The 288,358-nt window shown below is 41.2% G+C and overlaps 10 protein-coding genes across 13 annotated transcripts; 3 read left to right on the top strand and 7 right to left on the bottom strand.

Moving 5' to 3' along the window:
- Positions 1-59,183: 59,183 nt before the first annotated feature.
- Positions 59,184-71,587, bottom strand: arrdc2 (arrestin domain containing 2). Of its 2 annotated transcripts, none has more exons than XM_030050056.1 (7): positions 71,321-71,587; positions 62,341-62,558; positions 62,109-62,211; positions 61,719-61,975; positions 61,442-61,604; positions 60,993-61,150; positions 59,184-60,632 (listed from the first exon to the last, which is right to left on the bottom strand). In XM_030050056.1, exons 1-7 carry the CDS (start codon positions 71,577-71,579, stop codon positions 60,579-60,581), a joined length of 1,212 nt encoding a protein of 403 aa, XP_029905916.1. In that variant the 5' UTR covers positions 71,580-71,587; the 3' UTR covers positions 59,184-60,578. The 2 variants fall into 2 exon arrangements, with proteins under 2 accessions (XP_029905916.1, XP_029905915.1); XM_030050055.1 differs by lacking the exon at positions 71,321-71,587 and adding an exon at positions 64,787-65,236.
- A 5,747-nt stretch (positions 71,588-77,334) lies between these two features.
- On the bottom strand, positions 77,335-88,106 carry LOC115357890 (uncharacterized). The gene is made up of 8 exons (XM_030049650.1): positions 87,587-88,106; positions 87,172-87,278; positions 86,371-86,465; positions 80,375-80,475; positions 79,945-80,066; positions 79,313-79,502; positions 78,863-78,951; positions 77,335-77,478 (listed from the first exon to the last, which is right to left on the bottom strand). Exons 1-8 carry the CDS (start codon positions 88,104-88,106, stop codon positions 77,335-77,337), a joined length of 1,368 nt encoding a protein of 455 aa, XP_029905510.1.
- Positions 88,107-89,398: 1,292 nt separating this feature from the next.
- Positions 89,399-93,077, top strand: LOC115358376 (ubiquitin-60S ribosomal protein L40). The gene is made up of 5 exons (XM_030050329.1): positions 89,399-89,476; positions 89,906-90,017; positions 91,533-91,619; positions 91,890-91,992; positions 92,903-93,077. Exons 2-5 carry the CDS (start codon positions 89,915-89,917, stop codon positions 92,994-92,996), a joined length of 387 nt encoding a protein of 128 aa, XP_029906189.1. The 5' UTR covers positions 89,399-89,476; positions 89,906-89,914; the 3' UTR covers positions 92,997-93,077.
- Positions 93,078-93,951: 874 nt separating this feature from the next.
- LOC115358119 (homer protein homolog 3) lies at positions 93,952-162,597 on the bottom strand. Of its 2 annotated transcripts, XM_030049958.1 has the most exons (11): positions 162,169-162,597; positions 160,204-160,252; positions 143,506-143,662; positions 143,139-143,270; positions 141,543-141,650; positions 124,671-124,679; positions 118,124-118,260; positions 110,677-110,833; positions 102,200-102,310; positions 100,360-100,440; positions 93,952-98,438 (listed from the first exon to the last, which is right to left on the bottom strand). In XM_030049958.1, the coding sequence occupies exons 2-11, from the start codon at positions 160,224-160,226 to the stop codon at positions 98,253-98,255; spliced, it is 1,101 nt and encodes a 366-aa protein (XP_029905818.1). In that variant the 5' UTR covers positions 160,227-160,252; positions 162,169-162,597; the 3' UTR covers positions 93,952-98,252. The 2 variants fall into 2 exon arrangements, with proteins under 2 accessions (XP_029905818.1, XP_029905819.1); XM_030049959.1 differs by lacking the exon at positions 160,204-160,252.
- Positions 162,598-168,223: 5,626 nt separating this feature from the next.
- ddx49 (DEAD (Asp-Glu-Ala-Asp) box polypeptide 49) lies at positions 168,224-176,441 on the top strand. Its single transcript, XM_030048967.1, has 13 exons — positions 168,224-168,499; positions 169,133-169,256; positions 169,772-169,857; positions 170,262-170,383; positions 170,961-171,148; positions 171,565-171,705; positions 172,106-172,181; positions 172,319-172,395; positions 173,065-173,162; positions 173,689-173,763; positions 174,288-174,376; positions 175,091-175,162; positions 176,148-176,441. The coding sequence occupies exons 1-13, from the start codon at positions 168,385-168,387 to the stop codon at positions 176,322-176,324; spliced, it is 1,440 nt and encodes a 479-aa protein (XP_029904827.1). The 5' UTR covers positions 168,224-168,384; the 3' UTR covers positions 176,325-176,441.
- Positions 176,442-176,444: 3 nt separating this feature from the next.
- Positions 176,445-199,413, bottom strand: LOC115357495 (regulator of nonsense transcripts 1). 2 transcript variants are annotated; one of them, XM_030048965.1, is made up of 24 exons: positions 199,243-199,413; positions 198,684-198,826; positions 197,222-197,311; positions 196,234-196,401; positions 194,914-195,094; positions 194,317-194,478; positions 192,691-192,778; positions 192,265-192,363; positions 191,884-191,992; positions 191,031-191,190; positions 190,490-190,608; positions 189,926-190,090; positions 189,461-189,575; positions 187,912-188,055; positions 186,199-186,412; positions 185,820-185,937; positions 184,450-184,606; positions 183,650-183,792; positions 183,148-183,322; positions 182,451-182,532; positions 181,694-181,858; positions 180,622-180,842; positions 180,114-180,236; positions 176,445-179,620 (listed from the first exon to the last, which is right to left on the bottom strand). In XM_030048965.1, the coding sequence occupies exons 1-23, from the start codon at positions 199,411-199,413 to the stop codon at positions 180,117-180,119; spliced, it is 3,309 nt and encodes a 1,102-aa protein (XP_029904825.1). In that variant the 3' UTR covers positions 176,445-179,620; positions 180,114-180,116. The 2 variants fall into 2 exon arrangements, with proteins under 2 accessions (XP_029904825.1, XP_029904826.1); XM_030048966.1 differs by lacking the exon at positions 176,445-179,620 and having other exon boundaries at positions 180,117-180,236; positions 192,694-192,778.
- Positions 199,414-200,699: 1,286 nt separating this feature from the next.
- On the bottom strand, positions 200,700-211,288 carry LOC115357537 (pyroglutamyl-peptidase 1). Its single transcript, XM_030049037.1, has 6 exons — positions 211,202-211,288; positions 209,556-209,797; positions 208,344-208,396; positions 206,469-206,585; positions 205,646-205,878; positions 200,700-203,272 (listed from the first exon to the last, which is right to left on the bottom strand). The coding sequence occupies exons 2-6, from the start codon at positions 209,587-209,589 to the stop codon at positions 203,080-203,082; spliced, it is 630 nt and encodes a 209-aa protein (XP_029904897.1). The 5' UTR covers positions 209,590-209,797; positions 211,202-211,288; the 3' UTR covers positions 200,700-203,079.
- On the top strand, positions 210,661-215,457 carry lsm4 (LSM4 homolog, U6 small nuclear RNA and mRNA degradation associated). The gene is made up of 5 exons (XM_030049038.1): positions 210,661-210,810; positions 212,128-212,169; positions 212,658-212,756; positions 213,664-213,847; positions 214,048-215,457. The coding sequence occupies exons 1-5, from the start codon at positions 210,808-210,810 to the stop codon at positions 214,149-214,151; spliced, it is 432 nt and encodes a 143-aa protein (XP_029904898.1). The 5' UTR covers positions 210,661-210,807; the 3' UTR covers positions 214,152-215,457.
- Positions 215,458-215,893: 436 nt separating this feature from the next.
- LOC115357536 (E3 ubiquitin-protein ligase rnf213-alpha-like) lies at positions 215,894-266,020 on the bottom strand. The gene is made up of 55 exons (XM_030049036.1): positions 265,878-266,020; positions 263,652-263,795; positions 263,449-263,547; positions 263,234-263,356; positions 261,599-261,788; positions 261,063-261,236; positions 259,450-259,602; positions 258,139-258,758; positions 257,522-257,681; positions 257,210-257,427; positions 256,662-256,799; positions 252,437-252,598; positions 250,973-252,257; positions 248,722-248,906; positions 248,413-248,568; positions 242,770-246,354; positions 241,594-241,721; positions 241,250-241,345; positions 241,010-241,128; positions 240,576-240,689; positions 240,405-240,454; positions 239,800-239,950; positions 239,540-239,675; positions 239,132-239,317; positions 238,561-238,685; positions 238,210-238,370; positions 236,827-237,030; positions 236,160-236,347; positions 235,326-235,446; positions 234,835-234,935; positions 234,568-234,747; positions 234,245-234,390; positions 232,253-232,355; positions 231,345-231,459; positions 230,035-230,242; positions 229,295-229,485; positions 228,508-228,630; positions 227,670-227,780; positions 227,276-227,518; positions 226,717-226,804; positions 226,379-226,413; positions 226,107-226,210; positions 225,714-225,870; positions 225,165-225,339; positions 224,769-224,857; positions 224,248-224,499; positions 223,824-223,953; positions 223,399-223,476; positions 223,105-223,285; positions 222,023-222,227; positions 221,410-221,487; positions 220,681-220,878; positions 219,774-219,863; positions 219,313-219,491; positions 215,894-216,648 (listed from the first exon to the last, which is right to left on the bottom strand). Exons 1-55 carry the CDS (start codon positions 265,935-265,937, stop codon positions 216,498-216,500), a joined length of 12,942 nt encoding a protein of 4,313 aa, XP_029904896.1. The 5' UTR covers positions 265,938-266,020; the 3' UTR covers positions 215,894-216,497.
- Positions 266,021-266,031: 11 nt separating this feature from the next.
- On the bottom strand, positions 266,032-278,232 carry LOC115357889 (E3 ubiquitin-protein ligase rnf213-alpha-like). The gene is made up of 13 exons (XM_030049649.1): positions 278,160-278,232; positions 277,578-277,687; positions 276,230-276,354; positions 274,353-275,045; positions 272,377-272,802; positions 271,397-271,587; positions 269,906-270,067; positions 269,492-269,697; positions 268,514-268,782; positions 268,016-268,275; positions 266,671-266,850; positions 266,320-266,512; positions 266,032-266,037 (listed from the first exon to the last, which is right to left on the bottom strand). The coding sequence occupies exons 2-13, from the start codon at positions 277,675-277,677 to the stop codon at positions 266,032-266,034; spliced, it is 2,811 nt and encodes a 936-aa protein (XP_029905509.1). The 5' UTR covers positions 277,678-277,687; positions 278,160-278,232.
- Positions 278,233-288,358: the final 10,126 nt, after the last annotated feature.

Here is a 288,358-nt window from a genome sequence, read left to right as displayed (position 1 = left end):
CCCCCTGCAGTTTCACCAGTTGTTGTGGTGTGATGTGATTTTCCAGTAAACTTTACTGTAACTATTTGTGGCAGACTATTTGTGACTATTTGTGCACTCACCAGCTGAGGATTTTGACTGGCCTCTTGAGGGTCACTTCCATTATTAACCTAGATAATCGAGTTTATCAAAGAAACTCATAATCAAATAAGCAGCAAAGAGCATTCTGATGAGTAAAAGTTTGAAAAGAGACTGGAGCTACAAAGTCCCAACTCACTTCCCACATTCACTGTTTGAAAAAGAACAAAAAGTGACTTTTTGTGGTAAAACATAATCTGTTGTAGTGCTACCAGTTCTGACGTGATACTACTAGATATAATGAGCAGAGCTACTTCTGTCAGGAAACTCTCTGGGTGCCATCTGCTGATTGGTTCCTGACTGGCACACTTTTCATACATAACCAATCATCAACTCATTCCCTAAATTCTAAGCCTTTTGAATGACATGTCAGTCGGTACACTGCAAAAACGCAAAATCTTACCAAGATTATTTGTCTTATTTCAAGTCAAAAATGTCTTATTTCTAGTCAAAATATCTCATTACACTTAAAATAAGACATGATGACCTCAGAAGTAAATTGTTTTTAGACAATTTTCACTTGTTTCAAGTGAAAATTCACTTGAAACAAGTGAAAATTTGCTCGTTTCATTGGCAAAAGTTGCCAGTTGAAAAAGTGAAAATTCACTTGAAATAAGTGAAAATTAGCTAGAAACAAGAAACAAATTTTGCCAATGAAAAAAGCAAATTTTCACTTGTTTCAAGCAAATTTTCACTTGAAACAAGAGACAATTGTCTAAAAACAAGTTACTTCTGAGGTCATCATGTCTTATTTTAAGTGTAATGAGATATTTTGACTAGGAATAAGACATTTTTGACTTGAAATAAGACAAATAATCTTGGTAAGATTTTGAGTTTTTGCAGTGTAAACAATTTCTTGGATAACTTCTGTTAGGATTTGGCGCTATACAACTAAAACTGAGAATTGAAACTGAAAAAACATCAACTTACACGCAAATAAACACTAACTATACATGTGTACTTAGGTGATATGGCAGAATGGAGGGGGGTAGCATTTATCCCTACAAAATATGTGCATGCAGCAGCGATTCATGAAACTGAACATGTGCAGCAGCTAACATAAAAGCAGATAGTCTGACATTTCTAATATGTGACTTGTCCTGGCTGAAGTGCAGTAATGCTAGCGCTGATGTAGGACTGGCTGATCAAAGGCAGTGCTACTTGATCTCATGAAGTAAAACCAGGTCTGTCGCAATAGCACAGCCTCTCTTGCAGAGCCTGTCACTTTGGATGATCCATTTTACAGTGACTGAACCTTCCACAACGTTAGATCAAGTGGCGGCCACGAGGCGATGCGGTTCGACAGACTATCCAGTTACTGAATGATCACAGGGTTGATCTCTGCCACAGTCAGTGCCCATGAGCAAAACACTGAGGCCTAACCCTAACCCTCTTCACCCTGGAGAAATGATGGATGTACATCCACTCCCTCTAGTCAGGAAGGTGTGCCTGGGTAAACATGACCTGGAGGTTTTTTTTTTTTTTTGTACTATGTCACAGGTCGTGTTTTCTTATGCAGAGGACAGACATCAAGTTCACATTAACAGGAAGATTTGAGATTTGTGGTTGCAAGAGTCGGGTCGGTTTGGTTTCAGGTTGAATTGGTGTGGTTGAAGAACCACTTTCCCTTAGTTAGGGATTTCCCTGAATTTCTTGTGACAGCTACCAGAGAACATGCCTGGACATGTGTGTTCAGCTTTTGTTTGTTAAATGCTGACCTCAAAGTTACTTTGACCATGGGTTTATAAAATAAGCAAACGCTTGCATTCATATTTATACGGTTTGTTGAAGATGATAATCTCCTCAAATAAAAGCAATACACATTGTGCTAGCCACTCATCCTGCATTACAGTAGCTAGCTAACAGTCAAACATGAATGATAAATGTGCAATGGAACACTGTACACAAGGTAGAGCCATAAACCAGGGCAAGAATGTGAGTTAACCTGCTTGCTTGCTTTGGAACATCAAATATAGTTGTTGTTTTAGTATTTGCCATCTTGCCCCATGGATGGAGTGGAAATTGCAAGGTGAGATAATAAAGGTACAGTCTTAGAGAAAATGATGCTGTTTATGTGTCACAGCAGGAAGTGCATGCTGGTGTTATTGTACTGTGCCTGTCTCTGTGTTGTGGTGTTTTTTAAGACAGCTCATCTTAACATAGTGTACTTTAGAACACCCAAACCGGTTTTATTAGTTTCTCCAGGCTGCATCATCACAGCTGGTATCTGGTGGTGGAAAGCATTTTTAACTTATCTTAGTTGGACAAAGTTTGAATCATGGAGGCCTTTTGAAAGAAATATGGTCAAAGCATAATTCCTAAATATGGACTACAGCAAATGGGCATATATAAATATGGACTTCGGATCTTTACTCACTTTACTCTTTTCACCCCAGGCCTCCCTCTGATCCTTCTTGTTTCCACTCCTACCCATTCCTTTAAACTTGGCTTACTTAAGTTGCACATGTGGAAAGGATGAGACACAATTTTGTTTTACTTTTTTAGTGGGTTTAATGTAAACCACCACCAAACTTAATGAGGAACAGCCAAAAGCCCATTATTCTGATGGCCCGTTGTCCCAAAAACAAACATCCATTATTCAAAACCCCCAATATTCTGAAAAAATGTGTCCACTCTGGTTTAGCTTAGGGTAAACACGCATTTCTCGGCAGGGAAACAAAACTCAGCATGACATCAGCCATCAATGAACTCCAGTAACTCCATAGGGTGGATTTGCATGTGTATGTTTTCAGGATAATGGGCCATTGGACCAATGGCATGGCACCTTCCTAACCACACAGAAGAGTATTGGGGTCAGGAAGGCTAATGAACACATCCAAACCTGCCTTGAACAGCCTCTCATTTTCAGTATCAGGGCTGTTATCTGTTGGTGCAGCCCTAGGCTTTAGATTTGAGAAGCCTGCAGCATTACAGCGTCAAATTAAAACTTGACTTAAGACTTGTGTGTCTTAAAGGGATATTGCAGTCTCATGTATGTCATTTTAACTGATCAACTCCCCAACTGTCACAGCTCCTCTCTGTAATCTCAGTGTCAACCACTGTGTCTGTTTTTACTGGAGGTGATCCCACTGCTGTTCCACTGTTTGTCCCCAGACAATCCCACAATACATTTGGCACACCACGTGATCAAGATGGAGGTATTTGCAAAAAAACTGCGTAAATAGAGACAACTATGCCAATTCAACAAAACACCATGAATCATTTGATGGTTGTATGAGGCAGGTTGGAGGGATGGCGTGCCCCGTTAATGCGTTTGGACAAACAGGCAAACGGAGGGCGCTGATCTCCAACTATAGTAGTAAGAGATCAGTGGCGGCACTGCAGAGCACGAGTCGCCTTGCAAGGCTCTAACACTGCTGTGGATATGAGTTTGATTTTCACCACGTCCAATACCTAAAACTGTGTTGTATGCACTGTGATGTAGTGTATACAAAAGGACTCATGAAATGACATTTAAGTGTCACGTCACTGAGATTTGTGCAGCTGAGCGGTGCCTTGCACATAATGGGAAAGCAGGAGAAGCACAAAAATTCAACAAGCCAGAACTCTGAACTTTTTAAGTGTGAACTGAATATGCTGTGATTGGTTTTTATCCAAAGTCTTGTCCTTTGTTGCTGTAAAGCACTTTGTCACAAACTTTTTTGTTACACGTGCTTATGCATTATTTTTCATTTCTTTACCTCCACCAGCAAGGCTGGGAGGACGTCACAGGATGTTTTTACTTCTGTCTGTGTGTTTCCCAGCAAGATATTGAGTTATAAAAGGAATTTGGCTTAAATGTGGTGGACAAACTGCCCTTAATTGGCCCATGGATCACTTAGATTTTGGTGGTTATCTGGATCTGGAATTTTCACCATGACTCAGTTTTTTTTTTTTTTTTTTGTTTTTTCTTCTTCTTCTTCTTCTTCTTCTTCTTTTTTAGCCATAAATGTTGTGGGAAAGTCCGAAATCTGGGAGTTCTTAGTTGGCATTGCTTCCACGTGTTACTCACAGAGGTAACAAAGCAGCTTTGCAAACAGGAAGACTGTCCAGAATTGGTGGAGGCCTGCACAGCTGGACTGAATGACTTCTAGTTTAGGATTTAGCTCATGCTTTTACTCACAGCAACTTAGAATGAGTGCGACAGCAGATCTTAAATTCCTGCATTACCCACAGAGCAGGGATCCAACCAACAGAGTGAGGAAAAGTAGGCCTATTAAGAATTAATGAGAGTGAGAGAAAGGGTTTGACAGGTGTGTGTGTGTGTGAAACAGGAAAGTCCTACGCTTTAAGGAGGGATGGAGCTCAATGAGATTATCAGACGCTGTGGAAGCTGGCCAGCATGTGAGGCGAATCAGCCCCAGTCACTCTTGACTGTAAACAAGCCTTAATTAGGAAGTCCAGCTATCGTATGTCTCCGCGGCACCGGAGCTGCTTGTTTGTGCACGAGACTTTGACAGAGTATTCTGCAAACAGCTTCATAAACAGGCCCCGGTTTAAATTTAATTTCAGAGGGTTGTTATTCACATATGACCGAGCTAAAGATAAGTAGGGAGAGACCAGTTGGGAGCATGATGGGCAGAGCGCCCATTTCATGCAGTCTTCCAACTCCTGCACACAACCTGCACCAAAACCTGCTCCAATGTGATTAATATAATTAAGTCTAAAGTATTAATCTTCAAAGTCCTTTTTTTTTGTCCTTCACTCATCTGGGGTGCCAGGCTCTCAGTTCTTTTTCCTTGCATTTTCCATCAATGAAATTTTAGTTTTAGTTTCTGTAGGTGGCATTCTTCTCTTTGTTCTGCCCTGGTGGCTTTCACTGCTCATGTTTCTTCTCTCATTTATACTGCATTTACATCCTCATCATATTCATGGGATAATAATTAGTTTATTAAGATGTTACAAGCACAAAAACAAACCAGTTTTGCTTGCCTTTTTTTTTTTTTTTTTTTTTGGTTTGTTTGATTTTTAACGTTATTTTTTGGGCATTCTTGCTGTACTAGACAGTATAAGAAGGAGTGTATTAGAAGGAGTCACTTGGCCAATTATACACACCATATTGATGGGGCATTATTCTAAACAAACCTGGTACATAAAACATATCACTTCCTGTGTGGCAGGAAAGAGCTGCCAGACACTGAGTGTTTAGGATGGCAAATGGAAAAGCTTTCATGAACTGCGTGGTCTGTGTCACTGCTGTGTTATAGCAGCCACCGCTAGAGCACAGCAAAATGGACTGGTTATTTACATGACGGAGTTGCAGGTTATTATTTTAATGCAAATAGAACATAGGCTAGAGAACAAACGTCCTGGTGCAGAGAGCGAGCTCATCGTGGTTGTTCGTCTTCAGTGTTTACATTTCTGCCCCAAGCTCGTCAGGGTGATCAACCCCTGCAGCTCAGTGGGGATGTGAGAGCACGTTTCTGTCGGGTCTGCAGAGAAACAGACCATCTGTTGAGAAGCTGAACCAGTCAGTGGTAAGAAAACTGACCCACCTTCCAGTCTGCTTTGGTGACTGTTAACTGCACAGCCCCTGTCTAACTTCAGACATTAGCATAGCTATTCAGCACATGCACATTTCAGACAAGGTTGCGGCCCTTCCCCCTGAAAAAAAAAAAAAAGAAAAGAAAAACAGTCATCAGAACAAGATTATTTTTTTCATAGATTTTGACACAGATCAGTCTTTGATGATCAGCAACAGAAGCCCATATTACACAGCCTCTCCCCTAATCCCAATCCAATACACTGAGAACAGATGATGCAGAGAGTTTGCGGCACCTGGATATAGAGTTCAATCCCAAGAGGCAGCTAAGTGAATGGAGCAAAAGTAATTGTTAATTACAGTAGATAAATCTGTGGCACTTAGACTCTATGGAAAGATTTTAAGATTGAGGGGCATCATCCCCGAGCAGCAGCATAATGAATCCCTAATGGAGTCCAGACACTGGTGGTGAGGGTGGCTGCTGACTCTGATGAGACTGATGAACTGATGAATGTGTGAGGTCCAGGTGGAGAGCGACAGGTGGAGGAGCGGCAGCAGACAACGCTAACGGCACAGAGAGGAAGACACGTTTAAAAGAGGCAGCAGCGAGATGATAGGCTAACAAAGGAGGTGTGAAGCTCTGCTATTGGCTGGACATGACCAGGTGATGTGAACAGCTGATCTGGCTCAGCTGACAGCAACACAACATGACAGCAAGGGAAGGTACGAGCATGTGGGAGAGAAGAAGAGGCAGGTTTACAGGTGAGAAAAATCTCTTAAGCAGACACATGAACATAAGAGAGTCTTCCTGAGTGAACTTTCACCAAAGCTCCATAAAGCGTGAGCTCTTTGCTTTCTCTGCTCTGAGGAGGCTCGAACAGAAACCTCTGTCTTTCTTCCTGTCTCTTTCTTCTCATACTTTCTTCATACTCCCTCTCACCCACTTCTCACTGCTCTTTCACTTTCTGTCTTTTTGTTTCACTCTCTCCAGCTCCTCAGACAGACGAGCCCATGGCCTAATGTCATGATGCTGTGTCTCAAGTGATACTGCCAAAGCAGATGACAAAATGTACATTTGAAATAAGCCAACAAACAACAGTCTTCACATGCTACCCGTGTTCTGATGATGATCCTTTGGTTTGAAAACAGCTATTCCTCTCTGTTTCTCAGGATGTAAGTAAGTAAAGTTGTGAGAGAAGAGAAGAGAAGAGAAGAGAAGAGAAGGGGAAAGGAGGAGAGAGGAGCGGTAAAAGGGAACAGGAACCGGTCTGAACCAGCGTAGACTGACTCTTGGGGCTTAACCCCTCGCTCCCACACATGCATACACACACATACACACACCTTCCTCTCCTCCCTGTGACTCAGATTGGCTGAATATTTTTTCTATTAGCACACTGTCATACACTTGCTGTCGTCAGGAAACATTTGGATACAAATTCCAGATTCGTGTAAGAGGATCCACAGCAGAGTGGTAGTGGTGGCGGTGATGACAACACTATAAGCCAGGAGTGTGATGTTGCATGGAGACGGACAGGCAGGTGTCTCCCCCTATGTGTTACATAAAGCGACAGGAGGCATCCTCCAATGCAATGTATTGATTATCAGTCAGGCATGCTTGACCAGCCTGTACACTCTTACATACCTTCTGGCGGGACGGTTTGTTCCTGCCTCGCGGTCGGACGGGTTAAAATCAGCCCCTGTGATGTGACTTCATTTGGTCGCGATCATCAGGGATCTATTTGCGGCTCCCTCGACTTGTGTAGCTATATGTGGATACTATAAAAATAAGCTGCAGCGGAGACTCCTGGCACAGACGAGCAGATTTATTTATTGGATTCAATTTTATCACCGTGCAGTAGCAGCACAATAAATTGATTACACAAATCTTGACAAATTTTTTTACTTATAATAAGAAGGGATGAAACTTTATCATGGGGAAAATTCTGCTGTTGCAGCAGCAAATGTTACAAGATGAAGAAACGAAACACACTATGAGCATGTAAACAAGTAATAAAATAGGTTCTACACAATTGCGGGGTTTTGTAAGCAGCTGTAATTTTTCAGCAATTTCAAAACATGGTTGCATTCCTGTCTAGATTTCATCACTGACAAATGGATTCATATACAGCATGGTACTGACAGAAGCAGCCTATAGAGAGAGAAAGCCAAACCACAGTCACTGGCTATTGTGAGACAGAAAAAAAGAGGGCAGTACAGTCTTTTGTCCATTGGGGGCAGTGCTGAGCACTTGCTAAGCAGTGTAGAATATGTGGCAGTCACTGAGGCTAAATGCTATAAAATGATCACTGCATGTGACTATTACAGTCATTGGTATATGGTCCACTATTAATACAAAAAATAAAATAAAATAAAATAAAAAAATAATTAAACCTTTCAGTGAAACTGATCTTGTAAAATTATGGCAATTTCAGACAATACCTACTTGCATTGAGGCTCTGTTGAGTGGTTACATAACCTGTTTTTGTTTTTTTTTTTTTACACATTTTTTTTCCCAAAATGGTTTCAAATATCATTCATCACATAGAAATTCATATCTTCTTAACCAACATTTACTCATTTTCACTAATGCACAGTAACTGTGTTTTAAAAATCATAGTTTAGAGAGCTGATTTTTTGGAAAAGTCCCACTGACCGCTGATTGTTTGAGTCTATGTTGCCTGGAGGTATCCTCACATATTCTTGGAGGTGGAATATCTCCCTATGGGCTCTATCTGGTAAAAGTCTATGTTGCTTACTTAAAGTCAGCCATCATCAGCCGAGAGTGACCAAAAAAAAAAAAAAAAAAAAGGTTTTGGGTTTTTGACAAAAAAACAAACCTTGTGTCTTGTGTAGCGTGTTGGTCAGTGGAGCACTAGCCAGATGCAGCCTACTAGTTAAAGTTAAAGTTTAAAAGTCTAGCAATGGTTGGTATGCAACAAAAAACGCTGCACCCATCAGATGTAACATTGTGCAACCTTGCTAATGGAGCGGCAGCCAGGTCAGAGGTCAGGACTGATGTGGCTGTTTGTTGCAGAAGTGACCAGAACTGACACTATTCCTGGACTCAGCCGGCTGCCAAGTGCTAAACTTGTTTTCCTGGACCATTTGATGCTGCTCCGTCTCGCCAGAGCAGATCAGAAGCTGTCTATATTTATACACACATTACATATCTGGCGGTGTTTGCACATTGCATCTTGACTCCGTTAACCACCTCACCTCTGTTCCGCAGTTTTCATACTTATTTGGGCAAAAGCAATCCATCACTTTGTTGATGTATCAGGCTTGTTGTATGTTGTATTAAATGTTTAGCCAGTCAATCAGCCAGTCAGTGCCATCCACCACTGATATGATGAAGGTTTTGCACATATTGCATTTAGTTAATTCTACCAAGGAGGTTTGTGTTGGCCAACATTTGTTTTTTGTTAGAAGAGATTTTCATGAAATTTGGTGGACAGATGGGCAGTCGGGCCGAGTTTTGTGATAACCTTTTTTTTCAGTCACAGCTGTGAAGCTGACATAAAGTCCCTTTTAAGGGAGGTTGCTTCACTTGGGCACCATCTTGGTAATGCCCCCAGGGGGGCAAGCTCATGGCAAGGGGCCTCATTTATAAAATGGTGCATGGATTACACACTAAAAGGTTACGTAAGCACACGCACCAAGTAATATTCTGATTTATAAAACAGTCTGCACACAACTTCTCCTTTATAAATCCCAATCTACCTGAAAGAAGCCTCAGTTTCCACCCTGCGAATGTCCACAGTAGCCATATGTGGTCCAGAAACATCTTTCATGAATGCAAATATGCATACTGAGTTTGTCCAATCAACTTTTTTTCTGTGAGAAAACAGAAAAAAATTCTAGGAGTGTGAAATCAAAGTTCTTGTGGGAGAGATGGAAGCAAGAAAATAAATATTGTTTGGCTGCCTCGATACAGGCTTTAAAAAACTGCCGAGTGACAGCATGTCACAACAAGGATTTTTGTGTCATTTGTACTTTTTTGAATATTTATATAAATTTGAAGTATAGAAGTTACAGAATCACAGGCAGTGCTGATTGAATGTTCAGGAACTGGTCTTGGTAATGTGGAGACAGAGTGACCACTTAAAGTTTCACAGTAAATAGTGATACATAATGTCACACAGTAAGGCCATTGCTCAACAATGAACCCCCTGACTGTGCTGTTCATGGCCTCTTTACTGGGCCTTGGCACCATACTACTTTTCTTTACTTCAATACACTGTGCATGTGTGATACTCTTTTAGCCAATGCTCCTGTCAGGTTCAGGAAAAGGCATCTGTTTCCTGCCCAAAAAATGTGGCTCCTCTCTATCTGGGGATGCATTCAGATGTGTCCTTGTTTACAGAAGCAGACAGTAACCCTCCATAGTGGCTTCAGACCAGTAACTAAACACAGTGCCTTGCATAAGTATTCAGACTCCTTTACCTTTGGCACATCTCTTTGTCATTTTCTGTTATTTCAAAATGCATTTGCAGACTGAGTCCTGAGGAAAGCACTGTGGTCTGTTTAAAGTGGAGGAGAACTTGCAGAAACATCTATAATATAAAATTGGGATTACAGAGAAAATATTTGTCTGCTTTACTTCACTGGGCTAAATGTCCTCACTGGCAGACCTTTTGTTCAGTGTCTCTAATCAGATATAGTGCTGACTACTAAATGACACTTTTGTCACAGAAAAACACCTTTTTTTCACTTGCCGATGCTTGCACATGTGCACCCTCCACTGCTTCACAAAACACCAATCAATGGCGGCATTGGTCATGTCATGCAAGATAGCCACAAGACTGATGAAGAACTGATGGGTATGTGTATATTACATTGCTAAATTATTGCAAATGAGTGTTAGGAATCTTCCCATTTGAAACTTATTGTTTATTTGAAATCAGCTGGATGGAGAAAGTTGTTGTTGCCCCACTTTGACAAATCTGGGTGAAGGTCTATGCATAGAAGCACATGCTGAACCTTATTCTGAGTCTTGTTTATGGGACTTCAGCATCCTGGTGTAAACACACTCGCCGGTCTGGAGAGCGGGTGGAGGCTGTGCTAAGGCTCAAACTCCTGACCTCTGACCCCACCCCATAACTCTGTCAAAAGCCTTTCAGCGATTGTAAGCCATGTGTGCTGACTCAGAGGTTTTATAGTGCATGACTACAGGGAGCTGTATACTCCATGAACAAACCAGGGCTGTAAGAATATGAAGCAATGCATTGCTGAAAAAGAGCCAGGGTCTCAGTAAACTTTTTATGGATAAATAAAGTTCGTAAAAGGTTTGCCCTCGAGCACAAGGCATAAATTAGCTTCTCCTTTCCAAATCCAAATGACCACCACCTCACTGATTAGAAAAATATGAACGCTGATCCAAGGTGAGCACACGGGCAAAGCTTCTCCATCGGCACCTAAAAATACCCACATCTGAAAATCAGCTCCACCTGGAGAGAGGCAAGGCAGCCAGCACCGCTTAGTTTTTCCATTGCATAAGTCTCCAGCTGCATTTTATTTATTTCTCTGGAGGGTTCAACATCTCACTGAGCGAAGGCTACACCTACGTAGCCATAGCAAGCTCAACATTTTCCATATGCCTGCTTGAACTAATGCAGCATTTCGGCTCCATCTGCCACAGGAGGTTTTGCTCTCTAATTTGTTTTTTTCTGTGTAACATTTAGGAAGGCGCTGCATGCTGTATTTGTGCACAATAGATGCAGTGTCAGTGCGTGAATGACAGGAATTTCTACAACAGCTACAGTCCTAATGCAGACATGACCGCCGCTTCATACAGGAATCTGGCAGCGAGAGATGGCATCATGTTTGACTTTCTGCCACAGTGCTGGCAGTGTTGACAGTTTTCCATTTTAGATTTTGAGTGATAATATTCCACCAGCTATGCCGGTGTAATTTCATCTGAAAGGTTAGAATTCCAGGTGGCTCTTGACTAAAACTATGACTAAGAGCATTCGTCAGCAACTCTTTTTCCGAGACCAAAAGCTAAACAACAATGAACTCGTGTTTCAAAAATATGATGAAATATAACATTTAAAGAGGCAAAAATGAACGGACAAAAGAAAACACTGCTGCTGAATAAAACAGATATATGGGCCAACTTTACTTTTTACATTAAGTACACTATAAAAACAAAAGCTAGACACAAAACACAAGCAGCCATAATGAGTAATGTAAACCAGTCTATGCATCAAGGTCATTAACAAATAATTCAATGAGGAACCACTGTAGCTTTTGTCAGTAAAAACTGGACTGAAAATAACAAACGCAAATGCCTTAAATGTGACTAAATTAAAATGCATTTTAGCCAAAAGACTATTGGCTGTCAAAATGATCACGGCAAGGAATGAAGGGAACAAAATGTAGCTCATGTTACTGCTTTGCACGCTGCATCTCTGCAGCAGTGGGGCTGCTGCTCTGTGGCTGACCCGTGACCTCTGACCTCCTCGTGCTGAACATACAGTGACAAACCCCATGAAATCCAGCCCAGTAGCAGGAGGAGATCAGTAACAATTAGAATCTCTGTTTCTGTGTAAAACCACAGAGGAAAAGTCGACTTTGTTGCACTTTGGCATTTCTTTGGTTCAGGCCCGTACCCCCAAGTTACAATTTTTGTTAAGCTGCCAGGTTTGAATACTCAGATGCTGCTTTTGTTTCCTCTAACAGACACCAAACGCTGCAGTAATGCTGCTGCTGCTGCTGCTGGTATTTGGGTGGAACAGCTGTGTGAGTGCCCCCCGCCCCCACACCCCTAAGTAACTCTATTCACAGCACCAGGCAAGCGCACGTGCACACGCACACACACAAACGCACACGCACACACACACTGAATTGCTGTGTGACCTGTGACTGTGGGGTGAATTCCCTCTGAGGGTTTTCTACACAGAGCCAAGCAGTAAACCTGGCCCCTGCCCTGCTGGATGGAAGGTTACTGAACACACACACACACACACACACACACACACACACACACACACATGCATGCACACAATTTCAGATTCAGATTCAGATTCAGATTCAGATTTGAACAGTAAAAGGGGTTATGCTCGGTCGGCTGTCAGCTGAGGGGTCTGGAGGCTCATCATTTTGGTGCCAGAAGTTCAAAGTAGCACTGTGTGAAGTATCCGGAACATTCCATGTTGTGCTTCTTCAGCGTGCGCGCACTGAATTGGACTTGGCAACAGAATTATGTCAGATTTCGTGGGAGCTTCGATGTTGTTTAGATTCTGCATCGAAAAAGCAATAATCATTTAACTTTCAGCTCTGACTGTTGTGTCAATATGGTTTGAATCTCAACCACGAGGGGAACTCCAATAAAACCACACTGCAGCAATAACCATGATGAGTGTGTGTGTGTGTGTGTGTGTGTGTGTGTGTGTGTGTGTGTGTGTGAGGAGTCTACACGCGTGTGTTGCATGTGTGCATGTGCGTGTCTGCACTGTAAATGCTTGTGATGTAAATGACTGTAATGAACTAACATCATTCATATCCCATCTGTATGGCAGGAGAGGTGATGGACGCCACATGCATTCTCACACATACACACACACTAATATCCACCTGGCGTGTGCGCAGACGCCCGTGCCAAGGTCTTCAGCGCTGCGTCTGGCATGTAAAGGGCAGCCCAAGTGCTACGTAAAAAAAAAATAAAAACAACATCCACAACTCCGCTGGCCTCGCAGTCTCGCCGTGGCGCCGAGCCAGAGAGAAGCAGCACAAACCGGCGTGAGCCAGTGCTGCCCCCCTTCCCCCCCCCCCCTCCAGCCTCCTCCTTCCTCCTCCTTCCTCTCGTGCATGCACACCCACCCTCACACACACACACACACACACACACACACTTGAATGTCTTGGTATACTTCTGAGGACCTTCCACTGGGTACATGACCAGTAACCCTCACCTTAATCTCTTTCTCTTACCTGGAGTGAGCGGCGGTGAGGCTCCGTGACCTGCTGACACCAGAGCACTTCAAACACTTCCTTTTCCATTGGGTTTTTGTTTCAGTGTGGATACTTTTTTTATTGGCCTACTCCACTGTTTTCGGTTTGACTTTGTTTTTCATGCTGAACCCCAACTGTTTATGTGTTTTAATCTTTAAGTCCCATACCAGTGATTTTGAATTTGCCAATTCATTTACTACAATTTACCCACATTTTACATTGCAACAAACCATTTTGCAAAATCATGCAAGGGTAAAAATTTCACAACATATACAGTTGTCCCTCGCTATAACGCGGTTCACCTTTCGCGGCCTGGCAGTTTCGCAGATTTTTTTTAGTGCAATTTTGCAAGCTTTTTTTTTTTACTGGACTTATTTTTCTACGAAGGTTTGAACTTTGAGAGTGTTTTAAACAAGAGAGAAAAGTGAGAAAATGTTAATGCCTGTCTGAGAAAAGTGCATAAAGTGTGTAGTGAGGGGTTTTACAGCCTTAAAACATCTATAATAATTGTAAAAAATAAAGCTGACTACTTGGCGGATTTCGCCTATTGCGGGTTATTTTTAGAACGTAACTCCCGCGATAAACGAGGACCACTGTGATCAAAATCCCTAATTTCTTTTTCTTTGCATCTTCTGAGAGTTAATGTGCATTCTTTGTGAAGGGATGTATCTCTGTTAATGAGAGATTAGCCACCAAATGATGTTTGAGTTAAGCTATGATTGTTAGTCTAGTAGTCTACTCACCATTTTACATACATTTGGTTGTTAAATTCGAATTTTGGGTTGAAACACCCACATTACAACGTAATGCAGCTAACAAAGTTGTGGCCATTCACAAACCGCCAAACTGATAATTGGATGTGTAAAGCAGATGTTTCCTCAAGGCCTATTTTCCCTGGCAGAGGGACCGTTTCACTCCGCCCAATTTCAAGGCATCGAAACACAACAGTGCTGCTGCTTTTAGGAAAACTAATACAAGGAAGTTTATACAAGGAAGTTTATTTGTCATTATACAACAGGTTGAATAATGAAACTAAATTAATGTGGACGACTTAATTACAGTGATGGACTGCTGGTGTGAGGAAAGTTTGAAGCCTCATTCATTCATCAAACCATGACCAGTGGCTAGAAAAAAGGGAAGAAAACTAATATCGGACTTCTAAAATATGACTGCTTGCTTTTGAAACAGATTAGTAGAGTTTATACATTTTGTAGATTTTACCTCAAACATGCACAATCACTCGTGTGGTAACCTGCATTGAAATAAAAATGTAATCTCATTTTTTTTTTTTTTACCCTAACCTTACACCCATGCCATGATCCTAAACTAATTCAGCTCTCACCCTAAACAAACCTGAACCAAACCTGAACCTGATTCCAGTTTGATTTTAATGCAGACTGAAGTTCTAATCCTAAAAAGAGCTCCTTGCAGAGGGACATGACCAAATAACCTCATGAAAAACTGTTCTCACTCTGAAGGTCTAAAACTCAAACTGGTTCTCACAAAGAGAGCAAAACAAGCACACCCACACAAACACACGCACACACACACACACAAACGTCCTCCTCTTTCCCGGAGAAAACAGATGCCATGCGGTTTCTCCCTTTTCGGAAGACTTGAGAGGATGAAATCCTTCTGAAAATCTGTCTCAGTGTAAATGGAGCCTCACATGAGTTTAAAACTGTTCATTTTCCACAGTCATTTCTCTGCTGTCTCTGAGCCATCTTTGGAGCTGTTTGGTATGTTGTTTTTGTGTCAGGGATAGGCTTCGTTGCAGTTAAAAGCTTTGTTTTTGGACGCAGGAGCAGTGAATAAGAGATCTGTCATTAACAGTAAAAGCCAGCTTGGACACGATGTGCCAGTGCGTTGATCAGGGAGCAAACACAGTTTAGCCAAGGAGGTCCAAGTTTACAAGGTTTGTTCCTGTTGTCGGGGAGCTGTTAGTGGTTTTGGTGAGCTGACTTCCCATAAAAGCTCTCCCACGTTCATTCAAGGACGCTCATTTGGCTTGACTCTTTTTTTTTTAAAGAAGGGAGAATGTGAAAGAACTTCCTCCAATTAGGCCCGATGCTCTCAATCTGTGAAAACACACCAGCGGTCTCTACACTGTTGACTGTAGTTGTGCAACCTCTTGCCCCCACCCTGAAGAGGGAACAAGCATGCTGGTATATTAAATGCACAACACTTTGCTGCTGTCATTTGATGGATGGTGACCTGTGGGAGGAGGCCAAATTTAAAGGACCATACTGATCTTATTTTGACTTAACAGTTGTCATTGTATGCCTCCATCATACGTACCGGATGCATAAGCTAACTAACTTGAGCTCATTCCCATTCATGTTCAAACAATATGAAAAATTTTGGATAGCTGGCGTCTACTTCCATAAAATTGCCATGAATCCATTAAAATTTGTGCAGGTGCATTCAAATTCTGCTCAGAGGACTCCTCAGCTTTGTTGTGAGTCGTGATTGACAGCTCAGAGGGCAACACCCAGAGGTTAATGATTGGCTGAAAGTTGCACCATGGAACACGGAAACACCTTCCTCACATTTAAGCCAGAAGCAGAGGGAGCATTTGGGATTCAGCCCTGCAAACTAAGCAGCTGTAACTCCAGCTGGGCTACTTGGATCTCATGGTAAGTTACTCTGCAGTGGCCTGTGTGTAAATGCACACAGCATCACTCTGAGTGAGCAAACACGGTTATTGTTTCTGCTGTGCAGGTATTGCTGCAAGTATTTAATAAACTCAAACAAGATTTTTTTCACCAACCTGCAACCCATCTTTCATTAACCAGAATGTTAATATTTATGACCCGAGCTGCCCAGTCTGTGTTGCCTGCGGACATAACTGCAAGCCACGAATCGCTAATCCAGTGTCCGTAAAATAGATTGGATTCCTTCCAGGCTCATATGCTGACCTTAATCCAGAGGCATTTTCTACCCATTTTCCAAACCTTAACCATGACCTTTTCCTAACCTTAACCAAGTTGTTTTGGTGGCTAACAAAGCTAATGAGGTAAACGAAAGTGGTTGAATGTTAGCCATCAGTCATGTGACATTTTAAGTCTCAGTGTTGATATGCAACAAACTTTTGGTTCTGAAATGTTGACATTTCGACACATTTTTCTGTACAAAATGTAAAATGGCAACATTTTATTGTGGTGATTTGCTTAGAGGTATCAGTAAAGTGTAGTGTCACAAAAGAATAAAGATGAGAGGTTTGCAGGTTTTGTAGGGTTACTACAGTGTGGAAGCAGCTGGGGGAGAGTGGGTTGGGGTGGTACTTCTTGTAAACCATACTAGTTGACAACTAACGTCAGAGCCAAGGACCACAGGAAACAGAGGAAATGCTCCTCTCCTCTCACTTCCTCTCACTGTGTGCAAAGTGCCTCAGCGTGCACTGTCACATGTGCGCAGGCCAAGCCTATCCACACTCAGCCAGCCGTGCTGCCTGCAACAGCAGCTGCGTATGATAATTCACTCCTGAAATCTGATGCTAAACAATGAGGCCAGGAGAATCACTTTTAACACACAAAGGAGACAGTTTATTCAAGTTATCAGTCACATACCCAGCAAAAACGTGCGTGCTGATTTAAAGATATAGCTTGTCCTTTTTGAAAAATGAGATATTACTTCACTTCCCCCCCAGCTGTTCTGTAGGACAGTAGTGGTTCTATCTTCCTCTCGATGCTCCAAATGCTAACTGTTAGCCTCCTGCCACTGAGCTGGACTTCTCCCCAGCTAACTGTATGCAAGTGTGCAAGTGTCAGTGTTAACACAATCAAGCACAGAGTATTTACAGTGTATCATAGCAAGGAGTTGATATCAGAAATTTCCTGATTTGAAAAAAAAAAAAAAAAAAAAAAAAAGTTATGCACAGATTTTTTCCCAATACATTTTTTCCTTTGACTTGAATGACAAAAGTTTGAATTTGTCTCTCCAACAGTGCTGGAGGGCTTATGTTGCCGCTGCTGCTACTAGTTTTCACACACTATAATTGACATTTTGTTTCCTCTCTTATCAGCGCACAGTGGAGTGCATTTGTCTGGCCACAGTGGGAGGACACTAAATGTCTGAACATTTGCTGTACAAAGTGTTAATTTAGGGCAGTGTGTGAATGTTTTCTAGTATATTGTCTTGGTGGGAGGCTTTCGCCTTCTTTCACAACCCTACAAGATACTGTATTGGCTGTCTCAACAGGAAAAACAACAGATTCCACATACAATAGTTCTTCCTGTTTATGCAGCAATAACCAGAGAATTGTGTCCTTGTGTCAAATCCTCACCCTCCACTCACTCTGCTTTGTTGTTATCATAGAAAACACCTCCATGATGTTTATTCTTACTTATTTTCCTAGCAGTTAAAGATTTGCCAGCTTTGCCAGTCAAATTTGTTGACACTGGCAGAGCCTGTAACTATATATTCAATTAAAAAAAAAAAAAAAAAAAAGATTCTATGCCATTTTATAACAAACCAAAATAAAATATTTTTGGGGCGCTATAAATCAAATAGAAGTTTAGAAGATGCTTTTTTGAATAGAAAATCTATATATTGGATATACACTATGTTGTTTATCTGTTTCTCTTTTTATTGTCCTTTTATCTTTTGTATTTATATATGGAAAACGTACACACATATATATTATATATATATATTGTTTGTTGTATACTTGTTTGAAAATAAAATTCTTCATTCATTCATTCATTCATTCATTCATGTTAAAACAAATTTGAGGACACTGCTATTGTAAACAACAATAATGAACTGGTAACTTCTCAGTGACCCATTTTTCCCCAGAGGACAGTTTAGAGTTAGAATTTATAAACTTTTACTTTTTTCCCCCATCACTCCATTATGTATCTATTTAAGTGGCAGAAAACATACTGAAATCCTTTCTAGTGCAGAAAGAAGTACAATATTTCTCTCTGAAATGTAGTGCAGGAAAAGTAGAAAGTCTCACAAAAAGGAAATGCTAAATAAAGTGCCAGTAGCTCAGAACTGAACTTTACTGGCATAATGTTCCATTAGTCACTGCACTTACTTTGCACAGATTCCATCTATTTTCTGTTTGCTGTGACCTCCTTACTGTCTGTTGCTTGTAACGTTGCTCCGAAATGTGGTGCATTCACCTACAGAACGAAAAATGAAATTTGAAGCAAAATAAGTTCCATCTTACACCTTTTGCAAATAAAATGGCTGTGTTTTCCAGCGCAGAATCACAGCTGCGGTGTGTTGTGACCAGGCCAGCAGGGTCGCACCGTGAGTATGGCTGCTGTTCTGTATCTGACCTCTGACCTTTGGGGAGACAGTTTGGAGGACTTCCAGGCCATGGTTCTTTCCTCTAGAATGGATATGAAGAATTTTGAAAGGGAAACCATTGTAAATATAAATGGAAGATGAAATTATGTGTTGCTAGTTGGTCACCCAGTTAGCTCTTACCTCTCACCCAGTGGCTGCGTGTCCCCGGGTTTCCCCCCCACACGGGGCCATAAACACGTCAGCTGCCCCCTCGCCTGGATTCCCCTCTCAGCACCAGGGAAGCATCGGAGGCTTTATGGAAAATCTGGTCTCATTAATGGTAAACACAGGCACTAATAATATCACTGCCATAACAGGCTGCCAATCATCTTCCAAGGTCTAACTTGTTTACAGTATACCTAGGTGTCACACTTATACATGAGAGGGGGAGAACCTCACATATACCACCTTCAAGAACTGATATTGTGTTTTATTTTCCCTGGGAAGCATGATGTGGTGCTGGTTGTTTATGTGCTAAAAGTGTTATTTTGGTTATGGAAGTGAATGGAGACATAGAAGTACAGTGTTGTAGAACCAGGAGGGCACAGAGCATGTGGACTCACACCCAGGGGATGAGACAAGCCAACACTTTATGGCATCTAGTAAGGACAGCAAAGTTAGAATTTCATTGTATGGACAACTTGTATCTCGGTGCATACGACAGTAAAGCCTTTGAATCTTGAATCAAACAGGACGAGGCTGGTTATTTATTGACTGATTTATTGTTGACATGATCTGTTCGTTATTAGTGGATGAAATTATAAGAATGAGGCTGGGGGAACTCACTCACTGGTGAAGCTTGTTGTGATGTGGCCGTAGACCCATTCAATAGTGTTCAGAGTGAAAGTGAATAAAGTTAATGAGGTAGATTTGCCAGATTAATAGCTGTAACACAGCAGCGTGACAAGAATCAGCTCTGTTAACCTCAACAGCAGCAGGACCTTAAATTGAGCTTTAATTTATTATCACATTTTGTAATGGAAGCATCTAAATGCACATGCTTGTATGATTTTTGGAACAAGACTTGACTGAGTGCAAATTAAAGCAAATAGGAGGAGGCAGGAGGCGCTTTAGCCCCCCCATATGTCATTTTGGAAACAGCACTTACCGGTGATTACAATTTTGGGGGTTGGCTGCTTGTGTGCCCAGTGTGTATTCACAAATTATAGCTTAAATTGTTCTTGACATAGCCAGTCATTTTATAGCCAAATAATTCCCTTCTGAGGCCTTTTGATTGTCACTAAATTGAGAAAAATGGAAATTCAGATTTTGCTTATGTCTGATATGCTTACAATAAGATAGTGATGGTCAGCTTACCAAATACTAACTTGCTGGCATTATCTAAACACAAGTTCAGATGGATCAGTGATGACGTGATCAGTTTCCAGTCAAAAACACAAAAAATCAAAAATAAGCCATTTATTATGCATTGTGTGCATAGCCATAAAGACAGCAGATCAGGAAAAGCTGCAGTGACGTTGTTGTTATGTGCTTTTCAGACAGCCTCCAACTAGGTCAGATGTCAGTCAAGCTGCAGAAGGCACAAAGGGCTGTACTAGGTTTGTGGTGTGTGTGTGTGTGTGTGTGCACGATACGTGTGTTCAGCATCATCGAGCCATTTAAACAGTTGCAGTTTGCCGTTTAAAGGGCCATGTGATGTCACCACAGAAAAAGGTGGTAAGTTGTGGGAAATTCTGGCTCTGCTGTGATTGGCTGAGAACACCTCAACAACAGTACCCCAACCAATGCGAGCAGGCGAGCAGGCAGTGGGTGGAGGAGACCAGCTGTTTGCTTGCCCAGACACACACACATACACACACACACGCATACAGCTTGTGGTTTTGCTTCCCTTTTGTTCTCGACTGCCCGACCTGTACCCAAAAACAGGTTTGTGCAGTGTTTTTCAAGGTTCTGCAGCTCTGCCTTTCTTTGTATTAACTTCTAACAAAATAAGTTGATCCCTACATGTAATCTGCAGCACGTCATTAGTAACAAGAAACAACACAAAAATAACAACGTATAAAGTGAAATACACCAACAGAGGCTTATTTGAACAGAACAGGATGAACAACATTGACACTAGTAGGAATGAACAGAAATTTAAAGGCATGAGTGAAACATTTGAGGACTATATAAAAATATACCCTTAATATATGAAATATATTATGCAGTGAAAAGAGTGTAAGTGAGAACAAATATGAAAAAAAAATCAAGATATAACAGTATGTAATATATAAGTAAGTGCTGATGCTCTTATCTAGAGTAATTTATAATAATATCATCAGCAGAGCAACAAATTGTCAAGAGGTCAAAGGTCAAAGTTGTTCTTCTGTTGTTGCCCCCCCCCCCCCCCCCCCCCCCCCCCCCCCCCAGCCAGGTAACTGTCATCAGAGAACAACTGTGGTCTGCTGTGTGTCAGTTTTTTTCAGATTCATTTGTGCATGTGAGGCTTGCTGGTGAGGCTTGCATGTGTTGGAAATGTCAGCTGCACACACCTCTGTAAGCCCTGGTGTTTCTGTTGGGTGTGTATTGTTTTCATTACCATTCTTGTTTTTAATTACTGGGATTATATTTTATTTTATGTACTTTTTGTTTTTTTTGTTTTTAAATTTGTGTGTCCTTTTTAGCTTTCCCCTCCTTTCCCTGTTGGATCCAACTTCCCACTGGGGACTGATAAAGTTTCTTTGTGCCCAAAAGTGGCGCTGCTCTTCATGCACTGGCATTTGAATCAATATTCAGTACACACTGATTGACCAGACTGAAGCAGTCCACACACACATACACACACACACACACACACACACACACACCAACAGGCGAATGCAAACATATATGCATGAGCAAGCACATCAGAAACATACTGTACAGAAGCGTACACACACACACACACACACACACACACACACACACACACACATACATGCACACACACACGCACACACACACACACACACACATCCGGTGTACATCAGTACACACCAGCAGGCATGAGGCACAGATGCTCCTTCAAATACCAAGCACATACGCACACACACACACACACACACACACACACACAAGAACACACATCCTCCATATGTTATTGTAGTTAAATAGCTTGGAGCCTCAGCACAGCTGGTGCTGCTGCACAGAGGCGCTTGTGTGTGTGTGTGTGTGTGTGTGTGTGTGTGTGTGCATGTCTTTGCAATGTTTATGCATGCCAAACTTGTGTATTTGAGTGTCCATCCATGCTTGCGCCTAGATACACCAGAACAGATGTTTCTGCAGCATTCCTCTGGCTTATAGTGATATTTTTGTCATTCAGCAAAGTGATGTCCAACAGCGATGCAGCATAAGATAAATTCACTTTCTCTTGTCAGTCTGATATAAAACTTGATCCGGTAAATTTATAGTTTCCTTACAAACATTTGTCAAGCAGGAGGCGGTCGAGATGAATGTCAGTCTTTGGGTCGCACAAAAATTCTAAATTCTGATATTATGGCACGGTACACATTCCTAAAAAAATTGGCTTTGTTTTGAACTTGATTTAGGTCCTGATTTCACCAAATGGTAACGGTGGATGGCAACTGGATGTCCCAGCTCAGATAATGTTGCATTTCCACTGGTTTCCAATGCTGACACAGGCCGTCACATCATCACATTATTTTTATTTTATTTATTATTTAAACCTAGATATTTATTTATATATTTATTAAGTCATTCATTTATTTATTGAGTAATCCACTGTATTTGGCCTAGCACTGTCTCCTGATATTGTACCTTAATATTCAGAGGAAACAGTACATATATGTACCTGTTACTGCTTGGGAACATACATATAATTACACATACACATAATTCCCTTGAGGGACAGAAATGCACTCCTACTGTACCCTTATTTCTGACAGTGTAACATCCTTACCACATGGGCAGGGCCTCCTCAGCAACGTGAGCACACTGTGCAGATCAGTTCTCCATCATGCCAACTTGCAATCTGAGATCTGATTGTATTCAAACCACAGTGCATGCTGTGTCTCATCACTTGTGTTTTTCCCTCTCCAGCTAAGAGATCCAGTTGCATTTGGACACCGGGTGTAAATGGATTGTTTAGGATTAATAAGGCTGGGGGCGTCTCTGCCGGTTTGAGCGATCGACTACTCAGTGCGTCTCGGTTGCTTTTAAGTGGCAGCGGATGCCCTGTGGGACTCGAGCCTGCGACCACTAAGTGTCCAGGACAGTCTCAGCTCAGCTCAGGTCATCCAGGTATGGTAATGTCCTCACTGCTAGGTCACGTCTGTTTGATCGTCCTTGTCTTTCACCCATCAGTCAATCTGTTTGTCTGTCAGTTAGCTGTTTGGTTGCCAGTTTTTGATTTTGGGTCAGATATGATGTACAATAGGCCCTCTGTGACAGAGGCATTCCTGTGGGTCCCTCACTGTGCACCAGTCCCAGGCGTGGCGTCACCTTCCCAGCCTCTCTTTCATCAACAACCCCCTTTTTTCTTCTTTTTCCATTCTTTTTTGATAGGCACTGGAGGTTGTACAAAAGAAACCTACCTCTGCTCTTCTTCCCTCTCCTCCTTTTTCCCTCACACTTTCTCCTTCTCTCTTTGTTTCTGGCTTTTACTTTGAAGGATTATTTGTGTTTCATTTCTGCTCTCTGATTTTTCAGTTCCTGGGTCTCCATCCATAGATTTTTTTTTTCCAAATGATGTTGCATTGAATGAGAAACGCCAAATTTAAAAGTCAAAATTTGATAATATTTTCTCAATACTGTAAAAAAAAAAGAAGCTATTGTCGCTAATAAAGATTTCTTTCGATAGCTTCATGTTTAAGTGTCCATGGTGTTTGTACAGCCTTCAGATGGTACATGAGAATATTAGTGAGTGTTTGTTTTGTTGTCATCCTTGGAAGAGCAGTAACATGCCTCCCACTTGTCTATGATTTTTCTGCGTGTTTGTTTGTCTATTTTTTTACTTTTACTTTCAGGAATCTGATTTGTTTCGCCGCACGTAATTGAAGCACATCTAATCTGCATTTCACTGTTTTTTTTTTTTTTTTTTTTGCAGCGTTTCAAACACTTGCGTCAAGAGTCGCTGTGCAGCTGGATGAGAACAAAGATAAAGTGAAGCCAGACAGGTAAACAACCCCCTTCATCTCGAACAAGCTTTCTCTCTCACATGTTAAACCACGGGAAAGAGAGCTGTTCTTCCACACAAAGATGAACATCTGAAGCCACACAGATTGTCACCGTTGGGTGATTTTTAGCTCCACAGTTTGTGCAGGTTTCATCGGGGTCAGAGGGACTTTTTTTTTCATGTGACAGCAACACTATAAATAATCTGCATGGGGGCATATTGTTTCTATTCATCACTGTCTTGAGCTTAAATATGTTTTTGTTATTGTTTTTCTGCCAGGTACCAGTTCCACAGGCTGAATCAATGTGATAATATGACTTATGTAATATAGTCTCCTTCTGTCTTCCAAGATAACACAGGCCAATTATCTCTGTCATCTCTTTTTCATTTGTCTCCCTTTCTCTCCCAATTTCTGTCCCTCTTACTCCGTCTCCATTTTTTGTACATAACCACTCTGCTTCTTGATTTTCTGTCTGTCTCTGGCACAATGTCTCTAAGCTGATCTCTCTGTTTTCAGTCTGAACTCTCCCTCTTTCTCTGTGTCTGTCTGTCTCCCAGCCTCCCTTCCTCTTTCTCTTTCCCTCATTACTTCACGTCGCTCTGCTGTGTTGTGTTAAAGCGTTGCGTGACTGCGAACGGCTGCTTGCGCAATCCCTCGAGAAGTTTGAACATTTGAGCCATTTTGTTGGCGTTGGGAGTGAAACGTGCACACTCAGAGCTCTGCAAGTGCCTCGTTTGACGTTCAGGCTTTACAGTGTGTGTGTTTCTGTATGTGTGTGTGCAGTGATGTAGTGGCAGATAAAAAGGTAAGCCTGCAGACGGTAATTACTGAAAAGCAATCATAACCATAACAGAGACCATAGTCAGTGCAACACGAGGTTTATCAATCCAGTAGGCAGGGGATTAGTCAGGGCTGTGAAAATTTGTTCATTTGCTCAAAAAACTACATTTTTGCAGTAAATTCCATGAACATTAATGCTCTATGGAAATATTTGTGGAAATAACACAACTCATTTCTATTGAACTTTCTATGTATTTGTCATATCCAGTGCTGCAGTGGTGTATAAAAAGCTGGATAAACTGTATGACTTCCGATCAGTGATGCGCAAAAGACAAGCACCTGTCACTGTAAACTAACGTCAAATATCTTTTGAGATAGGCATTCATTTACAACATTTTTATGTCACTTATTATAATACAGGTTTAATTAGCTGATACTGTGATGTAAACTAGGGTTTTTGCTGCGGTGGTGACCTGCTCAGTGTTTAGGATGGCTTTTCACAACAAAATGTGGCCTGTTCAACTTAATGTTTTTAGTCTGTCCTTTCCCAGTTTTTGTGTTATTGTGACCTGGCCCCAGGATTAAATCAGCTGTGCGGCCTTCGGGACTCCCCAGCTGGGCTGCTGGCTGAAGGAGTAGAGAGGAGGAAGAGGAGGAGGCGATCAGGGTGTCCCATGAGGCAGTGGGGGGGCCACCGAGTTGGGAGGCCGGGACATAACATGAACTGAGTCTGTTTTCCCAGCTCTTTTTCCGTGGGTTTCTTCCTGACATCAGGAATGTGAAGGACCCAGACACAAACATACCATGCCAGCATTACCCTTCAGTTAACTAACTCTAAATGAACTAATTGCTGTTTTTTTTTTTTACTGTCAGTTAATCAACTACATAATCATGGTTTTTCCATGCCAGTTGTCATTTTATGCTTCTGCAAAACAAAGTTACGGTGTAGTGCCATATTTTGAAGTTCATTTTTAGCTAGCTAATGTTGGCGAGCTATTATTCGAGAACATTAGCTAACGTTAAACATGACCTTTGCCTAATCTTAACCAAGCAGTTTTGATGGCTAACAAAGCTAAATAGCTAGGTAAATTAGCTAGTGTTTGTACATATACAGACATTAACCGTAACATGACGCTGGCGCAGGCTCCACCACATTGGCTGTAAGTGGTAATGTTGGCATGCAATGTATTTTTGGTTCAGAAACGTTGACATAGCAGTGTAATCCACAGGCAGTTTCCCAGCCCCGTAGCCAGGAAAAAAAAAATGTGTGCACACCGAGGACACACTGAAATCTCACATTTTCAAGTTTGGCAATGTAGTTTAAAGTGAGCGAAAAATGACATTATCTAACATTTCGTAGTGTTAACCATGACATTTTCCAAACCTTCACCATGACCTTGACCTAACCTGAACTAACGAAGCAAAGTGGTGAAATTAGCTAACAAGCTAATGTGACTTTGATGCAGGCTCCACCACATTGGCTATATGTGTAAATATTGATATACAAACTATTTTTGGTTCAGAAACATCGACATTTCAACATATTTTGTTTGTTTGTTTGTTTGTTGAATGCCTTGGTGGCTGAGTTTGTTGAATCTTGAACCTTCATTATGGGTTCAAATTCAACCTACAGGATTTCTGATGTAGGTCATCCCTCTCTCTCTTCACTGTCAAGTTGAATTCAGAACAAAACAAAACGAAACCAACCAACAGCTAATAAATACAACAGCTTTTTTGCCATATTTTTTGCAAGCTTTTTCAATATTTGGCCCTCACCCACTCGTCTGGACACTGAACTAACTACACCTGCACTGGTCTGAGTTTGACGACCCCATAACACCATAACATACATTGTTTTTATTCAGATTTTGGTTGATGCTAAATGTGACGCTCAACTGTATTATTACACTGTATAAATGCTTAAGTTTTTACTTTCAGAGCCTTTCATATCCTTTAAGGACCTTTAAAAAGCACCAAGCCAAATTTCTTGACCATAATAATTTAAATTAATTTACATGAAAAAGAACACATGGCCACTGGCTAAGTTTTTTTTTGTTTTGTTTGTTTGTTTGTTTGTTTGTTTGTTTGTTTGTTTGTTTGTTTTTGTGAATGTGTGATATAGTTGACACAAAAGAAAAACAAGATAAATAAGCTATTTATTTTGAGTAGTTCTGAGAAGCGTTGGATGTATTTTGTGAAATCATTAAATAATCTCAAAATTGACCATTCCAGTGAATTTTGCCTTTTTTACCTATGGCATAAGTGCATACATTTTTAGCATGGGTAAATCATACGGGAATTGAACTTGTAGGCAAACTGAAAGTATGTCCAGAGTCACCATGATGCAACATGTCTGTAATATCATCACTGACTGTTAGTAATACATTTGCATAAAATTATAGGGGAACTCCAGCTCATTGTGCACAGGGCTGTGACGTCATACATTCCTGTAGATGGCAAACTGGTCTGTGCAACATGCATTAGCCTGCACCTGAGCACGCCACTGTGTTGCTGATATCACCCTAAAATCATGTGGTTAGGTTTGGGCACAGGCTTTTACTTCTCTGTATGATTAGTTTCACAACAGCCAAAAGTCCCCCTAATGTTTGCTGTGTCCCAGAAATTTCTTGTAACAGTAAAGGAAATGGTCTCTAAATTGAGAGGAGAGAAAGTTCCCTGTCAGGTTGGAACATGAAAGAAGAAACGGCCATGCTATGTCAGGGGTAAAAACAATCCCTGATAGGTTGGGGAAAAAATCCCCTGTCACATTAGGACAAAAGTCCTGGTAATGATCCCTTGGCATGGAAAAAAGACATTCTCTGCTTTCCTGTCAGAATGAAAAAACACCCTCAAAAAAAGTTTTTTAAAGAAAAGTTAAAAGACCACTGTCTTCTGGGAAAAAGTTCCCTATGTTGTTCGGAAAATATTTCTTTTATATATTGTATTTCCTATCAAGTTAGGTGAAAGGTAAGTAAAAAAATTTACTTACAGATATTTTGGGGGAAAAAGTTCTTATGTTCCCTTTGGGAGAAAAAAAATCCCTGTCATAAAGGACCCAGTGCTGGGGGATACTATTAAACTATTAAAAACTTACTATTTCATGAGGAAAAGTTCCCTATCACACAGCTATTTACTATTTGTTATGAAAATATTTAGTTGTCAAAAAGGTCTCTAAATGTAGGGCAAAAATTTACCTGCCATGTTAGTTCACATTTTGGGGAAAAGGATTCTATATGCTGTAAGGGAAAAAGGTTCCTTGTCATGTTGAGAGAGATACACTATATTGCCAAAAGTATTGGCTCGTCTGCCTTCACACGCATATGAACGTGACTGACATCCCATTCTTGAACCATAGGATTTAATATGATGTCGGCCCACCCCTATAACAGCTTCAACTCTTCTAGGAAGGCTTTCCACAAGGTTTAGGAGTGTGTTTATGGGAATTATGACCATTCTTCCAGAAGTGCATTTGTGAGGTCAGACACTGATGTTGGTCGAGAAGGCCTGGTTCGCAGTCTCCGCTCTAATTCATCCCAAAGGTGTTCTCTCGGGTTGAGGTCAGGACTCTGTGCAGGCCAGTCAAGTTCTTCCACACCAAACTCGCTCATCCATGTCTTTATGGACCTTGCTTTGTGCACTGGTGCGCAGTCATGTTGGAAGAGGAAGGGGCCCGCTCCAAACTGTTCCCACAAAGTTGGGAGCATGAAATTGTCCAAAATGTCTTGGTATGCTGAAGCATTATGAGTTCCTTTCACTGGAACTAAGGGGCAGAGCCCAACTCCCGAAAAACAACCCCACACCATAATCCCCCCTCCACCAAACTTTACACTTGGCACAATGCAGTCAGACAAGTACTGTTCTCCTGGCAACCGCCAAACCCAGACTCGTCCATCAGATTGCCAGACGGAGAAGCGTGACTCGTCACTGCAGAGAACACGTGTCCACTGCTCTAGAGGCCAGTGGCGGCATGCTTTACACCGCTGCATCCGATGCTTTGCATTGCGCTTGGTGATGTAAGGCTTGGATGCAGCTGCTCGGCCATGGAAACCCATTCCATGAAGCTCTCTACACACTGTTCTTGAGCTAATCTGAAGATCACATGAGGTTTGGAGGTCTGGAGCTATTGACTCTGCAGAAAGTTGGCGACCTCTGTGCACTATGTGCCTCAGCATCCGCTGACCCCGCTCTGTGATTTTACGTGGTCTACCACTTTGTGGCTGAGTTGCTGTCGTTCCCAATCACTTCCACTTTGTTATAGTACCACTAACAGTTGATTGTGGAATATTTAGTATCGAGGAATTTTCACAGCTGGACTTACTGCACAGGTGGCATCCTATTACATTACTATTACAGCACCACGCTGGAATTCAGTGAGCTCTTTAGAATGAGCCATTCATTCACAAATGTTTGTAAAGGCAGACTGCATGCCTAGCTGCTTGATTTTAAACACCTGTGGCCATGGAAGTGATTGGAACACCTGAATACAATGATTTGGATAGCTGAGTGAATATTTTTGGCAATATAGTGTATTTCCTGTACAGTTGGGCAAAAAGTTCCCTAGTAATTTAAGAAAAAATAAAAGTTCTGTTCAGGGTAAAGTTTGAGGGGAAACATTCTTACAGTGTCAGTCTGAAAAACGTGTCATGCTGGCCAAAAAAAAAAAAAAAAAAAACCTAATCCTAACCCTAATTTATTAGAAATAGTCCTCTAAGACCCCTTGAAGATTATTTTAATAATTTGTGCCCTCAAACTTGTAACTCAAGGGTGTGAATTCCTAATTTTCTGGGCACACATTACTTAGTTGTGCCTTTTGGATTCAATACATTTTGATCTTGGACTGAAATATGAGGATATACTGCTTGGAGTATATCCTGCTCTATGAACTATTGAAGTTTTTTTTATGATGAAACAATTTGTTATTTCGCTAAATATGTTTCAAGGATTTCAAACACAATACAATGTTGGGTTTCAAAGCCAAAACCACAGTATATCCTCATATTTCAGTCCAGACTTCAGGTATGAAGACAGTTAGCTGAGAAGACTGCCTTGTTGACTACTTGACTGTCCAAGCAGTCTGCTCGTGGAAAACATGTTAAGATGACTTAGGCATCAAGATCCTGCCATGTCAGCCTCCCGGCTCCCTCGCACTCCTTCCCTGACCCCCACCCATGTTTTTCTGAAAGAGGACGCAGCAGCACCTGGGCTTTAAAAACAGTTCCTTGGCCAAGAGAACGAGAAAAACAAACCCATCAGGTTTCAGCTCTCATCTCATTGAAAGACAAACACGGGGGAAGGCTGAGAGAGTGACGCAAGGATGGATGGAGAGAGAGCAAGACACACAGAGAGAGAGAGAGAGAGAGAGGAGGTGTGGCCTCAGATTCATCCCTGTGCTCTCAGCGGTGGAGAGAAGAGCCTGTTTTGCTGCCCTTCGACACGAGACCAGCAGGACTTCCTCTGAAGTAGCAGTTTGCTGTGAGCCTTTGGGTGGGAGGTGAGGAGCTGGGAAGCGGTGGGCGGGGTCCAGAACACATGGGTGGTGGCGGTGGTGGGCTCCGACTACCCTCCGTTTGACCCCATCCACCCGCCGCAGACAGGACATATTCCGCAAACTCACATTCCCTCTCCAAAATACATAGGCCGTGTGAGCTGAGAGAATCGCTCCCTCAAAAGGTGCCTGGAAGTCAGACTCCTGAAATGTGCAATAATAACAAATAAGTAATGATTATAAAAATGATAATTTCCCATGCATATAAAAAAGAAAAAAGATAGGTTTTCACCAAACCTACTACGAATACCAATAATAATAACAATAATAATCAGAAAAGTTTTTTTACACTTACTTATTACATACTTATTATTTATTGTTTTTAATAGCAGAGACAGTCATGATCATAACTAATAATTAGCCAAGTTCTGACACGTCTCCCTCTCCCTCAGGAATGATGATTACGGTCATGATGATGAAGATGATGATGATTTTTTTTTTTTTTTTTAAATTACGATCAGAAATCTAAAGCCACTATATGACACTCTTCTGAGGTCTCTCTCACTTTCTCTCGCAGTGTCACTTGTTTTGTTGATTTTTGACTCTAGATAAAATCCAGCCCGGACGCTCATGTCCATTTACCAAACATAGAGAGCTGGGAAAGACAGGGAGAGGGAGAGAGAGAGAGAGAGAGAGCTGTTGCCTTCTATCTAAAAACAGCCGCACATCACGTTTCCAGTTCTGACATCGTATCCTCTCCTGAGGAAAGAGCTGGATAAAAACAGCGGACTTATCCAAATGTGACATCATGGCCAGTTGTTGCTTCTCTCTAAACAGCGTGCTGGGCCTCCATGTGGAGCTTTGCACGGAGGCCCTCACTATTTGTCTCAGCCGTGTATCCTGTGTCTTGTCTTTATTAGTGCTGTACACACAAGTAGACTTCCTCCTTCATGGTTTTCTCTTGCAATATCCTGCCTTAGCGCTGTTGGCCAGCCATTTTCTTGCATGCCTTGGGCCGTGATTGATCACATAAAATGTTTTTACGAAGGCTACTGTGTCCTGTGTGTAATTATCAGCTGTTTAGTCGCAGCAGTATCTCCTCCAAATGTTCCACAACAATGACAAAACACTGCAGCAATGAGAAACAGAAGGAGTACAAGCTCTGTCCTTAATTGTTCCCCATTCCATGGTCCCTGTCTGATGCCTGGCAAAACTTTCTTTTTCCTCACAGTTACTCTTGTGCAAATGTGCAGCAGTAGTTCAGTAGCAAAATGCACCATTACAGCTGCTACGTCTGCAGAATGCCAACTGACACGTCATTTCTTGGCTGGAAAAAAGAACAAAATGAATGATTATTGTCTCCCATGATGGAAGATCGAGGAAGGGACTATGCATTGGGATCTGACCGTCTGTCACATGATTTCTGAGCCTCTGCTGGCCTGTTTCGGATGCAACGTGCATGAGGGATTTTAACACCATGGTCTGTCATTTTCACTATAAATCTGATTGGCCACAGTAAAATGCCATCATGCTTCAAACAGCAATGTTTCAGATACCACACATCATACATAAAAAAACACATACATTATTATTATTATTGCTAGTAGTATTAGTATTGCACCAATCATGGGGGACGTAGCACTGTTGATGTGTGTTCTCATTAAGAGCCATGTACTGTGTGTGTTTAACACTCGTACCATGGGGTCACAGCAGGTTTGAAGGTTCAAAAGCTCACTGCGGCTCTGTGTGTCGGTCATAGCATCAACACAGGCTGTGGAGTTTGCTTTCCACACCTATAATTAAGTTGCTGCGACCTTTGAACTTTGCTCTCCTTACTTGCCTTTAATATTTGATCTGGAGACAGAAGTTGATTCTGCTGTTGCGGCCTGGATTACAGCTTCAGCTAAATGCCTGATATGAAAATGGAAATGGAAGCGTCTGGGTGACTCACAGCCACCCACACACTTCCAGAAAGTGAGCTGTCAGCGCTAGCTCATGATCCAAACAACACTGGCTTGTGTTTACATGCACATAATGAAGCTGACTTGACCTTAGAGAGGGAATCGCCTACACTCACTGTATCCACTGTCACGTACATGCCTCTCTTATTAGCTTAACCACGGTCATGCATGTAAACACATCACAGCTTCCTTATGGCACCTCTACGCTGGCAAGTTTTACATCCCAACAGTATAAACCTCATGTCCACCCACACTGTTGCATGAACTCACTGCCCACATATTTATCTTATCGTTATATTACCTGCACTGAGAACAGCAAACACTCAAAAGTTTCACTTTTGATTAGTCACAGGAGCTGGGAAGGAGCCTATGTGGATCACAACTGAGCTTTGTAAAGATGCTTTACTAATAACATTTACTACTGACATTTGCTGCTAGCATTGTGGGGATCTATTGTTGTCACCAGCATTGATGCTTTTCATCAAGATCTTAGTGCAAACAGACAAAGTTGAGGAGGTTTATTCCTAAAGATTATAAACAATACACTATATATACACCCATTTAGCGAAAAAAAAAAAAAGAAAAAAAAAAAAACTCCTGAAAAGCTGAAATCTGAGACTTCAGAGTTATAACTCGATGATTATAGTGTGTTTGATATCAAATACATTATTTTACATGACAACAAAGCTTTTAAAGTTGAAGACATTTTGAAAACTACATTGTAAACTTGGCTGAAAAGGTGTCTGAAGACATCATGTCATATTTGAAAAAACTGGGACCTAAATATTTTTATATTAGTTCAAAAAGCTGTTATCATTTGAATAATATTCATCTTTACTATGTCATCATATTATATTGAGAACATTTTGTGCTTGCTTAGGTTGACTTTGCCACCTCCTGCATGTCAAACCTGTCATTTTAGCTGGGATGTGTTAGGCTGCAGCCACACTGATCCATCATGTCTGTCCATCAACGTGTGTTTTTAATAGTCTGCCAGTGAACAGTGTCTGTTTGATGATGACGTGTCTCTCCCTACTGGATTTTGACAGATTTGGATTTTGAGGGACAGAAAAGTACAGAGTGGCTGATCTTTTGGTTGATGAAGACATTATTATTATCTATGTAGCCAATGGCTAAAAGTTTTTACATACAGTCAGCGTGACTGCAACCTGAGAAATTTTAATATGAAAACAAGTAGATGCTTCTGACTGTGTTCCCAGAGCAATATTAGTACTTGTCCTTTCAGGAAATTTAATCCTATGATGGTTTTAGTAAACCAAGCCAAGGCGGTTTTCTGGCTCAATGGGGAAAAAATATAGTTGAACAATTCCAGGCATTATACAACTGAACAACAGAAATGAAAAATTCTGTTTTTCTTCTCACTGTTGTATTATGTTGCATTTTAAAAACTCAGAACAGCCTTGTGCTGTGGAGCGAATCATCTGGGATAGATTTTCTGGTACTGCGTGTGTAGGATCCACAAGATCTGGCGCTAGCAGCATGACAGCCATGCCATTATCATCTCTGATCTCCATCTGACGTTTTCATGAATATCCCAGTCAGTGGAGCGTCACCTTTGACTTCACATCTGGACAAAGGGGCCTCAAAATGTCCATCAGCCAGACACTCTCAGCCACAAACGTTCTTTCTGTCAGTGCAAAGCAAAGCGAAGCAAAGGGCGAGGCTCGAGCGTGTGAAATTTTCGTGCCACAAGCCGGTGGTGCATCATCCTGTCACCTGCTAAGCTTTTGTGGACTTTCTTAGGGAACCGGCTGCTTCTCCAAACGAGCCCGCTTACCGTCTGTTCAAGCCTTTCATCTGATTTGCATGTTTCTGTTATTTTAAGCCTTCGTAACAATGGAGAACTAGTACAAAGCAGGTAACCTTGTCACACTGTACCTTTTATAAATATTGATCACAAGGCTGGTTCACATGGGGTTTTTTGTTATTCCACGTTTTTTGACTAAAATTTCTCCCGGTTCCATAATTTAAGTTTATTTTATTTGACATGGGTGTTACAGCTGTAGTGGAACCACAACATACAATTATGCACAAGGACCAGATACACTGTGTTCAGTGTTTATAGTGAAACACTGGACGAGCCAAATGATTTTATGCAAATACAAACTGATATTTACATACAGTATGTCTTCCAATATTGTATATCTTGCAACATTACAGTGTTACTGACAAAAACATAATAATTCCTTAGAATACAAGGGACAAGTTGGAGTGACCTCAAAAGGAAAAACTGTAATGTCAGCCCCCTTTAACAGCATTTAATTTGAATATCCTACCACTGCACAGAGACACCTTCTGTGTACTTTCACTCAGCTGTCACTCCTCTAGCATGGAAAAACGAAAGAAAAAAAACAACAGCATTGTAACCATTCTCCTAAAATTACACCAAAGGTTTGGATTGACCCGCATTTTGAATGGGTCATTAATTCGGTAAAATTGACAACTGACAAGCAAAAGTTGGATTTTAAACAAAAATTTTAATGAATATCATAAAAACCCTTAAGACAATGATCTGAATACTTTTTCCACTGCTAGACCCTAAAATAGAAAAGAGTGCTAGGGAAAGAAATGCGAGAAATAAGAGTTGATATAACTAAGATATAACTCTGAGTCGGTGCTTATCTCTGGCTTCCTGTCAGCACTACTGTCAAACACCCTCAACCAAAACATTTCAGCGGAAGTGTTAAGGCTGTCAAAGTACATGTTTACTTCCTCTGGAGAAGCTGCGGTCAGACGTGAGCCTGTTCCAGACCAGAACAAAATGTACAGAAACAAGGTTTTTTTCACATGATGAGACAGTCGATCAGAGTCAGGTCACCACACGCCACTGGAGCCGCTGGATTAAAAATAGAGGCTGTGGTTTCGGAGGTGATGAAAAACACGGGACATATTTCACCTCAGGGCATGGAACGCTGTACAGAAACTGTTCGAGCATCTTCCACTTTCTCTTTCCCCCTGTCTCTCTCTCTTTATCTCGCCACAGGCCATTTAAATTGAACACACCAGGCAGCTTTATGGCTCCCTGCAGCTGGTTTATAACCTGCGAGCCTGTAAAAGGCGGGGAGCACCTCAGATATCACTCAAACACAAAGCTGATGGGATACTTGATGCCCTGCAACACTAGAATCACACAACATCAAAGTTAGCAGCTTGGCTGAAAGTAAAAAGAGCAAGGGTCATGATCATGGAATGTATTTTATTAATATTACACTGTAATGGCAATTTTAAATGATGCACTTATGATCATTACAGATGAGCAAAGTATTGCTATTGGCTTCATCTTATCGCTCATCAGGATGCATGATTTATTTGTTGTGCAACACTGTAACTGAAACTGAAATTATGACAGGCCACAATCAAAGTGTAGATATGTCTGGACTAGTCATAATTCAAATGAAGACAGCTGCAATAATCACAACTGAATTGTAGATGCAGTATCTGAGGTCCCATGCAATTTAAAGGCAAAATTGCCACCTGATTAGTCAACATATAATTGCAGATATCTTAAATTAGCATTCTGACCAACTGTAAATGAATTATAGATATTTGCAGTGTGAGTGTAGTCACGTCATTCAATGTCTCTCTACTCCCAAAAAGTCCCCAATGATAATCCCTCTCCACTTCATGGCATCCTACAAAGATTTTATTTACAACAGCAAGTGCCATTTCTTCTGTTTGCACTGATCACAAGCTTTGTATCCACCAAATATGATCAGTCATGCACAGCAGATTTGGCTAGTCATGATAGCAGCTGTGATGTCTGACACTGTCATTTCAACTTGTCAAAAAAAGACACAGATATCTTCACTCATCAATCAAGAGGTGTGACCAGCTGAATGATATCGGTGACAAATCAAAATTCAATCAATTTAATTATCATTCTCACTTATAGCCTGTAACTGCAGCTATGTTAAATGATCATTCTGTAATTATGACTTGGCAAAATGAATTCGTAGATATTTTTGTTATGTCTGCATTGTCAACCAGTAGCCTAAATATTAAAAGGAATTAGGATCGGGGCGCTTCCAGCTGCTTTACTCCACAGCTCACATGAAGTGTGCCAGCAATGTACATGTCCTGACCTGCCATGTTAGCCCTGTGTGAGGACTCACTCCTGCCACACACACACACACACACACACACGTCCATGCATGACATTTACATCGGGGCTCATTCAGGAGCGTGCGCTCATCCACGTGCACATGTGAACCTGGAGACATGAGTCAGCAGTAACAGGCCCGTGTTCCCCCTCACACACAACACAAATACTTACACACTCATACGCCCACACCATGCGGGTGAACGGGAGAGGCACAAAACACCTTTGATGCTCCACATAAGAGGGTCAGAGCCTGAAAAGCATGAGGTCATCAAGTTACATTTTTAAATTTTTCATAAAAGAGGACTGACTTCATTAAAGGACCACACCAGAGATTTCACATGTTGAGTGTAATATCTACAAAATGTAAATACTCCACATTTTTTCTAATCTTTTCATGCAGCACACATGACCTCCAATATCATTTTTCCGTTTTTTTTTTTTGTTTTTTTTTTTTGGTTCCCATTCATTCCACTACAATATGAAAATGAATTCTCAGAGACTTCAGACTTTCTTCACACCACCAGCAGCGCTGTTGTGCTTTGATGTCCTGAAATTGGGCAGAGGGAGACCATTCCTCTGCCAGGGGAAACAGTCCCTGGGGAAACTTTACACTGCTTTACACAGCTAAATATCTGCTCTGTGGTTTATGAACGTTGATGACTTTGGTAGCTGCAGAAGCAGAGCATTATGAGACAGTTGTTTTCATCCAAAAATTCATATTTGAAAAAGGTTCTCGTATACCACAAATGTTGGTTGCAATGTGAAAAGTTGGGAAATTGTAGTAAATGGGCCAAACATTCAAAATCTCAAGTTGGTCCTTTAAGATTCTCATGTCAAGCTAAAACCAGGTGAGCAAAGAGGCCGTGTTCAGACTGCAGGCAAATCAGATTTGTTTCTCAAATCAGGTCTTTAAGAAAGACTGTCCACACTGATATTTAAAAGTGAGCAGGTTGGATTTGTAGGTCCCAGCATCGTGTATGGGTTGCTGTGGAAACGATGCAGGTGTCAGTTTCTGCATGCTGGAGATCCGGTTTATCAACACAGAGGCATGAGAAATGAAGATCCACCACCTCGGCCTCCAAACAAATGCACTGTCAAGTCACAGTGCGGAACATCTCTGTCACATTAGACAAATTCAGCGACGGAGAAAGCTGATCTTGATTAACGTATCCATGGTAACAGCAGCCGCTCAGTCACTGGACACGGACAGGACAAATTCAATTGTAATCACATTTCAAACCACCTCCAGATGTGGTTTGGATCTGGTTTGTAAAAATCACACCCTGTGTGTTTTTCTGCTGTCCAGACTTTCTGAACTCAATCTGGATACGATCTGGATATGACAAAAAATAGATTTGGCCTGAACAAGGCCAGAGAGTCTCAGTAGGTTGACCCTCCCTGATCTTTAACAGTAATGCACTCTGTGTGTACTATATGTGTTTGGTCATTTTTAATCAAATCAGCTGGAGGCAGTGTGATCATTTCACTTGTTTCCAAAGTAAATGTACTTTTGAGAACTTGGAGTGATCTGCCCTGTTCTGTCTTGTTTCAAGATGCCAACACTTGTTTGTGGTAAGTTCATGAAACAAGAGTGGCTGGTGGTAGACCAACCAGCAACAGGCACCCAGATTTTACCAGGTCATTATGGGTCATTTATGGGTCATTAGTGATCAACTTAACACCCATGTTGTTCTTGCAAAGAATGACATGATTTGTGGCCACAATGCGTAAACGTGTAGAGGACCGAACAATTTCTAAATTGTTTCGAATCAGAATCAGAAATACTTTATTGATCCCTGAGGGGAAATTGGGTCTGTGGCAGTTGCTCAATTCTCAAGAGAGGAATTAAATTATAACAAAACAGAAAAATATGTGAAGACTCCCTTTGTCACTGTTTCACTGCAGCTGCCTTTTTTTCCACTCCAGTTTTTGTTTTTGTTCTTTTTCTTGAGTTTTTGCCATCACTATGACCAGTTTCTGGAAGTGATGGTTGCCTCTTTCAACTTCACTGGCATGCTGGCATGGAGTAAAAGGAAAAGAACACAACAAAGCCACAGAAAGCACACAGGCATTTGTGGTGCGGTGACATGTTTGCTTGAGTTGTTATTATTTTGGGCAAGTTTGAGTTTGTAGTAAATACTCCACGGCCTTTGAGTGCCTTGTTACCCACTGAGCTGCACAGAAATGCTTAAGTCTACACATTACAACCATTTACAGTGAAGCCACCATGCTTCTCTCTGTTTAGAAGAGTGATGGGAAGCATATAGGTCTGATCCTCTTGTGGGCAGAAATTACAGGACTGACTTCCAGTTGTGGTATAAATTGTAGTGGCCATACACCATTTAACATCATCGGCCTGCTTACTGGAGTCGAGTGCATCACCCCCCTGTGGGAGGGATGTAAGACCACCAGAGTGAAGTAGCTCCTCTCTGGGCACCTGATACATACAATCAAACATATCCCTGCTGTTACTTATAAACATGGCACAATTAATTTTGTCTAGCATGAAGAGTGAAATATTCATTTTGTCACTGCCACCCGTGCATCTAAACACATTGTACTGCCTGTGTGTTACAACTTTGAATGTAATAACTTCCCACCAACGTCATAAACCATTGATATAATAACAAGGTACACTGTATAATGTAATAATCCAGTTAATGTAATACATTTATTGCAAACATAATCAAATGTAACAACCATTTATGTAACATGATAAGAAGTCTTTTTTTTTTTTATATATATATATGAATGTAAGCCACTGCTCAAAAGATAAACTTTTTGCAGTTCTATAAAAATAAAATATGGCAGTTATGACTCTCAGTTTAATTATCATTAATAGTGCCCAGATGTTACAGACTTATATTATATATTAGATTATATATTTCAGTTTCCAACCTGTAAAGGATATGGTGAAAGTGACTATATATACCATATTTGTTCATAATAAATAAATGTAGCTTTTTTCTTTAAATTGCCATTTGAGAATAATTGTGTATAAGGCTTAAGCACTTCCTATTCACAATTTAAACTGCTCTCAGTGATCACCAAACACCTCTTTCGTACCAATCTGTGACTGGGTGACAGTTATGTGTTGAAATGTAACTGCAGTATCAGTTCAGTTACTACATTTTTGAAAAGTGAAAAGTGAAAGCTTCCTGTGAATGTAATAACTCCCATTAATGTAATACTAATTACATTAACAAGAGCACGCGTATTACATTAATAGTAGGTACCTTTTATTATGTTTGGAGGAAATATATCAGGTGAACTGGATTTTTTACATTTTACAGTGCAAATTGTTTTTAAATTGTTGGTTTATTATGCTGGTGGGAAGTTATAAGTGTGCTACAATTTTTAAATTGTAGATCCACAGGTGAGGCTATTGAACAAGTGCTCAACACATAAATAACTATGTTGACTTTAAATTCATGAAAGGAAAATTGAAACACAAAGACTGCAGTTTCATTACCTTTTGGTGATTCAGTTTGCCATTTGTGCTCATGCTGGATCGCTTGTTGTGTTAGTGAAGTTTAGTCCAGACCAGGCTCAGTCCATAACAGTTCAGCATGTTTCATCTAAACCCTGACAGCACAAATACTCACTGCATTATGCTTATTCTCTGTCGCTGCAGGCTGATATTACATTTAATTACAAGGTCGTGTGTTTACAAGACATTTTACATTTTACATCATAACAAACCCTTTTGCAAATTATACAGGGGCACTAAAAATTTCACAGCATATAATCAAAATCGGCCCCAAAGGCCCACCTGGTAGAGCTCGTACTACGAATCAAGCTGGGCCTTTTGCTGTGTGTTATTCCCTCTCTCTCCCCTGTCTTTCCTGTCTCTCTCTACTGTCACTATCAAATAAAGCAGTCAAACAAATGTCAACAAACATAATAATAATAAGAATAATAATGTACACTCAGGTGCCACTTTGTTAGGTCCACCTGTACAATTTGATACAATCCAACTGCAACTGTTGTGCCATGAAGTTGACTTCTCTGCTGCCTATAATGCTCAGCTTTTCTTTTTGTCACAGTAATAGAGGTGTTCATTCACTTCTGTGTTTGGCATTGAGCTCATAGTTAGTGCTGCAGTTGGACTCGACTGCATTTCATTGACAGCTGTTTCTAATATTCTGTCCCCCTCATTTATATAAATAGGGAGGACAAAAAATTAGAAACACCTCTAAATAAGACCTGTGCATGTATTAAAATGCTGATGGAAGTGTCAAGTGAGTTGACCGTCTCACTTTCTTTTGGTCTCCTGTTTTGTGCCGCAGAGCAATCTAGCCAATTTCCCTCTAAATCCAGAAATGCCCATAATGTGTTGGAAGTAGAGAAAAAGCAAATGAAAACCGTGCACCAGGGCGACATTTGCCTCAAGTGCTTTCAGTCAGAGTTTAAGGTAGGAGATTATGGTGAGGGCTTAGGGATGGGCAGTGCCAGTACTCTGTCTGGCACATCAGGGACTCCTCTGTGAGTCTGCAGCTGGATACTAACCCTTCAGTGTGGTGGCCAGTAGAGGCAGACAGTCTCACGGTGATGCTCTTGTTTGTTTTCAGTCATCATGATAACATCTCAGTGTAATGATTTATTAAAGCTAAAATGACACATGCAGCACCTTTAACTGTGACTGCCTGTTGGCTCAACTTAATAAATGTCAGAGAGACGGCACATGATTTCAACCTCAGGGCGAGCAGCTGAGAAGGTGTGAATGGGGTCAGGTGTGCATGTGTGTATCTGGGGAGGCATGCTTGTCTGTGTACGTCTCGTGCCGCGTTGCATTTGTCAGCTGATGATGGAGAGGTCATGGAGTGCAGCCATTATATAAACCACAGAACACAGTGACCCAAATTGTAAGCCCTCCTCTTCCTTTCATGTCTCCAGAAGGTGCCAGTCTGCTTAGCTCTTTCCTCACCGCCAAATCTGACCTAGTTTCTTTCTCTTCATTGCACTTTCATGTTAGACGAGTGAGCTGGGTAATTAGAGAGTCGGTCGTCAGTGTGACAGGGCTGATCCAGGTGTAAGTCAAGCCAGCAGACCACCTTGGTCCAAATCACAATGCCACCCAGGCTGGGAAATGAACTTTTTGACCTTTTAGCCACTGTGTGTGGCGGACTTTGGTATACACCATTTTTACAGACCACTTTATTTAAAGCAAAACTAAATTTTGTCAGAGTGTTGGGTTGTATAGTTACCTGGGTGTTATACAAATCGCCATGGTGATGAAATATCCTCATTAGTCCAGCTCAGGGGAGCAGAGAGCACCCTGCTCCCCTGAGCTGATAATCAACAGTACTGGATTTACCTTTCTCCAATCACTTTAATAATGCAGCAAAACAGCTCCCCAAGAAACACTGTGGAATATGCCAATATAAAAAACAAGTAGTATTTCCTTCCTGTTGCAAGGTCACAATATGGACATTTCCAGCACATGCTCCCTGCCGGCTTTGCTTTGCAATTCAAATCAGAAAATGACAAGAAAAATCCAACAAAAAATGGGTACCGGGATTTGTCGTTTTGCACATTGGCATAATCCACTTGATTCTGGTTTGTTCACATAGTAAAAGTGTTATTTTGGGAGATGTTTCGTCACACTATGGGATTAATGGGAGAAATACAAAATACAAATACAGTATTCTAGCAGCCAAGGGGGAAAAGGAGTAACTAATGAAGATATTTCACCACCATGAGGACTCATATAGCACCAAGGCAACTCTAAAATCCAACACTCTTTTGAAGTTCAGTTTTGCTTTCAGGCTAAGTATGATACACTGTGGGTTGAAAAACATCCAGTTGTGCATCTCACTTTATTTGTCATGTTGCCGCTTCTCTTTTTTAACTTAATGTTTTCAGCCCCAAACCTGTTCTTCTTCCACTGTCCCAATGAATCACCAATGTTATAGTATCTGTGTCATCTGTCCTCTAAATTCAAGGAAAATGCTGCTGTTTCCTCTTTAGTTCTTTCTACTATCGCGTCAAACGTGGGAGAGCTTGTGCATGCTAAGGATAGTTGGGTTTCCATTGTCACATCCAGTCTTTAAATGCGCCTTGGAGGAGCTTTCTTGGGGCTGGTTTCCAGGTGCTAATGGCCCATTGGATTCCCATGGGTCAGACAGGGCTAACCGAGGCCTCAGGTGGAGTCAAGAGTCATGCGCAGGGCAGGTGCAGCTGATAAGTAGAGATGTCAGCACAGCAGCTCATTTATCATCAACCTGCTTTTACGGCAAAAGAACAAAGGACAAACGAAAAATGAACAACAGCCTATAGCATTGGTCAAGCAAAGACATAAGGACTCTGCTCACTATTTGGGCAGCAGTTATTGTCCAACAACAAATCAATAGTGTCTTCCAAAATGAGGATGTGATGAAATGGTGAGGATCCTATGCGCAACGGGACAGGTCTGTGAAAAACTGGAAAAAAACGAGGTCTCAGTACAATGACGTTAAAGGACATACACAAGGTGGCGGCCAAAGGAACAAATTCCTTTGGTAGGACTTGGATGGCGTTGTGGGACATCGCCCCGCAATCAATGGAGAGGCCGCCCAGAACACCATGACTGTGTTGCTGGAGGCAGATTCAGTTGGTGAGTACTTTGGCATTAATTTAATTTGCAAGTTAAACAGCTGGAGTGATTCAGCTTGTGATATGGAATGCTCGATGGAGCTAGCTGTAATTCCAGTATGGTGTCTGGCATGGGCACGATTGCAGAAACGCAAATGGCTTTTGTTCTTGTGGCTTGAGGTTGTGGGCCATTAGCGATGTCTGGGTCAAAGACAGCCCTAGCTCGCAATGTCGCAATAATGCAAAAACGGCTTCTGACAGTCTTATCTGGCCTCAGGGTAGGCAAGCTAAACTGGAATGGCATACCAAAATATTCTTGGCTTGTAAGTGTTTTTCAAAGTGGGACTCAGAAACTAGGTTACCCTTACCTTGGTCCCATACAAAACAGTTAGTGTTAGTTTCTCTGCTATGTACCCTCTCATCTGCACAGTAAATCAGCTAGTATTATTCAAACCAATGTCTGCAGTTGACCTGGCTTTGGAAAGCTGTTCAAACCTTGAGAAATATGTGTATAAAATCGAAAAATTGTACAATATATTCTGAACAAAAGGGAAAAATATGAATTTAAGATAACAAGATTGTTTAGTCAGTGATACCAATCCAATGAACCTCTGCTGAACTCAGAGAAAGTGCACACAGATAAGCAGTTTATTGTGGCTGAATTATTAGGATTAGGATTATTGTTGTTGTTGATGATGTTGCTTTTAATGTATTCATTTATTTTACTTACATAAAAATTGATTATCCTCAAAAAATAATTGATAAATTAACCAAAAACAAAAGTAATCAGTAATTAGCCTCAGGAAAGCCTGGATTCAAGAAAGATTCATGAAAGGAATTTTTCAACTAACCTTGACCAAAAGCTTTAGGCAACCAGAAACAAATTGGTTTAGCTGCCTAAACAATAGTTAATCTTTTCATGTGTGCAAGTGGGGAATATTTCCATGTAACCATCATGTAATTTGTGTCCAAATGCCTTTCAGAGTTTGGCCTACTTTCATGAAATTGTATGTGTGGAATGAGAATTTTGCTGTTCAAACACTCAGATGAATTGGGGAAAGTGTGGACAGAGGTGAGTGCATGGTATTATTCCACACAAACAACTATAGTCTGAAAGTCTGAGCATGACATGTACACCTGTTGTGCATCTCACCCTGGCTCTAACAGAAGTAAATGGCTGCACAGTTTCCAGGTACGAATGTGTGTTTCATTGCCACAGAAAGTAGGACAGGCTCTCTACTATTTGACAAGCTGTCTCAAGTAAATTATTGCTTAAAGTTGACATGAGAGACCTCATCCTGCCATTGCTAAATAATTGGAAGTAAGCATTTGTCAAAAATATGAATAGGTGATGTAGAAATGAATCTGGATCTGAATCTGAATGAATGAGTGTGTATAGAATTTCAATCTGCACTAAATATGCAAAAGATTTTGAGAGGAAATGAACTCTTAGTTAATTAGTTATTTAAGTGATACAGTGATCTTAAATGTCACCCTCACATATCTTCAACTTTTTGCTGCCATTTTCCTTACTTTCTCAAAGTTACGTACTTGACCTTGGCCCATCTTTGTCTCTGTTTACACGGGGCTCTTCCCTCGACATGTCTTTGTTTACTTACCCATAATGCCTGACGTCAGAGCCCTGGACAGCCCTTCCTCCCTGGGGACCGCAATGAGAGGATGAGATTTGAAAAGTGAATGTGGTTAAAACCCCTGAGGGATGCTCACACAGTGTCATGGGCAGTTTATTTGCGTGCTTTCTCAGAGGTGATATGTAACTTGCAGGCTTTGAGCTGACACAATAATATAACGTAAAAGAAATGTGACCACAATTAGAGCCCTGTGGCACACCAGAGTTAAAGAGATGTTTTTTTTTTGTTTGTTTGTTTGTTTTTGTTTTGTTTTGTTTTGTTTAGTTTTATCTTCTTCATTAGCTGGCCACAATGGAGCAGAACATTTAAGACAGGGCAGAGAGAGGAGATGACATACAGCAAAGGGCTCAGGGCAGAATCAAACCCGGGCCACTGTGACAAGGACTTAACCTTAATGCCATGTGCTCTAATGGTTGAAAACAGGGAGACTGTCCTACTAATTTCTCCTTGAATACGTGATATAAATTAAGAGGATAGTTCATCCATTTTGAAAAGAAAAGGGGGCGGGGGGGGATTATATCACATTTTTTTTAATCACATTTTCATCCATTTTAAAAGAAAAGGGGAGGGGGATAACATCACATTTTTCAAAATGGGTGAACTATCACTTTCATTCCACAAGTAATGATTTAAACTTTCTTTGGTCTTCAAAAGAGACATTCAATTACATTTACATATACAGAGACAAGTGAGTACCCAGTTATGTTTGGCATGATAGCCACTGTAGTCACAAAAGCTGCATCACAGTTACTCAGTATGTGTAGAACAAGATCAGACTGTGATTCATTGATTTTGTGTTGAAGCAACAAAAATAACTTTATTTCTTTACTGTGCTGAGCAGGCATGACAGACTCTGACAACTGATAACAAAGCATGGACAATCTGGAATCTTAACTCAGAGGCTATTTTCCTTTTGAACCCTTACTTCTTGAGGTCAGCTGAGTCTCTCTGCTGTTTTCATTCTCAGCCTATTGCAGCATACTGCCGCCACGGTGAAAATAGAAATCATGTTATACTGAGACGCTGTTTTGTCATTATTGTTATTATTTGTTATTATGAGATGATTTTATTATTCCTTGTTTTATCGTTGGGAGAACTAATTTATCCCATGTACAACAACAAAACTACAAAATGTCAGTGTCGATGTCTTACATAATGGTTGTCAATACAGAATAAGTTACACTTTTTTGCTTGCATTAATGGTCAATAAAGTTTTTCAGTCTTGAATCTTGAAGAATACTGTATGATTATTGTCCCCTTGTATAATCATCCGACTTCTTGAACTAGTGCGACAAGGTAACCACAATAAGGCCTCTGCCTGGGAAACTCAGTGTTTGGATTGTGTGCACTCCTCACACAAGATGAGAGCCAATTCTGAAGGTTTTCCATATGGTGGCACATCTTGTTCTCCTCTTTACTAGCACTTGCAGACAGTGTGTGCAGGGCGGCTTAACATCTACCCCTAAAATCTGTATCACACACACACACACACACACACTCACACTCCCTGCGGGGAGTTCCCTCCCTCCCCTCCGCAGATCAAATTGCTCCAAACAAGGCCCCTCTTATCCCAGGGCAACAACAAATCCTAGATGGGCTGAATCAAATTACACCTCCAGAAACACAATAACATTTACATTTACAGAGCTACTTACAGTATAGTAAGTGCAGCTGCCAGGTCCTACAGTGGATCACTAACATTACAGACAACTAACAACAAGTAAGTCAGAGCGACAATCACCCAGCAATATTCCTGTGAGAACTGAGCGATCATGCAGGAGAGAAGAGCTGGGATGAGATATGAAATACTATATAAATGTGATTTTTAGAGCAATTGCAGTGAGTGATGGCTTGTTGTCCCTGTCTACACCTCCACAGATGGGATCTTTGCAGTTGCATTGACATACTGTGTAGGATATTATTCACTATATATTATTTCTTGCAATGCCACCGCTCTTGTCCTATAATAAATATTTGTCTTTGTATCATGTATCACCCTTTGCCTCTTCCTCAAACGAAATTACCTCTCGTATCTCAAATTGTTGATTGTTAGGAGGAAAACAAGACCTGCTAAGACTTTCTTAAGACAGATTGATGTCTGTATGTCAGCCTGACATGGGAAACCTTTATTCTGCAAATAAATATGTGGGTTCACAGAGTGAAGGTTGGCTTATCCTCCACGTCATCTGTTCTTGTTTGTCTACAGAGACTGGTGGCTGTAACAGTAGCTTGTGCCCTGGGAATAGTCTTGATAATCTGCTATAATTAACTAGAGATGGGAGTCTAGTTTGATATGACAGTGTAAATTGGATTAAATGTTTTTTTTCCCCCTCTCGCAAAGATACTTTGCAAGATTACCAATTTTGAAACTCAACTTTAACTGGAGCATCAGAGTTACAGAAACTGTCCTTTAACAGCTGGATTATGGGTTTAATCCCCACAACCAGCAAATAATGTTCGTTCATGAATTGCCACGTCAAGGTCTGGAGGAGTAAAAAAGTCCTGGCCTGCTTGGTGGCTATGAGTCGCCTTAGAAAATGGTGTTATATCATTGGAACTTGTATCACTGAAATGTGCAAAATAACTATAAAATGTGTGTTGGTATGAAAATAAGCATGTCCAGATTAACTAAAAGGAAAAAAATGCAAAAAAGAGTAGCGTCAGCCTAACGCTGAAGGCCTCAGCCTACTTGTGACTTGTGCTACTAAGCTAAAGAATCCCATGTTGCATCAAGGTAGTGCTCGCACTTTATGATGGATGAACATGAAACAATGTTGTTTGCACATTACAAGACTCAACAACAAGGCACTGCAGAGTCTCAAGTGGGCCCGGCTTCAAACGGAGATAACAAGAAGAAAGAAGAAATCTCATGGTTCTGGCCTCACAGGACTACAGCCCACAAGATGGAGAGCCAGATGAGTCATTAGTGTAGATATTTGTGCATTAGCAACAACAAAAATATTAGTGAATTTGCTGCAATTTTTCTTTGCATGGGCTGTAAAAGTGTAGATGGAAAAAAACAAAACAACTAGGGTTTGAGGTGTATGCATGCTTAGGCCAACTGGAGAGTTGGAGGTGAGACAGTTTCTATAATAAAATGTGCTCAATGTATTTGCTTGTGTGTCTGCTTGGCAGTAAACAGAGTGATGACATATCCTGCTGCAATCTGATTGGCCAGAGTGACAAATTGTCTTGTTGTACCCTTACTGTAACAGCAATGACAGAAATATCATACACGTCTGAAAAAGATCTGGATGTCCCGGAGGGTCTCAGACTGGATCAGGAGTTCGGGACGTGATATGCTGAGCTTCCCGCACGAGGCAAGCCACTACACACTGTTTTTACCCCGATGAGCTACATCAGCTAAGTCGTCTGTGATATCGGACGGTGTGTGCCTGGCTTAACTTGTCCTGCTGCTGTATGTCTCACCAGCGTCATCCAGGATACATGACACCCAGCTCCGCAGCACCTCCTGTTTCTGCTTTAAGGGGTGCTGTTCCTTTAAAGTGTTTACATCTGACTTGTTTTTACTCGTGGGACATGGTGTTCTTTTTGCCTTGGAAAGCACGTCCATTGGCCAATACGTTCAAGTCAAAACTAACCCACCTCATCAGCTTTACCCCCGCCATTGTTTTCCTCCCCCTCAGCTCTGAGAAAGCTATGTGCTAATCTTGCTCTCGTTCCAAGAAAAATACATTCCTCAGCGCTGCTTTCATGTTTGTCACATTATAGAGTAGAAAGTCTCTCCCTGTAGAACTGGCAGGCAGCCAGCTCTCCCGACCAAACAACCCGGCCACGTGCACCAGCGCATGGGAGGGGAAATAACTTGCATATGTCTTCAACGCATATAACATAGAGGGAACACATTTACACTATCTAACCAATCCGCAGTGTGTTTTCGCTCAGGCTACAGCACAGGCTGACTGCCTTTGCCCTTGCTCGCTGATGCCACTGAAAGTTATTTTGAATTAAATTGAAGCCAGACATTCAAAGCCAGTGTTTTAATTCAGCGCCAAAATTGACTTGGGTGAAACCCTCAGTAACAGCTTTATCCATAGAGTAGTATAACGAATTATGATGTATCCAGGCTTATAAACACACACACAGCTTACTGATGCATTACATAACTAGTGCAAATGTCTTTTTCTTTATCTTTATGACTAGTTAGAGGTTGTCAGACAACTTTTAAATCTCAATGGAACAACCATAAAGGAACTGTATTATTACTTATGAGGGGATTGTTAAAGACTTTTAAGATACAGCATTGCAATATAATAATCATGGAATAAAATAATACTGACTATGTTACAAGGTGTATCTGGCAATTGTAAAAGTGATATATAAGGCCAAGGTTTTTACCTAAACTTGAAAGAAATGCAACATTCATTGTATCTTGAACTGTTAAACTAGGCAGCAGAGCATGAAAAAACATGTCAAATATGTGTAACACTATATAGCAGAAGCTATCCTAGAAGTCCTCCAGCATGCATTCAGTTCTCTTTCTGCAGCAGCCCTGCAACATATTCTGTCACAAATATTGAAAGTAAAGTGGAGCAGTAGTGCTGCCACATGCTGTGCAGGCAGTACCAAAATTAATGTTTTGTTCACCTGCCAAAAGGGCTGGTGAACTAGAAGTTATTGGTCAGTGTGACTTGTGAAAGTAATTATCTGACAATGACAAATTTACTGGATTTTGGAGGATGGCAGGTTGGCAGGTTGTGACTTCAGATGTTTCCTAAAATCCAGTTGCTCGTCACAGCGATGGCACCCCAGGGTACATTTGTTTTAATTTGTTAAAAATTCATCATCTGCTTCTGATGTCATTCATTTTGGGCTCTGTGTGGAGCGTCCATTGTTCTGAGGAAGATTCGCGGACAAAGGGCAATGCAGAGCCCCGAAAACAAAGGCAGACAGATGATAAGAAGCAGCACAAAACAACAAGCCGGCGTCCTGGCGCTCTGAAAGCCAACTGAGGCAAAGAGGAGCAGAGACAGACATAAACAAGGCTGCTGTCTGTTTCCCCGTGTTGTGTTTCTCACTTGGGGAAGATTCTTGGGAGCATTTTTGAAGGCAGCATCCAGCACCCCCGCTGCTTTGCTGCTATACTGTACAGCTCAACCGCTCCATGACCACCACCCCACCCACACACCCCACTCTGAAGTTGCACTGATTTCCATGAAGCCGCCCTGGAGGTGGAGGAGTCAACTGTAAGGTGATCCTCCCCTCTGTAAGTCGACAAGGCTCACAGCTCACGTGACGTCTAGTTGTCACGTCAACCTATGCCCAGACAGGACCGAGCAACGCACAGGACAGGCTGCTAATGCTGCTTTATTTGCAGATTATCAACTCACAGTGTCCATATCAATGGATTAATTCACTACCTTATGAATAACCCACTTATTCCTCATGGTGCTCAGAGAGCTTCCAAAGACTTTTACAGCACGAGTGGATAAGGGCTGGGATCACAATGCTATCTTATGTCAGGGAAGCCTTTTTATCAAAGCATTTTGTAAAGCCATCTGTTCTCTAACTTCTCTAATATTCATCAAAAAACCCAGAAGCACTTTTAACAATAAAATAAAAAACATTTGAGATTGAATTCTTTTGGCAGCTCTGGAATGCAGTCAACCTGCAGCTCCCAGCCCAGCAACACATCAGCAATTCACACTTTACTGCCTATAAAACAAAGACACATAAAGGCTTGATTGATTGAGATGCTTCTGTACATGCAGTTTGTCGCTAACAAATGTTTCATCATATGTGTTGGTCAGTCATGATCGGTGTTCTTTATCCACCGTTTCCCAAGTCTGATCACTGCAGGACGAGGATCCACAGGGACCACAGGATCAAATGTAATAATCAACTTTCTTGGTCTTGCCGATTTATGAGTGATATTCTTTTAAAAGTAGATGATTTTGCCTTAGGCCTTTGTTTTTCCTGTCGCAATCTTTAACCCATGCTGTCCGACAAAATAGAAATGCCATAAAAAAAGAAATTAAATCTTGGACATTTATGCACCTGGTGGATCCAAGATGTGATGGTGAATATTTCAGGTTTTGTTAGGCAAACTGTTTGAAGGAATACTCCAGTATTTTGGGAAAAATACCCAACTTTCCGGGTCGGATATTTTTTCCAACTTACCCAGACTGACACAAGATGCTCAATACCGTTTTCACCTCTGTACGTCCAGTGGTCCAGTTCCTAGGGGTAGCATTTCATGTCAGCTTAGCATAAAGACTTGAAGTCTATTGGAGTCATAATCCTATCTCTGTCAAAGTGAAAAAATAAATAAATTTTACAGCTAGGGGTGTAACAATACATGAATTCGTATTGAACCATTCAATATGAGGCTTTCAGTTCGGCATGCATTACAAACCAAAATAATGTTGTCAATGCCACTTCCCCTGGCCCTCCCATCCCCAAAGAAAAATACTACACTAAGCTAGCTCCCTGCAGTATGGCTGGTAATTCCATTACCATTATCAGAGACAGAAGATCTTCCAATAAGCAACAGGTCTGGCATTTGAAGCCACTTTGGTTACCTGTAAATTATGAGGTTGATGGCGAGAGAGTGTTGGATAAAAAAACAACAGCATGTGACATCTGCTACACAAGAGTAGGTTCATCCAGCAGGACTACTTCAAACATGACAACTCATTTACGCCGACGACACCCCGCTGTGTCAACAGATGGAACTAGACGAAAACAAGGTGCAACACCCACACTACAAACCATCACCACAGCATTTCGGCGGCCGCTGATTCAAACAAAAGAAATCACCATGGCAAATGATACATTTATAGTTGCACATATGAGAGCTGACTCTGTAGTGAAAAACACAGGCTTTCACCTTATGCTTGGTGTCATTGAGCCCCAGTACACTATTCCGGATATGTATTCCAGTTCCGAATCTTCCTATACCTTCAGCGCTGCACAGATCACTGTGATTGATGAAGGGCTAAATGTGTTGAGCAGTTACAGTCTCTAACTTCTCCTAAAACAACTCTCAGTTTTTGGTCTTTTTTGATACATTGCATAAATAAAACAGGGTAGGCAGTTGTTCGAAATGGCAAAGGATGCAACGGGACGCATTAATGTTCATGCTATGTGCCCAGATGTGGTCCTGAGCACCTGTGAAAGTGATTTGACTGATCCAATCACAATGTGTCTCCAAGCCGCTTTGAAGCCCATTCACACCTGTACTGCTGGCATGTGTTCAGATCACCTGAGATGGATGTAAACACCAGTGGTCTTGATAGCCCATCTTCTTCTTCACACCTCACATGATTACAGTGGCATTTACACAGGAAATTCTCCAGCTTTACTTTCCCCTAAACAAATCCCACACGGAGTCAGTCTGTCCTCCCACTCAGGTGGTGAGGTGTGGCATGGTCAGTAATTTTATCCCACATTTCCCGTGACATATTTACATAAAAATCTAACCTGACTTAGATCCAACAATAATCCAGTTTAAATGCTCTGAGTAAATACGGCTGTTGCTGTTTTGTCTCCAGGATTTGCAACACAGAATCCAGCTGAAACATAATTGCAGTCAGTTATTTTCTTTATTTGATATAAAAGCTACACTTATGTATATAAGTATAGCTTTTGCATTTTGTAAACACTGCTTCTTGCTTTTATGTCATGTTGTCATACTGGTTAACCTCCTATTGGCTTTTCTTGTTATTGACTTTCTCTCTGTTTCATGGCTTAACTGCTTTGATGCATGTTTGTAACAGACTTAGGGTTACATTGTTGTATGATCTGTGACTGGAGCTTTTGAAGTCACCCTTCTCTTAATCTAGCTGCCTAGATGTGTAACTCTTTATATGTGTATTGTGTTAAAATAAGATCAGTAGCCATTATCAGGCCAAGTTTGGCATCAGTGCTGCTCTTATCTCCTGCAGATAATACAAGACACCAAACACAGCCAATCAGGAGGCAGATTGGCACGTAGCTTCATCACGAGACATCACCTTGACAGACTCGTCAAGGTTACCAGGAGGAAGCCTCTCGTCCTGTTGTTGTTTTTTAAGCTTTGAAAACCTACATGGGCCCGCATACCAAGCAGATCACAACAAGCTCAGAGGGAACGACAGCAGACAAACCAAAGTGCGTCCCGACTCCCCCTCCAGGGCCGAGGCCTCCAACATAGAAGACATATCACTGAGACGGCACGAGGCTCTGCCTGTGCTGTCTGCTGTCTCTGTTGTGCTGAATGGAGAGTGTGTGGAAGCAGCTGGGAGTTGTGTGTGCAGATTCATCTCGGCCAAAACTGTTTTGTCTGTACGGCCTGAGGGCTGACTCCAATCTCTGTCTTGTCATTGTGCATTTGGGGGTTTTGCCTTGCGTGCAACAGGGTAATGTAGCACAGTATTAACAAAGCAGCCTTGTGCTTTTAAAAGTTAACAAGCCAGCTAATTTAATGGCAGTGGGGCAGCTCACTAGCAATGGTAGGAGGATGGAGAGGGTTCTCTCCCATAGCCATGTTCTTATGATTGCTGTCTCCAGTAACTGAAGGTTGCAGAAGGAACTATGGTGCCCAAGCTTCAAGCAGCAAAGAGCAGGACCCTCACCGAGGATGCTGGAAAAAGTTGACACACAGGAACAGTGTTTGACATCAGGTTTGACATGAAACCCCATCAGTGTGAGAACAACAGGCTAGATGATGTATCATGCAACATCTAGAAAGTCTGTAAAAATCCTCAACAACTCCCATGCAGAGTCATCAGTCTAGTTTGCACTGTTACGTGCTGTTCCTGCAAATGAGTCCCTTATGACGCATGATGGCCAACACAACCAGAGTCAGCAAATAAATAATCCAAATTATCCTTTTGAAACCTGAGCAAATTTGGCTGATTTCTCCCAAAAATGATGGGGAAATTGTGATGAGCCATGTGATAGCCAATATGTATGTATCTATCTGTCTATCTATCTATCTATCTATCTATCTATCTATCTATCTATATTCATAATTAATTAATTAATTAATTACCAGAAAATGACCCAAAATAGCAAGAAATTAGTTAATTAGTTAGTTACAAGAAAATGACTAGAAAATTAGCAAAAATTCCCTTAAATAATTAAAATATTATTATTTCCTGAATATTTACACAAAACTACAAAGAGCAAAGAGAATTTCCCTAAAATATATGTGCTCCTTGGTTTCGGTGGATTTTTTTTTTTTTTCCCTCATTATGATTTGGAATAACCCTGTCAATCCTGTGCTTTGTGCACTTACAGTGTCAGTGAACTTACTACAACTTTAACGTTTAGCACCTATTTTTGCCTACAAGACAAAATGACCTTATATGTCAGCAGCCATTCTCTCTTATTGTCTTATCGTATCGGTCGATTTTAGCATGTTGTGTACATCTGTATAGGCTTGTGTGAATACTTTCACAAATCCTAATGCAAGCCACGGTTACACAAGGTTGGTGTTAGTTTAAATGTGTGCTTGCAAAATTAAACCTCCAACTTCCTCAGCACTGAACTTCAGTTGTAAAGGCTGTCAAATAAAAAAAAAAAAAACTGTGGCATGTGGTCTATATGAGGTCCTCTTGGTGTTTTATCTTGTGTCTGTATGTAACCCTCTGGGTAGCCGATCATTTTTCTACCAAGGTTATTAAGACATTCATCAGAATTCATCAGAATCATGAATCATCACCATGGCTCCAAGTGAGGTGAGTAATATGTGCAACATGTGTTGATCTGCTGACTGGATGGTGTGATGGGAGGGTGGTGCCAGTTTCAGTTTCTGTGTGTGTGTACATATGTGTTTGGTGGGGTGATCAGCTGAGGTATTCAGAAGCAGTGAGAGTAATTCCTGCTAATGAAGATATGTAAGGGATTATGTTTTAATTTTCAGTAAGCACAGTTACTGTTTAAAAATGTCACTACTTATGTTACATAGGAACAAGGCCGGCTCATAGGACCAGATGACCAAGGATCGCTGGGGCCCAAACTTCATGTGGGCCCTCCTCCACTGCACTCATGATGATTGAAATGATGAATATGTACACAGACTGTGCATTTGACAATAACTCAGATCACATAAAAACAAAAAGAAAAATCAGTCTGTCGCCTCTCCACTGTAAATAAAATGATAGAATCACTGCTTGGAGCTACGTATGAGATAACAAAGCATCAGGAGTTGAGAGCAGTTGTTGTCAGCCTAAATGTATCCAATGATGAGACAGTTTTTAAATATTACTTCTAGCTTTTCCATTTGGTTTGCATGTTCTCCCCATGTTTGTGTGGGTTTCGTCTGGGTGCTCCGGTCTCCCCCACCATCAGAAACATGTATGCTATGTTAATTCTCATGTGAGTGCCCCTGATCAAGGTGCTGGCATAGAACTGGACTTGGTCCCTGGGCGCTGCATGTTGGCTGCCCACTGCTCCTAATGATTAGGATGGGTCAAAATGCAGAGAAAGTATTATATATTATCCCTACTGGGATCAATAAAGGCTAACCCCCCCCACAGTGTTGTAACGGTACACATAGACATGGTCCACATGCAGATTGGATGGCCCAGATTTGAAATGGATTCAAGAGACAAGGAAACAAAGAGGGAGTTTAGTCCAGACATGTATACTTAATGAGTCAACCTCCATTATTGTGTCAGAGAATATTTATTTCCTTAAACCTGTCACCTTGTCTGTCTCACTCAGCATACTGCTGCAGGCTCTTTCTTTCGTGCTACCCTGTTTCTGAGGAAACACATCAGTGGCAGCACCAACAGCTCATTAAACATTCAGAAAATATACCGACAAAATGAGTGCAGTGTAACAAGACTGATAACAGATCATCTTTTCAAGATCTTAGTTTTCATTTCAATGTGAGAAGATGAAAAGTTTCCCCAAAGTTTTTTTACACTTGAGGCATTTTGTTGATGCTCCTGTCTGGGGTGACTCACAGTGAGTAGACGTTTGGGCAGGGTGCATGGCTGCACGGCCGCTGAACACGCAGCATGTAGCCTTAAGCTTAGTCTAACTTTAACCCGAGTTAAGCATATCTCCTCAAGCAAGTTGTTTTAAAATGTTTGTATGGCTGAAGGAGAAACCCCCTCTTCCAGACATACACACAGACACACACACACACACACACACACACAGAAAAACACGCACACAAGCACATGCACGCGCACAGTCTCTCAGACAAGAACTCAATGGCTTGTTTGTTTGCCATGTGTGCCACGCAATCGCCTTGTAATTTGTCGCTGCTCGTAAATGCAATTGGCAGCTGTCCGTTCAATGCCGCTGCACCAGTCCAAACCTGTACAAACCCTCGTGTTAAAGAGAAACTTTGTGTCCATTTGGCTCGCCTCATGTGATTATGCTAACTCAATTTGGCACTGAGCAAAAACTCAAGAGGAAATGATCACTGACCATCAAAGGTGGTATTGTCAAGTCAACGTCCCCCCTCTGTCTCCGAGAGAGCGGTGGAACACACAATGTGCCGAAGATTTCTTGAACCAATTAATGATCAAATTACTGTCTCGGTACAGCAAACTTCCCAGATCCTGCTGTTGCATGAAGGATGTCGGATCAGCCAGAAAATAACTGACTCCCACTGCTTTTGCATTTGAAGGACACAGATACAATTAATTCTATCGTAGTCTTAACAGTCCAAATGTCTGGAATCCATGTCACTGTTTTAAATTTAATATCTTCATTCATTTGATCATCTCTAACCTTGTTTTTCTAATTTCTTATATGTGGAAACCAAGAAGAAGTAGTGGCTGCTATTTCTAACCCCAACACAAACAATGGTCCAAGTACAGAATATGAAAACAAAGATTTAAGGTTAAATACATATTTTGACTCCCAGGTGAAAATCCTCTTTTTTTCCAGCAACTTTCTCATTGAGTCTGACCTTAGAGTTTTGGTTGGGATGGCAAAATTTGGCTTAATTATGTGATGAAAACAGATGCACAACCAGATATGCTGTGCAGTTCTACTTTAAAGGGATAGTTCACCCACTTTGAAAAATGTGATATTATTCCACATCCCCCTAGCTGTTCCTCTCATTGTTACTGAGTGCTGGATACTGGCTGGTTGCTCCAAATGCTAACTGTTAGCCTCCTGCCCTTAAGGTGGACTTCCCCCCAGCTAACATACTTAAAAATAATCACTTTAATCCACTCAAAGAAGGTTTAACAAAGAAAGTGGAGAAGTCATCTCCATTGTCAGTGGAAAAAGACCTCAGAAGAACAGATTATGACTAATTCTTATGTCCCATTGTCACTGAAGGAAATATAGGACCCATTTTTCAATAGCCACAGGCTAGGTAAATTTCTGTTTTTCAGACATAAAAACCAGGAGAAAAGCGTGTTGGTTTGAGACTTGCTCTGTTTCAACTGTTTCAGCTTCACTCTCTGTTGATGCTCCCCGCTGCAGACACATAGGAAGTGTATTTCATTTGTTTACTATAGGCACCGAGGAGAATTAATCATCTCTGTTGTTTAACTTCACTTTACAAGTGCCACACCTTTACTGCCCAGCAGGTTAAGTGAAAGAACATCAACTTCTTCAAAAAGAGTATATTGTCCCTTTAACTCTGCGCTACAGAATGCTAGAGGCAAGCTCAAACAATACACAGGTCCACAGGAAGAGATTCTCTTCAAAGTACGATATCCTCCCCTCGAACAAAGTGACACGTACTCTCACTAAATCATCCAGAGGACAACATTAAAACAACCTTTGTAAAGCCTTTGTAACCTTTGTAAAATTTAAGGCCTTGACTGAGAGAACCTGTTGATTTTAGGAACTGCATTAAATAAAAGGAAACTTTTTAATGATCCTTGCTGGGAAAGTGAGTCATTGCAGTTCCAGATAATAAGATACAGTGAAGTAAAACAAAATACAAATAAGAGCAGAGGAGGAGGAGGCAGTTAAACAATGCCAGATACTGAAACACTGAACCGTTAATGATATAATTATTAAACGCAACACAAAATTCTACATATAAGAAAGTACACAGTAGAGTATGTCAAAAAATAAATATATATACATAGGAACAAATCTCTTCCATACATGATGCAGTAACTTCTGTGTTAAAACCTGACTGTTTGTACTGGTGGAAGACTATGGAAGTCAGTAGTTGAAAAAAAAAAAAGCATAAATAAATACAGATAAAACCAGATGGTGGAGTCTGACCAGAAACCAAGGTTGCAAAACATCCTGTCATATGACTCATTACCACCGAAGCTAATTGTGGATCTTCATCAGAACATTTGTGGAAAACAGGGATTGGAGAAATGAGGTGGATGCGACAGTATGGCAAGCATCAACATGAAGCATCTTGTCACCGTAGGCTATAACCCAACAGTAATCTGTGTGGAAAGCCAAGAGTAAATCAGCAAATAAAGAATACACAAAGTCAGAGAGAGAGGTTACCAGGATAAGCTGTGGGTCAAGTAAATGCGACAGTATTAAGGGAAATGGTTGTTTGTATGGAAGGTAAACTATGACTCCCAGTTATCACAAGGCAAAACAAGTACCATGAGAAGCAAAGATCAGTACATCATTTCAAGAAAAAAGAGAACTTTTAAGCCCCTTTTCCCTTAAAGAAACCCAGAGAGTTTTGATTTCAGGTAAAAAAAAAAAAAAATTAAATTAAAAAAGTGCATATTCCTTTGTGGTTGTGAGCATTTTCTTACATCAGGGACTTAAAGAATACATTACCAGTAATTAATCATCATCAATGATTCTAAAATCTGTCATTTTGGAAAAAACATTTGACAGCGACGATGCCTTTGACAGTAATGTCCATGACATCAAGAAATGGCAGACAAAAAAGGTGGGTCAAGTGAGTTTACATGGCTTTACCCTCTATGACATCCCATGGCCTTAACAAGAACTTTCATCTGGTATTGTGCATTAAATTGCTATTTGCTTTAAACAAGTGAGAAAATCAGATTGGGGTGTGATAATTTCACTTCTTACACTCATTTTCTTGAATCAAGTGTCATTTTCTTGGTACTGGTGGGACAAACTGTCTTCTTCTGTTTTGTATCATAACACATTTATGAAAGATTTTATTGACATCTTTATACCAGCCAAAAACTCTGCTGGATGTCTCTGGAAATCTTTCATTCATTCTTTCCACTACTTTAATACATTTCACTGACTAACCTCCTGAGAATTTCTTCAGCTTGGGCGTGAGCCATGTTTACAGCTTTGTGCAACACCGTGTATGTTTCACTGAGCTGTTTGTTGCTACGTTACATGTTTACTTGTGGTGAAAAAAAATAACTCTTGCTGAATATTCAAGTAAACAAAGTGTGTACCGTACACTTGACCGCATCAATCTATCAAAGGCAGTGGATATGACATTCAGTTGTGAAATCAAGCAATAATTTTGTCTGCTTAAGGAATCCAGAAAAGTCCAGTTATGCAACTGCATCAGAATGATCACCATAACCACTTCAGACTGTAATTAGTGTTTCAATTCATCGTCTATGAGGAGTGGCTTGTTCCTCCAGTGAACTCTGCCCTGACCGTCCCTGTTGAACAAGATGTACCGTTCCACAGCACACAACAAACCAGCAAACCAGGCCCTCTGCTATTTCCTTTCCAAAAACACATAGCTTAGAAAGCAGTAAGTAAATGGTTGTCAAGGAAACACAGAAGCCAAAGCATTCATTTTAACTTTTTATTAGAAAAAAACAATTACAAAACTTTGGCAACTTTGTTGAATCAACAATTGCATTTGTATAAAATACATTCGGTTTTTCCAACGTGTGCCACCGAAGTCGCACCGCTGACCCTGAAGGTTTCATTCATACTCCTAACTATTTTTGGAAGTGAGGATAAACTGTAAGCAATCCTCAAGTCAGTTTTTGGAATGTTCTGTCCGTACATTTCAAAGCGGCATCTCCAGCTTAAGGCTTGACGGTAAAGCTGAGCGCTGTGTTCTGGCTGAGCGTCAGAAAGCACCCTGCAACAGCAAGGCATCTGGCTTCCATCAAACGCTCAGACCACATGGCTCAGAAGTCTCCTCCTCCTCCTCCTCTTCTGCTTGTTTAGCAGCTGGGAAAGCTAATTCAAGAGCCTTGTACAGCTTATTTCACAAACTTCTCATCCTCTTCTATCATTGTTCCAAAGTTAACAACCAGTGCTGTCACTTTTGTGCCACAGGCCTTTGCATTAATACAAAAACAGCTTTTCTCTTGGAATTCCTCCACATGCAATGAAGTCAACCGCTTTTACTCCATTTTCTTCCTTTAGGCTTCTCTTAGAATACATTCAGTTCAACTCTATGGGGAGAACTCCTCCCACAATCTCTTCATGCAATCTCTCTCTTCATCTGCAGATAATTAAGGCATACATATTTTTCCCTTTTACAATATTACCTGCGTGCATTCAGTTTAAAAACAAAGCTACCTCCGCCGACTCAAATTCTCTACTCCTCCATGACACGTTAGATATGTGCTTACAATTTGTTTGAGTAACAGTAGAAATCATCTTAGATGCACTGCTCCTGAGTCACAACATGGAGCAATGTAGGTTTTCAAATCTACTGTGTTGGCAGGCAACTAGGAGTTGGGTATTTAAGACAATAGTTGCACTTCTTTACATCTTTCAGAGACATGCTCAAGTGCAAATGAGCCCTTGACAAACCGTCGTACAGGTTAACAAGAAGCATTTTTATCTAAATATCTGAACCCATCTGCACAGTCCAAAAATCTCAACTGTCAAAAATCTCAACATCTCAACCCTCCGCCTGACTAACTTCAAGTGATCTTTTGTGAGGGAATCGTTGATTGGGAGGTGTATGTGGCTGACTTCGTCCACAGCCAAAAAATCACTTGGGGAGGACAGGAACAAAAGGGTGGCTTCTCCACCAACATTCAGTTCCTGAGAGCTCCTTCTCCTCTTTCGTCCTCTCAGTGGTGCTCTAGTCCCTTTCCAAGGCACTGGGTGAGACCAGGTGCCTTTCATCAGAGAGAGGTAATCCAGGAGAGAACAATCTCTTGACTCATTTTAGTAATTCAGGTCAGGTCATCAACCGACACTCAGGCAAGGCTCATGGTTCAACACGTCATGCAGCGAGGTCTCATGTTGAAGGGCTGAGGGTTGGGGTCAATCTGTAGACATAATGGGAGAGGAAAAACAACATGAGATTCAAAGATGAAAACCATGTTGGAAGATAATGTAGTGTTTCTCCAGCTACAAATCTGGAGCTGTTAATACATTTGGCCTACACCTACAGTTGTTTTTTTTAGTGGTTGCTATCAACTTTCAACTGTGATCTTTTACGCTTCATTGGAGGCGAGATGATTTCATAAGGCCTATTGTTTTCTTGTGTTATATATCACATACATACAACTAAAAACTTCCCTCTTCTCTTCCGGCTCTATCTATTTTATATCTGCCAATAAACAGAACAAGCAGACCAACTCAACAGTGGGTGTTGATGAACACGCTTCCACAGTGTGATTGCTCACCTCGCTATACACTGGCGGGGGTCGGAAGCGGAACTCCTGGACAAAGGCCATGAGGGGGCGCTCCAGGATCCCACTCAGATCTTCAGCAGGACGGGGGGCCACAGAGTTACACTGCTGGGCCTCCTCCTCAGTTACCACAGAACTGTAGTCTGGAGGAGCTGCAGGGAAAGTGGCAGGATTAGTCAGCCGGCCCGATTCAGAACAGAACAGCAAAGGTCCAAGCACTGAACCCTGTGGGACACCGCTCAATCAATACTGCACACAAAACCCACACAGCATTGACTGCCTTTTCAGCACCAGACGTCAATTCAATTCAACTTGAATCTAGCCAAAACAAAAGCTGTGTTTTGTTGTCCTAGTTTAAAGACTCTTTTCGTCCATCACATTTAGACAAGCTGTGCCTGTGTGTCTCTGACTCGTGATTTACTACAGTGCTGCAAGACACTTACGCTCAGGCTGCTCAGGGATGGCCATGCGCAGCCACTCCAGGTTGACACTGTACTGGCTGCTGACACTGGACGTCCGGCTGCCGAATGGGTGCAAGGGGATGGTGCCCATGACCAGTGGCAGCTCCAGACACAGCTTGGATGTCCCAGGAACATCAACACACACCTACGGAGAGGGGAGAATGGAGAGGAGCTTTTAGAATGACACTAATACAAATTCTTCTGTAAGTCTCTTGTTGTGTTCTCACATCACAGGTATTAAACCAGAGACTAAACTCACCCTGAGCATGTACTCCACTTTGATGATGCGGCACTGCAAGATGGAGGGACCCACAGGTGGGATCTTGATGGCGCGGCCGTGCCATGTCTCCCGCCGCCTGGCACCCACGACATCACCACACAGTGTAGCCACCACTGAGCGCTTCTGCTTCATAGTGCCACGGGCAATGAACGTCTGAGTTTGTGTGATGTAGGCTTTGGGTACGACGGATCGGGAGGTGGAGTTGTCGAACTCGGCAAAGACGGGTATCACCTCACCTAAAGAACAAGAGAGCATGTTAGCAACTGGTATGTCTTTTATACAGTCAGTGTTTATCAGTTTATCCTTGTAGTTAACATAGGGCAGTGAAGCATTTTAACAAAGCTTTGATTCTACATGTTGGACTCTCACCTGGTGTGTAACCTTTGCGGTCGATCTTTGCAGTCACAGACACCTGTCCAAAGTTCCGGTACCACACCCTCGCCATCTTGTCTTTTGTTCCAGCCTGTGGTGCCTAGAAACGACAAAACAACATGTTTACATGAGCTGGGGCGTTAGAGTGGTCAGACAATTGTGATGTATAATGAGACGGCCATGATACAGTGTTTGTGGATGGTTTGAAGGCATCAGCTGTGCTGCTCACCAGTAAGGCCGGTGTATTGATATCAATGGGCTCAATGACTGTAAACTCCTTCTTGATCTTCTTGACAGTGGCCCAGGGCCGGTGCAGCTTCACCTTCACCCAGTAGCGGATGCTGCCATGCTTTCCCTCAAAAGATGTGACCAGTGTCTCCTCCGGCAGCTGGAAGCTGAATGGGAATTCATGTTTGCCAGCAGGAAGCGTGGTCAGCTCACCATTATCTGAGGAGGAAAAAGATAACCTGGTAAAAAAATGATTGAACAGTTCATTTATTAGGATTTCTGGTGCTGGGTTTGATGACTTTTTTTTTTTTTATTGTGGGACATTTAGCCAACACTTGTTAACTCCAGAGAGATTTACAATTAGTACAACTGCACAATAAACAGATTCCTATAAGACCAACATTACAAGCAACCTATAGTAAAGAAGTCAAAAGTCAGGAACACTGTCTGAGCTCTGTGCTGCCATGACCTGTGGAATAATCATGTGAAAGAAAAGTGCTGGAAAGACAAAATAACTTTTCCCCGAAGGACCATATCAGCTGAATTAGTCCCTGTTTACAAACCATCATCAAACCTATTTTTGGTCAGTTGCCTTTCATGGTGTCTAACATGCTCTTTGAGGCTCTTGCTTATTTCAATAACATCTTAATTTTGTTGATGTCGTTTGCTGTTCCCTACTTTGTGAAGCACTTTGTCACACACCGGTTGTAAGTTTTTCAGGAGAATAGAAAAGGAATAGTTATTAATTTACAGTTGTGGCCCATTTACAACTGTGTTTGTCTTGGCAGTATGTAAATAGATTTTATACTGTGTAATATTTTTTTTTGTCATTTTTAATATAAAAACCTTCCCAGTGTAAAACATGCTTGAATTAACTGCTTCTTCTGGCTAAAAAACACATCCTAAATAAAACTACAGAAGTGACAGCAAAGTTAGCAATGTGGCATGTTTTTGAGGATTTCCTCTCGAACATGCTTCTGCCTGTGGGTGTCAGGTGACTGACAGGGAGCACAGTGCAAGAATGTATGCAGCATTATGAAACAAGGAGGAAACTAAAAATGTATTCGTGTTTACTGGCATGAATTCTCTCACTCTGTGAGAGTGGTTTTTCATCCTATAGAAGAATGAATGGCAGCAAATGGCTTCTACTAAAGGAGGAAAACAATACTGGAACAGCACTACCAGTACTAACTTAAACATCGATACTATCCTTTGAATCATTATATAAAGTCAACAGACGATTAACTTTTTATAATAGTTGCGGGTGAAATATCAGAAACAGCCTCTCTCTAGAGTTACACTGGGCTCTTGCAGTCCTGCAGCTCGGGAGCAAAACAATCACATGGCAGCTTGTGCTTGCTCACAGGGGCGGTTCCTGTCCTATTGTGCTGACTGACATGTTTTCCTCAAGCACACTGGGAACTTGTAGAGCTGCATTATACAGCACGTCTCAACTTTTCTGTTGTTTCCCCACCACCACCACCCAGGTCCTGCAGCATGTGTAAGCATTTAACACAGTCAGAGTGCTTTCTGTTTTCTGTCACTGTGTTAGCTGCAAACTCCTGTATAATTTCCATGCCAAAAGTCCTCTGTCATTTGCTTTGAATGGGTCAAGTAGTTTGTTTTGAGTGTTTCAACCAATTACGAAGTAGGCTATGTTTCCATATAAACCCGCAAAGTAATTTAAAGAAAGGGTTAAGCTTTTTGGATGCTAAATGTAGGTTATAACCCAATTCAAGGAAAATAGTACAAAACACATTGCTGTGCATTTCTTGTCTAAAAGTTTATGTTCCAAAACCTGTCCGGGCTGCAATAACTAAAGTCTGAAACCCATGGCCAACAATAAATAAGTACACAGAAAAAAACTAACCAAGGCCCCCCCCCCCCTAAAAAAAAGGAAAAGGTAAATTCCACCTTTACTTCATTCACTAATGTTAAACATTTGCACAACTGGGTAAAGGATGACTATTTTGATAACAAGTTTTGCTCTCCACATCCACAGTAAGGAAAGTTATAAGAATTAAGTAACAAATCAACTTAGAACCATCAAAACTTTTGTCAAATAGGAGGAAAACAACCTAAGCCACAAAATTAGTCGTAGTGCCATTTAAATGTTGTTTCATTTACTAGGCAGTCACACAAAGAGGGGATAAATAAACTTGTTTTGATCTTAGTTACTTGTCTCCTAAGCAGGGACACATCTACAGCTCTAGATGAAAACAAAACTTTTTTCCTAACTGAGAGGAAAAGAAAAACAATTAGTCATTAAAAAGTTCACCTAACCACCCTTTAACTGACTGGATGTCTGCACAGAGTGAGGCTGGTGGGACCACAGTTTAAAGTTTTTCACATCAAACTGTTTCAGTGATGCAGTCTTATAAACCGGACATCTTTTGGGGGTGTCGGGCACCATCTGCTTTTCGGAGGGGGGTCCATGCAGTACTGACCTGCCTGCAGCAGCACCTCTCTCCGGTTCAGATACTCCACTTCATCGCTGTAGTTTTGCGTGTAGGCGGTGCTGGAGCCTGCGGACCGGGACTCGGTCCAGTGCACTTTGGCGAAGCCCTCGGCGTGCAGCTTCAGCGAGGCCACCTTGCTTTCGGCCGTGAGCTCCAGCACCACCCGGCCGGACACCACATCCCCGCTGCTGAACACCGGCGGACTGTCCACCTCCGGTGAGTCGAAGACGATGTCAAACTTTTTCAGCTTGTCGAAAATCATTTCTGCAGCTGTTTCCTCCTTCCTAAAACAGTGAGTGAGCGTTGCCTCTCCGGTTTGGCTTTCCAACTTGTCTGGTAAAAGTGAGTCAAAGTGGATCTTCAGTCTGCAGGTCAGACTTGTTCGCCTCGCTTTTAAGAAACTCAAAACTGTTGTGCAGTCAGGGGCTGCGGCCCTTTTTTCAGGCGGAGAAAGGGGGCGGCCTCTGAGTTTATTATGTAAGGCCTCAGGAGAGGGTTGTAGGAGATAATGCTGCCTTCAGGTGCCCGCCCAAACTGCGACTTCCCAAATGTGAAAGTGTAAGCACAGTTCGTCGCTGCATTCGAGGGACTTCTGCTCGCAAATTGTAAAAAAAAAAAAAAAAAAAAAAAAAAAAAAAGACTCTGTGCCTCTGTGTCTCAGACCATGTGGCATGGAGGGCCAAGAGGCTGCAAACAAACACCACAGAGGCTTTATCTCTGCCTTCAGCCAGTGAAATCTGTTGATTCAGTGTTTAGCTAGCAACAAAAGCCTCCAGACTTTTGCTCCTGGGATGGAGAACACAACTTTGACTGTGCCGGCACATGAATACTTGTATTTCAGCTAGTGCTGCAGCAGCAGAATGCAAAACAGAAAACATGCATCAGTGGTGTGGTTTGTTTTACTTGTTTTATAAACTCGTAGTAGTAACACATTTTGAGCAAGCCTTCCACTTGGAGTCAGAGTTGACAGCAGCTCCAAAAACATCAACTCTTGGGCAAAATGGGAGGAGGTAAATTACTCATTCATAAAGAATACGCTCCTTAGTTCATTGATCATTTTACAATCATACTGTTGCCAAATATTAGATATTAGATTCTCTCCCCTGAAAGTCACATTGCGTCAACCCAGTCGTCATCAAAAGTCAGTCATATTTGCGTTTGTGTGCATGTATTTGTTTGCTTTGTTGGAACTGAACTTATGCTTTCCATATTTCCGTGCCGACCCTGAAGGCAACATCATAAACATGTAGTCTGGGTGTGGAGACAGCAGGGAGGAAAACAGGCCTGGTGATTGATGGTTACAGGTTCTTAGACGAAAACAGGCTTACTGAGCATGCCTCAGTCTGGCAGAGATCCTCTCAGAGTTCACAGCAAATAGTTTCACTCCAAACCAAATCTGTTTACTGTAGTTCCTGCATGTCGTGTTGAACATGTGCTATCCCGAGGCCTGGCCCCCACAGGCATGCTTTGCACTAAAACATGAAATATATGCAACCAAATCTCCTTATAATATATAATTGTGGTCATCCTACTGTGAATTACCTGACACATACTCGATAGATGTAACAGGGAAAACTACAAGTCCCTGTATAATGAGATTCAAAAAAAGAGTTCACAAAGCACAAAGCCTGGGCAACAACTGGGTCACTTTCATGAATCATATCACCCATGCAGCATTTTCTTATCAAATAAAGAAATCATTCTCATACAACGCAAACAAAAGCAGCTCGGAGCCAAATCATTTTTTTTTTATTTCAAACTTGTCTGATCACCAGACAAAGCAAACAGGCGCTCTTTTCTGGTTTCTTGTGTTTCAAAAGGCCTCAGCTGCAGATACCAGAGCTGCCAGTCTGGGCTCAGAAAAACAAAGTTGTTTACTCCTTTGTTCCCTGGGCTGAGAAGGGAATACTGTAGCGCCACCGTCTGGCCATAAGGAGGTGGAACGGACAGCTGCACACCAGCAGATCTATTAACACAGCCTGCACACAACATGGCCATGCGCTGGACTGCAGGTCAGTGTGAGACAGGAAGCTGCAAACACAGACTCAGCTCCAGCTGCTCTCTTCACTATGGACAGAACTTTTGAAGAGAAAGTCTGGCCATGCAAGACCACTGCAAACACCCTTATATCTGCAAAACTCTTGGTAGAATCACAGAGTGCTGATGACCGAATACACAGGGAGGTTTCACTCACTCCCACTTTTATCATAAGTAGTTCTGTAACTCTGCATTAAGTCCAAAATGACAGCACAAATCTTCTCAGATGGGATTAAATTTCATCACTTGGGGTATATTTTGTCCAGTGCATGCATGTTTATATGTTGATGATGTCCTGCCTTCAGTGGAGCACGGCCTGCCACACCACCTGCTGGTGATGAGGGGTAGAGCGGGTGTCAGCTGGCCCTGATAAGATGTGGGCCTCTGCACAGAATGATCTGCCTGATAAGCACTAATGCTATGTAGATGGCCCCGTAAACTGAGTCTAACCAACCACTTTCACTTTGGCAAGCAGTAAACACATTTATTTATTTATTTATTTAGTTGTTTTTCCCTTTTTTAAAAAGGAGGTCCAGAGCATACAGCATTAACAGAAAGAAGCTTTGATTAATCTGATTTGGCACTTAAACCAAATAAAACGCAAGGGTAAAAAATGGAAAAATATTTCTCATCCAGTTTACTGAATGAATGAAGTCAGTAACATGAAAGCTTTGATAATCCACACATAGTCAAACTTTCATTGTGGAAAGTGTATCTTAGTGTTAGTACTTCATGCTAAAAGTATCACTTTTTGAAGCTTTGACCCACAGTATGTTTAGTTAAGAGACATTGTGAGTTGGAGAAAGTGAAATGAAAGGAAACATCACCATGCATCCTTCACTTTGGAAATTCTGCTGAATACTGTAAAATATGTGAATGGTTTTGTCTTGTCCAGTGTCCGGTTTTTCTGTGGCTGACCATTTGAAAAGAGAAGGGCGGTAAGTTTAGCCTGGCTGATATATTAAACGTTAACCAGGCTCTTTTGAAAGACAGGGCTTTGGATCAAGGAAACATTTATTTACTGCAGACAAAGTCAACATATTGCCTCTGATTTTTTTGCACACTGTTAGAGCACCTAGCTGAAAAAAGCCAAACCACATATGTTTGGAAATACAAATTCTTGAAGTTATCTGGAATTTTGTCCTTACAATTGAGATTTCCTCCCCATACACCACACACCAGTTTAAATGAGGCCTGAGGGACTTTTATTAAGGTTCTAGCATTTAACCAATGTGGGTTTTTGAAGGCCAGCACCAATATGTTGGGCTAAAGCTGCTGATAAATTATATTTTGTGCTAATAATTATAATAAATATATTTAAATTTGATGATTTTTAGGTAAAATAAACAAATATTTTGTGTTTTCTCCAGAATTTTCTTCTTGTTAGCATAGAGAAAGTCTGTGAAATATCATTTAGACCACCATGTGACACTAAAACTCTTAAAATCCAGACTAAGAAAACTTTAGAGGACTGTAACTAAGAATGAAAATGATAAAATCAGCAGAATATAAGACACAGCTGTAAGTGACATGTTTATGGGAGTGCACAAAGAACAGACTGAGGCAGCAGGCTGCATGGTGAAGGGGGGCGGGGCCAAGAGGGGCACGTGTTGTTTTTCCTGGTTGTCTTGGCGACAGAGGCTGCATTTTTTAAAACCAACCCCCAACCCTTCTCAGTGGGGCTGAGCAGCAGCTGCCTTCCTCCCTTGTCTTGCACTCACGCCTCTGCCGCTCACCGCAGACATCATCCCAAATAAAAGGCAAACAGCGGTCCTGTCACCTTGTAAAAACTGAAAAACACCTTCTAAATTTCTGCTTTTTACGTGTGCATGTACTACTTTTGTTATTTTTATGAGGTCAAATTCTTTATATATGCAAACCTGTTTACCTGCCAGTGTACACACATGCACACGTGTAATCATGTGCTATTGGATAGATCAGAAAAACAAATTTCCTACTTGGAACCTCTTTCTTCACATATGCATCTTCATCCCAAGTTTGTAGTTCACCACTATCATAATTTAGTTTTTTTTTTTGTTTTTTTTTTTTTAATAAGTTTGTCAAAATAGATTGTTGCACAGCAGAGTGGATATGTTTGTGTATAACCAACAGCTAAAAATGTAGGCATCTTATATTTCTCCAAACCAAGGACACCTTGAAATGACATGTATTCAAGTGTCATGATGTGGTATAAAGCACAAAAAGCGGCATGTTAGGAGGCAGCTGGGATGGTGGATGGCACAATCAACAGGAGTTTGCTTCTGCAGACCAGGGATCAAGGCCCAGGTGTTTTCAGTTAACATTGGCTTGGTAATATTAGTGAATCTTTACTAACATTTCGTAACATTAACCATGACCTTTTCTGAACCTTAACCACTAAAACAAACCATTTCCTATTCTTAACCATGACAACAAACCTTTTCCTAACCTTAATAATAACCACTTCCTAACCTTAACAACCATTTCCTAACCTTAACCAAGTAGGTTTGGTGGCTAATGATGCTGACAAAGCAAACAAAAGTGGCTAAAGTAGCTAACGAGCTATTGTTAGCTGGAATTTAACACTCATATGATGCTGATGCAGGCTCCACCAAATTGGCTATACATCTAAAAGTTGATATGCAATGTATTTTTGGTTAAGAAACATTGACATTTCAATACATTTGTTGGTTTGCAGAAATGTAAAATGCCAACATTTTATTCTGGCAACTGGGTTGTTATTTACTTACTATCATGTCTATCATGCTTGGTTTCGTGGCAAAAAAGCAGGAATGGGACTTTTTTAAAGGAGCCGACTTTGATGTCCTGGATGCCTGCCTTTCCCACGTCACATGAACACAATTACTTGGGCAATAAAAATGATACAGGTACATTTTACCTTTATCAAAAAAAAAAAAAAAAAAAAAAAAAAAAACTGCAGGTGGTGCAATGTGAATGTTGCACCACAGGCCATAATTTGCATTAATTGTTAAACCATAAAAGGGATATTTCGTCACTTGTTATACTGTAGTGCTAAAATTCAAACCAGCCATCTATTGATAACTGTCTATAGTCTAGTCTTGGGAAAAAATGCACAAAATTTTATGGTAAAAGTAGTGTACATATTTCAGTACAGCTTTCACTTTGTAATTTAGGTGGAATTTAGGGTGCGTTTTTTATGTGGAATATTTTGCATGGTGCACCTTTTACTCAAGAGTATGAACAGAAATAAAGAAAGGTACAGAGAAAGAATATGATAGAATTGTTGTAATTATACACTGGTAAATGAGGTGGTAGGAAAACATCTTAGATTAGATTACTGTGTAGCTCCCTTGGATATTCATGCCATGTTTTCACCAGGAGCTGCTCTCTGCTCCCTTGTGAGAGTTTTCCTGCACTCATCCCAGTTCACCCTGAGCTGCTTTTGGAGAGCCAAACCAAGCATGTTGTGTACAGAGCATCCAAATGAAACATTAACCACTGTCTACTATTTATTTACTCTCAGCTGCAATGGCCTATATTCTCTCCCTGTCTAACTAAACATTTTACACACACGAGCTGTTAAGTGCCTTCCATATCAGGGGAATTTCACACTTTGCAGTGTTGTGTCCTGTACAATGCAAGGCTTCAGTAATGTTTATTTGGACAGAGCCCTAATGGATTTGTGTTTAACACTAGGATTAGGTTATCTGGCTGCTGCATCTCGACTGGTCACGGCTGACAAAACCTGGCTCGTCCTCTCTTGCAGGTTTCCATGAAACACTTTGGGCTCAGGTGGCTTCACTGTGCAAACTGCAGAGACTATGACACAGCTGGCACATGACACACTCAGCACATTTACAGCACATTATAAAGCAGTGTATGCACAATGTATATGGTGTAAAGCTATATAACAACCCCATAGCACGTTTTAAAAGGGTAATTATATGGATGTGACAGCAAAACACTCAACTGTGGTTAATCTTGTGGCAATATGGTAGTGATACCATATGAGATAAAAAAAAAAAAAAAGCACGCAGTCTGCAGTTATCATAAACTCAGTATTCAGTACTGCAGACATAATTTAGATCCTTATAGCCTTTTGCTATTTTATCAGCAATTAAAGGGGCCCTATTATAGGAATTCAAATTTTCCTGTTTACAGTATATAATATACAGTGTGATCAAAATAAAATGTTCTAGCTTGATTTTGTGTGAGTTACTATAATTTCAGATGGTTATATATATATTTTTCCCAGGCATTTTCCGACCAACTCCTGGCAATGCCTCGCAGCTGCACTTTGTCCCAATTGACTCCCTCACTGAACAACTGCTATACGCTTTTAACAAAACTACATTGATTTGCAAAACATCATGGTGATTATTTATGTTACCTTAGAGACGGTATATTTGAAAAGCAAAATCATGAAAATATTCACCTGCATTTGGCTGGTGCTCAGTTCCCAGCCTGATAAAGGCAAAAAATAACCACAAAAGGAGACAATCGCTGCATTAAACAAGAACTGACCTCGGATCAGATGCTGCCTTTTCCTGAAGTAGGTGATCTTGGAGGTGTAGTCGTTGTAGATGGAGTTCATGCCGACGCTGCGGTTCTCTAGCCAGTGTGCGTTGGCCACGCCCCTCCCCAGCACCTTCATGGACTGCACCCTGATGGCCGAGCGCAGCTCCAGCACCACCTGACCGGACACCACCTCCCCACTGGAGAACACGGCATCTTCCGGCCCATCCAGCTCCAGTCTGAAGCTCTTTATGGCTCTGAACGTCATTCCTGCCACTGACAACAACAACATGGTTAATTCTAACTAATAACTTGTGGCTCAAAGGCAAATAAAACAGTATTGCTTGCAACAAAGTATTGTAGCGACAATGACCCCCCCCCCCCCCCCCCCCCCCCACACACACACACACACACACACACCCCACCCCATAACTGAATGCAATTATCAGACTTGCAAATTGTATATGTGCTATAGTGTAGAGTGTTGTACACAAGTGTCTTCACCCTGTTAGCAAAAGAATTAGTTGTGAATTATTACTGTTTTAACCGATGGTGAGAAGGTTATGTTGTTCATAGCCCTTGTGATCAGTTTGATTAGTTGTTTGCTTTTGCTTAAACAAGTTCTCCTGCTTAACCACCAATTAAAGAAGACATATGTATTGAAATCCTATCTCTGAGCAATGAATTTTGCTGCTGGCCACTCTATTGAACCAGTAGACGGAGGCTATGGAGCTTGGGATGACAGAACTCAAACTGCTGTATCCTAAAATGCTCTCACCTGCTCTGGAAATGCATCCTCAAGGACATTAAAGCACACACATTAAGTATTTTACTCCTTTAATTAATAGCCTATTGATTAAGTTATGCTTTCCGCCAAGCAAGATAGCTCCTTAAGACTAGTTAAATAGCTTGTAGACCATTCATAAGGAACAGTGAGTGGCAAATTCACATTTAAGCAGTCAAGTGACGGTGTTTTTCCGATTTTGATCAATAATATCTAAGTAATAGGCTACAAATCTAATAATAACGATAATTCATTGACTTGATTCTGGCAGCCAGCTACGTAGTTCTCTTTCTGGTATGAATGGTGTTTTTAGGTCAGCGCATGAATACTTAAATGTACCGTTATGCGGCTACAGGTGAACGTTTATCGACTATTTTAAACAGTTCAGAAAGCGTCCTAGCCAATCACAAGTCTGGAACGGCACTACGTTTTCCAAATCTAAAGCATTTTGTCTCTGCTTAGCCTCGGTGTCGTTACTTACCGGTTTGGAAGGAAGGATGTAGTGCAGAAAAAAAGACGACAGTTCCTCCAGGAGGAGCCTGCTGTGTGTCCTCTGAGTCCACTCTAGGCGCTGAGGGGAATCCCGACGCTTATAAACGCTGGCCGGCTTCAACGCCCAGAGGTACAGCGGCTGTCTGTTTTACACCAATACGAAAAAGGACATGCTAGTCACCCGCCCACTTGAAACGGAGGAAGAAGAGGAAAAGGAGGAGGGGTAGGACAGAGGTCAGCCTGGACTGGACTATGCGTGAGTCCCTTACGCTTTAGCCCACCCCTAATCTTGACTCTAACTTTAACCTCTTTTCCTGACTGAGCCGTGTAACGGAAAGTGTCGGGGGCAGGTTGTACATAATTACAGTCAAGCTCGACCTAATAACAAGACTTCCGGTTTCGTTTTTCCACAATAAAATATGAATTTGTTACTTCGGCTGAGGCTGTGACATTTATTCTCTCGTCTGTCAGCAGATTGAAACACCTATTTAACTAGATTTCCGTAATGTGTGGTCGACAGATAAAGCACATCAGTGGCAGATGTAATAAGCCAATGAATTACTAGGTTATCACAGGGTATTGAAAGTCAAATTACCATTTTTTGCTTTTATTTTGAAGAGAAAAAGACACACTTGGGTAAATGTGTTTCATTGACGCAGCTACTCCTCAGTGAGCCACCACGTTTCTAAAGTGTCATGGTCACACACCCACCCACCCACACGCGCGCGCGCACACACACACACACACACACACACACACACACACACACTTTCTCTATATGGCTGGTTATATACCTGTGCATCAGCAGGTGAACGACGTTTGACCCACTCAGTTAACCTGTCTGAATACTGATATAGAATTATATAAGCACATACCTGAAGTGCTGCACTGGTGTAAATGTTTCCAGATAACCACCAGTCAATATTATGTGACAAAACTCCCTAAAAGATCCACTACATATTCCTACTATTGTGTGTATTGAGTGAGTTTATAGAATCCTCGAAGTTGATGTATGGATGTACAGTATCTCTATTCACTATGGCTTTTCTTATTTCCTATCACTGTAATATTTGTGCAACAGTCTTATATCAAAGGACATTGATATTTCATTTGGTGTCAGGTGTCAATTGACAGGTCACAGGTTTAGCAGCCATGGAATCTGATGAAGCATCATTGAGCGAGACACTGAACCCCTACCTACTCACTCAGTGTCCCATCCTGCACCACAGGCCTGTAGCCTGCTCCGTAGACAGGTAATGTGTCAGAACGTGGGACCACATGCAAAAAGGTACACACAGTTTTACATGTACTAATGAATTTATTAATTTATTACTACATTTATTTATTTGTAATTAATTTTTTACTCTTTATGTTTAAATGATTTTTTTTAGATAAATATTAAACCAGTCTTGACATTAGTTTTGCAACAGACAGTCAAATCAAACAGGTCAAAGTAGAGTGTTAAAGTGAGGTCTGAGGTTTTGGCTTCACCGGGCAAACATCAGACTTTTAAGTTGTGACAGCTCCTTGCTGTCCCACACAGGAGGCGTCAGCCATGTTAGTTCTGCCTCGTGAAAAACTTCTCAAATCTGTTACTTAAGTAAAGATAACAATAATGTTTTGAAATGGAAAAAAAAATCACAATGAGTAAAAAGCCCTGCCTTCCAAATGTGTCTTAGCTAATATTTAATTAAGCATAGAAGTGTTGGCAGTAATGGGGTGGCTCGGTAGCTCACTGCCGTATAAGAGTGCACACCACATTTTAAGGCTGAGTCCTGATCGCAGCGTCCTGGGTTCAAATCTGACCTCAGGCCATTTGCCGCATGTCATCCCCACTCTCCCCTGCCTTTCCCGTTTCTCTCTACTGTGACTGTCAAGTAAAGCAGAGATGCAAAAAAAAAAAAGAAGTGTTAGCAGTAAAACACATTTGAGCATGAAAAATAAGTAAGTAGTCATTATGAAGAATGAATTTTATTTTTGTGTCTTGTCTTGCAACCCATCCCTAAAGGCACCAAAAACACAAGTAACCTTCATCATCACCATCACTTCCAATAACTGATAGTTAACACAGTTGACACATAGGAAAAAGGAAACATTTGAGCAATATTTGTATTGCATAAGCCAAAATAAATGTCACGTGAATGTTCTCGTTTGCTTATCTCATGCTTTCTCTAGATAATCAGCAGCTGCAAAAACCTTGTGTTCAGAGAGCCATTCTTAAAGGTCTGTCTGCATCACGTAACCACCACAGACCCAGGTTTTAACACCTGTTCATTAAATTAAGCGCATGCCATGATATACAGTACAATAAAACACATGGCCAAATGTATTATCAGTTTCATTCAGATCGCAGTAATTACAGATCTGCTCTTCCTCTGTAAAGTGTTAAATTATGAATGCATTAACCTATAAGAAGTATTTTCATGTTGTAGCTCAGTCGGCTCCATATACAATTTGTAGTTTTGCATGTGAAAGCTTTTTCTGCAAAGTCAAGTAAATGCAGCTGTCAGTTAAATGTAGTGCCATGCAAAGTTTTCACTCAAAAATGTAGGGCAGTAAAAGTATAGTCTCACAAATTAGAAAAAGTTAAGTAAAGTTCCAGTCCCGCAAAATTGTAGTTAAGTACTTAGTTATTTTCCACTTCTAAGTCAACGCAACTGGCCCTTGAACCTGAGCGAAGCTCACTGGTCAGCTAACATCCCACCGTAAAACTGGACCATTGCCTTTTCCCCAGCTGGATGAACTCACAATTTGGTTTATTTACATCTGCTCGCTTGCCAGCTTTTTCATCAGCAAAACATGGACTCAAGGCCACGTTGTTGATTCAACATGATTCTGTTTGTTTTTACACAGTTTGTGGTTAATCATGCGTGAAGGAGGGAAAGAGCATCCCAAAATCCTCCCTCCTAACCTCCTTTGCATTGGTGGGAGTTGACGGTGTAAACAGAGCTAACTAGGAAAAAAAAAACTAAGCCACGCAGCATGGGACGGCTTCCCTCCCTGGCCTACATACGACTGTTTGTAGGGTTTAGGCCACCTAACTGCTAAGGCTGCACTTGCACGCTACTTTGACATTTCACATTTCAACACTGCCTTGTGGGTCAAGGTTTTCTGTCTTATCCGCTCAGTGTGATTATTGGAATTCCATCACACTGCATTGAAAAACACGAGACCGTGATTCCATGACAGAGTGAGTCCGGCTTGGTCCAGCAGTTAGAGACTAAAGTGCCGGCAGGCTGCAAACCCAGAGTAAAGTTTTAATTCACTTCTGACGACACATTTTTACAGACAGGCAAATGCAACATAAATAAAATGGATTTATAAAATATTAAAGAATCAACTTATAATTACTATTATGTATTTTCCATTCTGGCTCCATAAGTAGCCTGTCGAATTTGTTGACCAGAGATACACAACATTATGTCACATTCAGATTTTGGTGTCAGTCCCTCACAATCAAAGCACTCTTTGCACTGATGTTCAGCAGTGACACAGGGAGAAACCCACTGTTGAGGAGGCACACAGTCCACTTTGTCCACTACAGCAGAAAGAAACAGACCAGAATGCAATGCTGCTTCATTACAGGTTGTGTTGTCAGTAAAGGGCACCTCCCACCTTTTCTCAAATGGAATATTTTGCCCTCTTCCGATGCTATCACCAGGGCCATATTGCTGTCACTCTCCACCTGCATGCCAAACCAGCAGCTGAATACAACAAGTCCATGCATGTTGACCGTTGACTATCAAAAGAAATTCTGGGAGACCACTAGCTGAAGTAGACAGAGGAAACATTGAGACATTGAGGTTATAGTGGGTTCACCCAAAAATCAATGTACAACACAAAATCATAATATAACTCCTGGAATGTATTGAACATTAGAGACTATTGTGGATTTTACTGTTAAAGCCTGTTCACTGAGAAATACACAAGACACTGGCAAGACGTGCCAGAGTCCCGCTGGAGTTTGTCCTTGAGATTGAGATTGCAACGCAGAAGCTGTCAAACTCTGCCAACTTTATATCCCTTTTAAAACAGACAGGCTTTAAAGTAGCTGCTATCCCATTTAACTCTACTTTTAACTCTAGAAAGCCCAGGTATGATTTGCTTGCATAGTTTTGAAAATTTTACAGTCCTGGTTTGTACAGAAGATGGCAGGACATTTCAAAAGCTGATATGTCATTGCTAAAACTCAAAACAGATCCAGATGACAGCAGCCTTGCCTGGTTGATGATAATTCATGTCTGAATTTTATTATCTAACTGTACATATATTTGTATATTTAGTTTTACTGCCTGCAAAGAAATTGTTTGAGGCCTTTCTGAAAAGTGTGGTAGTAATAGTTAAGGCTTTACAGTGAGAAAGTCACAGTGGAGAAAGACAAGGAAGACAGGACAGAGAAAGGGGATGACATGTAGCTAAGGGCCCAAGTCAGAATTTAACCCAGACTGCTGCGGCTAAACTATTCTCAGTGGTATGTGGTACACACTGTGCAAGGTGAGCACCGATGTGCCCCCAGTTTAGGCCTTTACTCTTTACGCTTTTCCTTTAAAATAACCACAGCAACACTGTCAGAAACACAACAGCAAAAGCCCACAGCACATTAAATATGCCGACTATGTATTTGAAATATATCTGTGAATGTGTCAGCAAAAATATATCGAGTCCCTTTATCTATGCTTTTATCAGGAACTCAGCAAGAAAATATTTCTCAAAGTCTGCTGCAGCCTGCTGCTAATAAACTGCCGAGTCACTGCAGGACAAAATGGCTGATAAGCTGGGGATGGCGGTTGCTCGGACGCCATGGGATCACAGATTTAGCCATGTAATCATCACTGTGGGTGGTGTTGAAGTGCTGGTGGGCCAGTGGAAACCTGATGTGACTGTGCTTGATCTGCAGAGAGAGACAGAAAAAAAGATGGAAAGTTGGATTCACATTTTCCATCAGTCTGATCCCAAGCTTCTTCAAGCTATGTTTTGATTACTGCTGCTACTACTGCTACTGTTGATAGTACTAGTAGTTCTGCAACAGTTACTCCAACACCTTCTATTTCCACCAGTACTGCTGCTGCTATGGTCTACATAAGGAGATACTCCACTCACAACAATATGCGGTTCCACCCGCAGGGGGCGGTGTAGAGCACTGAAACTGCACTAATCAATTACTAATCAAATGAACAGTGGTCAAATGAATAGTGGTCAGTGGTCACCCAGTAGTGCGATACATCTCTGTGCTGTCAGCTGGTTGGATCTGATATGGAAACATTAAAATCAGCTGAACCACCTACACTGGTGGTGTTAAGTTTAAGTCTGCAGTAACTAGCTGGATCTGAGACAGATGCTCAGCAGAGCGGCCAGACATCTCAACTCATTTTATTTTATATCATGAAAACCACCACAATTAAACACATTTGAAGTCTTTTAATAAGGGCTTTGAAATGATGAAAGTGTGGCCTGCATTTCATTTCATTCACTACTACTGAAATAGCAGTTTATAGTGGCGAGTCTATGGCATTTCCGCATCTCATCCCCCGCATGATGTCAGTTAACCAAACATGGCACTGAGGTGAGTTTGGTGAACTGCAACACAGTCAGTCACATTTCTGTGTCTGTGTTGTATCTTTTGGCTGACTGTAGTGAAATTTTTATCAATTCTTTCTTGGCTTAGGACCAACCTTTCTACAAAGATTCATGTAAATTCATTCAGAACTTCAAGATATCTTGCTCACAGTCAGACAGACATGGCAATTACATAACCTCTGTCACCTCCTTGGCGGGGGTAAAAAGTACGCTTTCCACTAGTTATGCAACCAGTGAACAGTGTTACCACAGTGTTACTGGGAATCTTCAGAATTTACCATTCATTATTAATATTGGGTCATGTGACAATGAAAGTAATAGCTCAGTTACTGGTAAATGTTTAAAATCAAATACAGTGTTCATTTTATAGCATTAGCCCCATTGCCCTACAAAACTACATCAACACACTCACAACAATGGGCATTTTATACTCTCCAATTGGGCTCCATTAGGACTAAACCAGAGCACCCAGAGAAAACGCACACAAACACCCCAAGTGCACACAGCATGGACCATGACCAAACTCAGCACCGTCTTGCTGTGAAGGGCTGGTGCTAACTATTATTACTACTGCTGATGAGATACCACCACAATAGCGCAGAGTTCAGCCAGGTTTTTCAGTACCACTGTGCCAGTCTCTTACCCACTGATATATGATATACTCATGTAACAGGCCTATACTAGTTCAGCGCTCTTACCTTGTCCAGCTGTGATTGGCTGAGCCTTTGCATGCTGGGCTGTAGTGGGAGGAAGTCTGTCTGTACAGTGGTCAGAGTTGGCCCAGGCTCTGAGGAACAGGACAGCTGCTCAAGACACTGACAAATAGCTATATCATCTGTCCAAATAATAATAATAATGATAATAATAATGACAATGATACTGAGAATAATAGTGATAATGATGGTGATGACGAATATAACAAAGATAAAATAACTCCCTCATAAACGCTTTTGTATGCAGCTGAGGCTTGTTTCATCAGTTGTTTTTACGGTTCTTGCTCTCTGCCCTCAAGTGACATTCACAACTGCACCTTGTATTTGAGAAAAGTGCATCCTATGTGATCAAGGCCTTAAGGGTCATGTCCTGTTCCTATGGGATTTATCTACCTCATCCAATATCGACTCCCCCCTCTCCCTCCCATCTCTCACCTTGGCTGGTCAGTATGTGGCTTGGTGGCTGGATGGCTGGTTTAGCCCGCTCTGTTTTCTTTTTGCAGTAGTGCTCTTGGGCCGTGGTTGTGTAGTACAGGCCAGTCAGAGCACGTGGGCTGAACTCTATGCAGCTCTTGGTCATCAGGTCGGCCCCAGACACCAAAACAGGACATTCTGTGTGATTCCCCTGCAGAGGGGAAACAAAGTCCTTAAGAGCTGGGCAGGAGAGGGAGACGGGTTGTTGCTCCAGAAGAACAAACGAGTCAACATTGCAAAGTTAACACTTAGATTACTGCACAGACTGCTGTTAGAAGTTATGAAAGTCCATAACAAGCAAAGAACACCACTTAAAAAGAGAAACTGTTCACTCTACTGATGGCACCAAATTATGCAACAGTCTTATCATGGCTAAACAAATCAACTCTATAGGTTTGCAAACACTATGACAGTCTAACCAGCATAGAGCACAGGATGAAAAGGGAGTTTAGATAGCAAGATATCCTAGCAGCTGGTGAATTCATCACTGTGTCATGCAGGCACTATGGTCGTTTTGCACTATGGGGCAGGGAAAATCCATATTGCTCCTGTAAATGAAAGAGTCCTGGTGAGTGGGCAGCACTGTGTCTCACCTCTGAGAAAAAAAAACTGTTGGTGGTGGCTGACGTCATCTCTTTGTTGCGTGCCTGATCAGTGTCCCCCTTGGGTATTGAGCTGAAATTTTGGTTCCTCTTTATCCTTACCACAGGATCAGCTGGGACAACACAACCATATGAGCAGCGTTAAGTTTAACCTGCATATCAGCACGGTGGACGTCTTTGTCTCACTGGTTCAGAACAGAACTAAGATTAAAGAGAAACTGACCTCTAGTCATGAAAAGTAAGGTGCCAGGAGTACAGCGGGTGGTGCCACCAAAGACCAGGCACCTACCACTTTTCACCATTACAGGTCAGGCTTCATAATATCCGGCTTTGGGGTTTAGTCATTCTTTAAGGATTTAGCTGTGACAGAGCAAGAAAAAAAAGTTCTCTCTCCATCCCTGCAGAAACCTGGAAAGCTCACCTGGCCTCTTGTACTGAAAGGCTTCCATTGAAGAGGACATCCATGGTCCGTTAGAGAGATCCCCAAGGTTCACTTTCAGACGTTCCTTCACCTCAGCTGGCCTGCGTCAAAGATGAGGTGTGGATATGAATGTTTTGCATTTCATACAGCATTTCACATAGCAATACCGCCAATACCTCATTGTGCACATTTCTAATGTAGTAATAAACTGTAAATTAATCCATACTGCTTCCACATATTTCCAATAGTCCATTTAAAATTTGTTGAAAAATTGTTATATAACCCCACAATTTTTTATTCCTTATTATATTGCTGTATTGTTTTTATTAGTGTCTCTTTTTTACTGTTTTTATTGCTTATGTGCACTTATATTCCACTTGCCTGTTCCCCTGTTGAATTGCTAACTACTTTCTGCAGCTGCAACAACCTAATTTCCCCATGGCGATCAATTAAGTCTCATCTTATCTGTGATGGTTGTTATCTAGTATGATGGTTTCCTTTTAAAATGATATGATGATTTTAAAAAGGAGTAATTATTTCTCATAAAGCATCATCTGCACTTGGTCGGGGTTAACCGGGTACCCAACTATCCGAGGGGAGAATTTGCAACTCGGTTACAAATTACTACGTGGTTATCCACGGCATACAAAAGTGCCCAGTCCAGCTTAGGATCAAACTACATAATCATGTCATGGTTTGGGTATTCTTGATGTTAAACATTTTTGGATCAAACAATATGGTTTTTCGTTTTGTAAAAGCATATTTTTATCAAACATCGAAATTCTCAAGCCTATGGAGTTGGCCCTGCCTATAGGCTTGAGCTAAGAAGAATGTAGAGAGTAGGGAGGGAGAGGCTATCGTGTCTGTTAGAAAACATTCTGAAACGTTAACGTTACTGTTCAGTGATTCTCAAATTTAAGCACAATCTTGTAACATACAGAAAAAAGAGACTTTCTTGTTTTATTTCGTGGCAACTAAATAACACTTAAGCTTCTCGGACAGCTTTCATCAGACCAAGATGACATTTCAAGCTGTTTGCCAGAACGTGTCAGTGTTATTTTGCTGCTACAAAATAAAACAGTGGTAATAAAAAGACTTTCTTTCTCCGTCCTGTATAATATTAGATAGGTGTGCTACCCCGCTATTTTTGAGAATCAAAAATTGCTCACCATAGTTTAGTAGCCTAAACTATAGCTTATTACTCTTCATAGCCTATAAAAACTGGTTGTCGATGCGCTAGCCTACCATTTTGCTTACACTCCGAGTTGTTTCCTGAAAATAACATTTTGTGAATAAAGATCAGAGTGTATTTGCCCAGACTGCTATGGTGTTGTTTTTTTTCTCAGCCGAAGAAATGTGTTGCTCAAAATCCACTCTAAAGATATGCCGGCCCTAAATCAAATAAATAATTGTAGGCCTAGACCATAGCCTGTTTAATGTAATAGCCTCTACATAGCCATAATTTTAGTCTAATATAAAATGTGAAGTAGCCTAGGCAACTATTAGGCTGTATGGTGTTTCGCCAGCGGGACTATGAAGGAACTAACAGGCCCGTTTCCACCAGAATGTTCCTGGTAGTATTTGGGGGGCAGGCGCCCCTAAAAATGCCGGCTAAAAAGTGTGTTGTTAGCGTTAGCTAACGTCCGCTAAAGCTAACGTTAGCGCCCCTAAAATGCCGGCTAAAAAATGTGTTTTTAACGTTTTAATGTTGGCCGTGTTGCTAGGGACACCTGCTTTCTGTTGACATCACATCACATCATGTTGTGAGTAAACCTAGGAGTTTTTTCGGGGCCGCCCAGAGTCCCTACCCCGAGGCAGGGCCGTTTTTTAGCCCCTGTAAAGGTTCCTGAACTCTCTCCTTCTGGGTGGTTCCGGCGGTGGAGACACGCGACAACGGCCACGGCCCCGTAAAATTACCCCGAAGTTCCGGCGGTGGAAACGGGCTTAATAGGCCTACTCTCCCTCACCCTTCACTGAGCTGGTGCTGAAAATGACAATGATAGTGTATTACGTAGGCAGTGACGTAGACACTGAAGTGACAGGCGAGTGACAGGCAAGCCCAGGCAAGTGAGTGACAGCAAAGTGACAGACAGGCTAGCTACTGTATGACAACAAGTGAAGAGAAGAACAATGGCGAGTAAAAGTGCAGTGTGGGAGCACTTTGATTTAGACAAAAATGACTCCAACAAGGTTGTGTGTCGAATTTGCAAAATAAAACTGAGTTACAACCACTCAACGAGCACAATGAGAAATCATCTGAAGTACAAGCACGTCGGACTTCTGGAGGCCTCAGAGTCAGGAGAGAAGAATGCTAGCACTAGCAAGAAGCAGAAGCAAAGCTCCATTAGTTCATTTGCCGTTCAAGGCAGAAGATGCGATGCCACGAGATCTAAGCAGATTGACGAACTGGCTACCAACATAGTAACGCAGGACATGTTGCCCCTGAGTTTCGTGGAGGGAGAGGGGTTCCGGAAACGTATGGCTTTTATAGAGCCAGAGTACAAAGTGCCCTCATGTAAGACCCAGACGACTAGAGTCGAGGCGGCCTATAAGACCTTGGCTGCAAACCTCAAGTCAGACCTCCAGAATGCGGAGAAAATAGCCATCACAACGGACTGCTGGACAGCACTGACCACAGAGTCCTACATAACAATAACGTGCCACTACATAGACAAAGATGGGAAGAAAATGCGCAGTGCTGTGTAGGGTGCTGGAAGAATGACACACTACTGAAAATCTGGCGGAGGAGCTCAGGGCAGCGATAGAGGAGTGGGGCCTGTCTGGCAAAGTAATAGCGTGCGTCCACGACAACGCGTCAAACATCACCACAGCCCACCGCCTGCTGGACTGGGAATCCGTGGCCTGCTTCACGCACATGCTCCAGCTTGCCATCTATGATGGCTTCAAGGCGCAAGCTATGAGCCGCTTGATTGGTGCATGTAACTGTCTGGTAAGCCACTTTCACCATAGCACCGTCGCCACCCTTGCCGTGAAGAAGAAGCAGGAACAACAAGAGCTACCTTGCCACAAGCTAACCCAGTCCTGCAAAACATGCTGGAACTCGGTCTGTGATATGCTGGAACGCCTTCATGAGCAGTGGTTGGCGGTCACCGTTGGTCTCTCCGACCGCACTGTCACCAAGCTGGCTGACGCGAGGACCCTGGAGCTCACAGATGACAACTGGGCAACGATCGAGGCCATCCTTCCTGTCCTCAAATCTCTCAGGATGGCCACCACGTCACAAAAGCCTGCGCTTCGTCGACTTCCCAACCAGAGAGGCAGTGAGGGAGTACCTGGCTCTGAAGTTGGCTGACGCAGGTGGGGAGGAAGATGATGAAGGAGATGGCGATGCAGATGATGAAGATGGCTCTGAGACCGGGAGGGATGGGCCTTCCACTCCACCACCCTCAGCAAAGACGAAGAAAGACGACGCTGGCCTGAGTTCGTTCTTCAGGGAGGATTATGCAGCAGATCTCACGACCATTGAGGATGAGCTGGTCCTATACGGCTTAGAGGCCTGCATCCCTCTCAACAGTGACCCACTTGTGTGGTGGGAGGAGAAGTCACAGCTGTACCCGTCCCGAAGCTGACCAAACTTGCCATGCGCTACCTCTGTGTCCCAGCTACTTCGGTCCCTGCAGAGAGAGTCTTCTCAGCTGCAGGACTCATCTTGAATAGACTGAGGAGTCGTCTCTCACCGGAACATGTTGACATGCTGATCGCATTAAATAAAAATGGTCACAGAGGGACATGCCTACACGTGTCACACGCATGATGGGCTGGACTCTAGAGTGTGCATAAAAGGCTATATGAAGGCCTAATTCATTTGTTTCAAGTTTACACTTTATTAGGCCTTGTTCATTCGTTTCAAGTTTACACTTAATTTTGCACTGTTTAATGAAAAAATAAATGAAAGTTTATTATTTGACTGTTAAAATAATTTAGATCAATAAATGTAATTTCTTAATGCTTTCATTTGCTCTCTGACTTTATTGTGAGCCTGCCAACACTTAATAAATGTTGTGCAATGGGCCTAAATCAAGTTGTTTTTTTGTTTTTTTTGCATTAACAATTCTATAGGCCGATAGAATATGATTTCTATTAAAACATTCGTAATATCCACTGAATTGGAAATGGGCTACATAATCATAAAGCGAAGCGATCCTTTCTCTTAAATCAGATACAGTTGGCTTAATATGCCTCATTCTGATTAGTAAATTAGAGGTTGGATTGCATAGAGCCAATAAGCCACAGTGGAAATTAAAGTTGATACAAACAAATAATTTAGTCTAGCATCTAGATAGATAACATTTTCAATTTTCAGAGAGAGGGTACCTACTTGGCTATGCGCATCCACACTTAAGACTGCTTATTCCGTCAGCTTCGTGAACACTGGTTGAGGCTGATTTATTTAATAAATGGATCCAACCACGCACACCAGGCAGCATTTATACATGTTTATTTTATTTACTCGGACATGGATAAAACATGAAAGCAGTCTGCCACCAAGATAACGATGACTGTGAAAAAAGTTTTCTCCTCGATTAAACAGGGGTATATTGATGTGCTGTATATGAACAATTTTATGTGTCCCGTTTTAACCTAATTACTCAGGTACTCTAGTAGGCCCAGGCTAGGTTACTCGGTTATAAAATTAATCGAAATGCGCATCCCTATTCAGGAGTGTGTCATTTTAGTCACATGTTATAATATAATACATACATTGTCCAATAACCTCTAGTGGTTAAAATCCCTCTGGGGCAATAGATTGATAATCATCTAGTATCACAGTCATACCAGATCCATATATAATGAGAGTGAGTCTGCTTTGAGTGTAGTACTAAGATAGACCATATATACTTATATACGATTATAATGTGCTCATGATGCCTCACAATGCCCTTCATGTGTAAGATAAGATTAAATTTTAATGAGCCCTGCGGGGAAACTGGCTTGTTACCCAAGTAGTTTTACTGAGACTTCTTATTGTGTTGGCAACCCACAAAGCCTCTCTAGCTACCAGAAAAAAGTAAGGATCCTGCACACTATTAAACATCAAAAAGAAGCAGCAGCTTTTTTCATGGCATATCTATTAATCAAAACTCTGTTCCACAAAAAAGTGCCAAGAATATAAAGTAATGCAGCCCAGTATTTTGATCATCAGTCATCATCATTTACACTATCAGATATGACCGTGTGTGGCAATTTTTGTAGTTAAAGCATGGATTAATGAATGCTATATATAAAAACTGGGTCACTTTTTGCCTTTTTGATGTTTTGCATTGTGCAGGTTCCCTCATTTTTGTCTTTATACTAATTAGAACGCACGCTGCCAGCATAATGCTGCCAGCTGCTGAGAACCAACAGTTTGTTGGAGGGCTGCAGTCCAGTCAGTCCAAGACCAGCTTTTGTCCAGTTCAAATTAAAACCAGGTCCAAAACAGGCAATCAACAGCATACATGTTCTTCCAAATGTAAAAATAATGATTACAGAGTTTCCTGAGGAAACATACTGTAACATACTGTTTGCTCTGCTGGGGTGGAAAATAGGAAAATGTGAACCAGGTGGAGATGCATTTAGCCAGCTAGTCAGGTAAAATTCAACATCCATGAGATTGACACAAGGCTGTGGAATATTGCTGGGCAATCAATCAGGGGGCGCCTGTCATAGTCTTTTATTACACTCTTATCATATTTGGAGACACCATTTTTTGCAAAGTGCGTAGTGTACATTATAAGCTTTTAAAGAATGACAAATAATCTTGAAAATTAATTTTTGAGGCTCCATAAAGTTTTAATTTGAGTGTCAATTTGTGGATTCAAGACCCTCAAGGAGACCATATGTGACAACATGCATATTTGAGTCAAACTAGACATGAAACCCAGACAAATCAAGGATTTCAGAAAACTGGTCTGGAAAAAAAGCCCTACTTATCTACAACATATAAACTATGTAACAGGATAGGAGTTTTTCCAGAGGAGCAGGAAGCCACAGACCTGGAGACGGCAGGCCGGCTGAATGACGCATGGTGGCTCGTCTCTCTCTCTACCACCTTCACCAGATCGCCCATAGCCACTGAGGAGGTGGTTTGCTGAACAAAGACACCAGAAATACAGTCACTGGTCTTGTGTTGATGACATCCACTTCATGGAAACATTCATAAAGAGGTCAACACCCTTTTCATTGTTGTGTCTACTTAAAGATGACAGTGCTGGTACAGCCAGTCGCAGTGTTTTCCCTCAGCTGGTTGAAATTTAACCAGACAAAAAGACTCCTCTGGAGCTTCCAAGCAGTTAAGGACAGTTCACCTCTTTGTGTTGTTAGATATTTGTTCAAAAGGTGCCGACCACCAAGCTGTAGGGTTGTTCATAAATCTGTGATGACCTACTCGTGCACCATAAAGTAACCGGTAAAAATTCACTGTGTTCAAAGAGGTAGTGAAATTTTGTTTGTATTTGTCTTTGTTATTATGTTGGTGGATTTTGTAGCATGCCCAATTTACCAAAAAGGCTAGAAAGATACTTTTACTTTCATTGTAACTTTAGAAACACAGCCAACACAAATCAGTGGATGTGTTATTGCGGTGCTTTTCAGTTGTGCGCCACTGAGGGACAAGATTCTGCAGGTTTTCACCTCAAACAAACACCACAGCAGCTCATTTCACTCCTCTTTTCTGCTCCTCCTCTTTGGCTGGAAATGCGCTGAACAGTGAAATAAGTTGCTGTAGCATTTGGTTGGTATGAAAACCCGCAGACTGTTGGATCACAGTGGCCTGTGACTGAAAACCTCTGTGGTACCTTCTCCACAGGCTGAGGCGGTCTGCTCCAATCTCCCTTGAAGGAGTCCTTGTACTGGGAGACAAAACTGTGGAGACGCCCATCCCCTTTTAGAGTGGGAAATCCCTCTGTTGCAGAAAAAACAAGCATCAAATCAAAACCTTTTACATTGCTATGTCACTTCCAACAGGATTTAGATCTGAACTTTCACACAAATTATTACTGTTACTCATTAGCAGGCAGAGCTACTGTTTATTGGAGCATATACCCACAGCCGGAAAGTTAATTCCAAACCAAACTACAGTATGAACTTCATGAACTTTTGAAGGAAAAAAAACAACCCTATATGGCTCAGTTGAGGCTATAAAGTGATCAGTTAATGGCATATAGATCCATCTTCCTGATCAGCACAAACAAATCAAAATCTGTCACTGACCTAGATGTTTAATTGATGCTTTTACAACAGGGGAAATGTAGTGTGCCGTGAAGGAGGCTCTTTGGGTGCTTTCTGGAAATGGCTCTGCTGTCTTCATTCTCTTGATGGCTGGCGCTGGCCGGATGATGCTCGGAAGGAGGGTGGGCCAGGACTGGAAGCTGTGGGAATGCGTGGTGAGGAAGGTAGCGTCCCGGTGGTCTGTTGGCATCTTGAAGTTGGTGCAAAGCCTGGTCCAGCGTGGGATGCGAGTGATCTCTGGTTGCTTGTGGCGCTGGTAGGACCTGACCATCTCTGTCTGGTACTCCCTGATGTGCTCCAAGTCCTTGTGCTCCAACTGGGCTGGGATGGGCTGAGGAACAGTCTCCCTCCTGCGCACAGGGGAAAAGCACCTGAAGCACTCCTGGGAGCTGGTTGTAAAACTCTCGCTGTCATTCATGTACAGGAATGGGATGTGGGTAGACAGGAGGGCATCTTTGCCTGTGGGTGGAACAGGCATCAGGTTTTTCACTGCTGCAGGCATGTTGGATACCACTGTCTGCATCCCACCTCTATCTCTGTCTCCTTTTACCTCTTTGTCTGCCCCCAGTACACTATAGTGCCTCTGCTATGGTTAGCGAGACATCTTCTGCACATGAGAAAAAGAAATGCCACAATGCCTCACCATGGAAAGCTTCATGACATGGAACATGATGATGTCAGTGCTGTTGTTCCTGCAAAGAAACACATGCATAGTGTTAATTTCAACCCGAGTGCAATAACATTAAGTTACATTATAACTGGATGCACAAAACTTATCATTTGCTATGCTTATTCCTTTCACTGAGGGAAGAAGCATTACAAATAGAAAATTAAACTTATGTTGATTTTAGCTGTCAATGAGAATCCAACATTTTAAGTATTCATATACTCAGCCTTTGTTTTATTTGGCTTTTGCAGAAAGAGCCAATCTAAGGTACTCACCTTTTCCATAGTTAAGAAACTTCTAAATATTTGGACTGGACTTGCTTCCCTTATTCAAGAGTCTTATGCATAATTTAGCATTTCCTCGGATGAACTTACAGTATCAGCTTGCAGACTCTCTGACCAAGCAGCATGTTGCTAGAGGCATTTGAACACAAAACAAAACAGCATTACTTTCTAATGCAGTTATAATGAGCATGCTTGAAGTGGTGCCTGTGAGTTCAAACAGATAAATAAAAACAAAAAGTCATGAGGAGGAGGTCTGCCTTTGTTCACTGTGCTCTTCTGTAAAAATGCGCACAGTTAATTTATCGGTATTAAGGTTTGGCTGATACATTAACACGCATGATCCAGATGATGTTGCCATGGTCACCCTAGGCAGGTTCATCGTTACAACGGCAGGTGTCAGTCAAACTGCAGGTGAGAGCAGTGGCTCGGCTCCAAGCGGGACTCCCCCCATGGAGGGACCTGAACCCAGCAGTCTGCCGTTTAGTTTTGCAGTTACGTTAAAAGTTAAATATGTTGAATTTATTGCTGCTCTGTTTTGTATTATTATGATAAAGTTACGAGGGGCTGATCATTTCAATCCAATAAAGATAATGAATTAGGAAGAGGCTATGGATATTTGACAAGTAAGGCAAGTTCAATTTGGCCAAAAACGGTCTGCGAGAAGCACCATGTATCGATCAGAGACAAAGCTGTGCCATGAGCTACCGATCAATGTTACATTTTTGACTACAGCTGCTGTTCGTCCTAATGATTTGACTCAATCAGCAGAAAAGTCCATTCAATCAGAAACGTGACAAATATTATTGGTATAGCACCCACACCCCTGATTTCTGTCTCCATGGGAACGTCACTGCAGGAAGGAACGTAATTAAAACTCCGCCTCTTCCGCCCTCTTTTCGTTGAGGCTCAGCTAGCGGCCGGGTGGGTACACGTTCTGTCTAGTGACTATTTGTCGATTTTAGGTGAAAATAAAGCTGTTTAAATCGACGAAAACAGTGCGTTGCTGTCCCGTTATCGCTAATATCCCTTTTTAACTGTAGAAGGCTCACTTCTGAGGTGGAAACCCCACAAACGAGTCACATTGAGCACGCTAGCGGCACGCATGTGTCTAGGCCCCGCAGACGTAACTTCTTGCTAACTGTAGCTAGCTACTGACCGCATGCCAGTACAAGCTTTTGCTGTCAGTAATGTCACTTAGGCAAACTAGAGACATTTCCAGCTACTTTCTGATGAACCTAGCTCAGTAGCACAATGTGTCGGTGACGTTCCCGACGTTAAAACGCCAGTGATGCTAGTTCATGTGTGCATAGCAAGCTAGCCGCATGTCTGAAGGTACTTTTCTCTCGACAGCCCACAAAGATGCAGATCTTCGTGAAGACGTTGACTGGGAAGACCATCACCCTTGAGGTCGAGCCCAGTGACACTATCGAAAATGTCAAGGCAAAGATCCAGGATAAGGAAGGTGAGCTGTCAGGAAATGTAGAGCTCTCGGCAGCGGGATGCTGGAAAGTTGTACCTTCAGCAGCAAAGAAGTGCCGCCCGCCATGCTCACACACAGACCTGGTCACTGTCATACCTCGAGTCATCATTTGATTTGATCAAATCCGGGTTCAGGTGCAGCAGGTGGGCTTGAAGTGAGACTCCTTCATGGCTAGCAGCAGCCAGTACGTTTGATGTTAGCCATGGGCCTTTACATGGACAGTCTGAATGATTCTTCTGGGAAGCCCTTTGACTGCATAATAACAGGGCTTTCTGAGTGATAATTGTTAGTGAGAACATTTCCTATATGTCTCAACGCTCTCCTATCACCTGACTTAAACATGTTGGCATTTGCTTTTGAAGCAAGAAGACAAACTGTGAAAAAAAAAAAAAAAAAATGAGCTTGGACACTGTTTATGTGACAGTCTGTTCCTGCTAGCAGGGCCGTGCAATTTGACCTAAATCTCATGTCCTGATGTCATTTCATATGCCAGTAACATAATATCACAATGTAGAACATTTTCAGTAAATTAATACTTTATATGAAGAGGTCTGTTTCTCATTACATTTCAAATTATATAAATGACAAAAGGCACTTAATCATATTTTACTAATTATCTCCTTTTACTTACAACCTTCGTGCAAATTTTCAATTCCACAGCAGACACAATATAAAGCATGTAAAATAGAAGTGTAGTGATGGAAGGAGTCTGTCGGCAGTCTGTACATGCTTTGTGATGCTTGCGCAGTTTTTTCCCAGGCAACAGTAGTGCTAAGAATGCTCTATATGGAGGGACACTTCAGTTAGTTACTAAGACCATTTACTTTTCTGTCAAAACACCGCCATAGCTGCACTGCAGGGTTGTGTGGCTCCTGCAGAGGCTGCAACCAGGGCTTCCTCCTCCTCTCCAGAACTGTATCTGCATGTCAGGTGACACAAGGCAGCGTAGGTCCACTAGACTTTTTTGCGCGACCTCTGTGTTTTGTGTCAGTTGATGAAGACATTATGAAGCCAGTGAGAAATCAAATCATTGCTTTGGAGTGAAAGTTTTGTTTCAGTAGATGCAGCCATGAGGTCTGCTGTTTTATCTGAGCTTCATTATCTCAGAGTTAATAAAATAGCACTGCTGTCTTGAGTTTTAGTGATCGGTGAAGTGTGACACTCAGAACAAAAACTTGCATTGGATTTAAATTACTCCGTTATCTTGTATGTTATGGTGTTAGTGTATGTTGCCTTTGCTTATGCGTTGAGTGTAGAGGAACGTTAAGCATTGTCCAAATTACAGAATATAAACCCCAGTAATAGATTAACAGAGTTTATTTGTGACACAACAAAATGAGAGAACAAAACATGGAACGACTGACGTTCTTCTACCATCCCACGATATATCGTCATATCACACAACCCTACCCACCCGGCCATGCTGTCCAATGTCCAGAAATACATGTTATCTGAGTATAAATGATAGAGGTTTGATGGGAAGTGTTGTGTTTGCAGGAATTCCCCCTGATCAGCAGCGTCTGATCTTTGCTGGCAAACAGCTGGAGGATGGACGCACACTGTCAGACTACAACATCCAGAAAGGTGAGAGCTACTCAACAGAAATGCAGTATAAATCTGAGGGAAACGCATCAGCAGTAATATGAGGAAGACATGCTGCTGACTTCTGATACAAATAGTTTATAAACCCCAGCCCAGCTAACAAAGCAGTATCACCTGAGCTACTGAGAACAAAACATCTATTGGCTGAATGCGAGTGTGTAAAACTAGGTCAGCAGCCTGTCTCTATGTGGCTCTGAAAGAGCTTGTGGTGACTCACTTCATGGCATCTAACGGTGTTTTGCTGCTGTCCAGAGTCCACCCTGCATCTGGTCCTGCGTCTGCGCGGTGGCATCATTGAGCCTTCGCTCAGACAGCTGGCCCAGAAATACAACTGCGACAAGATGATCTGCCGCAAGTAAGTGAAAACTTGATTACAGTTTTGCATCTTGTTGTTACCAAGTTCTTGGGCACAGGCATTTGTCCAGGGAAACCCGAACATCCATCTGGCATATAAATATTCCTCAACTGCAAAATTGAAAAGCTGCCAGAACTTGAGGATATATGGGCTCTTAATGTTGCGGTGGCATTTGTCTCCATTCTTAAGAACGTGCTAAGAAACTAGAAAGCCAGTGAATCCAGTGGTGGTGCAGCTTCCATATCACAGACAGGAGATATAGTCTGAGGAATCTCTCCCAGGCGGGTTAAAGAATAGCACCCGCTTGAGTACTTTTCTCCCCCATACACAAAATGTCAAAGTTGGAGTTGTCACATTTGGTTGGCTATCTGCAAAACACAAAGCCTGTGCTGCATAGATTGTTGCTGTGTAAAAATGAAATATTACAGATTTAAGGATGTTTGTCTGGCTTTTACTCAATCTGCGGTTTGCACTAACCAGTATCAGCTTCAAATCCCAAGGAAGTTTTAGCCATAAGTAATCATGCCTCCTTGAGCTGACATATTGTTGGTCTTCTCTTGGTCTTCTCTTGGACCTCCAGGGTGAACATAGCAGTTGAATAAGTTTTATCAGCATTTGCTCAGTTTTAATTTAATGTTGTTTAGCCCTGCCGTGCAATAAACTATTGCACTAGTATATTACATACAATTTGTACCACCTAGAGAAAGTGTAGAAATTAAAATGCCATAATTATGAGAAGCCATTAGTAAGGTGATCAACAGTTAAAACCCCAAAGCTAGCAGCAGAAGATAGGAATATTCTGGTGGCTGTAATCACAGCAACATAACTAGTGGCTGGTTTGTGTTGAAGGGGCTTTCATGTTGGTTTGAACACTTCATGTCGCTGACCCTCCGACCTGTTTGTGTTGCAGGTGCTACGCCCGTCTGCACCCCCGTGCTGTCAACTGCCGCAAGAAGAAGTGTGGACACACAAACAACCTTCGCCCCAAGAAGAAGCTGAAGTAGACAGTTTGGACTGAAAACTTTTTTTTGGCTGAACAGGTTGTCAGTGCAATCTGGTGTTAAAATAAATGTCTGAAAAAATTAGTTTGTCTTTTCATTTCAGTTTCCACAAAGGAAAGGCTGAGAAGCTGGTTCATTCAGTAAATATGTCTAGAAAAAATACCTTGTGGAGCGCAGAGGAACCAAGGAAACCAGTGCACTTGTTGTGGAGGGCAGTGGTTCTCAAATGGGTGTATGTGTACCCCTAGGGGTACATGGGAGTACTGCAGGGTGTACTTGAGATTTAGAAAAAAAAATCTCAAGAATGTATAATTCCTAAAATTAGCCTATGCTATAAGAACTTAAAAATGTAAGTCAGAGCCACATTTTATATTCAGTTTTCCCTCCAGGTTTAGGTATGAAATGTTTCTGGTTTAAATCAAGCAAGGATGTTAAAACAGACAAAAGTCAAGAAAAAGGATTTGTGGTTGAAATGTAGTAGTGATACAGCTGAAAATGTGGAAAAAGAAGCAAAAACAAAATGTGTCTATCAGGTTGTTGTTTAAGACACTGATGGAGCTGGGTTGGACCTCTATAGTCTTTTTTTTTCTGCCATTTTGTTTTTGTTTCATTTTCATTATTTGCACTGGTCAGGTTGTACCTGGCTGAAAAAATTTCAGCAAGGGTACAGTACTGAAAAAAAGCTTGAGCGCCACTGGTCCAGGGTGATGAAACAGTTGGAGAAAGAGCCAAAACTAGTCTGAGCATACGCAGAGCTAGATTCACTGAAGTGAGATTCAAAGGGAGGAAGCTGTTGTGATGCTCCGTTTGCAAAATAATCCCTTGTGGAGATGAAATGTAATTTTGGCATCTCGTGGAATCCCAGTGCACCTGATTAACAATTCACATCCTTTGAGACAAGCTCACCCCACCAAGCGTCATTTACAGCAGTCAAAAGCCAATGAAACAAGACAAAAGCGACTTGCATGACCGAGTTTTAATGTTTAACAAAGGTATACAAATGTAAAGAACTTTTTCTCACATTGTCAAAACCCATACAAATATCTACTCTCCACAAATCCATGGTTCTTAGCAGTTAATAATCAGAGGTGTTGCCACAACCGAGCACTAATCCACAGATCCCCCTCTTCACATGATGCAACTCTTCAGAAAGTCAGAAACCAAGAGAAATGTTGGATTTTTTTTTTTCTGCAAGAACTGTTTTTAAAACTAACCTGGAATAGTCAAAGTTATTCTGAGGTATTTGGAGCGATACCAAAATGTTAAAGGTGCAGGAGCTGTAATATTTCATGAGCAGTCCTTAACAAATCAACCGATAAATCTGAACAGAGATGGAAGTTGAGCATGGTACAGAAGATATGTGCTTCCAGTTGAAGTAGGTTCAACGTGACAAAGTGGTGCATCTTTGGTTCTGCGTTCTTTTATAACTGGTAACATAAAAGCATTGCTGGACTATTTCCCAAAGACCTTATTCTAGTGTTTTAAAGGAGAAATCCAGATCCTCTCACACTGTTAGATCCCATCAGTGCAGATATTCACCATATTCCAGGAGGAAATTTACTTTGTTTTCTTGGTGAACCCACTTTCCCTCAGCCTGCATCATCTACTTCAGTTAGTTGCAGTACATTTCAACAACCCCTAGATTAGAAAGAGAGGGAACTTGTCTCCTACAAAAGGTGAAAATATGGTGTGATTTTTCAGCGGTTTCCTCGGCCAAGCCCATGTTCACACAGCAACATGCCTGAATGTTATGTTGACCCACTTTTCTTAAACATGTTCTGACATCAACTCTCCATTGTAGGAAATATATGGACATGACATCATGCCCTCCAGTGGCCAAGTAGGAAGTAGAAACAAACACCAAGCAACTAAAAAGACCCTAAGTTTCAAAGTACATGACCAAATGCTGTTTTTAACAGAGGTAGTTAGCCTACAGGGTGGATGTCTCCTTTAAAGCCAAACTGAATGTTGAAGAGTGTTGGGTTTTCTAGGTGTTACGAGTCTACATGCTGGTGAAATGTCCTCTACTAGTTGCTCTGTGCCCCGCCGGGCTGCTAATCCTAACCTAAAATACTGTATTTCTATCTCTCCATTCACTTCCATAGTGTGGAAAAACACAAACAAAGGAAATTATGCCCCCCCAAAAAGTCCTGGTGCCCATTTTTTCAGTGTAATTGCAGTTATCTGTGAAAGTACTATCAGGTTGTCAGGGCTACTATGTGACGTTTGCTGCAGACAGTTCCTGCTGGATTGTTATTTGTACTGGCATATATTTTGGGACCTGTTTTTTCTATGGACGTGAATGGAGAGTTAGTGCAACTTAAAAAGGATTTCACCACCAGGTGGACTCATCACACCCGGTTAACTATGCAGCCCATCGACCTACCTCACTTCAAACCTGTGGAAAGGTTTAGTAGGTGCACAATACTGTGGATCTGCTTGTGGACCACCCTGCTGCCTGAACTTACATCTGTACCGGAGCTCCTCATCAACTACATCATATTGTTGTGTCCTGCTAACGCTCCAGAATAAGGCCGTTGTAAAGTAAAGCGTGAGGGGTGGAGCTAATTCAGCAGGAGCTGCTTGTGTATTATCCTCATACTAATTGAAGGCCGGTGACTGGCGATGTGTCAGTATCTGGTGCTGCAGGTGAAGCCAAGAAACCTGTGCCATTTCTGAGGGGCCGGTCCTTTGCTAAAACAGATGACAATGGGCCTGGGCTCTGGCTCCAAATGACATATTATGAAAAGGCATCTAATTCAACAACGCCTGCATGTAGCAACTGTTGATGTCCAAAATGTCAGATGGTGTACGAACTTGTCATAAAGTCATAAAATGTCCCTCTTATTGGACTGAAAATGTATTAAAACCTGTTCATGCACTACACAGCTGGACACTGTAATAACATCAATTTATTAGATTGCCTGACAATTGTTACTATATATAAGCTGTGGCATTTTTAACTGATGATAATACTTTGGGCCAATAATGTAACAGCCTGCCAAATCATGTTAAGATAATATGGATCATGAATATTACTAAATCATCAATAAAATATCTGTTCCAGTCCATATAATGTAGTAATTACTGGTTAATATGCCATGCTGTCCTATTATTTGGCAAATTATTACAATAACAGGATTATTAACACTTCTGCCACTTTTGAAGCAAACACTGAAGTAAACATTTTTACTACATTTTGACTTCTTATTATATTATCTGGCAGTTATTACATCATAAGTTGCTACACTGGGCCATATTTGTACCTATATTACTGTCTTATTGAGCTCAGTGTTACGGGGAGAGAAACACACTGAGTAGAAAATGTGCATCAGGAGTTCACATACAAAGCTGACAGATGACTCAATTAAGTACCATTTACTAACACTACTGTTGTGCTTTTTAAGTCGAGCCGTCTGAGGCTGCACACTGCTTACGCATGCGTGCGCGTGCACACACACTCACACACACACACACACACAGAAACACAACTTCACATTCCTTGGCCTGTACAGGGCTTCTCCAAAAGCTCATGCAGTGCTCTCATTGTGATCTCTGCTCTGCGCCTCCACTGAGCCTCTTTCTGGGATTATTATTACTATCATGGCAAACGGTAGTGTCACACTTCACTGAAAAAACGGACGAAAACAAGAACTCAATAGTTTCGTTAACACTGACAAAAAGTAAACAAAGTCAAACTTGGCACCTACGTCATCAAGTGCAATCTCCTATTCAACTTGGCTACATGCAGGGCAGGAAAGCAGAACAGGACCTTCCCTTGAAAAAAACAAAAAACTTAACTAGCAGCCAAAGAGGCTGGTGGAGCCGGTGGAAACAAACTGACCAGCTGCAGCCAAAACGGAGCAGTTTTTGGCAGGTAGCTGATGCTGATTTCCCAACCCATGGATGAACATGAATAATAGAATATGTGGTGAGAAAGGACAGTCCTCATAAAACATGAATAGAAAACGGCAGCGCTCCCAGTGATCCTCACCAGGACAGAATGGGAGCAGATTGTTGCATCTGTAAGTCTGTTGCTGTGCTGGCCTCTGGGTGGCCGGTCCAGGCTGCTGCTGGAGAACTGGAGCTCCTGTTGTTCAGTTTCCTCGCCTCTCACTGGCTGCATCTCAGCAGTGTTGAAGGGGAACACCCACAAAACTGACATTTAAGGTTATTATCGGGCAAAAAACACTTTTTCAATTGCACACTGTATATATATATATATATATATATATATATATATATGTACACACATACATATACATACATACATACATATAGCCCTATTCGCCCAGGACTAGTAATATATATGTGAACCTCATGTAACTGACCTTAGACTGACATCTATTGGAAATGCTGACCTTTGCTGTTCAACCACCTAAATCTCAATTTTGATGTGAGATGCTACAGCAGACATTTTACAACCAATAAATCATTGTCACAATAATGTTTCAGACATCTGACATCTAATCACTACATAACAAACGATGCCATCACTGAGAGGACCTCTGGTGTCCTCTGCGCTGCACTTTACAATCCTCATCCCTGGCCCGGGGAAAGTGCGTCTTAATTTGGAGGAGCATTGGTACAATACTGCGGTAACACGGTAAACAATACTGCTATCGATTGTTATGACTAAGGCTGTACAATTAATCGAAATATTAACGAAACTGCAATATGTCTAGGCGTAATATTCAAATCACAGAAGCTGCAATTTTTTTTGATAAAGGTGTAAATAAAGTGTTATGGTGCTCCAGAAAAGCCCTGGCCAACAAATTGTAGTTTCCAGATGTAAGAAATCACATTTGTTAGGCGCTTAGCCTGGCAAAAATCATATTATTGCCATTTTAATAGGCTGTTCTGTGAAAATTAAAATTATAATACAAATATTATCATTCCTATTAAACTTTAAATATCATAATCGCAACATCTGTAAAATGAATCACACTATGATTTTTTTGTTTTGTTGTTTTTTGCCGTATTGCTCAGCCTTAGTTTTCACCATGGACTCATTGGTTTTAATATGGTAATTATAACAAGATATCACAATGAACTTGACAATGATATATTGATGTTTAAAAAATGACACGTGTGGCTCTCTTAAGAGGGTTCCCATTCATCCTTCATGAGGCCCCATGAGTCAGCTGTCCTCCATGCTGCTTTGACTTGTGATCTTATGTTAGATCAGGAAATACAAGTCAAACCCAAATGGAGGAAACTGACGCTGGCCACTGAGATGCAGCCCTGCTGCTGCGCTGGCTATTTGTCAATGAGTTTGGCCAGGCTCTGTCTCAGGTCGTTCAGGTCGTAGATCTTGACGTCCAGAACCTCAATAAGCCGCCGGACCTCGACCTCCGACTGCTCCCGTTCCTCCCGGCTGGAGGCCAGGGTCTTCTCAGCGCTCTGAACCCGTTCTTCCAGCTCAGCGTTTTGCCTCTCCAGATCCTACAGACATGCATACATACATATACACTTACACATACGGCCACAGACTGGAACTTGACCTGTACAGACATTTGTCAGAAGCACAGCTGCTCCGAGGACGGAGCTGAAGCACCGCAGTTTTCTGTCTAGGTAACATTAAATTGAAGATCAGCGAAATATGTAAGAGATAAGACAGGAGGAGATTAATATTATTAAACCTAGTGCTTCATAATATTAACATGCTGTTAAACTGGCCATCTGCTATTAACTGATCTATGGTGCCATGCTACAGAGAATAACAGGTGGCAAGGTGGCAACATCCCCTGGCACCACACACCAGCCCAAAACAAACATTTATCACCTTTAGACGTCAGGCTTTACACAGACTTGTTTTTGTAGTTACTCTTTAAATCTTGATGCAAAATTGAATGTTGGTGAGTTGTGAGTGTTGGGTTGTTGCTCCCTGGGTGTTATGAGCTCACATGGTGGTGAAATGTCCTCATTAGCTGCACTGCGCTCCCATGGGCTGCTGTACTACAATACTGTATTTGTGTCTCTCCGTTCACTTCAATAGCAAAACAGCTCCCAAAGTAACACCTTTAGCACATAAACAAACACAAACAAAGTGGATTATGCCAATATAAGTGACAAGTACCCATTTTTGGAGGAATTTAAACAGCTCTTTTTTGTTATTCTCCGATTGTACGTGGAAAGTAAATCTGGGATGTAGTAATCCTGCACCAGCAAGAAAAAAACTGTACTTTCACAAATAATTGGAATTACACAGGAAAAAAAGGGTAGCAGGGCCTGTGTTTTTGTATTTTATGTATGTATCACTTTGTTAGCATTCCTTCATGTTCTAAAAGTGTTACTCTGCGAGCTGTTCTGCTGCACTATGGAAGTGAATGGAGAGACATGTTCGCTGGTTACCAGCTGAGGACAGGCATGGAGCAACTACTGAGGATATTTTGCCACTATGACACAGCCAGATAGCCAACGTAGCACTCTAGAAAAGTTCAGTTTTGCTTTCAGTAGTTGGTTGGTTTTATGAGAGAAAGTTCCTGTATGCCAGACTGGGACAGAACACAGCATCTGCTGTGCCAGAGCAGCTTTGCTACAGTCCATGTGTGCATGCCGGAGGCACTGAACCAACTACGTTTCAGCAGATCACTCTCTTATTCTTATTAAGAGAGTTCATCCCCCTCTCTGAAAGCTGTGACAACTTTACGCAGCCATGGCTGTTGACTGAATCCACTTTACTGGAAGGTTCCCTTTATGGCTATGTGCTTCAAACTGTTTACTCTGCGTGTGAAAGTAAATCGGCAGTTTTATGCTTTATGAAGTAATTCTTTATGCCAAACGCACCAATGAATCGGCTGCATTATGAACACAAGGACACACATGACTATACCGAATTCACCACTGACTGCACTAATAAAGATGATATATAACCCAATAAAGTTTATGCAATAGGCATCGGTCTGATGTCCCACATTAGGGTGTAAATTCAGTGCAGTTTGTTTTGCTCTCGAGGTCTTGGGCTCCCCTGTGGTGGCTGTGTGCTGCACTGTGCAGCTAACCCTGGACCAAACACATGTGGCTGCTTGACCAGGAAGCTGATAGTGTGATGCAATTTAAAACCAGACACAAAACTCAAAACAAGTCCAAATAAATCCAAAATTTAGCTGCTGTAAATCTGTTGGGTGACATTACAGTATCAAACTTGTCTTGATAATAGACAATGTGTCTCAGAAATCAGCCTTACGACTCAGATTGCTATTGATCAGTGAAATAGAATATTGGTTTGGGGAAAAAATACATACATTTTTGTGTGTGATTACTGATTTGTCTTGTTCGGTTCAAGCTGATGTGGAAATATTCATGCATTTACATTGCAACAGTACACAAGCAGGGAGAAGGAACCACCAGCTCATCAGCTTACCTGGAGTCTCTGCATGGCCTCCTCTCTCTCCTTCTCCAGCTCACTCACGTCTGTTTTCTTGCTCTGCAGGTTGTGAATTTCCTGGAAACACAACGGTGTCGGCCTGTCACAACTCCACGTTCACACAGCGCCACCCCACCCCCACTCCGACAAAACACACAGCCTCCACTTTTTATCAGGACATGGAGGATGGAGGATACTGCGCTTCCTTGTCTCGCACTCTATTCCTACATTCCTCGTTCTAAAAGAAGTGGAGTCATTTATCAAGCTGCAGGGACGCAATGCTGCAGGTTGTTGATAAGATTTGGGACACCTTGATGTTGGTGTGTGCGTTGTGTGTGTGTGTGTGTGTGGATGGCTGGGGACAGGGGGAGATTCAGCCCCCAGGACGGCACAGCACACTGTGACCTTGTATGAGTCCTGCTGCTAAAAGTGGAAGGCGTTTGGACAGAGTTATAGTCGTGAGGTGGGACGAGAGCAACAGGACAGCAGCTGTTTCAGAAGGGATATTTCACTTTTTTTTAGCTCTTTTATTAATCCAGGGGAAATCGTTCTGCTGAGCACGCCCGCACAGCGTCTGACAGATGGCGACACGCAGGAGGCCAAGTTCAACATCAGCGCAAATGAGCACTAAATTCTCCCCATGTATTACGGCCCGGTAATAATTCACATTAAAACAGCTCTGTATACTGTTTTGAATTGATTTCAGAAACATGTCAGCGCACGGGGTGGCAGCTGTTGGCGGCTCAACTTTGATTTTGTCGCGTTTTGTGTGGCCACGGTGCTGTATCAATTCTCATTCCACGCAGGTAAAAGTAATGAATCAGCATGGAAATAAGTGCAGAGCCTGAAAGCTATACAGAGGACGTGGAAGTGTTGGGGCATAAGTGGATCATAAGCACCGCACCTTTCCACACTCGCCTCTTTCATTAATGTCCACTTGAATCTTTAAGCTTTCGGATCATTTAGAATCCTCTGGTGAAGGTTGTTGCAGCAGGATGACACAGCCTTACAGAGCAGCACTTCACTCATAGAATTTGAATTTCTGATTCAAAATTGATATAATATAACATATAGTAAATTATTATTTCTATTATTTATTTATAAATTTGAAATCCCTTCTTATAGTACGAAGACAAAAAAAATGGAAACATGTTAAATAATAAAATCTCAAAAAATACTACACGATGTAATACTGTCCCATTTACAATACTAGAAAAATATAAGATATATTGAATACAATATTTAAATTTTTTTACTTCAGCCTTCAGTGTGTTACTGTGCATGCCTAAATGAGAGAAGACCATGTTTTCCAACTAAAAATTGTATATTCGTTGGACAAAGTAGCACTTTTTAAACATTTTTGATAGAAACAGGGAATATCCTGTCGCATTTTTCATTTTGCAAAATTAAATTGAATGGCTCTTACATTGGGCTATGTGTGAACTGGGACCACATAGTTACAGATGAATGTCACCAGTTGAGAACTACTGATCCAGTTTCACCCAAAATGACACATGTACGCAAATCACAATTATTCCTTACATTTCTGAAGGTTTTAGCTGGGATCAGTCAGTCAGGGAATATCAGGGAAACATTTCAGTGCAGATTTTACAGTCCTGCTAACAGCGAACCTCGTCTCCACTCTGACTTTAGTGCTGTATATTTACACTGGTTTTCAACATTGACTCAGGCTGTAAAATCAATATCTATTCAACATGAAACTGTTTGCTGGGAGTTGAGGCCGTCCTGGCCTAGCAGACTGAACTCCCCTCAGGACAGTGCTGCGCGCTGGATGGTGTGTGTGTGTGTGGTGCACAGAGCAAGCTCACAGTCTTACTTGGTCTTTGGCTTCAAGAAGAGCCTCCAGCTCCTCCACAGAGCGGCTCAGCTCGTCTCCACCAGCCTGACCAGCAGCAGGACGCCCACTCTGGGCCTCTAGCTCCGCCACCTGGGGACACACACACACACACATATGCACTTAACACACATAAACACATCGTCAAGTTGTTGTTACATCCAAACATAAATCCTATCACTGCTATTACTTCAATGTTAAACTGATTTCTTGGTCTCTATCAGCATTAATGTGATAGGTATGACTAAAAAACTGTAATTGTCTTATTGTGCAAATTCTAAAACCTTATTTCAAGAATAGTGTTAGACATTTTTGTCTTATCTGACAGTATCAAGACAAGAGAGGAAAAGAAAAGAGTACGAGGTGTGGGCTTACATGCTGGATTCAAATCCAACATGGGTTCACATTGACTTGGTACATGTCTATTAGCCCACTGAGCTGCCAGGAAACCTCAAGAGCTAATAATCTATTGATCCCTGGCTCAAAGCCAACCTCTCCACCAAAATGACAGGAAAATGCGCTCTGAAGTTTCTGAGCTATCCTGCTGACAGAGAAGCTAACAGGAAGAAACCACAGGAGCTCTTTGGCAGAGCTAAAGAGAGCATGAACAGCAACACACAGCCTGCAGATCCAGAGAGCGCTGCCTCTGAGCGCGCTCAACACGGCGGGCAACAACAAATCGGCAAAAATAAACACACAAATTCATATGCATACACCGACACACACTGAAGACACACATGCACAAAAACACACATTTGATGATTACTGTTGATGGAGATGAGGAGAACCAACAGAGGGTCACCACCCACCCACCCACCCACACACACATTACTAATGCACACACCAACAGTGCGAGAAATGGGTCGTGTCGAGTCATTTCCTCGGCCAATAAAAACGTCTTTCTTCAGAGCTCAGCCACAGTGTCTTTAGCAGCCTTTATCATGTGTCACATTAGTGTCCAATATCTGCAGATGAACTTTTCTTTAATGAGGACGTCGTCTTTCGCGGCGCGCATACCACAGCTGCCCTCCAGGCGATGCTGCGATGGTGGAAAACGGTATTAAATGCCAAGGGTCAGCGTGCTGAAACTTCTCGCCCCGGAGATTCAACTGCCGGAGGGATGTGACCTTATGAAATTATGAAAAATATTATTCCCACCCTGACCTAGTTCCATGCATTAAACGGTGCAGCCAGTGCGTTGAGTGACAGTTGACTAAACAGGGGCAAACTGTTCTGCCTCTCAAGCCTTGATATGATGAGGTTTTGAGTCTGCACTGTTATCAGCTCCATTATCTCTCATGGTTGTGTCGTCGCCGGGTGCAGCAAAGCACCCACACTGCCAGGGTCCATGCTCGGAATGAACACACACACTGTGTTAACGGGCCATACGATCACTGGCAGCAATGAGCGTAACACAGTCTATTTAGATGACAGTGTTTACACGGTTTGAGGCAACCGTAATAACCCTGTTAACATGGATTCATTTAATAAAAGCACTGTATTGTTTGATTGTTTGATTCATAAATACAACATCCAGTTTACCGTGTCTGGTGACCTTTGACCTACACAGTTTGGAAAAAAAGTCAAATGTAATCTGACTGAGGACTAACTGTAATCTGACTGAGGTGTTGACAACAAATGGAAAGAATGAGCAGAATGAGAAATGTCTGTCTCTGTCTCTCTGTCTCTCTCTCGGACTTGGAACTAGGTCATAAATGGATCTTAAGTATTGTGCCTTCACACATTCTTCACTTTTACACATTCATCTTTAAGCCCTCTGATGATTAATGAACTTCAGGTGAAGGTTATTGCAGCAGGAATTTACAGCCTTAAAGATGAGCTACAGCAGCGGTTCTCAATTCTGGTGGGTCATGGTCCAAAACTGAACCACAATTGGATTCTGAATGGACTGTGGGCAAAAAAAAAAAAATGAATGTGCATATCTATCTATATCTACATCTACATCTACATCTAGAAATACATGTCTGCTCAGACATCTCTCCACCTCCAATTCTATGTGTACCTCCTCGTCTTGTCTCCTCTCCTCTGCTTCTCTCCTGGCTCAGCAAACCAATCAACCTTGCAATGAAAAATAAATCACTACTTTTGCATCATTCCCATCTCCAGGATCAAGTTCACCTGCTTAGTAGCCTCATATCTATACATGTGGATATAGAATCTGTAGGCAAGGAACACAATTTTGTTATTCCAGGTGTTCTGGATTCTTTTTGTAGTCCAAGTGGTTTTAAACCAGTCTGTGTGAGGAGTGAACGAGGCTGGATGCATTTGGCTGAAATGTCGTGTGGACCCACAACTGTTCAAGTATTGCATGGAGTAATCTTGGAACCCATCCGCATCATCTGATGACAGCTTCTCTTGCTTGCTTGCATTTCTTTATTACACAAGTCAAATGTTTCTCCCCACAATGCACAAACATTCATATTTTTTGTGGGTGTTTTAGGTGCAGATGACATTTTGGTCAATGCATTCTGCCTCTTTCACTCCCCACACAGATGGTTTAGCGTGTTTAGCTATCAAACCACTCGGGCTACAAAAGGAAATTATAGCTGCTGTGCAACAATGGTTGGGGCCGGGCAATTTTAGGCAATTCTGAGCAACAAGTGGAGAATAGGAAGATGACATTCTAATGTGCATTTTGCATCAGCTGAGGCTTGAACGCACATTATTGTCTGGCATGAAGGACAATAATGCTCTGTCTCACTGAGCTAACTGGCAAGTGTCAATTCATGTGAGGCTTCACAAACTGACTAAGCCAGTCACATGATAGCAGCCGCCTAGGCATGGAAAGGCAGATTTCAAACCACAGTAAAAAAAAAACTCAGTCATCAAGACAAAAATCTGAAAATAAACATATTGCATTATTGCAATATGTGTATATTACACATATTGCAAATTTTCAAAGTTTTGAAATTTAGAGGCTTGCTGTAGCGCCACCATCAGGACTATTGGCTTGTGTTTGCATCTTAGGTAATCTGGCATGGGACTGGACCTTTGTGCAAAATTTGGTGATTTTTCGCACATGGGAAGTAGGACTTCCTCGGAAGAAAGAAAGAAAGAAGAAGAAGAAGAACACGCAGGAATACAAGAGGGACCTGGCAGCTTAGGCTGCCTGGCCCCTAACTAGTAAACAACAACAATAACAGTTACAGAATCTTGTCTACAGATTATAGAATTTGTTTATAGAGATTAAGTGTGGCCACCTCCAGGGGGCGACAAAGAGCACTAACAAATCGGTCAAATGAACGCCATTCAAATTGCCTTTGCTTATGCCACCGGTCGACAGCACAAAGCCCCCATGCTCGGGGAAATCTTCTGAAATTGCCATAATTTGACAACCACTGATTTTAACCTGCTGGTTCATAGCGATGCCGATGATTTGATCAAAGGTTTTTTAGTTTGTTGGTGCACTCACTGCAATTTGCTCTGGACTCAAGCATCCTCTGAATCCTAAAATGCAAATGGATGTGCGATTGCAGAGGCGGCCATCTACAATTTGCACGGATTTCTGCTCCAGTGTCAACATTTCCCTTTCCCCCATTCCTTCCCTTTAGCATCTCCACTGAATTTTCAAAGGCAATTTCAAAGTGGTTCTTTATAGATTCCACGCTACGCTACGCTACACACCAAGCTTTGGAGAAGGCCTGCCATGGTGGTGCTGGTGGGAGATCGCACACTCCCATAGGACTCAAGTCGATCGTATCCACTCTATATATAGAGCGGATAGAGTGGATAGGACAGCTAGAGTCCCCCAGAGGCAGCCAGCAAACATATATATCTACGTATATGGGGAGAGGAACCCTGCTAAAGCCCTGGGATATATGAAAGCAGTGCTTTCTAAATAGAAATTCCCAGAACCATTTTAAACTTCAAACTGACAGGAAACAGGAAAAACAATAGTCTGATGTGTACACCTGGGAGCAGTGAGCTGAATAAGACATCAGTGCAGATGTTGGAGTTAGGAAACAACAGATGGTGACTGGAGAACAGTGAGCCCTACCTCACCACGTTGTTATTCAGCTGCAACAACTGCAATCCTGCACACAGTGAAGGCAGGAGCTTCTTCACGTCTCCCACATGTTGGTGCATGCATTTACCACAGAGGTCAGAGGTCACAGAGGCAGCCAGGAGACTCTGCACCAGCACAGCTACGCCTCAGTGTTGTGTTCTGAAGCACCTCAACAGGGATGATACCTAATCTATGACTTTGGAATTACAGGATAATTTTGTGAACAGCCAAAATTTCAGTATAAATAAAGCGTACCTTTATAATTTACTCAGACTGCTAAATATTGAGTTCAGGGACTTTTGAAAAAAAAAATATATATATATATTTTCTCATTCTAATTCATATGAGCATTGCAGGTTAAGTACCATATATTCAGTCTTGTCATGAGGTCAGTTTTATGTAGGAATATGTTCAGTTGGTCACTGATGATTGTAACAGACTCCTTTGGCTTAGATAGCAGCTGCTGGAATTAATCTGACCAGGACTTCTAATTAAAAAAAAAAAAAAAAAAAAAAAAAAAAACAGAGGACAGGTAAGTCTGAGGCTTTTTAGTGGACTTCTCTCTATATGTTTCTCTCTATACATGCTACAGCACGTATGGTTTCTTGTGAGCATGTAAACGTATGTCAGAGTGAGTGGAAAGTAGGTTAAGGTTAATCTACAACATACATTTTCCCAACAGGCTGAGTAGAACATTAGAATTAGGTTCAGCTGTATGTTTAGAGGTTTGTAACATCGGAAATGTTAAATTTCACACAGTACAGTTTGACTAATTTTGACAAAAAGAAATTACAAGATGGATATATTAAATTTGATAAAACGGTATGTGGGAAATTACGATCTCATCCATTCAGATTTCAGACTATTTAATGACTTTTAAGGCCTGATATTTAATAAAACAGAATTTAAGACATTTTAAGGACCTGCAAACACCCTGGAGTTACTTTACAAACAAAACCTGGTCTTTCCCTTAGAATTCAAAGAAATAAGATTGTGAAAATAATGCCTTTATTTGATCTGATCTCTAAAACAAAACCAAAACCCCATGCTCATCATTCAATCCTGATCCTTATTTTGGCATTTTTGGACATTTTGCTGATGTAATCCTACTACTGGCTGGTTTGCTATGAAATGCTAATGGACAGTGTACAAAATTTGCACTCCGTAATGGATGGAATTTAAAATGTCAAGTAAACTGCATCAGTCAAAATTTAAAGGAATATTCCAACACTTTGGGAAAACCCCTTTTCCAATCTGTCAGGACTGAGACAATATGTTCAGTACCATTTTCACCTTCTGTACATCCAGTGGTTTAGTTCCTATGTGTCACATGCCATATTAGCTTAGTATAAAGACTTGAAGTCTATGGGAGTCATTAGCCTAACTCTGTCAAAGTGAAAAAATAAACCATACAGCAACTCCGAATCTGTCTTATTTACACAATGCGTCATGTGTATTTGAAGTACACGTCACAGTTATAGGTCCAACCTAAGTTCTCCTACAGAAGTGAGGTTGGACCAATAACCTCTGGACCTGTGGAGAGAGCTGTGAGAGTTCCTCCAGAAATAAACCCTGACTGCCTTTCTGCGGTGGATGGAAACAAGCCCAGCCTGACGAGGGAGCCACAGCCGGCTGACCGCTCTCCCTCACCTCCCAGGGTGATTTGTCTTGTTCCTCTAACTAGGACAGGGAAAGACAGAGAGTAGAGAGAGGGTGGGCGGCTGGGTGGTTGGACGGGGGTGGTATAGGGTGTCCTGTCCCAAAAAAGAAAGAAAAGGAGAAAAAAAACGTTTCATTCAGCCTTCCCTCGATACGGCCCTGCCAAACCCTGGAGGCCTGCTCTACTTCCAGCCACCTGGTTGACTTTGCGGCGGTGACGTCGGCGATGCCAGGCTAACCTTCGCCTGGACGCACAGAGACAGACCAAAAGCCCACATGCGCTGAAAATGAACGGTCGCTGATAAATCATTTCACCACCGATTGGTTGCATGTGTGCCTCAGTTTGTTGCATTAAAGAGGGCTTGTTAAGCTTTGACCAAAGGCATAATTTTCTCTTTCTAAATTAAAAATGAAATGTCTGTGTTTTAGCCCTCGCAGCTTGTCAACAGACATATCCGGGGATGAAAATGCATCTGCGGCTGTGATTATACCAAGTCTGGATGAGGACTGTGGTGTGATATTATAGGTCTATGAATAAAACAAATGAACATTCGCAGTAGCAACGTAGTCATTAAATGCAAGGAAATAACAAAGTGCAGCTATTTTCAGGTTCCTGTAACATGGAGGGCAGACGAGAGTGAGATCAGTTCCATTATAAACCATGAACAAGACAGATTATATGTTAGTGTTTCTGCATGCTGTTGACAGGAAAATGTAATGTATTTTATTTGATTTTACATGTACTTCAGTAAAATTTTGTGGTGTTTCTTCCACAACTGACTGTTCCACACCAGGGAAAACAGACCATGAAAAAGCTACTGTACTGCCCACAGAGCTACAGGGTGAACACTTATGTCTGAAATAATAATCCTGGATATTTTCCAAATATAAGTTTAAGGATACAGGTTATTTTTTTATTATTTAAAAACACTGTCAGTTAGACATGTACTTAATTTAGTTCTGTCCACATCTAGTTTCCCAAGTGCGCGCTGTATGCAAGCTGTTTTCCATCACATTTAAAATCCAAAACTTATGGTCACCGCTAACAAAGATGACCTAGATAAAAAGATGTAAGAGTAAAGTGTTTTGGAGGGATTATTTCCTGGAGGAAATAATGTTCCTGTGGGTGTCAAGAGACTGACAGTAAGCAGAGTGTAATGTAATGCGGTGCTGATATGAAAACAACTCAGCACGGTGGAGGAAGAGCAAAAAGTTCCTCCGTGTGTACTGGGATGGATTATCTGGCTCTTTGGAGGCTGTTTTTCACCCAGAATGAGAACAGTAACAAACAGTTTCATCTGTTGGAGGAAACACAGCAGAGTTTTCCTCAAGAGTGACCTGGGCCACTGCGAGTAATTAACATAAAACAAACAAAGCTGTGGGGAACAAACCTGTTTCACTTAATTGAAATATCTTGCTGGCACCACACACTATGAATGATTAACTGTGCTGCTCACACTGTATGTGAACATGTACATATACAAGCATACACATGCATATATGGTATATACAGTATATTCATACACTGCCATGTATATATGAAGAGTTCATTTGCAAAAACAGATATCTCCATTTGAATTTATTAAACCTTTTCAAACTTTTTTAAAATTTTATTACAATTTTCTTTATATTTATTTCTATTTTTTATATGTTTATTTAGCCTGGCATAATGTTTATTATCCTAAATCATGGTTTGTGTGTGTGTGTATATATGTGTGTGTGTGTGTGTATTCCAAGCAGTGTCAGTGAAAAAGGTGTATTCATTTTAAGGATGGCTTTTATCTGTTTTTGCAAATGAACTCTTCATATGCAGACTTAAGTTATGATTTGGGCCCACCACGTTGTTTTAATGTTGAAAAGACTAAGTGGAGTTTTAAATCGCATGAATCCTCTTCATGCCATTCTTGGGTCACAACACACCAATAATTGCATTAACTGCTGCTGGAACTGGAAGTGTAATCCCGTTAGCCAAGTGTGCTGTGATGTGTGTTGACAAAACCTCCACACACTCAGAGTCTTCACACCTACTTACACACTTTGGCCACATCCTGGAAATACAGCAGTCAAGTGGCCACTTCAGTACCAAGACACAGCTGTGGGTAGCCATAGCTCTCTAACTGTTCCCACCCACATTCAAGCAGAAACTGCCACAGAGGCTGGTCCCTCCAGACACGGTGATGAAAACTAGTTTAGCTGGAGGATCAGCTAAGCCAGTGGCTTTCAAACTGGGGACCCCCAGGGGTCTTTAAGGGTCCTCTAGGGAGTCCAAAGCAAAATGAGGAGTAGTTTAAGTTCACTGTAGTTTAAATGCTTGTGAAAGGCATCAGAATGCAGCCAAGAAATCCCACATCAGTCCATCATCACTAATCTGACCTTTAAATATATCATGTGATTAGTTTAACATTATATTTTCATCTTACCACTTTGAATTTTTTTGACAAGTATGACACCTTAACAGTTTCATCATCAATGCAAAACCAAAATATCTTTTCATATAAGAGCAAAATCATTTCCAGTTGGGGTGCTGAGGTTTCATAAGAATCAACCTGGGGTCCAGAACATGAAAAAAATTGAAAACCCCTCAGCAAGGCTCACTACTAGCTAACCTAGAGAACTTTTTCCTGCTTTCTTAACTCTGGTCTTTTCACTGAGCTTCAAGATTAAACACAACCAATATGATTCTGCCATTGAGAAATGTTTGTAGAACTGAATTCCAATCTGACACACTTACAGCGCACACATATACAGGATGTGTAGGGGCTGCTGTGCTCACCTGCTCTCGGAGTCGGTCCGTCTCCTCCTGGTATTCAGCCAGCTGTTTCTTCCACTGCTCCACGCTGCTGTTGGCCTCCTGCAGCGCCGCCACCAGCTTGGCGTTACTGTCCTGCAGGGTGAAGAGCTCAGCCTCCAGGTTCATCTCAGAGATAGACCTGGAGGATAACAGAGACTTTAGAGCGTCATGGGACAGGGCGGTGGGGGCAGGGTGGCCTAGTGCAGGGGACGGATGGACCGATAACAAGAAGAGTCACATTCATTCAAAAACACACAGCAGCAAACTTTAAGGAACACTTCTGAAAACTCTGGTGAAGACTCTGCTCGTTACAATGATTTCTACTGTCAGAATAATCTAGGGGAAAGCACGGCCAGGAAGGAAAATTTAGCAAATAATAATAAGCTATATTTGGTTTTTGGACCTACAATTAAACTGTTTGGCTACAAAACCAGCTGGCTGAACATTTAACCCATGGGATCACACTGGAGGATTTTTTTTTTTATTCTTAGAGCAAAGCAGCGCAAGGTTAAGTGGTGACACTTCACATCTAAATAAAAGCTGTATACAAAGAAACATCAAGTGTTTGCCTCTATGAAAGCTCTTAGGACAAAGAGCTTTCACAAGCTTTGCTCAGAAAGCAGCAGAATATTGGTATTTACAGTGACGGTGCTGTGAGCAGATTAAAACCACTCATCTCTATCTGGAACAGTCCTAATTACCTCTTCTTGGTTTTCATGGCTTGGCACAGAATGTTAAAATTTGCACATAAAATTATGAAAATTAAAGAGACAGGCAAATATAAATGTTGTGGGTGACACCCCAAGAACTTAAAAAAAAAAGTATACTAAAGCAACATAGATCCTATTTTCTTAGTGTTTCACTTGGAAGTTGTATTTAAAAAGGTGCTGGCAGTCTGGGAGCCATGGTGATGCAACTGGTTTATCCGGATAGAGGTTTTTTCTCTGTTGTTGCTTGTAGCTTAGAGGCACCTCTTCAAAACAGAAAAGGGTGCCCGGTGGTATCTCTTGTGCATTTTCAAATTTTAACCCCTTCATGCCCAAAGCACAAAAATCCAAAACAGATACTACTCAAATCAAATGTATCAAATTTACTTTCTCTTCTCATGAAGGAGGTCAGGTACAATGTATGACTCTAAACCCTTTGCCTTTTGATATTCGTTGAGCATTTTCAGAAGCCTGAAGCGCCCTGCGAAATCATGATTTTGTAAGGCTCTACTGAGGTTTCTGCATACAAGCACACAGGGCAGGGGTAGTGTGGTGTGTGTTCAGAGATGATTGACTGACTGGCTAGCAGGAATTGAGGAATGAACGCTTGATGAATACTATTCATTTCATGTGTAATTATATTCCGCAATTTGTAACCATTTCATCTACAGCGTAATATGCCTTGTGAGTCTACATAATGCGATTAAACCATAATTGCAACATTTTATCATCGCACAATTTATCTGAAAGTTAGCATAGACTACTATAGATCATATCTTATGGAGTCAGACAGTTGTTATTTTTAGTCTCTCTCACTGTTCCAGCGGAAACTGGAATAGTAATATTTCAACTCTACAACTTGGGTTGAATAAAAATTTTAAAATGTTATACAGTAAAAAAAAAAAATACATTTATAGCAGACATTATAGCAGATGCCAAGGGCAGGGCTGGACTTCTTCAGAAAGTGGACACTCAGGATGGAAGAAAGAAAGAGCCGAGATGATCTAGAAAATCAGCAGGAGGAAGCCGACACCATCACTGTCTGACAGGTCCTGGAGTGTGCTGGAGAAGCCCATCAACTCTCACAGGACTGGATGTGCCACTCAAGGAAAGGGCAAGAGTGGACATCAGCATCATCTTGGCACTGGCCAAGCACAAATTGTCAAGAACCTTTTCCTAGCCCATGTCATATCAGGATGCAACACCACAGCATCTTCCTATGGGTTGGGAACAGGCTCTGCTGTCAAAGTCCTGAAAGCTGTGTACAAACTATTGGCCACAGGCAGTGTAGATCCACTGTTCCAGCCTCGGCCACGCCACTGCCTTCATCTCAGCCTGTTGTGGCATGAAGGTTAGCACAGACATGTCACACATGAAGCATTCGCTGAGAATGTTAAGAGGGCCGATATTCAAGCAATCTTGTGGTGAAATCTCACAGAGGAATTTGGATGGAAAAAAAGACATGTGCAACCGGTCACTGAGCCCTACCAATCTACCCGAAGATTGCAGAATTGTCCCAGACTACATTGTGGAGATGATCACGTGTGGCTACAAGAGTTAAAACCTGTGTTACTGCAAGAAGTGCAGCTGTAAAGTTGCAGATGTCACTGTTGGAAGTGACAGTATAATGTCAGCTGTGTCTCAACATTTTTGATGAAATCAGCTATGGTGCCATCAGCTGGCCAGTGCATGGCCTGCCATGCACAATGTTCTGTGCATGTTTCAGGGTAGGATGCTAAAAATCCATTTCTGCATGTTAAGAGCAAAGGTTCAATGGGTGTACATGAAGGTTCATCTACCATGAGCCAGAGCACTGTCATAAAAGCTTGTTTTGCTGGCATGGCCTAAAACTGTTAATATTCATTTGTTTGTAATCAAAATTCATTGTACATGACCTTATTTATGAATAAACACTAAAGAAAGCAAATTTGATGCATTTGATTTGAGTATTTCGCATTTGTGAGTATTTTAATGACATTATGAAGAATTGCAAGGCACATTATACTTTACATAAAATGGTTACAAAATAAAATAATAATAATAAGAAAATAATTACACATGAAATAAAAAGCATGCATTCCTCAATTCATGCTAGCTAGTCAGTGAATCAGCTCTTAATACACACACACACACACACACACACACACACACACACACACACACACACACTCCCTCTGCCCGGTGTACTTGTATGCAGAAACCTTACAGCCTTACAGCCTTACAAAATCATGATTTCCCAGGACGCTTCAGGCATAACGGGGTCAATATCTGAAAATGCTCAAAGGATATCAAAAGGCAAAGGGTTAAAATTCATTCATTTGTAAAATACATTGTACATGACCTCCTTCATGAGTAGAGAAAGCCTATCAGTTGAACTTGGGGTTGGTCAGTTATTTTGGCGGGAAATCCACTGGACTGCTTTATGGCACAAAACAGGAAGATGTCGCTGATTTTCCAGCTTCTTCCTGTGCGATTTCATCTGACAACTAGATGTAATCAAGAGTAGCTATAAGTTCTGAAATCTTCACAAAGCCACTCCTCTCTTCCTGCCTCAAAAATTGGAGATACAGAAGCCAGCCTAAGCCAAACTATGTTTAACTCTTAACAGCAGAGCTAAACCAACTGTGGCAGTGTTTTGTTGTATTTTGTCTCATGTTCTCTTTTTGACTCAGCATGTGGCTTTCTTGTGCTGTAAATGTTTTTTTTTTCATACCTGCAATGTGTTTGGATTTGTAAATATAAAATGACATATTCACCAATCAAACTTGCTTATAAACGGAGGGGTCGCAAACCCATTTCACCGGTATGTCAGCCATGCTGAAAACTGTCCACAGGTGGCTCCAATTTGGGCAGACAAGCTGCACAGTGACAAAATGTCCTTCCCTTCTTTTATACCTCCCCTCTTCTCAGATTGGAGGGCTGGTAATCAATAGTGGCAGCGATAATGATAATAATTAGAAGCTGCTGAATGCAGGGTGAGTCAGGCCTGGCTGGTCAGCTGCCACCTGCTTTCTCTCTCATACACACATGTGCACACACACACACCTTCAAAGCAGGTTAGAAAAACTGGTGAATCTGCTGTTTGAAGATGTGAAATTATCCGCCTGTCTTGCTCTCAATAGCCTCCACTGACAAGGAAATTATGTGTTCACCCGTCTGTCTGTGTCTCTGTCTGACCATTAGCGAGGCGTCTCGAAAAGTTCCAAACAGAAGTGGCTGAAATTTGGCGGCACATCACTCGCGACCCAACTGTTAATTATTTGTTAATTCTCAATTGTTAACAGGGGAAAAAACTACCAAAAAGTTGTTTGACTGAATGCCGCTCACAAGTTTGATTCACACTCTTTCATACACAGACATGCTGTAGAAAACTAATGCTAAAACTAAACTAATTAGTAACTTGGCTATAATCTGATTTGACCAAGTTTTTAAAAACCAAGCTTCATCAGACTGCACCCAAGAGATTTTAAAATTTGTTTAAAAAAAAAAAAAAAAGAGAGTTAAACACATTAGTTTTTCCAGAGTTGATAACGAAAGCAGCTAACGAGTAAGACATCTTGCTTCCATCCCATCTCTGTTAATAGCCACACCTGCACGATATAGATCAGGCAGGGTGTATGGATCTGCTAATTGACGATCAGTGATCATCAGCTAATTACAATTATATTGGTTACCTGAAGTGACGCAGTGTATCATCGTGTCATTCAGTGCTTAAAGGGCAATATTCAAATGAACTCAAAACAGCACAATTGCTTATTTGATGTCTATGAATGTAGATAGAAATTACAGCTGCTGCGCAGCAATGGTCAGGGCTGGGCAATTTTAGGCAATTCTGAGCAACAAGTGGAGAATAGGAAGATGAAAAGAAAGGTGGCATTTTAATGTGCATTTTGCATCAGTTCAGGCTTGAACTCGCAATTTCTGGCATGAAGGACAACGCTTATCTCACTGAGCTAACTGGCAAGTGTCAGTTCAGTCATCAAGACAAAAATTTGAAAATACACATATTGCATCTAGACAGCATGGAGATGTTGGTAATTTGTTTTTAACAATGATTGATTTGCTCCATAGCTGACAAACTGATGTTTACATGTAAAGTGTACAAAAGTTTCTTCAGTATTGGGGCTACATTTTGGTGAAAGTTGCAAAGCTGTAACACATATGGTTGATTTATTATGAATTTTCAAAGGCTTGCTGTAGCACCACCATCAGGACTATTGGCTTGTGGTTGCATCTGAAGTAATCTGGCTTTTGACTAGACCTTTGTGCAAAATTTGGTGATTTTTGGTGCATGGAAAGTAGAACTTCCTCAGAAAAAAGAAAGAAGAAGAAGAAGAAGAACACGCAGGAATACAAGAGGGACCTGGCAGCTTAGGCTGCCCAGCCCCTAATAAAGTTGCCCCACCTTCTTTTATCTCAGATTTGGTGTGTACATTTTTTTAAAATACAAATACTGTTCCCAGAAGTAACCTTTTACAAATTATGTCTTGTTTTTTGTCAGACTAATCAAATACAAATCACAAAAGGCTTTTATTTAAAATACCGCCCATCTCTAATGCTCACTACATCTGAAGGTTTCTGACCTCTAAAATTTATTGTGGGCAAATGATGTGAGTGTGACACCCTTCTCTCCTGCGGCGCACTTTGCTGTTTATGCTGATGAGACATGCTAGACTTTAACATTAGAATATTGCCTACTAGAGCAGCTTTTAAAACAGCAGCAGTACAGGTTTCATTTTCTGCTGTCAGTCTTTTTGTCAGGTGTCATTGATTTTCCAAAAGGCAGCTCTCATTTCAGAAAGGCACTTTTAAAGGGGCTGTATTTTACAAGCTCAGGCCCCTGAGTGGACTAACAGTGTGAAGTGTTTGCAGACCTAAATCAGCCTGCAGTTTCTACATGACCTGTTTAATAGCTTTGTGTTCAGTGCTAATCGCTGTTTCCTCCCCTGTTGCCGGGCAGTTCGGGGGTCAGTCATGTGAGTCAGTCTGATCAGCCCGCTGTGCCGTGGCTAAACACAGCACTGTGTGCATCTACATCTGCCCATTTAGCCCTGCAGGGGGGTTGAATACAGATTACAAGCTTTGTGCTACACTTCCTACACCCAGCAGATAAAGTTTCTAGCTCCATGGCCCCGACATGTTTCCCCGGCCATTCAATCTATTGCTCTCTCTGTTGTTTCATCTTTATGTCTTATGTTTCTGTATTCTGTGGGTAGCTGTTGGGGATTATGTTGCATGCTCTGCTGCAAGCTCAATTTCCTTTATGGACGCTGAGATATTGAGCCTGAATTTCACTGCATGCCACCCCTGTCCTTGCTCTGTCTGATAAATATACTAATGAAACATAAATGTATTAAGATATATTAAAATATGCCATTTGAAACAATACATTCTTTGACAAGTGTGTTACAAGGGAAGAAAACCTTTGTATTTCATTTGTAAATGTAGTGGCACTTTATTTTACAGCCTGTAAATCATGGTGTAACTATTTTGTAATTATGGGGCAGCCTACTTACAAGGTAACAAAACCTAATTCTGAGGAATTATGGGGTAACAGTTTTGTAATAATATGGGAATACAGTGTAGTGCCTTTGTATTTATAGAGTAGCAAGCATGACTTTACTTCAGAGCCCACAAAGTACAATTAAAAATGCTTGTAAAAAGGTGCTCAGTGGAGTCAAGGGCAGTGTCTGCTGTAGACACAGCAAAGCCCACATGCTCTGTTCTGTCCCAAGTTGAAAAGCCTTTGCTGTGGCTGCCCGACATGTCTTGTATGTTAGAAATGCCCTTGATGAAGACAGCCTTACCAAAACTGTTATCAACAGCTCATGTTGAGTATGAGCTGTAGATACAGTCTGCAAGATGGGAAACAGCAACAAAACATCATACCTGCTCCCCACCACTGGGGCAAAGAAAACGTGTACACCATAGTCTGCTACAGAAAAAGGCTGATTTTTTGACTTTGAGTTTTCTCCTCTATGTACATCCCTGTTAGCAGCTGGTGTGCAGTGAGCCTGGCGTAGGGAGGGGAAGACTACAGAAGATCATTCTTTTGATCACATTATTTTACATTGTTTTTAAAGGCACACCTGCTTTAGTGACACAAGCCTATCTGGTATATTGCCTTATAGCTTAAGGCTGCATCTGATGCTTATGTCAAGTTCAGTTGTGTGATTCAACCAGATGACAATGACATCAGGGAACATCCCCACTGGCTGCTGAAGGAGATCACTCACTGACTCTTCCACTTACAGTCCCCATGCAATGACCTCACATGACCTCTACTTCTTGTAAAACAGAGGACCTTCAGTGGTGGCATCATCCTGCACTAGTGGGTGTGAATTAAAATTTCAACCAATAAAACCTTCCAGTCTTTCAACATCCTCTTTCATCCACCTGTCCCTTCAAATAAAAGCAGTCATCTAGGTCTATTAGTGTCTAGTTCTGTTAATGTTAATTTTAAAATTAATGAAATCCAAAGAAACCCTGACCTACTCAACCAACATTATTTTGATGGTTGTGTCTGGCCCATATAAGTGTTTTTTTTCTGACAAATAACATGGAATAAGTGGTTAATATCACATGGTTCTCACAGTTGGCCTGACTCAGGAATAAACTACAAGATTATTCCAGGTTTTTTGTCAGTTGAGTCTAAATGGAGCACATGTTTGTGATTTCAATCATGGCAGCTTTAACTTTAAACAGCTCTAACTTGACTTTACCCTTCTGACAACATCTTCTTGATCCTCTCCTTCTCCGAGGTCAGCTCTACGTCGGCGCTCTTGCTGCGGATCAGCTTGTCCTCGGCCGGCCCGTTGACCGTCAGCAGCGGCGGAGAATGGCGCTCCTCTGATAGCTCCTGGACCCGACAAACCACAAACACAGGACTTTTTTTCAACTAAACAATCTAAACAAAATCAAAAGCAATTCTGTTATATGATGGCTGGTCAGTTCAGATCCTGTGTGGAGGTAAAATCATTAGTGCTTGCCAGTGTCTCAGTGCACTTGTGTACCAGTAACCCTGCCATGCTGTCACCACATCATCAGTACCTTCCTGTGGCCACAATGACTCTACTGTAACAAACAGGACAATATGCTTGAGTCACAGCAGGATTCAATACGCAGGATGGGTTTGTGACCACAATGTGATCAGTAATCAGTAACAGCTCAATAACAAAAGTATGACTCTACAAAATTATGTTTCATTTCATTTACAAATAAATGTGCTCAATACATTGTGAACCATAGTGTCATTGCACAGTGCAAATAATACAATGCACAATTTGTGAAACTGTGATGGACAAGCCTTCTCATTTGTGATTACTAAAGCAGAATAACATGCAACTAATATTAGAAATAAGTTCTCTGCTCTACTATATGTACTGGCTCATTTCTGCAATGCACTGCATTGATTTTTCATATATGGTCCAACCCCTATCCACTATGGATCATATAGTATCAGCACTCTGAGTTTTTCGCTCAATTATTGTTATGTTGCTAGCAGTTAACCTTGCCTGAGGCATATGAACTTGACTTTTTTTTTGCATTTCATATTGGTAAATAAACACTCAATCTGTAGAAATAAGATTAGATTTAACTTCTGTTCCACTGCTAGAAACTGGCAGCAGGCTTTAAAGGAGACTCTGTCCCCAGTCAGTCCAACTTCACCATCGGTCACATCAGTTCAAGTTGACACCATGGTCAGTGTTGGTCTGGACCGCCGTCATATTCATGCGTTTGTCCCCTTGTTTTTATTTTCACAGGCATTTTATGAACTTTCACGTGCTCAGTGTCTCCATTAATATATTATCCTGCCTGCTAGCACCAGTACAGGGTCACTACAGCATAGATTTGAGCACCTAATTACCATACTAATAAATACAATCATACCTGTACTTGACAGAGAACTTGACACAGAATCAATAATTGAGTGCACCCAAGATACACTTCAAGCAGCCGATTCACTACAGTTAGAGTCAGACACATCCTGACACAACATAAACCTGCACTGGACTGACACTTCAGGCACAAACAGGTTTCCGGCTGCCAAGGGCCATTTATCACACGCCTCAGAGTGGACTATCCTGCTCACACCATGGTCACTTACCAACAATAAAAGAATAAAAGATAGGGGGAAAATTACTTTAGGGAAAGTAATAATGAACCAGCCGATTCATTATCCTGCCTGAGCCACAGCGTTGTAGGCACGGTGATTTGACCAAAACGACTGAAAACAAATATACAAAAAAAGGGCATGGATAATATGACAACAATATTAACGTTACACTACTGTTAACTGCCAGAAAATAATTATAATATGTTTTGAATGTTTATGTTTTTTTTTTTTTTTTTATTGTTTTTGTGTGAACTTCTACCAGTGAAGTTGAAATCATAGTGAATAATGGTTCCTGGGGAAGCATATACCATCATACAACAGCATCGTAGCTTAAGTTTACCTTGAACGGTTAGTATGTTATTGGAAATGATCACAGCTGCTATGACAAATATCAATGAGATGTTGTACTTCTGAAACCCTACATGCCAGCTCTATAGCGAGCCAACATCGATTTAGCCGTGATTCCCCCAGCTTTGGCCTGATTCAGGCTGTTTGAATCAATACAGCTGCATCTTACACATTAAGCCTGGTGTGTCAGCTCAGGTTAGTAAATGGTTAGTATGCAGGCTTTGGCTGCAGACCAGCTCCACACAGGAGTCAAGAGGCTGTTTAACGTGCAATACCACTCAATTCAACTGTTCATGTGCGTTACTATATATTGAGGAGATCACAGGCTTATTATGACTGTGTCCTCTGGTAGCTTACTTTGAGAGGAGGTAGTTCATCATCTTAGATAGTGACAGGACTGTGTGAGACCACGGGGGAAACATATATGCATTCTGACACGGAGTGGTCTTCCTCTGAAACCGCAGAAAGCCCTTTAGTCTCCTCGGAGTTGACTAGGCTTCTTAATGGTTAGCCTGAGTGCAGGCTCATGTTGCTCTGTCTCTCCACTGAACAGTACGGCTGAAAAAAAACCACCCAGAAAACAGCAAAGGAACATGGCCTGCAACTTTAAACCAGTCTTAAAATTAGATTTAGGTTCATCTAAAAGTCATCAGGGGTCTATTTGATTTTTTTCATATGAGCAGGTTTTAGGCTTAAACTGAAAATTACAAATTAGGGCCAAACACAGGAAATAACACTATTCAGATATGTGAAAAACATATTAAATGTATGATGCACATATAAATCTAACTATGTAATTTTAACTGAAAATGATATAGAGAAAAATAAAAAAAAAACCCTCCCATTACAATGGTGAGGCCTGACTTTGCCATTCACTGTCTGTGATGCTCGCTCTCCTGCCTGAGCAAGTCGAGACTGATCCAACGCTGAAATGGAAAGTGAGGACCGAGTCAAGACAGCTCAGTGTCACAGTAATAGAGGGCTGCTGCAGAACATTTACATTATGCATTAATGCTGTGCTGCATGTTTCCATTACTTGACATTAGGCAATATAATTACAGTAGAAGTGACATTCCTGATTATTTCTCTAGACCATGGCTTTTCAATTGTTAATCATTAGTGTCAACAAGGACAATTACATAAAACTTTACTGCAGTTTTGGCATCATGCATCAACATCTTCAATCACAGCTCATATTCTAAATCAAATGAAATGTTCAGTTTCAGCTACAGCGGTAATGTATGATTATATGTCTGCTTAACTGTGACCCATCAAAGTTATTCTGGCTGTAACACGTGGACCAGAGGCTTCAGTCAGTGACAGGCTTTAGCGTCTGGATATCCAGATCCCTTGTCAGAACAAAACGGACACGACACAGCAGGCAGACGGAGCCGAGCTCAACATGTCAGTACTTGTTATGTCCCATCTCAGCTCCTGTAAACAGGCTCCACGCAGAGCAGGCAGCCATGTGCGGAGCCCAGCTGGTTTCCCCTGCATATAGCACAGCCTCGCCGCTCTGATGGGATTTCAGTTCAAAGAGAAACAGGCAGAGGTGCACTTCCCACTTCCAAAGGCTTCATCTGCCGGGGCAAACCGGATAGGCAGAGTGTGCATGTGTGTGCCAGAAAATGTATATGTATGAAATGCTCCCTGTGGCTCAAAGGCATTACCACTTCCACAGTTAGGGGTTTAAGCTCCACTGGGCTCACTCATGATAAAAACGTATTCAGTCAGTCCTTGGACAGAAAGCGTCAAACAAAAATGTTATATGCTGTACTTTGTATGAAGGGCTTTCAGGTGATATGATACCACATCTGGCAGCCATATTGGAGGTCCTCTCTACTGTGTGCAAACATTAACATGGCAAAACTAGCTTTTCAATATACAGCAATCAGTCTGAGTGGAGTGAATAGGCGACACAACAAATCTACCAGCATGATGCCATCATATTGGCACATGGTAAAGAAACCGGCTTGGCTGCCTCTCGGCTGCAGCACTGCAGGTGTGTGTTTCTGTTCCCAGCAGCTGGCTCGAGGTGGGGAGCTCCACACAGTTAGCCTGTTACCTGGGATGCAGGCTGTGGTGAATCCACTTGTTAGACAGCGGTTGTCACCTGTCTCGTATTGTTACTTAATGACGAGCAAGATGTTGTGCTCCTTAATGAGTCAATATGGGATGTAATTTGCAGACAGCCAGTCACTATCACGAAATAGATCCCGACAGGGTGGTCAGAACCCCGACACCAAGTGCAGGGGTCTTGCATCACCCTGAAGAAGATTTTGCAATAATGACCAACAGGCTGTTCATAATCCCTCCAGTTACATGGCTACCGACCAACAAAATGAATAAACTGCCATGAAATATTGTTTCAAAATGATTCATTATTTGTACGCCTTCCCTCTAGTTGACCTCTATGATGCATACCTGTCAACATTACGCTGTGAAAGAAGTGCAGTAAATGTTTCATTCAGTTTAGTTTATCGATTACCAGTGAATATTTATTTAGCTGATACATTTTTTAAAATTCAATCTACTAATTTAATTTGCAGATCTACTTAGGCAGAGACAAAGCAAACAATAATATTAGTGTTAATTAAATGTTCATTTAAGTTCAGCAATTTTGTGTCTTATTTAGATTGTTGTATTTTATAAAATGCAATAAAAATAACAACAACACCATAATATGAGCATTACATATCAGTTATCCTCTCTAAATATCCACATTAGTAGCAGCCATTGAAAAACCCATATTGGTTGACCACTAACATCCATAGCAAATATTGAAAGAGTCGGTCAATAACTGTAGCCTCAGGAGCGTTCACAAACAAAATCTCTATGGATGCATGACTGCAGCTGCATAGTGTCCTTCAGATTTCATCCTCTAATAAATTAGGCGTGGCTTTTTTATGTTTTTATGATGTTTTAATTGTTTTTTTATTATTATTAAATCAATTTAAAGTAAGGATATTGGTATCATATGAAATTAGACGACCTAAGGTATCATGGTATATTGTTCCAAAGTTACCCTAAATTTCGGCAAGGGAAAAACTGGCCATTTTTCCAGCGGGCTCCCTTGACCTCTGACCTCCAGCTCTCTGAATGAAAATGGGTTCTCTGGGCAGCCACGGCTCTCCCCTTTGCAGACATGCCCACCTCATGCTAATCCCATGCAGGTTGTGCCATAAACCCTGCAGTCCACGTGTTCTTGTGGCCTGTTGTAAAATGGTGTGTTTGTGCAGACTGGGGCCTAAACAGTCTTGGAGCTGCATCAGTTGGCTTTGACTGGAAAGCTGAGACTCTTGTGGATTCAATGAGCCACATTTGATTCATGTGTGATGATGTTAGCCCCCATGGCAGCCACTTCACTGTAGTGAGCCATCACTGTATAAAATGACCTCAATGATAGTCTGAGCCTCATGAATTTTAACAACCACAAACTAGAGGAGGATTCAAAAAAACAAAATCATAATAAATCAGAATAGTGAATCCTAATACCTGTAAAGTGGCAATACTTAAGAATCACAATACATATCGAATCGGCACCCAAGCATCGTGACAGTATTGAATCGTGAGATAAGCACATCGTCCCTGCCCTACAATAATAGCTACACAAAGTAAAGAGGTGATACTGTAGGAGGAGGCATTCATCTTCATCTTATGCCAGAAAAATGATTTGGATATGGCATGACAGTATACAAACTGTTTGACTCCATCATGGCTGAGCCAAGTTTGCTCTTCAATACCACGTCCAACTGCGAATTGCCTCAGGATCCTTTTCACATTTTTTTAAACTATAGTTTTCTCAATATACAGCCCTGGGCTATGAGGCCACTTGGTCTCTTTTCTTCAAACACACAGATGAATTGGCCTGGGCACATCGTTGAACCGCCCCTCAAACGGAGCCTGGGCTAGTCAAGCACCAAGAGCACTTACTGTAGAAAAAACTTGTATTATTCATTTGAGCTGGCTAGTCTGCGTTCCCCTGAGGACGTTGTTTTATTTTGTAAAGTGTGCCTGCTCGCTGCCTGCTCTGGTGGTATGGACGGATGTGTGCAGTGGAAATAAAAAGCACGCAGTCCACCCGTGTGAATGAACAGGCCGTCCAGAGAGGAAGAAACTGTGCAAGGAGGGGGAAAAAAAAAAAATCAAAGCTAAGGCATCTTCAAGTCCATCCTCAAAGTCGACGCTGGGCTGTACGCATCTGTGAATAATTTATGCTGTGGATCATGTTTAAGTCATAAATGGGATTACAAATTTACGACAGTTTCACTAACAGGCGGAGTGGAAACAAGGTGGTGATACTACGGCGCTGCCTTCAAACGGCCAACAACTAATTAGGCGGAGTTGAAAGGAGCTTCGAGGAATCCCCACATTTTAGAGTGCGGTTTGCATATTTTGTTCTGTCAGTGGGACGTTCAGTGACAGCAGTAATCGTTACATCCTGGTTTTCTGATTTCTGGGATGGCCGACTCATCAAAGCGCGTGTGAACTGAACGATACTCTGAGCCGCAGCCGTGACGTGAGCATCTCAGACATCACGATTCGATTTTTGCAGCTCTAGTTGCCGTCATCAACAAAGACTTTCCTCCTCATAACAAGCACGAGCTGTGCTCTTAAGTCGACTTTGATCACACGCCAGATGAATTATTGAGCACAATATTTCATGGAACACAGAGACATGAGACTACAAACCCGGCAGAAAAAAAAAAAAAAAAAAAAATCAGAATGCAGGTCAGGAGTCTGGGTAGCGTCTGTGTGGATAATGGGGTCTTGGGTGTGGAGTTTTGTGTAGACAGTTTACTCACCTGGGAGAGCTGAGAGACAAGAAGTAGTCCCCATGATGCATGAGCCAAGGAGAAAGAGAAAAAGAGGATGTTATCAATAAATGATTAAAACCAGTCACTGAACATGCTCATCAGAAATTTCTCAATATCATGCCTAAATTATAAAATGAAAACCAGCTTTAGTTTAATAACGCAATACAAAAAAAAAAAAAAAACTGTTTTGCTGCTCTCTGTAACTGATTGATACAACACAAAAGTGATGCAACCTACAGTACATCCACTTTATGAAAGCTTGTTTATTTGCTGTTTTACAGACATGTGGCTCGCTCCTGGCAAAGATCCCCTGCTGATGTGATGCATTTTACCTTTCCCGTTTCTAGAGCTGAGAGAAGAAGAACTGGGTGGTTAACACGAGCAGCGACAGCCACCATATCTGAGCAGACCACATCAGAAAACGAAACCTTCAGATGGAGGTTCCGTCTCAACGGGGTGCGTTCACAATTGTTTTTACAGATTCCTTTCACAACCTCCAGCGAGTTTTCATGCCGACAGAATTTTTGACAAACAGGCAGCAGTTTCCTTCAGTACTTGGCAACAGGGCTCAACAACGCATCTGTTGTCTTCAAAATCCCCCGTGAGCCACTAGCTGGAACAGCAGTAAGGAGTGCACAACAGAACTGCCTTGGACATGGAAACTATTTTTTTTTTTTTTTTTTTTACAAGGTTTTCTACCACATTATGTCAAGTCAAATCAAATGAGGTCAAGTTTATTTACTGAATGGACTAGTTGTTTACTATGATTCATTTTTTAGTCTTTAGTCTTGATTTTATTTAAGCAGGGTTTTTTTTTTTTTTTTTTTTTTTTTACATCAAAGTGAAATAAAAAAAAAGAAGTCAGGAAAAACAAATATAAAAAAAACATCACAACCGCCAATAGGCCTAGACCTTGCTGGTGCTGGTGTGTATGTATGTGTGTGTGTGTGTGTGTGTGAGTGTGTGTGTATCTCAATGATGTAAAAACCTTTTGGGGGTCAGAGGAGTCTGGCTTCGTAATCAATGGAATAGGATTTGAAAAATCCTGACCCTCCCGCTTTAAATATTAAAACTCCTTTTATAGTGCTTTCAACGTGACTGTGCACCACCACACATCTCACTACATCTACACTGTTTACTTATTTATCTGACAGTCTGTCCGCCCTCTTCCCATAGCTTTATAAAGCTCCTGTTATATACCCTGCGCTTCATCGAGACGCCAGGCCTGCTTTATTTATTCATGTCTCCATGCATCAGACTTGCAGGCCTTCCCTGCAGCACCTGGCCCCCTCCTCCTCCTTTTTTGGACAGTTTTAATGTTGAGAGGTTTTGTAAAATATTGATGACTCGTATTTTCAGGGCAGTGTGTTTGTCTCCTCTGCATGGGTGCTGTGCACAGCGGCTGATCCCAGAGGGAAAAAGCGCAAATGTACCTGGTCAGATGAAAAAGCAGCTTCCTGAGATGTGGGAGCAGTGTGTTTCGCTCTGGAGCGTTTTGCTGGTGGATCACAATTAGCAGCACAATGTAGCAAAACAACAGCTGATTTTTCTTTGATGAAAGCAACATGCTCTTTAACGCGCAGGAGGAGAACGTTGCATTGACGTAGGTTTAAACGGGCCTTTTTCACAGCATGGATTTTGACATGAAATGGCAGGTAAACACAGGTCTTACTGATAACATTAACTACAGTTTCACTCTCTTCAGGTCTCACAGAGTCAAGGTCATGATATTGTTTTGCTGGCTCAGCAGAACAGGTCTGCCACAGCCAACTACCCTGCTATTTACCCTGCTTTCATGTGAAAATGGCTGCTGTGAAAAAGATCTATTCTTAAAACTTACAGAGGCTAATCACTAATGTTTTTCACTTGTTGAGTTGATCAGACATTTATTGGAGCAAACGCAGCCACATCTCTTACAGGGACTACAAAGTGGACCTTCTCAGGGGGTTAGATCGCACAAACCAATTTCAAAACTTTCCTCTTCTTTACTGATGGCTCATAAGCCTCCAGTGAATAGGGGAATACCTCCTTTGTGCTGCTGGCCGACTCTATACAGCAACTTGGAGTGAGCTGCTCGCTGCTGCTCAGTGTCTGATCAGCCGACCATCACTGTCTTGTTTAATCTGATTTGCACACTAACTAACAAATCTAGTAGAAGCTAGCTTTAATAGTGGGTAGTGTTTGCAATGCAATATTAATCTTGGTTAATAATACAATGGCTAAATGAGCCTGCTAGCTAGTTTATAGTTTGTTCAGGCTACCTGAGCTACCTGGGCTGTATTCAACGACGTTATGATACGTAACGTTGTGTGACGTCTCATTGAATGATGTGTTTGGTTGTAACGTTTTGTAACAGAGAGCAACATGCCTCACAGGCAGTTTTCCTCTGTTTTGTGGGCGTGTCAGAGGTGTCAGAGGTCCAATCAGCATCAGCCTGTATTTAAGCCTCCGCAATTTAAAACGAAAGTGTTCCATTATGGCTTCCAAGTTGCTAAATCATTGTAGCCTGTAGCGTAGCTGGAGGGGGGGCAGGGGGGCCGCGCGCCCCAGGCCCCAGCTCATGATAGGCCCCCTGACAAGGGGGCTCTTGACGGCCGATTGCTGCAACCACACTGCTGCAATCTGTTTGCCTCACAAACAGATTTGCTGTGGTTGCAGCAATCGGCCGTCATCTGTCAATTCAGCCCGTCGCAGTACCACTTTAACAGGCCCCCTCCCCCGTGCCGCTAGTCTGTCAACGCGCTGGCTGGCTGGCTGGGCCGATTCTTGCATGAGACTACCCGGCCCCCTGTCACCAGCAGCGCTCGATTCTAACCTCTCTGTAGCCTATGTAGGCTATTTGTTTCCATATGCTAATAAAATTAAATTACAGTTGAAATTAAAAAAATAAATTAAAATTTAGGCTACATTTTTTGTTTAAAATCAAAAAGTGAAAAGACAACATTAACTTACGTTACCACACCAAACTTCAAACTAGTAAGGGGGGAGGTGATTGGCTGTCAAATGTCACTCCTAGCCTACTGTAACGTTACTTCCTCGCATAACATGATGCATCATTTTGATTTGATCGAAGTCTGAAGTTTGCTGACGGTCCCGCTAGCGTCCGATTGCGTTCAATGCTAAAATGGGGAAAAAGTTGGGATGGCAAAAGATCAAGGAGAAACAAAGGAAGAGGAACCTAGTGGCCTTGTGTGCTTCACAACTCAACCCTCTGCTTCGACATCTGGGGTCCTTTCACAAAGCAGTTTCAACAAACTCCGAGTCTTACCCTGAACTCTGAGTTGATCTACTCTGAGATAGGAAACTGATTTTTCGGTTCCAGAACAGCTGATTTGAGTTAGTTTGATCAACTCTGAGTAGTTTCACCTGGAGTTAAGCGCGTGCACCACAGGTATAAAAAGACAGCGTCAATGGAGCCCCGATTTGACGAGTCACCATGGCAACGAGGAAGCGTCGGGCTGCGTTTCATTCATACAGTGAGTTTGAACAAGTTTTTATTATTATTATTATTTTTTAAAGTGCAACACAGCTGCAGCGGCAAAGGAGAGGAAGACGGCGTGGGAGAACACTGCTGCTCGGGTCAATGCTTATGTTTAAATGTCGTCCGGTGCAATCACAATAATATTACAGGGGAAAACTACTTAAATGGTAGCCTATTCATTTATTTCATTTAGGTGCAATCCTGCGGGGGAGAAGCGCACTTGGCAGCAGCTTAAGATGAAATATAAAAACATTGTTCAATCATGCGCGGTCTTATAACCATCTCCCGACGAATATTTAATTCTCTGCGCAGTAACACTGCACCTTCATCCACGGGATCGTTGTCGAAAGGACATGCCATGTTCGTGGAAAAAAAGCCGCCACCTAACTACTAATGGACTTCTAATAAAGGCCTACTGACTGTTTTTTTTTTTTTGTTTGTTTGTTTTTTAAATAACAGACGGCAGAACTAATATGCCACGCCAAAACTCGCCTGCTGCCTGAATGAATGAGGAAGTTAAATACGGTGTGTGGCTGAAAGAGGGCGGACACAGAGAGAAACTCGAGGTTTCATGAGAAAAACCTGGTCCCGACCAGGTTAGTTTCATGGAGTCTGTTACTGCGGTAACTGACCGAGAGCTTAAGTTACCTCCCTCTGTGAAACAGGCTAGAGTTACCCCTCTTTCTCTGCTTTGAGTTAGGCTACCTCCCTTTGTGAAACAGGCTGGAGTTACCCCTCTTTCTCTGCTTTGAGTTACCTCCCTTTGTGAAACGGAAAACTCAGGGTTTCCCTCATTTCAGGGTTAACAGACTCAGAGTTTTCACTAAACCTGCTTTGGGAAACGGACCCCTGGCCAGCTGGATGCTCGCCCCGCTAACCTTACCAAAAGTTGTGGGACACAGCATGTTGCTAACGTTAGCATGCGTATCGCTGAGGATGATGCTAGTGGTAGCGATGAGGAGGATAGTAGTAATAATCTACGCTGAAGACACCATTGGTGAGTAACTTGTTTCATATTATTGGCTTAAAGTTGTCATAAATCTGTCTAGCAAAATCTGTCTACCACCGTGTTTCCTTAATTTGTGTTGGTATTGTCGCTGTCGCTCGCAGTTAGGTCTACTTTGCTCTGCTTGCATTGATTAGGCTGTGTGTCTTGGTTGTGTGGAAGGCTGTGTGGCTTTATGATGATTCATTCAACCATCACATTATTTGGTAAATCCATGGCGCTGACCATGGTGCTGAAATAGGCTGTTGTCGCTTGTACGTTAGGCCTACGTTTTGTGTGGATTGATTAGGCGTATGTGAATCCGTGTATCATTCGTTCTTTCTATTTTCAATTGCCAATCAAAAATTAAAAAATGAAAAAGTGACTGGTTATTTTGTTATTTGTTTTTTTAATCTAACACCAAAATCCAAAATATGCCTGGTTTTTCATAGTTCAATTTTAGGCTCGGATCAAAAATACGAAATGGAAAAACGGGAATCAGGACTGAATTTGATTTTATTATTTAATCGGTCCGGTTTACGTAACCCAGAAGTTTGGTAATGAGCGGTAGCTCACAGCAGATCACAGCAGCCAGGTACATTCAGTCCTGCCACCCTGATCACCGCCACCATGGATAGTTATTACGTGTTGTTTCGAGGACCAAAGCGTGTGACTCTAAAAGAAGAGGACATGACAACCGAAAAAATCAGCAGAGCTTCTTAACAATGATGGGTAGTAGCTCCGGAGACCTTCTTAACCGATCTGGGAAACCCGGCCCTTTTCTGTGAAATTGCAAAGTGGCGGTTCTGCCTATGTTGCCGCCCTAGGGGAAATCAGTGGCTTGCGCCCTTCTATGTCACTACTCCTACCGCGGCGCCAGTCGGCCCCGCGCCCACCCGGTCAGGTCTGCCGGATCTGACAGGTGAGCGTCCGGTGCCGCTCAGCTTAGCTGATTTTTTCGGTTGTCATGTCCTCTTCTTTTAGAGTCACACGCTCTGGTCCTCGAAACAACACGTAATAACTATCCATGGTGGCGGTGATCAGGGCGGCGGGACTGAATGCACCTGGCTGCTGTGATCTGCTGTGAGCTACCGCTCATTACCAAACTTCTGGGTCACGTAAACCGGACCAATTAAATAATAAAATCAAATTCAGTCCTGATTCCCGTTTTTCCATTTCGTATTTTTGATCCGAGCCTAAAATTGAACTATGAAAAACCAGGCATATTTTGGATTTTGGTGTTTGGTTATTTTGTTATTTGTTTTTTTAATCTGTCACTTTTTCATTTTTTAATTTTTGATTGGCAATTGAAAATAGAAAGAACGAATGATACACGGATTGAATGTGGCTTGGCTTGATTGTGTGAATTGATGTGGCTGTATTATGATTTAACCATCAAAAAGTACCATAAATTATTTGTAAAATCCATGGCAATAACCATGGTGCTGAAATAGACTACAGTTGGCCAAGGCTAAAGTGTTGTTTTGCAAAATATCAGCAGTTCACTCATCCGATAAATCCATGGCACTGCCGTGGTGTTGAAATAACACTACAAGCTTCTTTGACTCCTTACAACAACAACAACATTATAATAACAATGATAATATAATAATAATAATAATAATAATAATAATAATAGGCCAAATATTAACAATAAAACACTTTGTATAGCATCTTATTCCTGATAGGCCCACTACAAGGTCCCGCCCCCCCTGCATTAACCAGCCAGCTACGCCACTGATTGTAGCCAATGTTTAAAATGTTACCCATCATTTGAAGAGGTAAAAGCACATGTATGTGGTAAGTATGACAATAGATCAGACAAAGATTATTGTTTTTCTTCAATAATATGGCAACTTTTATTCAACTTAAAACTTAAAATACATTTGTGTAGGCCTATGGTTCAAATCTTGGAAACACTGTTTAACAATAACCGTTTTTTTCATAGTGAACATTGAATGTATTGATATTCTTGAATATCTTTATTTAAACAAGTCATTGCTAAAAGTTTGTCTTGTCTCACTTGGTTAACAGTTACTTCACAGCAGGCCACAGGCCTTGGCCTCGACATGAGGCCTCCTCACTTTGTTGCTCCTGCTGTACAACTCTGTAAGGTTCACGCCAAGACTAACCCATAGAATTAACGGAACACTTCTAAATGCCTGTGTTCAGTCTAATGTTTTGATCACAAATGTACACAAATATCAGAAATCAGAAATACTATATTGATCCCAGAGGGGAAAATGGGTAAAAACATAAAAAATGGGTAAAAACATCAACCATGCTCTTGTGTTGTGGGTCATGATGGGGTAAAAGAGCTGTCCTGAACTCTGGAGGCATCTCTAAGTTTTATTCCTTTACCACATCATGACAAGAGCAAGGCCCTGCAAGATTCAACTAATATTTTATTGTATAGATGTGTTTATCCATTTTCCACTAGTCAGTTAATATGCTCGTTGTGGAGGTCTGTTTATTATTCTTCATTTTTCTCTCTGTGAACCTAAAGGCCTCCTCCTCCGCCGCCTCTTCTTCCTCCTCCTCCTTATCTCTCAGCTCTGCAAATAAGAGACTGAAGTATTACTGCGCGGAGATACTCTGCTGCCTTGCACATATCAAAAACAGAAACTGTCTCCTGCCTCCGGGCTGCAGAGCCTCAGGCCACGATGCTCATGCTCTGCTGTTTCTACAAGCCTCTACTGACCAGGGCCAAGTGTGTAGTGGTGGTTCAAAACCCAAAGATACAAGAGAAGAGGAAAAAAGAGAACATAGCGTGCAGTCTGAGCCGAGCCACTCGTTTTTAAACTTTAAATTTGTAAAGCAAATTTAAACATTTTGTGTAAATCTAAAGTCATACAAGCCATGTTGGCTTTGACATATTTGGACATCTCTAATGTCAAATGATTTAAAATGGTTAAGTTTAGATCAATTCCATTCACTGTTATTGTAATTCCACCTTATGTAAGTGCGTAGTGAAATGGAAAACAACAAATCAAAAGCTGTGCAATGCAACAACAGTAGAAAATGCAACATTATTAGCAGTAGTATGAAAGCCTCTGGCCTTTCTATTCAACAGGTTCTGCTTTTTTTTTTTTTAAAAAAAAGCCTGTTGTAAATAGAGATTGGAGGTGTGAAACTCAAGAAAAAAAAGCTGGAATGAAAAAGCCAAAATGTCAAAGAAAATGGAACAGCACTAAATGAACTAGATCTTTGTTCAGCAGCAATAATAAATAGTGAACGGTAGCTGCAACATGTTCAGGGTGACAGACGCTGTCACTTTTCCAGACTGCTGCAACTTCCAACCCAGACATGGGGATGAGCAACAACACTGGTAACTCGCACACTTTAAGGTGTTTTATTGGTCGCCACCTCTTGTGGTAACGACAAAGACAGTCCATTTGGAGTATCACTCAGTTTTTAAGAGGCAGAGCCGCTGTGAAAGCAGAAATGATCTCAATGGTTGAGTTAATTTATATATTACAATTGTTCTCTCTTTTTCTCCTTTCATGACAGTCGTGGTCTTGGTTAGCAGGCTCACTGACCAGCATGCCCACATGTCTATAGGAAGGAAGTGATTCGTTATTTTATAATGGGAGTACCCCCCTGCTCCCTACTACAATTGTGTTTTTATAACTGTTATTGAAGTAATAAGTAGGAGTAAATAAATGTACACTCCCCTCCACAAGTATTGGAACAGTGAAGCCAATTTCTTTATTTTCCTGTAAACTGAAAACATTTGGGTTTGATATCAAAAGATGAATATGAGACAAGAGATCAACATTTCAGCTTTTATTTCCAGGTATTTACATCTGGATCTGACACACAACTTAGAAGATAGCACCTTTCGTTTGAACCCACCCATTTTTGATGTGAGCTAAAGTATTGGAAAAAGTGACTGACTAGTGTGTTTTGTTGCCCAGGGGTGTCCCATTACATTGATTATTCAAACAATAAATAGCACTGAATGTCTACGCTCAGTTTCAGATTTGGGTTTTGCCTGTGCAGACTGCATTTATAGTTAGAGGTGTAACCAACATGAAAATCAGAGAGCTGTCTATGGGTGAAAAACAAGCAATTGTGAAGCTGAGAGAAGATGGAAAATCAATCAGAGCCATTGCACAAACATTGGCCATAGCCAGTACAACCACTTGGAATGTCCTGAAACCACTGTACTAAGTAACAGATGTCAAACAGGCAGACCAAGGAAAACAGCAGCAGTTGATGAGAGAAACATTGTGAGAACTGTAAAGAAAGACCCTAAAACAACTGTTAGTGAAATGAGCAACACCCTCCAGACAGCAGGAGTGAGGGCATCACAATCTGCTGTTCGCAGAAGACTTCATAAACAAAAGTACAGAGGGTACACCAGAAGATGCAAGCCACTCATTAGCAAGAATAGGAAGACCAGGCTGGAATTTGCCAAAATGTACAGAGATGAGCCTCAAGAATTCTGGGACAAAGTTTTATGGACTGATGAGACAAAGATGAACCTTCACCAAAGTGATGGAAAGGCTAAAGTTTGGAGAAAGAAAGGATCTGCTCATGATCCCAAACATATAGGGCTCCATTTTTCCACACTGCGCTACCCGTTGCCACTACCCGCTACCTGTGAATTACACATTTAGCAGCTTCCACTATCCCTAAACGGTATCTTGCGGCCACACTGCCCGCTATATATTATGCTGACTCTGTTATTTGTGCCTGGAGGTGTGTTTGTGGGCGTGTTTTATGCGCTTTCCCTACAACTGCTATCTTGAGCACACACTTTAGGGAAAGCGGATAGCAGGTCCTCAGAACCACCCACTATCCCATTTGGGCTTTAACAAGAGCGTGCCCAGGCGGCTTCAATGCGCGTCCACTTGGACACATGTGGACGTGCACATGCGGCTCCACCTTCAGAATAAAAAGCCACCTTGCTTTAGCCTCAGTTGAACCCTTGAGAAGACGGCAGAGATAGTACTAAATCGTGACCTTCCTCTCTCCATCACGGGTTTTGGTTTGCGGATTTGAGATAGCGCAGCCTGCTCTTAAAGGCAATGGCACCTGCCACACTGATTGGTTTAACTGGCGTAACACCCAAACCACTCCTATGCATAATGTAACGGGTAGCGCAGGTGTTTTAGGGATAAGGGCAGGTGTGCAAGATAGCAACTTTTGCGGGGGAACGCCTCTTACGCAATGCTAAATCCCCAAATAACGGGTTTAGGGACTTTGACGCAAGATAGGGCCCATAAGCTCATCTGTGAAACACAGTGGACGTAATGTCATGGCTTGGGCTTGCATGGCCTCTTCTTCATTGATGATGTAACACATGATGGCAGCAGCAAAATGAACTCAGAAGTCTACAGAAACATTTTGTCTGCCAATTTAAAGAAAGATGCAACCAAACTGATTGGGAGGCCCTTCATCATGCAGCAAGATAATGACTTCAAACACAGTGCCAAAACAACAAAGGAGTTCATCAAGGACAAGAAGTAGAACGTTTTAGACTGGCCAAGTCAATCTCCAGACTTAAACCCAATGGAGCATGCATTTTACCTGCTAAAGAGGAGACTGAAGGGAGTAACCTCTCAAAACAAACAACAACTGAAAGAGGCTGTGGTGAAAGCCTGGAAAAGCATCACAAAAGAAGAATGCAAAAGTTTGGTGATGTCAGTGGGTCACAGGCTCGATGCAGTTATTGCAAGCAAAGGATTTGCAACTAAATATTAAGTTTTATTCGCTTTAATCCATTTTACGTCTATCTGTTCCAATACTTTTGCTCACCTAAAAATTTGGTGTTCCGTTACAAAAAAATCCAACAGAACTTGCATCTTATTTCTGTTATCCTCATAACCACATTAAAGACCACTCTCGCCGCTAACATCTCTGCATTCTGTATTTTGTGTGTGGCAGCCAGCTACATGGTGTTGTTCCACTCAGTCCAGCGGTGGGTTTGATGTGGGGAGGTGTGATAACAACCACAACATCACTGCTTTGTGTTCAGCTCCCTACACACAAAAATCAATGAGTGCTGTCTTATCTAGAAATCAATGGAAGCAAAGCTGCCTGCCTGCTTCTGGCTCTTCAGCCTTATCAAGGTGATAAGGTGATAAGAGCCCCCCCCCACATTTAACCCCTTATTGCCTGGTTATCTGAAATGTTCAAATTACTTTAGGTAGCAGTGGCACTGTTCATCATTCACCCGGGTTGCCAAGCCCTGCAAACAACAGCCTATAGGCTAACTATTTCCAGAGTCCCTTACCCAATAGCATGGCGTTGGGGGGAAATAACGATTAAATTATAATCATTTTATTCGATGTGTGACTGTCAATTGCAACTAATACCACAAAAAAAAAAAAAAAAAAAAAAAAAAAAAAAAGTGGCAGAAGTGATAGCTTGGTAGAGAAGTTTTATTCAAGGTAAAAAGCTTTGGGCTGAAGCTGAATTTTTTAAAGAGTGTAGAAAAGGCAATCCCACTCCACCCAATCAAATGCTTCCTTGGCATCAGGTGATAGTATAATCTGTGTTATGTCGGATGGAGAGGGATTGCAAAGACTATTTAGAAGGCGCCTAATATTAGAGAATGAATACTGCTTCTTCATGAAGCCTGTTTGGTCTGTTGAAAAGATTGAAGGGAGAGATACCTCAAGGTGTCGGGTTAAGAGCTTTGTGAGAAGCTTTACATGTATGAATTTTTTAAAGTATTTGGACAGATAGCCATCAGACCCTGGAGATTTGCCACTTTGCATACTCCTAATCCCCTCTACAACCTCTCCAATAGAGATATTGTCCTCTAGCTCAGCGGCCAGGTGCAGCTCTATTCTGGGGATGTTGAGATCGTGAAAAAACATATCTAATGCAGATATCTGCTGGCTCATCTCGTGGCTCTAAAGTGTAAAGGAAAGAATAGTAGAGATGAAAACATGAATTTATCTTTAAAGGGACAGTGTGCTCTAAGCCTTCATCACTAATTTCAGGTATTTACTGATTGGTGTCCCTCTGACATAACTGATGCGCAAAAACTTTCCCAGCCTTCTCCCGTGTTCATACGTGCCATGCCTAGACTTTCAAATAAGATTTTCTGCTTGGCGCGTTGAGGAGATCAAACTCCATTTTAAGTGTCAGATATTGTTTGAGAATGTCACCTAAGGGTGTATGACTGTATATTACATCTAACTTCAAAACCTCCTCTGTCAATTGCTTAAGGCATTCAGTGTTAGCTTTCTTTTGCATTGCACAATACGAGATAACCTGCCCCCTTAAATACGCCTTCAACGATTCCCAGACAGTTGAGTATGACATTCCTGGGGTCTGGTTATAAGAGAGAAAAGATTCAATGTCAAATTTAATAAAATTTACAGAGGCTTCATCTGAAAGGAGCAAAGGGTTAAGTCTCCATGAGGGATAGCCGGGGACTGCACCAGGAATGCATATACACTCATAGTCAAGGGGCCATGGTCAGAGATGACTATGGACTGATACTCACAAGCAGCTACCATTGGGAGAAGCTGCTTGTCAATAATAAAAAAATAATCAATCCGTGAGCATGTCCTATGAACCAGGGAAAAGGAGGAATAGCCACTAGATGTAGGATTGTGGAAAAACATCAGCAATAGCTTATTTATCTAAAATACACTGCATATTGATATGCGGCGAGAAAGTGGAGCTACAGGGTGTGGGGTCTGCTCATAAAATGAATTTGTGATGAATAAATGTCAGTTTATGCATTAGTTTTAAATAGGATACATTGTTGATTAGGGCCCTTTGCTTAAATATGCAGCATCACTGCAGCCATGGCATATTTTAGGACCAGGAAGGCAGCAACATGACAGCAGGAAAGGGAGAGACAATGTTAGACAAGCCTAATGTTTGTTGTATTTTAAGTGTTATTTTATCAGGAGAGTCCCCGTAGCAGGAGCAGGGGAGAGCCAGGTGGAGGAGAGGCAGGTGGAGTGACTGGACCTCAGGTGAGCTCTTAAAATAGATGAGTGATGAACACAGGGTCAGTTCAGGGTGTGAGGTGGCGCTTAAATGGATTTCTGATGAATAAATGAAAGTGTATGCTTTAGTTTTAAAATGGACTATACTGAGATTTTGGGCACTTTGCTTAGACATGCATCACTGTAGACATATTTTTAAGGAGCAAGAGAGCAGCAGCATGATGGTGATGAGAGGAGGAGTCAGGGCCTCAGGTCAGGTCTTTTAAGAGAATAGTGATGACATGTTTCACTCTGCTGTTGATTTAGATATCAGTACATGTGTATGAGCATTTGTGCATGTGCAAGTCAAGTTTTATGCAGTCTAAAAATGAAGTATTTTTATGACAAAGCTATATCGAAAATGTAGCCGATGCACATTTATTGTAAAATAAGAGTTTAGGATCTTGATGAAAACATGAAACAAAAAGCTGTCCATTCAAAACATACAATAATGTCTATTTTTAAAATGCAAAGTTTGGTACATGCTAGCAGAATTTCTTCGCAGGGGAAATTCACCCTGTGTTTATTATTCATTATTGGTAAAGACCTGGACCTGATACAAACACAGCGAATATGAACTTTCAAATCTAAAATCATAGAGAAGAACAGAAATAAATTGCAATAGGTCTTGTGTAGTTCAATGTGTAGAACAAGCCGGTCAGTTTTTACTGAATGTAAATTCAAAGGGCTACACAAACAAAAAGAAGAGATAAAACATGGTCACTTGGAACATGGTGGAGTCTATCCCAGCATGCACTGGGCAGAGGGAACCACACACAGTGGAGAGGCAAGGCACTGCACATGCTACTCCAGCACATAGACACCCTGGTCTGCCAACATGGTCAAGCCTCGGGCAGGAAACCCATCTCACCCATGCAGACAACTGTGTAAAACTGCATTATTAGCATACCATGCATGTGCAAAATGGGAGCAGCTGATAAACACATTTGTGTTTTATTCATTAGACACTTTTGGACACCATGAAAGTTTGCTGTGACCTTGAAAAGATGTTGGTTGTAATGTGAGACGCTCACACTGACTTGCAGCTTAGTTGACCTTGTTTTTTTTTTTTTTTTTTTTTTGCTGAAACCCTTGATGAAGCCCAGCCAAAACGCACCACCCCCATTTTAAATGAATGAGATTCCTTGTGTTTTTGCTACAATGCCTGATCCTGTGTGAATAAGCCCTAATGTGTTATCTGAATGCATTAAAAGTAGTTTCAAACAATTTTATTAAAGGCCAAAGCAAAAACAATGTGCTTTTGTAAAATCGTCAATATGGTGAAACATTATGTGATTAAAGTTTATATTCTTCTTGTCTTATTGACTTCTTCGTATTCCAGCCCTGAATAAGAACTGCAAAAAGTACAATGAGAAAAACAGCAAGCTATTATTTGAGTGAGTTGGAATGCAGTGCAACTGTGCTGTCTCTTAGACCTGCTGAATGGCTCTTTGTTATTTCTACAGTGTGCGAGTACACACACACACTTTCTCCTGGGTTCAATACATTTTTCCACAATAGCCAAATACACACTTAAACAATAGATTCCTATTACTTGGCAAAAATCATTACTACGATACAATGAAAGAGCAGCGTGCACACACAGACTTTACCCGGGGTTCAATTTTCATCGCCACAGCAGCCAAATAAAGTCTTATCAAACAACACAATTCCTATTATTTGGCAGAAATCACTACTGGAATAGACGGGCAGAGCAGCTCATTGGTTTTCAAAAGCAATTCATTTGTTTTCAGTATTGTTTCCTCCATATACAGACTGTTTGTTCTTGGTCACAGCCACGCAAAGCGGCAGGTTGCGCATGTTGGCGCTGCAAACAGTCTCTGAAGAACTATACCAAACAACGATTCCAGAGTATCCTTTCTCATAATTTCATGATAAACAGTTAGGGCCGTTTGGGGAAGGAAGCAGTGGAGGAGAAAAAGTTTGTAGCATGAGCAAACTCTCGCTCCTCCAACAGAGCTTTGGCGTTATCACGTCCACCAAGAGATCAGCAGGCGGGATGAGAGCCGCTGTCCTTTTAACAGCGGCCCAGATCCCTTTCAATTATAGATGATTCAGCCCTCTTTTCCTCTCCTGTTCTCTCGTTCCTCTTTCTTTCACTTTCAGCCATTACTGTCCCCTCCGTACACCTTCAGAGCCACAGCGTCTCTTTCCGCCTCCCATCTCCATTTTTCATGCATGAAATCCTTTAATGGGGTTAGCCAATGGGGAAATAATGGAGCGGCCAGATGGGGGGGATCCATCTAATCCCACATGATTCTGCATGTGTTTAAAATAGAAATGTCTGGATGGCAGCATGGTCCTAAGGGAAGCGCTGCTGTGCCTCACTGCTCAGCTCTGTCACACCAGCCGCTCGGGCAGAAAGCTTGTCCCGTAACCTGATGGTCAGAATATCGATCACTACAACCTGCCGCCTGTGTCAAGGCCCACAAGAGGTTATACACAGGAAGCCTCAATCTGACTCTCTGAACGGCATAAACACATCAACTCCGATCTTTTCAGAGCAGATTTAAAGGATAATACCTGTTCCAGTGGCCCAGCTTCCCTTTCCGACACAGTCAGCATAATTTTCCTCTTTCAGAAGAAACCATTTGGCTCAGCGAGATTATCCATGACAGTAAACATGACGCCGGAGTTGAGTGTGGTCAGTGACACACAGTGATCTCCACTTGTAGGCAGCTTGAAATGCAGTTCAAATCACATCTCTGAAAATCTAACTCAGTCAGACGACTCAGAACGGATTTAAGTGGTTGGGTTTTTTTTCCCGCCCCACCACTCCCCACCCGATTGGACCTCACATGTTGCAATAAGAGAAGCAGCGAGCGACAAACACAAGAGGACGGTGGTAGCTGAACGGATAAAGAGCTGTCCTGCTTCCACAACAGAAAAGCAGGTACCTGCCTCCTCCACTGATGATATTTTCTCTTGAGGAACGCGAGCAGGGGTTGAGGGTCAAGAGCCAAGAGCCTGCAGGTTTTCACTCCTCAACCAAACACAATACCAGCTGATTTCACTGATCACTTCCTCCCTCTCTGGTTGATGGAGTGCTAATCAGTGACTGATTAGAATGAAAACCTGCAGGCTCTTGGCCCGCCATCACATATGCTCGCCCGTCTCTGTTCCAGAAAATGCCTTACAGAAACCCAAACTTTCCCATTACTGTCTTGTTGCAGCAAATTACTGTAATCTCTAAACGCACTCATTTGCTGTGGTAAACTGGAGATGACAATGTGAGCAGTCAGCCTTTAGGACTAATCAGATTCGCCTGCTGTCTGAGCGCAGCCAAAGTGACCTTGAGCTGGATGCTGAAGCCCTCCTGCAGCACCTCACGATGTGAACACCTGTGTGTATGCTTCACCCTGTGAGTTTATCAAAGAAGGTGACTCTGGATCTGATATTAATTTGATTTTTAATATGTTTGGTTAGCGTGATTACTTGCTGTTTTCTTGTTCTTATGTGCATTAATGTATTCTACTCTGTTCTATTATCTGCAGTTGGACTGGGCAATATATCTATATCTTGTCAATATTGTGATATGAAACTATATATCATCAGGGATTTCAGATATTGTAATATCACAATATTACACAAGTGCTGTCTTTTACTGGTTCTAAAGGCTGCCTTAATCCAATTTTCTTACCTTATTAGACCGTTGAAGCTGTTTTATTATTTGTGTCTACCTGCTTGGTCATCTTATCCGCATTACTGCTGAATGTTTAACAAAAATATCGTGATAATCTGCAGTCCTCTCTGTTTGACTCATTCTTATCTATATGATATCCTCTGCTGCAGCAATGACCTAATTTCCCCACAGGGACCAGTGAAGTTTCATCTAATCTAATCAAGTGTTGGTGTACGTGTGTGAGTCTCAAGAGATGTGAAGAACTTAATTTCTAATTACACAGCATGGAATTACACTGTGTGTAATTAGGCAGTGCTGGGTGTTGTAAAAAAAATACTCCTGGGAGCTTTAAAGCGGTAATCTTCGGGATCCTCATTGTCTTTTTATTTAGTCACACTCTTTGGTGTCAAGCACTTAATGTCGTGGAGTTTCTGCACTGGAACTTCCCAGATATCACCTGTCAATCACCCATCAATCAAACAGTGTGTGAGACATGTTCTTCCTTGGATAGTCTGCTGATAAAGTTGTTTAGTCATGGGAGCTACTGCTGATCCTTCTAACTACCCTCTTTTTCTTCTGTTGATTCCAAAGAAAAACAGAAACCTCCTGTGCTGCAGGATTTTTCCCAGGAAAGAGCCACAAAAGTATTTAGAACAGCAAATGGAAAATCTTTGATGAACATGTTCTATCCAGCAATGATACATCAGCATAGTGAGGTGAAAATGTTACAGATTATTTCTGTTATCAAAATAAAAAAATATAAAAGAAAAAAAAAAGAAAAAACAGGGCTCACCTGAGGTGCGGCGATGTTGAGCGCGGGGTTGGCCAGTTCAAACCTCTCCTGAGATTTCTCCCTGGCCAGGCGGGCCGCCTCCTTCACCTCCTTAAACTGCTCTGAGAACTGAAGATGGAGAGGAAAGGAGGGATTCACACGAGGAGTGTGAGCATGGTACTCGAGTCACTTGAAAAACTCGTCATTGAAAAGAAACCCTTCACACACCACAGTTCCCATCTAGGACATGAGGGCTGTTCTATTGTCACACTCACAATAAGTCATTATGCTTAAAACTGAAAATTGAACTCTGGTAGAGTGTGGGGTTGTACAGTTCCCTGGGTGTGATATGAGTCCACATGGTGCTAAGATATCCTCGTTAGTTGCTCCTGGGCTGTTAATCCACACTATTGTATTTCAGTCACTCCATTCACTTCCATGATGTGGCAAAACCAGTCCCAAAATAACACTTTTAGGACATAGTAGAAAGTGAACAAAGTATATTAAAAACATCAAGTTACAAGTAACAAGTACCCATTTTTTGTGGACATAAAATTTCTTGTATTTTCCAGTTTCAGTTGGAAAGTAGATCGATCAGGTAACACATATAGGAGTTCCACATAGTAATCTTGCACCAGGAACAAACAACCTAGTAGTACTTGCACAAATAATTGTAATTACACTGAAAAAAGGATACTGGGACCTGTTTTTTGTACTTGCATATTCTGCTTTGTTTGCGTTTATTCATGTACTTAAAGTGTTATTTTGGGAGCTGTTTTGCTATGGAAGTGAATGGAGCAACAGAAACAAGCTATAGAGCAACTAATGAGGATATTTCACCATTATGTGGACCCATGTCACATCCAGGTAACTATACAACCCAACACTCTACCGGAGTTCAATTCTGCTGTAAGAGCATGCCACGTTTGTCACGTTTTGTCATGTAAATGTCAAAATGTAAAATAAAGAAATAAATAAAATAAGGTGACAGAGCTGCTGTCCAAGCTTGAAATGTGTGAAATAACTAGTCACAGTGTGGGCTTGAATGTGCCTCATTACCTCTAACCGGCTTTCCATTTGGCACTAACCGCTAGGTGACATGTGTAATGTGCAAAAGCACCTGAAATTCAGGTATAAACGTGCCCAAGATCTGGTCACTCAAATCCACAGGTACTCTCAATTGCAGTTGGCCACAAAGTGTAAATGCAGTTGTTTCCACAGACAGGAGCTACACATAAAGCAGTATATGCCTCCCTGCACAGCTCCAATCAGGAAGCACATGTAAGTCAAGCAGGAGGCAGGCAGCTCAGACAGCGACATACTTGTCAAAAATGAGCTGTCAGGGCTGGCAGAGGAGGTGATGTGCGTGACATGATGAGAGACATACAAATCGGATTTCCACGTGTTTACTCGAGACGTTTTACCGCCAGGTGTAAACAAAACACAGCTGCGTTAGGTCTAGAAACAAATCAAATATGAGACGGATGTTAAAGCCGGGTGGCAAAAAGGGTCTCGGACATCCCAGATTCCTTCTTCTATCCTTATATCTGCATCATAGATCGAAGAAGCCTTGGACTGTTTGTCAAAACGTCCCCACAGTGTGTGAGAGCCGGTTACCTGCTGCAGCTGCTGCTCCGTGGAGAAGCCCAGGCCGTACACGGTGTTGGCCCGGCTGTCGGCCCACTGGCCAAACTTCTGCGAGGTTTTGGTGAAAGTCATGTTGGGGGTGATTGTGCTGTTGATGATGGCCTGTCACCACAGAGAATAAAAGAGGAACTTTATCAATCCCTGTGAAAAAAAAATGGATGTTGCTGCTGTGAAATAACAAGATCAGGGCTCATATTTCAACCCAGGACTCAGCCTTGATAAGTGGTACGCACTCTACCGGGTGAGTTACCGGGGCGCCCCAGTGTTTGAGATTTAAACTATATGTTAATTGTACAGTCTCAGTCGGATGTACGCTGAAGAGGGAAGGGGGTCCTACCTTTGTCCCGCCCACGCTGATGATGCGGTAGACGCTCCGGTTGGCATCATAGAAAAAGGACACGGTGACGGCGTGTTTGCTGGCCGGCAGCCAGTTCCTCTTGGTGGCTGGGTCGATCTGGAAGACATGAGCTCTGGCGCTGAAGATGGGCTGCTCCCTTCAATGAAAAAAATGAAAAAAAAAGAAGTTAGTTCCTTGCTTAACATTGCTAAACTTCAGAGATTCCTGGATGCAAGAGTATAGTTAGCTTGTATCTTTAAGAAATTACTGCAAACATCAACCCTTGTTCTAAGTGTAGCATTTTTCAACACCATTGTAACGCTGTCAGACAAACAGTGCTACACTGATACACACTAGTAAAACACATTTGAAAAGCAGTGGCACTATTAGCCGGGGTTGTGCGATATGAAAATACATATCATGGGATGAGAGAAAAATGTGTCTTGGCGCAGAACACGTGGTTGTCTTTGAAAGCATGAATAACGAACAAACATGGCACGGTGTGACAAAGAATAAAAGTTCCTGTGACACAGAGCAAGACTCAACCAAGACAAGACAAGACAGACCTGAGAAGGAAGCTACTTCTATCATTTAGGCATGGTTTACAGATATAAGAAATCTGATGCCGACCAGAAAATGGTACTGCAAAATACATCGCAGAGCAGTTCCCAACACAACAAACCTAATCCAACAGGTACAGAGGAACCATGAGAGGCAGGACGGGGAGAGCCAGAGGATGTGAGCCAGTGGCAGACACGTGTTGAAAGCAAAGCTCGCTTCTGTTCCATGTCACTTCCAAGTAAAAGGGGAAAAGAGACACTGCCTTTCATTTGAATTCAGTTGACAGAATTATCAAAAAGTAGTCTTGTGGTTATTTTAAGATACTACATCGTGATATATATCGTTATCAAGATATGAAATTAGCCATATTGCACAGCCCTACTTTTAGTGTTATTTACATGTGAATATTGTCATTTTGGGTCCAAACCCTCCATTTGTCAGGCAGCTCCGTCACAAACAGCGAGGTGAGCCTGAGGTCAGGAGGCAGCATGTCCGCTCAGGAGACATCGGCACGCCTCGCTTTCTGACTAAAGAATGAGCTGTGAAAAACCTAAACTCTGTCCGCCACTTCAAAACACAGACCTTAAACTGGCAAGAAGCAAATTTTTTTGAACATGAACACACTAAATAAACAGCATACACTCTGCATTTTCAGTTTGTGTGTCTTTTTTGCCTGTTTGCCTGGAGTGGGCTTCTCGGTGACGTTAGCATGCTGTGGTGGTCATGGCCAACATTTGTGCAGCGCTAGCTGTGGACCAAGGTGTGGCTCGGTGTAGCCACAGAGACAGAAATCACAGCAACGACAATGGAGGAACGCAGTGAGAAAAGAAATAACACAAAACTACAATAACTACTGCTTCTATGCGCTAGCGCCATCTGGAGGAACAAATGGGCTGAGAAGCAACATAAAGCTGAGTGACATGACGCTAACGGGGAGGATGCTAGCTAGCCTGCTCAGGTCAGAGACCCCAATTAGCAAGCTAGGCTTACTCAAAATATATTATTGAATTATTACTGCGCTAATACTCTCACTGCAGTATATTAAATTGTACATTAGAACTCCAACTCCAAAATTTTGCTTTGTTCACATGTTATTTACTCCAAAGATATTTAGCTAATACTTAGCAAACGGGAACTACATTTTGTTTAGGGGAGGGCCAAACCAAAATTAAATTAGCAGCCTGTATCATTATTTAACGTCTAATATTACCATAGAAAATCTGTAAAAGTGGCTTACTAACAATTATGTACAAGGGATTGTGTTATGATGTGGTGATTGGGAGCTATAACTGCAGCACACTAATGACAATAACCACAATATAGCTTATTGCACAACCTCCACTTGCTTACTGCTTTGGACTTTTAATGTTCGTAGCGTTAATGAGCTGTTGGCTTCAATGCAGTCAGTCATCTTTATTCCATATTCCAGCGCATGCTTTGTTAATATGTTTACTTTGTTGCCTTTATTTATATTTATTCCATGGCATCTCCTTTGACGTGTAGAGTAATAAATTTGAGGTCACAGTTGGCCCAGTGGGTGCAGGCAAGGCACCACACTGCCAGGGTTGGCGGTTCAATTCCAACTGGGTGCATCCACGATTAAAATGTTCAGTTCACTCATAAACAGCAGTGTCCCAAATGGCCTATACAAATCCACTGTAAAATGAAACACAGCCTCTAAATTGTTCACAATCAGAGACAAAACTCCCAATTTCCAAACAGATGACAATAGATTTGATTGTGTTTTTCAGAGACTTCGAGGTCGTCGGTGTCCTCGTTGTATAATGAGGCCATCTGTGCAAATGAACCCCAAGATTTCCTGACTACTAGCAATCCACTTAATTTTCCGGCTCTCTTTGAAGAAATAATAAATAACCAGCGATGGGGAGCTCCAGTAGATATATGCTCACATGCTGAGGGGGTATAAAGGCTCTTTTGTGAATGCAACATTACACCACTAATACAGTTTACATAATCTTAATGTATGCAATGAGCCGTTCCCTTTGAAAGTCAATTAGATATGCTGACATTAAGGAGGATAATGTCTGCTGGGAGGACGCTTTGTTCTTTGTCTATGGAACAGAAAAAACCACATATAGGCCAGCACTACCTATACAATGCATTGTTGCTGCTGGATTTGGTTGGTTTCACATTTACATACAAACAATAGTCATGATTGTTTGAACACGGATCAGTGAAGCTGGAGCAAACAATGGGAGGGCAGCGCGGCCCAGGAAGCAGAGGTGTAGTTGAGAAGAGTGTGGCGGCAGCAGGAATATCACTCCCCTCTGCTCAGACTGATGGACTGCCAGCAGACAGTGAGGGCTGCTCTGAGCCGTGACTTTTAATGGACCATTAATTTGGGGTCGTTTTCTCCTTTTGAGCAGCCTCATATCTGTGTGTGAAAAAGCTATAGGGTGCACTTTGCTTTGGTTTAGTTAATGTTTTCTGTTCTGTCTGGCTGTTGGCTTTGCATTTATTTCTGTTCTTGGAAATATATTCCATTCATCCACCCAATTTCCAAATTTCAGTGGCGCTGGTGCACATCTAGCAGCAGGCAGATGACAAACCCCCTCTCATGCTGTTAGAAGTCCACATATATTTTTGAGCTTACTGTTATGTAGATATTGGTGTGGACTATATGAAGTAATACATTAAACATCAAGAGCCCATGGGCTGGTTTATATCATGAAAGGTTTTATTTTACCCTCTGAATAAAATTCACTTCATTTTTTTCATAATTTTGAGGTCATTTATCTATGCATTCATTTTTCCAAATGCTAAGTAATTTAATTTTAATACACAATTATAGTAATTCTAGATATAATTTTAGTTTTTAACACATTTGATGCTAATTTACTGTTTTGTTTTCAATCATTTTAATTGAATTTGATTTATTATCATTATTATTGGTAGTATTATTATAAGTAGTAGTATTAGTACTATATGTATTTTTTTAAGTTACATAATTTTTGGTAACACTTTACAATAAGAGTACAATAATTAATGTTAGTTAATGCCGTAATAAACATTAAGTAACAGGTAATAAACATTGAGTAACAGTTAACTAACCGTTAACTAATGTGTCTAAGAATCATGTACTAATGCTGTTTATGCTAAAGTTATTTAAGGGTTATTTTAGTTATTATTAACATTAGTAAATGCCATAATAATCATTAACTAACAGTTAATTAACTATTACGGCATTAACTTACGTTAACGAATGTTAATTGTTGTACTCTTATTGTAAAGTGCTACCTAATTTTTTTCTGATCATTTTCTTGAAACTTCATAGTAGTTTTTTACTAATTCTGGGGTCATTCCTTCAAATTTGCTATGTGCCTTTTCTCCATGTTTTTGAAAGAAACCAAGTGAATTTGTTCATGTGTCAAAGGGTGACAAACTGAGCAACATATTTTTCTATGTTCTTAAAACCTTATTTTAGTGTAGAAAGCATGGCGTGCATTATGGCGTGTAAAAGCTTCCAAAAAATGCATAAAGACGCTGACTGGATGCCAGAGAAGATATTTCAGCATTTATGTCCATATTTTCTATTCATTCATGACCATGACATGACATGGCTAAATTGCAGTTTTTTTCAGCAGAGCACTAAGCCTCAAAATATTAGTATCCTTCACTCTTGCTTTTTCACTGGGCCAACAGTTTGTATTAAAAATGCTGTGATGTCTGTGACCTCTTTGAATAAGACTGAATAAGACACACAAATAATGAAAATCATCATTAGCTTCAGAGATTTGTCATCAAACGATGTGGGAGTCAAACAGTGCAGAGAAACTGTGGTTCACGGGACGCACATACTGAAGTTTAACCAACCAAGACGGCTTCTGCCTCCAGAGCAGTTCTGCCTCTGAAACATGTTTGTAGACCTGAAACTACAATGAGCTTTGAAGACAGCAACCAACCACTAATGAGGCATCAATAGTTTAACATGATTGCTGCAGCTTTGTTAACATTAAATCACCGAATCAAATTGTTTGACTGCCAAAATCTCAGCAGGGAGGCTGAATGAGCATGGCTTTGTCTCACCTTCAGCAGTTACTTATATAGATATCCTTAAGCAAGGCCATTTAACCAACTCTTTCTTGAGTGGAGCAGTTTAATAACCATCAGCAGGGAGCTGTGGTTGTATCGGGCAGCTCTCAGCTATAGATGTGTGTGTGTAATATAAATGTGGAGCAGGATGATGCTGAAAAAAGACTGTGCTTTGCTCAGCAAATCATCCCCTGGAGAGATCAAACTTTTAGAAAAGAAAATAGGTGTTCTGAAAGCTGAATATGAGGCCAAGCTTTTAAGTCAGGAGACTTGAGATCTCTTCACACATTCTATGATCCATTAAACATCCATGGCCAGCTACAGATATCATACCTCACTGTCAGGATCATGTTCAAGAATGATGCAAAATCCTTCTCGAAACTTCAAAAATTAATGAAGGTTATTGTCAGCAGTGTGCAAGTACTTTGTCTCACTTAATAAAACTAATTATGTGGCCACATAACTGATAACCAGGCTGTGAAAGTCAATAAGCCAAAGTAAATAAGGATAAAAATCAAAGCAATCTCACAGCTGTCAGGATTTCCATCATATCACACTGTCATCTTAATGAGAAAAGATGACTGACTGCTCATCAGCCTCAGCTGTCACACTGGATCCTTCACAAATTAATGTCCCATCATTCGTTTGGCCTGTCTGGACATTGCTGTGATGCATACGGCTGTCCTCAAAGCTCTGCGGGAAGCTTGTCAAGCTAATCAGCTCAGACAGGAGGCATCATGTCGAGGTTTGATAATATGAGCAGATTAAAGATGGATTAAATTCCTCTGAGGCGAGGGTGGAACGACAGAGTAAATACTTGGCACGACAGCTTTTGTTCTTCTCTACTGTAGTTTGATGTAATACAGTGAAGTGTTGCCTAATGTCGTGTGATACAATTTAGTGTACTCTGTGTTGGGTGTTTGATCTAGTGCTGTGTAGTGTTGCTTAATGTAATGTAGTACAGTGTATTGTACTCGTGAAATGCAGCATACTGTGTAGTGTATGGTTGTGCAGTATAGAACAGTTTAGTGTTGTGCAGACCAGTATAGCATAAACTAGTATAGGACAGCACAGTACAAAACAGCATATATTACAGTACAGCAAAGTGCAATACAGTATAGTGCACAGGTGTGCAGGGCAGTTTACTGTAGTGTGGTGTAATATAGTACAATACAGTGTTTTGTAATATAGTATATGGCAATACAGTAATGCCTTGTCAAGAACTGTCTATTCTAGAAAGGTCTAGAATGGCACAATGCAGTGTAATACAATACAGTATAGCAAATATAGTAGAGGGCACATAGTGTAGCATACTGTAATAGTGTACAGTAGAGTATAGTGCAGTACAGTGCAATATAGTGTAGTATAGTATAGTATAGGGTATACAGTCCAGCATAGTATAGTATAGTATAGTATTGTATATGGTATACAGTATAGTATATTCTTGTAGTATATTGTATAGAGTCCAGCAAAGCATTGTATAATATTGTATAGCATATACAGTATAGTATATGCTTTAGGGTAAATATTACACAGTCCCATGCAACACAGTGTAGTATAGCATAGGGTATACAACATAGAATATACTTTATGGTAAAAAGTATCAACTCCAGTATGGTATTGTGTAGTATAGTATAGAATTGTATAGGGTAAAGAAAATAGTATATACTTTATGGTAAATAGTAGTATCCAGTATAATATTAGTAGACTAGAGTACAGTAAAGTAGTGCACTATAATATAGTGTAGTATATAGAATATAATAGTATATTGTTGATGACAGACAGCAGTCAACAAGTGAAAACTTTTTTTTTTTTTCCCAGTTGAAATGCCTTTCATCTTTTGTGATTTAAAATGTTACCTTAGGCAACACACTCAAACACAGGAGCTCATGCTGGGACAGAAATTATCCTGAAATTAATTTCAAATTGTTTGAGGTCATATCCTTTCCAGTTTGGGCTGGTTTTGTGCTACTGCTTCCTATCAGGAATGCATACTTCCAATAGTCTCTCAAGGGCAGTATTAGAAGTATGCAAGATGCAGGCAGGAGACATGAATGTTAGTGCATGACCTTAACTGGTGCACAACAGGATTCAGTGTCCTATTAAGGGCATGTAGGCAAATTTGAAGTGGTTTATTCAAATGTTTGAGCTGTTTTTAGTTCTAGTTTGAGTCTTACTACTTTCAAATTTGTTAATTTTGCCAGATGTTAACAATGCCATTTAGATTAGGGTGGCACCACACAAGCACAATAGATAGCTGAAGATGCACATTTCAGTCTGCTAGCAAAAGAACAGCAATGCACTTCATCACAAGCAAGAATGTATTTCAAACCAACAATAGAAAATGACTCTAACATGCAACAGACAGACATTAGGAAGAGATAAGTGCCTTTAAAACATCTTTCAAGAGTGAGGGCCAAACTGCTCACGGACACACACAGCTTAGTGCTATCCTATTGTCCTGTTGTCCTTCAACACTGCGGCACGTCAAGCCTTCACACCTCCACCCTGGTGATATTTTGAAGGCAACACAACACTCCTTTTGCTTGCTGGAGGCCTAAATCCAGTGGGGGGTTGCCTGGAAATTAATCTTAATCTATTCCAGGTCATGTATACATCCACCCATCCCTCCCCCTCCATACACACACAGCATTACTCACCCAAGCGTGAACGCTGAGAGAATTCTGTTCAGCACACAGCTCATTAATTAATGAAAACAAGTGGGTTTGTTGATTGAAACATAATCCGGGAAACCATGGATATGGGCTAGTAATGATGGCTATATTTGTACAGTACTTTTTCTGAACTTATGATCTGCCATAGAAGATTAAAGCAATTAACTGGAATAAAAGGAAAGGCCTGCACTGCCAGCTTAATAAACGCCCCCTTGTTCAGAAAAAAAACAAAAAAACAAAAACATTTTAACCTTGTATCAAACCTATTAGCCATACTACTGGTCATCTGTTCATAGTTTTTTTTTTTTCTTTCGCGTCTGAAATGAAGATACAGAGCTTGTTACTACTAGGCTTGTTACTTCCAAGGTTTTTTAGGTGATTTCTTGCACAAAAAGGAAACATTTTTCATAATTTTGTGATCATTTTGTTTCGTTTTGGGGTTTTTTTTCCCTTATTTTTTAAACAGTTTTCGGGGGTAATCTGCTGAAGTTGCAAAGGGCTGCATTTAGATGCTTTTCACCAGCATACAAACACAATCTGACACTGTGACATTGTGACAGTATCACTGCCCTGCCATTTAAATATCTAATTTTAATAATGAATAATAGAGTATTCTTGTCTTTTTTTTTTGCCATTTTTTGACATGAAAATTAGCAAACAATTATGGAACATAATTGTTTGCTATGACCTTTTCCCCATGTGTATGACCTTTTTTCCAAAGACATCAAATGAATTGTCTGAGGTCTGAAAGGATTAATTGAGCTTTCAAAAATAAAATCTGATTGTTGTGGGGGCCCTATACTGAAGAATGCAGGGCCCTGTGTCCTGTGGGCCCTCTTCAGCTCTGAGGACACTGAACTCCTTAGTGACAGCAGTGCTCACCAGGATAGACATGTGGCAAAAACCAATGTGAGTCACACGAAAGGTTTGTTGGGTAAAAAAACACGTTTGGCAATAGAAAGAAGACACCAGAAAGACATAAAATAAGGTAGGGAGGCACAAGAAAGAAAGTCATGGTGGGATTTGATCCCAGTCGAGGTTGGCGAGCGAGGCTGATCCCAAGGTGGTGCACCCTCCTTGTGTAAAACCTCTTTCTGTGCCTTTCAGGAGCATCAACAGAGCTGTTTTATTTGCACTTGTGCGCTTCTTTGTATTCACACACTGCACAAGTCTGCAGCCGTCTGTCACAGAAGGTTGTCACCATCGAATCATTTGATTTGGTGCCAAGTGACAGCTTTAAAAACCACGCTTTCTCCCAAAGAAACTTTCCAGAGAAAAAAAAAAGAGAAAAAAAAACCTTGTTTGATACTCTGCCATTGTCAGAGGATGAGAATAAACCAGCTGAGTCTGGGCTGAGGGCTGAAGTCTGAAGTTTGCACTAATCCCCCAACCCTTCTCTCCACTCCTCCTAAAAGCACCACAATGCCACCAGATAAAGGAGCCAGGCCGTTACACTGCACTCATGATAATTTAACTGACACGAAGCCCTCAGATGAATTTATAGGACATGGGCGTGCATACAGGAAGAGATGAAAATATAGACAGCAAGAGGGTCAGACTGGACCAAATCATCAGCCCTGTGCTCCTACAGCTCCTGTACTACTGTCTGTCTCCAGGGAAGGCTTTCGCTGAGCAGGCAGGCTTTTTCTCAGCACTGCCCGGCTTCACATTCACGCACAATTCCACACGGGGATGGGGAAAAAAATTGCAACGGTATTTGGCTGCTGCCTGCAGCATAGCCATAAAAAGTGGGACTTCTGAGGGAGCTCCATCTGGCCAGGCTGGACAACAGACAGCACAGTGCTTGAGCTTATGACAGAGGAAAGGAAGAGCACAAAGGAGCCTTCAACGTGTTTGATGCACACACACACTGCAGGCCTTCATGCTCGATTTCAGACTTCTGTTCAAATCTGATTTTTCTGCATCACTGCTCATGTCTATTCTAGGATGTGTCCCATATCTGATACCAATACAACACGACAACAATGTGGAAAAGATGAGCAGGGTGATATCCGCTTTTTGCCCTCAGCTCTCTATGCAGGCAAGCTCATATGGAAGAAACTCCAATATTTAACTTTTCATTACACCCCAAAATTGGTACGAACACATTTCAGTCTCTCATTCTTTTCATCATCGTGTCACATTTCCCTTCAGGTGACAGTTGAATGATGTGATATTTAAACTGGAATTATACATCTGCAAAGGCACACAGAAATAAGAGAGGAGGTTTAACGGTAACTGTAGGTCGCCAGAGATCACAATCATGCACACCTCCCACCTCTGAACAACGTGTTGTGTGGTCCTTTTTCTGTCCTTCGAAACAGAAAATAAACACCGGACAAAAATGGAGCCGACGGAACAGCACCTTGCTAATGAGGAAAAGAAAAAGTCAAAAAGTTACGCTCTCTCCTCACTGCAGCTACTCGTCCTCAACATTTTCCCATGAAGCCACTCAGCAGAGAGCAGCACACTGCAAAAAGTCAAAATCTTACCAAGATTATTTGTCTTATTTCAAGTAAAAATGTCTTATTTCTAGTCAAAATATCTCATTACACTTAAAATAAGACATGGTCAGCTCAGAAATAACTTGTCTTTAGACAATTTTAAAATTTTCAACTTGTTTCAAGTGAAAATTAGCTTGAAACAAGAAACAAATTTTGCCAATGGAACAAGCAAATTTTTACTTGTGACACAAGTGAACAAGTAAAAATTTGCTTGTTCCATTGGCAAAATTTGTTTCTTGTTTCAAGCTAATTTTCACTTGAAACAAGTTGAAACAAGTGAAAATTGTCTAAAGACAGGTAATTTCTGAGCTGATCATGTCTTATTTTAAGTGTAATGAGATATTTTGACTAGAAATAAGACATTTTTGACTTGAAATAAGACAAATAATCTTGGTAAGATTTTGAATTTTTGCAGTGCACAAAACTGTTGCTGCACTGGGCCTATTCCAGTCCCACATATACTCATAGAGACTATAAAAGAAAGGCATATCTTTACAGTTTTACTGAATTGCTTTGGCACATTTCTCAAAACATTTTGAAAGTTCTCAGCATTTCCCGCTTCCAAGAGATCATACATGCAACACAAAAGCTAACCTGCAAAAGGCTGAAACTCACCCGAAACCTTTTTAACTCGTGTCAAAATAAAGTTATTGTGTTAACGAAAAAAAATCACTGCCACCAAAATGAAACGCTCCTTTGACACGGTGTAAAACCAGTGGTCACAATGTTTTGTCAGAATGGCCGTGGACTCTGGAGGAGTGTTCCTCGCCTCCTGCAGTCCAAACAGTCTTGTCCTGCATGTTTTCACTGACGCTGAATGTGTGCTGCACCACACTGATGTTTTTCTGAAGCAAACTGACTGCTACTGTGTATCAGAGTGAAGCCTCCTCAGACGGAGACTTCTAGAGACCAAGGTTTCACTCTCCACTTTGTAAAGCAAAAGAGAGAGTTTTACAGGATTTTTGCTGCAATGGACACAAAGCACAGCTCTGCACAGGGCACAACCACGTAGCCTATCAGTCCCAACCACACACGCACTGTGGAAACCAAACATGAGCCCACTATATAAGCAGTATGGTACCGCAGTGATAAAGTGAAATCACAGTGCTGGAAAGTCACTGGACATCCTGTGGCTCGTGTCTGTCTGGCCACAGTTTGTCTTGGAGCTCACACCTCGTGCTCTCCCTTGAGACACGGCGTCTCGGCCATCCTCTGCATGCTGCACAAGCAGCAGCCACAGACGTCCACACGCATGTCCAGTGTTGATGTGAGCTCCTCCAGCTTCACTGACTGTAGTGACTGTGATGCACTCCAGCTCTGCTCTCACTGTGTGTTCCAGCTCCCACACTCCTGACGTCCACCTGGGAGCTCAGAGGAGAAGCACGAGCCAGCGGCTGAGCTGAGCTTCAGTAGAGCAGCTCCACTTTCACCTGACAGCCAAATCATCAGTGGAGCTGCTTTACCTTCGCTCCACATCAGTGCAACTCATGAAAGTTTTCTGCATGTGACAACGTACACAAAGAAAGAATTGTAACATATCAAAACTATTAGCTTTATTATTTATTAGTAGCTATAATTTATGCCTGAATGGTGTTGGTCTATGACTATGATGGTCCGGGGTCGCAGGGGGATTTCTGTACTTTTTACCTACTCTACCTACTCTTTTTACTTACTCTATTTTTGTGTTGCTTTGAATATGAATGTGGTTTTCTATGTTTTTTTTTTTTTTTTTACCCATGTAGACTGCCTTGGTTCATCATGTCAGGGGTTAGCTGGTGGGGGTGGAGTGTATTGAAAACTATTGATCACACTTTACCTCATGTCACTTTTGAGCCCCTTCCCCAAATAATAAATCAATAATTGATCACAAAAAGTAAATAAAACTATTCAACCTGGAAGACAGGTAATCGATTTTGATCTCAAAGACCTTAGCAGCCGTTCACTGTTCAAACTGTAGACAATGCTGCTTAGTCATTTGCCTACATGTGCTTTAACATTTGCAAAAATAACACAGAATCACAAATGCTCTGTTTCACATATTGTTTGAACGACTTCACCTGCCATTCGAGAACTGACACAAAGCAACTGAGACAAACTGTAAAATATGAGCACATCTGCATATTCCCAGAGGAATTTCACATGAACATGTATATTTTTAAAGAGCTTACAACTTAAAAAGGACTTTTCAAAAATGCTCAGCGGCTTAAACCAAAACTGCAGCCAACTGAACAGTTTCTTCCTCGTTCAGTCTTTAGCTGCCACCCTACACACACACACACACACACACAGTGGCAATGCTACCCAAGAGTGTGTGTGTGTGTGTGTGTGTGTGTGTGTGTGTGTGTGTGTGTGTCTGCCCGGAGTCATCGCTGACTAATCCTGTCTCACTGGTCTCTTCATCTCGTTCTTAAGCTCGGTCACCCATTCACCTCCCAGAGTCATTGATCTGTGAAACAGCTCTCTCTGTGGATCGGATGCCCCTCTCCCACTGCACGCACACACACACACACACACACACACACACACACACAGACCAGCTGTTTTTGTGCTGGAGAAAATACTCTTCATACTGCCAATAAATGAGTGTGTAAGCTCCGAAAATAGCAAAAGCTGCTAAATGCGCTGCCAAAAATCCAATTGGTTGTACTAAAAAAAAAAAAAAACAGTCGTTCACACTTCAAGAAGCAAAGCACAAGGCCTGAGAGCTGGAAAGAGATAGCAGAGAGGTCAAAGGTCAAAGGCAGGGGTTTTTACTCTTTACATTAAAAGATGAAAGCTGTATCCCAGTGAGCTGTGTTTGCTTAAATCCAACCAGAAGACGGATGCACCCGCGGATGTCATCAGCATCACGAGCTCGCACACCCTGGTGTACCTTAAATTAAACATCACAATATATTTTTCATTTCATGTCCTATCGGATGAGAAATAGCAACAGCATGCCTTTTGTGGTCATAAAAGATAAATTCCACAATGTTAACATCCTTTCATTTCTCTTGTATTTTTCATATTTTGCAGGCCTATACATTCAAATGTATTTCTGGCCTTGTGCAAACACGGATAGAGAGTGAATGTATGGCGAGTGCCTTCAGGACTACGATGACACGCTGTTCTCACTGTTGCGAGCGGCTGACGCTTCGTTGGAGCGTGAGAAAAAGTCGCGGTGAGCTTGATTAGAATTTTTTGGATTGATTTACTGCCTGCACTCTGAAGGTAGCAGTGTGCATGTAGCTCATATTTATGCAACCATTTGTTCTAATGCCGATGGCGGGAGGCAAATACAACAAAACGCCGTAGGAGTTGGGCTGCAGTGTCACTGAGCAGCGCTCTGCACCCCCACCCGCTCACTGTGGATAACACTGTCAGCCGAGCGCTCTAAAGGAAATCATATTGCACCGTCTGTGCATCAAGTTAACATGCAGAACTGGAACTCTGCTGCAGCTCTCTGCCAATTCACAGCCTCGGGGGGGTTCAGGCTTTGCAGAAACGGCCCTTTAAAGCAAAATTGAACTTTGGTAGATGATTACCTGGTTGTTATATGAGTCCACGTGGTAGTGAAATATCCCTATTAGTTGCATTGTGCTCCCTTGGGCTGCTAATCCACAATACTGGATTTCAATCTTTCCCTTCAGTTCCACGGTGCGGCAAAACCAGTCCCAAAATAATGCTTTAACACATAAAAAACAGTCATTTAACCTCTTAAAAAAATGGTAGTGGTACTTTTTTATATTGGCATAATACACTTTCCTCATTTTTATGTGCTATGTTTATGTGCTCTTATCTTTTATTCTTTATTTTTTATTTATTTAATCTCGTAATCTGTGGATACTGTTGAAAACTGTGAATTTCCTTCAGGATGAATAAAGTATCTATCTATCTATCTATCTATCTATCTATCTATCTATCTAAAAGCAGGAGCACCGAGCAGCTGATGAGGATATTTCACCACCAGGTAACGACACAACCCAATGCTCTACTAGAGTTTAGTTTTGGTTTAAGAGAACATGACTGCCTTTCCTGCCAATCCAATGAGCGGAATTACAGCTCATAAAGGACTACGTTGACAGCTCACCCTCAAAAAGTTGCTTTTTTTCCCCCCTTTGTCAAAGAGCACAGCTTTGTTTGAGGGAAACAACTTGTGTTTCTCCTCTGAGCGCCTGGCGGCTCTGTGACCTCTCTCCTGTCCACATTCCTGAGCCAGCGAAAGTATCAGGCCCAGTCCGGCAACATGACACTGTACAACCAAATACCAAAATAGCACAGCAAGGGGAAACGCTAACTCATAGCTGCTCAACAAGTCAGCGGATCTCCAGCACAGCCCCGCCGCGCGCTCTCCAACTTTCCTCTGCTGGCAAAACGTCAGGAATGCTTTGTAGTAGCACTGAGAGCCCAGATTTTTTTTTTTTTTTTTAACCCACTCTCTTTGATCAGCAGATCTGCTCCTTGAGGGCTTATCACTCTGGACTCTTATTGATTTAAATCTTGATTTGATCTTTAGCTGCTGAACTCCTGAGCACCGCCCCGTCCCCTGGCCATGTAAAATGACAGCACGCCACTTCACTTATCTGAAGGTCAGCTCCTCTTGGAGGCGCCCGGCCGATAAGTTACTGCTGTCAGAAAACATGAAGGGGACACAGAGCCAGGAAATGAGGGTGAGGGGGAGCTTGGTTCTTTACGTCTTTCCTACGGGTCTTTACTTTCATGCCAATAAAGCACAGTCAACTCAACTGAGAGAGAGAGAGAGAGAGAGAGACGGAGAGGGAGAGATGAGACAAATGCTTATTCATGCAAATGCAGACGTCTGCAAAACAGCAATTAAGAGGCTCTTTCCCCACAAAGCATCTGATTTCTCCTTGGGCAGCAGGAGGACACAGACACTGAGCTGTTTTTATGTTACCACACAGCAGATGAACTGATTAGATTCTCACTAACAGGACAGTTTACACAGCACCAACGCTGTAGAACAGGTGTGTGTGTGTGTGTGTGAGATGGTGGTCACTGGAACCATACACTCCTATAGATTTCAACGGAATAAGCTGATAAGCAACTTTGCCATTAGGCTGACAGACGCACTGTAATACCACTGCACTTTTCAACGTCATTAGGATTATAGCTGGTTGTACAATAAACCCACCATCAATTATATTGTTGAGGTGAGTAGCTAAATTGAATAAAACAAAACCCTGAGCGGAAACTGTCAAGTGTACATGTCTGCAGCACCATCTTGCTGTGTATGTCTTTATATTTCAGTGGCTGAGTGAACACCCCCCTGCTCAAAGACGTAGGTGGATTTTGGAAAGCTGCAGTTATCCTTCAGTCCACCTTGTGCTACTTACAGTGCTGACGAGCAGAGAAACATTTAATGGGGGGTAAAAAAGGGACTGATGACAGTTGTGAGGCAGCTTTCATAGCACAATGTGCTTCCGGCGGCCATGTTGGAGGTCCTCGGCTGTTGTGCAGCAATGAAACGAAAACAGGCACTTTCATTTCTCAGCTGTATGGATTTCAAATAGTTCATTTTTGTGCGTTGTCAGTCAGGACTGGTCATTTAGCCAATGATTCATCAGATCTACTGAGTGTTTTGATTAGAGGTCAACTGATTAATTGGCTGGGCTGATTGATCAGTGCTGATGGGACGTTTTATGAATTGTCAGTGGTGACAGAACTTGGCCGGTGGCAGGTAGCAACTAAAATGACCAACCCTAATCCTGCTCGAAAACTACCTTGTCCTTAGGCAAAGGAGACATGAATAAGTAACTTCAGTGTTTCATATGAATAAAATAATAGTTTAAGTGCTGTAAACGATAATGACACAATCTCATATTTTATTTAATTCCGCAAAAGTCCAAAATAATATAGAGAAACATTGCAGAGAAATTCTGTTTCCTCTATTACAATATCAAGCTTCTTGACTGGAATCACTGACTTTGAGGGGGAAAATTACTCAACTGATTTTCAGTTCCAGATCTATTTATTTATGTATTTATTAATTATTTTAAGTTTGATGTTTAGTGATCGAGATATAATTACATATTTTACGTTTTATTACTTTGACTAAGATGATCAGTTCAACAGATATCCAAAGTCGAATTAAGTCAGAGATAGTTCATTTCCGACAGGGTTGTTAATTGGATATCATTTTTTTCCTGCTCCAAACTATCTTCATTATATCAGCCTTTAGAAATCCACTATCGGTCAACCTCTAGTTCTGATTAAGACATAAACTGATTATACAGGTGGCATAATCAATTTATAGCATAAGCAACACTGGACCGTCAACACTGGCAGACTTTCTGCTCTGTTTCCCATCTGCACTGATGACCCTTTAGATCCCACATATCACTTTTATTACCATTAAATACACTATAACACAACACTGTCACACTGGAGGCAAATCTAAATTATCTATCAGACTGCCCACTTCGACTTATAATGTTACTAAAAGGAGCTCTTCCCACACCGTGACTATCATTTTCAGAAATCTGTCCTTTTCCATCTTGGTTGTTCTGTTCGCAGTCTCTTGTGTGCGCACTATTCTCACACGGACCTCCATGATGGCAGTAGCCGTGGATGATGGGAGATTTGTGATGCACATGTAAAGCGGGTATCGGCAGGCTGTGGGAGCTGCCGGGGGTTTGGGCTGCCGTGGAGCGACTGACAGGAGGTTGGCGACATGAAGGAGACGTCAGCCAGGGGGAGTGATGAGGACGGCTTACACGACGTGACGAGCATGAAGCCTCCGCTCTGTGAATCACACCTGAGACTGAAAACTCTGACACTCACTTTTCACAAACACTGCAATGAGGCTTAGATAGGCCTGATGGAGACGAGGTGGGGGGGCGGGGCTGACGGGATGACTGACGGATGAGGAGGCAAATATACAAACAATGAGGAAGCGGTACGGGTACCTCTCTCGGTGTAGCGGGTACATTTTACAGCTCACGCACGGCTCCTTTTCTGCAGCACAACAAGAAGAGAGAGGGTCAGTGGTGCATGGTCAAACTTTTAAAAGGGATAGTTCACCTCAATGGCAGTTAGCATTTGGAGCATCCAGCCAGTATCCAGCACTCAGTAACAATAGGAGGGAGATAGCACCACTACTAGCCTACAGAACAGCTAGAGGGGAGTGAAATAATATCAGTTTTTTCAAAATGGGTGAACTATCCCTTTAACACTTTCCTTGACTGTCGATGCATTTTAAGCTTAAAAAACATTTGCTCAGACAAACATGTTGTTCAATGTGAACACTGAGCACAGCACATCATGAATCTGGTCTTCTGTTATTGACTCACTCTCAGGACTCAGTCCATGTATTCTGGGCCATATTTAAACATATGCAGAAATATTACAGTTACACTGTGTTGGTTTCTCAGTATCAACCAGTAAGTATATTATTTCATATTGGCTATCAACCACCAATATGATGGTAGTTACTGTAAAACCTGCAATGAAATGTTTCTTTGCATTTTTTCATTTCTTCATTTACTTGTTCAGTTGTGTTTCTGTGAGTTCCTCCTCGTTTAAAAGGCAGTCATATATCCCAGGCTCGCCCTGCAGAGAACAGGTGTGTGGTGGGTCAGTGTCATTAGTCTGCTTTCACTGGAGAGTTTAAGTGTCCCGTGATGGTTTGTCCTGCTGGCTCAGTTGGCTGAAGCGGTGTAACTGTGTTTTCAATCTGGCCTGCAACCTTTTCTGCATCTCTCCAATACCCACATTTCCAGTTGAAATAGGCTGTTGGACCTAACATGAGGACAGATCACTCAAGAGTGTACACCAATTGGACATCAGGTATAGGAAATGGGATCAGTCACCATTCACTTCATTGTAACGTTATCAAATCAAATTCAAAAATGCCAAAAAAAAAAAAAAAAAAAAAAAAAAAAAAAAAAATGTAATGGCTTTCAAAACACATACTCGGACCATCAATAATGAGGCTTAACTCCTAATATGATTGTAATGTACATGCTGTGTCTTACAATGCCTTTGAGCAGCATCTGAAATTTGCTGGGGGATGGGAGGGAAGGGGAGGAGTGTGTGTGTGAGTGTGTGTGTGTGTGTTGTGGGGGGCTCAGGGTCAAGGTCCATCCAGCCAGCAGCTTGTGCTGTCCAAGGAGGAGAAATATCATCCCATCTATAATTCACACAGGCAACACAGATCTATCACAGCTAATGATTTTATCTTCTGCTGCCCACACACACACACACACACAGACACACACACACATACACACACACCTACTTGGTGATACCGGGCTTTCATCTGCTCCGGGGCTCTCATCACAAACACACATCAGATCAAACAACTGATCCAAACCACTTCATTAATTTTTAAATTGTAAAGTAAAAGAGGACAGTCTGTGTGTGTGTGTGTGTGTGTGTGTGTGTGTGTGTGTGTGTGTGTGTGTGTTCCAGTTGCCCTACACAATAAGCATGTGAGCCCATTCAGCATGTCAAACGCCATGCAGCCTCTTGGTAACACCATCCAGCCACAGCCATGACAAACAGACACCGGACTCGGCCTTCCGGCGGTCTCAAGTGTCATTTAAGGTGGAAATTCCTGATGTTAAGAAAATAAAAATAGGTCAAGTTCAACGGGTTAAAAAAAAAAATCCAAGAGATGTTGTTCCTCCGCAGTGCTCCTGGGTGGCATTAACACAGCGCACTGGGACAGATACAACTGATGTTAACATTCCCATCGATTCGGCCTGACAAAAAGACATGGGTCCGTACACGCAGCTCGGGCAGCCACGGGCACATGAAACCACCTTAACTCACCCAAAGTTCACTTTTTTGCCATTTCGCCATAAGAACAAATCACTTCCAGACGGCAGAAGTGACCGAACCGAGAGTGAGGAGACTAACAGCCAACTTACCCCATGCTCTGAGGACGCTGCTGCTGGATTTGGGGATACTGCGGTTATAAACTCTTAGTCCTTTTCTGCTCCTTCTGCAAACCGATCCAAGTCTTCCCCGAAATCCTGCACTTTAGTTACATTTCTGGGGGAAAAAGTCAAATCACTTCCGACTCCAGGTTCCCGCCCCCCCTCTCCAGCAGCACTTCTCTCTTTTCAAGTCAGTTGTACTCGAGCCGTCCTTCCTTCCTTCCTTTGTCTGTTGTTTCTACGCCAAACGCCGCGGATCCCTCTCTACTCTCCGTGCGTAATTACGCGCCGGGAACGGCCGGCTCGGCTCTGCGGAGCGGGGCTGATGGAGGAACACCGATCAGAGTGAGGCGGCGGAGCGGAGTGGTTTTGTGCTGAGAGCTCCAAGACTTGCGCTGCGCTCCCTCCGCTGCCAGACCAGGACTGGGATCCCATTCAAGAAGCGAGAAGCAGGCCGACCGGAGCGTGGCTCGGGCTCCTGAGCGCCACCTGGTGGCCACTGCCAGCCGTCATACCAAAGTACCCCCAAATCCCTCCCCCGTTCCCGCTTCATGCCATGTCAGGATGTGAAATATAGCAGTCAGTGTGGAAATATCCTGAAGGCAGTTTTGAAAGCATAACCTCCCTTCACTTACAAGATATGGCGATATAAAAACTTAAACTCATCTCCAAGTGATGAGCGCACAGAGGCCAATGGGTGGCTGTTTGAAAAAAAAAAAAAAAAGATTCAGCAAATATCGTCCAGACTGCCTGCTCTCATTGATCATCAGATAATAATAAAAATGCAGAACACATGACACAAGGAAGCTGACAAATCAACAACGAAACTTTATGCAACATTTTGCAGCAAATTAAACCAAATTGTACGATATAGTATCATTAGGAAACAGAATCCCCTCATTTACCTGGACCCTGAACAACTGGATTGAGACAATGTCGAGGTGATGGCCAGTATTTTCATCTGAATTATCTAAAGCAGTACCTGAATTTGTTGAAAATACAAGAGGTCAGCATGTGAAAAATAAGGGGATTTCAGCATGGATTCATCCATTCTGAGGTGATCTTGATTTTCTCCTTAACTTTAAGTTAATTTAAGGGGCCCAGTCTTAATCAAGTAAATAAACTAGATAAATAAACTTCTTAAGGAGTGTATCATGTGTTCAGTGTAAACCTGAGGTAAAACTAAGTGCATATACAGGGTTTTGGGTTTCACTGTGAGTGCTGTATATCAAGTACCATACAGTACTGTAACCTCGCTACACACACGCACACACACACACACACACACACACACACACACACACACACACACACACACACACACACACACACACACACTGTCACTCCCTATAATGAGGAGATAATGTTTCACATCTGGTTCACAAGCATTTCACCAGCTGCTGCACTCATCTCACTGACAATCAGATAATATGACAATGCATTTATTTATTTCCTTGCAAAAAAAGAAAAAGAAAAAAACGAACTGCAGCAAGACTATAATCCAGTTGCTCATCAGACAGCTCATCTAGTAGTAATATAATACATGATAAAATGCATACGGTTTTTGTGAGAATGCCAGTTTGGGAAATGCTTTGCCATGCTTGAAATTATGCTACAAACAGCATCGGCTCTTCTCACTGATAATTAGAAAAAATATGTTTGTCTTTGTTTGTTTGTTGTTGTTGTTGGTTTTTTTTTTTTTTTTTTTTTTTTTTTTTTTTTTTTTACAATTTTTCTCCTTTATTTCAGCTACACAAGCTTGTGCCATTGCACCAATGTTTTACCTTTTACTTGAGGTCCTTACCTCGATGTGCGGGCTAGACTAAATACATAAACACATAAAATAAAATTGGAAAACTGCTGAAAACTGTTAAGAGCCAACTTACCCAGAAAGAACTGGATTTCAGCTTTTTAATTCAGAACCTGTGCTCCAGTTTATGCAAAGCGATTATCAGGTATCAGGGTGAACTAACTTGCTGTCTCCCAGAATAGAACTACAACTTTCAGATTTCATGCAGTTCCTATATATAGGATTTTAAAAAATGCCACAAAGTAGTGCTTACTACATCACACATGTATTGCAGCTCTTGTATTAGGATATGACAGTGTTGTTTTTTCATTTAAAAAAAGGCTGTTTGCAAATAGGAAATTATAATGCAGCTCCTGTAAGTGAAAAATGAGGGGTGGGGGTGGAGAAAAAAAAGGGAAAGTCTCCTTTTAATTCCCTTTCCTTTTTTGTTTGTTTGTTTGTTTTTGTTTTTAGCTAATTTAAGCTGCTGGAAACAGAAAGAGCTGGATTGCAGGACTTAATCTGGAGTCTCTGTGGATTTAAACTTAGCCACTAATCTGCGTGAATGCGGACTCAACGTGGGAAAAGTGGAGCGTGTAAATGTGGTGGAACAGATATGGGAGCTCCTGTGCACTCATCATGTTGCTCAGTGGCCTGTTCCAGCAGCATCCAGCTGACTGCTCTTCCTCTGCTGCAGGGAAGCCAGCAGGGAATATTCCATGCAAGCAACTCTCACAATCATTCCAGAAAAAAAAAAAAAAAAAAAAAAACTTCTGCATTCGATGCTGCAGAACTTCCAGGCCTCTTTCTCTACGAAGGGCATTAATCAGCTCTGGCAGAGACACAGATGGGTGCTCATGAGGACCCCCCTCCCCCCCTCCCTCCCTCTCTCTCTTTCTCTCTCTCTCTCTCCCTCTCTCTCTTTCTCTCCTTCTCTCTCCCTCCCCTCTCTCTCTCTCTCTCTCTAGTCAAACAACACTGAGACAAACACACAGCTCCCCCTTCGTGCTCACTGTGGCAAGTGGAACAAAAAAACAGTGACATGCATGCATACTTGCAGGAGCCAAAGATACTGTGTGTGTGTGTGTGTGTGTGTGTGTGTGTGTGTGTGAGGTCAGAATAAAATCCTGACCACGAGCTCCACTCCCACACGGTTGAGCTATTTTGTAATGAAGCTCTTTGTCTGGACTACAGTCTACACTGTATTGTATTATATTAAATTGTAGATATAATCCACCTCTGAGGTTCATTACTGGATGAGCCAGTTTTAGTGTTTTATGATGGTCTAAACCTGGGCTTTAAAACTGTGGGTCTTGACCCACTGGAGGGCCTCAGTGTGCAGACAGAGTGCTGCCTCGGTGCATTCTTTTCTCAATAACAAAGGATGGAAATGTTTAAATCATGTAATGCAGGAATAATTTCGACATCCATCTGCCCCCCTAAAGCACCATGGACCATGACGTCCTGTGTAAGTGACGATGGCTGCAGAATGGCAGCAGCCTTCTTAGCCTCCTGACAAGATGCACACATTTTGAACACCAAGAGCTGCCAAGAACAGTGATGAGGATCATAACTCCATCATCTGACAAGGACCTGACGGCGTGTTTGTTGCTGAGAAAAAGTTCACTCAAAATTGAAATGCCATGTAAGGTCCAACATATAATAATAAATGTTATGAACTTGCCAATATTGAATGCAAAACGGTGTTTGACAACTAAATATAGGGCAAATATAGAATTCACCGCAATGATGGATATGTGTGGAAAACACTGAAAACAAACAGACAGACAGACAGATAGATAGATAGATAGATAGATAGATATCTTTACTGTCATTGCACAAGAGTACAACAAAATTAAGTAGCAATCCCCTGACAGTGCATTCATACATAGAAAATTGACATTAAAAATAGAAAAAAATTCCAACCAAACTAATAGAAAGTAGCTAAAACTAAAACATTTAAACCAAATGAGACTATTTAAGGTGCCAAATATATAAACAAAATATATCAAATGCATGTATTTGCTGTAACCTATAAAACAAGGCTTAAAACAATATGATGAAAAAGTAAAAGTTGTTAGCGACTGAGATACTGTTTGCTTCAGGATATTGCATATTTGGGGAATTGCAGTGGCCCTACAGGCAAGTAGTGACCCTGACAAGTGGGAAATTCTCATCAAAAAAAAAAAAAAAACAAAAACTGAATACTTGCATTGTTTTGGCACAAAATTGGAGTTGTGCCACAAAGTGCCAGCCAACTGTGCTCTGAAAAACTCCAGTATCCTAACATCCTTGATAACCCCCATTAGTTCAACCTTAACCGAGGACAGAGAGTACACATTTCATGGTAGAAATACCATGTATTCAAGTGCTTCCTCCGGAAAGTTCTTCTTGTTGGAGTGAAACAGCATTCGGAGCATCATGGAGCAGCAAAACTCTGCACTGAAGCTCAGCCTAATGGCACTCTGTTAGTGCGGTGCAGGCTTTACATTCACCTCATAAAGATTTATGTCTGCCTGAAAATGCTGAAAACGTTGGTGACGTCCATTCACCCCCCAAAACAAAGTGGGTTCTGATGGGTTTCTATCTTCCCTGCACCCCAGCCTGCAGAGCCCAGCCTCACACCAATGGATTATAGCCCAGTGCGGTGCAGACAGCACACCTCTATCAGCGTCGGCTGTGTTTCTGTGCCTCCCTGCTGGAGCTGCTGCTCAGACCGGCTCTTGTTCCACTGGCTGAGCTTAAATAATTGGGCCAACAATCTGAAGCACCTTATGATTTTAATTAAGCTCTCCTCTGACAAGCCTTAAAGCTGCCAGAGAATTTAATGTCAGACAGCTGGAAGTGGATGTTTTTATGATTTCAACTTGCTGCAGAGCGTACACCGGTTTCATCAGCTTTGTGTCCCTGAGAGTCCAGATAAAGTTCACATGCAGACTGCAGAGGTGCATTATGGTTATTAAGCCTCCATGCTGTCCAGGATTACATGAGGAGACTGTTAGTGACTGAAAACGAGTGTCATCCATCATTGGAAAGCTCTTGCTTTGCCCTGTATCTGATGGGACAAAGAATGCATTTCTAATCATGAACAAAATTAAACTGAGGGGGAAAACACAAAATACTCAAAAGGAGAAACTGAACTTAAGAGCTGCACTCAGTCACAGCTGTAGCATGTAAGAATATACTCTGTAAAGATACTCAATTTGAGGGATTTTTTTTTACCCTATTATAATGGTGACAGTCCCTTTATTTTGCTGTGACATCCTGGACATTTCTGAGATGAAACAAATGAAAACAGAGTAGAGAGGTCAGCCCTCTGTCAGACAACAGGGCCATCGCTCAGCTCACCTGCACTTTGTGTTTGCATTGTCAGAACTGATAGTTATTTCTCAAATGGTTCAGTGGAGGTCAGTGAATCTGGCCTAATGGTGCGTTGAAGTTCCTGTGGAAATCAGGACATCACATCCAGGACATAATGGGCTCATGTGCTGTTTTGTCAGGAAATCAAACCTATGTGTGTGTGTGTGTGTGTGTGTGTGTGTGTGTGTGAGGGGTTTCTGACTGCTGACTGACACAACCTGACTTTGCCGCTTTCTGGACGAGGTTCAGTTCATCGCATCATAACTGTGGAACTTGGGACTGCCCAGTTTTATCATGTGACTCTGAACAAGAGTCAAAATGTAAGAGCCATGCAGTTTAATTTTGCACAATAAAAATGTTTTAGTCGACTATGCTTTAATACACTGTGAACTCTCTGAGAGCGACAGGAAATTCACTTTATTTCTTTAAAAATTATTTAAATGTCACTATTTTGTCTAACAAAGGTGCAGGAAATCGTGGTCTCATCTTCCTTCTCCTTTTCCTAAAAAGTGAAAATAAAATGGCTAAAGTAACAATTTTTGATTTAAAAAAATTATTATGTAATTTTTTACATTCTTATTTTTTAATTGTATTTCCTCTTTTTGTATTTTGTACTATAAACAGCAACTATTTTAAATGTAGAAACAAACTAATATAATTAATAATATTTTGAAAATATTCTAAAATATATTTACATATATGTATGACCCATTAAATCATTTACCAACGAAAAATAATTAACCCAATAAAAAAATGGTACAAGATTTCAGAAAAGAGCGCAGATGAAAAACAAGATGACTCCACATCAGTGTGTAGAAACAAGTTGGTGGTCACGTGGTTTCTGTCGCCTCCCCGAGTTTCTCTGTGGAGCGTCATCAACGAGCGTCCTGACGTTGCAAAGCTGACGTAATCATACGGCGACCGTTGAGCAGCGATATTCCGTCGACACACGAGGATGTGCCAGTGTCGGTGAAAATCTCGTATTTTGAGGATTATCTCGGTATCACAGCTCACCGAGACACAGAGCGAGCGGCGGAGGAGCGGCAGGACGTCCCGACATGAGCGAGCTGTCGGCGCTGGGGCTCTCGGACTGGCTGGTGAAGCAGTGCAGGCAGCTGGGCATCAGCAGGGCCACCCCGGTCCAGGAGAACTGCATGCCGGCCATCCTGCAGGGTGAGAGCCGCCTCGGAGCCGGAGCCCAGCTCCTCCTGACAGATGAGCCTCTGTTGTTTGCGGTGCCTTATCATCAGCTGATTACTGGCCTCCATCAGCGCTCGTTGAAGCAAGAGAAGCTCCTGCTTGAACTCCGCTGAAAAACCCTGTAGTTTAATGCTGCCTTGCTTTTCGGCAAAGCTGAAAGCCTGGTGGAGAGGACTGAAGTCGGTTTATGAATCACATGGAGCTAACCTTTAATTCGGCATACACACAGGCTAATTAAATCTGTTAATTGTATGTTTTTGTCTTCGTGTCTTACTTGTTTCATGACACTCTCAGCATCAAAACAAACCGTGTTGGAAGACTAGAGAGCAAGGCCCAAACGCCCATACACATTGAGAGGTACTAGACCCCCCCCAGTGTTCAGGCATTCCCAAATGTCTGTCCCCCCCAATGCTGAAATGGTGGTTTTGGCCCTGCTAGAGAGTGAACCAGCTCTAAGATCACCATCATCATCATCATCACCAAGAGCGCCTCTGATCTCCATAACAGTGACAGCCTGGTGAACTTGTGAATCTTCGACAGGACGAGTGAGTAGAAATAAATGAATGAAGCTGATTGGCTCTGTTGCTGCCTGTGTGTTGGGGACAGGTCGTGACTGCATGGGCTGCGCCAAGACGGGCAGCGGGAAGACGGCGGCCTTCGTCCTGCCAGTGCTGCAGAAACTGTCCGAGGATCCATACGGCATCTTCTGCCTGGTGCTCACTCCTACCAGGTGGGTGGACCTCCACATGTCTCCAGTTGATGGCAGAAAACGCCTCTGCGATCTAAAGCATCAGCAGTGAATGTCAGGTTTTGGTGTTCCAACCTTCCATTCACTGAACATGTCCGATTGACGAGCTTATTTCTAACCTTTAACTCACACTTAAAATAAGACCCATGTGTACTTTTTTATCCAAGAATCAGGAGCTCCAGACCACACACACTCAGAAGACATGACTTACATACACCACAGTGTCAACAGGCCCTTAAATATGTTTAAACAGAAAACGTTTTAAAATTTTGCCATCTAGATTCACACTCACCCCCAGTGCGAGCTTTCCATGTGGATAGTTTCTGTGTGATTTGGTGAGGTTTCCAGTCTGTCCCCCTTCACCACAGTACAGCCTGCCTGTAATGTGTACTTGTTGTGGGCAGACAGGTCCAGTTTGTGGATCTAGTAGATGAACCACACCATAATGAGAGGATATCGGGGGTGCTGATGATGTTGGTGCTGTTGTGTTTGTGCAGGGAGTTGGCGTACCAGATCGCCGAGCAGTTCCGAGTGCTGGGGAAACCTCTGGGCCTGAGGGACTGCATCATCGTTGGTGGAATGGGTAACGTATTTGGTTTAAAGCATCCCAGACTAACTCACTGCTTGGAATACTCCAACTTTTACTTTGACATAGCTATGCTAACAACTCCCATAGACCTCAAGTCTTTATGCTGAGCTAACACAAAATGCTATCCGTATGAACCAAACCTCTGGACATACAGAGGTGAAAATGGCATCAACATCCTGTCTCAGCCTGAGTAATTTGGAAATGGGTGTTTTGCCCAGAACGTTGGACTAGTCCTTTAAATTTGACAGTTGCCTATTGATGCCTGCAACCCGCACTACAAGCAGAACCTGGACCAGAATAGGGCTAAATGTAGGACCAAAACTGAAAACTAACAACAGGGCACCACTGCTGTAGAATCTCCCAGAGCTGCTCCTGACTGTGTCGTGTGTTTCCATCAGACATGGTGACGCAGGCCCTGGAGCTGTCCAGGAAGCCCCACGTGGTGGTGGCGACGCCGGGCCGGCTGGCCGATCACATCCGCAGCTCCAACACCTTCAGCATGAAACAGATCCAGTTCCTGGTGAGTTGGAGGAGACAGTCCTGGACAGTCCTGAAAGACAACAGCAAAGACCAGCGCCCAAATAAAATTCTTAGTTCTCGGGCAAAATGCTTGGCAAATGCTCTTTCACTTTGCTGGGGCTAGAAAGTGAGGCTGCAGGAGGACACTCTGTGAAGGTTCATGAGCGCAGTCACACATCGTACTTTATTAGTTATTCAGTCATTAGTGGCATCACTTTCTAAATGTTGACTCTTTAACAAGTTTATATCTGTGGATCATGTGAAGCAAAGTCTTGTCATGTTTCTGTAAAAAGGCGGACTCTTCACTTTGATCTTGTCATGTGAAAACCTTTTGATTCTTTTAATAGTTGTAATTTTTTTGCTTCAGCTCTGTTCCTTTATGAGCTGAGAAAAATGATGGCACCTTTGGGCGTAAAAAAAATGTGATTGTCATGCTAAAATTGTTTTGTCTTACCAAAATGACAAATAAGATTTTAGTCTTATTGAGCGTAGATGATATTTTTTTCCCCACAGTGCATCAGACATAAGGAAATAATTTTTTTTTTTTTTTTTATCGGCTTCTTGTGTGTGTGTGACAGATCCTGGACGAGGCTGACCGGCTCTTGGAGCAAGGCTGCACCGACTTCACCAAAGACCTGGAGGTGATCCTGCAGGTTCTGCCGGCCAAGAGGCAGACGCTGCTGTTCAGCGCCACGCTGACCGACACCCTGCAGGAGCTCAAGAGCATCGCCCTCAACAAACCCTTCTTCTGGGAGAGCAAGTCCGAGTGAGTGCTGCTCTGAACGCCTCTGGCAGCAACATGACTGTTTGCCTCAGGTTTGTTAAAGGTGCACTTCCCATCAGCTGACAAAATAACTGCTTTAATCCACTCAAACAGTTAATGTGTGATGATGTGTAGCAGAATTTTTACAGCCTGAAATATCAATTTGAGTGGATTAACGTGGTTATTTTTCAGAATGTTAGCTGGGGGGAAGTCCAGCTCAATGGCAGGAGGCTAACAGTTAGCATTCGAAGCACAGTATCCAGCACTCAGTAACAATGAGAGGAAGATAGCACCACTACTTCAGTTCACCTTGGCTAATTACAAGCAAACATGCAGCATGTAATCCAGTCAGAGGGCTCACAAACAGCTGTTTTGAAGTTTCGGTGACCCGTCATCTGTGCCTCTGTTGTTGTGGTCAGGACCCGCACGGTGGAGGAGCTGGACCAGAGGTACATCCTGACCCCAGAGAAGGTGAAGGACGCCTACCTGGTCCACCTGATCCAGACCTTCACTGACGAGCACGACGACTGGTCCATCATCATCTTCACCAACACGTGCAAGTAAGAAGACTGGACATAAGTCAGTTACAGCGTGGAAACAGTGGCACTGCATGTGCAACGAACACGTCACAAAAGAAGGCCTGAAACACAATAAGAAAAATCAGCATATTTACATGTGACATGCACTCACACTCATCTACCATAATATCTTATCATCATATCATGTCCACAGTCAGATGAGCAGATTGATACCCAGCTCTTCCTATGTGTTCAGTATAGAGAAAGCTACAGGCTGCATGCTCACCGCGCTAACACAGTGAATGGCTGGAGGGGGGAACAATGGAAACCAGCTTCACCTGAACAAGGCCGCGCTGCTCTGTGCACATGAACCAATCCGGCAGTTAACTCAAAAGCATATTGATCATCTAGTTTAATGTTTTTTTTTCCATTCATCCTACAGGAACTGTCAAATCCTCACCATGATGCTGCGGGCCTTCAACTTCCCGACCATCTCTCTGCACTCCATGATGAAACAGGTGACTGCTCTGAGGGATGTGTGTTTTCCTGTCACTCACTTACTGAGAAATGTGTAGTCTTTGTTGAAAAATCGTAGTGTCCCGTAGTCAGGACAGCATAGTGAGCAAATCAAGAGACCGCTCTGTCTGCTTTCCAGAAACAACGGTTCGCCAACCTGGCCAAGTTCAAGTCCAGCGTCTACAAAATCCTGATTGCGACGGATGTGGCGGCCAGGTGAGACAACAGCAAAAACACACACTGTATGTCTGCCGTGTGATACACTTTCAGCTTTTGGACTCAGTCTCAGTCCTTTCACAAACACAGCGTTTTAATTAGGCGATGGAAATACATCAACCTTCCATTAAAAAAAAAAAAAAAAATCAATATTGCTCTTTAAGTGTGGATTACTTTTGCAACATTTAAGCATTTTTTGTTTTGGGGGTATTTTAACTCTATACTATATTATTAAATGAAGTGGTCATTTTTGTGACAATGTCAGAAATATTACATTTAATCACTCGGGTCGAGATAATAAGAGCCATCATTTGATTTCAACATACTGACTAAATTTCCAGGTGCTTTACCTGCATCAATAAACCTTCAGCTCCGCAGATACTGTTAGTTTGTAAAATGTGCTACCAGCAGCCTCTAGTGGATTGCTGTTGTCTTGTCTCTTCCCCTGATGTCTCTTTCCCTGATGCTTTCATTGGTGTTAGTACAATCACTTGTTCATCAATAACCCCAAATAGAGTAAATCTACTGAAATTTGTTGTGGTGCAGAGGCACATGTCACTTTTAGATAAGTATTATGATACATTTCATTAACAGCTCACACTCTACCTGTACACAGTGGGTTACACACATGGTTGTCCTGATCAGGTCCTTGTGTTTTCTGGCCCACAGGGGTTTGGATATTCCAACTGTCCAGGTCGTCATCAACCACAACACGCCCGGCCTGCCCAAGATCTACATCCACAGAGTCGGCCGGACTGCCAGAGCAGGTAGAGTCGCACCGCAAAGGTCTCCTGGTGTCCCTCCAGTACTCAGTGCAAACCCTTTAGCCAAAGCCTAGAGGGAGAAGGGTGACCCATTTATAATGAAGATATAATTATAAGCTGACATGCAATCAGTGGTTGCACGATTTTCACTTATTATCACTGAGGCAATGTGCAGTTGATTCGTCAGTGGCTCCAGGTGTCATTCATCTCAGCACATAGAAATATGTGTTTTCTTGTCATTTTCACCAATGCACAGGAAAAAAAATCTTAGTTCAGAGGGCTGATTTTCAGTAAAAGTCCCATTGACCGTGGTGCATTTCTTTGTTTAGCCCAGTTTTAGCGCTTTATGATGCCCACTGGAGGCGGCCTCAGGTGTACTTGTAGGTGGATTATCTTTCTGTGTAAATGATCTGTGTTCTAACTTTCACTGTGTTGAGTGAAGGTTGGCAGCTGCTCTGGGAAAGTGTCAGCAAAATGGCTAAAAGGTAAATCCACCTCATACATAACTGCTGTTTGGTTTCCACTGCAGGGAGAAACGGAGTATCCATCACACTGGTGACACAGTATGACATCCACCTGGTTCATTCCATTGAGGAACACACTCGTAAGTCTACTCTTTATTTCCTGAGAGTGATTATTGACAAATGTTTGGACCATATAAAGTTGAGTCCCAAAGCATTTGGTGACAAATCAGTATGACTGATACATTTACATTTGTAATACTTATCTAATCTAAAGTGATTTTATGATCACTGTGCAACTACTCCCTCTGTTATGACAGATGGACTTTCTTTAAAATTAATTTGGGAGGGCGGGGCACAACATGCACCAAACAGGCTAGATTTGAACCCAGGATGTCATGTTTAAGTGAGGCACCAGGATGCCCTAAGATAAACACACATTCTTTTATGCACATTCACTTTTGGACAGTATTAGTAACTTTTTGACCAATCAGCTGGTGTTTTCCCTGAGAGAGACTTGGCAGCACTGGCACTCACACCAGCTGCTGAGTGCCATCAACACAGGGCCGTGGTTATACCAGGCATTTTGAACAAGAGTGCATCTTGTCAACATGTCTGGTTAAATGCAGGTTTAAAACAAGGCAGTAACGCGTGTCTGTTCCTCCAGAGACCAAGCTGAAGGAATACCCTGTGGAGGAGGAAGAAGTTCTGCAGATTCTCACCCAGGTCAACGTGACCAGGCGGGAGTGTGAAATAGTATGGCTGCTTCTGCATGTGCTCAGACACCTCACCCCTCACTAGTTCAATTGGGCATATTAATGCAACCTTCTGTGTAGCTTTGAATGTTTCCACCTGATTCTTCATAGATTTGATGAATTTGCATCCATTTAAAGAAGGAAGTGGAACCCAGTTTTATATGTTGGCAGCACAAAAACTTTCAGTTCTTTTCCAAGCTTACTAGGTAACTTCTGTCCATGGCTGCTTAAAGTGACACATTAGTTTAGTAACACATTAGCCTGTACATGCCGTTGAGCTCAATATAAGTCTGTAATCTAATAATTGTTTGAATGAGAAATTGAATGTGGTGATCCAGAAAACCCAGAATATAAATCCAGTTAACTAGATCCAATTTGTATGACCACTGCTTCCTTATGTGAGACACTTTGAGTTACGTTTGTAATTTGTTCATATTTTAGTTTGAACTGTGTTTTGGAGAGCGCGTTGTGAAAGCAGCACACATGAATGAGGAGGCAAAAAATCAGAAGATGTGGTCTACAGTGTCAGAATACAGACTCATCACTTATGTTGAGCTCAACATGTGCAGGCTAATGTATAGCCAGACTCCCATGTTGCTTGAAATTGAGAGCACCTTTAAATTTGAGACAGTGAATGATTAACTTCTATCCTGCCTCAAATGGATCTGTGGTGTTTTGATGATTAAAAGAAAACTGTTCTTTTCTCTTGTCGTAGAAACTGGAGTCAACAGACTTTGATGAGAAAAAGGAGATTAACAAGAGGAAGCAGTTGATCTTAGAGGGGAAGGTAAGTCCATTTCTATTTATCAGCTTCATTTGCTCAGTCTGTTTTCCTCTGTCATGCACTTTGCACAAACATATGTCAGATCAGCCGGACCAAGACTCGTCAGACCTGAGTCGTATGTGATTCACTGTTGATATGTTGAATGTGAGAACATAGCATCTTGCACACAAGATCAGAAAATATAGCGAGTCAAATGCCATATTTAAGTGCATGTCATATTCCCCAAAGGAAGATTCCTTTTTTATAGGAATCTTCCTTTAGGTCCTCTAGTACCACCACAGCTTCATGTCATCAGTGGTTTAATTTGCCCTCGTCGACTTCCTCTAGCACTGGTTACCTTCGGGATTCCCCACTGCCACCATAACTCTTTCATTTGTCTGAAAAACTCAAAGTGAACTTGGTAAGACGGACCAGATATTCCACCTCTAAGAATATGCAAGACCACCTGCAGGGGGCGACGTAGAGCGCTAAAGCTGGGCCAAACTGAGTCAAATGAACAGTCAGTGGAACTTTTTTTTAAAAACTGTGCATCAGAAAAAAAAATTACCAACCACTAGTTAAGAAGATACACATCTGTGTGCTCAGATAAATGACATCTGGAACCATTTATGCAATCAGTCAACATCACATTTCAATGGCAGTGTAAATCTGACATTGCAATCATGTTACAACAGTTGATTTAACATCAGCTTATAATTTTGTCTTCATTGTAAAACTTGAGCTGTGTAACAATGACATTAATTTTCCAGTTAGTGGTAAATATTTGGAATCAAATGTTGTGGTTATTTAATAGGCTTTAATCCCACTGACTGTCAATTATTCTGCTGTTTAGTGATTGCTCATCACCGCCCCCAACAGCCAAAAAACTGTACTGCACAATACTATTCTGCCTCACAGCATCCAGTGGCCGTGGTTTGGCTTTTTTTGAGTTCAGCTGAGGTTGAGAGGCTTCAGGACTTCTGATTTGTGATGAAAACTGTTGTTCCAGGATCCAGACCTGGAGGCCAAGAGAAAAGCAGAGCTGGAGAAGATCAGGAGCCAGAAGAAGAAGTTCAAGGAGAAGATCCAGGAGAACATCCAGAAACAGAAAAATGCACAGCTGAAAAAGAAACTGATGAAGAAAAAATACATTAAAAAGAAAAAGGCAGAGCAGATGGCCAAGTGATACTGCTGTGTAGACTGTGTATATACCAGAAAATTTTTATTGTGCAATACCCTTGTAATATTGTTTGAATAGCTGAGCATTTATAAATAAATGGCAACTTGCTGAATCTGCCCATTATAATTTGCTTTATTTTACAATCAACCTTTATTAATGGATTCAGTTTTACAATGGAATCACAATGTTGTGATTAAGCTTCACTGCAAATAAGACTCATCATTCCAAACAGGTATTTACATCACACTGAGATGTCTAGTCCATGAATTTTAAGCTCTGCCATTTGACCTGGAGAATGAAGAGTTGGATGCAGAACTGAATCAGTTGTGAACAAATGATCACTGCATTATGTTCTAAATTCATTGTGGTCATACTGGCTCAGATGTAAAAACTGCCAAAGCAAATGTTTCTGCAGCAATTTTTTTTTAAAGCTATAAGATTAGGATTTCGGTAGAATGGGTTATGTGAAACTAATCCACTGCACAGGTGAGATAACAGATTAACAATGTCAATGAAACAGAACTTTTTCTAAACAAGTTGATTGAATGTGACAAGATCTACTTGACAATGATTGTCACACGTGTTGAAGGGAGAAGCAAGTGATCAGCTAGCTCTGAAAACTAAACTAGAAGAGAAGGTGAAACAATAGCGGAGTACATTCTTAATGTGTTCAGAAAACATCATTCCTGAATAGATACAAGACTGACTCCTTGTTACAAAACTACAATCCATCAACCTTTTGAGGATAGATACAAACTCAGAAGTGGTGAAAGGAAATGGATTCCCCATTGTTTCCATTGTCACCAAGTTGCTACAAAAGCAAATTTATTAAGTAAACCTACACAGCTTGGCTTTATAATACCCACCTAAACAACATGACACAAAGCAAACTGACAGAAAAATTCAGAGCAACTAAAGGGGTTTGTTTAAATCACCTAAGTTACAATTCTCAAGGAAGGGGTTTTTGGATGCACAGAAATAACAGAAACTCTACACAGGATTACATAATACAGGCAACTCCCCTCCCCTCCCCTTCCCCACACACAAATCAAAAATCCACAAAAGGAAATGCAATTCCACCATCCTGGATTTGAAGTTCACTCCTCAGAGAAGGAAGGTGGCTCATCTCATAGTCCATCCTTTGAGAAACCATACCCAATGGCTATACTGACTGACTTCATTACCAGGCTGATTTTCTATAAAAAGGTAATAAAATAAGTCCTCTTCAATGGGTTCCTTGAGCCCTCTGGTATCTAGGAGGCTTGTATGTGCTGGTATAGTTTGGTTTCACCTACATTCATGCTTGTGCTGCACCTGTTTATCTGAAGGTGGGTGGTTAGAGGCACTGATTCAGGTATTCATTCATCTCTTGCCATCACTCAAGCAATGCTGATGGCATTTTCACTGTAACTGGGATATAGTAAACTGTCAGCAAAAAAATTTATGTGCAAATGCACTCCCTAAGGGTGTCTGACTCCACAATGGAACCACAAGGGATCCTTTCAGATTCTGGTGGTTTTCAAATAAAGGGACGTATTTGAAAGTTCCTGCTTATTCAGGGTTCCTACATACTTCACTTTTTAAATGTCTTTAATATCCATGACCCTGATTTGAGGATTTTGGTCACTGCTCAGTGTGATGTATGCTTAGTCTGACTGGGCAATATGGCTCAACCAAGACACTTTGCTTAACTGATTATCACTCACAAAATCAAAATGTTAGCAGTGTGTGAAATGACAGCAGGTTCACAACTACATACAATGCTGAATTGTGTATTGGAACAAAACAGATCCCACCCCTTTTTCTGTGGTGTTTTCTAATTTTAAAACTTGGAACACCTGGAAATGACCCCCAAGTCATTTTCCAGATGAATAGAAACTCATATCCTTTCTTCCTCAGCCACCTTCCTTTTCTACTGCTTACCTGTGGTGGATTGTTAGACCCAGCCTCCTGTAAGCTATACGCTTCTTTCGTCCATTTCCTTACTTTTCTCTCTCCTGTTTGGTTTCCTTCATCTGAAACAGGGATTTGTGTGACAACGTGGACAAGCTCCACAGTCCACTATATAATTACCCAACGTAAAAGCCTTCCTTTCAAGCATTTGCCAATCTAAGCATACAAAGCATTTAAAAAAGACATCTGGCCATCAACCACAGTGGGACATTGGTCACTGACCCCTGTTTTCAAAAGATTAAAATAAGGAAAAAGCCTTTGCTGAAACATCAAATGACATTGAGTTGAATATTCAATGCTGGTCGTGTCTGATAGATAATTTTTTGCTTTTTTGTGCTCTGCAATAAGAAAGGTACTTAGGAGAAAAAAATTGTCCCATGATGATGGCAGATTAGGATCCGCACGTCATGCCTTGAGAAACGTTCGTCTGAAATCCCCGTGCCACTCCACCATTGTCGTGTGGTCAAAGCCACCAGTTTCCCATTAAAGACCTGTTGAATGAGCCAGTGGTTCCCAAGGCAAACGAAAGGCATTTCAATTCAAAGCTCTTTAATATCAGACCTAGGCGCAGAAACCATGTTTTTATTTCCTCCAACTCAAGAGATAACAATGACGGGGAGGTGTGTCGACTGCTGCTCCCTTCAGAGGCTGCTGACATTGGGTCCAGACGTTGTTGTCGCTCTCCTCCCACGATGAACCAAATTGAAATGAATCCTGGGCATCAATACAGGTTGAGGAACCCACCAACTCCTACAATGAGGATTTTCTGTCATCATGACACCAGATATGTCGCTTGACAGCTTTCCTTATGCATGCCTCCAACAAGCTTGTGGAACAAGTTCTTTGAATTCATTTTGAGAGCTTTCTCTGCTCCCTGTGCCTCGAAACTGATGTTCTTGTTAAGACAGTTTCCCTAGAGGCTGTTGACAGGGATGGGGCCTGAGGAAGTGGGTTGGAGGGGACTGGTGGGACTATTTTTTGGGGGGAGTAGAGCCTTGCTTGGTTTCCCACAAGAGACCATTGAGGTCTCCCGTCTTTCACTTGGCAGCTCGACCACACGCCGCCGTTTTCTTGACTTCCTTCGTCACTTCGTACGGGCAGCGGTCCCTCTCGCTTGTTCGCTCGGCCTCTCGCCATCTCCCTGCCCATCTGTTTGTACTCTCTTCTACCCTCTCATTTTTCTCTCTCGCTCGTGATTGGTTTGGTTTCGCTCTCCCGTCGCTTTCACTCGGTGGTGCTTCGGTTGTAGCAGAGGAAAACAGGTATCCATTTTATGTTTTTATCATTACCCAGATTAAAATGCTGATGAACTAAGCTCAGCTCAAGCCTAGCTCCCTTCTTCCAGCAACCTGTGAGAAAGACAGCGGTTCAGGTATTTGTTGTCCAACAACATAATCATAAGTGATTAAATCAACTTCCTGAGTGATGTGCATTGTTGCATTGAGCAGAGATCTGGACAAACAAGTGGGATAACATAGCTGTTTATAACAATGGAACTGTAAAAACTTAGTCTGAAAAAAAGAAGCCTTTTACCTCAACTGCTGGCAATTTTCCTTGCTAAGTTCTCCTCAAACTTTCCCCAGGATCATTTCAACTGACTGATAAATGATTTTGAGTTGCCCATGATGCACAAGGCCACTACAAAGATAAACTACAGCCTCTGGCTTTGACCACAATCTGGTGGGAGAGAGTCCCATCAACCAAACTGCTTACAATGTGAACACATGGAAAGTAGACATTCAAACCTGAATAGTTACTCTGCATCATGACTTTGTTCAGATTGGAGCAAAAAGTCATTAAGCTTCATTCTGGCCCTGCCAAAGACGAGTTCAATGTACTTACACTCTAGTACTGTGACAGGCCAGTCACCCCTCCATGCTGGTATGCACGTTCGCCCTGGTAAGTTGAATCCTGGGACAAAGCCACATCAATCTGGGACTTGAACTCGTCACCCAGGTAGCTGTCCTGGAGTAAAGAAAGATGAAGATCTCATGACACCAGGCACAGGCCATTTCTTTGGCTGTTCTTTATTAGTCAGCCCAGTGCCACAGTCTCTACACCCTTTCCATTTCTAAACTTTTTTCCACACCTCCTTTTCATGACTGGATTTACTAATTTTATTCTCAAATTAATATGATGCACTGAACTGTTGAACATGGCTGCTATCACTCTGCAGTTTATACACCTTATGCTATACATGGTAATACACAGATCTGAAATATTGAATTGTAGCTGAAAACTGTTCCTCATACAATATATGATGTCTTGGTAAAAATCTAATCAGGGATCAGTTTTCCATTCTGGCCTAGCCACCATGTGATTTACACTGGAAGACAGTGACTTGTTTTACCTGGGACAGCTCAGGCTGGGAGAGGCCGGGCTGGCTCATCTGAGAAGGCTGGCTCATGGAGATGTAGCCCTGTGTGAGCGGCCCCTGGGAGAAAGGCTGGGAGGCTCCGTCCTGGCTAGCCTGACTGCTGGGATCGTTGCCCTGATTAGCACCCTGGTTGCCAGTGCCGCGGGTCCTCTGACGCCCGCCACGCCCAGGTTTGCCCTTCATACCTCCACGGCCTGAGAGACCGTGAAGATCAGGAAGATCAGAAGACAAACAAGTTTCAGGCTGAGACAACCACCAGACAAATTTTGACAGCTGCATCTAGTTTAACAACCATGTCCACAAGTTACCAAGCGTCACCTGGAAGTCACACTGTTACAAAAATTCTATGTGGATGGTGAAATACTGACAAAATGAGAAGCTTAAGATGTATCAGCCTCAACAATTATTTTCATCTGTTTTATGGTTATGTGTCTGCTGACCAAAATGATGCTAGAAAGACAAAAATAGAGTCATCTGACTGTCTTGTCTGTGAAGTTGGAGATGCTGTCATTGATTGTCTTACACTTTCATTGGTTAGATGGCCCTTGAGTTCAGTTGCTATGGAAATGGAAAAAGTTCTGACTTTTTTTTTTAGTAATACTTTTCTGTAGTCATTGATGTAATGGATTTTTCTCTTGTGCCTCCTTCTTTGCTGTAAAATCAATTTTAACATTTCCTCGTCCTTTGCATGATCAAACATATTGTAGTAGCCCACAGCCATTTTTCCTTATGTGATAAGTGTCCAGCTTGTTTCCATGGAGATGGCAGCTTGCACCACAGACATCTTGCAATGCTTTGTTGGAGCAGAGACACTTCAGTTTTATCAGACACTTTCTGTAAGAGGTCTTACAACCTTAAGAGTTAAGAATATGAGTATTTGTCCAGACTATGGTTTGCCAAAACGTTCACTTCATTATGCTAGGCTTTCTGAGCATGACAAGCTCCTGGCAACCAGATGATAACATCTGTTTACTCATGCCCACAAAACCCCTCGCATTTTGCATGGTTTGGCTCTCACCCCCCCTGTGGTGGTTCAATAAGTTACCTGTAGCAGGGCCATTAGTCTGGCCCAGGTAGCTGGGTGGAGGCATCGGTGGCATCACCAGGTTGAAGGGTATGGGGATGTTCATTGCAGCCATGTGTCCTGGCCCTGCTCCAATCATCCCAATCTGGTCATGAGTCTGGAAATACAAGTTCGATGGACGTCCAGCTAAAAGACAGAGAGACATTTCTAATTATGTTAGGAAGATTAAGGCTCATTCATTTTCTGACTACCAGCCACCTTGTGCAGCCCTAATTACTTGTATGGTGATTAGAGCTGCGCTACTGATTATTTTCATTTAACAATTAATCCTCCAAAAACAACAAGAAAAATAGATCACTAGATTAATCAATAGTATATACTGTCAAAAATATGGACACATGATCATGGGAAGTGACCAGAGCCCAAAGTGATGTCTTCAAATTGCTTCCTTATTCTGACCAGAAGCCAATAAAAACACAAATCTTAGCATCTTAATGCAGCTGTAATAAGCAAACATCTGGGATTTTTTCTTGATAAAAGACTAAAACCTTTAAAAAGATTAGTGTGTCAACAGAAAATTAATCTATTATAATTTTGATTATCTATAAATTTTCTGTCAATCTTCTGATCATTTTAGCACTACAAGTGATTTTCAACCATGATTGTAAAGGGGGGCTGGGGTTTGTTGGCTGTTGATAGTCACTGATAACCCCCAGTATTATCATCCATGATGATACACTGGCTGTAAAGGAAGGTAGTACTTGGCGTATTAACCCACCGGCATTGCTGCGATCGTAGGCTGAACCAGGGATGAGGGCCTCACGGGCATCGTACATTGCGGTGCTCATGAAACGTCCCCCCTAAGAAACACCAGACAGTCACTCACCTTTAGAAAACACCTTCATGTCTTACTTTGGATGTAAACACAAGTCTTTCCAACAGCATGTACTACTACACTACCCTTGCAGGCCACCAGTGTGCTGAGAAGTTGCATAAAAACACACCGGTAGGGAAAATGAGAGAGCAACATCCCAAATTATCTGATGTCTTTAAAACATTTTGATCCTTTTTGTTTATTTGTTGTTTTTAATATTTGTGGACATAAAAACAATCAGAAATGTACTTTGGCTCTTAATGCACCATCTAGATTGCCTTACAATCTTTTACATCATCACAACCCAGAGAGGGGATTTACAATCAACCAGCACTTCTCAAAACATATGCCTACAGTAGGCTACACTACTACACAAGATGATTTAACAAATTAGTTATTCCCTCTCTGGTTGAATTTGTGCTTATCAGTAAAATTAAGATATGCTCACAATGTCTGCATTCATGCTAAATTATAAACTGCTGCTCATAAATGATGTTTCATAAATGATTGTCATGTATTCTAGAATGTAAACATCCTATAGCAATATGAGCTGAAAGTGGTCTCCACAGTGCAAAGGGTGTGCTTGGTTTGTCTTACTCACAGGGTTGATGGTGTTGACCAGCTTTCGGGGCTTGCTGAACTGCATGAGGCTCTCCCTCAGGTTGTTGAGCGGTCCCTCCACCAGGACCTTCTGCTCCTTGTAGTAGTTCAGCAAGTGGTTCCACAGTGGCTGCTTGGACAAGGCCTTGGGGTTCCCCACAATGATCACACCATACCTTCATACACAACACACACACACACACACACACACACACACACACACACACACACACACACACACACACACACACACACACACACACACACACACACACACACACACACACACACACACACACACACAAAGTGAGAGCATCTGTAAAAGTGACTTCACTGTGAGAGTCCCCAAATCACTTTTCACAGGCACTGGCCAAGTTATTTGTTTTTTGTGCTTCTGTTTGCATCCTGAATAACACCATCAAAAAAATGAGTAGACAGTCTGTTGTATCATCTTTCCCATAATGCCCTGAACTATTTTGTAGAGATCAGGCTGAGGGTCTTACTTGGCTCTGGTCAGTGCCACATTGAGACGCCGGGGGTCATTTAGGAAGCCAATGCCCTGGTGCTCATTGGCGCGAACACAAGACAGGATGATGAAGTCTTTCTCTCTGCCCTGGAAGGCGTCTACGCTGGCAATCTCCACCTCCTACAGTAGGACAGGACACAGGTGGGATGTTGGGAAAGGGGTATGGATTGAGAAAGCACAGACTTACAACCAAAAGAATGCCATTTTGTTCAGTCTACTTCTTCTTCATGTCATCATGGTGATCACCACGCCCAAACGGAATCTATGGACTTTTTTCTGGTTTTCTGTGGTGATTCAGAAGGAAAATCTGTGGAATTCTGTGGAGTGATTTTTTTTCAACATCTTCTAGTTGTTAAAACAAGTTGTTTTCTCCTCTGTTGTTCCACCTCACGACATGACATTAGCAACAGAAGGGGAGGGGCAGGATGCATTTAGGTACACTGCAACGGGTGCTGCAACACTGTTGTATTCAAATCCCACGGAATTTCAGCGGAGTTTTCATTGGAGCACCACGGGTGCAGATTCCGTTCGGGCCTGGTGATCACTTATAAACCAAAGGAGTGCATTTATCTGGATGTAAACTCTTAGTTCATCACCTAATGTTTAATGGGGAAAGCAGCAACATCAGGCTCAACCATAGCAACATATTAAATGCATAAATATAAGCACTGTTTATGCACCACATTTAACGCCATCTGTGGCTCCCAATGTACTGGTGGTAGTAGCTCAGGGTTTAGAGACGCAAGCTTCCTGACCACACAATTAATGATTTGGTACCTGGTAGAGTTTGGTGTGCAAGGAGCCGCTGAACTGCATGTACTGGACCAGATAGGAGCGTTGACCTTCATAGGGTGTGATGATGCCGATCTGATTGGGCTTGGCTCCTGCCTTCAGCAGCCTGGTGGTGATCTTCTCCACATTGGCTGCCTCCGTCCTGCATCACAGTAGAAAAATTTGTGGGTTGAGTATACATGGTTTTCATTGCTTTATTTCTATCAACCCCCAATTTTGCACAGTGCACCTTAAAGCTGATCAGTTACTATAGTTTGAAGTTACTGGAATGAAGGCCATCTTCTCTGAAATACATAGAGCCCGCTCAACTTGCCACAACTATGCAAAGCATGCCCAGTCAAAATCCAAATCAATTTAAACAATAAAAAATAATGATAGATGTTTAAAACATGGCATGCACAGTAACTCCCTTACTCGTGCCTTTTGGCATTGTGAAAAAATTAGGAAGACCTGGGAGGAAACTGAAAGACTAACCACAAGAACTTGTAATTGTAAAGATGCATTTTCAACAATGATTTGTGTCTTTCAAAAGGTTGAGGAAAATAAGATATCAAACTAGATGGCAAATTCTCTTTTCGTCATCAGTTTTCAAGAAGTTAATACTGCAAAACAGGAAAAATAAGGAAGCACCTACACTTTAATGGAATGGAAAACAGTAAAGAAAAACTGCTTGAGTATTCAAAGGACAATGCTGGAGGACAGCAATAAAGACAAACAGATATGGAGCTCAATTTATGAAGCTCTATAGTGGAGCCACAAAATCACCCAGCATCCATAACATTTAAGGAGCCTAGTGTTTTATCTTTATCTTAGTATTTGTTGTGTGTTTGTGTACGTGTGTGTGTGTACGCATGTGCATATATGTGCATGTGTGGGTCATAAGTGTCTATATATTATGTGGGTGGGGACAAACCCATATGTGATTGTAAGGTACTTATGGATGAGCAATTCAAACAAGACTGATTTATGAAATTTGAGTTTTTGAAATTGCAACTATGTAACATGTTGAAATATTGAGTGTATTAATTTCAGACCCTTATCCGCTTAATAAAAAAAAAAAAAAAAAAAAAAAAAAAAAAAAAACATGAATAAAATCCAAATCTCTTTATTTACTAAGGATGCCAATAAACGTACAAGAATTTGTTCAGTGCAAAGAAAGAAACAACTGCACAAATGCGAACCAGGCAGACTGAGGGAAGGTTGGCAAGATGTAAATTCTTACAAAGCCTAATTACATTCAGTGGCAATTCCTGATTTATTACAGTAAGAAAGAGGGAGTCTCAATGTGGAACCAAAAGTGAAACTACAGTGGTTGGATAAAATCCCAGAGGCATTGGCATGGTGTGTGATTCTACCTGTTGAGGTAGGAGGTTCCAGAGCTGGCGATCTCCTCTTGGCCCTGAGTCACATAGAAGAACATGGGCTTGTCTGGCTGGGGCCACTGGAAGTCAAAGCCCTTCTTGATGCGGTCAGCTGTGGAGGACATGAAGGTGATCACTGTCACCAGAAGCCTAGACGCTGATGGAAGCTAGATTCTATAACCACCTGGCTCTGGTCACCGTGACTAGCAGCTACCATGGTTCACTATTTTTGTTTGCAAAGGCAAATTCAACAGTTAAAGAGTGACACCAAGCCAATAACACTGAACACACCTTGTACATTTCAAAAAGTAACTGTAACACTTATTTACAAATTACATCTACAGACTACATCAAGACTTGAATTCTGCCAAACCTGCAGTGACACCGTTCTGCAGGGAGCCCTCGTAGAAGATGTTGGAGGGGAAGGCGCTGAGGGCCGGGTGCATGCGGTACTGGACCTGCAGGCGGATGGGACGGATACCCAGGACGACCAAGCGCTCGAACAGTGACTGGGACAGACCTGCCTTGGCCGCTTTCTTACACATAACCACTGGCCCCAACTGGCAGTGGTCACCCACCAGAATAAGCTAGGATGAGGAGGAACAGTATTGGGTTCAGTTTTTGGTCAACCACATGCTACTAATGCAATAATTATTTGAATACTTCATACATTTTACAGAACACTTTCAATGAAACTAAAAGGTGTTTAAAATTGTCAGTTGCATGTGTTTATATCATCCTCTGTACTATATTCTTATTCATATTCAATTTTTAGCCCTCCTTGCAATAGTATGTGGCTCTATAAGATGGCACTGCCACTCAGTTTACCATGTGTTGTATGATCTGAGTCTTGCTAGATTAAGGCTATGCTGGATGGTAAGATTATTAATAAAAGCTTTAGACAATCTACAACCTTTGTTAGATAATGAAACAATGAGTATCAATTACTTTTACAACCACTAAAATGTTTTTACACAGCAGCCCAGTAAGTTGGCCATTTACAAATACCGTATTTCACCAATTAATCGCCCGGCCGCAAATAGCCACCTGGTTCTTATAAACGCCTGGGGTCTGCAACCATTTTGCGTATTAAACGCCCACCCGAATAACCGCCGGGGTGATTATTTGCATTATATTGAGGGAACCCAAAATAAGGCTGTTCACTTTATTTTTGCAGAAGTAAACGGTTAGCTGCACAATAACTGTGCGGCACTTCCGTTTTCTGTCAAAATAAGAGACCTAGCTAACGTTAGAAAAAAGGGTGTACCGTAATCTTAAATCGACCGACTGTAAATATGTTGGACAGTAACTGTGATCACAACAATGGCCTGGTGCAGGTCTGTGCAAAAATAAATAAAGGCCTGCAGCGAATAGCCGCCTGGTTCTTTTAAACGCCTGGCTCCAAGTTGATTTTGCGTATTAAACGCCCGGGCGATTAATTGGGGAAATACGGTAAGTTAGTTAAGCTACCATAGATTGTTTCCAGATGAATGAGATGTTCTGAAATATACCAATATGACCGTGAGAAAGCAACACCCTTCAGACAACCTATACAGCCCACTATGTCATATCAATGTGCATGGATATGAAGCTTTACTATCACTATCGTTACTATCACCTGTGGATTGTTTTCACACTATGTTTAGAGAATATAGTTTTTCCAGGTGTACACTGTGCATCTTCAGCTTTGTTTGGGCATACAAATATGGCTGCAGGCCCACCTCCGGTGGTTTGAAATGCAGTGGGCAGTTTTATATTGTTATATACATATATATTTATATTATTTGCCATCCAGAGTATATTCTAGGTTGTTGTGTTAAACGATGATATGCCCATGTTGCCAAAAACATATTCACCATATCCTGTGCAGTTTGTAGTAAGTCATTTATGGTGATTAAGGTGAAGGAAGTGATATCTTTTGCTCTCACTATGACAACATTTAAATTCACAGAGAGTATTCCTGTTCAGACATTTCTGCAATATCTAACCAGTTATTAGACCTGGAAATCCTAAAATTCTGTATTTTTTCACATTTTTACATGAATTATTTGTGAAGTAGTGTGTGTATGTGTGCATGCATGCACACCTGCTTGGCTCCCAGCACCACAGGCACCATACACTCTGGCTCGGTGGCCTGCGTGCTCTCGTCAATCAGGATGGAGCGGAACTGCATCTTGGCTAGACGGGGGTCACCGGCCCCGACACAGGTGCAGCAGATCACATCAGCGTTCTGGAGGAGCAAGAGGATTAACAAACTTAAAAGACAGATACAAAAGTCAGGGTACAGCAATAATACCAGAGAAGGTGCTTTTCGGGAAGGTGCTTTTTTGTGATGTGCAGTCTCCACCGTCCCGAAAAAGAACATCCTCTACGTGTACTGTCTGAAAAGTTTGCTTCAAAGTTAGTCCATACATGGGAATAATGCAAGCAAACCAGAATCACTAACAAGCTTCCTGTTTTCACAAGATTTCGTATAGCAATGATTAAAATTTGGATTTTATGGGAATTATTAGCACAGTCAAAATGTGTCTTAAACCACAATTCAGACTGTTTGGCTGAACAACCCACTGCATACTTTTTTGCAATATCTAAAAACCTGCAACAGACAACTTCAAACATTGAAAACAAATGACAGTAGGAGCAAAAATATTAGACAGAAACTGTGTAATGTGACAGTGCGAATTAGAACTGCCCTGGGTGGTGTATGATGTTTTATGCCAAAGGAAACCAACCACATGAGAGAATTAAAGATGTAACATTGGTGAGTCCAGAGTCCTCTGGAATAAACCTGCTCACTGCTGTTTAGCAGACAGTTATACTAAAAATTCCTCGGGGCAAACTGGGTGAATCTACAGTGTATCTGTGCAGTTGGGATACTCTTTTCTGTTGCAGTCTCAGAGCCAGTGAAGCAATGCACTTACTATGGTGTTTATACAATTATCAACAAATTGATTCAGAAAAGTTTCCTTGATGGTATACAAACATGGGTATAAAAAAACAAACAAACATAAGATGCGTTCAGACCAAATGTGAAGAGTGTTTTTAATGCAGTGATCACATACAAAGTAAATGCAAAGACGCCAACAGATGCAAATTTGTGGCAGGCAACATGCAAACTGCCGCATCGAGAATGATGCGGACACGCAAAATTCACATCATTCACCTCAGCTGAAATTTTTCAACTTGAGTGAAAAATTTGTGGCTGTATTTGCATGAGTGCACAATGCAAATAAACGCTTTGCATTTGGTCTGAAAACTCTTACAGGAGAAAGCAGTATAACTAGTTGGCACCATAATGTCCTTAAGAGCTTGCACTGCATCAGATTTTGTCTGAAAAGCAGAGCTTAGCCTTGATTTCTTTGAATCAGCAAGGTTGCATGACTATGGCTAAAAATTATACTTCTGATTATGTCAGAAGTTTTTGTAATCAGAATTGCAGTCATTTCACAAATAAAATAGTTATAATGCGCTTGTGATATCTAATATGAAAAATCAGACAAATTTCAAGTGAAATTAAATGATTAAGAATTGTAAAAATACCAATATTCAAACCACTGAAATCTCATTAGCAGTCAAAAACAAACATGCTTTGCCACTCTTAATGTTATTGCTAGACAGTTCAAGGTCCCCCTCACCATGAGCAGCTCCCGCTCTGCGGTGCGTTTTAATGCCCGGTAACGTTTCTCATCAGCTGATGACAGCTCGCCCGTCTCATCCTTCAGCTGCTGCAATTTCTGGAGCTCTGGCATACTGAGGGTAGTCAGAGACACAGCAGGGTGACCACAGAGAAATCAACATCGATTCATACTGAGAATTACAGACTATGATGATAAACTATGCTCCAGGGAATCAGATATAAAAGCAACTTGGGCTGGTAGTAGGCTAGAGCTCAGACAATAGATTTTTAGATAAGAGAAGTGCAGCAGTTTCCATACACAGACAATGCTGTGGTAACCTGCCACAATATTGGCACTGACTGCTAACAATCCATGGAAAAACAAAACTCAAAGAGAGAAAAAAAGAGAAACACACAAAACAACAATTAAAAAGTATGTCAAATGTGGTGCTAGGATGACTTCAGTTCCCAGCAGGCCTCTAACCTGTCCATGTTGCTGATCTGGTTGTGCAGGGCCAGAAAAGAGACAGGAGAGTCAATAGCCTCCCTGCTCTTGGCACAAAGCCTGACCACTTTCAGCCCAGTCTGATGGATCTTCTCAGTCAGCTGGTCCACAGCAATGTTACTGGGAGCACACACCAGAACTGGTCTGCAGGACAAATGCATATACAGTGGAGTGTTAAGACAGCAGTAGTAAATTTGGGGAAAGGGTTCAGATAGAAGACAGCAGATACAAAAATGAGGCATGCTGACATGTATGCCCACATGAAGCTACAATTTATTCATGTTCTCAGACATCTTGTCAACTAGCTAAAATGAACTTGACCAACAGCGACACCTGCTGGAGACACGACAGAGATGCTATCTGCTATATCAGTGTGAGAAAGTAGACTATGTGAGGGATGTTGTTGCTTTTCTGAATCAGGTTTTGAGAATTAAATTATCTACAACCACACTATTACATCGTCTAGAATTATCACCATGTAAAGTGAGAGTGAGTAAAAGTCAGAGGCTATGGGCTTAATAAGGTAAATTCATTGTGTCTTACCCGTTGCCCTGACGGGCAAGGTGGTAGACAATGGTGGCAGAGGTGACAGTCTTCCCGGTGCCAGGAGGACCCTGGATCAGGCTGAGAGGCCTCTGCAGCACAGTCTTTACAGCATAAACCTGAAGCCACACACAATGCAAAAAGATTCAGCATTCAGCCCCTGTGAATCAACTCTCAGAAGATCCACAACACAAATCAATATCAAATGTAATCTGATTCACCTCTGTTCTGGAGACCTAGCAGTCTAATGTAGGGCCTGAGTTTTGTTCTAAGCGATCACAGAACAGATCACAGAGGCCCTGTTAAATCCAAATCCCATGTCATAAGGCAAAAGTGAGAGCATCTTTTTGCCTTTGAAATTCACAACATTAATGGTGAAAAGGGGATCAGAAGAAAATTACACACAGTTAAAATGTAACAAAAAGATCTTGTTTAAAATATACACATATTATACAGACATATGTTTAGCTTAACTAAAATGACTTCCTGAGAGCTCTTTCTCACTTTCTTCCATTTAAGTCCGACTTAAATGGGGTCTGACCTGAGAGTGGTTGAGGTCGGGCAGGCCCTGGGCAGTGAAGCGCTTAGGCAGCTGGCACTTGATGATGACGTCTTCTACCTCATGGCCCAGCAGTTTGTGGTAGATGTAGCCAGAGACTGAGGTCTCATCCACTGCAAAAGTCTTCAGGGCACTCTGCATCCTAAAACAGTGCGCACATACATGTCAATCAGTTACATATATAAAAAATAATAACACTTTTTTTTTTTTAAGTTGAAATGAACATTAACATGAAATGAACATTAACATTAACATGAAATGAACAATCTGAATCTTGTTCCCTTAAGGGAGGAAATGGTGAAAAAATGTACAGCTAAAGCCATATGGGCATTGTACCAATGTTATGTTGGAACCTCAAGTAATTTATAAATTACCTCCCAAAATCTGCATTTATTACATTTGTAAGAGAAAATTAAATTTGCTGAAATTGTAAGTGCCTTGGATACAGTGATACTATATGAGGTCAAGATTTTAAAAGAAACTAGTTATGCTTTGCTGAATCATGGCTATATTGTGTTTTGATGAAAACTATGAGATTGCATCTAACATTTATTTACAACCTTTCTCTATAGAGTCCACTGATGACTAAATATTTCATACCTGAATGAAGATAGAAATCATGCATATAGAAGTAGCAAACGGACTCATAAACCAAAACAAAATTGTAGCTGAAATTATGGAGTTAAGCTTACATATCATTAGTCATCTGAGGGGGTGTTTCAACAAAACAGTATGTTACTTGCACTGGAGTGGCAGATTTACACAGGGTTAAAATTACTGACAATCCTTGGCTGTGGTTTCCACAAGGGGAATACAGGATTAATTGTCAGTCTACCTGTCAAAGGAAGTGGACTTCCACACAAAATCCACCTGGAAGTTGTGTGGGATCTCCACAGGTGCTCCGACACTGCTCCGCAACTCAATGGCAATCTCATCTCCATAGTCTTTAAAGAGAGTCTGTTAAGGAGATTAGCACACACAGGAGGCAGCTCCTCCTCCTGGAGGATAGGACATATATACAACATACATACATAGAGACCTAAATAAATATAAATGCAGCATAAAAAAAATGTTACTTTACCAAAAGGACATGATCTAATGGAACTACCTCTGATGGCATTTTGAATTGAAAAGCATTAATATAGACTGCTAGGCTGCAAAGACACTACACAGTAGAGAGATGTAGATACACGACGGGTTACAGTGAAAAGGATACTGTCAGGGACTTTGATGACATGGCCGATGCCTTTCCACAGTGGGGCCAGGTCTCCCTTATAGCGAAGACAGATCTCATCACCCTGCATCAGTCGCATGTCTGGGATAGATGAGAGGAAACAAGTTAGATACTCCCTCTGCTCAAAATGTCCCAGAGAAATTAGGAATGACGGGATTCAGTAGTGAGCCAAATGATACAATACCGTACAAACCACAACAAAAACAGCACGACACCCGCACTAAAAAATAAAGTTAAAAAAAAAAAAAAAAAAAAAAAAAAGAACAAGCACACAACACCGCCAAGGGATGCAGGGATGGGGTGAGCTGCGTGCGATGCTGGGATTGGGGTGAGGGCTGGGGGGGGCTCTAAATGCACCACAGAACCACTTGGATGATGACAGGAAGGAAATGAAGCTGAGAGAATTACCACCTGAGTCCGTCTTGGGCAGTGTGAAATAAGCAATCCGCTTTTTATTCAGCCCCAGGTCCCACCTGACCGTTATATTATCTTGGGTCTGCAAATGAAAAGAACAAAAAAATCATGTTAAATGCTCTTGTTCAAGAGTGACTTACAACAAGTGTATAATTGGAAGCTTAAGTTCCCAGATCATCAAATCTACAACTAATAGGTAAGTGGCAATAAGTAAGTCAAGAGTCAAAAGTAGGGATGGCGAAAATGGAAAATTTTCTTGGTCGACCACTGGGCCTCATTAATCGGTTTATTTTGGTTAACCGAGAATATTATTTGACTGTCTGTAAACCTTAAAAGAATAACCACAACAAACAACAGTTTCAGACATTTTTTAAAGTTTCTGAATATCACAAGCGGTCACGGAGAAATCGTTATGTAAAGTAGGCATACCGAATCCTGTCGGTGCCGACATCGCTGGGTTAAATAACAAACTGCTGTGTTTGCTTCTATCATAACAAAACGCCAACATTTGTAATAACGGTAGGTGGGCTCACTAAACCACCCCAAACCAACCAGGAAATCAAACTGATGTTTACATTCAACGTCCGCGAGATCTCTTCTTCTTCACGCCCTATCTATGCTTTCTGGCACACTCGACTCGCGAGACCTCCTTACAAGTGAACGTCTCGCGAGCATATGCTCGTGAGGGGCAGGTGTGTGGCATGTACCAGTGCACACTGGGTAATGTTGTATAGCCAAATCACAAGGTGAGACATAGAGCAAGACAGGGCACTATGGGCTCACGAGAAGTCCCAGTACACCATAAAAACTCCCGGTACGCTACAGGCTAAAACTGAGACGTGCTGGTACTCCGTACCGGTGCGTACCGGCCCACTTAAAGCATCATACTTCTGTTCGAAGTGAACAAACGCACGTCACATTCCAGGCTGACTCAACTTCTTTTTAACCGACAAGATTATTCGGTTAAAGTTCAAACGGTCAACAACCGGTCAAACGGCCACCGGTTAGCATCCCTAGTCAAAAGCACCAAAAATATTCCTAGAAATCTAAAAAGGATCATGCAAAATACAGGTGCCAAGAAAAATAATAAAACAGAGAAATGTTTAAAAATAAATTGTCTGTCAATCTCTTATTTATCTATCTGGCTACCTACAGACAGACAGGCAGACAGACAGATAGATTTGTATAACATTACACAACACAAAATGTGATCTATCTCCCATGGATATCATCCTGAGGTGTTGCCATTATTTAACATACAATGGGAGATTACATTACTGATTTGAGCATTTTAAACTTCTGCACTGCATGGGCTAAGTACATGAAAGAATTAATGTGATTTTTTAAAAAAATCACTCCAAATTGTTGGTGTTTGCAGAAAACCATGTATCATCAAAACGTTTTTTCGGGGATTAAGAATCCCAATATTCCTCAATGATGCCCATGTGCATTTGAAATTGTATGACTGCTTTGTAAACAGGTTTAAAGGACTCAGAGTTCATGAGACCCACCTGATACACAAATGGCCAACTTCCAATCCACGTAACAGCAGCTGAGTTGTAACTCAACAGCAACAGATCGTGGTGAAAAGACTCTGCTAGGGGACAGTGGTCAAAATACCTGGGACTCTTTAAGCTTCTTGTCGTAGTCTGCCTCCAGTTTGACCAGTGGGCCGAAGATATTCTGGTACTGGTAGGCATCCTCATAGCGCAGCAGCACGTGCTGCGGCTCCTCGTCCACACCGGGTTTCTCCAGGTCCTCCAGGGTGGCACTGGGGTTGTCCTGAGAAAGAAAGTTTAACAGGGCTCACACCAGTGATGTGCACGTCTCCTAGCAACCTCTTCAGCATGTCATTACTTCTTAAAAGTAATCACACGCTGTTGTGCATTCCTGACTGCAGGAGACCTGAGTGTGCCATTAATTATTTAGCATATATTGCTAATTGTCTTACCTGGTGAATATAACAATAACCTAGCCTATCAAAATGATTACCATGACTTGACTTAATGTTCAAATTAATATGTTTCAATTTTTTCATTTATTTCACGTCCTTCCAAGTTAATACATGAAATACATTTTTTGTCACGATTTTGTAATTCTAATCTGAAATCTCAGGGCTGTACTTTACACATTCACTTTTGGCACCTAGATTTTCAGAGCTAATCAGAGGACTGGAACCTCTGACTCCCCATGGTTAAAGCTTCTCAAGCTGTGTACCTTCCAGAGCTCCTCGAGTTTGTTGATCTGCTGGGCGGTGATCTGGCGGGCCCGTAGCTGCTCCTGCTCTGACGGGATCTTCACCAGCCAGGACAGGAAGCAGCGGTCCTGGATGAGCGGCTGCCACTGGGAGCTGTCCCAGTTGATGTCCTTCAGGCTGCTCTGGCTGGCACATGGCTGCCTAAATTCACCAGGATGAACACACAGGTTTAGACAGGGTACAGACAAACAGGTGGGTACCCTAAGAATCACACAAGGGTGCATTCAACAGTCACAAACATGGCACACAACACACAAACACTATACTAAAAGTTAATAAAGAGTTCATAACCTTACCAACTCCTTCAGTATAATAATATGACTTACTGACATATTAACGTCTCACTCAACATATGACAGTCTGCAAGTCAAAGTTATATGGTTGTAGCTGCATGCAGACTAGTTGGAACTGTGTTCACACTGCTGGTAGCTCAGTCATCATGTGACTGTTAGGCACTTCTTTCTTGTTGATAGCACTAGAAAGTAACTGAACTTACAATTTGAATTCACTGTGGATGACAACTAATTACATGCCATGTGTGGCTACAGGATGGTGACCAAAACCATACACAACAAACCATGTAGTGAGCTTATTGTGGCTATCATAGCACGCCTAGCAGCCACAGAGCAAGAAGTGACAGCAACAACAACAATGGAGGACATTAGGGAAAAAAACAGCAAATGAAACATTCAGAAGCAGTGGACACCAGCATTTTTTGTTGCTGCTGTTTTTTTTTTGTTTTGTTTTGTTTTTTTTTAAATTGCAGGTCATCTATTCTCTGCATCTGCTTCATCAACACCTGTGCACACTTCACAGAGGGTATGACCTAAGCCTCAGGCTGGATGACAACTCATCACTGTGACTAACAAATCAAAGCATAAGGAAAAAAAAATGCATACTGTAGCTTTAGTTGTGTAACGATACACTTATCTTCAGACTAAACGATTTTTGATATCAAGGTCACCATTCCATTCAATAAGTAGCTGTTTATGCATTATGATGTATTCATAAGAGCTCTAATTACACATAATATATACACACACAACTGCGCATCTTGATTTGGCTAAAAAACTTCTAATTCATAGTTATAAAGTATTAAAATTATATAAAACTGTGCCATTTCACATAAACTTGTCCTTAGGAAGTCAGTAAAGGCAGGGCACACACTGGCTTTTGAGGGGATCAGTTGCAGGATAATCTGCCTGCCCACTACGCTGCCTCTTTCACCGGCTTCTTGTAAGCAAATCAACAGGACAAAAAGTAAATCGCTCCGCCCGTACCTGCAGAGCAACACCACCACCGAGTCAGCCTTGGCTGGAATAAAGCCCAAGAGGAAGACATTGCGACAGCCACAGTTGTAACACTCCAGCACGGTCTCACCCAGTGGCCCATCTTTGTGCAGTGTCACCTCTTTGCATTTGGCCCTCACCAAGTGGTTCACAATGTGGCTGAAAGTCAGAGAGCAATAGTCAAGTCAGCACTGAATAACAATGATCAGATTGAGAAAACAATCAAACATTTTCATTCTAAATATATGATGGCAGCGCCTCCAAACTTGCATAAAAACACAGTTTCAAAAATAACACCTTTATACAGTTGATCAATAACCACACACCTCAGTGTCTTATAACTAAGTGCCTGTAACTGAGTGTGGCTGCCTCTAGCTTCTGTATCAATCACTTTGAGGTCTTTTTCTAAAAGTAAAGGAAAGGTTCCTCCTTGGTTCCTTTTTCCATGTATGTCTGAATTTCTTGCTGAAGTGGAACCATAGATTGCTTATGGTGTTTATGCTGGAGCAAGCTTTTTAAATACTGTTTGTGGGTCTGCGCATAGACCGTCAAAATTTCAGTGGTAGTGTGGAGAAACTGGTTTCTGTCCCTCATTTATGATAGATATCTCCCTGTTTTGAACATCAGTGCAAAGTGACATCTCTTTAAAGAAACCCTTGGTCTTGATTGTGAGGCATTGACACCAAGACCTGATGTCTACCACTGATGTTTTAGATCGCTGAAACATTTTCCGCTGTCAAATTCCTTACATCATTACGTCATCTATGTTCTTACCAGACAAATACACCACATAACTAAATGGACCCAGAATTGCAAAGTACACCTTTAATCACTGGGAAGTTGCCTTCCAATTTGAAAGGAAGCCAACAACACAGAATAGGGATTTTTAGAACGCAGTGAAAAAAACAAATATTCTAGTTTCCCATCCTGACAGAGATATAAGGCAGAAGAAAATAACAAAGTTGGGCTGGTAACAAACCTGCCAGATGTGTTGCCACGTCCATTGCAGAACCACTTCTTGCTGGTGTTGCAGTACACCACACATGCCGGGTCGTGGATACCACAATAGCTGAAAAGCACAATATGCACAGCAGACAGAATCTGAATCACCTTAACAGCCAAAATATTCTATGTTTAGAGCACAGATGTCCTTTTGCAACTACGGACTTAATCTGACAAAATACAAAATAGCAGAGTGAATGTAGACACAGGATATATGGACATCTATTGCCATACATGTCAATACATCTTGTATGAAGAGATCCCGGTGCATTCCAAATGACACTTTACTTGTCGATAGCTGGACGAACAAAACTTAAAACCCCTTACAAATGAATAGTGTCTTCTAGTAAATACAACACGCAGGTACTATGTAATCAACCGAGCAGCAATTTATTTCAATGTAATCTCATTGTTCAGAAGTTATTTAGGAGAGCAGCATGTTGCCCTCCTCTTTTATTAATTCCCAGACTTGTGAAGGCACTCTGCACAAGAGAGAACAGTGTATGTTACAGCTAAAGGCCGACTAATCCTCGTATACAGCTCCAAACATAGCATAGACATTAGGACTGGAACAATATGCTTATCTCCTGATTCAATGCTCTCACAAGACTTGGGTGCCAATTCAATGTGTTTTGAAATTCAATATTATGATTCATTGCATTTTTTTCAATTATCCTCAAGTTTGTAGTTGTAAAGTTTCATGCTGTGATTATCTTAAAGGTCACAATTTTTTTTTTTACAGTGAAGTCAAGTTTCAAAAAAATGGTCTCACTACAATGAAATGGCTCCTATGGGGGTTAACATCATCACACATGAATCAAATGTAGCTCAATGAATCCACAAGAGTCTCAGCTTTCCAGTCAAAGCCAACTGATGCAACTCCAAGACTGTTTAGGCCCCAGTCTGCACAAATACACCATTTTACAACAGGCCACAAGAACACATTTGTACTGTACGTTCTTTTGGCCCAAACTGCCTGGGATAAGCATAAGGTGGTCATGTCTGTAAGGAGGACACCTGGACGTGCTCATAGAATCCATTTTCATTCAGGTATCTTGAGGTCAGAGGTCAAGGTACCTCACTGACCAAAATTTTGCCTAACTTTGGAACAACATTGTGCCCCTTGCTGACAACCTAATAAAAACATAATGACGATATTGAAAATAATTATACATTTTAAAAAGTTAAAAAAAGAATCGCGATTCTTGAGTGAAGTAGTTTAGTCTAGTTTTTTCCCACACCTACTGAAGATTAAACTATTATGTATATCCCTCTGACATCTTCAGCTGCAGAAATACATTAATAACCTTCCATGTGTTTCCACGACCAACAGTCACCTCCTGCCAAGTGTTACGACTTTGCATTTAGTGAATGATAACGTGTTGAGTGAGTCAAAGTGAAGTGACAGGTGAGCATGGGCTGCTGCTGTGCGCGCCTACCTGCAGGCGTGGAGAGGCAGGTCTTTGGTGTAATATGTGTCCTCTTCATCTTCCTCAAAGTTGAGCTCGGCGAGCAGCTGGCTGGCCTTGGCCACGGAGTCGTCTACTCCTCCATTATGAAGCCCCTCATCAGGACCGTTCACCTGCAGCAGAGCCCATGCTTTAGCAGAGGAAAACTACACAGCGGCTGTATGCTAGCAGTTAGCAACACCACACAGGTGGAAGTCGAACAGATTGTCAACTTATTTATGTATCTAAAAGCTCGTGTAGCTAATGTCATCCTTGTTTATTATCATTGCCGAGACACACTGTTAGCTCAACAGCGCGAAAACTTAAACAGACGTGTGAGGACAGCTCCAGATAGCATTTAGTTAGCGAGCTGACTGCTTAGCCACGAACGCGTCGAGCAACTAACGTTAGCTGTGGGCTAACATTAGCGAGCTAGCTAGCTCGAATATTAGCTGGATAGCAAGCGACGTAGGGTCAGCAAGCTAACTGGCGCTAACGTTAGCTAGCCGCGCTTCACAGTCTTCCTGTGTTGAAATTTAAAAGTGCACACCTGGCCGTCCAGTTGGCTCTGAGTTTGGCCTTGGGTTTGCGTCTGGCTCGGCAGGGTGAAGTCGGTGAATTCATACTCGGAGCCCTGTGTGTCCGCTCCGAGCAGCTCTGCTTCCTCGGTGTCCAGGAAGGTGAGGGTTTGGGAGCTTGGCCCGTACGCCTCCACACTCATCTCGACACAACTTTCGCTTTACTGGCTGGTTTCCGGTGCTCGCTTAGTGATGTCCAAAATCCTTCCGTTTGTTTATCGATAAGCAAATCTGAGGCCCCTGCTGCGTGTCTGAATTTGAACCCAAACGAAAATCGAACTGAACAGAACCTCGAGCTCCAGGTCCGACAGCAAACAGTGACGAACTTCCCAGCGCCGCTCAACGTGTGACGCCGCCGCACGCTACACTTTGCGCTTCAAAGGAAACAGAGATGCAAGGAAAGGAAAGAGCACTCACTCTGTCACTATTTCCTGGTAGCACAAAGGTCACAAATGCACAAGTGCTTGTTACTGTTTCTGCTATTAGAAAAGTAGTCACATATCTTGCACATATACGTCTTGAAGAAGTTCATTTGGACTAAATTACATTACACACAGCCCTTAACTCTTTTTTATGTACACACACACACACACACACACACACACACACACACACACGTCAGCTTTGCACGTGCCAGGACTTTGCCCTCAGTCTCTGTTTGACCCAAAAGTTAAGAGACTGATATTTCAATTTCGAAAAAATAGCTAATTATTTGCTATTGAGTGGCTCATCATCTCGAACATTTATAGTCTTTGAGATTCATCTCCCTATTTATGTGCTGTGCTCACTGTGGCAACTTTGCACAATCCACAGGTGAATTAAACGATTTTAATAAACAATGAACCCTTACATTTCTGTTCTGAGGAATGACAGAATGAATGAATAAAACACCAAGCTCTAATAAGAGACACGAATGCATGACTGGTAACCATTTCAATCTTTATTTCAAAGCCTATAATTCGAACAAAACCAAAATTACTTTTTGTAACAGTGCTTTGTTAGTTTCAGCACAGGATGACAACACCTTTAAGAGGATATTCCCTAAACAGAGGAACTCACTGTAAATTTAGAAGCCACAAGAGTACTGTACAACAGAGCACACACACGTATTTTTGAGGTAGCTACATATCTGCTTGGACAGCATTTGGGCCTTCTGAAAGTTAGTATATATCTATAAATTGACCCACTGGACATTTTAAGGCCTTTTCATAATACATATAAACAGCAAGGCACAGGTCTGTGCAACAGGTCACCACCTGTGTAAACCTGATATATGGAAGCTTTCACTTTTGTGAACACATTTTAGGGGCAGCTCCTCCACAACCCTGTCACATACATCTTTGCTGTCACAATTCCACACATAGAGAAAATATGAGAACTTACTCAAGACTGCCCATAATTTCAGTAATCCTTTAAGAGATTTTTTTTAACCATGGAACCAAGAACAAAACAACATGCCAGTGACCTATGAATAATGAAATGACTGAGAAATACTAAGTCCACTGAGCTCAGTGCTCCAGGATTCGACTTTGTGGTTAATGCCACTACGTGCGAGCATTTTTAAAAGCCATGGCACTGAACAGAGCTTCAGATGACATTTTCAGCTACAAATAATTGACATTTACTTGAAGTGAGAGTAACACTGCCTTGATGTGGGTGGAAAAATGAGCATTTTAAGTCAAAAGTTAAGAAAATGCCTCAAGACTACTGATGCAATGCTACAGTCATTGTGTTCAGTTACTATTTCCCTTAAAACTAGATATAACAGATTATATCTACATCCATGTTTCCCACAGAGCTTTTTGGCAGGGTGGGTAAGCTTCTGAAGCAGTGTTAAGACCATTTGACACTAGAAGTCTTGAAAAGTAGTAGAAAAGTAGTATAAATGACCCTTTAGACAGCGTGGGCTGGTCCTAATTCAGCAGTGGGGGAAACACTAGTCTACACAGGAAAAGGGAAGAAAAGCAAAAGAAAAAGCCAAGGAACACACATTTAAAACAGAGTGGCACCATCACAAGGCGCACAGTCCAGTTTGTTAAACACATCAGAATAAATCCAAGTTTGGGCAAATAAAGCATATCTCACCTTTATAAACATACAGAGTTACAATTCTGAAGCAAAAAAGATCAAATGAATCTGTATGTGTCTGCAAAGCTACATTAGTTAAAGTGACTGTAAATTAAAATGAAAACAAAACAAAAAAAAAATCATCCATTCACATGTCTCAACAAATATTTTGTCCAAAATCCAGACGATTAAGAAGAAAAAAAAAGTGCTACAGAGGTAAAATTTCAGGCCCAACTCTGACTTGACTGAATGTCCATCTTCATTAAATCAAATCCTCAGGTACAGCAGCAGTATCTGATTCAATGAAGAGAACTGAAAGCTTTAAATTGAGAAATCAAATTTAGGGCTGCACAATTTTGAGAAAAAAAAAACAAACAAAAAAAAACAGTGCATTGCATTTTAAAGATCTTTTGCAGCCACACTTTGCAACGGACGCATTGCATAAAAATCTTGCTTAGTGTAGTTTTTATGCTTTGGTTGTGCTTAGTTTGAAAAAGTAAAGGATTTCTCACACATAACACAACACAATCTGTAGACCAAGATTTCTCCACAGCACCATTTTGTTTAGGACACTGTCAAAAAATATTTCCCTCATAAGAAAAACAGCACTGTCTTGTAATCTGGAAATTTCTGTGGTAAATACTGCATGGCTTAATATTCTTTAAAAATTGTGCATCCCTAATAAAATCATCACAAACCTATTACGTGAATTTTAATCAGTTAACATGAGACCTGTAAAATAACATTGCACAACTCAAGACCAGATCTCAGTGAAGTGGATTAGGGATTAAAATAATTTTCTGTCAGAATTTGGCCTAAAGACTGGGGGAATATGAGCTGGAACCAACCCGTTCCCTGATTTAAATAACCTTTGTAAAAGAAGGCAAAATTACAACTTCTTATAAAGAAAAAAAAAAGACTCAAGAAACAATTCAACATTAAATGTGAAACAGCGCAGTTAGGCTTTTGGGAAGATGGCAAAACGTATTTGAAGGAAACTGAAAATGAGCAAATACAATTTCAAGCCTAAATTTCCACATATATCATAATGTATTAGGTACATTAATCATTAATAGAAATCTGGTTTAACACCACAATAATATGCTGACTGACACATACTGTGCATTTTATGGAGCATCACACATGAGCAATCCTGGTGACAGAAGCACCTGGATCTACAGGCAGGAGGAAAGAAATTCAAGGATCAAGCATTAAGAACACAAAGTGAAATAACATTAAAGACTTTCCCAAAATGTGACCTCTATAAAAATTTCAATAACCCTGTAAGGTGCACCTCTGGGCTTACAGGTTGCAATATCTGGACCAATTACAGGTTTTCTACATTTCTGCACTTAAGCCTGTTATAAGTGCATGTGAACAAAGCAGCAGCACTCTTGCTATTGCGTTTTCATAGGAAACCTGTGGGAATTCTTAAATTTAAAGGTCGTTGGGGGTGGGACAAAAGCCTAAGTTAAAACCTGACTGAGCTACTCGTTTATGTTCTCATCACTGGCAGAGCCAAAAACATAACTGACTCAGGTCCAGTGCTAAAGAGAAAAAAAACACAACAACCACTTAGTACAAACAGAATCAAAACAAAGATTAACTCAATAAAACATCCTATGCTATGACTGAAGTTTTCACTATCCACCAGTAAAAGATAAGAATATAAAATATTTTGGCTGCTTCTGGTTAAGTGCAATTTGTCTCCTGTGTGAAGGGGTGGCAGGCTGAGTCGGCACTTAGTGGAAGTGCTGGCAGTGGATCTTCTCCTCCGCCTGGTCCAGCAACTCCAGCATCTCCTGGACAATGGCCTGCAACGCACGGCCCAGGTCTTCTCCGCTGTAAGGCTTTCCAATAGGAGGCACATGAACAAAGGCTGAGCGTCCGTGGCTCAGGTACAGAGATGTGTAGTAGGTGAAGTCACAGAGATACCTGTTGGAGAAAACAGCACAGGAGACTTAGGGCCAAAGCCATTTCACTCCTTAACCCTATTTCTTAGCCTATACCTCCCTTATCCACGTTCACGCCTGAGGGCAGAGTGTTCCAACTCTTGCTGAGATAGAGAGAAAAGGCAAAGTGCTAAGGTTATATGGCCCTTCAAATGGAGGTTTTTAGAAGAAATACAGATGAAGTGCTGGGGAAAAAGTTCATACATAGTATTTGCAAAGTGCCATGCAAAAATTATAAAATCAGTCAGTCAATCAGTTGGTTCTTTATGACAAGCAGTTCTCAAAAAACGCTATTCACAGTGTAAATAGAACGTCAGTTACCAAGACTTTCTTTACCAAGACTCATTTCCCCTTTTCTGTAATGATAAATGTAGAACTTCTGTGTAGTTTATTATTAGTTTATCCATTTTGAAGGGCAGCTACCCAGTTGAGGGCACACTGAATCTAGGGGTAGGGTCAACTGAAGGGAATTGTCCATGTCAGGTGATCCAATCACAAGCACACAGCTGAGGCTCTGTTCCCACCTGGTATTAAAATGCATCTTTGGTAATCCAAACATAAGTGGACAGCTGTCAGTCCATCCCTACACACCTGGCATTAACATGTGTCTCCACATGCGTCTTACTTGCCCACTTGTGATCGGATCTCACTTTCCCACTCAATATGCAAATAAACACATTTCAAAGAGGGAGAGAGAGACAGAGAGAGATTCTGACTTTGATAGTCCTCCTTCCTTGCAAAAAATAAAAATAAAAGGTAATTTAACAGGCAGCAGGTATTTAACAAGAGGAGACATCCTAGCTCACTCCAGCCTCATTTTAATTCACTGTCAATCACTGAAGACACATTTTACATCTGTCACAGGGAGACCTGATCACGTTCAGACCCAGGTTATTAAATTATTCCAGAGGGTTCTCTGCTTAGATGGGTAAATCAACACATAATATTTCGGTGGTATTCGTATAGTAAGTGAAACGCAGACATACACACAGCTGTCTATAATATTTTTGTAGTACTCTATAGTACTGTAACAAATTTTTAACACTTTAATTGTAAGTACACACACACCAGACAATCCAGTCAACATGCAGCACCACACACTTGGTGTTTATACTACACAATTTCAGAGTGGTGATTCAGGGACTTGGGATCTCACATGCAGGACTTAATGTGACGTGAGTCACGCAAGATAAGTCCTGTGACATAAGTGACATAGGTCCTGGACAACAGGATTCAACATTAGGGAGCCTCCGATCCAGTCAGTAACATTAAGATCTTGTCTGTAAACCAAGATCATTTGGCCAGATAACCTGCTCAGGCCAGTCAAGAATCAGGAACCCCCAATTGCCAGAAGAACCAAATCAGACCCAAAATCTGCCCAATTATCCTGTAATATGACGCTGGATTAATTAGAGTAAGGCAACACATGTAAACATGTTACTGCCATATCCCATTTACTCACAAGATTCTGATTTCTGTGTACAGGGAAACATGCTGAATCCATTTCTAAGATGTGCTGAACCCTGTTCACACTTGTGCTTACAGCTGTCCACTTGTGATACCATTACCATTGTCACAGCTGTACGTCCAGTGGTTCAGTTCCTATGGGTAGCATTTTGTGTTAGCTTCACATAAAGACTTGAAGTCTGTGTGAGTTGTTATTTTAGCTCCATCAAAGTGATAAAATAAACCGTACAGCAATTCCAAACCTGTCTTATTTACACAGTGTATCAAGTGTATTTGAAATGCAGTTACTATGCGGAAGTTTCTTGCAGACACAACCAGCTGGATCTACTTTCCAATTCAAATAGGAAAATAACAAGAAAGAAACTGTTTCATTTTCTCAAAAACAGGTGCCAGAATTTGTTGTTTTACATATCAGCATAATCTCTAAGTTCATAAATTCAACTTTGCTTAAATGTTTGCACAAAAAATAAATTCACATCCTTTCCCTACAGATTCCATATATATCTGACAATCTCTGCAATTACTACCAATCACTGGACATCTCCAGGTTATCCTGTTCATTGTTGGCTAGTTAAATCTATGTAGGCTCATTTTTTGTAATGTTCTTTGACACTTCTTTTGTGAAGAATGCCTACATAAATGAATGAACTTTAACAGAAATAAGGGTATCTTTCATCATTCATGCATTCATTCATTTTCCAAGATGCCTATCCGGTTAGGGTCATGGGGTGCTGCAGCCTGTCCCAGTGCTCATTGGGCATAAGGCAGGGGAACATGCTGGACAGGTCACCAGTCCATTGCAGGGCAAAGTTATATCTGAACTGTTGAAATAAGAAAATAAATCTAAAGGTGACTCAACCACCCAGTCACTGAACAGGTGACAGCTTACCTTCCGGCATCTTTGGAGACGGACACGGCTACTCCAAGCCCCGAGGCTGTCACTCTCTTGCAAACAGATTCCATGTCAATAACTGAGTCAATGCAGTCCGGTCCTCCCACAATGCAACACTGTGAGTCAGGACAGAAGCTGCTGTTGTCCAGACCCTTGTAGCCATGATTACGGCCGCACTTCTCCAACGTGACAGTGGTGGCCATACCTGACACTCCGACATGAACTACCAACTGTCAAGCAAACAAAAGGAAACAACACAGTAAGAACAAGAGTTAAATTGCTTAAAGGGGCAATGAGTAACATTTTTTACCACCCATAGCACAAAATAACCATAATATATCTGTTGGGGTTAATTAGTACTGATGAATCAACAATTACTTTGCCAGCTGCTAAGATTTTTCAGCTTTCAAAACGCATAGTTGTTTTCTGTGCTGTTTGGAACTGAATGGGAGTGAATGAGCCCCCATTCAAATCTTTGTGGTGCATGCATGTAAAAATTGTCACAAAATGGTACAAAATGTAAAAGAGACCAGGTGAAATCTCAACCACATATGAGGAAAAAAAAACACCTGTTTAAGACACAAACGTATTTTTAAATTAAAAAAATGCAATGGTACTTTTAGCATCTCTGGACTGTTGCCATATTAGGATATTCGAAAATGTTCTCCCAATATGGGGATTTCTTGTGCTTGTTTGAGAGACAATGCCCATTTACAAAGAATGCCTATTGTAACACAGCTTTAATGCACCTTTAAAGATGGAATAATGGGTGAGAGCAAGGAATGACTGCAAAAGTTCAACCACTACATTTCCTTCTTACCAGTGGATGATACTGTTTCCATAATGAAGGCACCAAACTCTGGACTGTCTGGTACTCTACAGGAACCTCATACACATGCAAGTCCACTTCGGTTCCCAGGCCAAGTTTCTTTAGTTCCTGTTAAGAAAATACCTGGCATTTAACAATGAATTCAACATATCAAAGCATCTGCCATTAAATGTACTCTTTTATCTAAAGCGCCTTACAGTGACATGACAATTTTTTTAATCACGTGTGGGAATTAGTCCCATGTTAACACTCTTCTTCCCCTGACCCAATCAGAATCAGAATCAGAATTCACAAATTTCCAGATCACATAAGGGTGTCATAGCGAAGAATTTACCATTTTTAATGTTCAAAAAATATATTTACCATAAACAAATAATGAAAATAATTCAACAAAACCTGATACCAGTAAAACTAATCAGAATCTAATCTGATCTGACGATGTTCTATGACCCAAATGTTTTCTGTGCACTTTTTAGTTAAGTAAAAAAAAAAATACGTGAAGATAATACGTGAATGTAAATAATAATTACTGCCTTTTTCCCTGTTCTTTTTTGTTATTCTTAAAGTTTTTTGCTGGATTAATTTGTCTATGACTTTTGAACCCACACACCTCAGACAAAACTGATATTTTTAATTTGAGGGCAGACATCTCTCACTTGCTCTACCAGCCCTGAACGGTGGCACTCTGTACCAGACTACTGTATTATGTGCTATGAATTATGTTAAAGCAAAACTGAACTCTGGCAGAGTGTTGGGTTGTATAAACCTCACTGTGATCTGAGTCCACATGGTTTTTTATATTGTTATAATGCACTTAGTTTGTGTTCATTCATGTGCAAAAAGTGTGATTTTAAGACACAAATACACTATTGTGGATTATCAGCCAAGAGGAGCACAGAGCAACTAATGAGGATATTTCATCACCTTGTGGACTCAAAACACATCCAGGTAACTATACAACCCAACACTCTACCAAAGTTCAATTTTGCTTTAACCTCAAATATAACAGTAGAAATCAACCTTCTTTAGAAGCCAACCAATAAACAAAAAAAGATGTAAACATCAATAGTGAATTGAAGACAAATCTGAGTCAAATTAAGCGTGTCTGCCCTCAAACATACAACCACCCACCCACCCACCCACACACACACACACACACACACACACACACACGTGCATTATGCAGGACAAATGGCCACGGCCACCAAGCTCTCACATAAATATTGAAAAGAGGCTTGTTTGACCATGTTGGTGACCCCGCCACAGAGCCGCCTTTTGTTTGCCTTTAATATCCTTATCAGGTCTGTCTAGACAGCCTGACAGCCATTGTCACCCTCCTCCACTTTCCTCAGGAGGATCCACGCACACAGAGCCAAATACACCCTGCTGCCCAGGTTGAAGCAGGCCTACCATTGCAGCGTGGCTTTCTGAGCATATAAGGAGGTTCAAAATGATGTGTACATCATTTGGCAGTGACATGTACTCTTAGAAAGTGATTGTCAGCTCCAAAGTCTAACTACATAAGCTACTTTAGACGATTATCATCTTGGCTGACAAAATGGCATACCGTTGAAAACAGAATGTACCACATTTAAGAGTTATACATTTTTTCAGAGTGTATAGCATTTTGGAAATGACTCCTGATATGGTTAGAATAGCTGTCTGGCCCTATATTTCACATATCATGAATGGTCTCATTTGCAATGCCAACAAATAAGTTTGAAACTCAGAGCAATGATAAATAAATGGTTTCATCTAAGAGCATGTTCAAACTGGTTTCTGTTCAATCCCATAAAATAAACAAGCTGTAGAATATAATTCAAGTATAGGTGCACAATTCCAGAGATACATAAGTGAAAAAAATACCTGCACTGCTACCCAGCTAGCATTGACGGTGTGCTCTCCAAATGGCCCAAAACCTGCAAAACATGTTAGTTATTTAACTTGCTCAAAGTAAAGTAAACACAATCCTGTTAACACAGAAAATATCCTGTTAGTAATAATAGCTGCAAGTGGGCTGAAATACAATCTGAGGCGGTGCTTAATAAACTCCTTTGACCTGCTTTCTTACACATTTCTGTGTGGTGCAACATAACCAGTGCCTAACTTCAGTGATCTGTGGGGTTTACCATATGTGGCTCAGATACAGATTTAGATCTGTTATAAATGAGCCCTATGTATTGGATGGATATCTGTGCAGTTGGAATTTTGACATGTATGGTCTTGGCTTAGCTTTAATGAGGGGAGAAGTATGGCAATGTCCTTGAATCACACAATAAAATCAACCTGCTCTTTTACCAAAAACAAACAAACAAACAAACACTCCCTCCATCACTGCAAATGAGCTGACAACATGGCAGTTGCCTGTGGATCTTGGTCCAAATTTGTTTGTGCAGAGATGTGGAGCTGAGCAGTCACCCTCCTGTTTCTCCCCCCTGTGGGGTCAGCGGGTCCCCCGGGTCCCCTGGGTCCCCTGGGGGTCCCGGGATCAGCCTGTCTGACAGGCCGCTGAAAAGAGGCAGAGAGAGGGGTCGGCAGCTGCCAGCCGGCCAGCTATTGTGAAGCTGCTGTTCCCAGGCCATCTACACATCCTTTATCAGGATGGGACCGCGGACTTCAACAGGCCTTTGTGTCTGGGAAGACCCCGTCCCTGCCTGCCTTAGCTAGCTTCACACTAACACTTCCAGATATGAGCTTGTCTGCTGAGTAAAACATGTAGAAGCTGCTGGAACTGAAGACGCGATGTGTCTTATTGTACTGGGTGTTCCGGTAAAGAGTTGAAGCACTAACACACTTCACACTTCTGGGCCACATAACACAGTCACAGTCTTGTCACTGCCAGATAAATTACTTTATATTAATGCGCTGTTATTGTTTTTTTTTTAAAAAAAAACTGCTGTTGTACATGAACAAAAGTGATTCCCACTGCTGCCGTTATGAAGAGAGTAACAACTTGACGCCATTAGGTCAGCTGTCATTTCCCTTGAAGGAGCGTTCACCGCAACTTTTCCAACACTTCAGCCTCTCAGTCGGCGGGGACCTGGACATGAAACAAGGCGGCAGGTAGAGAAAACTAACCTGTGACAACCACCGTCCGTTTGCTGTTATTCATCTTCTCTGCCGCTGCAAAGGAGCCGTTGTCGCTGAAGTCTTTATTTTTGTCCAGAAGCCGAGCGCGTATCCGGGTGTGTGCTCCTCCACGGCTCGGCTCGCTGCTGCTCTGCTTCGCTCTGCACGGCAGGTCCGCTCCGCTCTGACGCTACGTCGACACCTCGACGTCACGACGTACACTGACGCTCACCGTGTCATTACTGGAAAGGCTAGGACACTTTTACTTTATTTGTCAGAGCGAATTTTTGTGTTCAGGATCAAACCTTTTCCAGCCAATATTACTCCAAACTTGCTACATAATTGAACCGGAGGTCAAGATATGTTCACGTATTTTTTTAGCCATTCATTTATTTTACAGACTGAACATTAAACACATACATTACACTGTCTACACAAAAGATGTTTGTTTGTTTTTTGCTTGTTGTGACCTGACCATGTGGCCTCAGCTCCAGCCAAGCAAGGACATGCACAGCAATACCTGACTGACACTCACTATGAATACTAGAAAGCAAAGTAAATAAGTCAGATATGGTTAAAGGCATTTATTGCTCATGTGAAGATATTCAGATTGTGACAGCACATCAGTGTAAATCAAAAAGTCTGATGCCATGTTGTAACCATTCTCCCATTCACACTGCCAGTTTGAGTGAACAAGTACAGGCAGCATTTTGCATCTCTCTTGTTTCATCATTTCTGTGTTGTGTCCCTCTTGTTGTTCTACTTTTACACAGCCATCTGTTGTTACGGTTTCACAGACAACATTTTAGGCGGGTGAAATATCTTAATCCATACTTCTCTTGGTAGTAATTTTTTGTTCTGTTTTTTTTGTTTGTTTGTTTGTTTTTTACCACAGATTAGAAAGATTGGATTACTATAGACAAAAATTAAGGATTCCAACAATTCTCAACTTCAGTCAAATTAGAGGGGTTAATAGGTTACATAATACAGACAGGGACAGCAAATAGGGTGTAATTTTCTTTTCTTTTCTTCTGAATAGACTAGTGAGTGTATGCATATGTATCCCATGGATCGACACACTCCGATACGGTAGGTGGCGGTATGCACCGTTAAAAGGAATGCGACAACAAACCAGAAGAAGAGGCGGCAGCCGCAGGAGCAGGCTTGTGTACAGTCAGGGTAGCTTGTCCAAGCGTGGCAGCAGACGGCCAACACAGAAAGTCACAAACAAATAAACAAATAAACTGCTCTTACCGTCACAATGGTGAGTATTCAATGGCATTATACGTAAAAATGATATCCATGTTAGCTCACTTGCTCTCCAGCTATCTGCAATGGCAGCATCTTTCTGCTGGGACGCTAATGCCCAGTGCTCGTTAGCGTTAGCCGAGTTAGCAGTCGCATACTAGCTAACGTTAAACATTTGTAGCTGCTCGGCGGTGGTGTAATGCCTGCAGACTCCCCAACACTGAAATAAAATCTGCACGTCGTGTTGGATTCAGAGAGCTGTCTAAGTGAAGGCTGATAACATCACCGATGCGTGAGAGAACACAAACGGTGATGTTAGCTAGGCTAATCAAGTGGGTGAGATTAATGTTGCCCTGCTTGTTATTTACCAAAATGAATGACATGACAAGGCAGCAAAAACTTAGCACCTTTTACGACTCGCTAAAGAGGCCTCGGTGTCAACAGCACCAAGAAACACGTCTGTGAAATGAAAGCGTCCACAAGCTTTTGGACAGCGCAGGTAGAGCGTTTGTAGCCCCAGTCCTCTTCAGCCTGACGCGCAGTAGAGGCGGCAGTCAGGGGTGCCAACTCAAAAGATGATATTTTATCGAAATAAAGTGCTGCTTGGTGAACCAGTTGTATGCCGAATTTACCAGTTGAGTCCAGAGATTCACGAGGGCGCTGTTTAATGTTTATAGGGTTTGAACGTCGCTGGACGTTAAGAATAAATTAAATTGATAGCTTTTTTGCATGACGTTTGGCGCGCTGGTTCCGCAGTGGCTAAGACTGGCCTGTCATGTTGTAGGTGTTTATCCCTGCTCAGGTGCCAGCTCACAGTAGTAGAACGGTGGATCAAATACTAAATGCGATGTGCTTTCCAACCCACTATTCGGTTTGTATGTCGGTTTCGGGTCACGGTTTTGGCTCGGTTTGTTTTGCACATTAGGGAGAAAAAAACCCACTACTATTTAATAATGATCTGTTAATTTTCTCTTATTTGCAAAAATCACATTTTTTTCATTCAGACCTTTGGGATAACAACATGACATCAGAAAATGCTCACTCAAAGGCTAAAGTGCTTTTTACACTATTTAACACAACCATACAAATACTTGGAATATATTCATCCGTTCATCAGCTCAGTGTGTGGCTGCATGGCTCTCATGCTGTGGACATGTTTGTAATGCCCTCTTCATCTCCCAGTTTAAAATATCATGAACACTCATTGTGAGGTAACGCTTATTTGCCCTGGAGGTTCAGCTGACACCGGTGAGTTCTGTGCAGGGTGTGTTGTGTCTTGAACGGTTTGGTTTTGCACCCCTAAAGCTTTGTGCTTGTCTGTCTTCACTTGCAGCTCCCTCTGTCCTTGCTGAAGACTGCCCAGAACCATCCCATGGTAAGGACCAGGCTGAGCAGCTGTGCTTTGCTGTTTCTTGGAGCCACAAGTTGCCTCTCATGGAGTGTAGCTGCCTGGTAGACACTGTGGTGTGATAGTCTGCTGCCCTCTGCCACATTTCTGTTCAATCAGAACTGTGTCAAGTCAAGTTTATTTCCTGTTCTTGTTTTGGTGTTTCCTGTTCCACATTACCCCTGCAGTGGCACTGTTAAAGTTTCATAAACTCTTAAAAGTTGACTCCCAAATTTGTTCAACCAGTAGTGTACCATACAGTCTGCTGTGTAGCTGCCTTTAGTTAATTTAAGTCTGCTGCAGTGTACTGGATTAGTTTTCCTCTTTTATATAAGCTTTTTTTCCATACCAAATGTCATGTGTAAAAATATTTCAAAGGGGAACATTATTGAAAAAAAGTTTGAAAACCACTGCTCTAGATCTCATCCATCCCAGTGCTTCAGTGTGTTTCACAGCTGGCTTTGTGTGTTTCACAGCTGGTGGAGCTGAAGAACGGAGAGACTTACAACGGTCACCTGGTCAGCTGTGACAACTGGATGAATATCAATCTGAGAGAAGTCATCTGCACCTCCAGGGTAAAGCTCTCCTCTGCTCTCACTTGCTCTCACAGCGTCCGTCTCACTGTTGCTCAGAACCAACTCTGGATCTCTCCGAGCAGCTGCATGATTTAATTGCTTGGTGGCATGCTTTCCACCAAAGCTTTGCCAAGCTTTCAAAAGTCTTTAAAAGATTTCTAAAAAGTCTTAAATTCTAAGACATGTGACATAGTATTTTATGATTTTTTTTCCCTGGATTTTGCAAGTAGTAACATTTTATTTCTATTTTAGTTTTTTAAATAGTTGACTGAATGCCTCCCACAATAACGTCACACAGATCAGGGGGGTATTCTACAAACCAGGATAAGAAAGTTAGCCACATAACTGGAAAAGAAGATGCTATAGCTTGGCGATAGAGATTTACATCTGTAAATTAAAGGCTGAATGTTTGGTTTAGGATAATGATCCATTCATCCCTGATGATGGTTGCTAAAAATCAACAAAATTTCAGAGTCAGCCTGCCAACAAACACCAGCTGTATCCCAGTTCTGCTCTACCTCTCTTCTTCAGTTGTGGTAATTGTAAAACTGGTTTTAAGTTTTATTCTGTGTGATATTAAAAAGGTTTAAAAGTCTTAAATATAACTTACCTTAAGCTGTATGAACCCTGAAAAGTCAAATCAACTTTACACAATAATATGCAAATGAAATCACTCCTTATAGCTGTGATTTTTTTTTTTTTTTTTAAATAATCTCTGTGGGCAAGATACACTCAAAAGGGTCATGCTTGGTCAAGGGCTTTTGCAGCACTCGTGCAGGCTGTTTTAGCGGCTGGCCAAAAGGCACGATGAATGTTCTGACCTGTTCTGGTGCTTGTCAGTGAGTCACACCCAGAACCGTATCGGGATTTCTAAGGATGCCCTGCTGTGCTTGCTGTTGCCATGCAGGATGGAGACAAGTTCTGGAGGATGCCTGAGTGCTACATCCGGGGAAGCACCATCAAGTACCTGCGAATCCCCGACGAGATCATCGACATGGTGAAGGAGGAGGTGGTGTCCAAGGGCCGCGGCCGGGGCGGCCTGCAGCAGAACAAGCAGCAGGGCAAAGGAAGAGGAGGGGGAGCCGGCAGAGGTGAGGCAGCAGCGGGATGGGTACCCAAACTCAGCAACTGTCTTTAACTCTGGCATGCACTGTTGCAGGGTTACAGAGGGAATTTTATTGTTAATTTAGAGTATGAAGGATCTGCGGGTGTAACAATTTCACAAAACAGTAGTCACAAAAGTCACAAAACAGTAAGGTAATGATGATACATGCCGGTGTGTGTTTTGCAGGAGTGTTTGGCGGTCGGGGCAGAGGAATGCCCGGCGCCGGACGAGGGCAGCAGCAGCAGGACAAAAAGCCAGGCAAGCCTCAGGGGATGAAGAACCAGCACTAACAGGCAGGAGGAGAGAGCTCCTGCTTTAGAAGAACACATCCCATTTTTTTTTTTTTTTTTTAGTTTTGTTTTTTTTCCAGAGCAATGACGCCTTCATTAAACGGAGGTCAAATTAACTCAGTAATATTGCCATCGTCCTGCAGTTTTGTTGAGTCTGACCTCCTGTTGCAGAATCACACTGGCAGAATAGAATTCAGTTTGTGCGTTTGCACTGGATATTTTCTCTTTAAGCAATTACTGTCTAAGAGTATTTGGTAACTGTTTTCACAGCGGCTTTATACCAGTGTACCACAGTTGTAATCGGTAACACTTTTTATTTTATTGTGTTTTTATTTTATTTTATTGCTCCCACACTGCACGTCAGACATCACCTGTCAGTCAAAGAGTGTGGGCGGGACTGCACCGTCTTTCTGTTGAGGAAGTTTGAGTCTCTGTAGGTGGCGCTCTTTTCTTTTTCATTTGGAATAGACAGACAAAGCAACATAAAACGCATCACTTCCTGTACAGCAGGAAAGAGCTGAGTGTTTGCAACAGCAAATGAAAAAGCTTTCTGTAACTGGATGGATCATGGCAGTCAAGAATAGAGAGAAGCCAAACAGACATTTATGTGAAAAAAGTTGCCGATTATTTCTTTGACCTATGGAACCGGATTGTTTATTACACAGTAATATTGCACAAATACTTAAAATCAAATCTCCCTGATTTGTAATGCCATCACGAGGTGTACCAGTACCATGTAAGTTTAAAGTGAACTCATGTAGTTTTTTGTATTTACGCTATTGTTACACCCTTGCTGCAACATTGTGTATTAGGAGGATTTTTATTCAGCATTTACACAGCATAAGAACGCACTGCAAACACTCTTCCGTAGGCTGGTACACTGGACTAAGGCCGTTTTTGTCTTTGCTCCTCATCCTGAATCCTCCGTGTTTCATTTTCCTCAAATGAAACTCTGCCCAGCCCCAACTTAAGATGTGTGTACTTTATTATTTTTTCAAGCTTTGTCTATTCCTGTGTTTAGTTTTATGGCGTGCTCGTCGTTTGAGTCGGACGACGGCTGGCGGAACAGGCGGCCGTCAACTTTGGGGACGCGTTTTTAAGTCCCTTTACATTTGAATACTTTTTGTTAACGGGTTTGTATGATGACACATAAGGATTAGCAGGGCAGTTTCTCATATTCTTAAGTCTGAAACAGATGTGGCCAACATGTTTCATGTTGGTTGGGTTTCATTTTATTTTTGTAAACAAAAGACAATGTTGTAATTTATTTACAAGAGAACATGAGAATAAATCAACTTTTGTTAAAGTTGTTGTGTTTTTCACAATAAGTCCCCTTCCATTAAAGAGGCAGTTCACCCACTTTAAAAAATGTGATATTATTCTGCTTCCCGGACTGTTAGAGAATGTACAGGCATGGTGAAGACTATGTACGTCTTACTCCCACACACACACATGCACAAATATACCATACAGTTGGTGGTTACAGCTTCTTATAAGATCAGGTTAGATTTTCTCATAATATTAAAATGAATAGTGTGGGGTGTTTTGTTTTCCATCTGAAGCAACTTTAAAATATTGCTTTTGGCTCTGCTAACTTGGAAGTGTTTAATAGCAGATAGCAGATTAGTTGACAATGAAAATAGTTGCAGCCCTAATTTTAATCCCTTTTCCTGCCAATCCAGGAGTGAACTGATCTGGTTGATTTTGAGTCAGTTTGTGAATAAACTGTCAGACAGGCTCATTCCAGCTCAGATAGTTTGAGATGAAGATTACAAAATACAGATTTACATGTTGCAACATTGTCCAGTGAAGTCCATTGAGTGTGGTGATTACATAAGTGATTTTATTAAACACTGTTCCTTTTCATTCAGCGGCAGGCAGTTGTGCTTTTTACTTGTTTCAATATAGAAATACATGTAGATAAAATCACTTTCAATCAATAGTAAAATAAAACAAAACAGTAAATAGATATATTTGTTGAACGTAGGCATGCAGAACATTCTCCTGAGCAGATCTTGCTGTGAGGTCACATTTAAATGAGGTCAAATAAGTCATGAGTTATTTGTATTTTTCCCTCATGGCAGTAAACACTCAACAGTCAAGTGTATTAAGGCTCTCGTACCATACACTATTTTTTCTTTTTTAAGGTAAGGTTTTACACAGGCCTTGTTTTTTGAACAATAATTACTGTAAAGAAAAAAAAGAAAAGAATAAAGTGGAAAAAACATTTCTGGCATCATTAGCACATGATCAGAAATGAACCCCAGATGCATTTAACATCTGGGATTCGATAAAAAATGTCTTTAAACTCTCATGAATCCCATTCAAAAGGCACTGTGTGATCCATCACATCATCCATTCCTGTTTGGCGGTCACAGCGTATTTCCATGCCTCCACTATCTGTGACAGCTGGATGCTGTCAGGGAAGGCAGCCTCCACGTCGATGGGCACGTCCACCTCTTTGCGGTCCATGTAGGCAGCCACAGCCTCTTTCACACTAGGATGAAATAAGAGTGATCGACAATATTCAGGACCTACTGTGAGTGTGTAACATTTTTCTGAATGACACTTTCTCAAGGTGGCACAGCTCTAGTTGGTGTCTCTAACAACTTGGTCGCCACTGCTGCCTTTGATGATTGTCCAGTTGAGGGTTTGGTCCTGTGCTGGTGTCCATCATCCCTAAAATCTACACTTTATGCTGACAAGTTGTTTCAGATACAGTAGCAATGCTCTTAATTGGTTTATTAAGGCTGATATTAAGGTCTGATGTCTTCTTATCCACAACAGCCTGTATCAGAAGATGTTCCTCAACACATATCCCTATTTTCATCTGATAATAAAATATCCTTTAGTAATATCATATTGTGTTAGCTGTTAAAATAAATGTTTCATCTGCCAAGCAAATAAGGAAAAGTGCAAGACACTGAGCATTTTGGTGGTATATATATAAATTGCAGGCATGAGTAACGAAAAACAAGCTCATCTTTTTTAGTAAAATTCTGTTCCAATGATTGTGTAGTGTGTATACACTCACACACACACACACATATATATATATATCATTATAAAATATAATATCATTATAAAATAATAATGTTTTAATAATAATTCAAAGGTGGTATTATTCAATACCTATTCCTTATTCTTCTGTAAATATGATCCTGAAAGCTAGCCTGCCCCGGAGCAGGCTAACTTTCAGGATAGGATTGAATCCTACATAAAGCACCACCCCCTGGCCAATCAGCTGTTTGCCAAACCGTGGCCTGTCCAATCACTGAGGATCCCGGAGAGCATTACGGCATGAAAGGATTTTCCTTGAGAGATCATTAAAGGAAGTTTGATAAAAGTATTTTTAGAGGCGTTTCACAACATTTTAGGGACATTTAAAATAGCACAATTAATTAGCTCTAAATTTTTTGGGGGGCAAATGATTCCTTTGTGAGAGAATGGGCCGGATTGACAGCTGAGGGGAATTACACATGGGGGAATTCAACTATACCTGTCGCAATACATCTGTGCAGTGCAGTGCATGGGCTTCAGCGTCAGATGTGGACTTGAGCCACTGATGTGTAACTTGCGCATTTATGCAGTCGGCAATTCGTTGCCAAGCATTCTGCCTTCTCTTCGCGGCAGCCACGGTGTTCGATTTACTATGTAAATTTTGTTTTTCCGCCTCATACTTTTCCAGTATAATACACTGTGCTTTTTTCCTTGTGGAACCCTCCCTTATACGTGCACGTTCACGGCTCCTGGTGAGGCAAACCTGGATCGAGTGAGCGAGTTGATAACCAGCGTCGTGATACCGGTTATCCCTGATCACCATGATCTCAATTAGTGTATCCTTATAGGTCTGGCTAATCCAGCGAAAACTAAGCTTGCTTCGTGATACAGACCTCTGCTCTGCTCAGATGCCTGGCGCTCTGAAGAGCGTAAACAGATGCTGCCAGCTCTGCAGAGACATTTCAGCACCACGGAGAGCACCAGTGGGCACTGCAGACTGCCCTCTGACCTGGGTCATAACTTGATGGAGTTTACGGAACACTTAGGCTGTGTCCGAAATCACTCACTCACTCACTCCTCCCTACTCACTATATAGGGAATTCAATGTAGTGGACTATATAGTGAACTCAATAGCGGACCGTTTCGGACACTACTTCGCCCGTTGTTCGGCGCCGTTCCGCAATGCATGACGGGATATACTGCCTGGTTAGTGACCATCGGATGTCCACTACATTTTGCGGTGGATTGTGGGATACATCTAGTGGACTATATAGTGAACATAAATAATCACTAGACATTCGGACACCCCTACAAAATGGCGTAATCACTATATAGTGCACTATATAGTGATTAGGGAGTGATTTCGGACACAGCCTTACAGTTACAGCAGTGGTAGCAGCTAAAAAGTATGAAGTGCTGAGTTTATAGTTGAAATATTGGAACTACTGCTGCTTTAACTGTTATTACAAGTAGTTTTACTGCAATTAGTACTGCTTCAATTTCAGCAACCCCTACTACTACAACATTGAGTACTATTGTAAGTACCTCAACCCTTTGTTTGTTATTAACCCCATCTCCTCCTACTGCTGCTTCCAGTACTACTCCAAATGCAAGTATTGCTTAATGTACTTTAGCTAATGTGTAGCCATCTGTAAAAAAGATGAAACTGAACCATGAATGCACTTTCAACAACACAATGAGCCAAAATCCCAATGAACCCAAGCAAATCCACCACAACATAACTCATAAAGAGGAAATGGAGGGTTTCGTCAAAGCTCAGATCCAAATGCTGTAGGGGAGACTTGAGGTGAGCAGTACATTCAAGAAAGCTCTCAAACATCACTTTAGACCACTATTGGAAGAGCTAGGGTGTGTAATGTTTTCGTTGGTATTTCAAGATCACCTTATTTATCAACATTGTGGAAATCATGATTAAGTATGCATGCATATATGTTAAAAAAAAAAAAAAAACACCTTTGCATATGGTGTACTTACTCTTTCATGGCACTGCATCTAAGATTATGACTGAATTTTAATTGGGGATGAAGTCATGGTTTATGAAATGTGTAACAAAGGCAACATTAAATAAATCGTTTTTTTCTTGAGATGTTCTGACACATTAAGTCTGGGGTAATCTATGTTAGTGTGACAGCTACTTTACCTCCACAAGGGACTGTAAGTGTCTGGGGCATGGCGGCTGGCCAGACTCAAACAGAGGAATTCATGCATCTCAAGAAGCCACTTATGCACGTTCCCCTTGGACACGAAGCTCTTGAGCTGCCTCTTCTCTTCCTCTTTCAGTGGCTCTTGGTACTCAGCTGGATGTCCAGAGAATGGCTCCTTTGTTTTAACAGAGAAAACCAGACACCATTACGCAGAGCCACAGTTAGGGAGATTTTAATGGAACCTGAATTCACAAAAAGCTGTACACTATGTAAATTGCTGTGTATTAACATAAGTATTGCCACATTGGTGATGGCCTATATTTAACAGAAGCATATCTGATGGTGCTAAAACAAAATGCACAAGGAAGGAAGGAGTAAGGTGGGTTACTGAGGTATGATCTTTGTTACAACACCAATAATGCCTGCGACACATGGTTTGTGTATTCTAAAGGCTTACCCTCTTGAGATGCAGCATTCTCTCAGACTTTAGGGACATGAGGAGTTGCCACAGAGAAGCACAGTGTTTGAGACAGCACCTGCCCAGAGCCTGCAGACAACAGAGAGATTTTCAATTTGGCATGTTTAGATTCTCACCAACCAACTGGAAGTGAACTAGGGCTTGTAAACCAAAAACACATGACTGACAAGTAACTTCTTTATTGGACAGAGTTTTGGTAACCTGAGGTCAGGATCTACTTGCACAGTATACTTCATGCTATCAAAATTTCATTAAACTGAGGTCAGTTATACAAAGATATGGTCTTCTGAGGACATAAGAGATTAATTACTGATTTTCTAGAAGAATAACTGATTTGTTGATATTTGTGTTTTTTGTTTTTACTACCCCACTGTCAAGGGCCTGAGTGGCCCACAATGTTAACACAGATTAACCAGAAATCCCTTACTGTCCAGCTCCACATCAGTGTGTGTGCGTTTGTGTGTTTTCCCTTCATTCACTTTACTTTTTAAACTGATATTAGTATATTCTACAATTTATACACTGAGTTTACAGTGACAGGCGTGCAACAGAGGTGCACTACCTTCAAGGTGCATTTGGAAATATCAGAAATGTCAGCAACTGAAAAGTACAAATCTCTATCTTTTTGTTACCATCAGTTATTCATGGCCAATTTTGCTAGCATGAAACGTCAGAACCTGGTAATCCATATTTCCTAAATTAATATGCTATTAACTTGTAAATATGGCAAATATAATGTTCCTAACACACAGCTGAAAGCACTACTTCATTCCTGTTCCCTACTTTTTCCAGACTTGGAAATGACCAAACTGCTTTCCTCAGCACTTCCAGACCGGATGAGGATTCCCTGCAGAGGCAGCAGCTGTGGACCCTTCTACTGACTGACCTTTAAGATGTGAGGATCAGTTTGATTGGCCATCCTCAGCGTGTCCTGGAGGTAAGTGACCAGCGGCATCATGGGACTGCCGCCTGTCATGGAGAGGAATCCCAAGAGCAGCTCCAGGGTCTTGTGGGCCTCACACACCTCACTGTAGGAGTCCAGCTCTCTGGACACAGCATTTCGGGTCAGAGAGGACAGAGGCTCCTGGAGGGAAGAACCAAACAAAACCTGAACTAGTGAGTGGACACAATTTCAGACCTGAAATTAATATATAACTACAACAACAATTAAATGTAAAGTTTTAAACACACTGAACTATATTACAGCTGTGGACTTCAGTGGATCCCCTTATTTCAAGTCTGCTTGGGATTGATGGGATTAATGATCATCAGCTGTTTTAAAGTCCCAGGCTCATAATTTTCTTCTAAATAGTTGTAAAGGGGGGAAAATCTCCACAATAAAAATCTTGTATCTGTCTGTGAATGTACCCATGCAATTCAACAGTTTAAAGCTATGTGTGTCTATGCATCTATATTTTGAGCATTTTAATCACAAAGTACAAAACAACCAAGGATTCTAAAATTAGCCACATTACTAAGGAAAACAAAGGGGATGGGTTGAGGAGGTGAAACACAAAATCATAATCACAGTATCACAATTCTGCTGTCTCATACCAAAGAAAATGATGAAACCTGTTTAGGAGAACTGGTAGAAGCACAGTGTGGATTAATTTACCTGAGGCACTTTTCCTTTAACAGCTTTGAAAATGGTTTCGTAGTCTCTCTCATGTGTGTTGACCAAAGTAGGAACACCCTGAATGAAGAACAGTGGATTTTATGCAGAGACAGCTACAGAAATATCAGTACAGAAGAAAACTTTCTTTAAACTGCTGTATCATGACAAAATGTTAGGGTTAGAGGGGTAGAGTACAGCATGAGGGGAAACTGAGTTGCTAAACAGTTTCAGTAAGGTGGCCACTCTCCTGGTTTCTCGCAATCACTGCTCCATGTAAAACTGGAGCACACCCCGGACTGTTAGAGAATGTGGTTAAGACTGAGCGTGTGTGTTTACGGGATAGATAGGCCATTTTGAGAAATGTGATATTATTCCATTTCCCCCCCAGCTGTTCTGTAGGCCAGCAGTGGTGCTATCTTCCTCTCATTGTTACTGAGTGCTGGATACTGGCTTGGTGCTCCAAATGCTAACTGTTAGCCTACTGCCATTGAGGTGGACTTCCCCCCAGCTAACATGTTGAAAAATAATTGCCAAGTGGGGAGGTGAAATACTGTTAAAATTTTCAAAATGGGTTAACTATCACTTTAGGGCACCCTAGTTTGTGGGCACTCACTGTGCGGGTGATGAAGGGTTTTCCCTGCAGAAAGCGGGTGATGATGTGCTGCTGGATCCTGGGCAGATCATATTCTGACAAGGTCTCGTGGCCACGCTCCATGCTGTACTGGCAGTTGGACAAAACCAGCGGCAGCAGGTCCTTCTCCACGTCGTAGCGGATCACATGCAACTCCGTCAGTTCCTCCACACTCACCCTGTAGCTGCTGCAATGATCGAAGTTAGACATCACACGATTCAAAAATGAACTGTTCTTTTCTTACGCGAGTTTATCCCTGCTCTTTGTTTTTAAGGCACCAGCATACGCATGAAACACAAACACACACACTCTAGCAGTCCGGGCTGTGTGTGCGTTTGTTGGTTCCTGCGTTACCTCTTCATTGTGCAGAGTTTAAGTAAAGTAGAGCATAAACTGTTTAGACAGCAGATCCATGCATACGTGAAATCCAGTGTGCACCCGTACACAAGACAGTACGGTAGAAGACAAATCCACTTTTTATTTTGGGAGCTGTTTTTCTATGGAAATGAATGGAGAGCTAGAAATCCAGTGTTTTTGATTAGCAGCCCAGGGAGCACAGAGCAGCTAATGAGGATATTTCACCACCATGTGGACTCACATCACATCCAGAGAACTATAACTATAAAACCCAACACTGTGCCAAAGTTCAATTCTGCTTTAAAAAAGGAATGACAATTAAGATTTTTACTGCTCTTAATCACAAATTTAAAATATTATATTCTGTGACATGTAAGTACTTCGGGACAAATTTGATCACTCTATATTTATATATATGTATAACTCTATAATTAATTTGTTAGTGTCCTTAAATATTAAAATATATGACAATACATATGGCAAAATGTTAAACAGCTCCCTATTCAAAGAGACAGATATCTGGTCTTATTGCTCGTGATTCTACGGCCCATTCCATATTTCTCCTACAAAGGCGATGACATCTCCTTCTCAAGCACAATAACAGATGCTGACACAGTATTTTTATTACTATTCTTATTAGCGTTATTACTATAGTATTTTGCACCATGACACTGAACAACTCTGTGTTGCTCCTCGCCTAAACATACCTGCTGTCCTCTCCGGTGTGGCTGTCCACTGCATACACCAATTCATTGTGTAGCGCCACCAGGTGGCTGACCAGTGCCGTGGCACACAGGCCTGGACCCTGCCGGCGGGGGAGGAGGTACCGCAGGTCACTCCTCAGGTCCAAATCCTCACTGCAAAACTCTTCTGGGATTTTCATCTCATCTGCAGGTCAGAGAAGACACAGTAATCAGCTTTTATTTCCAGTATGATGAGTGAGTGAGCGTTTGGCTCGAGTGGGAGCCATTTACAACAAAGGAACAAACTGCTGTACTCACTGGTGGTCACTGACACTCTGAGCAGGTTCCACGTCTTAAGGAAGGTATGGATGTGTTTTTCATACCAGGTCTTCATTGCTGGAACAAGAGAACTCAGTGAGAAAATATTTACAGTTACATTTGTTCACTTGACCTGTATCATTTTGGTTTGAATGAGCACAGTATACATTTAGTCCAGTATGGTACCTCATAACAATTATAAGGTACTGACAGTTTACTTGAGTATTTTCATTTAGTGATTTTATACTTTTTTGCAGTTTTTTTTTTTTTATTGTAGTACTGCTACAGTTATTTAAGTTAAGGATATGAAGGATTTTTCTATCACTGTAAGTGAGGAATAAATGAAATAATTCCAAATATGCAGATTTTGCCCACCAAATGCATAGTACAATGCAAAAATTACTTATTGCTCATACCAGCTGCACCTGTTTGTTTCTCAATGAACTCTCCAATGGTGCCGAGAATCTGATCAGATGCATTCTGGAATTTTCTCACCAAATATCTCTGCAGAGCCAAGATATCTGGGAGGAATGTAACCTGACGAAATTCTGTCTCCTGAAAAAAAAAAAGACAGATGCAAATTATATGGTAAAATATGGCAAAGTAAAATTGTTACCGCCCCAGAACACAAAATGACCATAATATAAAGTCATGCTGTCCAAAACTAAGTAACCACTGCCGTCCACTGGAATTTCAAGACACTTCCAAATCTTTCCCCCCTGCTCAGTGGGACAGTGCTAAAAGACATTTCAGCTTACAAAGACTGAAAAGCCTTGTTCTCAAGTCAGTAAAAGAAATGACAAGGCTGGGTTAGCCTTGTTTAGCATCAGTCTGTGTGCTGAGGTTCACCTTCTGCAGAAACTTCCAGAGCAAAGGCAGCTTTTCCTTTTGGTCATTGTGCTCCATGATGTGCATGAGACTGAGCAAGGACAGCCTCTCTCTGCAGCTCCACACTGCTGAGCTGTGGAGTGGAGAGCCCCGAGGCAGGGACCTGAGGAAGGAACATTCATCGCCGGAGGTCACCCCCAAGATAGGGTTGGATGATACCCGGGAGTCATTCCTGATGGTCTTGTTGACCTTTCTTAGGACTTTATTAAGACCCTGGGAAACCACAAACACAAAACCTACATTTAGATTTGGAGAGGAGGACACACTCATTATTTTGGTCTAGTGTTCAGATAAGATATCATCATCTATATGTAGAATGGACTATATATAGATGATGTACAAAATGTTCCATTATTGACTTGAAGTGGGTCTACGGAGGGCAAAGACTTCAGACACTGTAACAACTCTCCATTCATATATATTCAAATATCATTAAAGGTTGACAGTCATTCACATAGATAATTATGATTGTAAACAATTACCTTCAGCTGAGGTGTCAAGACCTCTGCAGCAACTGTCATCTCCCAGGCGTTTCTGGATTCTTTGGTTGTCAGGCAGGGGTCAAGACCAGCTGCAGTAAGTCAAACAGGAAATGCTTTGATGAAATATGGCATATGTATTCTGTGCTCTTTAAAAATAGCAGGCATGAAGGACAAGTAGAAGTCTTGAGAGCCTAATTGACTTCATTCCCCTCTTCATTCATTTCACACTCTCTTTGTTGAGAAACTGCCAGCAATCTCCAGTTAGTGTTTTTTTTTAGCACAATAGGTCAGCAGGAATTGAAACAGTTTCTCAAAAATTCAGCCTACTGACTTCAAACGTGTTGTTAACATCAAGCATTATGGGTTTAAAGTGACTGGAGCTTGTGCCAGGCTTACTTAGATTGACTTGCATCGGCCCTAGCAGGGATCTGAGCATCAGGTGGATGGTGGTAACGGTGTCATCAGCTCCTCTGCCCAGGGCCTGGGTCAGCTGATCCATATCCTTCAGTAGGTGCTGGGTGAGGAACAGGCAAACATCCTGGACAGGCGGCTCGATGATCTGCTCGACAACCTGAAGAGATAAAGACAAACTTCCATGGGACAATTTGACGTGTTCAAAGGAACAACTGTGAACTGTGAACAATGAATTCAAGAGCAGAGGTAGCATACCACATATACAGAGTTTATGTCCGAAATAAGACATTCCCATTTGGGAAAAAACAAACAAAAAATCTGGAGTTCATCATTTATTTTTTCTGGTACACAAACTACGCAGTCTGTAGAAAAGTAGACACATGCTTCACTTACTGCATTAATTCATCAATTTGTCTTCTTCAAAAAGTATCTTTATCTTTATGTTGTTCATCATTTAATAAAGCTTCATTTGTTTTTGGTTGTGTAGATGGTAGAGATCACGTTTTAGAAAGTAAGTCTTCGTATATTTACCTGAGCTTTCTCTGAAGCTCCCAGCAGCATGGCCAAATGTGTGAGCAGCCTGACCAGAGTGAAGGGGGTGAGTGACATGGTTTTGGTGTCCAGGGTGTCTGGGTTGTTTCTCCTCTCAGGCTGGCCCAGGATGTGACCACGTCTTGTGCGGTCCCCCCTACAACAACAGATAATCGGATGAGTCAATTTGCAGTATTGGGAGCAGTTTTACTGTAGTTATCAAATGAGTACACTCAACATAAGTTAAACTCTTTTTCAAATAAATCACAATTTTGTTAACTTATTTCTAGAAATACTGTGGTGTCACCTTGCTTATTCACAAAACAGAGCAACAACACAATGTAACGCACAAGCTGCTGGCTGCAGGGTGGCCTGGCTGTTCATGCTACTTACTGCTGTTGCCCGATCGGCCTGAATCCAGGCAAAGCTGCATGATTCTCCCCTCCAACCTCCTGTCCACACTCCAAACACCTGCCTTTCTGCATGGGCAGGCCACACTGCAAGCCAACACACACAATCTGATGAGTTTATTAAGTCTATCAGACTTCTTCTTTTTTTGTCTCATTAATTCATTTCATTGCTGCTCAAATAAATCAACTGGACCTACACAACCATGCATGTTATGGAGTATAAAAATACATGATTTCAATGTAGTCTTAGCTTACCTCATCAACAAAACATGGGTGATTATTTGGACACACTGTAGAAAAAAGACAGCCATTTAATGTAAGCTTGTATCACTTCAGTCACTGTCACAGAAGATGAACGAAACTAAGAATCAGGCCGTTTAAATAGATTGTACTGACCAGGGTTAAGTGACTCTACCTACATAAACTCATAGTTTTTTAATACTCATTTAAGTTAAAATAACACATCACACATCAGATTAACCTAGGCTGTTGCATGAAACCTACTGAAGAGGCAGAGAGATGAATACCACGTATCACTTATGTATCAAGGTACACCGCAAGAAACTGTGGCAATGGTGGTTTAATTTACTTACCATACCAAGTGAGCCGCCCATAGCCTTGCGTTATGACTGACTGAGCAACAGCCAGCATATCATCAGGCATTGTGGGTATAAAGGCCATCTGTTGGATGGAACCAAATGAGAATATCAGGGTTAGCATCAAGGAGGAATTTTTCATAGATTACAACTGGACTGATGAAAGATGTTTGCTTGCAAAATAATAATGATTTACACTCTATAATCATAAATTAATATTTAGAATTAATTTCATTTCAGCAATATGCAGAATTTTGGTATGAAACATGTACTGTGAAACTTTAAAGTTTCTATTACACAGCAATAATATCAATTGGACAAACTGCTGGGCACTCATTTTTCTTACCTGACTAAAGTGACATAAAGAACTGTCTTCCTCTGAAATGTTTGCTGGTGTAGTTAGTTTACACTTCTACTGTATACCAACGTGAAATGCCCCTTTAAAGCACCTTGAACTGGTTGGAATGAAAGCCTTCGCTTGGTCATGTGCCACAGCAGGCAGCTAACATGAGGTAAGATGAAACGATGTATAGAGGAGGACAGGACAGGAGTTTACCAGCATTTTGTCAGGAGACAGGCCGAGCTGCTGGAGAGGCAGCAGCAGCCAGTGAGTCCCAGTGAGCAGCACAGCAGCCAAGTGGACGACCAGCTCGACCAACACGTTGTGCACAGTGCTGTGATTGCAGTCGACACTCAGAGCTCCCAGCCTGTTGTGAACCAAGGCTGTAGCAAAATCTCTCACTTGATTGTTGTGCAGGTACGCCGAGCCCTGGATGAACTCTGTAAATGCTTGGCACCGCTGATGGAAAATAGAGATAATAAATGTTAAATGTATTCAGAAGGTGAGAAAAAAACATTATCACTCTTATTCCTCTGTTCTGTATTTTTCTTCTGAAATGTAATAGTTTCTTTAGATTGTATTTGTTGTTGTTTTTCTCTACTGTTCTTACCTCAAGGGAGGGATGAAAGCGTGTGTTGGCTGATCTGTACAGAATTGTGACCTCTCTGAAAAGAGCCAAGAGGATGAACAGCGTCCGTCTCCTTGGTGGAACGGGACATTTCTACAACAAAACAAAACAAAGCCATGAGAAATTCTTTCACCTTTGTTTCTGCAGCTGACAAGTCCCCACCAAGTTAAATATAGTTCCTGTGAAAACACAGGATAAAAATAAAAATGGTTCTGAGCTCATCAAAAAAAAAATTATTCTAGTTTTAGATTTATCTGAAGGAACAGATCAAGTACACTGCAAAAACTCAAAATCTTACCAAGATTATTTGTCTTATTTCAAGTCAAAAATGTCTTATTTCTAGTCAAAATATCTCATTACACTTAAAATAAGACATGATCACCTCAGAAGTAACTTGTTTTTAGACAATTGTCTCTCGTTTCAAGTGAAAATTTGCTTGAAACAAGTGAAAATTTGCTTTTTTCATTGGCAAAATTTGTTTCTTGTTTCTAGCTAATTTTCACTTATTTCAAGTGAATTTTCACTTTTTCCACTGGCAAATTTTGCCAATGAAACAAGCAAATTTTCACTTGTTTCAAGTGAAAATTCACATGAAAACGTGAAAAAATTGTCTAAAAACAAGTTACTTCTGAGGTGATCATGTCTTATTTTAAGTGTAATGAGATATTTTGACTAGAAATAAGACATTTTTGACTTGAAATAAGACAAATAATCTTGGTAAGATTTTGCGTTTTTGCAGTGTATGCAAACTAATGCACAGAAAATTACTTCTACTATCTACTACTATCAGCACTGAACTTGATAAATTACATTACACTACCTCGCATACTTCCTCTATCTCCTCAACGTTGCCCGTCATGATTGCCTTGGCAACAGCATCCCGCACTGCCTTGTAATCTTCTCCATACACAAGATACTGGTCCATCTGGCCTCCATCTTCATTCTGTCAGCGCAACGTTGGTGAAGCAAAGACTTTTTCCAGCTTATCAAGTTATTTTACACTTTTCATGAGATATTCTGGTGCCCAGGAGTCGTCTAAAAAGCGTCATGAACTTGGCTGCATGGTTTATTTCCTTGGTATAACAAATAGTTGTGCACTCGCCAAAATATCACCAAAAATCAGACACAATTTTCCAAATTTACAGTGCATTAACAGTGTATAACAGTGTATTTTGACACTGTTCTGGTGCTTGAAACCACTGCACTGATTGGCCTGTTAGTGGCTCTAAAAGTAAAGGTTAAAAATTCAAACCCTGTAAGGCTATCTAAATGCGACACCACCAGTTAAGTATTAATGAATCTTAATGGCATGATGCATCTTGTTACTTACTAGGGTTACTCTGTGGGGGGAAATGTTTTCTTGATATTTCTTACTTTATATTGCTTTGTGTGTTCAAATACTTTTTTATACTGTGATTTATGTAGCAGCAAACAACTTTTGCTTCTGCAACAAAGTAATTTCCCCGATGGGATCAATGAAGTTTCCCAAATAATTGATTCATAATTACATATAAATATATGATGTATATAAAAAATCTGAGTGTTAGGCGCTCTTTCTGAAAGTGGAAAATGCCAGTCAGTATGATAATGAATGAATGGCTGTGCACCTTCTGTAGGATCTCTATGGGGAAGAGCCAGCTGAACTCAGGATTCTTCACCAGCGTCTGGACGAGCTCAACGCCCTGCCAGCTGCTCAGCTTGCGGATGAGGTAAACACGGTACCAGTCGTTGCCATTCTGTTCACAAAGTTGAACCACAGCTCTGAGGAATTCCTCAGCTCCGTCTGGCACGGCATTTCCTGCTGGGGCAAAATATAGTCTTAATTCTGTATACAGAACGTCATAATGCTCTGATTTTAACTTCCATCAAGTCTACTCTGACTGTTTTTACTCCGTCTCTTCCTGGGATAGCAACAGGAGAAAATCAGACAAGCATTGTGTGTGGTAATGCTTTTTGTTTTTAATTTTTAACTGCTACCACCTATTTTCTCAGCATATATAGTCATTGCTTAATACTGTCAATTCATTTGCTCAGAAAGTTATGGCATCTTTATGTCTAAACATCTTTGCTAATGTAAGCTTTTTTTTTCTTTTAAATTATCATTGTCCAAAGAAAATTCATTATTTTTCCAAAAAGTTGGAGCATAACCTGAACTGCCATTTTCAATGTCAAAATCATTATATCTTAACATCTCTTTATGTATCTTAACAAAGATCATAAGAACACACTGAATGACAATAGGAAAACAAACTGACATCACAAACAAATATGCCAACAATGAACAGCAATGTAAATTTATCAAAATATGCAGTCATAATACACATCAAAAGAAATAAGCAACTCTCACCAGACAGCATGTCACTGATCAGCTGGGCGGCCAAGGTGAGGCACAGCCGCAGTCTGGCAACGTGCTGCAGATGTTGAATCGACACAGCTGCAGGAGGCTGGGCGACTGCACCCAGAAAGTGGTGCAGGAACTGTGTCTCCTCAGTTAAAAATGGCTGCAGCTCTTCAGCCTTGTTACCTTCTTGAGGCATTTTCTCCCACATGGAGTCCTAAACACATGAAATGTTGAAGGAGTTTATTTTTTTTTTTCCGGCAGCCAGCAGGAACTGAAATCACATCAACAGGACAGCACAGACTTGCACTGCCTGGACTCTGCACCTAGGTACATGTTGGCCTTATATGTAGCCAAGATCCCCATATCTCAACAAATTATTTCCAACCACAGCATCAATTTCAACCACAACAGGTTAACAAGATGGGTAGTGCTTCTGCAGTCAAACAGCATGCTCAGCAGTTTAGAAATGTCACTTTGTTGTACTTTAGTGTTAAAGGAGCAAGTAATGGATGAAATTTGTTGGCCTCTATTGGTGGCCACTAGGAATTTAAACATTGATATCAGAGTGCTTTGCTGGTTTTGTGCAGCTGCCTCTAAGTGCTTCAAGCTAAAATCAACTCAACTTTTCTGACAGGCGCTTCTCATCAATTTTAGTTTTCATGATCTGACCGGTCATAGTAGAGGAAGCAGAAATTTTGGACTGCATAACATCACTGTCAACTGCTCTCAGAGACAAAAATAACAAAAAACAAACAAACAAACAAATAAATAAATAAAAAGGGAGGAACTGGTAGTGGCCATATCTCAGCACCCTTGAGCTTTTTGCTGTTTTACAGCCATTTTATAAAACTACAGGCTCCTTAACTCTATCAGGTCTATTCAGCCTCAGATTATTCAAGTAGCAAGCAGTCGTCTCATACAATCACATACACTCACACAATCACGTGTCGGCCAAACTTGTGTCAGTTTAGAAGTGAAAAGGATGCTGATGATGTCTGTTATTCACAAACAGCTGATAGTATGTTTGCAGTTCAGTTGCAAAGAATTAGACAATAGTATTTTTCCATGGGAAAACTGATGCACCCTTCTCAGGTTTAAAAAAATACAACCAAGCATTGGGCTCAGGCCTTTGGCCCAGTTTAGGCTGGGCTTCCCAAAGCTGAGGAGTCTAGTCACCTTTGGCCTTTGGACATAGGATGTCCAAGAGGATGTCCATTATTTATGGATTCAACTCTTTGTATGCCTCAATGAAACTAATAATATGACAGGGTTTTAGGGTTTCAGAGTTAGAGATCTTACTTTAAAACAAACTTTACCTCCAGGCAGTTGATGTACAAAGCATAGAGCTCTGCTTTATCTCCCTCGTCCACAATTCTGCTGTCTTCAACAGATGTCAAGTGTTGCTGCAAGTATTCCTTAACTTCATCAAAGCTGAAATACAACAGAGGTTGGGTTGGTGACACACTAGGTACAATGTAGAAGATATTATTAAAGCAACTCTCCAAGTACTGCTACTGCAAAAGCTATTTTTTTTTTTTTACCTTTAGATAGGATAAATATTCATTCATCATTCATTCATTCATTCATCACAGTGGAGAGACCAAACTTGTTACTGGTAGTTCTGACTAATTTGGGGGGCTAACTATGAAATAATAGAGTTAGTTAATTTCACCCAGAGAATTGTTGGTTTTAGGTACTTTTTCACAGCTGACTGACACAAAGTGACCATGACGTACATTTGAAATCGGTGGACCGTGCTGTGTAAGGTGGGACTTCCAGTGTAAGCAAACCTGACTTCTCAAATGAAAGTGTTCAAAGTCAGAATAAGTCCAAATTTCCTTATTTGTCAACAGATGTGATACACCTGCTCTGCTTCATGTGTTTTACTTGTAATACACACATCCAAAATCATTTATATTTATGAATGTAAAAGCAATCATGAATGTACAACAGCAGTGCTTGATTGCATCAGTTTAAATGGTATTTTTGATTCCTTGGACTGCTAGCATTGGTGGATTTACTGTTTACTGATTGCGTTGACATGCTTCCTCAATTTGTGATGCCTGGTGGGACAAATCACAGCCTACCAAAAATTCACATACTGTATATACTACTTGTAATTGTCATTTGGAGGTTGATGTGAATTTTTATTATCCCACTGGCCCAGATTATGTGGCAACCTGGAGCACTTTTACATTACATCGACGTCTTCTGCTTCACCCACCTGAACTTCAGCAGCAGTTTGAGAATCACAGATCGCACCACAGGGTTCTTGTCCATGGACTCATCAAAGGGTGACAGATCCTTTGTGTGAATCTCATTATTTTCTGGTGTAATAGATAACAGCATTATTAACAGTGACAACAAACATAATTATAGTAAACATAATCTTTATTTTTACAGCACTCATAACAACACAGTTCATGAGGTGCTCTGCCTAAAACATTCCTAAAACCAATTAGAAATACTATCTCAACAGCTCTTGACCAAGCTGGTCAATATTAGAGCTTTTTTTATAACCTAATATTTTTTTAGATCATTATTTTTTTGGCACTTCTCGTTTATTTGACAGTCACAGTAGAGAGAGAAAGGAAAGGCAGGGGAGAGAGATGAGATGACATGCAGCAAATGACCTGAGGTTGGATTTGAAACCAGGACACTGCAGTCAGGACTTGGCCTTGACAGGTGGTACACGCTCTACCAGGTGAACTACCGGGGCATCCCTTCCATCATCCTCTTTTTTTAGTTTTTTTAAGATTTTTTTTATTTCTGCTTTATTTGACTGTCACAGTGCAGATAGACAGGAAAGGCAGGGTAGAGAGGGGGGATGACATGCAGAAAAGGACCTGAGGTCAGATTCAAACCCCAGTCGCAGTGGTGGTTCTGCCCATGTTGCCGCCCTAGGCGAAATTACTGCCTTGCGCCCTTCCGCGTTACTACTCCAATCGTGTTTGAATAAAAAAGCCACCAGCCGCCATCAAGCGAGCGGGCCGTGGCACTGGTTGGCATCAGGTGGGCCGGCCGCGGCACCATGCTGCCCCTCACGTGACATGAAAAAATGCCGCCCCGGGCGGCTGCCCGCACTGCCCATGCCTAAAACCGCTACTGCCCGGTCGCTGCGATCGAGACTAAGGCCCAGTGTGGCCACCGGTGTGCCCCCCCATCACCCTCTTTTAACAAATCTCCAAGCTGATGCAATAACATCACTCAATTCCCCATTTTTACTTTAACTTTAATCTACCTCATTCATAAAAAGGGAAGGTTCCAACAGAATGTGCTACTTATTGACTCCTTTCATTTTTAACTGCACACATTTAGCTTTAATATTCCTCTCCTAAAGCATTTGTAGAGGAAATATCTGCTCTGCCCAATTCAACATAACTTGAAGTACAAGATAAGGCTGTCCCCTCTCCTCACTCTTATTTGCTCTCTCAGGGTTGAGATACAAAACATTATATATCTCTTTACAATGGTGTTTTAGTCATTTAGGAGATGTAGTTTGCTCACATCTGGACATTTTTAATAACTTTATTTCAATATCTAGATAGAAAATTTCAATCAGTCTAAATCAGCTTGTTGCAGTCAGTGGGTCATTTCCACATGCAATTAGTCCCACAGTTTAAATACATCTGGTGTAGCCTGGGCTCATTGGGCTCATTTATCTATTTTTCAGGTATCAGTTTTTCAGATACCCAGATATCAGTTATAAAGATGGATTTCCCAGAATAACATTTTACAGGTCAGTGATTCCTTTGCCTTCCCTACTGGTTATTGGGAGATTTTTTGATAAAATAATCTTTAACTTAATCTGGACACATTTTTAAAATTGGTTTTTCAGTGTCAAAATCTACAGAAGACATATCTGTCCCAAATGTTTAATGATTAAATTCTTCACATTTGATTTGGTTGAGTTTAAAATTTCTGAATTTGAAAAAGCAGTTTTAGGGTAAGTCCAGCAAGTGCATCACAACTACACTTAGTCATGATTGGCTACCACACTAAAAAAGTACTGAAATTCTGTCCTATCAAGCCAGTGTAAACTGAGAAGCCTCCACTCAGCAGGTTTTTGTCTTTTGAATTAGATGAGCTGCTGCTGACAGCCAGTCAGGATCAGCCAATCATCTGCTATTGGCTGATCTTTGGTGTCCAGTGATGTCACCATCTATTATGAAACTTATGAAATCCTACAGTTAGTCTTCTTGATAGTAGGTAGTACCTGTCTCAACCATGAGGTACGACAATAGGTGCCTGATGACGCCTCCTGTTGGTGGGATGTTATCCTTGAAGCACACAGTGGACACCAAATCTATGAAGAAAGCATTGCAGCGTCGACTGAATTCTGCATTTTTCTTGATGGAAGCCCTACAGTCACAAAAAAGAGAAAGTGGATCAATATGAAGTGTGTTAAACAAGGATATGATGTTTTTAATTTTGGTTTTTAATGCAAAGGCTGCTGCTCTGTAACTGAACCTGACCTGAGAGAAGAGAATTTCACTGTTGGGGGATCAGTGAAACATCACAAACAAAAATAACTCTCACCTGATATGTTCAGAAACTTCCGGGTTAAAGTCAGGTGGGATCTGTTGTCTGCACATGGGACAAGAAGTCTGTCCAGCATCAAGGCTTCGTCTGCTGCATGCTAAGCACCAGACATGCTGGCAGGGCAGCTGCACTGGATCCTGCGGTTCTCTCATGCACACTGCACACTGTAGTCCAAACCTGTACCAAGATGTGCACTGTATCAAATTCAATTACAGCTAAAATTGGTCCTTGATTATTATTATTTTGTTACAAAGAAGCCCTTACTTGCAAAGCTGTTCACTCGCCCCTTGCTTGCAAGACGTCAGCACTTTAATGACAGCTTGAAAAGCTCTCTCTGATTTTAGATCAGAGTTTCCCGCAAGAACCTTAGATGAAGGGCAAAAAATGTAGCTCATGATATAATGATGACTTTCACAGACTGTCAAGTGGCTGTGCTTTATGTGAAATATACTATAATACTACTATACCACTAAATATACTACTGATGAATGAACATAAAATTTACAGCACACCTAAAAAAAAAAAAACATGGGTTTGGTTTCTCCTAACTGCCGTAAGTAAATATGTAAGTATACACACACACACACATACACACACACACACACACACACACACCATGAAAATGAAATTCATTATCTCTCAATATTGTCAAAAAACCCCCCACTAAAATTCTCCACTGAAACTCATTAGAGTCTTCTGATATTCAAGTATTATCTGTCTAACCTAGTTTTAAAGTGCATTAGAAATCAACTCACTCTGCCAAGGACGCCAATGTTGTGAAGGAGCAGTGTCCTCAGCTGCTTCTCATCTCTGTCAAAACCCAGCAGCATGTGTTCCACAAACAGTGACAGGATGTAGATGCGCCTCCAGCCATTGCTACAAAATGACATTATCACAGATCAAATCACAGTCTGTTATTTGTCTAGAAATAGTTCCAAATTCACAAAGACTGAGGTGTGAGGGCAATTTGCAGGGACTATGTCTTGGGTCTTAGTTGTTTAGCCTAAAGTGTGGTTTTCATGTTAGTACTATTTACTAATTTCTGTAAATCCAAGTGTGGTGCCACAAGCAAATAACCCCTTCATCACAAATTGCCTGTGAATGGCTTGTTTGAACTTCAGGACTAATCCACTAAGGCTGCACTCTTATGCCCTTTATGTTTGAAGGGTTCTATGATCTGACCTGAGGTTTGAGGACAAAAACCCTGTTGCTGTTTTGATGTCTTGATCTGTCTTGATGAGTGGCAATGCCTGCATCTTGTAGCAATGACACTAGCCTTTCTTAACAGACAAAACTTCATCAAAATCTTTAAAAGGATCTTATTTGTGCAACAATAATTTGAAGGGGTTGCTATTACAAAAACTATAATGTGGATCAAGAAGTGAGATTTACATATGCATGACCATGTCAGAGCCAAAGAGGCTTTACTTTTTTGATCAACATATTCACTCACTGTGCTCTGATTTAGCCTTTTTGAAAATATGTAATAAGCCATAGTACAAGCTCTTCCGTGTGCAACTATTTAGTGAATCTGAGCCTAAGAATTTTCAAATCAACTTTCTTTTGCTATCAAAAACACCCCACTTTACCGAATATCATGTAGTCTTTCTTTGCATCGCTCTCCATAGAGTCTGGGATTATTTTGGGAGCAGATCAGTTCCATGGAGCCTTGAAGCTGCTTCACTGATTTCAACCAGTTCTGGCAACAGGCATCAGTGTCTAATGCAGGAGGCTCCATGCATTCAACACACGCCAGTGCTGCATGGACATCCAAAACCTAGAGAATTGTAGAGATGTCAGTTTTTATTTCCTCGCATTTTCACAGACATCATGTGAACACCATTTGGTGTGAAAACAAAATGTACTCAATGCACTCTTGAGGCAACATTTTAAAGGAACAATATAGTACAGAGTGTACAGAACAAGAACATTATAGTTCTCCATGCAGTTTTGTGTTAACCTGTTGAAGATAACAGCATGGCCATGAGATACGGGTTATAATTTGTCTTTGTTTTGGGTTTTTTGCCACAAGAGTGCCATATAACATCCTTCAAAATAATGGGATTGAGTGATGTTTCTTGAACTGTCACAATTAAGCACAAGAAAAGTATCAAAATAGGTTGCAGCTTTGCTTATGCTCAACCAAACAGGTAAACACTGAAGGAGTGTTTCTATCATTTTACTTTGGCAGAACATTCAATTTCCCTTCATACAAATTCTATCTCATTAGACAAAGATGTATATAAGAGTGTTTACCATCTCTGGACAGTCTCTAACATGTTGGTTCCTTTGCAAAGCAGGGGCAATTCGAGGGTGAAGGGAAATCATCCGCAAGAGGTTCTGTAGACGGCTGTGGTAGAGGTGGTAAGCTCTGTGGATGTGAGGGAGAGAGGGGCTTTCTTCTCTGTTTTTGCGTCTCTGTAGTTCATTCACACAGCTGGTCAGGGCGTCACACAAAAGCTGAGGACAACATGCAAATGTACAAACAGATTTACAATATTAGTTTTAAACATGGAATTTTACAAAAAAAAAAAAAAAAAAACCCTCTTAATTAAAGCTGCAGGCTGCAGTTAGCACTTTCTAACCACTAGAGGGTGTTGAGAGAGAAGAGAGGGACAGAGGAGGAACAAAGGGCCCTATCTTGCGCCAGAGTCCCTAAACCCATTATTTGGGGATTTAGCATTGCATAAGAGGCGTTACCCGCAAAAGTTGCTATCTTGCACACCTGCCTTTATCCCTAAAACACCTGCGCTACCCGTTATATTATGCATAGGAGTGGTTTGGGCATTACGCCAGTTAAACCAATCAGTGTGCCAGGTGCCATTGCCTTTAAGAGCAGGCTGCACTATCCTAAATCCGCAAACCGAAACCTGCGATGGAGAGAGGAAGGTCGCGATTTAGTACTATCTCTGCCATTTTCTCAGGGGTTCAACTGAGGCTAAAGCGAGGTGGCTTTTTATTCTGAAGGTGGAGCCGCATGTGCACGTCCACGTGTCCACGCATTGAACGCGCATTGAAGCCGCCTGGGCGCGCTCTTGTAAAAGCCCAAATGGGATAGCGGGTGGTCCTGAGCACCCGCTATCCACTTTCCCTAAAGTGTGTGCTCAAGATGGCAACTGTAGGGAAAGCACATGAACACGCCCACGGACACACCTCCAGGCGCAAATAACGGAGTCGGCATAATGGATAGCGGGTAGTGTGGGCGCAAAATACCGTTTAGGGATAGTGGAAGCTGTTAAATGCGTAATTCACGGGTAGAGGGTAGTGGCAACGGGTAGCGGGTGGCGCAAGATAGGGCCCTAAGTCTCAGGCCAATACAGATATTTAAAAGACGAAAACAGAAAAAAAACAACAGCCTGGCTATTAAACTGTATGGTGGAAGGAAGAAACACAGTGATGATTCACACATTGTAGACGGCAAGATGCTTTTTTGTCAACATTGGCTGCTTACTCGTTTTTTTTTTTTTTTGCAATGGTAATAGTCTAATTGATAATCTAACACAAGGGAAGCTTTGATACACTAAAATATTAATTATGAAGAAGTGACTTGTAAATTTAATCTGAAAGGTCAGGACAATGGTGGTATGGTTGCCTTTGATGGGTATAATATCTTAAAACAATTAAAACACTTGTGTGTACCTTTAATTCGTCATCTGTTGCCACTGTCATTTGCAAGGACACAAAGTCTTGCAGATACCTCTGGAAAAATTCTTTCTTCATTTGGTCGCTCACACCATGAGCCATGTAACTACCAAGTGGCAGATTCTTAAAGAGATCTTCAAAATGACCAAATGTTTGATCTGGAAAAAATAAAATAATAAAATAAATAAATTAATTAAACACATAAATAAATAAATAATTGTTTTGACAATGCCACAAATGTATTAAGAGTCATCTAAAAGACCTACAGGTTTCAGTTATACAGCTTGTAAATTTGCAAAACAATTCCAGCACAGAAATCATTCAAATACAGTCTTCCTCTTTTATTACTTTCATGTTTCAGAGTTTGCATCATGAACACATCCAGGAAGTCCTTGATCCACCAGCTGAATGGCATGACGCAGCGTAGGGTGTTGTCGGCTGTCACGCGACTTGGCACCACGAAGACCATGGAGCTATGAAAGAGGCAAGAGGGGAATATGAAATTTCTTTATTACAGTTTAATTTACCCTCTGGATTAATATGCAGTCACTTACATCTTGAGTCAAAACACAACCCATTCAAATCTCAGACATACATATTTTTGTTTTATTTTTTTGAAATATCAAGTATTTCAAAATGGGTGAACTATTCCTTTACGAGAACTACCAGTCAAAATAAAGGCTAAATAAATATAAGTGGCTGGTAAAATAATGGACTCTGTTACCATATCCTCTTTTTTTGATAATACATAGATATGAGATATGTGAAAAACATAATCACTCAAAAGCTTTATTTCAAACAGTATCGATGATATCTTAGAGGTCCTGCAAGTTTCAGATGCAAGGAAATGCAAATAAATTGCAACAACATTTTCAAACAGTTTGGGCTAGCTTGGTACCATAATCATGCAGTTACTCACTTGCTTTCCATTCTGATGTAAGGCACATCAAGCATCTCTTTGCAGGCAAATATCTGAAGCCACAGGTTCCTGACATCCTCCCCACTATTTATGAGGAGGTCCAGATTATGATTTCGGTCAATGACTGAGACCAAGTTAGCCAGGAGTGGTGTGACAACCGATTGGACTTTCCTCCATAGGGTGTGCCTGTGACAAGCATCCATACTTAATCAAACTAATCAAGCTTAATTCTTGTTTTAGTTTTGAGTGCATTTCACATTTTAGACTGAGGTAAATTACATCTTTTTTACGTTAAATGCTAAAATCCTTATTTTCCATGCATAAATCAAAGTTTAAAAAAATAATGCAAACAAAGCCAATACTTAAGGTCTCGACTGGGGGCACGTCTTAAGATATGATATGACTTACATGAATGTTCCCCCTTCTTGAAGTGCATTGATATTTGATGCCTCTCTGAGAACCCAGTTTTTTGGAAGGGAGATCATGGCCTCATAATCCACCAGCAGTGCGTGCAGGCGTTTCCTCACAGTGTTCACAAACACATCTTAAAAGATATTTTTTTCATTAAATATTAAAGTAAACTGTTCAATTTCTTGTACATATGTGTATATATAAAGATGACAAGGCCTGATATCTAAATGTGATCCCTGCACAGCTGAATTGCCAACCTTGTGTCTCACTCCTGTCTAGAAGCGTGAGCAGATTCTCGACTCTCCTGGTGCTGAGCTCTCCATCGGCTGCCACATCTCTGAGCATGCTCACTGCACTCTGCACACAGCTCCTTACGAGATCCATTGTGTCAAACATATCTGCCAAAATCTGAAAGCATCATAGTCTAATCACCACACTGATTAGACACTGAAACAAACTTATTTTCAAAACAAAACTAGAATAGTAGTTCTAGGTCCTTATTTTAAAACTTGGACATCATTTGGGAAAGAGTAAAACAGTGGGTTTTGGCAGGATCCAGTGCCCAGTTTGAAATGCCAACGAATCCAACCCTTTTGTGAGGTTGTGGCTCATCATCAATGCAGCCTTTCAGTGGGTTTATCTGTCTAAATTTTCATAAACAAAAATTGCATGAATTTGACGAGGACGGTTGGTGACAACAGTCTAATCGTTTTTCTACATAGGCCAAAGCAGAACACATTATCAGTAACTGGCTCATTTATTAATCAGTGAAATATATTTCCATTATATGGCCTGACCAGTGATGATTAGCTATCATCCAAGCCTCAGACATTTATGTATATGGGCGCTGAATTACACTTACAGTGGGCTCTCTATTTTGTAGCACACAGTTGGCGTCATCTGTCTCCATGCCTTGTAAAAAAAATAAAAGTATAAATCTGTGAGTTTTTTCAGCATGTTAAAACATAAAAACATACAGTTTATTTATTTATTTATTTGTGGTACATAGGCTAAACGATTTATGATGAATTACCCTCAGGTGGATCTGCAAAAAGCTGACTTATGCGCAAATTTTTCAAGGTGTGGACATCAGACACAAATTCCTTAGATCTTCTGAGATCATCTATGTGGACTGACCTCCAAGGACCTGATTAAAGACACAAAACACCAGATTCTTCATCTTGCGGCAGATTCAATTAAAAGGCTGTCTTTGCTGTGTTGGTATAAGCAGATTTAAAGTTTGGCTCATAAGACTGCTTATGGGGACTGCTATGTATTTAAACAGAAAAAAATGAAAATGATGCCCTATTTTATTCCTTCCTTGAAAAACAGACTGTTAATCCCAGTGGAACTACTTGGTTAAATCAGAATTAGAGCAATAAAATAAACCATTTTGCTGCAGTCAGCAGCCTAGCGTTCATGATGTGGTGTACATAATGTTCACCAATGACTATCAGCTGAACTCACCCCCTTGAAATCCAACGAAGGAAGTTCCACCTTCAACTCGAGGAAGTTTGGTGACAAAGTAGACAAATGTCTTTGTGCTGTCCATGGCCCATTTGTTTATTTCATTGATACATGAGTACCTGAGCAATCCAAGCATTGAGTGTCGGTGAAAGTAAAATTTGAACTTTAACAATCTTGTGACAAGACAAAAAAATTATAATCCAGAACAGGTACAGATGAGACAAAATGCCTATCACTTACTTTGCGGATGAAAGAATATTTCTGCTGTGATTGCCTTCATCATAGTCTGTTTGGATGATAAGCACTTTGTCTGCTTGAGTGGAGGCAAGAAATTCCCTGATATCAGGACAAAGACATAATGTTATCCACCATTTATACTATATAGATAATAATATAGATCTGAATAAATGTTAAGGTCTCTGCAAGGTGGCACTTAGAACCATACCTGTACAATATGGGTCATTATCAGTTTCATCATTTTACAAATAAAAGAGTCTGAATAAGTATATGGAAATGTCAAAACTTTATAATGAATAATAAAAAAGAAGATACATCAAAATGCTCTACACAGTCTATTTGCACACCTGATTTTCTTGAGGAAGGAGTACTCTGTGTCAAATTGATGCAGTGATAACAGCTTGATGTCAAATTTTGTCACATTCTGGAGCTGTTGAGTGTCCGCTGCAGTCAACAGCCTGGAAAAAGTTGTAACCTTCACAAAAAGCAAAATCAGAATTACAAACAAATTTTCTAGATTTCTGAGACAAGTCTGATAATTTCTTTTGACTCCAGAGAGCTTGCTGCATTCTACTGGAAGCTTTATGTAACATGACCTTGAAACTGGAATATCCACCGGATATTTGTTTTCATCTCAGTAACTTGAAAAGCAACCAAATAAAAACTCTCAATTCATAAATCTAGTTGATTACTGGAAGAGCAATTTACAACCACTTTTGTATTTAATGAAATGTATATGTTTTGTGTAAAATCAATTCAAATATTCATATAACAGTTTGTTCCTCTGTGAATTTGAAAGATGTTCCAATGGATGACATAATAGATGTAAGAAAAATATAATGAAATTAAAAAAAAAAAAAAAAAAAAAAAAAAAAAGTAATTTACATAAATCGGGGGGAGGACTTCAATGATGAGAATGAATTTCTGCAACCTCCAGTTCAGCTCAATATGCATTTCTATATAAGAAAAAAATGGTTGTAAACTGTTCTTGTCAAGTTATCACAAATATATTCAGATATTTTTTCCAGCGCCAGGTCCATGGCGAACACGGGATGACAAACTGTGCTTGCACATCCAACAAGTGTTTCCGTGACTGTTGCATTTTTTCTGATATCAGAGACATGGCTGCAGCCATCTATTACTGGACTTGGCTATTCAACTAGCAAGATGCACGATGCTTTCTATTCTCCCCTGCACCGAAAGGACTGAGCCCTAATTTCGTTGCATTATTATACGTATATGATTGTGCAATGACAATAAAAATCTATCTATCTATCTATATTTCTATCATTTTTTTTAATTTATAAGTTATTGAAGATGGATAAACAAATACCCACTTAATATCCAATGTGAAATTAACTTTACTGCGGTTTGCTCCAATTTAAATGTCACATCACCTATGTTTGTCAAATTGTTCACGAGAAGAAAAATACAGCAAACAAAGTGGACCCAACAATACAAGATAAAAATGTTTCTGGGTGGATTTTTCCTCTAAGATGTAATAATCTAGTAGAAAAACTTACCTCTGTAAAACAGAAGTCAGAACGTTCAGCCTGTTGTGTATCAGAGACAATGAAGTCACTCAGTGATCTGTGTCTGTCTCCTCTGACATATTCTTGTACCAAGTATTCTCTTTCATCATCGGGCAATCTGGAGTTATCCAAACGAACAACTGAGTCTGGAGTTGCACAATTCAGCAGAATGCCCTTAGCTTTGTCCAGAACGTTCTGTGCATCTACTGCATCATTCAGCTGCTCTGTTACTTGTAGGACCACAGAGGAGCATGTGTCTGAGTGGTAGCCAATGAAAACATCACTTGGCACATACTGTTTTGTCATGGAGTGTTGACTGCTTGAGGAGACAAAATCATGGACCCAAGTCTGCAGTAGTCTGACCATGTCCTTCTGCTCATCACAGAGGACAGTGTTGATGTCAACATAGTGTTTCTCCAATCTGTTAATCAAGGGAATCGGAAACTGCTTGTATACTACTTCTTTCTCTTCAATGACAATAAGCCTGAAGTTCTTGTGAACTCTGCACTTCACACGATGGGTTCCTAATCCAAGATCTACATACTTTTGACCCCCTAGTGTCACATAATATTGGTTGAGAGCATCATAGAGGCTTTCATACAGATTTTGGAGATTGAGAAGCACAACTGTCTGTCCTGTCTCCATGCAGACCTTGATGCGGTTGATGTTCCTGCAAATCTGAGTGTACTCCTGATCCTTGGGAAAACTTGATCCAAAGATGATCTCTGGGTGGATCTGGTCATTGAAAAACATCTGCTGGAGTATCTGGAGAGCTGCATAGTTTTTTGTGAGGATTAGCAGGTAACGACTTTCATGTGCTTGGCAATCTGGAGAGATACTCTGCTCTAACAAATCAAGAGCACTGATGCTACTGTTTGTGAAGTCTTCTGTCAGCTCTTTGCTGAATATGCTCATTACATCCACGTCATCCCTTCCACTAAAATTCCTCAGAACTGCTCCAGTGATTTGATCTGCAGTAGGGTTCTGCTTGGTGGCTTTGGTAATTGAAAAGACCATCTTCACAAGGCTGTAAAAATCCCGCAAACCAAAGAAACCTTTGCCTTCTGTGCATATTGTCATATATGCATTTGCAAAAGGCTTGAAGAAATGTTTGATCATTTCATGAATTTGGGCTTCAGACGAGCATATCCCTTTTGCACTTTTGATGAGCTCGTACTCGTTTGGATCTCCACGGGACACAAATATTCCACGATTCATTTTGGCAGGATCCAGTGCCCAGTTTGAAATGCCAACGAATCCAACCCTTTTGTGAGGTTGTGGCTCATCATCAATGCAGCCTTCTTCCAGCAGTGGGTGCAGGGTTTTCAGTGGCATTTTAGGAGAGTCTTCAGCTAATCCAATCTCATCAAGAACAACTACTGAAATGTACTCATCTAAGTTTTTACTCTCTTGAAACCGGGCACACTGTTTGAATGTGTTGATGATGCCTTCTGGAGTGGAGTGAGGGCTGCACTGGAAAGACACCAGATGAATCTGCTTCAGCCTCTTGAAAAGTTCAGAATGGGATGCAGAGCCCTGCATAGCATCTGCAACCAGTGTTTTTGACAGAGATTTGGAGCTTCCAGGTTTTCCAACAATAAACAAGGGAATTCTTAGCTCAATACAAATCACCATCATGAAGACATTTTCTTTCAAAGCCTCATTTCTGGCTATTGTCTCACCCATGGGCACGCCATCGAGGAGAAGGTCCTGAATGAGCTGGATTTCTTGTCGTATTCTCTGTGGGTTGTATTCACCACAAAGGATTTGGCTGAGAGCAGTCTGATATTGCCCTTTGGACTCCAAGCAGGATTGGTAGCACACTGCAGTGGCCATCAACAATGACCAAATAACTCTGTCACTGGCAGGTGAACTTAACTGCTCATTTTTCTTTTTTGACCTCCGAGACTGCTTCTGAAGAAATTGTCTCAATTCCTTCACAAATATGGGGTGATGTCCGTGGAACCATACAAACACCTGCATGCAACGCTCCACATCCCTGAGACTGACAAAGCTGCATTCATCTTTCCTTTCCCTCATGAATTTTTGAGATGAGGACAACACCTCTGTTATCTTTCTGGCATAACTCATGTCAATCAAGTTTGTGCCCAACTGTCTTTGCACTATTTGTTCAATATACATTTGTTCTGTTAAGTCATTGAGCTGGCCAAAGTCCCAAACCAGAGGAATCATGCTAGGAGGTAACATTTGGACCCGATACACCAGCTGGCGAAGAGGAATGGATCCAAGTCTGTCTTCAGTCTCTTCAGCCCTGACTCTATAGCCCAGTCCAGATGCCTCGAGTCTTTCAATCATCCTGTCTGTGTGCTTCCTGTATGGGTTGCATGCAGCAATAATTTGCAATCCTGTGTCAGAGTCAAGTTGTTGTCCCTGTACAGTATTGTCACAAATGATCTCCTTGATGCTGCTGATGGCTTCCGTAGTGTTTGCCTCATCAAAGAAAAGAGTAGTGTCAAATCCATGCTCCTCTTTGTTTGTCCCTGCTAGAATTTCTACTTCTTGCACTTTGGCATAAATCATCTCTGATGTAGTGCCTCCATGAACTTTGACCAATTTCATGTTTTCTGTAGGTGCTCCACACCTTCTCAACTCACACATGAACTTTATAAGTCTTGTCTTACCACATCCTGTCTCACCCATGATGATGACTGGGATGCCACACCTGAACCTCATATGGATCGCCATCATTTTGAGTATGTTATCAGTAGTGAGTTCATATGTTTCATCAGGATCTGTTGGCCACTTGATGCCAAGCACACTGCACAGATGCTCAATCTTATCAGCTCGAGAAAGTTGATCAAAGTTCATATTAAAAGGGACTCTCTGTAGTCTTAAGCCAGTGTACAGTTCTCGAGTCATTATGTTTTTCTTGATCACTTCTCTTGTTGAGGGATTTATTGCATCATATCCATTCTGGTTATTCCTCTCCAGATGAAACCCAATGAAAGTCATGGACATGTGATCATCATTGAAGAAGATGTATGGATGTGGTTCAGATTCCCACCTTTTTCTGATAAGGAATGGGGCCAGATCTCTTTCATTGAGCTGGCTGAGGTCTATTTGTTGCCTTCCAGAGCTTTGATCAGTAATGCAGAGTGATGGGGTGGCAAAGTCTTTGGACATCAAGATCATGAACTCAACCACAAAATTTTTGAACCCATCTAGAGTGTCTCCAACCAACTCATGTTTGCAGAAGACTGAATTCTCACAGTCTTGCAACTGAAGATTAAGGAACCAGACAAAGTTTCGCAACTCTGCCCAAGATGGATCAATTACGCCACAGTAGAGAAAGAGGATCTGAAGACATTCTGCATGACTTCCTTCAATGCCATGATAAGTGAAGTTGTCAAGATTGTCACCATTATGGAAACGTGTCAGGTACTGGTATGGTCTTTGATAGGCTTCACTCCGAAAACACTCATCATCCATGAGAGGGTCATCAGTATCCAGGTGTGGGTTGTCTTCCGTCCTCATTTCTAGTGCCAAAACCTCCTTTGGTGAACGACAAAACACCTTTGGAAAAACTTCAAAGAATGCAAAATTTTCCTTTCGTCCCTAAAAATAAAAATTACAAATTAGGATTGTTAGTAAAAATAAGTAAAATGAAATTACATATACTATATGTCCTCCCAGTTAGATTATTGCATTTCCCTGTATACTGGTATTAGCCTGTCATCCTTGTCCTACTTGCAATGGGCTCTATGCACAGTAGGCTCCTATATGTTTCTGGTCAAATCTGTAATTTCTGACACATATCAGAGCCACAACAGTGGAAGAGTCCCCACCCACCTGCACATTCAAACATTCAAGTCCGATGTCAGGTTCAGGTTGATTAAATAATCTGAGCCTGAACTGGGCTGAACCAGGCTAGACTTGATCACGTGATTAAGTCGAGCCTGGAGTAATTCACAGATGTGAAACACATCAAACATCAGATGAGGCTGGAGTGAGCAGGGATGTCTCCTTTTGTTAAATGCCTGTTGCCTGTTAAAAGCCATTTAACTTTTACTTTATTACATGGAAGGCCGATCAAAGTAAGAATTTAATTGTATGGTGTAACTGTTTGTTTTACTGTGAATATGACGATAAAACTCTAAGGGCCCTAGTTTCCCGGCGCAGCGGAGGGTGGCGCAGTGAGGCGAACCCCGCGCAGAGCTAGTTTCGACCGGCGAAACGGGAGAGGCGGACAATTTCCAAGTTTCGCAGACCGAAGTGCGCCGAGATGGGAGTGGCGGCGCAGCGGGGGGAGGTGCCGACAGATTTGGCTTGGCGCAGTGACAGTTTCGTGCCAAAAGGCTTCGCTGAAGTGCGCCAAAAGCTCGCCATCTGAAACCACGTCGACTTTCAGCGCAAGGCGCAGCAGAGCCGGCGCAGTGGAAGTTTGGCTGACTGGCGCACATCACCAAAACCTCACAATCAGCACAAACGGTGCCAATCTCCTTTGATCTGACATCAGTTGTGACGGGACAGTTGATATGGAGATATATGTATGTGCTGATTGTGATCGTAGCATTGAATAGTGTTTTTTTCGGTATTTATTGCATTGTTCATGTGTCTGACATTCCGGAAGCCTGTCTGTGAGGTTTTGGTGACGTGTCCGCACTGCTCGCTGGTCTCCGCTCCGCGCCTGTCTCCTGAGCTCCGCTCCGCCTGCGGAAATAGACCTCCATATCAGTTGTGTATACTTTCATTATGCCTTCACGCAGCGCATTTTAAAGGCAAGGACAGGGGCTCATTTGATTGGTTAAATGTGAATCGGCTGTGTCAAACCCACTCCACGCCTTCTCTCCTCCCCTCCGCCGGTAGGAGGGACGGCAGAGTACTTGCGCCACCGAGAACGGCGAGCCAAACTTGGAAAATCCGCCTGGCCACACCCAGTTGGCGAAGCGCATCTGCGCTACGCCCCCGCCTCGCTAGGTCTGCAAAACTAGAGCCCTATCTCTAATTCACTTTTCCCGCCCTATATGTAAATAACACATCATTTCAGAGAGTATTGTGATTGTCATACACAAAGTAAAACAGGTGGTGACCCCCTACAATGAAATTCTTACTTTACTTGTCCTTCCTCCACACAAAATGAAAAATAAAAATAAAAATGAAATGGCATTTAACAAGCAGAGGAAATTTAACAACTTGCTCACTCCAGTCTCTCTAGCCTCTGGACTATGGAGCCTCGGTTGAATCTTTCTAATTCCAACAAAAAATTTCACTTTTTTTTTCCACCTGGACCTCTTGATTTTTCTGGTTGATTTGTGTTTTATGCTTTCTGCAATTACAGTTTGCATTAATCAACTTCAGCTGTTTTTAAATTTTACCATAATAGAAAGTAGTACTACTGGTAGTAATACAACCACCACCACCACCACCACCAACAACAACAACAACAATAACGAGCACCATTTACTAAACCAAATTAACTAAAATAACTAAATTACTTCAGTGTCATTAATCGTTTAGGAAAAGGGAAGCTGGAATGCCAATCACATCTGAGCACATATCTCTTTCATTCCTCTCTGTATTTTTTCGACTTTCCCTATCATAGAAGGGATTATTCTGGGTGCACAGAATGACTTGGAATGATATGCAAAGATGTATGAGGTAAATATAGCTTACACATCTGGTGGCATATTTGGGCTGTTCTTGCATGGAGTCTAGTAACTCGATGATGTACAAGTGTTTGTGAGTACACTGCCACATCAGGCCATCAGAGTCCATCAGGTTTCGCAGGAAGAACAGCTTGAATAGAAACTCATTCAAGCCCTTCCGCACCTGGAAAACATAATTTATACAGTTAAAAATGTTGATATTTTAAAGCTAGTATTCAAAACAATTTTTTGCATAAATATAGCAATCATTCTCTGAGAAATACAGTGCTGTTTCTGGCATCCAATTCACTATCAAGGTTATATAAGGACTTCTTACCGAGGATGTGACATCAAAGTGGAAGACCTTGTGATCTTTGTCTCTTGGTGTGTCATACAAAGACTGGAGAATCTTGTGGTCATCAACCTCAGCTTCAGTTAGTCGTATGCACTTCTTAAGTGCAGTTCCATCTTGAACACTTCCCTCCAGCTTTTCATACAATCTTCTTATATACAAAGACTTGCCTGTGATAGTGGGAATAATCATATATAATTTGTTCATTCATTTTAATTAATTTTGAACCTAGCCAATCTTCATAATAGCAAAATCCAGGAAAATGGTCCAGGAATTATTCTTTAAAGGACCATTCAAACTTTGTATGTTTTGCTGCATTTTCTACAATTTGTGTATACTCGACATTGCCAACCATTTTCCAAAGCATATCATAATGTTGTCGTTTGATTGCACTTGTTTCTTATTTTTCAAGCAGTCTTTGATATCCATTCTTTTCTGTATGCTGTGAAAATTACTTGCCATTTGAGATGGTTAATCCGGCTCTGTGAACATCCCACTGGGGTTTATTTTTGTCGAAGTTACATTTCATTACATAATATGTTGTGAAGTGTCTTAATGATTTGCTTGTGTGTCGATCTGTTTGTGTGTGATTTGATGCCTTGGAGAGGACAAAGACAAATTTCCACTAAGGTGGACAATAAAGTCAATCTAATCTAATCTAATAAATAAGTTTAATGTTGCACTAATATGAGAAGTCTTTAGCTACATTCACATGCTCCAACATCCATCCAGAGCCAGATCCAGGTTGGGTGCGTTTAAAAAAACACAGATATTTTGGCGTGAATTTCAGACATTTGGCGCCAACATCTGTTTATCTTTGGTTTTAGATGGATTACAGAAATAAATTACTCCTGTTGGGAAGCTTTTATTGCTCTTACAGTACCATAATGAGTTGTTATCAACTCAAGTAACCCTGCACTCAGTGAAAACTGAACAGATTATTAGGACTATAGATTATAGGACTATAGATTTAAGGTACGTGTACTGCCTGCCTTGTTTTTGAACAACAAAACAGAGAGAAACTGGCTACGTGTTTGAAAATGTAAAATGGAATGGTAAGTTTTAGAAAATGGGTGGTAGCATTATAAGGTATAGAGGAGTGCAGTGCAGAAAATGGGCTAAACCACATAGCTCACAATAAAATGCATCGAAAGCAAGTTTAAAAACTGATTAACTGTTGAAATAATTAATGCTTGGTCTGGGTGAATAGATGCCAAAATGAAGGGCAGTTATTATTTTCTGGGAGAAGAACAGAGAAGTTCGAATAGCATATCGGAGATAACCACTATAAAGCTTGTTACCCATGATTAGGAAAATATTCTAAAATTCTGAGCTGTCTGAAGGCTAAACAAGCAGGTCATCCCTCCTGGGGCCGGATTCTCTAAAAACTTCTTACTAATAATCTTAAGACGTTTCGTAGGAGGAAAAAATCAGAAGTTCATAAGAATGTTCTCAAGTGCTATTCCCCATTATTTTCTTAAGAACTAGACATTATCTTGCGAACTTCTTGATTTTTTCCACTTGCGGACTTCACAACTATCTACCTTTATATAAACAAACAGCCTCGCGTTCACAAGCACACTTAAGCGGTGGTGATTGGTGGCTAAACAAAATGTCCTCATATAGACTCAGAAACAATAGCCTATATGTGGCTATATATGTGGCTAATACTGGCTTAGATATTAGGCTGAATTACAGTTTAGATAACGATTATCTCTGTGTTAATTTATACAATGTAAAATTATTAAGGTATTACTACATTAATCTATGTTATATAATCAAATTTGGCTCTAAATTAATCAAAGATGTTTGAAAAATAGCTTACCTTCACACAGCATGTGGTTAATTAGGACGACCTTTACCTGTCTTAAAGTTACGATACTATTCAAGAAAAATAGTAAGATAATTTATTTCAAGAATCCCATTTATTCTTAAGAAAAAGCATAAGAATAAAGTTGCGAGCATTCTTAAGATCTTTTGTTTGGGTTCTTAAGATATTTTTGTTGGTGAATTCAAAAATATCTTAAGATTCTTCTTAAACCCAAATATAAGAAAAAAAGTGGAACTTAAGAGGAAATTTAATCGTAAGAACCTTTAGAGAATCCGGCCCCTCGTCCTCATTCTTTAGGTTTTCTGTTTAACAATAGAAAATCTTATTTTCCTTTTTGTTGGAAATCTATCTGGATACTTCCCTTCCTTCAAATTGGCACACAGAGTGTGCAAAACTGTGACTCACCAACTCCTGCTCGTCTGGAGTAAACAATCCCAACAGACTGTCCATCCTTGAACACAGATGCAGCACTGTTGGAATCTGAAGGGACAGAGTAATGTCTGGACAAGTACTTCTGGATCCTGTCCAAAGGCTCTTGTGGCACAAAGTCTCTTTTGAATTGACTAAATGCAGTGGGAATGTAAGTGTGCTCTCTGTCAGAGCTGCAGTAAATCACTAGCATGTAATTGTCTTTGCACTGCGAACTTAGCTTCTGAAAACACCTCTCCATTGCACAGCTAACATCATAGCTTAGCTGGTCTGCCCTCAGTATGGTGTAAATCTTCTGGCCCACGTAACCGGATGTGAGGCATCTCCTCAGGAAAAGCTCTACTTGCTCATAGGGTGTTGTGGGGTCACACAGGAGAACTTCATCATAGCTGGGCAATGGTTCATAATCACTGCTCATGTACAAGCAGATACTTGACTCCAAAATCTGATCATTTGGGCAGATTACAAGGTTAGGCTGACTAGGCAGGAGGCCTTTGGGGAGTTTTCTTCTGACTGAATTATCTCTTGTCTCTGAGAGCTCTGGTTCCTCCCATTCATTTTCGTTTTCTGTGATGGTCATCTTTTCTAACAGACCTCCTAAACTCCTTATATCCAAAAAGTCATGGAAAACAATTTCAACATTTGTCATGTAGCCATCCCACAACTCTTCCAGTTCTCTTAACCCAACAGCTTGGTCTATGTTGTCAGATAGATCCTCAGTTGTGGCTTGGCTCTCCAAAGCTAAAGACACATCATCCCTCTCTTTCTGGCAATGAAAGAGACTTTGAAATTGGATGGCTTCATTTGCCCTACTGTCAGTTTTAAACTGGTTGCAAAATGTTGTCCATGTCCTCCAGACATCGGATGCTGTGCAGTTTGGTTTGATGACAGAGAGCATCATCAAGGCTTTGTCCTCTATTTCTGCATCCACATTTGTTGGAGTCAAAACACTGCACAGGTAAAATATCTGTTCTGCTGTGAAGTAGTTAAGGTAGTAGTGTTCAGATCTCTGTTTGTCCATGAAGTTTAGCCAATCCTCAAGAAACAGTTCCATCTTCTTGGACAACAATGGAAATTGCTCAACTAGTTTTCCACATACTTCAAGCTGATGGTGAGTCTTGCAAAACTTGAATTCCATAGAAATACAAGGGTCACTCTGGGTTTTGCAATAAATCCTGGCTTCCCAACACCTGAAGAGTGGGTTCCCTGCAGCATGAAGGTCTACAAATGCCGTGGCAAGTCTTTGGACATTGTCAAAAACCTGAAGGTGAAAACAAGGGAGATTACAAAGAAAAATTGCAGCAAATCCAAATTACTAAAATATTTATGCTATTTCACTGATTTCTATTTCATTCATTCATGAGAATCACAAGACTTTAAAAAATAAAAAAATAAATGTCACAGTAAATTTTTTTTAAAGATATAAACAATTTACAATACCTCAACAAAACAGTCTACTTCACTCTGATTTTGCTCCCCTCTTCCTGACATAAGCATGAGCTTATTTTGCAACTCTCTCAGGTCTTCTAATTCATAGGTGCGCATCATGCTTTTGTCACGTCCTTCCTGGATTTGCAGCGTCAGGGAAGTCTCTAAAGTGAGCTATTGAAGAAAATGATGACATATGGAGCACATGAGTATGGTTTATTTGACGTCCTTTGTTGACCACAATTGTCCCCAAGTGTAAACATGCATATTTTGAAAAAAGTCCATATAACATGATTTGTTCATATAATATGATGTTAATTCTTTTAAAAAAAAAGAATTAACATCTCGTTGAAAGTTGCCCAATCCCAATGCATTTTTTCCTGATGCCACTTAAATCCCATCCCATTTACCCTTGAACCCATTACAATCTGAACTAATCCATGTTTGTAATTATAGAACATCTACTCAAACGAGTTATGTGAGATAGAGGAAACCAAGGAAAAGTGAGCAGAAAGTGAGAGACAGACAGACCGTGAGAGGACTGCAGTCTGACTACAACATACATAAAACTTTGTGACACCAGTATTTTTTATATTTTGTAACTTTCACTGGGCAACTTATTAGACTTGCCCTGCCTTTTCTTTTCCTGTCAGATCAGAGTTTATGAACAGTTTGCTGTAATTGTTCAAGAGAAGACAAGTACAGTAACACTGACTGTAGCCCCATTGATTACATTATACACTCTTCCATCGCCTCAAGTTTATATTCCCTTCCTTATCCCGACAACACAATGGTATAGTACGGTGACCGAGAACCACCATCACTGCAAATAAAAAAAAAAAAACACTGCAAACAACAAAAAATGCTGCAAATAAAAAAAACGTTGCAAATAAAAAAGGAAAACGCTGCGTTGCAAATAAAAAAAAACAACAACGATGCAAACAAAAAAGCCAAAACGGATTTTTCATGGCAGATTTTTTTATATTTGTTATATTTAAGCAATAAGCCCCGAAAAGCCGTGGGTTACAGTGATTTTACAACGGCTGAGGGGCGTTCTAAAATGTAAAATCGCCATTGTAAAATCACTGTAACTCACGGCTTCAAGGGGCTTATTGCTTTTATAAAACGGTTACCCTACATATAGCCCATAAAATAAACACACATGAAAAAAATCAATAATTTATTGGTAATAATGCAAGAATAAAATCCAATTCAACATTAACAAGCCCAAATAGCCTGATGTGACATAATGATGGCGCTAGATGATAAAGCAATCTTAGCGTCTGTGTTGCTTGGCAACCATTCTGTCCACTCTATCTCGCTTGGTGGAAGAATGAATAGTTCTCAGTTTTATTGTTGCATTATTACCAATAAATTATTGATTTTTTTCATGTGTGTTTATTTTATGGGCTATATGTAGGGTAACCGTTTTATAAAAGCAATAAGCCCCTTGAAGCCGTGAGTTACAGTGATTTTACAATGGCGATTTTACATTTTAGAACGCCCCTCAGCCGTTGTAAAATCACTGTAACCCACGGCTTTTCGGGGCTTATTGCTTAAATATAACAAATATAAAAAATCTGCCATGAAAAATCTGTTTTAGCTTTTTTGTTTGCATCGTTGCTTTTTTTTAAATTTCAATGCAGCGTTTTCCTTTTTTATTTGCAGCGATCATTGCTTTTTTTTATTTGCAACTCAGCGTTTTTCTTTTTTATTTGCAGTGTTTTTTTTTATTTGCAGCGATCGTTACTTTTTTTATTTGCAATGCAGCATTTTTCTTTTTTATTTGCAGTGTTTTTTTGTTGTTTGCATAGTTTTTTTTTTTTATTTGCAGCGATGGCGGTTCTCGGCCACCATATGGCCCTTTTCCATTAGTATCTACTCGGCTCGACTCGGCTCGACTCTACTCGCCTCGACACGGTTTAGGTGGTTTTCCATTACAGTTGAGTCGCACCTCGCCGTGGGTGGAGTCGTTAGCAAGGCGGCGCACCGTCCAGCTGCCTCTGGATTCTTTGGGCCGCCACCAAGCTCAGAAAAGTCTCCACGTCTTTATTTGACCGCGGTACCGGTTTGCTTACCATTTTCCGACTTTGACAACTTCACTGACAATCAATGCGCACGGCCGCTGTTGCCGTTTTTTTTTTTTTTTTAAATGTCGGGTTTTGTTTTCGTGCAGGAGTCGCTCTCGTCATTCCCTGTCCAATCAGTTGCCTGCACGGCGTTAACGTCACATTTTCAGCTCGACTCAGCTCGACTCAGCTCGCTTGGAACCCCGGCTGAGTAGGTGCTAAAATGGGACCTGCTAGCAGGTACTACGACCTAATGGAAAAGCTCTTAAACCGAGTAGAGTCGAGCCGAGTCGAGCTGAGTCGAGCTGAGTAGGTACTAGTGGAAAAGGGGCAATAGTATAGTCCTCCTGTCCTCCAGTTTATATAAACCTGAAGATGTAAACAATCTCTCACTTGTGTTGTTGAAATAGTCCGCACAACGGCTGCGCTCTGCGAGCAAAATCATTAATGGATTGGGGATCTAAGACTAATATAGAAATTCTTGCCTTTGTCTTAACATTAACCTTAAAAGACCATCCCAGTGATTTTGAATGTTGGGTCAGTTTACTAATCCATTCTGCACATCAGGCAGGTGTACAAAAGATTTAAAAACATATAGGGCCCTATCTTGCGCCAGACTCCCTAAACCCGCTATTTGCGGATTTAGGATTTAGGAAGAGGCGTTCCCCCGTAAAAGTTGCTATCTTGTGCACCTCCCGCTATCCGCAAAACACCTCCGCTACCCGCTATATTATGCATAGGTGTGTTTTGGGCGTTACGCCAGTTAAACCAATCAGTGTGCCAGGTGCCATTGCCTTTAAGGGCAGGATGCGCTATCCTAAATCCTAAATCCTAAACCCGCGATGGAGAGAGGGAGGTAGATTTTCTCAGGGCTTCTACTGAGGCTAAAGCAAGTTGGCTTTATATACATATTATATATTATATTATAGGCGAGTTAATTCGGGAGGTGGAGCCACATGTGTCCAAGTGGACGTGTCACAAGGTTGTACTGATTGAGTAAAATCCCCGGGTCACACCACACACACACAAGAGGCAGAGGTGGAGCTATGTGTAAACTAATTTATTGACAAGGTAGATTGGGCAAATAAAATATTAAAAATAAAAATATAGCACAGCTGCTGGCTTATGATAAAACAATAAAACATGCTGGCGTAAGTGTCCAATTAAAACAGTCTTTCCTCTAAACAGTCTATATGAGTAATATACTCAGTCCATTCTGGCGGCGTCCCGGTATCAGTCCGACCGTGTGCGTGGCGAGGCTCCGTCGGGGCGCGCATTGGAGCCGCCTGGGCGCGCTCTCGTAACAGCCCAAACTTTAGGGATAGCGGATAGCGGGTGGTCCTGACCACTCGCTATCCGCTTTCCCTAAAGTGTGTGCGCAAGATAGCAACTTTAGGGATAGCGCATGAAACACGCCCACGACGCACCTCCAGGCACAAATGATGCAGTCGGCATAACGGATAGCGGGTAGCGGGTGGCGCAAGATACCGTTTAGGGATAGTGGAAGTTCCTAAATCCGCAATTTGCGGGTAGCGGGTCGTGGCAGCGGATAGCGGGTGGCACAAGATAGGGCCCATAATACCTTGGTTTTCACATATGAATTTGTGGTTGAAAAACCCAACTTAAAATGCTCTGCTTCTGCTGCTAACAAAATCATCACATCTCATAAACCACACAACTAATTATTGGCTGTGTAAAGCAAACATTTACTTGGAGACTATTTTCCAGTGGAGAGGCTGTTTCACTATACCCAATTTCAAGTCATCAAAAAAAACAAAACAAAACAAAACAAAACAAAACAAAACAAAACAAAACAAAAAAAAACAAACAAAAAAAACAACAGTGCTGCTGCTGTTACGAATACTAATGTGGACAACTTTATTATGGTGATGGAATACTGGTGTGAAGAAAGTTTAAAGTCTATGAACATTCATTTTAATATTGTAGGTAAATAAATGGAAACCACTCGCTGCATAAAAGAGAGGAAAAATAATATCCGATTTAAAGACTGTTTGTTTTGGGAAAAAGATGATCAGAAACATTAATTATAATAATACACATTTTGCAGTTATTGCGATAAACATATTAAATTACTGGTATGGTCCTTTAATATGTCCACACAGCAGCCAGTGTGTCTGAATTGTGAAGAAGTGTCACATTTAAGATACCTTTTTCTGGTTTTGTGCCTTGATGATGTAAACTCCACTTTTGTTGATCGATGTAGCCAGGGACAGAGATGAAAGTTCAACAGATCCATGGCTTTCCTTGACAGTCTTCAACCACTCCAGATGGCGTGCTGTATCTCGCTGTAATGAAGGACCAAACATAAAGAATCTCTGAATGCATACTCAAACTGGAAAGGTAAAAGTTGCTTAATATAGGCGAAGTAAATGACCATCTAACTTTTATCATTTTAAAATAGCCAGCAGCAGCAATGTTCCATGTTATGCAAAATGTTGGATGTGTTGAAATTAAATGTTAGGGCTTTTTTCATGCAGGGAAAACTAAGATGCCAGCTGCAATCGGAGGATACTACTTTTCATGATAAGATCAGGTGTAAAATATCGATTTAAAAAACACTGCTATATTAGTAAACAATGATGCAACAATTAACTGTTGAATTAACTGTTGTTGATGTGAATTTCCCAGTCTGGGATCAATAAAGTATAACTATCTATCTATCTATCTAACTGTAACATTAAAGACAGAATCTAACCAGCTTCTTTGGTATGTTCCGGTCATTTTCAAGTGCTTTCCACAGTTTTGACAGTGATGTCTTGAAGGCTTGGAAGTCAGAGTTAGGCTCTAGTCCATAAAGCATGGAAGAGTAACCAAGGACAGCATCATGGAAACAGGCCACTCGATCCACATCCAGGTCGTTTTCTCCAGCATAGATGGATGCCAAGTCCACAAACACTTTTAGCTCATTGATATCTAAAGAACAAGGACAGCATTTCATTATTCATTGCTTATTTACACTGGCAGATATTAATGTCTGTGCATATCTAGGTAACCAAATTATATTTACCTTCAAGTGCTTCTTTAACCCACAGGACAAAGTTTTTCCATTGTCTGAGTTCCTGAAGACATTCTCTGCGATCATCTGTTATGTCTTTGAGAATAGTTGTGGTCTCCATCAAGGTGTCATCAATGTAATTTAGGCTTTTTTTTCTGAAATCAGCATCATCCTAAAAATAATGGTATAAATTGCACAGCGTATGATTGATGATTTCAGTTCGGAAACATTTGTAATAATAATAATAAAAAAAAAATACAAATACATAGAACTGAGAGTGGATATACTTTCATAGATAAATAAATTCCATTTTCAATTTATCCTTCAATATAGTGCAGTACAAAAACAAACAAGGACTTCAACAAATAAATCATCAATTAGAGAGCAGACTGCCATTTGCTTGTCAACCACAACATTTGAAAAATCAATCTGCCACAACCCAACACAGCAAAACATTCTATGTATCCACCAAAAGCTGTGTTTTATTAATGAATCACAGCAATATGAGCAATTCTGCCTCCAGCAGCTTAGCGGAGGGGCTTGGCTTCATTTGGCAAGACCTTTTCTGGTGACATTACTGTTATTTATGACTGAGCATTTGTTTGGAGTTTTTCCACAACTTAACTCACCATTTTTGACAAGTTCTGCAGTATTTCAAAGTTTCCTTCTGGACATATTGTCTCACTGATATCCATAATGATCCCAGCAGATTCCACTGCAAGATGAAGGTCCTGGTACTGTTCAATCTGTTGAATCCTCCTTCTGATCCATTTTCTGTTATCAGATCCATTGATTCTGCACATGATCTCTAAATCTTTCTCCATGTCATCATAGCTTCCTTTGTAGACTTCAGTGATGCTGTCAACTTCCTCCAGTGACAGATCCCCACTCTTTAGACCTTCATAGATCCCTTTGTATTTCTCGTAGCAGTTCTGGAATATTTTGCTGTAGATCAGATCTACAGTATAGATTTCTTCATTACCATCAAGCTGTTCTGGGTCTTCTGGGTCTCCTTGGTCTCTTGACAGCTCCTCCACTTGGTTTGCCCAGCACATTTTAAAGATCAAACTTTCCTTAATAGAATGTAATTCAGATGCCATCTGTCGTGTGTTGTCACTAAGGTCAAAGTACGTGACTATCCCAGTTACAGCAGAAATCTCTCTGTCAAGTCTGTGAACCTCCATAAATTCATCCAAGTTCATCACCTCAGTGTTCTGTTTAATTGTTTTGTCCAAGCCCTTGAAGTCAACTGTGGATCAAAAGGACATAAATACAATGAGTTGCACCTGTATAAATCCAACAACAGGGTGATATGGCCTAATCCTAGAGTACAATTACTTTCAGATCTACCACAAATTCTTTGTGATGTTTGGAGTTTGACTTCATTTCATGGATGCAGGCAAAACATCACAGCAAGTACTTTTGTAAAAAATTTGACCTGTAATTACAAAAGAATCTACATGAATGGCAGAAAAATTACACTATTTCAGTCTTTCTGTCTTGAATCAATGGAAAAACTATTGCAGATGATCACTTGGATTAACATGGAACTTGGAAAATTTCATTGACCAAAATGGGGTGCAGATGTTTAAATGACAGGGAATATCAGATGTTAAAAACATACTAGATACCATTGTAACTGGTATTTTGGGAGATTCTACTTAAATACTCAAATGCCCAAAAGTAAGCATGATAATGAAGTCAGTATTTTTCGGTGCACTCTTCTGACAGTGTACTTTGCTTGCCTTTCTCATTTTTGTTTCTCTTTTTCATGCTGCGATCCACTTAGGCCGCCAATCAGATAGCTCTCACAGATGTGCAACAATGGTCTAACAAGGGCTAAGGGTTGATGGCCAACTGTCAACTTGGTGTGTCAGGCCCTTTAGACTTGGTTTTTAAAAATATCATGAGTCTCAAGCATAAGTTTCATGTACACTTACCTATTACATGTTTTGGAAGCTCCTGGCATATCTGTAGAAGATCTTTGATCAGCTCCTTGTCAGTACGAACAGCTTCAGCTTCCGCTCTTCTTTGTCTCAGTAGTCGTCTCATGTTTCTATCATCTTTACAGCGACCATCATCGCACAGGCCATCTAGGATGAAAAAACACCATCGCTAACCAGAAACATGGACAAACAGCTGGGTATATCCCCAAAACAATGCCAGTTTGGCTTGATAGTGTCAATGGAATAGAAGTCTTGGGGTCATCAAAGTCAACAGTGCTCTTCCTCTAGAAGTCATGAATATGCACAGCAATTCTGGAAAGGTCTAACTCTCTCCGGTTAGCCAGTATACTGGGTAGTTAGCCAAAAATCGAGACAACTGGATTTCAGTTCTTTTTGTGCTCTGATTTGCTGATTCAACATCAGACACATGCATTTAACTAGGTATGGTCGGTGAACAACAGCAGAGTGTATCCCCAAAACAACCTGAATCTTAAAAGATGCTTTGTGACTATGTCACTAATCTGATTTGATGGTTTCGCCAACAAATGGGGCACTATAGTGAGGATATCTGCCCCAAAAATGAGATTATTCAGTCCCCTTATTTTACCCCACAAAGCAAAGTATCTAACACTTGCTCTTTAGCTGTTTGCAAACATTAACGATAACATTACTGCCAAAGAAAATATATGGGAGAGCTGGAGGTGTAATGAAAGAGAAGTGATATCCTCAACAATTTAGCTGCTGCCTGTAGTAGATATCATATATGACGACAATGCTTGCCACTCATTCTGTGGCAAAACTTGTATTGTGACAACAAAATCCATTCCTTTCACACATGACACATCAGACAGTTTTGCACCAAAATCATTAATAACTTAACACTCAAACATTGCAAGCCTATGCCATAAAACCATGCCCAGAAAAGGTTAAAAATTATTCTTTAAAAAACTGTACAGGATGACAGTCTGAGTTAAATATGCTGTAACATTGCTGAGATCAGATATTATTTCAAATAATACATCCTATCCAATTAAGTTTTGGTACCATGGTGTCCTTGTTTTTTTCAAGAAATGCTGACAGGTGTAGCTTCTGACTAGAGTGTTTTGCTTCATCTCCATCGCCGCTATTACATTCACAAATTGAAAGTTTGACCTAATGGTGGATTCTAGATGACAGAATCAACAGGCTTCTTCCTCAATTTGGTCATGAATGTGCACAGAAAATCTGAAAAGAAGCAGTTTACGAATTATCTCATTCAAAGCAAGGATCTGTGACTGTTGCTCTAAAGATGCATAATGAATGCATTTCCTACCTTTTAGAATAATTTTAGCTGGACTATTTGCATCAGCATGTGTAATATGTAAACTCCATGCTCATGGCCTTCTGTTAGTTTAGGTGATACAAACAATACAAAGACATGGTTTTAGTGCCACTGGTGGTCACAAACTATGTTCAATATGTTCTGCAAGCTGAATTTCGACTTAACCTTAACCTTAAAAGAGTGTATATGTGCAGACTGGAGCAGTCTGAAGAAGAAGAACAGAAAGAAGCAGACAAGGAAGAGGAAGGTGGAATGGAGTGGAGCCGAGCTGATTTGTAATAATCACCTATCTTCAGCAGCTCAGCAAATTCATGCTCATTCTCAAGGATTTGGTTCAGAGTTTTAATTTGGATGTTTCCCTTGAGGAACTTTTCTGACACAGACTTAAATGCTGAAGTGGCCACAGTCATCCGGATTTGAGCTTCATCTGACAGTTTGTTCATCAGTTTTTCTCTTGAACCTGGAATACAAGCAAAGTGCAAAATGAAAAACATGACAACTATGACAGGCAGTGGCTCACTAATATTCAATTGTATTTCCAGAGAAAAACAGTATAGATACTTAAAGCAAGATAGGGCCAACAGGAAAAAAATTAAGTAATTCATTACTGTAAAATTTCCTTTCAAATTACAGTTTTTGATAATCTTTTAACCAAACTTCAATATTGATTTTGTAGTTTTGCAACTTTGTAATGATGTTAACCTACATATAAAGAAAAAGATGCACGTTAGGAAACAGGATGACGAACATAAAGGAAGACTGTTAGCAACATTAGTCAATTCACTGCATCCCAAGTACCAGGTGAGATGTGTGTATATGCACCTGTCATTTGTAAGACAGTTTTGGCCATGGGCCAGTTGAGAAGGTACTCAATCACTGACTCCTCCCCTTCAACGTAGTGTCCATTGATGTCAGTGGGCCATGACTTCATCACAATCACAGACATCAGCTTCCCAAACTTGGCAATATCATGTTTTTTCACCAGAGCAGAGACAGCTTTCCCAGATTTATCCTAAATAAAAAAGAAGCTTAAAATCAAACTCATGCACTTGAACAGTTTGTTCAGTATGAAACAAAATCCGCTGCAGCAAACTGAGGTACAACCCCATCTGCTAGCAAGTAAACTCATGAACACAGTGAACAAACAAATCAATCACATTTGTATTGTCTTTTGACCAAATTGTGGCAATCTCAACACATTGAAAAAAGACTGAAAATATAATACTTTTTAAAAATAAAAGAGAAAATATTTTAAAAACAGTTAGTTAGTTAGTTAGTTAGTTTTTATTTTTCTCAAAGAGTGTCATGCGCCATTAATGGTGCCCAGCCCTATGGGCTTACAAGACACTGCAAACAAGAAAGAAAACCAAGATGGCAAAACAAAACAAGTTACATTAAATGTAAGGGCACACTACCTCACAACATAAAGAGTAGACTTGCATAACTGAAATGCGTCTAACAGATACTTGGTGAGTGGGAACACTTCTTTGGTAAAGAAATAAGACAACATAGATTCATCAGAGAGTAGATCACAGCCAGAAACCTTACAAAAGAGATTGATTCTAAGGGCATGATACAATGGACAATAAAACAGAAAATGCATTTCATTTTCAACTTCATTTAGGTCACATACGCAACATTTTCTCTCCTCTTCCGGGAAAAACATATAATTACACAAAACATATAATTACATATAATTATAACATTTTACTATGTTAATACAACATACAATTATATGTTAATACAACATAATATTAAAGTGTGTTTTATTAATATTTGTATGAAAATACTATATAATTTTTTTTTTTTTAATTATCTAATGCTTGTATTTGAATGTGTATAAATTATCTAATGCTTGTATTTGAATGTGTATAAAATGTCCATCTTAACTGGCCAAAGCAGCCTTTTTTCTAAATGAAGGGGATTTACATTAGCTTTCAGAGGTTTAACAATTCATGAAAGCATTGTGCTTCAATTTTCATTTTGAAAAATCAGACTTTGTTGTTAACTTGCCTATATGTGGACCAGGACATAATAACTAATGAATGTGGAGCCTGAGGCTGGACCAGTTGAGAACCACTGATCTAGGGACACTGCCCTGGAGCTGAGCCCATGTAAGGAGGTGTAAAGTCAAAAGAGCATTTCCTTAAGCAGATGAAAAAGCACGGTCCTAAACCTGTGCAGTTGAGATAAACAGCACCCAGGGTTGGGGGGTAACGGAATACATGTAAAAGAACTACGTATTTAAAATACAAAACATAAGAGTAATCTATTACAATTACAGTTTAAAACAGGGTAATCTACTTTGAATAACATAATGGAATATGTTAGAGATTACATTTTGGAGCATGTATTCTGTAATCTGTGCCAGAATAAAGATTTAAAAATAACCCTCCCAACCCTGACAGTAACTCAAACAGTTACAGGTCAGATCACAAAGATCGTGCAAAAACATACCTGACAAATGGCATTAACTGCGTCCAAGGCACACTTCTCCATAGAGTTGCACAGCAAAGGCATTGTCTTCCTCAGTTCTTCATTCTTGTCACAGTAGATCCCAATTTTATGCATTGGGGATTCCTAGCACACACTCCGTTTATTTATTTATTCAGTTTATTTATGGAAAGTACACACATAAGGCATGTTGTGGGGAAAAAAAAAGCCTGTCTTACCCGTTTTAGTTTTCCTTCAAAGTCGTCAATGAAGGTGGCTCTCCAGGATGTGGTCAGTTGTTCGTGATTGAAGGAGAGTGAAATTAACTTGTTCCATACCTACAAAGTGAGACAAGACATCACCAGACCAGGGCTAAGTGTGAACTGAGATCTGAATGTGAACCCATAACAGAGAGGACAGTTATTCACTCCTGATGTCTTACCTCAATTTCATTTTGTGAGGCAAAGTCCAGGTGATGTGTGTGTGTCCATGCATTCAACAGTTTGTTTCTGAATGTAGCTCTCCGCCAGTCCCTCAGTGTTCCCAACATTTCACCAACCACTTCTTCATGGACTCTCTCTCTCAACTGAAATAACAGTGATCAGTTTTTATAGTTCATAATATTTTTTTTCAATCTTCAAACACATTTTTGTTATTTCTCTAACTACTGGTTAGCATTTTAAATATTCCTCATTGAAACAAAGAGACTCAGCTAGCATGAAGACAGGCGAAAAGTGTATTTCCACAGTGTCTAATGTTCAACAGGGAGAAAACCATCCGCTAAGCAATCCATTAAAGTTGCTTGAAGTGTTTTCTTCATACAAATGTAGTTTAACAGAGTGGTAAACGCAGTTAAAAAGGAATGCTATTACTGAGTATTATTCTTGAGTACTATCTTTATAATTCACTAAGCTAATGTTTTCCTTGTAAAACAATACACTGTCAATAAAAATTGAAGTCATATGTTGACTGGATTGCCCCAACTCTCGCTTGTTAATGTACTTTTTCAATCCCTCTCCAACAAATGCATTTCTTTGAGTCTAGAGAAATTAACTGATCGACTCTCTCTGACTTCTCAGAATTTCACGACTATTTCTAAACTCAGTGTTCACAATACAAAACATTTAAATGAAAAATCACACACTGTGTTTTAGTTTACCATCTTTTTCATGTCAGTTCAAAAAGGGTGGTTATTTTCATTTCCTACATGCTCTTTGTATCCTGTCAGTGTCAGCTCTGTTTCCCACAGGTTCATTCGTATTTTTCTCTGTTCCTCCGTAAGCACTCGCTTCTAGGTTTCTTTCTACAGCAACCTATCAGTTCATCTGCCTGTCAATGACTATCATTCAGATAGTCAATCAGCATCTTCTCTTCCCACTCACTTAGCTGTCTTCCTTTAAATCTCATTCTTTTTTGTGTTGTCACATCAGCTTCAGTCCATTCATTTCATTCATGCACCACAGCGCCCACCACCAGTGTAATGGCTCTAGAGGATACATGTGGGAATTCCTAACCACGATGTTCATGGGAATCATCCTTTCCCCATTTGAACAGTTTCACCATATGTTTCATTTTGTCATTCATATTACAGTTTTTTTCAATCGCTTTACCTCCTTTGTCAACTCAGAAATGCTGATATCAAAACAGTTAATCCATAGGCCTAATGAGAGGTGCACTTCCCAAAATAACACATTTTGTTTGCAAAAGGCTCTTACCATGACAAAACATTTCAAACATGCAGCAAAAGCACATTTTGTCACCGCCCAATACAACTCGCAGTCAAGCGACATAATCCAGCCACTCACTCACTTCATACTCAACACCAAAATGCAACACACCTTTTTTAGTCTGAGCAGGTTCAACCTTACTTTTTCCTGTGTGTATTGCAGTCATATTTTTGACAATTTACATAGTTACATATTGTAAAGCAAGTAGCAAAATCCAATATTTCCCTCAAACAACTCAACTTCTGCCCAAATGAGTAGATTTCTTCTATCAGCTTTACTGTACTGTAACACAGCTGACAGCAGAATACAAAATACAGCTGTCAGTTTGAACCAGGTTCTCCTGTGAGCTACACATTCAAATGTGAACTTACAATAAAGAATTGCATCCAAACTCAGAAAGGCCTTGAAGTGAAATTATACTGTATTGATGGGAAAAACTGAAATACGGTAAGTCACATACAGTATTACACAGAAAAACTCAAAGGAGTTGAGAAAAAAAAATACAGAATACAATTTATAGGCCCCTTTTTTGCAGGTGCATCCTGATTGATTGGTGATTTGTGGAACGGGTAGCGATGCAGGTGCACTAGTGATTTCACAGTGATGCAGGTCATTTCTATCAGCTGTGAGCAGATGTTTTGCTTTTGACTACCACAGTGAAGTCAATGGAGTCAGGGCCATGTAAATGACACGTGAGAAGTGTTGTGCAAAAGAGCCTGAAAAATGTGTGAATCCAATGAAAAGGTATGAACACATTTGCAAAAGAAAACTTCTGCTGTGGTTTGGAGGTGAAGATGACGACAAAGTGGATCCCAGTTTCATTATACTGGAAAAAGCAAATGAAAAAAACTGTAAACTCTCCCAATTGGCAATAATTGACTAATGTGTTTGATGGCTAAGTGTAGCCTGTCAAACAGACTGACCTGATTGCTGTGTCTCACCTGGGAATTAGCACAGTCATATGAGCCGGCAATGACACAAACCAGATCAAGGAGGTGCATGGGAATTTCACAGCGGTCTGGCTCTGTGGTGTGCTGGCAGACAGCACAAAGAAGTCTTGCAGCTGTTTTCAAGCATAACTCTCCATATCTGTCATCATAACTAGGGGGAAAAATGAAATTTTCAGTGTACATGCATTAAGATTTCATTGAAGTTTGTAAAGCTTTACCATATTTAGATTAAGTCTAACCTGATTTTTTTATTTTTTTCCTTTTTGACTAGATAGCACACCAAGTCTTTCACGGCCTGTAAGAAAAATTCATTTTAGCAGATGTGGAAGAGAAGAACATGCAATCTGAACATATAGTTCAACAAGGGAGAGATGGCATTCTTTGCCAAATCACTAAGGATACAAAAATACATACATATAATAAGGATACATACAATGTAGTCATAGTAACTGATTCCATGTTGGAGACTGTATAGCATGTGACGAAGGATGTCCAAGAGCTCCACTGACACAAATTCTTTGAGGCTCACTACATCATCCAAACTCAACAGAGACATCCAGGTGGGCACAAGCAGACGATCAATATCCGCTAAGTAGCTGTTGTCTTTCATGATCTTGATCAGATTCCTAATTCAAAGTCAGGGAAATGTTTGCATTACAAAAAAATTGGAACAAAAACAAGTATGCTTAACGATCTGAGAAGAAAAACAACCCTAACCCTAACAGGAGCGAAATTTTCTTTTTGGCATTGTTTTATCCTTCAGAAATTGTATTCCGTGACGTACCTGTTATGAGCATGTGCTCCTTTGCTTCCTGTATGTCCTGTCCATGGTAGGTCAGGTGAAACTGGCTCAAAAGGTTTGCTGTCTCCTCTCAGTAGGTGAATCAGAGGGATGACCAAGATCCACTTCTCAATGTTGTTATATCTTGCATCTTTGCGAAGCATCTCAACAGAATCTGCGATACTACAACAGTGGAAGAATTAGTGTTGAGCTCAATAAGATCTTAAAACAACATTTTTACATCACGTGATATAAATTACACATAAAAATACTTGCAGTACACAACTTGTACTTATTTCTTTACTTTGTTTTTTTTACTGAACATACTGTTGGTGATCCTGTGATCATCACTGCATCGCATTTAAAACTGTATTTCAGTTATTCATCATTAATTCATTCTCTTCATTATCTTAACTATGATAGTGTATTAGGGCCACTGTAGAGAAAGAAAAGAAATACAGAGCCAGGGGAGGGCATAATAAAAAAAATCAAAATTTCCAAGATTTAAGTCATAACCTTTCAAGAAAAAAACGTGATAATTCTGAGATTATTAAGTCACAAATTTATGAGAAAAAAAAAGTGTTTCCTTGTATTATAAGATTTAGTAACAATGTACAACTGGTGATTTGAGCCCTGAATTACAATATTATCATCTGGATTTTGAGGACACATTGCCGTGACTTCGGCCAATTCAGAAGAAAACAATATTGTGATTCTGGGCTAAAATCAGCAGGATTTCCTTGTTACTAAATCCCATGTCAAAGCAGAATTTGATGAGGTCAAAGCAGAATTTGATGAGGTCATCAGCTGCAGGCCTGATACACAGCGAGCAGCAGCGTCTGCAGTGTGAGGATGATCCAACCTCACAGAGTCAAACTATGTGGCTCCTTGACCAAAAAGTTTTTTCTCGTAAACTTTGTGACATTATAATTTCAAAATTTCTGGGTTTTTGTCTCATTAATTTGTGAGTTTTTTTCTCGTACATTTACTTAAATCTCAGTAAAGAGTTTTTTTTCCCAGAATGTTACCCCCCTCCCCAAGCAGCATAATTTTTTCCCCTACAATGCCAGTAATATGCAGTCGCAGTTATCCTGTATTTGTTTTACTTTGCTCATCATTCCCATTAGGTGTTATTGTGCCACTTAATGATCCCCTTACCTGCCTTGTCTGTTGTTACTGTTATTATTTTTGTCCTGTACACAGAACTGGGGCTATTTTTATTTTCTTTGGATTTGAAGCACTTTGTAACTTGTTTTGAAAAGGAACCAGGTAAAAAAAAACTCATTATTTACTGTATTTGTTAATGGTTAATATTTCATGGGTTTAACTTATACCATGAATAAATTACCCTTTTTGATCTGGTAAAGGCCTCGTGAAATGTTCCCAATAACTGAGGAACTCTTGTTGCTGCTGGAAATGAGGCAGCCGTAGAAGATCACACAAATTTGACAGCTGATCTCCGATGCTCTCCCTCAGATACTTGTAATAAACAAGCAGAGCAATAAGTCCTGCATGCAGAGGAGGCAACAGGGCTTCAGGTCTTTCACTCTTTTTTCGTTGCTGGGGAATGATGTGTTCGTGAAGGAAGTCTTTGAGCAGGTGTTTCACCTGGAAAAAGAAGAAGTTAATAAATGATGTTAAATTTGACAAAACTTGCTATATTCAAATTCAAATTCTAACTTTTCACTGTTGATGAAACCTGCTAGGAATGAATTTATCCAGTATCATTTTTTTTTTTGACTTAGCAAATGACAGGTTGGGCTCCAACAAAAAATCTGCTGTTTCAAAAATCTGCTTTTTCAAAATGTCTTTACATATGATTTGGAATATATCCCCTTAAATGTACCTGTTCTTCACCATATTGTAATCCCCATGGTCTTTCCTTGCCATCATGAAGTAGGGGATAGCAATATGTTACAAAAAACTGTTGTAGCAGGATAAAGAAGTTCTCCACATTTGGTCGATTCCAGGTTGTCAGGAGATCAAAGATAATTCCCAGCATCACCCTTCCAGCGCGTTCTCGTCCTTTCATGACCTCAGTTTTTGTGTTATCCCACAGCCAGAAGCCTTTCTTTAGCTCCAGATAGATTACATCGTCGTATTGGTGCCACTCCCCTGGAAAATCCCACAGTTGCACAAAATTAAGATAGATTCGCTGTTACACTGAATATTGTATTTATCACAAAACACTCAACAAAATAACATCATCACCATCATACTTAAGGCTTCAGGCTGAGATAAACTTTGTCAAGTCTTAGATGCTCAGTAGCTCAACTGGACATCAGACAAAACTCCCTCGTACTACATGACACCAGACAAACAAACTTCAGATAAAACTCCCTTGGACAAAATGTCATAAGACAAAGCCCCCTCAGACAAACTGTGGTTAATTTACAATATATATTTAATATTAGGACTCTATAAGCAAATATCTTGTGGAGGGGACATTGCAATATTCAATGGACAACATTTTCTTACACACAAATTTGAGGCCTCATCTGTGACTGGTGTTTTTTTTTTTTTTAAAGCGGTTTTCCCCATTATGTAAAATGTACACCACACCGCAGTCTCAGCCTTCTTTCTAACAAAGTCCTCTGATTTAATTTCTCCAGGGATGACACCTTTTCAAAACACAGTCCAATAAACAAGCTACTTGCAAGGTAATCTACAAGTTACAGTTCACAGCTCCTGGCTCATATGTAATTGGTCAGTGTGATCCTACAACAACAACGTTCACTTTTCCACTATGGTTTGGACCATCCTGCAGCTGTTAACTGCACCCTACTAAACTAGGACAGTTCTGAATTAATTAATTTTAGAATACCTTCATGTGTCAAAAGCTCCAGGTTGACAGACAGGCACCTGTTGATCATCTGATTTCCATCCTTCTGATAGATGACTTCATACATTTCCACATAATTATTTCCATGGAGCTTGTAAACAGTGTATTTGTAAGGTATGCTCCTATGAATTTTGTTTTTTTCAACTGCGAACCGTCCCTCAACAAGGAATCTTCCTTCCCCTAGATCCCTGTGTAACATAAGTAAATATTACAGATGAGATACATGCAGAGGTGGGACAATGAGACAACAGACAACTGACAGAAAATACAGTGAGGGGGGAAAATCATAATCAGAATATCATATGTTTCTTTTTCTCCATTCTGCAATGGAGAATTCATACATCAGTCATGTTTGTATTGTTGTAAAACCCTGATGTTTTCAAAAAGAAGTCATACCTAGTGATGCTCATTTTAAACCCTGTCTTCCAGTCTCCAAACAAGCCTCCAGATTTTAGGAAAACCATGTCATTGGATGGATCCAAATGTAATTCTTTGGATGTGACAGCATGGAAGTACACCAAAACATGCTCACGCCCAAGAGTCTGTGTGCTTGGTGAACTGCTCAAGAAAAATAGAAGCGTAAACAAATGTTGTATTTATGCAAATTTTGTATTTACTGTACAGAAAAATGAAAACAAACACACTTAATTATTCTTTTTTTATCAGGCAGTATAACTGGGTCAGAAATACAGTACTCTATATTGGCTGTTCTGTGTAGCTCTGTAGATGGAGCAAGGCATTAGCACTGCTAGGAGTTCAGTTCCCACTGCACTCATTATGATGGAGCTCTGGAGAAGCCGTGGAAACTACTGATCAAGGTCACAAAATCCTTGTGCCCGAGATTTACTTTTAAATGTGCTTTTTACATGCTTTCAATTTGTTATATCGAGCTTTCAAATTCATAATATTGTGCCCACATTTGGTAAATTTGTACCATCTCATGGAAAAGCTGACAGCAGCCATCTGTGTAGTTATAAACATATATTCTTTGATTAAGTTTTATTTTGATATGGGGGTGTGTTATGGAGAGCTTCTGCCTCTCATGACATTATAGTGAACAACAGGACTCTAATGAGGATGCTAACGGTGCATGGACTTTACCGGCTCAATATACAGACTGCATTATAGATGGAGTTTACAGGCATATCTGAGCTTTGAATTAATTAGGAATTACTCTAATGAGAACAGTGTCTATTCAAAACGTGCCACTTCAGAACAGGCTGATTGCTTGGCCTCTGTTGTTACTGCTTGCAGCTTTGTGACAATTTGCTCCTCCACAACTTCAAACTCAACACTGCACTTCCTAAGCAATAGGTCCTCAGCAATACACCCACCAAGTTTGAAGTTGATAGGATTAATGGTTGAGGAGAAAATCGAAAGACAGAAGGACAAACTGAAACACCGAGATTCCTCCATTTGTAGTTAGATTAAAATTTGTGACACCTGGAACTAGTAACCAACAGGGTGCCCTTGCAGCAGAGGTACAGTAGAGGTACAGTCTCACATTTTCGCCACGTTTTCTTATCGGCTCGAACACAAACTATGGAAGACAACTCTGAACATGAATAAAGTAAATTTAGTGCACAATTTAGGATTTTGTAATCTCAGTTAGTATCTCATGGTCATTTAGTACACTGTGCACATGAAATAAAAATAAAAAAAGATGCAGGTTTCTGTGGCCTCTCTCTGTGGCTCTGTACTATTTTCCCAAGCTGATGTTTGTCTGAATTAATTTGTTCCTGCTCGAAAAATTAGTTTGCACTATGTATATCAAACATACATACAGAACCTGAAGATACAGCATTCAAGATCTAGGAAACTGCTTCCTTGCCACAAAGCACACTATACAAAACTGCAGACTGCAAAGGGCATTAATCATGAACTTACGCCTGTGGTGTCTCAGTCTGCTTGGATCTTTCATCTTTTGCCACTGGAGGGCGTGTGCCTGTGTTGCTCTGGCTGGCAGGTGTGGACGGGGTTTGTGACCGGGGGACATCTACACCACCGTGCAGTGGTTGCTGAACCAGTTTGCTTGCCAGCTGTGTGTTTTTACTTCCATCTGATTTATTGTCATCAGCCTGTGAGCAAGTAAATTGAAGCACAAAGAAGCCTTTAGTATCAGTATATACACAGCTGAAACACTGGCTTCCAGAGGTACATTTTCCAAAGTTAGCCACAACCTTTCAACAGTGTAAGGAGGATGCATAGAATTTCCTGTAGAGGCAATCATTCAGTTTTATTTCAACCTCACTGTTCAACTGGTGTGTTTTAGTCTTGAATTCCTTGTGAAATATCACACTACAGTACACACAAGCTCTAGTGCTTTTATTCCAATCAGAAACATTAGCGATTTCCTCAACCCAACTGAAATCATTCTGATTAGAGATTCCAGCTTAAATGTTTACATGGGCGCAAAATAAAATAAAAAAATGTGTAATCAAAATGTGTATTTACACGCTCCAAAACATTTAATCAGAATATAACTTTTTGATATACACAAAGTGGCTCTGACATAGAAACTGAATGAGCCCATTCAATTGCTATGCTAAACTAAGGTTAAGTCATGGTCAACAACAGTCACTCTTCTATCCGGTTATCCATAAGACTGTAAAAAATGAAAACTGGCTGGGTCAGAGCCATTTTTGCCGTTTTGACTTTTAACCTTGTAATAGGCAGCCTTCGAGCTTTTCCAGCGTTTTTTGATTTGGTCGATAGGTGGAATCAAGTATCCATTAAAGATTAAAGATTTATCCTTACAACAAAAAATCAGCCAGATCATGTTTTTTTTCCTGAATTTATATGGACAGAAATCAATGGGAACTGTACTTCAGGAAACAGGTTAGGTTTTAATTCTATTAAGGCTTCACCTGTGTTGATGAACTTGGGGCAGCTTCTGGTCTCCCGGACGGCTGCTGTGTCTCAGTCTTCTTATCTCTACCTGGTATTTCAGTGGAGGGCTGCTTTCTCACCGGGGCGGTCTGTTGTGCTGTAATTTTTTCAGAGGAAGAGGTTGGGGAGGACGCTGAGGAGGAAACAGCCAGGTTTGATTTAACAGCTGCAGCAAATGTCTGAGGAGGGCACTCTGCACCAGATGGCCTCTCTTCCTCCCTTCTACTCTCTGTAACTTGTGGCTTCCTGGTGGTGAGCAAGTGGTCATCTGACAGTGCCTGGTGGGGGGGTGAGGGCGTGGCACTGGTGTCCACCGCAGCTGCACTGGCAGCGCTGTCTGACGGTTCCTGTGGTGAGGTATCATCTCTGGTTGCCCCATCAGACTCCTCACTGGTCAACTGCCCCTGCAATGAGCCTGAACATTAGCTTGGCAGATTGTAGCTGTAGATACACAGGATAAGACAGATGTTATTCTGAAAGGTCAAACTGCTGTGGAGGTAGAAATAAGCCTTCTGTCTGAGTTAAACCTCAATCGTTGGGGCCAAGGAACCACAGCTTCTTAGCTAAGTAGGAAATGAAAATGAAGAATAAGGAACTCTATTCTTATTCGTGGTCATGACATTCATGAGCTTGGAAAGTCAATCGGGCAGGCTGCGTAGTTTTGAACTTGGAACATCAGCTTAGCTAACTAGCTAGCCCAGATATTTAGTGTAGCTGCACTGCCTTTTTTTCAGTTAGCAGCAGAGCACTTGGCTCCATAGTATTAGTTCCCTCCTCTCTCACCATGTCCTTTTCACTGAGCTGTGGATGTCACTTGGTCAGTAAAACTGTGGTTTGGCTCTGCCCACTGTGGTTTAACCCAACCAGTGAGGTCATTTCTGCCTCTTAGTAAACCTGCATTCATATGGCTTTGGATTGATCATGTATATTCATTTCTGGCATGTGACAACCTGATCAAACAAGCAGATCACATTGCTTACTGTTAGAAAATTGGGCAAAAGCCAATATTAATATTATTAATCCAACAAGCCACAGCATAGCTTGCAAGCATGCTGCAGCAATTTCAGGGGAGAATCCTGTACTGCCACAGGAAAGCAAATGCATCAGCTGTAGCTATAAAAATAAATGCATGTTTCTTAAATTTTTCCTCGTGGTGTAATTTCAGCTTTACTGTATGAAATTATGTGTCTGTGCTGTGTTAGGCCATGTTGGAAAGAACAGCTTCATAACAAGTTGGGCAATATCTATATCTATATTCTATATCTTGAATCTGAGTTTATCCAACTAGATCGCATGACTTGCATGCACTTCCTGGGGGGACTGACGCATCCAGTATGCATTTGCTGGAAGACAAATGGAGCTGTTGCCATTGCAAAAACCTAATCAGAATATAACTTTTTTGACATGTACAAAGTGGTTCCGCCATGGAAACTGAACGAGCCCATTCAATTGCTATGCTAAACTAAGGTCAAGTCATGGTCAGCAAAGGTCACTCTTCATCCGGTCATCCATAAGACTGTAAAAAATGAAAACTGGCTGGGTCAGAGCCACTTTTGCCATTTTGACTTTTAACCTTGTAACAGGCAGCCTTCAAACTTTTCCAGCGGTTTTTGATTTGGTCGATAGGTGGATTCTGGCTTCATTTATCGTTTCGAAACATACTTGTTTGAACATCTCGTGGTTTTGAGCCTTTCAACTATGGAGGAAGTCAACTATCCATTAAAGATTAAAGATTTATCTTTACAACAAAAAATCAGCCAGACCAGTTGTGTTTTGTTACACACACACATCCCTCACCCCCACCCCGCTAGCCTCACAGACATCAATGAGTACTACATTCCCTCTTAAAAACTGTACCTTGTTTCAGATTTTTTTTCTGTATTTATATGGACAGAAATGAATGGGAACTGTACTTCAGGAAACAGGTTGGGTTTTAATTCTATTAAGGCTTCACCTGTGTTGATGAACTTGGGGCAGCAGTACCATCTGTCTGACTAGCATTCTGCTCATTCGGGTGACGACCTTGGCCTTGTGTCTGCTGTCCAGTTTTGGCTTGATTCTCATTCCTAGACTGATCTTCTGGTCTCCCGGGCGGCTGCTGTGTCTCAGTCTTCTTATCTCTACCTGGTATTTCAGACGAGGGCTGCTTTCTCACCGGGGCACATTCTTCAGCTGTTTGCTCTGACAAGTCAGGCACTGCAGCACCTGTTTCTACGGATGACGTTGGTGATGCTGAGTTAGATGGAGGTTTAGCATTGTCATTGGACTTTTCAGCAGGAACCTGTACCACATTGGGACAGTTGTCTGCACCTGTATGTGGCAGAGGGCTGGTCTGTTGTGCTGTAATTTTTTCAGAGGAAGAGGTTGGGGAGGACGCTGAGCAGGAAACAGCCAGGTTTGATTTAACAGCTGCAGCAAATGTCTGAGGAGGGCATTCTGCACCAGATGGCCTCTCTTCCTCCTTTCTACTCTCTGTAACTTGTGGCTTCCTGGTGGTGAGCAAGTGGTCATCTGACAGTGCCTGGTGGGGGGGTGAGGGCGTGGCACTGGTGTCCACCGCAGCTGCACTGGCAGCGCTGTCTGACGGTTCCTGTGGTGAGGTATCATCTCTGGTTGCACCATCAGACTCCTCACTGGTCAACTGCCCCTGCAATGAGCCTGAACATTAGCTTGGCAGATTGTAGCTGTAGATACACAGGATAAGACAGACGTTATTCTGAAAGGTCAAACTGCTGTGGAGGTAGAAATAAGCCTTCTGTCTGAGTTAAACCTCAATCGTTGGGGCCAAGGAACCACAGCTTCTTAGCTAAGTAGGAAATGAAAATGAATGAATAAGGAACTCTACTCTTATTCATGGTCATGACATTCATGAGCTTGGAAAGTCAATCGGGCAAGCTGACTAGTTATGAACTTGGAACATCAGCTTAGCTAACTAGCTAGCCCAGATATTTAGTGTAGCTGCACTGCCCTTTTTTCAGTTAGCAGCAGAGCACTTGGCTCCATAGTATTAGTTCCCTCCTCTCTCACCATGTCCTTTTCACTGAGCTGTGGATGTCACTTGGTCAGTAAAACTGTGGTTTGGCTCTGCCCACTGTGGTTTAACCCAACCAGTGAGGTCATTTCTGCCTCTTAGTAAACGTGCATTCATATGGCTTTGGATTGATCATGTATATTCATTTCTGGCATGTGACAACCTGATCAAACAAGCAGATCACATTGCTTACTGTTAGAAAATTGAGCAAAAGCCAATATTAATATTATTAATCGAACAAGCCACAGCATAGCTTGTAAGCATGCTGCAGCAATTTTAGGGGAGAATCCTGTACTGCCACAGAAAAGCAAATGCATTAGCTGTAGTTATAAAAGTAAATGCATGTTTCTTAAATATTTCCTTGTGGTCAATTTTCAGCTTTATTGTATGAAATTATGTGTCTGTGCTGTGTTAGGCCATGTTGGAAAGAACAGCTTCATAACAAGTTGGGCAATATCTATATCTATATTCTATATCTTGAATCTGAGTTTACCCAACCTGATCACATGACTTGCATGCACTTCCTGGGGGGACTGACGCATCCAGTATGCATTTGCTGGAAGACAAATGGAGCTGTTGCCATTGCAAAAACCTGTTTCACTTCTTTCTATCCTTGTTTACTACCCTAGATAACAGATACTGCACAATGAAATGTACCTCTGTATCAGGGAAGGAAAGTACCAGTGGTTACTTATGAGAGAACAACACAGCAGAAAGGAATGTTCTCTTTCACTTTTGAAATCCTCTTTAGTCACAAGGGCACTAATTCAAAGCTTCGAAGCAATTTCATTTCATTTCACCTTTTCTTGGCTGTTGTCTTCTGGTTCTTCTTTGGGGTGTTTGTGCGATGGAAACTGATCTTCATTGTCTCTTTGGTGCTTTACTGCACCGGTGAGTGAGGCTTGAGGTGCTGAGGTGGTCACATCTGATGTATGACAAATCATGTTGTGACATACTAGAGCATAATTGTACAAAAGTTTAACCAAATGAGAGGAAAATTCCATAAATGCATTTTTTCTTTAGGGATCTATGTTAACTTAAAAACATATTCCATACACAGAAGTGGAGTCAACTAAACTGGCAATCAGTGTGTGTGTGTGTGTGTGTGTGTGTCCACATCCTTCCAAAGCCTTTTAGTGCATAATAAGCTAAGTATTCTGCTTCTGATAGAACCATATGCCTCTCTGCTGTTATCTGCCTGGCAGTCACACACCTGTCTGTTACAGATACACAGCTCCCCTAATATATTCGGCAATAACTCACTTTACTTCACTCACTTATCTTATATACATCTTGTTTAATTATATTTTATGATTAATGATATCAATAATATCATTAATCATAAAATAGAATGATTTAATTTCAAAAAAGGGAATCCATATATAGGCCTGGTAGTTTGTTTAGTTTGTTTGTTTGTTTTTAGAATACTGAACAATGTATAGGCCCAATGAATAATACCAGGGCCAGTCAGGTAAAAAAAAAAAAAAAAGGTTAGGGACAATTTCTTTAGCTCAATCCATCTCTGAATGAATTGTGTGTGAAAATTTTTGGCAGTGCAGAAATCTAGGCAATAAGTACTGTAGTGTTTGTACTGTACTAGGAAACAGTAAAATACAATCTGTGCTATAGGAGCAATCTTACTTAAAAACAACATATCACATCAATTAACACCATTAAGTTGATAGTGTTAATTCGTATAGAGTTTGTAATAAATAGCTTTTGTATGTAAGTCTGTCTATTGTGTGTATGTGTATTGTGATGCCTATCATATCATGACCTCTGTAAAAGTAAGAAGGTTTTCTGTGTTACCAAAGGCTCAGTGTGAGTCATTAAATAGCAAGCTGGGGCTAAAGGCCAAACTGCTGCATTGAGAAACAGCAGCAAATGAGGAAGCTTTATGACTGAGGCAAGATCTAAAATTACACAAACACAATGATGTTTTTGGCTGCCCCATTTTGGAAATGAACTACAACATTCAATAACTGTTATTAGCAATTAACACTTAAATTAAGATAAGATTTGAGTCAGCGTTTCAGCAAAATACCATCCTGCCTGGATTCAAAGGTAATCATACAATGCAATAAGAATGAGCCCTCAGAAAATTCTGCCAAACAAGCATCAAGCTTATCATTTTGGTGAAAAGCTTACCTTGGGTGGAAGTTTTGAGCTTGGCAGTTAACTTATGACCACATTCACGGCAGAATTTATCTGTTTTCTCCACTTCATGTCCACAATTAGTGCAAAACATGCTGATGTACCTAAAAAAAATGTTACAGCATTAATATTGAGTTTACAGAGGCCTTGTTTGGTATTTTTTATTTTATTTTGTATAGTGCCTACACTACACCAAATGAACAGGCCTTCAGTTTCTTTTTCTTTTTTTTCAGTTTTACTTTGCTATTTTCAAAGAATTCCTCTACTAAATGTTCTTTCCAGCTTCCTTCCCACAATCTGTCTTTTTGATCTTCTTTCTTTCTTATAGCTTAAGGATAACAACTTCACTGGGCCAACTACCATGGGAAGTAAACGTATTGTGCACCTCCTGTTTTTAGTTTTTAAAAACTTGGCCTACATCATGAGTTTTAGCGGGCCATGCAAACAGAGTACAACTGCAAATTCACTATTGACTGGCACAGGCACAATATCATTCCCTCTGGTAATATTACACTGCTCATGTATCAAAGCTCTATCTGCTAATCAACTATAATCGCTGTATAAACTCAGACCTACCTTGTTTGCACTTGTTCACAACATTGTCGACATCTTAGCACTGAGCCACATCAGGGCGCATTATATACGGTTGGCCATGCATCTACTTTCATTTTCTATTACGGCAAACCATGCGGTTTATTGAAAAAAGGTGTGGCTTCTTCTCCGCCTTATTGAGCCAATTAACCAAGTAAATAGGTCACCCTGCATGCAACTAGTCTGCCTGACATAAGGCACTGCATCATGTGGCCGGTTTTAGATGAAAAACATACTCAAATAATCATATCGTTCATATCACGCCACAGTGAGGAGATTTAATATGCTGAGTCAGTGTCGTTTTAACTCGCTTGTCAAGCAGTAATAATAATAATTATTATTATTGTTGTTGTTTTTGTTGTTGTTATCATTATATTATCTGCAGCAGTAGTAGCAGTAGCAGTCTACTAGTGGTAGTAGTAGTAGTAGTAGTATTAGTATAAGTCGTAGTAGCAGTAATATTAGTACGAGTAGTAGAACAATGTACAGTGTAATGTTCCATTTGTGACCACCAGGTGGCGTCATTGATTAATCTGAAACACATCAGTCCCCTTATTGACTGGTACTAGAAGTGTCAGTAGGAGCAGCAGTGGCAGTACTAGTGGCAGTAATAGTGGTAGTACTAGTAGTAACAGGTTACCTTATGAGAAGCAGTTAGGCTCCTGCTTAATGTTGCTGATATGTAGGACTGATGTCGGTTATTTTGTTATTACAGTAACCCAGTTTTCCCCACAGGGATCATTAAAGTTTCATCTCATCTCATGTTGTCAAACTGGAATTTTGTTGCTGTGGTTTTATCAGAGCAGAGGCCACTCCCTTAGGACTGATACAGAGGCTATTTCATCTCCCAAAGTAAAATCCCAAATGCGAGTCTCTTCAGGAGATGATGAGGATGGTCTTTCCGTATGGTTCAAGTTTGTGGACCCTCAGCAAATCCCCAAATTAGGCAGTTCACACAAAGACCATATAATGTTATACTAAGAAAACAGCGCCACCTACAGAAAGGCAAATTCTATCCAAAGGAAATCCCAGGAAGCCACATAACGCCCAGTCTGTTTGACAGGTGGTTTCTGGGAAGTCCAGCGCAGAGTCACCACGGCAATGAGCACTTAGCTCCAAAGATGGAGACGAAATGAAAACAAACTTAGCTTCCTGTAACAAAACCAAAACAGCTTTTTTTTTTTTTTTTTTTTTCTGGAGAAAAAAAGCTTGTGTAACTTCAACAAACCTCTTCAGAGATGGTGTATTTTTTTTTTTTTTTTAACAGAATTAGAGTTTATTTTCTGTACTGTGCGGCCATGTGTGAAAAAAGTTCCACAGGACTTTTTCAGATGTGCTGAGCTGGTGATCCCCTGGCTGCCAAGGTTAGAAACAAAATGTTGTCCTGGATACTTGACTGTGTGCCACAGAAAACACTTCCAGCTATTTTCCTGCCTGCAGTAACTATGCTTTGTTTTGCAGCAGCTCTTTGGGGATCCTCCGGAAGCTTCCATCGACAGACGGTCCAGCCTAATGAGCTTCTTTTGTCGCCCCTGCAGGCTTCTCTCGCCGTGGTGTGGAGAGGCCTTATGTGACCGCCGTCTCAACAAACCACAAAACAAAACCACACCTTACAACAAAACAATGCTTCTCTTTTTTTTGTGTGTGTGTATTGCTACAAGCATTAGAACAAACATCGGCCTCTAAGAACAGCTGGATATGTTCTTCCTCTCTAAAGTTTCTGCATTCTCCATTAAAGAGAAACAAATACATGGCTTTGCTTCTGTCTCTCCTTGGTTCTTTATTCCTTCCTTTGGGCAGAGTGGGTTATATCGCGTGAGCACAAGTGCACTTGAGGAGAGTGGAAGAGTTAAAAAATATGAGAAATATGATAAAGTGTATGAACTGAAATACCTGAAAAAATACCTGAGACAAACGGGAGTGTGTGTGTGTGTACACACGTGCGCACCCCATATGCCGTGCCAATAAATACAGTCATTTCCCAGCCAAAGTCCAGAGTCTTCTTCTTCCTCACCATCCCACACCTTGTCAACTGGTTTACAAAGTGATAAGCTTCAGGAGAATACTAGTTGTTGCTAGTTGTGACCTCCTTCAAGGTAGAGATGACTGATTACCCAAGAAGTAATGAAAATATACACACCAACATTATCCATGTGGCACAGCTGAGTCACTAGCTCTGATGCTAGTACCTCAGCAGCACGTCGAGTAGTGCTAGCTTAATCCACAGTAAGAAGACTCAACTTTAAACAGCAAAAAAGACATTTTTTTCTTTTTTTTTTTTTTTTTTTTTTTTTTTTTTTTTTTTTTTTTAATATGGAACACAGTAATCAATTGAAAAAGTGTTATTGACTCATTATTGATGTAAGCAGGTTTAATTTTGGAACTATTTAACTTGACTAACCATCTATCCCTACCAGGTGAGCAGTGGCGTTTAAGCCACAGAACACCAGAGGCGTTTTGTTCTGCTAAATAACATGGGACCAAATTACAGCTGTGAGTGTACTTACTGTGACACGCAGGCCTTATACTACAGTTACAGTTTTGTAACAATATTAACTTACCTCAAATAAAAAGTCACGTAGCACCTCATGTCTTCCTTCTCCAGTTCTTCCAGCTCATCTCCCGAGAGCGCTACATTGCCAGTTTAACCGCTAACCTGATGAAGAGGAGCGCTCACATTGTTTTAGCATTTTTTTCTTCACACTCTTAATCCAAATCAAGTTTATCTCTTGTTAGTTTTTAACTTTATGATCTTTTTTAAGCTTTTTTTCCCCCATAAATTTACAGCTTTAATCTCGGAAATTCTGATTTTTTTGTCAAACTATTACCCACCTTCCCCTGGCTCCATAATTCTTTTTTTTTCTTCAGTGACACTAATATGCCGTCGAACCCCTGGGCTGCTAATCCAGAAAACTGCGTTTCTGTCTCTCCATTCATATCCATAGTGTGACAAAACTTTTAGCACACAAATGAACACAAGTAACACAGATTATGCCGATATAAAAACACATGTTCCAGTGTGATTTTTTTTTAATGTAATTATTTTTGACAGTACTATCAGATCATTAAGTGCCGGATCTCACTTTCCAACTCAAATGATGAAAAAAAAAAAAAAAAAAAAAAAAAAAACTTGTTGCTTGTTGCTTTTTAGAAACAACAAGCATGAAGCTTTAACATGGTGTATGATAAGTGTGTTCATGTGTGTTAAGAACTGGAGCCAAAGAGTCCATCCTGCATAGGAAGTGGTCATTTACAAAATTATGTTATCTGGTATCTATCGTTTAATCCCTAAAATAATAGCAGATTCAGTCTGTTGTGAATTTGAGAGACAATAAAGAAGACTGGAAGAGATGGAAGAGGAGACTGGGGGAAGTGATGATGCTGAATGGAAGGAATGGTATAAAAGAGACTGGGAGAGATGGTGAGGAAGACGGGAAGACAGGAAGTGGTGAAACTGAGGGACTGGGGGGAAAATAACCTTTGAGATGTAATTCAATTCAGCATTAAGTCTTGCCAAAGCAGCTGCATTGCCAACAGCTCTATTTTTGTAGCACTGGAATGAAATATCAGGCCAGTTTGAGTTCATACGGGGGGAAATGTGGGGGCTGTTTTCCTCTGAAGATGCATAAATGCATAATATTGAAGATAGCATTTCAGAGGGAGGGAGAAACAAACATTTTCCTCCACATCTGAAGTCAGTGCTCAAGGAGCATGCTAAATCAAATCATCTCACTGCGAGGTTGAATTGTCGACCGTGATAACAGGCTTGGACTGCAAGGGTGTTAAAATGTGTGTGTGTGTGTGTGTGTGTGTGTGTGTGTGTGTGTGTGTGTGTGTGTGTGTGTGTTAGGGATCTCAGTGCTGGGCTATTGAGTCCTCCTCTTCTTCCGCTGCCACCCACACACCACTGCATTTGGCCAGCCAATCGCCACCTTGCTCCCTCTCTACTGCTTTCACCTGCGTCACTCTTCATGTGTTGCCATGGCGATCACTGATGCCCTCCCCCACCCGCTTCCCGTCTCTCTCTGTCTCTTCCAGTCTGAGGATGAAGCCGACTTGTGGCCGCTGATGCAGGCAGGCTGCACACGTCATCGCTTCCCTCGGGAAACAGGCCTATTTTTACCACGGGGCACAAAATATACCAAGCTGCCCGACGTATTTATGGAACCGCGTCTAATCCCAGCCTGCCAGGAAAGCATTTTCTCCCCCACGCGCTGTCTTTTCTCTCTCCATTCATGTTTCAGAGAGAGGATGCTTCCCTGAATTGAGATGACAGGTTCAGGATAATCTCCTTTCAGCTTCTGCGCTCTTCAGTTCAGCAGCTTTATTTGTTAGACTCTCTCATCACCTGAAGGGAGATTCTCCTTTGCTCTGCCTCCCTCCACTGAGAGGGGAGAGGTCAGGCTCAGCTGCACGGCAGCAGCCCTGGAGCTGGTAGGGATTCAGTGTTTTCCTCAAGGAAGGATCAGAGGGCTGGATGCTTGCTCTCCAAGGAGCTTGAGCCTGTAGGGTCTGAGTGCATCATCCTGCTGCCCCCAGTCAGCAAGGCATTCTCCTCAAGTACACAGTATAAAAGAAAAACAAATTCAGTGACTTGTGGAGAACAAGTGGCCAGTAGGCCTTTTCACAGCAGCTATTTGGACATGAGATAGCAGGTAAAAACATGTGTGCTGATGACATTGATCAAGGCTCTGTTCCATTTAGGTCTAACAGAGCCAGCGTGCACCACGGCCCCGAGCTCTGTTCTAGGGTGACCAGATGTCCCTGTTTTCAGGGGACATTCCCCTGATTTGATGCTTTGTCCCCAGCTAGGGCTGTCTCCGGAAATGTCCTCGGATACCCTCTTCTCCCAACGGCACTGCTATTACTTTGTCTTGTGGTTTTTAGATTTTATTTCAAGACCACAAGAATTTCTGTCCTGCTTGTCAATGAGGGAATGTCCCTTTAAGAGCTTGTGGAAATAATTGGAAATACTAACCTCGGTGGAAGAAGGTTCTTTGCCTCTGCCTTGGTATTTTTCAATAATAGACCGCCTTGTTGCACATTATCCCTTACAGGCAAACACATTGTACTCACACAATTAGCTAAAATGAGACAAATATCACTTTCCATTTACAATTTCACATCCAAACTTCAGAGATGTATAGTGCAATTACTGGAGGAGATTTATGGGTCAAAAACGTAACCATAAAATTGTAGTACAAAAGCACTGAACCTGGTTATTACTTGGGAATTAGTTCCTGACTGATTAAAGTTTTTCTTTTTCAAATCAATGCATATGCTCAAAAACCCCAGTGAGTGTTTATCCACTTCTGAATAAAGGTTTGGTTCCTCTGCATTTCGCCCTGTAAATTAGTTGGAGCTGATGTTACTGCAAACAAGCTAATGTGTTCTCTGCTCCTAGGCCTGAGCCAAGTACATCATAGTTGGAACTGGATCCGTATCCGGATGCCCAGCTCCAATAGTTGTGCTGATATCAGAGACAGATGGACTTAGAGATGGGAGCCGATCAGAAAACATAAGTGTTGTTTCAACTCAGTGCTATTAAAGAGTGGGAAAAAAAAAACCACTGGCTATTTATAGTGGAACTGAGTTCAGCTGCTGATGCTGATAAATTTGGCCATGGAAAGCAGGCATCCTTAAAGAGACACCTTTCCCCATGTTGTTTTCATCCATCATGACAGTTTGTGAGTTCCACTCAGAGTTGCAGGCAGTAAGTGCTTGCTGCAGTGATTCAGTGCACTGGAGGAAGAGAGTCGCAAACACAGAGCTGATGATGACAGACAACGTGTTGCTCCACCCTAAACAGCAACAACCATCTATTACAGATAATATGTTTTTTTTTCCTGGGTAGTTGGAAAATCTGAACACCCAGCTCACCCCTATCTGCTGCAATGCTGCTTTCACATCCTACTCTTCTCCAAACGGTGGTAGTAACTAATTCATCATGTATTACTGTAACTGAGTAATTTTTTGTGCACTTGTACTTTTTCTTGAATATTATTAAACTTAGTAATACTAATTTTGTTTGCTCTCCATAAGAAACAGACACTGCATTGTCATAAACTGCCAAATTGTTGAGCTTCCACAGTGAGCGACCGGTCAGCCAGCAGAGATGAAAAGAGTGACCTGGATTTACTTTATTCATGCAATTCTTTTTATTTCTCATCAAAAGAGTGTAATTTGTACTTTGTACTTATCTTTTTAGAAGTGCATGGAAAAGATGGCATCTGCCAAACTGTAATGTAACTTACAGTTTAACCAAGTTATTGTTTTTGCTTTTAACTAAGCAGATTTTTACAGTTGTATTTCTATTTCAGTAAAATATAAACAAAGTAATGTTACCGCTACTTGGATAGTGTATTTCTTGTATCTTAAGTTGTGTTTCAAAACAGTGACAACCCAAGCAGCAGTTGTTACCTCTCATCAGACATATTCTCAATTTGCTTGACAAAATTTGAACCTCCCCTGGCACGGGGAGGTGTGTCCTCCTTCCACACAGGTGCAGATCACGCTGCATGTCGACTGTCAGCTGTTGGCCATGTGGTGAGTTCATGGACAACTTTTAGCAGGCGAGGTGAGGTGCAAAGCATCTTGGTCTCTCATCTAACAATCAAACGGTGTGGGCAGTATTGTGACTTCCTTGAAAGCTGAGCCCCTAGACCTTGAAAGAACCCTTCAAATTCTGTGTCTGAGTTTCTCTTTTCTTTGCCTGTTCAGCCATGGTGGCTATTACTGATCATGCTATAAATGCGATGCTAGAAAGAGGCTTTAGGAAGGAAGGTGCAGCCTTGGTGGATGAATTGGACAGCTGAAACGGTTTACATTTACTGCTGGTCATGAAAGGGCTATTAACTTGTGCAGTTCTCTTTTAGAGAGCTTGATTTGCATACCTTTTTAGTGGAAAAAGATGAAAACTGTGTGCTCTTTGTTCATGAAACTGAAGATCCCAAAAAGAAAATGGAATGGTTTTCATGAATCACAGTGTTATAATAAACAAAGAACATAGCAAAGCAAACATTTATTTATATGAAATTATCATAAAATGTTGTTTGAATTCGTCAGCCTGGGCACACTGAGCTGGCAGGAGACAGGTCGGCCTGTGAGGAAGGCATCTGTGGAAATCAGATCTGTCATCGGCCCTCCTTCACTCTGTCATCCCTCATTTAGCGCTCTCTGCTCCGCTGCACCTCTCCGTCTCCCAGCATCTCCAAAATCCACCGAGGGTGAAGAGCTGCAGTGTGTTTACTGGGCTGTAGGAGACAGCAGTAGTAATACTGAATATTTAGCACTCGCTCTTTCTGTTTCTTTCAGACTGAAAACTATAGTGGACATCAAAAGTCTAGACATTGTATTGCATTATTATTAGTATTAATGCACCTGTTGAACACATTTTTTCTTTATTTGGATTTAGTAAGAATCTAAAGCATACTCATCACTGACAATTTATTAAAAATGGAAAAAGCACTTAAAAACACAGTTGAACACAACCTATAAGTAATATGTAACAGTGCATTTTTCTGTCATAACTACAGAAGTGCAATGCTTTCACTTGAGGAAAAAAATCTGGCTATTTTTTCTGAATTAACAAGGTAATTGTCACATGATTCTGAAAAAAGTTTAAATGGAATTTTCTGAATCAACATGAAATTGTATGACTGTGTCTTGAGTCACCACATGGCCAGCCTGAATGCATTTCAGTTGCAGAATTGTGTACCTGTGGAGCAGCCACACTGGCTCAGCTGATCAGAATGGGCCTTCCATGTGAACCAGCCCAAAGGCCTAACATGCCTGTGCTAAGTCAACAAACTAAGAACCATGCCAACCAAGAATCTCCTTATGTCTCAAATCCAGACTGAAATAAAACTGGATTTAGCTAAATAGACAGGACATGTTTGCTTTCCACAGCTCTAAAATCACATCATCTTTGCTGGGACAATTCAGCATTTATAGCCTAAAAAAAGTAATTTGTAAGGTTTGTAAGATAGGCTTATTATCTTGTTAATTCATGAAAACCAGGCAGCGTATATGTAAGTGTATATGTATATGTTTGGTTCTGTCTGTCTGTCTGTATTAAACCATGTGCTGTACAGTGGGGGAAGACGGGAGGGGTGTAAGTCCTGTACTTGAGTGTGTGGAGCTCCAGGTAAGGGTTTCTGTGTCCTGCCTGTGAGCGGCTGGCATGTTGAGGCTAAGCAGAGGCGGCAGGTCAGCCTGTCTCCTGAACACAGACGTCTTGCTGGACTTCCTTCAGGCTGCTGAGGCTTCACAGCTTCTGCCTCCACAGTGGACACACAGTACATGAAAGGCCGAAACTGCGGCTGTCAACCCCTGTTCAGCTGACATGAATAGAGTTTGTCATTGCAGAAATGTCTACCCAAGAACCGAGCAGTCACCTCACACTGAGACTGAGAGACTAAGACTAGAAATTCAAGCTGTGCTACTAGTGGGAAAAAATATATATATATGTTTTTCCACACAAGCCACAATTTGCATTTCTCTGTTTCATATTAGAATTGGACAAGGGGTGGAAACCTCCATTGAGTGGTTGCGCATATTTTCTAAAGGAGGCACACTGCTTTACTTTTCTTCATAATCCCACTCAAACAGACATGGTTAATTTAACGGAAGACTGCCCTTGCACAGTCCAGCTCTAATATCATGGCATCACTGGTTTAGTATGTAGGATAAGGCACTGACAATGGGGTTTGTTTTTGGTGAAATTAGATGCAGAAATTAGGTTGCTGGAGCAGCAAAAAATAGTTTATTTAGCCTCCAAACACCAGATTCTTATTCATATTGATGCCTTGGCAGTAAGCAAAATGCTAGAGCTGTGGGAAAGGGCAGCTCATGGGGCTGTCTGCAAGGCAGCGCTCACCCTAACCATAACCATATACCAGGAGACAGTGCTGCTCTACTGTCAACAGGGGGACAAAAACACAGAAAGTGGAAGAGAGGGGAAAAAAGGAGAAGAAGAAAATTCAAATTCAATTCATAAATATAACAAACTGACACTGCCACAAATGAAAGATATAAAGGAAAGAAATAAAGGCTAGCAGGTTGGCAGAAGACAACAAAAGCAATATCAGTAATGACATCACTAAAAGGATTTAAAATGTATGTATGTTTAAAATGCATAAAAGTCTTATGTTACTTCAATAGTGCAGCAAAACTCCCAAAATAACACTCCCAGTGCGTTAACAAACACAAACAAAGTAGATTTTGCCAAAATAAAAACAAACAACAAGTCCTGGCACCCATTTTTGAGGCAATGAAATGCCTCTTTGTTAATTTTTTATTGGAACTGAAAGGAGATCCAGCAGATAGCATCTGTCTTAGAGTTCCTCAAAGTAATCTTGCACCTTGCAAATGACCTGTTAGTAGTTCTGGTTAGTAGTTAGTGGTTCTCATCTGGTGTGTGTTTGTGTATGATTGTGTGAGACAGGTATACTGGAGTCAGTTCAGTGCCCCGCCGGCTGCAGTTGATCCATAATCAGTCCAGTACTGACACCCAGCTCTGCCACCACCACACTGCCACAATGTTTTTCCTGCTACCTGTCAGCTTCTACAAGTTGAGCCATTCCTAATTTATTTGTTTAATACAGTTCTGCTCCTTGCCTGCTCCAATGATCCTCACACTTGTTTCTGGTTCCTGTAGTTCCGCCTGCTCCAGCCCCCGTCTTCAGGGCCCGTCTCGTCTCATCCCCATCTGCCCATCTGCCCTGCTCCCCAGCCCTCGACCCTCCTCAGCTCTGCCCTGCAGTCAGCTCAGCTCAGCACATCTCTCCATCCCCTCTTTTTCTTACAATAAACTACACGTTCACCTCAGTCCTGTCTCCTCGCCTCCTGTGGTCCGCACTTGGGTTTTACTTGCCTGCTTCAGTAAACAATAAATAAATAAAAAAGAATGAGTATGAAAACAGCAGGGCAATAATACACTTGTTCATATTGTCATAATCCACTTTATTTGTGTTTATGTGCTAAAACAACCTGTTTTGCTGTGCTATGGAAGTGAATGGAGAGACACAAATAGAGTGTAGTGGATTGGCAGCCCAGGGGAGCACAGAGCAGCTAATGAGGATATTTTACTAGCATGTGGACTCATATAACATCCAGGTAACTACACAACCCAACACTCCACTGTCCAGACTGTGCTTTAGTGAAAAGAGAAAACAGAATGTGAT

Source organism: Myripristis murdjan, chromosome 4, assembly GCF_902150065.1.
Source record: "Myripristis murdjan chromosome 4, fMyrMur1.1, whole genome shotgun sequence".
NCBI lineage: Eukaryota > Metazoa > Chordata > Actinopteri > Holocentriformes > Holocentridae > Myripristis > Myripristis murdjan.
The sequence above is the reverse complement of the archived record's forward strand: the minus strand, read 5'-3'. Positions and strand labels throughout refer to the sequence as shown.

Excerpts from the sequence above, each read along its gene's own strand:
- lsm4 (XM_030049038.1), top strand. Across the intron at positions 212,170-212,657 it reads CTGCCCAGAACCATCCCATG|CTGGTGGAGCTGAAGAACGG; the intron begins GTAAGGACCAGG and ends TGTGTTTCACAG. Across the intron at positions 213,848-214,047 it reads AGGAGGGGGAGCCGGCAGAG|GAGTGTTTGGCGGTCGGGGC; the intron begins GTGAGGCAGCAG and ends TGTGTTTTGCAG.
- LOC115357889 (XM_030049649.1), bottom strand. The coding sequence starts at position 277,677 with ATGTTTTGCACTAATTGTGGACATGAAGTGGAGAAAACAGATAAATTC. Across the intron at positions 276,355-277,577 it reads GCTCAAAACTTCCACCCAAG|ATGTGACCACCTCAGCACCT; the intron begins GTAAGCTTTTCA and ends GTCATACATCAG. Across the intron at positions 272,803-274,352 it reads CCCCAAGTTCATCAACACAG|GGGCAGTTGACCAGTGAGGA; the intron begins GTGAAGCCTTAA and ends GGCTCATTGCAG.
- LOC115357537 (XM_030049037.1), bottom strand. The coding sequence starts at position 209,589 with ATGAATAACAGCAAACGGACGGTGGTTGTCACAG. Across the intron at positions 206,586-208,343 it reads CTAGCTGGGTAGCAGTGCAG|GAACTAAAGAAACTTGGCCT; the intron begins GTATTTTTTTCA and ends TTTTCTTAACAG. Across the intron at positions 205,879-206,468 it reads GGAAACAGTATCATCCACTG|TTGGTAGTTCATGTCGGAGT; the intron begins GTAAGAAGGAAA and ends TTTGCTTGACAG.
- LOC115357495 (XM_030048965.1), bottom strand. The coding sequence starts at position 199,413 with ATGAGTGTGGAGGCGTACGGGCCAAGCTCCCAAACCCTCACCTTCCTG. Across the intron at positions 191,993-192,264 it reads TGTCATCAAAGTCCCTGACA|ACTATGGAGATGAGATTGCC; the intron begins GTATCCTTTTCA and ends CTCTCTTTAAAG. Across the intron at positions 191,191-191,883 it reads AAGTCCACTTCCTTTGACAG|GATGCAGAGTGCCCTGAAGA; the intron begins GTAGACTGACAA and ends GCACTGTTTTAG.
- LOC115357890 (XM_030049650.1), bottom strand. The coding sequence starts at position 88,106 with ATGCCTGCAGCAGTGAAAAACCTGATGCCTGTTCCACCCACAGGCAAA. Across the intron at positions 87,279-87,586 it reads AGCATCAATTAAACATCTAG|AGGGATTTCCCACTCTAAAA; the intron begins GTCAGTGACAGA and ends TTTCTGCAACAG. Across the intron at positions 80,476-86,370 it reads AGCCGGCCTGCCGTCTCCAG|GCCAGCTGAGGTGAAGGAAC; the intron begins GTCTGTGGCTTC and ends TCTTTGACGCAG.
- LOC115357536 (XM_030049036.1), bottom strand. The coding sequence starts at position 265,937 with ATGCACCTCCTTGATCTGGTTTGTGTCATTGCCGGCTCATATGACTGT. Across the intron at positions 261,789-263,233 it reads CAGTTAATGCCATTTGTCAG|GATAAATCTGGGAAAGCTGT; the intron begins GTATGTTTTTGC and ends TTTTTTATTTAG. Across the intron at positions 231,460-232,252 it reads AAACTGCTGCTGAAGTTCAG|CTTTGATGAAGTTAAGGAAT; the intron begins GTGGGTGAAGCA and ends GTTGTATTTCAG.
- ddx49 (XM_030048967.1), top strand. The coding sequence starts at position 168,385 with ATGAGCGAGCTGTCGGCGCTGGGGCTCTCGGACTGGCTGGTGAAGCAG. Across the intron at positions 169,858-170,261 it reads CATCATCGTTGGTGGAATGG|ACATGGTGACGCAGGCCCTG; the intron begins GTAACGTATTTG and ends TGTTTCCATCAG. Across the intron at positions 171,149-171,564 it reads TTCTGGGAGAGCAAGTCCGA|GACCCGCACGGTGGAGGAGC; the intron begins GTGAGTGCTGCT and ends TGTTGTGGTCAG.
- LOC115358376 (XM_030050329.1), top strand. The coding sequence starts at position 89,915 with ATGCAGATCTTCGTGAAGACGTTGACTGGGAAGACCATCACCCTTGAG. Across the intron at positions 90,018-91,532 it reads AAAGATCCAGGATAAGGAAG|GAATTCCCCCTGATCAGCAG; the intron begins GTGAGCTGTCAG and ends TTGTGTTTGCAG. Across the intron at positions 91,993-92,902 it reads GACAAGATGATCTGCCGCAA|GTGCTACGCCCGTCTGCACC; the intron begins GTAAGTGAAAAC and ends TTTGTGTTGCAG.
- LOC115358119 (XM_030049958.1), bottom strand. The coding sequence starts at position 160,226 with ATGTACCCGCTACACCGAGAGAG. Across the intron at positions 143,271-143,505 it reads TCAGCGTGGGCGGGACAAAG|GCCATCATCAACAGCACAAT; the intron begins GTAGGACCCCCT and ends CTGTGGTGACAG. Across the intron at positions 102,311-110,676 it reads CGGACCGACTCCGAGAGCAG|GTGGCGGAGCTAGAGGCCCA; the intron begins GTGAGCACAGCA and ends GTGTGTCCCCAG.
- arrdc2 (XM_030050055.1), bottom strand. The coding sequence starts at position 65,060 with ATGATTTTCGACAAGCTGAAAAAGTTTGACATCGTCTTCGACTCACCG. Across the intron at positions 62,559-64,786 it reads AGAGGTGCTGCTGCAGGCAG|ATAATGGTGAGCTGACCACG; the intron begins GTCAGTACTGCA and ends TTTCCTCCTCAG. Across the intron at positions 61,605-61,718 it reads AAGTGGAGTACATGCTCAGG|GTGTGTGTTGATGTTCCTGG; the intron begins GTGAGTTTAGTC and ends CCCTCTCCGTAG.